Source organism: Nymphaea colorata, chromosome 3 (assembly GCF_008831285.2).
Source record: "Nymphaea colorata isolate Beijing-Zhang1983 chromosome 3, ASM883128v2, whole genome shotgun sequence".
Lineage (NCBI taxonomy): Eukaryota > Viridiplantae > Streptophyta > Magnoliopsida > Nymphaeales > Nymphaeaceae > Nymphaea > Nymphaea colorata.
Genome location: NC_045140.1, coordinates 27,374,872 through 27,655,171, shown reverse-complemented (window position 1 = coordinate 27,655,171; position 280,300 = coordinate 27,374,872). Strand labels below are relative to the sequence as shown.

At 39.6% G+C, this 280,300-nt stretch overlaps 31 protein-coding genes and 1 long non-coding RNA gene across 55 annotated transcripts in view; 11 read left to right on the top strand and 21 right to left on the bottom strand.

The window, feature by feature from the left end:
• The window catches only part of LOC116251516 (uncharacterized), a 4,173-nt gene extending 3,361 nt beyond the window's left edge, over positions 1–812 (bottom strand). Inside the window, exon 1 of the mRNA XM_031625836.2 lies at positions 339–812. Within this exon, the coding sequence (XP_031481696.1) occupies positions 339–674 (336 nt within the window). The 5' untranslated portion in view covers positions 675–812. The remainder of the gene's footprint in view (positions 1–338) is intronic.
• Positions 813–2,527: 1,715 nt separating this feature from the next.
• LOC116251615 (leucine-rich repeat protein 1-like) lies at positions 2,528–5,280 on the bottom strand. The gene is made up of 7 exons (XM_031625982.2): positions 5,057–5,280; positions 4,728–4,860; positions 4,556–4,627; positions 4,059–4,202; positions 3,895–3,966; positions 3,726–3,797; positions 2,528–2,918 (listed from the first exon to the last, which is right to left on the bottom strand). The coding sequence occupies exons 1-7, from the start codon at positions 5,133–5,135 to the stop codon at positions 2,849–2,851; spliced, it is 642 nt and encodes a 213-aa protein (XP_031481842.1). The 5' UTR covers positions 5,136–5,280; the 3' UTR covers positions 2,528–2,848.
• Positions 5,281–6,764: 1,484 nt separating this feature from the next.
• Positions 6,765–13,864, bottom strand: LOC116250962 (general transcription and DNA repair factor IIH subunit TFB4). 2 transcript variants are annotated; one of them, XM_031624975.2, is made up of 11 exons: positions 13,761–13,864; positions 13,471–13,622; positions 13,060–13,360; positions 12,927–12,973; positions 12,308–12,345; positions 12,186–12,231; positions 11,627–11,680; positions 11,303–11,368; positions 10,089–10,165; positions 8,830–8,925; positions 6,765–7,120 (listed from the first exon to the last, which is right to left on the bottom strand). In XM_031624975.2, exons 1-11 carry the CDS (start codon positions 13,789–13,791, stop codon positions 7,048–7,050), a joined length of 981 nt encoding a protein of 326 aa, XP_031480835.1. In that variant the 5' UTR covers positions 13,792–13,864; the 3' UTR covers positions 6,765–7,047. The 2 variants fall into 2 exon arrangements, with proteins under 2 accessions (XP_031480835.1, XP_031480836.1); XM_031624976.2 differs by having other exon boundaries at positions 12,308–12,330; positions 13,761–13,806.
• Positions 13,865–15,429: 1,565 nt separating this feature from the next.
• Positions 15,430–19,498, bottom strand: LOC116249993 (uncharacterized). Its single transcript, XR_004171292.2, has 3 exons — positions 18,526–19,498; positions 16,798–17,276; positions 15,430–15,695 (listed from the first exon to the last, which is right to left on the bottom strand). It is a non-coding gene; the product is annotated as an uncharacterized LOC116249993 (long non-coding RNA).
• Positions 19,499–21,032: 1,534 nt separating this feature from the next.
• Positions 21,033–24,226, bottom strand: LOC116251611 (uncharacterized protein At2g23090-like). Of its 4 annotated transcripts, XR_004171716.2 has the most exons (4): positions 23,974–24,198; positions 23,875–23,915; positions 22,084–22,289; positions 21,270–21,409 (listed from the first exon to the last, which is right to left on the bottom strand). XR_004171716.2 is itself a non-coding variant. In XM_031625978.2 (3 exons), exons 1-3 carry the CDS (start codon positions 24,044–24,046, stop codon positions 21,290–21,292), a joined length of 234 nt encoding a protein of 77 aa, XP_031481838.1. In that variant the 5' UTR covers positions 24,047–24,207; the 3' UTR covers positions 21,033–21,289. The 4 variants fall into 4 exon arrangements, 1 of the variants encoding a protein (XP_031481838.1); XM_031625978.2 differs by lacking the exon at positions 22,084–22,289 and having other exon boundaries at positions 21,033–21,409; positions 23,974–24,207; XR_004171715.2 differs by lacking the exon at positions 23,875–23,915 and having other exon boundaries at positions 23,974–24,194.
• Positions 24,227–27,264: 3,038 nt separating this feature from the next.
• Positions 27,265–34,783, bottom strand: LOC116250631 (uncharacterized protein At2g23090-like). The gene is made up of 3 exons (XM_031624412.2): positions 34,447–34,783; positions 34,308–34,348; positions 27,265–27,621 (listed from the first exon to the last, which is right to left on the bottom strand). Exons 1-3 carry the CDS (start codon positions 34,517–34,519, stop codon positions 27,502–27,504), a joined length of 234 nt encoding a protein of 77 aa, XP_031480272.1. The 5' UTR covers positions 34,520–34,783; the 3' UTR covers positions 27,265–27,501.
• Positions 34,784–38,180: 3,397 nt separating this feature from the next.
• LOC116249626 (uncharacterized) lies at positions 38,181–43,801 on the bottom strand. Its single transcript, XM_031622789.2, has 6 exons — positions 42,529–43,801; positions 41,191–41,352; positions 40,943–41,115; positions 39,601–40,847; positions 39,375–39,508; positions 38,181–38,847 (listed from the first exon to the last, which is right to left on the bottom strand). The coding sequence occupies exons 1-6, from the start codon at positions 42,817–42,819 to the stop codon at positions 38,782–38,784; spliced, it is 2,073 nt and encodes a 690-aa protein (XP_031478649.1). The 5' UTR covers positions 42,820–43,801; the 3' UTR covers positions 38,181–38,781.
• A 14,643-nt stretch (positions 43,802–58,444) lies between these two features.
• LOC116250050 (subtilisin-like protease SBT1.7) lies at positions 58,445–61,939 on the top strand. Its single transcript, XM_031623393.2, has one exon. It carries the CDS (start codon positions 59,233–59,235, stop codon positions 61,561–61,563), a length of 2,331 nt encoding a protein of 776 aa, XP_031479253.1. The 5' UTR covers positions 58,445–59,232; the 3' UTR covers positions 61,564–61,939.
• A 4,504-nt stretch (positions 61,940–66,443) lies between these two features.
• On the top strand, positions 66,444–73,004 carry LOC116250729 (probable prolyl 4-hydroxylase 9). Of its 2 annotated transcripts, XM_031624599.2 has the most exons (10): positions 66,444–66,767; positions 66,859–66,983; positions 67,080–67,219; positions 67,314–67,430; positions 67,536–67,693; positions 68,794–68,896; positions 70,028–70,123; positions 72,133–72,198; positions 72,308–72,427; positions 72,754–73,004. In XM_031624599.2, the coding sequence occupies exons 3-10, from the start codon at positions 67,085–67,087 to the stop codon at positions 72,835–72,837; spliced, it is 879 nt and encodes a 292-aa protein (XP_031480459.1). In that variant the 5' UTR covers positions 66,444–66,767; positions 66,859–66,983; positions 67,080–67,084; the 3' UTR covers positions 72,838–73,004. The 2 variants fall into 2 exon arrangements, with proteins under 2 accessions (XP_031480459.1, XP_031480458.1); XM_031624598.2 differs by lacking the exon at positions 66,444–66,767 and having other exon boundaries at positions 66,810–66,998.
• A 1,480-nt stretch (positions 73,005–74,484) lies between these two features.
• Positions 74,485–82,116, bottom strand: LOC116250785 (casein kinase II subunit alpha-2). The gene is made up of 10 exons (XM_031624718.2): positions 81,876–82,116; positions 81,643–81,772; positions 79,493–79,687; positions 79,017–79,174; positions 77,341–77,431; positions 77,153–77,218; positions 76,336–76,418; positions 76,146–76,209; positions 75,951–76,019; positions 74,485–74,851 (listed from the first exon to the last, which is right to left on the bottom strand). The coding sequence occupies exons 1-10, from the start codon at positions 81,959–81,961 to the stop codon at positions 74,792–74,794; spliced, it is 1,002 nt and encodes a 333-aa protein (XP_031480578.1). The 5' UTR covers positions 81,962–82,116; the 3' UTR covers positions 74,485–74,791.
• Positions 82,117–85,403: 3,287 nt separating this feature from the next.
• Positions 85,404–90,560, top strand: LOC116250786 (uncharacterized). 2 transcript variants are annotated; one of them, XM_050077011.1, is made up of 5 exons: positions 85,404–85,965; positions 86,083–86,136; positions 88,547–88,775; positions 89,834–89,958; positions 90,054–90,560. In XM_050077011.1, exons 1-5 carry the CDS (start codon positions 85,591–85,593, stop codon positions 90,150–90,152), a joined length of 882 nt encoding a protein of 293 aa, XP_049932968.1. In that variant the 5' UTR covers positions 85,404–85,590; the 3' UTR covers positions 90,153–90,560. The 2 variants fall into 2 exon arrangements, with proteins under 2 accessions (XP_049932968.1, XP_031480579.1); XM_031624719.2 differs by lacking the exon at positions 86,083–86,136.
• An 8,953-nt stretch (positions 90,561–99,513) lies between these two features.
• On the top strand, positions 99,514–103,026 carry LOC116251230 (BTB/POZ domain-containing protein SR1IP1). Of its 2 annotated transcripts, XM_031625379.2 has the most exons (5): positions 99,514–99,926; positions 100,128–100,197; positions 100,482–101,093; positions 101,187–101,717; positions 102,440–103,026. In XM_031625379.2, the coding sequence occupies exons 1-5, from the start codon at positions 99,871–99,873 to the stop codon at positions 102,965–102,967; spliced, it is 1,797 nt and encodes a 598-aa protein (XP_031481239.1). In that variant the 5' UTR covers positions 99,514–99,870; the 3' UTR covers positions 102,968–103,026. The 2 variants fall into 2 exon arrangements, with proteins under 2 accessions (XP_031481239.1, XP_031481238.1); XM_031625378.2 differs by lacking the exon at positions 99,514–99,926 and having other exon boundaries at positions 99,933–100,197.
• A 2,081-nt stretch (positions 103,027–105,107) lies between these two features.
• Positions 105,108–108,477, bottom strand: LOC116249598 (uncharacterized). Of its 7 annotated transcripts, none has more exons than XM_031622741.2 (3): positions 108,339–108,477; positions 105,888–106,117; positions 105,108–105,771 (listed from the first exon to the last, which is right to left on the bottom strand). In XM_031622741.2, exons 2-3 carry the CDS (start codon positions 105,966–105,968, stop codon positions 105,244–105,246), a joined length of 609 nt encoding a protein of 202 aa, XP_031478601.1. In that variant the 5' UTR covers positions 105,969–106,117; positions 108,339–108,477; the 3' UTR covers positions 105,108–105,243. The 7 variants fall into 7 exon arrangements, with proteins under 7 accessions (XP_031478601.1, XP_031478597.1, XP_031478602.1 ...); XM_031622737.2 differs by lacking the exon at positions 108,339–108,477 and adding an exon at positions 108,019–108,332; XM_031622742.2 differs by lacking the exon at positions 108,339–108,477 and adding an exon at positions 108,019–108,332 and having other exon boundaries at positions 105,888–106,081.
• A 7,517-nt stretch (positions 108,478–115,994) lies between these two features.
• LOC116249618 (peroxidase 51-like) lies at positions 115,995–117,939 on the top strand. Its single transcript, XM_031622782.2, has 4 exons — positions 115,995–116,403; positions 116,564–116,764; positions 117,071–117,236; positions 117,377–117,939. Exons 1-4 carry the CDS (start codon positions 116,191–116,193, stop codon positions 117,775–117,777), a joined length of 981 nt encoding a protein of 326 aa, XP_031478642.1. The 5' UTR covers positions 115,995–116,190; the 3' UTR covers positions 117,778–117,939.
• A 540-nt stretch (positions 117,940–118,479) lies between these two features.
• Positions 118,480–120,146, bottom strand: LOC116249912 (uncharacterized). The gene is made up of 2 exons (XM_031623222.2): positions 119,937–120,146; positions 118,480–119,003 (listed from the first exon to the last, which is right to left on the bottom strand). Exons 1-2 carry the CDS (start codon positions 120,046–120,048, stop codon positions 118,786–118,788), a joined length of 330 nt encoding a protein of 109 aa, XP_031479082.1. The 5' UTR covers positions 120,049–120,146; the 3' UTR covers positions 118,480–118,785.
• Positions 120,147–127,860: 7,714 nt separating this feature from the next.
• LOC116251461 (F-box protein At5g49610-like) lies at positions 127,861–129,400 on the bottom strand. Its single transcript, XM_031625750.2, has one exon. The coding sequence runs from the start codon at positions 129,336–129,338 to the stop codon at positions 128,139–128,141; it is 1,200 nt and encodes a 399-aa protein (XP_031481610.1). The 5' UTR covers positions 129,339–129,400; the 3' UTR covers positions 127,861–128,138.
• A 2,327-nt stretch (positions 129,401–131,727) lies between these two features.
• LOC116251481 (protein trichome birefringence-like 13) lies at positions 131,728–139,392 on the top strand. Its single transcript, XM_031625781.2, has 6 exons — positions 131,728–132,254; positions 132,353–132,530; positions 133,787–133,927; positions 134,843–134,963; positions 137,959–138,093; positions 138,597–139,392. The coding sequence occupies exons 1-6, from the start codon at positions 131,834–131,836 to the stop codon at positions 138,846–138,848; spliced, it is 1,248 nt and encodes a 415-aa protein (XP_031481641.1). The 5' UTR covers positions 131,728–131,833; the 3' UTR covers positions 138,849–139,392.
• Positions 139,393–150,640: 11,248 nt separating this feature from the next.
• On the top strand, positions 150,641–153,891 carry LOC116250847 (1-aminocyclopropane-1-carboxylate synthase 3-like). Its single transcript, XM_031624799.2, has 4 exons — positions 150,641–151,822; positions 151,968–152,099; positions 152,365–152,525; positions 152,650–153,891. The coding sequence occupies exons 1-4, from the start codon at positions 151,661–151,663 to the stop codon at positions 153,614–153,616; spliced, it is 1,422 nt and encodes a 473-aa protein (XP_031480659.1). The 5' UTR covers positions 150,641–151,660; the 3' UTR covers positions 153,617–153,891.
• Positions 153,892–162,431: 8,540 nt separating this feature from the next.
• LOC116250573 (chaperone protein dnaJ C76, chloroplastic) lies at positions 162,432–168,056 on the bottom strand. Of its 2 annotated transcripts, none has more exons than XM_031624290.2 (7): positions 167,683–168,056; positions 167,215–167,295; positions 166,001–166,041; positions 164,983–165,062; positions 164,446–164,529; positions 162,887–162,998; positions 162,432–162,788 (listed from the first exon to the last, which is right to left on the bottom strand). In XM_031624290.2, the coding sequence occupies exons 1-7, from the start codon at positions 167,950–167,952 to the stop codon at positions 162,647–162,649; spliced, it is 810 nt and encodes a 269-aa protein (XP_031480150.1). In that variant the 5' UTR covers positions 167,953–168,056; the 3' UTR covers positions 162,432–162,646. The 2 variants fall into 2 exon arrangements, with proteins under 2 accessions (XP_031480150.1, XP_031480151.1); XM_031624291.2 differs by having other exon boundaries at positions 162,887–162,995; positions 167,683–168,055.
• Positions 168,057–168,530: 474 nt separating this feature from the next.
• Positions 168,531–169,904, bottom strand: LOC116250572 (xyloglucan endotransglucosylase/hydrolase protein 22-like). The gene is made up of 3 exons (XM_031624289.2): positions 169,517–169,904; positions 169,227–169,420; positions 168,531–169,119 (listed from the first exon to the last, which is right to left on the bottom strand). The coding sequence occupies exons 1-3, from the start codon at positions 169,781–169,783 to the stop codon at positions 168,738–168,740; spliced, it is 843 nt and encodes a 280-aa protein (XP_031480149.1). The 5' UTR covers positions 169,784–169,904; the 3' UTR covers positions 168,531–168,737.
• Positions 169,905–174,857: 4,953 nt separating this feature from the next.
• LOC116250571 (xyloglucan endotransglucosylase protein 7-like) lies at positions 174,858–176,245 on the bottom strand. The gene is made up of 3 exons (XM_031624288.2): positions 175,885–176,245; positions 175,595–175,788; positions 174,858–175,457 (listed from the first exon to the last, which is right to left on the bottom strand). Exons 1-3 carry the CDS (start codon positions 176,149–176,151, stop codon positions 175,076–175,078), a joined length of 843 nt encoding a protein of 280 aa, XP_031480148.1. The 5' UTR covers positions 176,152–176,245; the 3' UTR covers positions 174,858–175,075.
• Positions 176,246–181,554: 5,309 nt separating this feature from the next.
• On the top strand, positions 181,555–191,682 carry LOC116250130 (uncharacterized). 10 transcript variants are annotated; one of them, XM_031623559.1, is made up of 3 exons: positions 181,555–181,703; positions 183,525–183,569; positions 191,423–191,682. In XM_031623559.1, exons 1-3 carry the CDS (start codon positions 181,576–181,578, stop codon positions 191,574–191,576), a joined length of 327 nt encoding a protein of 108 aa, XP_031479419.1. In that variant the 5' UTR covers positions 181,555–181,575; the 3' UTR covers positions 191,577–191,682. The 10 variants fall into 10 exon arrangements, 2 of the variants coding, with proteins under 2 accessions (XP_031479419.1, XP_049932825.1); XR_004171321.2 differs by lacking the exon at positions 191,423–191,682 and adding an exon at positions 182,727–182,888 and having other exon boundaries at positions 181,572–181,703; positions 183,269–184,872; XR_004171319.2 differs by lacking the exon at positions 191,423–191,682 and adding an exon at positions 182,727–182,888 and having other exon boundaries at positions 181,574–181,703; positions 183,223–184,872.
• On the bottom strand, positions 185,024–186,481 carry LOC116250129 (xyloglucan endotransglucosylase protein 7-like). The gene is made up of 3 exons (XM_031623558.2): positions 186,066–186,481; positions 185,746–185,939; positions 185,024–185,618 (listed from the first exon to the last, which is right to left on the bottom strand). Exons 1-3 carry the CDS (start codon positions 186,327–186,329, stop codon positions 185,237–185,239), a joined length of 840 nt encoding a protein of 279 aa, XP_031479418.1. The 5' UTR covers positions 186,330–186,481; the 3' UTR covers positions 185,024–185,236.
• Positions 191,683–197,416: 5,734 nt separating the features above from the next.
• Positions 197,417–198,801, bottom strand: LOC116251096 (xyloglucan endotransglucosylase protein 7-like). Its single transcript, XM_031625170.2, has 3 exons — positions 198,451–198,801; positions 198,141–198,334; positions 197,417–198,003 (listed from the first exon to the last, which is right to left on the bottom strand). Exons 1-3 carry the CDS (start codon positions 198,715–198,717, stop codon positions 197,622–197,624), a joined length of 843 nt encoding a protein of 280 aa, XP_031481030.1. The 5' UTR covers positions 198,718–198,801; the 3' UTR covers positions 197,417–197,621.
• Positions 198,802–209,716: 10,915 nt separating this feature from the next.
• Positions 209,717–211,344, bottom strand: LOC116250804 (xyloglucan endotransglucosylase protein 7-like). Its single transcript, XM_031624742.2, has 3 exons — positions 210,748–211,344; positions 210,434–210,627; positions 209,717–210,307 (listed from the first exon to the last, which is right to left on the bottom strand). Exons 1-3 carry the CDS (start codon positions 211,009–211,011, stop codon positions 209,926–209,928), a joined length of 840 nt encoding a protein of 279 aa, XP_031480602.1. The 5' UTR covers positions 211,012–211,344; the 3' UTR covers positions 209,717–209,925.
• A 4,802-nt stretch (positions 211,345–216,146) lies between these two features.
• LOC116250831 (probable xyloglucan endotransglucosylase/hydrolase protein 23) lies at positions 216,147–217,584 on the bottom strand. Its single transcript, XM_031624779.2, has 3 exons — positions 217,183–217,584; positions 216,863–217,056; positions 216,147–216,732 (listed from the first exon to the last, which is right to left on the bottom strand). The coding sequence occupies exons 1-3, from the start codon at positions 217,444–217,446 to the stop codon at positions 216,354–216,356; spliced, it is 837 nt and encodes a 278-aa protein (XP_031480639.1). The 5' UTR covers positions 217,447–217,584; the 3' UTR covers positions 216,147–216,353.
• Positions 217,585–225,074: 7,490 nt separating this feature from the next.
• LOC116249536 (CSC1-like protein RXW8) lies at positions 225,075–239,521 on the top strand. Its single transcript, XM_031622653.2, is given in 13 exon segments — positions 225,075–225,319; positions 226,951–227,394; positions 228,929–229,084; positions 230,116–230,179; positions 230,278–230,487; positions 232,587–232,772; positions 233,198–233,496; positions 233,813–233,877; positions 233,880–234,088; positions 234,959–235,231; positions 238,094–238,327; positions 238,412–238,630; positions 238,764–239,521. Coding segments are annotated over 12 exon segments (2,244 nt in total). The 5' UTR covers positions 225,075–225,319; positions 226,951–227,113; the 3' UTR covers positions 238,812–239,521.
• Positions 239,522–240,925: 1,404 nt separating this feature from the next.
• On the top strand, positions 240,926–242,418 carry LOC116249539 (xyloglucan endotransglucosylase/hydrolase protein 15-like). The gene is made up of 4 exons (XM_031622655.2): positions 240,926–241,228; positions 241,324–241,424; positions 241,508–241,701; positions 241,829–242,418. The coding sequence occupies exons 1-4, from the start codon at positions 241,063–241,065 to the stop codon at positions 242,253–242,255; spliced, it is 888 nt and encodes a 295-aa protein (XP_031478515.1). The 5' UTR covers positions 240,926–241,062; the 3' UTR covers positions 242,256–242,418.
• Positions 242,419–245,361: 2,943 nt separating this feature from the next.
• LOC116249537 (xyloglucan endotransglucosylase/hydrolase 2-like) lies at positions 245,362–246,981 on the bottom strand. Its single transcript, XM_031622654.2, has 4 exons — positions 246,723–246,981; positions 246,465–246,565; positions 246,179–246,372; positions 245,362–246,029 (listed from the first exon to the last, which is right to left on the bottom strand). The coding sequence occupies exons 1-4, from the start codon at positions 246,886–246,888 to the stop codon at positions 245,618–245,620; spliced, it is 873 nt and encodes a 290-aa protein (XP_031478514.2). The 5' UTR covers positions 246,889–246,981; the 3' UTR covers positions 245,362–245,617.
• Positions 246,982–253,661: 6,680 nt separating this feature from the next.
• LOC116249535 (protein CROWDED NUCLEI 4-like) lies at positions 253,662–261,859 on the bottom strand. The gene is made up of 7 exons (XM_031622652.2): positions 261,278–261,859; positions 260,504–260,713; positions 257,720–257,973; positions 257,214–257,484; positions 257,008–257,091; positions 254,591–256,894; positions 253,662–254,342 (listed from the first exon to the last, which is right to left on the bottom strand). The coding sequence occupies exons 1-7, from the start codon at positions 261,545–261,547 to the stop codon at positions 254,268–254,270; spliced, it is 3,468 nt and encodes a 1,155-aa protein (XP_031478512.1). The 5' UTR covers positions 261,548–261,859; the 3' UTR covers positions 253,662–254,267.
• A 2,037-nt stretch (positions 261,860–263,896) lies between these two features.
• LOC116251584 (branched-chain amino acid aminotransferase 2, chloroplastic-like) lies at positions 263,897–271,513 on the top strand. Its single transcript, XM_031625937.2, has 10 exons — positions 263,897–264,156; positions 266,565–266,644; positions 266,753–266,927; positions 267,288–267,464; positions 267,825–267,956; positions 268,143–268,241; positions 268,962–269,078; positions 270,026–270,121; positions 270,886–270,998; positions 271,203–271,513. Exons 1-10 carry the CDS (start codon positions 264,031–264,033, stop codon positions 271,318–271,320), a joined length of 1,233 nt encoding a protein of 410 aa, XP_031481797.1. The 5' UTR covers positions 263,897–264,030; the 3' UTR covers positions 271,321–271,513.
• A 2,861-nt stretch (positions 271,514–274,374) lies between these two features.
• Positions 274,375–276,278, bottom strand: LOC116251105 (transcription factor RAX1-like). The gene is made up of 3 exons (XM_031625181.2): positions 275,881–276,278; positions 275,350–275,479; positions 274,375–275,214 (listed from the first exon to the last, which is right to left on the bottom strand). Exons 1-3 carry the CDS (start codon positions 276,014–276,016, stop codon positions 274,473–274,475), a joined length of 1,008 nt encoding a protein of 335 aa, XP_031481041.1. The 5' UTR covers positions 276,017–276,278; the 3' UTR covers positions 274,375–274,472.
• Between the last annotated feature and the right edge of the window lie 4,022 nt (positions 276,279–280,300).

Sequence of the window (280,300 nt, the reverse complement as noted above, 5' to 3'; positions counted from 1 at the left end):
ACGTAAACGCCGCTCAAGTTTTGGTTGGCAGAACCTTTTGAGGGAGAATGGAAAAGGAATTACTGAAATGGACTAATAAAATTAACCAAATCCTTCTTTCGGGCAAGCGATTTCAGTCCTTTTCCGGTCGATGGACAATTCCTAGAACTTATTCAATTATTTTGTAAGTTCGGATGCACTTTGCGTACTTATCAAGTGGGATTATCAGGGAAATTGCATTGTATTCAGTATTTCATAACACAGTTTCTCGTTGTCCCAATATATCTCGACGATCGGGTGCATTAGCATAAACCCACATGGGTTCCGAGCGGTGGAGTGAGAAGACTAAGTCGTGGTACCTCATAAGCCGCAACAATTTGAAGAAACCTTTGAGTGGCAGCCGAATCTGCACGGAATTGGAGGTCAGGATGGGTTTCCTTCGCTAGTTTTCGGAATGACGCCTTGATCTCGGCGGAGCTGCAAGTTGAGGCAACCCCAAGAACCTGGTAAGCGTCCTCCTTTCCTGAGAAGTCTGCCGTCCAACACCCGCTGCCGCCACCATCGCTTTTGTTACAGAATCTCCTTGTGCCTCCTGGAACGGAAGACGGCCACGGTAATTCTACCGGTCTGTCCTTGGGAAGCTCGGGGGCGCCACAGGCATCAACTGTAGAAGCCTCGGCGAACTTAGGCGCCATGACAGAAAGCCGCGGGGTGCTGCACGCTCCACCAAGCTGGTCCTACCTTATGGAGGAATTTCTCCCGAACTTCCCGGTCCTCTGCGATCAATCTCTTGTCGCGACCAAATATCTCTCGCTCGCGTCCGGATGACATGGACTCGCCCTGTACCTCGCGTGCACACTTCGTTGTACGTTTCTTCGAATTGTGTCATGGTTCAGTTCCTAGATGGTGGGAACAATTTGCGTCTCATTTTCCTTAGTTGATAATGTCTGGTAATTAAGTGAGAATATAATTTTGCATAAAGGTTTCAACGAAAGAATATAGATGAAACAAGTCTACATTGGGTAAGTCTCAGCGAACCATGACATTTTTATGGTTCAAGCAAAATTCACACTGTTGGTTTGAAAGATTTCTTTACACATTTGAGGTTTAGTTACAATCAGGAAGTGCGCATGTTGCCTTAAGGGAGTTTCGTGAATTAGCAGATTAGCCACGGGTACTGCAGCCCAAAGTAGTGGATCATCATATCCTCAAACACCTTTTGAAAACAAGAAGCTCGTCACTTCTCTCGTAGGTGAGCATGAGGTTTTTCCATCATGCAAACCAGAACCGAAATTCCTTTCCTTCTCTTTCTCCTGAGAGTTCAAAGCTACATCGGTATCAGGAGGTGAGACAGTTGTATGCTTTATTTTGTATGTAAAGCTCTACCCTCTTTCTGATATAGGAGCATAACCCCACAACTGGTCAAATTGGGAACACACCACACATTGAGGTATGAACCTTGGGGCACTCGAGACTTCTCTTAAAAACACAAAAAGCTTTGAAAGAATTTGTTTCTTCTATTTAGTACTATACTCTAAGGGGTTTGACATTAATAACAATATGTTACTGTTTCATCCATCTCCCTAATAAGTATGACAGGTTTATGGAACACTTTTTAAAGTGTCCAATGAATCTCACCCAAACCAATTTTTAGGTAAGACACATAGAACAGTAACATAATATTATGTTACTGTTCCCAGACATTTGACAAGGGATAACACAGTGTCATGAATTTATCTAAAAAACTAGGGCAAATTTATGAGATACAATGCAGGGTGTCATGTTTGTGACACATTTCTTGAAACACTGTGCTGGTATTCCTGTTGCCAACGGCCGCTAGTATTCCCGTTGCCAACGGCCGCTAGTATTCCCGTTGCCAACGGCTCCTAAGAGGACATTTGTGCAAAACACTCATGGACAACGAGCCAACGCAAGCAGGGAATGTACAAAGCGGTTCCCTGGTATATGTTTACTGTTGATGTAAACATATCCCCTCTCCTAGAGCTAACTTTGTTTCTTCCGGATGCCAAGAACAAAAGTCTCGTTCTCGGCACCTTCAAGATGGAAAATCAAAAGTTGGCTCTTACTCGACCCAGTTGAGGTTCGCTAGCTTAGCTCATTTTTGTTAGGACCATGACTTTCCCAGGGCCTCCAGCTCGACTCAGGGACTACTCGGTCCCACCAATCCAATATGGAGGTAAAACTAGATTCAGGCTTGAGCCAGAACTTCATAGGGGTTTAAGAATCAACCATCTTAGTTATGTTCAGCCTAGAAAATCCCAACTCGAAATTCTTATGTAAATTCTGAAGTTTAAAATATGGAAGTTACTTTCGTGCGGTTCTATACTATTACTTCCACTTTTGAAAACCAAAAATTGGGGGCCCCAGTTAAAATATTCCTTCTACAAGAGCTTGTCGCCACCAATTCATCTCACATGAATACTTACTCTGTCCACAACAATATCAATGAAAAATATAGAACAGAACGCCAATCATACATTTTGTTTTCACACCCGAAGCAAATGCACGCTAAACACAGTTGCTGGCATTAGTTTCTCAATAACATATTCTTTCAAAATTTAAAGATATGTAGAACTTCCATTTGGAACATACAAGAAAAATAACTGACATTGATGGAACTGGACTGAGAGCAAGCCGATCTTTGGGCACTTGTAAGCCTGGTTGAAGTAATCGGGAATCATCTCTATGCCCTTTTTTCAGAAGTATAACAAGTACCTATATGCCTTACATATATTTCAAAATAAACCTGTTATTTCTTCTTCCACCTTATACATATATATTTAAGTTTAGAGAGCCTGCAACCCACGGTAGAGTTCAGGCTGTTCAGCTCATCTACCAGCTTTGCCCTTCAGCATCCAAAATCATAAGCTACCAGCCCTTGAAGCTCTGGTCCATTCAGTCGATTGTTATTCTCAAAACTACAAAAAAAATACATCAGATATGATATCCAAAACAAAATTTGATATGATAATAGAACTCAAAATCAGCATTTTCAGAAAAAAAAAAGTTGACTATGTTAGCAGTTGGCAGAATAAAAAGGGATTAAGAGATGGACAGATCTGACTTCTGAAACTATGCGTCCCCTCTAAAATCAGGGAGACATGAATTATTTTCAGTTGGTCCAGGCATAGAAGAAGACATGAATTAAGTAGCTACTGAGACAAGTTGGAACCGATAAGTTCATCTGCTGCTTGTAATTAGGTTAAACTGTTCTGACAGCAACGTTATAGTGAGGATTAGTTTCCTGTGTGATAAAGAAAAAGAATATTATAAATTTATATTGAAAATAGAACTTTAATCAACAAGAATTTGCTACCAAAATTGCATTTGAAGCACACAAAGAGCTATTCCTGTTCCGTAATAACCATTTGACGTTCTAACTGAAGATAGTGATTCTAAATGAAGCCAAAAAGAGAAAAGCAGGCATCTATCTCTTCCATAGAACAACTTGATTGGATTATTTCCTTCTATAGGTCTGTCCTTCTGCAAATTATTTTCACCTCATCATTTCATTACAAAATAAATATATGACCTACTAAACAAAAAGAAGAAAAGAGCTTATTCAAGTTGACGTTCTGGCAACAGAAAAAAAGAATAAATACAAGAGCAACAAACGACAGAGCAAGCACATGCATGTCTATAGAAGATGGCCAGAGGATGAACATCAAGCAAGATCTCAGGCGTAGGCAATTCCAAGATGATCAATATGGGAAAAAGAGCAGTACCTCTGGTATGAAAATTGTACAAAGGGACCGTCAGTTGGGATTGTTCCGCAGAGGTCATTGTTGGAGACATCCCTGCACAGTTTTAACATCCCTTTTCAATGAACAGAACAAGAGTGGATCTTGCAGACATAGATCATAGTAAAATACAACTAAAGTAATAGAAACTTACAAAATTTTGAGGTTGGAAAGGGCTGTGAGCTCTCTTGGAATTGGCCCCGTGAGCTTATTGTTGTTCAAACGACTAGCAAAAAATACAGAGAATGAATACAGCAAACTTTAACCAACGTCAACTGTCGAACCAATTTGAAGTCGTAAATTAAGCTGAAAACTTACAGGAACTTCAGCGATCTCATCCTCCCAAAAGACTTTGGTATCTGTCCTTCAAGTTGATTGCTGTATAAATCCAAGCTAACAAGGTTCTTCAAGTTTCCCAATTCCTCAGGCAACGTACCACTAATATCATTTCCATAAAGCTCCCTACAGCACACCAAAAAAAAAAGAAAAAAAAGTCGGAGTAAAACACTCAACCAACCAACCAACAGCCTTCGAAAAAGGGAGGGGGTGAGAACCATTAACACCACAATAAAAACAAAACTAAGCAAATCAGGAACAGGATTAGGATAACTCACGTGTACTCAACTAAATTCCATAAAAGTATGTAAATGAGTATGGCAATGAGATCAACCGTAATATTTAACACTCAAGAAGTAAACTAACTGAATTTTATCTACCTACGCAAGCTAACCACAAAACAAAACAAAATTCAGGAAGAAATAAGCTGATCAAGACAAAAAGGAAATGTTAATAACGCCAGTTAAATAAATATATACAGATATTGCAGGTACTCCAGCTGTCCAAGTTCAGGTCCCAAATGTCCACTGATTTTAGAGTTCCCCAAATCCCTGAAAATCAACATGCAAAAGGTTGAACATAAGCTCTGCTGAGCGACCCAAAGAGATAAAGAGAAAGACCATAATAAGTAGTTCCGGCAGGGTAACTTACAATCTGATCACATGGTTATCGGAATTACAGGTGACATGGAACCACGTACATGGGTTAACCAAAGTGTCATCCCAGCTCTGCAGCACTTTATTGGGATCAGAAAGCCTTCTCTTCAAAGCAAACAAAGCGTTTCCTGAATCGATAAAACACCAATTCAAGCAAGAAAATGTGTGAACGGAGAGGAAAAACGGAAGCCCTCTCTCGGAAGAAGAGAGGGAGAAGAAGAAAAGAACAAAAGAAATGGAAAATCTTGACAAGCTTTCCTTTTTCAGTAAAAAGAAATCAGGGAAAAATTAAAAGAAGAAGCAGCAATTTAGTTGAATGGGTACCTTCAGAATTGGTTGAGGAAGACGGTAAGGCGAAGAAGAACAAGAGAAGCAGAGGGAAGAGAACTCGTCCGGCTGCCATGGCGTGAGGAATGCAGGGAGAGCAAACCAAAAGGCAAAGCAGAAAGAGGAAAAAGGAGAGAGACAAAGGAGTCTAGGGTGGAAAAGAAGGCAAATGAGCGGCACGGCATTGACAGCAGGCAAGAGTGAAAGGAAAAAATTAAGCGGCTTATCTCGGGAATTTGACCAAGGAATAAAGCGTGTGGACCCACCTAAGTGGTAGAGTCTATTGACCACTCTTTCTCTCTCTACCTCTCTCCTTATCTCTCTAAATTCTTCTCCCCCCTCCCACCAAACTGCAAAGTACAGGTCCACAGAGATCACGTCTCAGGCTCACGGAAAATCCATGGCAGCTGACAACCGGTGCTGCCCATGTGAAGAATATACTTGGCTGCATGGCCGGACGGCTTGCAGGCGTCACCTGCCAGTTGCCGCTTCTGCACGCATCAAACAGGAAGTGTGCTAGTTGCCAAGATTGCATTCATCACCACTTTAGCTACAGATTCTCCTTTCATAGTTGCCAGATTCCCTATGAATACGCACAAGGGCATCAGATGTCCCCTATACACATTAATTGGAAGATGTCTTTTGTAATTCAAGGAGCCGGATCTAAATCTAACCCAATCAATAACTAGGTGACTTTAATATGTTTATTTCTGCTAACTTTCATTATCACAACAATATAAACCAGATTACCGGGTATAGTTCTCAGTTCCCCAGGGCTAGACAGGCCTGAGATTGTATAACACGCCAGCTGACAAGAGTTCAACGAGCTCAAACATATCAATTTCAACTTGGGTTCGACTTATTCGTCGCCATGTTTTAACTAGGCTTCAATTATTCCCGAACCACCCAGCTCTTACCAGGTAAGCCACGGAAGGCCTACCAAAGTTTAAAGCAAGACCAATCACCATTAATGCTTAATTTGCAAAACGGGGTAAAGCTCAGCCCAGATTTATTCGAGAACTATAAAAAGTTGCCCATGTCCAACCTGATTCGGCCCAGGAATATGACCCAATTTGAGCTCCAATATTAAAACTCAGGTATTCATTTTCTTGAGTTTCATACTTCTGTCGCGATTTGCAACAGATATTTTATCCGGAACTACTCCTAGTAGCTTGTTAATACAGACGGAATTCATTATTCAGCCATCCCAACAGCAGAAGGACAACTAGTTAAACTCTTCAAGGATCGTTGCTAATAATAATAAAACGAAAAAAAAGCTGGCACTAAGTTCCAACCGAATCACTTTTGGCATGCACAATAACAGTGTTGAGATGATCCGGCAGGGTATTGAATCTAAATTAAAGAGAATTCTGTGTTTTTTTCTTGTGGAACATCCGACCATTTTTATTTAAGAAGGGAGGCAACGGCCTCCCGAACCACAGCATTCACGATCTCTCCCTGCACGGTCGCCGGGCAACCATGATTTTTTTTTAATATTTTTTTAAAAATAATATCGTACCCATTATACTTAGTGTCTGGCGTAACAAACTATATATATATATATATATATATATATAGATATATTATGTTCACTCACATGGGAATCTATAGAATTGTTAAACCAAAAGAAAGATTGGTTCGTAAAGAGCTCTTCTCTATTTCATGTACTTTTCATAACCTGCAGTTCCATGATTTGGGAGGCAGATTTCTCAGCAGTAGCTTTAAGTCTTTAACCATCTCGCCAAAATTTTGAGGAGCATCTCTGTTATGGCCCATGTCGAACAGAAGCATTTAGCTCCATGGGCTTAGATCCGCATATACATTTGATACTCGGTTGCAAGAAAATGCTAATACAGAACTGCCATCGATTAGCACTGAATGATGCAAGCAACGGATAGATTAGCAAGATCACCAGCTGCACAAGATATAAGCTTTTGAAATGCACTTAAAATTGGAAAGCTCAATAGGTGCTTCTTGTCAAAAATGAGTTAGGAGTCGGAACTCTTTCTCTTCTTATCTGATATCTGCGATTGGTCAGAGTTGCCCTGATTGAAAGCTGACCTGCGTCAGGAGTTAAAAAAGGAAAGAGATGTAACAAAGGGAAGAAGGTAGACAGACGGCAATTTAGATAGTGTTCCAACAAATACGAGAACTGAACCATGACAACCATTGAAAACCGTCTAGTCACATTCAATTGGGCACGAGCATATTACAGTTATTCTCCTATTGACTAGAAAAACCCTTCTACGTGAGGACAAATTGTGAGAAAGAACCTATTTCAATGACACAGACAAAAAGTATCACTGAAAAGTGAAAAGAGAGAGATCATCATAAGCTCAAATTTTTACGAATACAAACTCAGGTTTTATTGCAATAACAAAAACAAGCATGAGCTTCGATTTCTTTAATTTACTGTCTGTTTTGCTCAGCTTCTCAATCGTGCACACAAGCACATGGACTTGTGCATGTGCATCTACGCATTTATTGAGTTGTTTGTTCATTTGTTGGGAATAAGCAGCCAGACTCTCACTTACATTAGAGAATATCCCAAACGTGCATAAAACATGGTTGCATGTGTTTTTGGAATCTATACCTATAAATGTGATTTCTATGTTTCTAGTTAGTATGAAGAATGTAACTGATTGTATAAGTTTTCCACCGTTGAATATGGTGTTTGAGTAAAAAGGTTGTTCGGCCACAAACTTGATGAAATAGAAGTCAAGGTTTCATATTAGCGATTTAATCCAAACTTCAGAGCATGATTTTAGTAAATAAGCAAGAACACATTTGCAAGATTGTGTTAAACAGGTGCATCGAAAGTTGCACATCGAGGTGTTAGGACATTCTAGACAAGTGACCCCCGAGCTACTCATTCTCTACCAATTGCGATGGACAAATAATAAGAATTTTCAATGGAAATTATAATCACTAACTATAATTTCATAAAGCATGTCAAGAAATAGCCTGACTAGCTCACCAACCTTGGACCATTTCAAACATATTTACAGGGTTTGAACTTTGAACTAGACCAAAGATGCAGGAAAGACTTTGCTCAATGATGTCTGGAACAGTCCAGAACATGAGGTCTAAAAGCACCCCTTTTCATCTGCATACATTTGCAATGCAATTTCTTAAAAGGTTAGTCAGAATATTTGACCATTTAATTTTTTTTTATTTCTTAATGACATTTCTGATCTCAGAGACGACCAAACTTGCTAACAATTTTCTAGGAACATTTTCAACAGCTTAACTTTTTATTAGTAGCTTTGGAAAGGTCGTCATGAACTGCATGTACTATTTCGAAACCAAATATCATGGACTTGAACTATGAAGAACTTCATTAAGGGGGCATTTGATAGCCGGATGGGTTGAAAGTCTTTCATGATTTCATTCCGTACAGAATGCCATCAAACCAAGGAAAAATTCCAGATAAACTCTCAGGTTTAAGACAAATTGTATGATTTTTCCAAATTTTCAGCTGGGGTTGTGTACTCCCACCTTTTTCTTGATTTTTTCTTAAAATGCCCTACAATTTCATGCCATCAAACAACCCCCAAGGCCTCCCCAAAATTATCAGGCCTTATGCTTCTAGTAAGTGTTGAAAATGAAAAAATTAGGCTAAATATCAATCATTGCTTTTGACACTGGAAACTGTACGGCTGACTGTACATCCAAAAACAATATAATAACAATAATAGTGCTCCGACACAGATAAAAACAGAGACATGATAACTAGAAACAAGAGTACATATGAGGTTTACGGTACTCACCCACAGGTTGAACATTTCTTGTGAGACTTGCAGAATATGGATAGACAAACAGAACAAACATAGCCCATATTAATTGTCTTTTTATGGCAAAAGCATCTGCATATATTCCACATCCACGATCAATATCATGACAATTAAAAAAATGGCTAGATACAAGATGTTGCTGAAGAAACCTATAAATAGTAAAGACTAATATAAATTAGAAGATGCATGCCAAATTTTCTCTGTGGGAATATAATCAAGTGAATTTGTTCTGAGTATGACACAAAAATAAAAGACAAACAAGGACAGATTAACAAGACAACACAAGCATTTCAAACTCCACTAACTACAGAAGCCTTTTCAGTTTTCACCTATATCTTGATTAGAGAGGACAGGTTTGGCTCATAGCTTACCGTATTCTTATGAAGGTAGATCAATCCTGATAAGTACATTTGTGAGGGACCAACTCATTGTGCAAAATGCATGCTGAAAACATCTCATAAGGGTATTTCTACTAGCTCGTTATACCATATCAGAAAAAAAATAAAAATGAAGCATCAACAACACAAAGAATAAATAAGAGTTCCTTTTTCAAGGTCACTGTAATTAGGGTTAGTAAACTGAATATATGACCCAGCTATTATCTCTCAAGCATTTCATTCCAACTATGATGTCTTCTGAACCTCTGATTACCAAAGTACCATTTCATTGCAAATTCAGAATTTTCAACCCTAAGAAACGTTGGTTTTTCCTTCATTAGATTTATGTAAGGCAACATTGCGCCAATTGTTCAAGCCAAAACACTTCTGAACATACTTTTCAATGATGAGATCACAGCCTCTATGAATAGGCAGGTGTCATGCATTGTTTCATATAAATTGCCAACCACCTCACACTATGGTTGGTATAGACCATGGCATGCTGAGTGTAGACAACTTGATAGTCATTTCAAGCATTAGCAAATTACCCAAGGATGATGGCACTTTTGTACTGATTACGTTGTAAATCATCATCACAGGTACCAATTGATCTCTTGCATGCTTTCTCACATATAAAGGTGTTAAGTAATGTCTGAGGATTTTTTCATACTAGTCATTTAGATGTTAGAGACAAGGCATGTAGTCCATGATGATAAATTAAATTATTCCAAGAAAATGACAAGATAGAAGAAGAACAAAGTTCTTAACAATTAAGAATCACTAATTCATGCATGAGAAAGGCATATGAAGGAAAAGAAAGCTCACAAGAGTAGACAATACAAGTGAATAAAAACTTACGAGGCACGAAAATCAACACCAACTGGCTTGGGGAGTTGCAAAAATCGACGAGAATGCAGATCAGTTGCAAAAACCATCTGTATGAGTGCGAACAATATCACAACATTATATGCCATTTAGCACAGTTATCTTGGCAATATATGTTTGTACCACATATGCAACACATAAACTAATGACAAAGTGATTAAAGGCAACTAAGTCAAAATCAACATTCAGAGTATTTGCAAAGCCATATCTAGTTCATGCCTTAAACCATGTCAATTTCTATAATTGCATAGATCAGAAAGGAAAACCAACAAAGCCTTGAGTCAGATGGACAAAGAACAAGAATGGACAAGGGAAAAGGATATTATATGAGTTCAGATTTCGAAGGGAAAGGGATATTGTCCGAGTTCAGTTATTTTTCAAAATCCAACAAACAGTCAAACATGTGAAACTGAACACGATGGAGAAAGGTCCAGCAGAGATTAAATACAGGTTAAGTTCATCCAGGGGAGAGATCGAGCTTCAGGAAATAGTGAACGGTCTTATCAATACACAAATGTATAACTCCCCAGGAATTTCGATTGTGCTTATATCTATCACTGTAGGAATTGGGTTCAAGCTTTCCCCAGCCCCTTTTCATCAATGGACTCCTGAGTCCTGACATATACGAGAGTGTGGTTCGTTTTCCCAACTCTTTATAGTGGAACCAATTCTGTCCTTATCACAAAGATTTAGAAGGCATCTAGTGGCAGCCTAACGAGTGCCTTCCAGCAGATTACATGGCTTTCTTTACCAGTTCTATTAACAAATTACAGTCACTGTGAGTACACTACCATTTGCATGCATAGAAATTCATACACCTGTGTTTGTGGCTTCACTGTTTATCACATTTACATAGCAATTAGTATAACTGCGAAAAAGAAGGTTCAGATTCTAAAAACATGCTAAACCCAAGCTACAACAAAAACACAAGATAAGAATGATATAAATAGAAGCAACAAGCCTTGATACATGTTCCCAAAAAAAAAGAAGAAAACTAAGACACATTCAATTTGTCATATTTTAAAGATGACTACTAGCAATCAAGTAACTGTTAACAATTTAACCTCATGGTAAAAATGAATAACCAAGCAAACATGACATATTACATGACATTTGTAATAGAAATTGTACAACAAAGACATGTTTATAAGATGGCAATGCATAGTCCACCACAAAATACGACACACCGTGAGGTACTGAAATAGGCCGCTGAGTTGAGGCTTCAAATACACCCCTCCAGTCATGAATGAAGCCTGCAGTTAACAAGAAAAGAAAAAAAAACTAAGGAAGCGTATCATAATCACTATTACTACAGTATAAAGAAGAAGATGCTGTAAAAATCAGTTTCATGGTCCACAAGTGCATCCATGTATATGATCTCCACAAGAGCAATACTGCAGAATGAAAGACGTAACTTGCAATGTTGGCATGCCAGGAACGTGAAATACCAAATATGATATTTATGGCAGGGATCATTGTCGTATAGTGAAAATAAGGATACATATCATTACCTGCTGCAAGAAGGCAGAATGCTGACTCCCTATGACACAAGAATCTATTGGTACCTGACAAGATGTATATATAAAGTAAGAACCAGGCACTAGCTTCATCAGGAAAAAAATAGAAACAGAAAATCAGCACAGGAAAGAATCTAACATCAGAGATGAATATTTCAATAACAAGTATAAATTCAGTTTTGACATGTATGCAAGCTCAGTGATATTTCCAATCTCCTTTTGCTTCTTTCAGATGCTTGAGATGTACAAAGTAGACCTTGAAGCTATGGATTGCTGATCTAAAAACAAAAGCAAAAAAAGACAAACTGGGACAAAACATAAATGAGGCATTGACAGCCAGACCAAACAAATTCTTTAAAGAAGATCGAATATTTCATCCAACTCATTCTTACAGCTGGTAAACACAAACACAATTGCATAAATGCTGCAAGAACATAATTTTATACAGGTAAGGATTGTCTTTGTGATGCACCATGTCACTATCTACCAAACAAAACATACAGAATGCATATTGCATTTTAATCTGATTGAATGGTTATTGCAAATTGAATACCATGGAGCGTTGTGCTGAGAAAATTGCATTCATAACTGCAACATATCTGCCCAAGTTACCAGCTTAGACTGGATGATAATACACAAGCACAAAAGTCGCAGGTTATGGTAAAAAGAACATACTGTTCTGGTCCATCTGGAGCGGCCTGAAAACACAGAATCTGATGTTGATGTCAGCAAACGATAAATGCAAATCTACTAATAGCCTTAAATCTACAAGAGCAACAATCGTGCTGAAAATCTACTCTTAAAACCTAAAACAAGGAAACAAAAAAAAGGAGGCCCATAAAATTAAAGAAGGAAAAAGAGCTGGAATAGTGGCATATCTTGCAAATCTTTGCAATGCTGCATGTGAGCAAAAACATGATATGATTCTATACCCTGGGGTATCATCTGTGCACCTCATTCCCTTGTCCACAAAAGGACATATTTCGAATGAACTTGCATTCGTTATTATAATGCAATTCATCAACTTACTCCTTGTGTAATTCATAACACCCACCAAGAACTTGCTTGTGCAAGGAAAAGGAAGGAAATCTTTAAATGCAGAACCCAACAATCCAATTGTTCTTCCGCTCGTCAGGAAGGAGTGGACTACATGATGCATCTAGGCAGTATGAAACTCTAGAGACAGTATGTAGGTAACATTCAAGACCAAGATCCACAAGGGCTCGTTTTTTATATTTAATAGGCTACAAGTAGTATCAGTAAAAAATAAAATTAGAGAGGAATAAGTTCGTACCCTAGGTTGCGGATGAATTGGTCCAGAACGAAATAGTCTCTGAATATCTAAACCACGTAGTAGGAACAAACAAGACAGTCCCTAGAAACCTAACTACCAATACAACCACCACCACCACTATGAAAAAGGATACAGCAAAGCGCCAGAGACAGCGAGCCGGAGACAAGAGAATGTACTTTTCCGGACGCCACGGCAGCATCGCTTTTAGCTAACTGCCGGTCCTCCACGATAAAACTTTCGAGCCTCTGCAGGATCGTCGACGAATTGAGAGGAAGCGGATTCGCAGACTTGCCCGGCTGCTTCACGTTTGCGGCACCAGTCTCCGAGGCCGAGGAGGAATCAAATATGTAGTCACAGGAATTGACACCCGTAGCAATTACGACCACTTGGTTGAGTTGATTGAGCAGAAGAATCGAGTTCAGGAAAGGAAGAACCTGAATGCTCAAAATAATCAATCCCCGTCAAAACTAATCCTTCAGAAATCGTCATCAAAGATTCAAAAGGCAGAAAGCAAAGCGAAGGGGCACAGGGCAGGAGCGCATACGTGGCTCAAGAACAAAGAGAAGGCTGAGTTGTTGGAGGCAGCAGAAGATGGAGGGTTTCCGCCACCAGCGTCGGCCGAAGACACCTGGGTAGGGATGGAACTCCAGAAATAAGGGTTGGTATCGATCAAAACCATGAGGAGACTCACATCATCTGGTGCCAAATGCATCAACATTTGCCCACGAATGAGGAAACGATAACGAAAAAGAAAAAAGCAACATATACATAGGAAACGCAAGGAAACCCGAGCTTGTTGATTCATCACTGCAGTAAAGGAGAAGAAGATGGTACCTGTGTAAAGCTTCGTTGATATAGACTCCATTTGGAGAGGGAGGGGGGACGGAGGAGCGAGAGAGGGGGTTAAATCGACGCTTTACTTCGCGCGAGTATTTTACTACTTGTATGTGCTGGGTACTTTTCAATACTTAGGCGTCGGGTCTGAAGATACCCAATCCAGTACAACGACAAGCCAGGCAGCGGGCCAGCCTATACCAGTTTGAGCTTAACCCTTGACTCGAGACTGAGAACGGCCTTTGTTTATATGCTTAGAATGTGTTTCTTTTACCGCCGTTCTGATAGCTGCAAGCTCTCAGATTAACGAAAATTTAAGGTTCTATCCGACCTTAAATTCATGATTTTTTACATGCAATGTGCATTTAAGATTCACGCTATTAAGATTGATCTTACAATGCACATATTTTAATGAAACATCATATGAAATTGGTTTCCACCCCTTTTTTACCTTTCTTCTTTTTCCTTCTTTGGAAGAGCAAGCGAGATTAGGCAGTGGACTACTAGAGTTTCGTTTTTCTTTGTTCAAATGGATGTCGGCAAAGTGTCAAAATATGTCAAGAATAGCGTTCATAAACTATTCATGTTGAGCTCCTGATCTTATTCACTTTGGAACCCCACAAGTATAGGCCCCTAGACAGGAGCTCCTGTTAGTTGTTAGCAATTCGGTTGATTCATTAATAGGCCGTGTTTATTTTTTCAGCTGTCTTACTTTTAATCTTAGATACGTACTTTTTATTACAAAATAAAGTATCCATGAAGTTTGTGGATGATTAGTTTCATAAACTCACGTATGAAGGGAAATGTACTTTCAAGTAAATAATGTCCCGTACTTCCATCCATCAAACGCATCTTATTTTTCTGTAAAGACTTGTTTTGGAGGCATACATTTACCTGATTGGAGGTTGGTCATTGGCATTTCTCTTCATCCAAATTTCTCCGTTCCGTTGAAAGGTTGGAGACCCATTAACAGTCTAAGAAGAGTTTGTGCACCGGAATTGTCATTTGGTTAATGGAAATGTAACATATAGTTCCATGAACCTGAAATACTGGAACTACCTGAAATACTAGAACTAGTGTTTTAGAAACCTGGCCTAATTTTTGGCACAGATTCATGAAAAAGTATGTTACCCAAATGACCCTTGAATGATCGCGCTGGATCTAATCACGTACCTTGTGAACATAAGACTCCATATTTTTCTAGTATAAGGGTGGACAAATATAAAGGTAAAAAAATTAGTAAGGCTTGAGCCACCTTAATATACAGAAAAGTGGGTTTCATGATCACAAGGATCATATGACCGGATCCTGGCTCTTGATTGTCCGTTCAAAGTTCAGCACTCAGAGAGTGTGCAATGTTGCTTAAACCCTCAGCAATGAAAAGTTTTTCCTTTTGCACAGGGGGACACCGAAGAGTTTTACAACGAGACATAGCTAACACAGCGCATAGTAAATACACATTTTCCTGTTCGAAAAACAAATCCTTGTCATAAAAAGAGCCCGTTAAGCACCACTTAAAGTATGTTTGAAACAATGTTCAAGTTTTTCACGTGGTCCTACTTTATCCCAAGAATACTACTTGTTTGGCATGCACTAACTCGACGAACATTATGCCAAAACCAAGGATTATGTAATATACTGCACAGTGCACAAATCTTTATCAGTGGAATAATCAACTAAAACCAACTGTTTCAAAATTTCAAGACCAAATCTTACAGTTGTACTGTCTCTTTATGCTGCTGCAATTCAACAATTAGCAACGGAAGTGTACTATCTACATGCTTTCAAACTTCATGGAAACATTTATTGTTCTATCTTCTAAGAGCTGGATTACATGAAAAGGTGCAAAAAAAAAATGCAAAATATCTGCCTACGTTGCCTCCATGAAGTGAGAAAGCTTCTGAACCATTCACTTCATTCCCTTCAAAGGGCCGCCTGCGCAAAACAAAGCAGAAAACCAGAAAAGAAACGAAAAATATGATTTGGAAGTAGAATAAAGAGGCATGTCAGTTACAGTGTATAATTTCTGATAATTTGATAAATCAGTTCTACTACTACTTGACATATGAAATGTTTAAGGAATGAAAATTCAATAAAGTCTGCATGGCTGTTTACAGTTACTGTCATTGTCTATGTCTTATAGACAAGAAGCTATTCTAGCATCTTAAATAACACTTACTGTGTTAATTTAATGACTACATAGCTTGAATGACATAAAGGCACGCCCCAGAGCAGGTTAGGTTCTTATATTTTCTATGGTTCATCACATGGGTTGGTTAGAACAACTTTAGAAACTAAGCAAACAATATCATTGAAGAAGCTAAGACAGGAAACTCCATTTGTTTAACTCAGCAAATAAACCTAGAAGACAAGGCCTAGCTCTAATAGAGAAAGAGACTGTCATTTATCAACCAAGATGAGTACTTATTTCCAGTGCACTTAAGCTGCAAGGATGGAGTCTGAGCAGTATTATTACCAAACAAGCAGAATTAGGAACTGCATGAATTCTTGCCTCCAAGGAGTAAAATAATGATGGTGCTGCCTTCCTATGTTTGCAATGCATCAATGTGGAACTTCCTACTGATTTTTTCTTTTGGGCTGTCAAGGGTCGATAACTAACAGCATATGCATAATCAAATCTCCCAAAATCACTACTTGGAATTTTTCTATAATAGCAAAGTTAGATGCTGGCCCCTGCCAAGATTCAACACTTAGGAGAAATATTGCAATTGTTTCAACAGCTTATTTAATTGATACCTTGAATATAAGTACAGCTAAAAGATAAAAGAATTGAACGATTTTTTTTTTCATGACATTCTTGGAAGGAACTTGGAATTTTGTCCCACAATATGGTAATGCTGCTAAAATGTTCTACGAAGCATCTTAGAAAAAAAAAAGTCAAGATACAATCATGTTGCCAAACTAGAGTTCTTTATCTGTGGAGTCAAAGCTCTAGTAGCAAAAAGAGAATTTGTTATAAATGAAAAACTGGTTTACAACAGCACTACAAGAAAAGTCTTCATTAGAAGATGATTACCTGTATGACGGTAGATCTGCAGTTACAGTTGCATGAGATTCCTGATACTTGAACTGAAGCAGCTCATAACCTGGAGCAAGCTTCTTAATTGCTCATAGTACTTACTAGTAATAGTAACAAGAATGTGCTTCAACCTCGTAGTATTAGCGATTGACCGCATTCTTAGAGAAAGTTGACAAACAGCAAATGGTTCAAATTGCTGTAACCTAGTTGGACATGCTAAGACAAAGTTTGCTTGTCCCTTCATTTTCAAATGTTCTAAGTCATGCAGTGCTTGAATATCTCCAACTTTTCTCTTAATAAGAACTGTGATGCTTGGAACTCTTAAAATTTCCAAAGCTATGCATATGCTCATGTGCCAGTAATAAAAAAGAGTAAGTTCTCTACAATGGGTGCCTCATTGAATCCGTCTTTGGCATTGCTTGCACAAGGTCACAGCTGAGTCAGTAGTTTGCACGTCAGTATCTTGTATCAGAAACCTGCGGAATACACCATATCAACTGCCTATACACCATATCAACTGCCTGTATCAAGTATTCTTAAAATTTTAAGTCAAGAAAAGTGTATTGTCGTTAGTTTATTAAAATGTCAGCTAAGAGAGCTCAATCAACAGATACAATCCGATGTAACAATTTTATGCAAATCAGCCAATATCTGCAGATACACACTGGTTTCGATTACACTTGGTCATAGTATCTGCTATTCATTTTTCCAAGTATGCATTGGCAATCAAAGTTGGACAAGCTTACTGGTTGGAGCATACCAAGTTTTGCTGGATTGCTCCCAATATTAGGCAACTAAATGTACTTTCAGCTTAAGTGAAACTAGAACTCTTTTCTTGCGATGGGAAGTGCATTAAAACAAATAGAACTAAAAGATAAAAGGAGAATGTTCAAACAGAACTACAAGATAAAAGGAGAATGTTCAAACTGGACAGTTAGAGGAAAAAACTGAAAGCTTCTTAGGAAATGCTCGTTAGATGACTAAAAGCCCAAAGACGAGAGTCATGGTTTCAAGCAGTGGAAGGCCGCTTTTAACTCATGTCACATAAATTTCATTTTGAAGGCTACCTGCTAACGGAGTTTGCTGCAGCAAGTTTAATTACAAATGCTTTGGCGTGAACCATACTCACAGCCTTATCAAAATGATGACTGGGAAGGATACGTATGTTTAGACTTTGGAGTTTGTGTTCAGGGATTCAAACGTGCAACTTTGGATAAGATTGACATTAAGCAATGAAGTTGACCAGATGTACCTCAACTCAAATCTGGACTGCATTGCATCATTCCTACCTTCAATCAGACCGAAAACCGTCTTTTCTGCAGATTCTGATACTATGGATTCTAATCCCTGTGAAACCGCTGTACCCTAGATCCCCAAACCTATATGTCCTGACAACAAGACCTCAGAAATTACCATGGCATCACGTGATTTTGCTCTTGATGCTGTTGCATCATGAATTTTCCATTGAAGTGAGCCACTCATGCACTTCCAACAAATGGGGAAGCATGAACAAGCCCTTCCCCCATGTGACCAGAAGAAAGAAGGTGACGGCTATCTTCAAAGAAAATAAATTTCTCAGAGGGGAAACAAAAGTCTATTTATAAAAAAAATATGCCAAAATGAGATCTCCCAATGTCTAAATATTTGCAAACCAGATAAAGGAAGCCAATACCGTGCTGCAGGCAAACAGAAAGTAAGAGGCAAAGGAACCAACAAAAACTATACCAGTATTACCATGGCAACATGGTTCTTGCTTTTGATGCATCATCCCCAACAATATTTTCATGGTGAAAATAGAGAAGAAGGCCATCCTGAAGTTTATGTCTACATATAGACTGAAAGGATGATGGGTTGGGAAGGAAAGGGAGAGAGGTAGAGAGAGAGCTGCACTGCTAGTTTTCCAGAGTCAGCAATGGCAAGAACCAGCTTTTTTCTAGCAGCAAAATGGACAATGAGTTGGGACAAAAAAACGGTGGCAACTTAAAGAGGGAAGATCACGGTCATCATTGCCCAGGTGGTTGCATGACAATGACGCGAGCCAATGGGGAGTGGTCAAAGGGCAGACACAATGATGACGATTGCAAAAAAATTGGTGGCTTTAAATTCATTTTGTGCAGCCAGCAGAGTACAATGATCTGTATTTTCTTTCTTTTTTCTGCTTTTCTGATCTTTCTTTTGGCAGACCTCGAGCGTGGGAAAAGCTATCATTTATAGGCGAGCAAACAAAAGCTAAAAGCCATGTTCTCTGATCTTCTCTTTTGCAACTATGATTCTACAGTGTCAGTTTGGACATAACCAACATCCCCCACTACTCACAGTCTTCCTCTGCCCTCTCTGCTCCATTGTCACGTCTGTCCATCAGTTGCAAGATGCAACAACATGTCGATGGCCATTATTCATTTGCTTCCAACTCCAAAATATGTTGGGTAGACAATTTGAACTTTGAATCCCAACTCAAGCAGTTTTTTCTCAGAGGCTGCAGCCTGCAGTTCTTTCCTGCTCAGGCCTTAGAGCAGGGATTTTTTCTCATGGTACAAAGAAAAGCCTGTGCTTTTGGCTCTGTTACCCTCTGTCGCGGTAATGTTCAAGGCAGGCAGCCTGCACCCGCCTGATAAGATCATAAATGTAGTGCAGATGGGTTTCTGGTGGGAATAGGGCACGATGGTTGCAACAGTTTAGGACTTTGGGCAATGCAACAGTTAGGTTTTCCATGTGCCCAAGGGGTTTTGAAATTGGGGGAGGGGCCCTTGTCAGTAGAAATACTGCGGATCATTTGAATGTTCATGAGAAGCCCAGTTGCTTGCCTTATGAAGTCCTGTTCAAGTCCATGAAATTTCAAGTCCATGAAATTTCAGTTACTTATAATCTTTTCTCTAGTCCTAGTTTTGGAGTTTTATTATTGGTAAAAAGACATAGCTAAGTAGCACACATTAACTCCTTGTTTAGTTGGTTGGAGAGAAAGGGAGGGATTGATTTGGTTAATTAAAAATGAGAAAAAGAAAAGAAAATTAAAAAGTTTGTTTGGTTGTAAATGGAAGAAAAGAATAAAGAAAGAAAAGAAATTGTAATGTAAATTCAATCCCTTTAAAATTGAACCATTGAGAAGAAAATGGTTCTTTGTACCATCTATACTCTTCTTTTAATTTTTTAAACATTTTAAATGTTAAGGGTATTATTATAAAGTATTATAAATTATATTATATTATTTTCTGTTTTATAATGATCTCTTTCCTTTTCTTTTCATTCATTTCTTATTTTTTTTTCTTTCGTTTTCTTTCTTTTTCCTTTCCATCCATCCCTTTTTCCTTTCCTTTTTCTCTATTTCCTTTTCATCCATCCATTTTCCTTCCCTTTCCCTCCATGTAAACTAGCGCTGGGGAGCCTCCATGTAAACTAGCGCTGGCGCTGGGGAGAAGATCGGGCCGATATAATGCCTGTAACAGCCAAAGCCGCATGAGTCGGACAACATTATAAAATGAAAACAAAATGGCTAGTTTTTTCTTTTTAACTTTGATACAGCCTTATACAGGTACATGTGTGTCCGGGATATGCGCCGGTTTTTATAATTTCCGATGCGAGACCGGATCCAATATTCATAACACCGGGTCAAACTTCTCATGCACCAAGCCTGAAGACAACAGCAAATTCAGAGATTTCACGATTAGTCAAAGTTTATTTTCTCTACCTCCACAACTAGATCCTAGCTTCTACTTGTGTGTATCATAAAAGTAGGATCTAGTTATTAGAAAAATCAGATCCTGTTAGTATAAGTCTGACTTTTTTTAAAAATATGTCTCTTAATTCAATATTAGCTGTCAACCATTCATCAATGAAATAAAATTAAACACACCTGTTACTGTGCCATAATTAGTAAAAGTTAAAGAGTATAGTTTCTCTTAGTTGCTATATTTATATAAGCCATCCGTATTGCAGCTTATGGCTCTTAAATTTGATGTGATTCACCAGATGGCGCGTTTAACGTGACGTACAAGAATGGTTGACCACAAACATGAAGAAGGCAGGCCGACGTTAAGGCCGTAGTGTTACATTTATGCTTAAAACCGAGCAACCCTTTAATCCCTCCATCTGCACGCGTTGATTACGAGTCATGCCTCAGAACCTCCTCTGCACTTAGGCACGAGTAATAGAAAGAGAAAACCAGGCGAAAACCAGGCGTTTTGAGCTCTCTCTCTCTCTCTCTCTCTGCATTTGAACGATTTGCAAGTTCTATATGTAGAAAGAAATTTTCATATAATATTATCGTGTCTATGGTTCTAACTGACACGGAATACACAAACGAACAGATAACAGAAAGCACAAACCATCGACTTCACAGTTCACATAAATACTAGTCACATGGGCTCCAAAGGAGACAACACATGGATTTTAGAATAATGTTTCAAGCTTTCAACAAACCCATTTCAAAGTAATGGGAGTCATCTTCTGATGTCTTCAGTCTTCAACTTGTGGAGTATGATAGCCATTCTACTTAACTTTTGAGATGCGGAAAACACTGATAAAGATCATTCTTGGGATGTTTAGCTTCTGCATGTTCACTGCATTTCACTTCCGATGTTGTGCACATAAATGTCTGCATGCACACCTTGCACTGCAAATACAGGTGCCGTTGATCAGAAAACAGTAACGGGATTATGGCATTTTGCAGAAGTATCTTTCAGTCTTTAGCAAGAGACCAGAAGGTCAATAGTTGACTAAACAGTGATGTTCTGCATATTGTACAAAAGCAGACCATAGTGTAGAACTAATTTTCTGGAGAGCAATTCAAGTACGACTGCATGGAAAGACAATTACCTAGCTCAAGCAACTATTGATCTCCTACAGCACATTTATAAATATTTTCCAGACGAACAAGGAAGCCACACAGCTTTGTCTTGAAAAGAAAAAGTGAAATATTTTGCCATAAAAGGACAATCAAGGTGAAACATCATGCAGGCCTGTCAGACGAGATGTGTTTTTTCGACTGCTACACAAAATGTCATGCCAATGTGATTGACAAATGTAATCAAAATAATATGACCACGATCATATTATACAGCTACTCTAGCACTAGCATCTGTGCTAGTAGTATCACAATCAACTGTTCATAACACAGAGATAAAACCTTCGTCGTCACAGGCATCAGACCAACTAATTGATCTCAAATCAACATGATTAATTTCGTAGAGAACAATAAATGGTGAAAATGGCAGAATATATGCGTCTCCCTTCACAGATACTGAAGACTAGAAATTAAAATGAATAAGGACAACCGAAAGTTCTTACCAAAACCAGGCAGGCTTGGCTTTTCATCAGAACAGAAATCTGATGACTGATTTATCAACTGCTTTAGAGATATCCAGCACTGACCCTATGATATTCGGGTCATGCCTATTCGTCATTCTTAAACAATAGATATAGGTAGAAAAGTAGGTAACAAATAGTCATCAACATCAGAAGATGTTACTTGCAGATGTTCTAGGCCTTCACCACTGAGGCAGGAAAAAACAACGCAATTAGTTAAGAAGATCAAAGTAGAATGTGAGCCTTGAAAGGGAAAAATATATGGTTGAACAACAACAATCTGAACCATGGCTTCTCAACATACTAGGTCCATAACTTCTCTTCTGCAATTGGTCCATAACTTCCAATCTACAAGTGGCCTTGGCCCTTGGAGAAAGTTTTAAGTTGGAGCCAAATACAGCACTAATTGAGAGTCATAATCAACTAAACATTTTGTTTTTTTGCTTTTGATTACCATATGTTTATCCATTTACATGAACTTGAAGAAGAAGCATACAACTGTTCGGAAAGCAATCAAGTTATGTGTAAGAAACAACCAACCCAAACACCAGCACCAACAGTCCAACACCGACACCCCATGAAAGGGGAGAAAAGAAAAGAAATATTTCACATGCTACAGTTAGAATTGAAGTTCCTGTTGATCCGTAGAATTTGCCGACAAGTTACTGCAAGCCCTCTCAAATCACCAGCAAAAGCATCCAGATAGAGGATTCCATGGATTTACACTTAACGGGAAATGCATTGGATGCAAAAGAAGAAGCAAAAGAATTTCTGTGGAGAAAATCACTAGAATGCACGAGCCCATATAACATCTAAACTAAGAAATTATACCCAAACGAAAAAAATCTTTGGCAACATAAGAACCAATATTGTTGCTGTGAACTGTTCTTGGTTTCTACAATGGTTGCAAGCCAAGCCTAAATGCCCATAATTACAACTTTACAAGATGAGAACTTTGCTGGAAAACTGAAATCACACCCTTGACACGTTTAACTGGAGAATTTTAAAAGAATCCTACAGATGCAAGACTAGCTTCTAAGCTTTAAAAAACCATGACTTGCAGAAAGAAAAAGGAAAGCGCCTACCGAACTTCCAAAAGATTCACGGTTTTAGACATGTTAAACAAGACTTAGTATCTCCCAGAAAGAACAATGTCAGGCACACACTGTCAAACCATGCAAGTCCTATTCTTTTTCCCCCGTAATACACTACATTTGTTTTGAACCTCAAAATCGAATGCTTCAGATGAAGCGGAGCTACCACCTAGACAAGCCCAAAGCTCACCTATGACACTTCGATTTTTTCTGTTTTACGCGATCAAGGGTGTAAATAATTTCCTTTTACTGGCATATGCATATTAAATTACAATCTTATAATAATCTTATACGAAGAACTGATCTCCCACAATCCATTTTCCCGTCGCCCCGTCTTTACAGTAACTGAGAAACCCTGCGGGTTCGAACCGCATAGATCGACGCAAGCAATAAGCTGCACGCTCATGATCCCAAATCCCTAATTGGAAGATTTGTCTTTGGTGTTGCGGGCAACAGAACATCCAATAGAGTAGACAAATGGCAAAAGGGAAGGAAATTTCATATGTGGACGCAAGCACTATAAGTCACGAACACTGTGAAATTATTGAGGAAGCCACCATCCTCTCTTGAGAAAGAAAATCGAAAAATATGAAGTGGGTAGATGCGGTGGCCAACAGTGATGGACGAATTGGGTCTATAGTTGCAGAATCGGGAGACACATAAGAAGAGGGAGAACTACCTGGATAGTCATGGCTTTTTTGTTCCTTTCTAGCTGGCTCCCTGCGTCAGATGAGCGGATCAGAGAGAGAGAGAGAGAGAGAGAGAGAGAGCTACTCACCTTTAGCGGCTTTCATCTTCTCCATATGCTTCTCGCGTGCCATCCTCGACTTCTGGCCATTGCCTCCTCCCATCGCTGGTTCTTTGTTGATTTCGTGCTTCCTCCTCCGACTCCTCAGAAGCAGAAGGCAGAGCGAGAGAGAGAGAGAGAAGATGGCGTCAAAAGATTGAGAGCGAAGATGAAGCAGAGAATTTTCTTTTCGCTTGGCCGCCGGTTTCTCCCCTCATCCTTGTTCTTTTGTTCTTCTTTTTCCTTCTTTTTTTTTCAATTTTTTCTTTTTTTTTTTTGAGCGTTGGATAACGGTAAGAAGTAAGAACTCCAACCCAGAATCCATGCGTACCTAAACAAAATATTTTAACAAAATAAAATATGCTTAAGAACCAATAAGGATAATAAGAACGCAGATAGAATCAATAAAGAATATTTCTGTACGTGGGTGTGCCTGTGTACTCGGTAAATTTATGTTAATTGATTTACAAGTCATTTGAACAATTTGATTGATAACTTAAACTGTACATATAAAATTATTTTTATTTAAAGTCAATACAAGTTTATTTACTTCAAAATACACAGCCTATTCAATTCACGTGCATATCAGAAACAAAACAATTATATGTTTTTTTAAAATTTTGTCTACATAAAAATTATACTTTGACTTTTGATTTTTGTTAAAATTTTTTAAATAGGATTGTTAATCAAACCAGTTAAGCAAGTGTTCATCACATTATTAATTTTGTTTTTCTTTTAACCACCCATTATATATATATATAAGTCAATGAACGAAGACCATTTATTTGAAATGGCTGGATCATTTATTTGAAATGATTGGATGGTTGAGAGAAAAAAAATATGTAAACTGATGTTAAATAACAAAAACACTCATCATATTTTTTTTATTTGTTTTTATCTTAATCGTTCATATAACTTTGATTAGATGGTTAGGTAATGGTAAAACCAAAGTCACCATTCAATTATATATATATATATAAAAGCTAAAATCCTCTCACTGTTTTGAGCTTAGTCGTAGTCACCCAATTCATTGCATCAAGTATATATGATTAATCACTATATATATATATATATATATAAAAGCTAAAATCAGCAAGCTATCTTGAGTTTCATCCAATGACCACTTGATTCACTTCAATGATTGAATGTGATTAAAGCATATACATTGCATTAGATAGTGCATCGAGTGTGTTGCTTAATACTAACCTTGGGTATCGGGCCTAGGTGCTCTTTACCTGGCCCATAACATAACAGGCTGGCTTGAGTACTTGGTACTTGGCCTGATTTATTTTTTAAATATTAATTTTATTTAATAATGATATATATTTAATTATTAAAATATGTTATTTAAACATTTTTGTTTTATATTTAAGAATATTTTTTTATTTTAATCGAACAAAGTGAGCAGGGTTCGAGCTGTGATGTCAAGTATTGAGCCGAGCCAAGATTCGATTTTCAAGTGTTGGGTTGAACCGGCCCAATGCCCAGACCTAGTTAATATTAAACCACTTAGGCAAGAAACAAAAAGCAAACCTATTAAAATTGATTGTTAATGTTTTTTTTTTTTATAATCTAACTTTATAAGTATAAACTTAAACAGTGATTTGGTGAGAAATGTATACTAAGTTGGTCATTTTTTACTTTAATAATATTTTTTAATAAAAAATAAATCTTTTATTAAGATAAACTTTTTTATAGTAAAAAGGTCAATCTTTTATAAAAAACTAAAACATAGTTTATATTAAATTAATGTTTATAAACACATTAAAAGGCTCACGTTTTGTCTAAAATATTTTTTAACACAAATATGAAACGTCTCATTTTTATCACTCGTTCGTCCAACTGCCTCTCCTACCGATAAAATAAGAATGTATATCAAAATTTGGGAATAAGATGTCAAAAGAAGAAGAATCAATAAATGGTTAAGTAACTTTGAAAAACTAGATTCAACATTTAATATATATATAAACTGTAGCCTGAGAATTTTTTTAACGGTGCCGCATTAAGTTGTTAATATCGCTTCATTCCCTCGTGAAGTATAAAATTTTATTTCATAAAGCTTGTGCTTGAGACAGCAGGCATCCTGTCCAAATAAAATGGCTATAATTGCACTCTCGAGATGGTAACATTTTTTTGCGCTTCTCCAATGCAAGAGTTCATGCCGTTCCTGTTTTTTCTCTCTTTATTTTTCCAAATGTGCCTCTCCAATACAAGAGTTCATGCCGTTCTTGTTTTTGCTCTTTTTCTTTTTCTCCTCATGTGACACGCCAAGCTCACAGAACACTTGCTTGTTAACGATTCATTCACGTTTCTTCACTCAGCTGTAGATTAAAAAGCAACCCTAGTGCAACCCAAAGCAAAGCGAAAGCGAAACAGATCACTTGGCCTTTTCCTCTCTGTTTCAACAGAAAACTTTGATCATTCTGTTGATGAACCAAAATTTTGATTATACTTACGTTTTCGTACACTGGTTTCTGATTTAACGGCAGAGAGATAGAAGAGAGAGATGGTGCCGCTGCTTTGTAACTGCAGTTGAAACTATATACTTGAATGAATTCAGAAAGAACCAGCGATAAAAGAGTAACAACTTATGATGATTATATGGATCACCCATCCTTTGCTGTCTGTCGGTTTTTGAGAATGCAGATTAAACAGATCTTGCCCTAGTTAAAGGCAAGTCACCACTCACCACGATTTTGATTGAGAAAGAAACTGTTCTTTCCGTTTAACTTTCTCACATCCTCTCGTGTATCGGCCCATTTTTGTCTCATCGAATTAAAAAAATTTAAACAATTTATATTAATTTTGATTAAAACATACAGAGGCCTATAGCCCCTGCAGTTTTTTCAGCTTAGCATCTTAGACTTTGGCTTGCAACATAGAATCCACAACCTCTCACCACAATGGCGGATGATGCAAAGGATTTTAACAACTGGGAATTTACCCAAGCACAGGTCAATTGGGGGAGATATTCCTCGATTTTCGACAAGGGGGAAAGAGAGATAAACTATAGGAGCTGTTTGATGGACCAGACAAGCTTCCAAAAGTAAAAAATAGTGAGATCCCTCCAGGCTGCTTTAAATTTTTTCGGACCGGAAAAGCCATCCGCATGATCTTCGATGATCATCTACTCAGGATCTACGGGACTCAATTCACACTTGTTATTATGGTATCTTGATGTCTGTTTTTAGCAGATTCTTCTTTCATCAAGGAGAGTGAAATGGCATCAAGCAATATCTCAGAATTGATATTTGAGATCAATGAGACAGAAAGAAGAAACAATTGAACATAGCTAACTTATATGTATTATATAAAAGGAGGTCTGGTTTTAGGAGGATTACAAGGTAGGTGGGCGCTGAACAGGAAGCACAGACAGTAGAGTGTTGGTAGCTCCACGAAAGAGTTCGTTACAGGCAGATAACAACTAGACTTTCAAAGATGGAGGAATTTCAGAAAGATCCTAATAACTGCTGCTCAGTCTATCAATCCGTTCTTAACACCCATCGTCATCTGTTGGACTTACTTTTGGAGGTGTGGAAAACATTGATAGACATCGACTTTCGGATGCTTTGCGTCTGCATGCTCCCTGCACTTCACTTCCGTTGTTGTGCACATAAACGTCTGCATGCACACCTTGCACTGCACAGTCCATAGACACCAATAACCAAATTAAAAAACAAATACCACATGAGATAAAGACAGATTGTTCAAACTGGGAAATATAATCTGGTTTCACCACCTAAGTTTGTCCAAATTCCTAGACTCAAATGCAAACTCATCGGCCAACGCTAAGACATCAAGGTTCACATCTCGATTTATAGATAAGCACTAATAAAAAAAAGCTAACAAAACTACCCCAATTGATAGCTTTGAGCTAGAAATTGGCGTTACCATATCCAAACTAAATCGGCTCACTTATATCCACCACTACATCACTACCCACCCGAAAAAGACCCACTGCAAATTGATTGTCGACTAGTTGCTAGTTAGTGGTAACTCTAGCACCTTGAAAATGTTCTCATCAGCTGATGCAAGTCTGATCTAGGCCCACTTTTAGGACCCCCGGGTGACATCCGGCTAGGGGATGCATTGCTGAGCTGCAACCATGCATGGAATGGCCACGATTGGGCAGATGGGCAAAAAACAAACTTTGTTCATCCTTGTTTTTGGGGATTGGGAGATTCGATAATTATACATTGGTTTCCAAATTTCACGGCAATCCGGCACTAAGGTAAAGAGATGTGGCCCCCGAAAGTCGGCAGACCAAGTGTGGTGCAGATCCTGTCCATGCTGACATAGTCGGGCCGGAGAAGGGATGAGCCGGCCTCTACAAGATGAATTTGAATTTCAAACACTTTATTTGAATTTAAATTTCCCTCCTAAACTAATTAGGATCCTAAATTGTTGTCCCAAATCTGGTGCATTATTAGTTTACTTAAAGGAGGCAGCTAAAATCAAGCAGGCTCCCAAATTTTGGCACAGCGCCGCCCTTACGTGATTTCCTCACTTGGCAACATGTGTTGAAGTGAGGTCCACAAGCTGCTGAGTTGTCCCCCAAATCACGGACCATGAGGGATTGAGGCTAGGGCCGATGATGAGATGTCAGTCAAAACGAAAATGGACACATGTTAGCCAGTGCTTGGTGGGTGTGCCGACAGTGGCCTAGCCAGGGGTCGGTGAAGCGGATGCAGGTCAAAGATGGGGACAAATCAATCCAACTCCCTTAAAATGAGCCTTGTCCTCAAAGCCCAACAAGCGCACTGATTTCCACCTGGTCCCATGGAGCGAGGTGCATCAATGTCGTGACCAGGGCGAGGGATACCTAAGTGAGTGTTGTCCAACAATGCTTGATTCGAGTGGAGTTATGTTGGCATGAACATGGTGCTGGTAGTGCCGGAACTTCAATCATCACGATTAGGCTTTACGGTCCATTGTGGATGGTAGGAACTGGTAGTGGGACGGTTCGGTGTACTTCCACTCTTAAATTGCCTAGGGCCAGCAAGGTCATGGCCATTGGAGGACTGGTCTCCATGAGTGGAGGTGCTGGCAAGGAAGAATCTATGGGCTTCAAGAGGCACCCATAGAGCCAGTCCAAGATGGTGGAGACAAGTCCCTTAGGCATCTTTTCTCGACTGAAAGAGGGCTGTTGTACCAAACAATATGAAGCATGCACATTGTGTCATTTGTTAGTTCACGGGTTATCCAGAAGGAGTGGGCATGACATCCAATCAAGTCGTCATTGTGTCATTTGTTAGTTCACGGGTTATCCAGAAGGAGTGGGCATGACATCCAATCAAGTCGTTGCACGGACACAATAGTGCCTGACTCTTCTTCCTCCTCATCCAACTTGAATTCTTTGGCCGATCTGTGATTCTTGGCTGCTTGAAGTGGAGTCACCAAAGGCAGGTTTGTCAACATTATGGATACAAACCTTGATGTGCAAAGAGGAGAGCCAGTCAGAGGAGGTGTAAAGGGTTCACGCGCCGCCTCCTCTAGTCTTTGTTAGAAAGTCCTATGCAAACTGTGGCTGTCATTGATGAGTGTTTCCAACACGGGATCCTTGAGCACGGTGGCAGATGAAGATATGGCGGCTGATGCCTCCAATTGAATTGACTATGCGTGGTAGAGGCTGGGTGTGCCAACGCCGGGAATGGTTAGGGTGTCTTCTACCCAACCACGGCTTTGTTACAAACGAGATTTAGCGCACGAGGGATCTGCACCAACGTACCTTGAAATAGATAGTTAGCAACGGTCAGCTGATTTGTGTCGACCAGTGGAAAAGCCTTCTTCAAGGTAGTAGCTATCATCAATCTTGCTCTCCACATGCCAGCCTCGCCTTTCACTTGCATGACGGTCGATAGCTGGAATAGGAGCAGACTTCATCTGATACCTCCATGCCAAAGAAGGAAAAGAAGGGCTCTAGAACGTCAAAGAAGTGTCAGAATATAGACAACTTGCTGGTGGGCAGAGGAATCATCCCTTACTCTGATATCACTTGATGCGAGCCTGATCTATGCCTGGTTCTAGGACCCCAAGGATGCTCGGTCAGGGAGTGTAGTGCTGCCCTACAACGATGTTTGGGTGCAGCTACAGTTGGGCAGATGGTAACTTTGTTCAGCCATGTTTTTGAGCATTGGGAATTTGGATAATCATGCATTGGTTCTCCAAATTTCACAGTGATTGGACACCGAAGTAGAGAGATGTTGCCCCCAGAAATTGGCGAAGTGCATGACAGATTATTTCCACGCTGACAAATTCCGGCTTAGCCAGCCGAAATAAATCAGCGATATCTCCCTCGTCTGGATTCCGATGAGGTGCAATAGTTCATTGGAAAGATAATTTTACAATCTTTCCAATGAGTGTAGGCATGCAAGAATCCAAAGTTGTTTGCCTGGGGCAATGAACCAAGAAAGAGGATGCTTGAAACTACAACATGCAGGAATAGTGCAGGATATGAAAGATTGTCAGAGAGGAGTGGAGCGCCCTCGGTTAAGTCGCCGGGCTGCATTAGGAGAGCCATTGTGCGAAGTTGCCAACCAGAGAGGGGTTAGGAGAGCTTCACTCTACCAGATGCGACAACAAGTCTAGTGCTTTCTTCCAACAAGGAGAGCCTAAACTGCTATGGGCAGGTTGCACACTGAAGACTGGCCAACACTCAGCTTGACTAGCCGGCACCGAGTGGGGATTTTTGTGACAGAAGATGAGGGGTGAGTGAGAGAGATTGATGTCAAAGCCAAATCTTCATTCCATTGCAAGTCCATGATTACAACTTGAGAGTTGAGAGATTAAATAGGCATAGGGATGGACCGGTCTACCAAATGAATTTGAATCTAAAATTTCCCTCCTAAACTAATTAAGATCCTAGATTGTCGCCCCAAATCTGGTGCATAATTATTTTGTTTAAAGGAGGTGACTAATATCATGGAGGCTTCCGAAGTGGCTAAAATCAAAGAGGCTTCTAATTTTGGCATAACTCCTCCTTTGGGCAGTTTCCCCACTTGGCACCATGTGTTGGAGGGGAGATTATATGGTATGGCCTATTTTTTATGGGAGTGCAGGATCCCTACACCGTGAAAAGGAATGAGAGTTACAAGGTCTACCCCATAATAATTAAAATAGAGGATCATACCCCCAGAGAGCAGCCACAAGAAGGGAAAATGGGACCCATAAGCTGCTGAGTTGCCCTCTAAGTGAACACACCATGAGAGATTGGAGTTAGGGCACATGATGATGTGTCGATCCACGCAGAAGTGGGCATATGTTGGCCAGTGCTTGTCGCTTGTGGCCGAGCTAGGGGCTGGTGAAACGTATGAATGCCACTGAACCAATGACAAACTATACAAATCATAAGGGGAAAACAATGCCCCTAATTCCAACCAAACAAGTTCTTGGACCGTTGTTCAGCCCACATAAGCATTTCCATGAAACCTAAACTCCTAACATTGACCCACCAATTGTACAGCAGATAAAAGGCTTTCCCAGTCTATCTGAGATATACTAATCCAGTATCTGTAATTTATAGATGGAAGAAGGGTGATCAGTTGAGTGAAAATATCAGTCAGAAAATATGATGCAACTCAAAGCAGATCCTCTAGTATTAGATCAATGAGGTAGGCATTAGATGTATTCAAAGATTTCAATCAGGGACCAAGATCCACTGTCAAAGCCAACTTTGTTATATTACAATGGTTGCTAGATAGTTTTTAACTACTTTATACCATCATCAGCAGCTTTACATTCTTATGAGGGCCATATTTCAGTTCAAATAGTATAATCAATGTAAGATGAAGCATTATCAGATACATTATGTTTAGGATGGTGAAATTAGTTATGCATTTAGGCACCAGACATGAACTTGAAACAAGTGAGTGACAACCTGTGAAGTGCGAACACGGATAAATCCCGATCTACAACATCCTATGGAAACTATAGTGTAGCCTAGGAGAAAGAACAGTCCCTTACCACACCTAAAAGACAAACAAATTGTTGGCTCATCCTATCTTGATTGATCCAGGCCTTGCGAATGTTCTCTTATCCTACTTATTTTATTGTTGTTTATACCTAATACATACAAATTTACTATTGATAGGAATTATCTTGGTCTATGAATCAAATAAAACCTCATATTCCTACTAGAACCATGACGAATCAATAAAGAACAAACAGAACCAAAGCAGTGACAATTCCCCAACCAAACTCCTAGCATTGGTAATTTGTAAATATCAGTTAACTGCATACATTAGAAGGAAACTGGAATGCTGAACTGACGAGGCAATTCTTGTGCAATGGTTTTTCACTTATTTACCCTCCTCCCCCCGCCCCCCCCAAAAAAAAAACACACACACACACACTCTCACACAGGACTTGCAATTGGATATGAGAAAGCATTTCTTTTTTATTCCATTGTCTTTGCTCATCCTTGGACTGGAAGATGTCTTTTACAGTGTAAAAGAGAATATAGCTACATTACGTAGAAGCTTTGATATGCTGGAGTTTCTCATATCTATGTTCATGGGCATCACTAACGCCAACACCATTTTCACATATCAAAGTGCCCATGTACAGGCACTCCAAATCACAAAAGTATGATATTCCGAAACTGTTTGGCTTTTTCAAATATTCATTATATTGAACCTATGACATACTCCTCTCACTTTGATTTCATAAAAAACATCACAATTTAGCATATAACCTTGAGGTTTCACAAATTATGAGAGACTTCTTATTTTCATAATTCCCCATGTTTTTATCACACAATGGAGGCTTGTGACCCTCTTTTCTTGTCTGTATTTCAACAGCCATATCCTGATATCAATTTTTCCATCTTTTTTCCCATTTGACACTTCTCAGACCCCATCATCAGCGTAACTTCTTTCTTTTTCTTCACTGTCCCTCCCTTGGATATTTAAACCATATAGAATACGGATATGATAAGGAAAAGAAAATGTCAAAAACTGCAATAAATGCTGTTGACATTATGCTTCAGAAAAGAAGAAGAAGATTGCTTTTTCAAGAGCCAAATGAAAGGAAAGCATCACAAAAAAAGTTGATGAGTAGCTAAATGTGGATCAGAATTCGATGTAGCACATCAAACAACAGGGGAGGCAGTTACAGGGCTAAAACAGAAGGAAGCAAACCAGACATCTGATTTTACTTGAAGATATCCTCCTTTAACAAACAAAAGTACAATAAAATTCTTGTGTGCCTCGAACATTCACTATTTTTCACTTGGTCCTTGACACAGGAACCTCAGAGAGGGTCCCTCAGGAGAACGTCAGAAGAGACTGTTTAGAATTATGGAGAATGGGATTGTCGTCTAATCATCCTCGTGATAGTTCAAGTAATTCTACTTTCCCAACTCTTTTGAGCAAACTGATATTGGACAAAGAAGCATATTATTTCTTTACCTCATTACATTTAAAATAATACTTGGTAGGAACAACAACTGAATCGTTTTATGCCACTACCGGACGGAAAGTTCCACTCCCGAATTTCAAAATAAGAGATTCAAATAGTATCATCCCTAACAACTTTAACGGTCTGCTTTCAGAGAAACGCAATTGCCAGTCCAAAAACTTCTATTCCCATCTATCACCTTAGGACCTCTTTTCAATCAAAAGAAATATTGACGCATATAATAAAAAGTGTCTTGATAATAACAATAACAACAACAACAACAATATAGTAATAATAAATCCACTCCGAAGAAGAAGAAGCCAAATGTGCAGACATTGCAAAACCACAAGAATTTCCGATCACATTCACGCTCTAAGGGAAAAGATTATGCAAGAAAGGAGCTGATTCTGGTGTAAGTATGTAAGAACTAACGCAAGAAAGAGTTGACAATTGCCCCTTTTAAGCGGAAAAAGAACTCCCTAAGAGTCCAGCCGAAAAATGAATGCACAAACCGACATCCTATTCCCATCTCCAACCAAAAGCAGAGGAAACCGAAAGACTTCGTTCTTTTCTTTGTAACCTGAGTTCGTTCTTTCGCGTATATTTGTCCGCGTTGCTACCCAGATAAATACAGAAGCTAATACGCCTAGAGGACAAACATGAGTCCAGCAATTACAACAAACAAGAAGAGGGAAAGAAAAGCCTACCCAGTACCCAGAAGTTACAAAAAAGCACATAAACGAATAAGGGGACTGATCGTATTACGAAGATTGAGTCCACCCAACTAAAAGGGACACCTGAGAAATTTGCAACGGTAGCGCACGATCTTTTAAAAGGGAAAAGAAAAAAAAGAAAAAGAAAAGAGGCTGGACGAAGAGAACAGCAGATGGAGATTGGAGGAGGAAAACAAGGGGCAAGAGAAAAAGCACCTGGATGGACATGGCTTTCTTATTAGTTTCCAGCTGACTCCCTGCATCAGACGAGCCCATTATCATGAAACGGTATGTGAGTGCGACACACACACACACACACACACACACAGAGAGAGAGAGAGAGAGAGGCACGCACCTTTGGGGGCCTTCATCTTCTCGAGATGCTTCTCGCGTGCCATCCTGGCCTTCTGGCCGTTGCCTCCTCCCATGGTGCTGGCTCTGCGGCTTCGAGAGAGGGAGAGAGTGAGAGTGAGAGAGAGAGATCGAGAGGCAACGATATTGATCTTCCTTCACAACGAAGGATGAAGGAAGGGGTCACCAACAATATTTAAGACCGCCCACCCCTGTCCAGTGACAGCCTGAGACGCGTAGGTAGAGGGGCCGGAACACGGAAAGCAAGAGATCAACGGAAGCACAAAGAAGCCGGGACGATGAGTGCGTCTTCCCCTCCCAGAAACCGCAATTCTCTATGTTGTATAATAAAATAGTGAAAAAATTAAAGAAGGCCCCCAAGTTTTGAAGGAATAGTAAATTGACCTCCTATGGTGTGTCGTTCTACCATCCCCATTTCAACAAAATTCTCATGGCTAACATAAAGAAAGAAAAACCTCGTGGTCATCAAGTAGTTGTTTACCTCGTTCTCTCTTTCCCTGCGGCTGCATCTCGTCTTGGTTGACTCTATGTTCCCTCTCCTCATCTTGAAAATTGGAAGGTGTAATCATGCTAGCCTATAATGGCAGGATCATAGGTACAAACCAGTTTCAAAAAACTTAGTATAGCTGATCAGATTAAAGATTCATGAAGATGTAAGTTTCTAGTTTGATTCTCATAACTATTATGTCTTTATGTTTTCCACAATAAAGTATAGTACCTATGTTCAAAGGTACACCATTATCAATATTGACACCGAACGGCCCAAGTTCCTTAAGGAGAATGGAGACCTTTGGAGTTGTTTGCAAATGGTGGATTATAACCTTCTCGCTCGCTTAAGCTTAGTAAGAAGCAACCGACATGCAACATCACCAATGCCTATGAGATGATGTCATTAGCTCATCAACCATGAATGTAGTTTCTTCAACCATGGGACTGGGCAGTGACTTGAGGAAGACATGTTAGCCACCCTATTGCCTCGTGTTTAGCCTTAATTATAATTAACCGTGGTAAATAAAAGTGGCTCTATGTAAATTCAGTAAAATTTGATTTGCGATGCAAGAAAAGTCAAATTTTGAGCAGTTATTTGCTAATATCTCTAGTGTTAAGTGGTTTCCTGTAATTTTTTCTCTCTCTCAAGTCGACATTGCTCAACCCCCAACTCCTCATTTATTCGCTTGTGGAAAGTGGACCTGGAACCTTCTAGATCCCCATACTTTTGAAAAAATTAATACGCAAGAGTTGGACACACTCACTAACGTCAGTAAAGTCTGATGAAAACGCGGTTTATATATATATATATATATATATATATATTAGTCACAATTGATAACTTCCAAGCGTGAGCTTCAAGCTATATTTAAAGACCTTGTTAATTTGAGTCTGAATTTGTTACAAAGTTATGGTGCAATACCAAATGAAGCCTTTATTTAACAATGGTCACCAAAAGCGACTCCTGGTGGAAAAAACTGCTTGAGTTCCCCATTTGGGCCTCAAAGCCAGTGTAGATCTATGGGTATAAAACTTGGTTTTGTGGTCACTGTTTGAGGGAACCCCAAACTGATCCTTTTCAATAACTCTGCTTCTACGAAACCAATTCTAAAAGGAAATGGAAGAGAATTGCCCTCGCTTAGCATTTTTTTTTTTCAAATGAAACTCAAAATTTCCAAATTTAAAAAAGAGTTTCCTCAAGTTTATTAAGTTCTCTTAAAACTTGGCTATTGTCATCTAAACAAAAACGAGGTTGCAGAAAGTGAAATCCAAGTTTTCAGTTATAAAAACAAAAAAATAGGGTTTTATTTTTTAAAAACAAACGAAACATGGCAAACTGAGTGTTTAAACAGTTGAGTTCCAATCAAAAATTAGTTTTTGAGACGTACCATCCAAGCGGTCTCTGAGGACACCACCAAGAAAAGTGGAAATTTTCCTTTCAATTAACTCGGAAAGATTTTTTTAGTTTAGTGAAGTTACTTACATTGTGACTTCAATAAATATGACAATTGTAACTTCTCCCTTCATTGTTCTTTGCATTGAATTCTAATTTTTAGGCATCAAAAAGAGAAGAATGCTTAATCTTGAAGTCAATATTCAATTTTTCCTTTTTAATTTGAAAAAGGATCTGCGCTCTTATTTTCTTGGTCTTTGAAACACCAAACTCTTTGCACGGACCCTTTTTCCAGTTTGCACATAAAGGCAGCGTTAGAAATTGTTGGGCCGGTCGAAATAGATTGACACAGAATCAAGTGCTGCATCTTATGAAACAACTTGGTCATTTTCATAAAAATCAAATGCCTGTCTCCACAAGAATGTTCAATCAATGATGAACACCACCCACATTCCATGATTCCATCCCCTCCCTTCTGCTAGAGGCATCAATCTTCGACGGTTTGAGTTCTCAAAGCAGCAGCACCACATCCAAAACTCTTCAAGGATGACGAGCAAAAACGCTGGCTTTAAAAAGAAAAAAAAAAGTGTTTTCTTTGATACCCGGTTTTACGAAAACCAAGTTTGCTAAGAACCTCGATTTAGTTGTGTTAATTTTCATATTTAAACTCCTTGCTTCGGAGAGGACATTTGAGATTGCTTAGATGTGTTTCTAGCAAGCAAATAAATATTGAAGGTTTATTACATGAAATTTAGAGTCAAACTTTTTCAAAAATTGAACAATGCTTGCATAAACGTCACTGAAATTACCACAACTAACGAGATAATGACACCAGAAACGAACTTTGAATGGTGGCAGCATAATCACTATTTTCTGGAGTAATATCGGTGAAATTCTTTTGACAAAAAAACCAATACATGAGAAGTACCACAGAGAATAAAATTCTGACCAGCTTGTCAAAGCAGGAACCAAGCAGAAGAATTGAATTGTCATGTTACAGGAAGTACCAACAGGAGCTTCCTGGACAGGAGCTTGCTGATATGTAGCGTCAAAACCTCATGGGGAAGCAGTAACTATATCTTGGCAAGCCTGCAATTAGGAAACCTTTACAAGTCCATTTTTCCTTTACGAAATCACTTCGTGAGACGAAAAACCTGCGTGGAGAAATGTATTCAGTTATGGGTTGCTCGGCCGTGGACTTTCTCATGGGTTTCAACCTTGTGATGGCTTGTCGACTTGGTTTATATGCAGGTATTAGATAACAGAATCCGTGCAGACAAAGAAGTTTGAATGCGAATACATCTAACCACCACTACGGGTATCGCTTTGGGAGGTAAAGTGCTTATTGCAAGATGGCCTAAGATTGTAGACGACCACCGACTACAAGGAAGAAAGATCAAAGGTGTAAGAAAGCATGAGAACAGCCCATGGTGTCCCATTTTTTTTTAATCATATTGCCAATATATCACCACTTGAAGATTATGTATATGCAATGCAAAGCTTTAGACGACCACCGACTACAAGGAAGAAAGATCAAAGGTGTAAAAAAGCATGTGAACAGCCTATGGGTCCCATTTTTTTTAAACATATTGCCAATATATCACCACTTGAAGATTATGTGTATGCTGAAATACAAAGCTTTCAGCTTTGTTATGTATATGCTGAACTACAAAGCTTTAGGCGTTGCTTGACGGATATAAACAGCTAGATGGTTGTCTCAGAAATTCAGAAAAATGAGATATTGCAACATTCAAAAGACAAGATAACCAGACTGATGGTCATTTAATCTGTATCTCATCAGGTAAGCTTTTGTAACCAAATTGTGGAAGAATGTGTTGAAAGAAAGAGGAGCTTCACGTTAGGAAAATGATATAGTTCCAGAAGAGAACAGCTGAATGTACACGATGTTGAGCAGGAATCGGATCTAGAGCAGACACTAGAGTTGTGCTGCATGGCAGGAGCAGATAAGCTCCTTGCTCCAAAGTCCTGAACTTAAAAAAATGCCCACCTTCTGTCACAAGGCCACAGATATGGCGACTCTTCTGGTAGACAAGATAATGTCAGGAGCTTACATCAAAGATCAAACAGGACAATGGTATTAAACATCTGCACATCCCAATTCAGTGGTATTTTAAATACACAATCATCCTTTGCAGCAGCAGATGGAGCACTCACAAGGCACTGCACAGTTGACCATGTGACGGTACTTTGGCTCTAAAGTCTTGAAGTTAAAATGTCCCCACCTTCCTTCACAAGGCCACAGCAATGGCAAATCTGTGGTGATTTATTACAGAATCAATTGCTACATTTTATGAAACAACTTTGTGATTTTGATGAAAATCGAATGCCTATCTGTACATGAAAATGTCCAAACAATGATCACACACCACCCACATTCCCGTCACCTTCCTCCACCACAATCTTGCCCGTCTTCTTCTAGAGGCCTCGAGCTTCGATGGTTTCACGTTTCCGTGCTTCTTCCTCAGCCTGAGACCAAGCAGCCTGTGGGAAACAAATTCAAGATTGTTATATTAGGAAGCATAAAAATCTAGACCAATTATGCACATCAAGAAGGAACCTGTAGGAAGCATAAAAATCTAGACCAATTATGCACATCAAGAAGGAACCTGTTTTGGCTTGGAATGCTATAAGTGCAGGCACATTCTATTGTAGAGTAAAGAAACTAACTCTTGAGACCTTGCTTCCCTACTCAAAAGAAGAGAGGCGAAACCTTCGCCTACAATACGAAGAGACACATGTACGCACAAACATCAAAATTCGGCTAATTTTGCAGTTGACAACAACCAAAGCTACATTTCATATGGTCCTACATTAGCAGTTTTTAATTGTTACTACTATCATTCAAGGATGGTTTAAAGGCTGGTGTAATAAATCCGAGCAGCACTCAACTTTTAAGCTATGGGACAAACTAGATACTAGATGGAATGCGCCAAAAAATTGATTCAGAGGATAATTAACTTTGGGTACCAGCGACAGAAACAAGAAAGAGGTGAAAAAAGATTCATCACCTTGTCTCGCTCAAGTCTGGAAAGATGTGGCCTAACAGAATTTCCTAAACTCAAGCCACCCCATGCTTGCTGCATCTCTCTCATCCTTTCCTCTCTAAGGGCTCTGTAACTTTTATTATGCCACGTCTCGAACCCTGTTCAATGATTCCACAGAAGTATGTTAGTGTATTAAGCCTCTAACAGTATGTTCACATTACTATTTTTTCTCGAAGAGGTTGTCTGTTACCTGGTGATTCCTTGGTTGCAGGTGGACTTCTACTTGTTGATTCAGACAGAGTTTCTGCTTGTACTTGTTGAGCTGCTTCAAACTTTTCTCTTTCAATCCTAGACAAGTGCTTCACCAAGACTTCTCCCAAGCTCTTTTCATCACTCTCACATTTTACACTCTTCGAACTTTTCATTCTACTAGCTTCTTCACTGGCACAAAATGCAACTTTGTCCCTCTCAAGCCTGGAAACATGCTTTACCAAGACTTTGTCTAAACTATCCACTTCTGAACTTTCAGCTTGTGGTTTCCGTGACAGCCTTCGCGTCATGGTATATCTGTCTGATGCCAAAGACTGGATTTTCTCTTTTTCTAAACGATGGACACGTTTTACTAATACCTTGTCGAGACCATTGTCGTCGGCTTCCTCCTCTCTTGGTCTGTTTGCATCCACATTTTCTTTGTCAGGCCTGTCATTCACACCAATCTTCCCATCACGTTTGTGTGCTTCAGATTTCTTTGCTACCTCAATTTCCTTCTCCAACCGTGACGAATGCTTCCTAAGGATGCTTTCCAAGCTTGGAACCACCACATTTGAATTCGTTTTCTCAGTTGGCCTTTTGGTGTCTTTAGCATTGTCTTTCATGTTCATCTTGGCCTCTTGCACTTCCCTCTCTAGCTTTGAGACATGCTTCACCAAGCAGCTTTCAAGGCCTCCTAGAAGATTGTATTTCTCTCCTTCTGTAGCATGTCTCTGCTTATTGTCTTTCACTTCTAAAATTGCATTCAGGCCACAGGTAGCAACAATGGTGGCAAGAGAAGCAAGTTCTTCTCCTGTCAGAACCCTCAGCCTCTCAAGCATCATATTAACAAGCTCACGACTATGAGCTCCAGTATGTGACGCGGCTGACGCCACATCCGATTGTTGGGACTCGCACTCTTCCAGGTCTTGACTGATTTGGTGAAGGTCTCCACTGACATTGTCCTTATCTTCACTAAGAAATTGTGGGAGGCTTGCCAGGCGAATAAGAGCTGACTTCACTGCTGCAGCGACCTCCTTGTCAACCTCAAATGCAGTCTCAAAGGAAGCTGTGACAGTATGGGTAGATCCTCCATTCTTGCTTGATGACGTTTCAACGACCCATGGTCTCCTTGGACTGCCAGCTTTGTTGTACATTACAACCCCCATAGAGGAAGCTGCCTTAAAAGCCTCCTCAACATTTCTCTCCGCCTTAGCAAGCAACTGTTCTGCTTCTTTGCTGTTGATTCTGTTAAAAAATCAACAATTTTTAGTACTAAAATAAGGTTTCTGCCGATATCTTTGTCGAAAAGAATTCGTTTCCACTGAATAAACTAGACCAACCTTGCTGCATGAAGAATCCGATACCAGGAAGCCTCCACCATTGCAGTCTTACGAGCTTCCATAACCCTGCTTGCAGCAGCTCGGGCAGCTATCTTTTCTTTTTCTACTTTTGAGTAGTGTGGATTTGAATGGCCTAAGGTCTCATCCAAAGTAGCGTTCATCCCACCGAGCTCCTGTCGTGAAATAGTTCTTAGAGCCTGTTGCAAGAACTGCCATATATAGATGACAAGAAAAAGGAGGAAGGATACCTGTAGTTGCTTTATTTTCCTTTCCAAGAACGACGTAGTCTTCTTACGAGGAAACCAATTTAGAGGAGAAGCATTTTTGCGGTGAGGCGGCTTCTTTATTTGAGATGTGGACTTGTTAATGGCATAAACGATGGAGCGTGCATTTTCTTTGGGTGATCCGTTCTGCGAAAGTATTAGAGTTAGTCGTAGAACAAGGGAAGAAGAACTGCATGTCCGCATGCACAACCATATGGTAAATGCCATCACACGTAGGGAAAAAGTCTAAATGCATAGCTAATCTAAAATTGACGAACGAACAAACGTTGAATATCCATCAGGGAGGAAGAGCAAAAGAATCGGGAATCTTCCAGAAGAGCATCAGTTTCTGCACTTATGGCAACAAAAAAGAATCAGAATGATGGTTTGTCCTTCAACCTGCCAGAGGAAACACGTGGGTTCCTTTTCCTACGAGGAAATACGTGGGTTCCTTTCCCTATGATGAAGTTAGGAGAACGTGAAAAGAGAGCAATCTGCTCCGTAACTTAATATTATGAAATGACAGGTTCTCAGAAACTGCAGACTCTGAGAAGCTAGGGAACGAGAAAAGCTCGAAACACCACGACATCAGCACGGGCAACTTCATCCTACACGTTGGACTCATTCTTCTAGTTTCTAAATTCAGATCAAGAAAATGGTGTTCACACAAGGGCAAGCATACTTTCAGTCAATGGCTAGCTTCTAAATTCAGATGACGCACACACTGATTAAGGAGATTAAACTACACAAGTTGAAGGAAATGATGCAGCATGTGCGAAATGTTGTAGCGGTAAAGAGAAATAAGATTGTGCTACTTGAATTACAATTTACTGAAAATTTTAAGATTCAATTTAGTTAAAATTTTCAAATCCAGCTTTAAATTCCTTAAATTTTAAGAGTTCTTTCTTCCTTCACACGCATTTTCTTCCAAAAATGTTGCTGTTCTTAGATTATCCTATCTAATTCATTTTCAACAGTCATTTCCGTGAATCGTAGTAGCTGTACAAATATCGTCTAAGACGCGAGAAAAATTGTTACCGACCAGTTTGTGCGCGTTTTGCTAGTATTTTCTCTTCGGTATGCCTATATCCCAAGACCCAACAACAATTCAACTGCAATACGCCAAGATACAGAAATAAGTCGATCCAAAATACGGAGAAATCTTCAGGGAATAAACAATCCTCAGGGGAGGAGCAGAAAGCAACTCTATGTATAATGTTCATTAGGCAAATTGCGGACTCTGAGAAGCCAAATTTTCCGGTCTTTGACCCAAAGTATTTGAAGGAGAAATCTTCGTTTAGGGAATCACGCAGGGAGATATACCTTTCTGAGGTTTGTCGAAATTGCCGTCCCGGATTCTCCTTGGTGGTTTGGTGATCCACCATCATCTTCGTGTTTGTTCGACTCTGTAGAAACTGAACCCGGTTCATCAGTTTCCGGAAGGGTGGATATGCCATCGGCCGCCGTATCCCTTGCAGCCTTTATTGGTTCTCCTATGAGGTCTTGTGATACTCCAACGTCCTCGCGTCTACTTGGATCTGTATAACCCAGAAAGAATTCACCGGCTTTCGCCAGTGGAGCGGGAGCGGGAGATAATTGGCCATCAACAGCCATGACCGAACTGATCTTTCTGTCTCGTTTCTTTTAGAAAGAAATGGCAATCTGCGCAGTTGGAAGTAAAGATGCACCAACAATGAAGGAAAGAAGGGAACAAGATTCTCTCAGGATCGGAGACCGCAGATTCAGAAAAGAAGATGTTGACAAACAAGAGGGACAAAGAGCAGAAGATGGGGAGAACAATGAGGAGGAGAGAGAAGGCGCAACGTTCTCTTTTTGAACCCAAGATTCAAACATGGGTGGGGCAAAAAATAGCCGTTGCGGAGGCGCTCCAACGGTCAACAATCAAGAGAAAACGGGCCCGTTGAGGGCGAACATTGAGCAAACGACGTCCATGGTCCATCTACAAGATGCACGGCGTCAGCCGGGTCCCCATGGTGGGGTCGAGATTCAGAACATCTTTACTAACAACAATTCTGTGGTTGCTGCAGTTATACCATCCAGCAATCTGCCCTTGATTAATCTTCCACAATTCAAGGAGCCCATGAAGCCAATGTTTTCATCTTACGTTATTGGATTTCACAGTAACCAAGTCCAATAAAAGTTCCCGACATATCTCCATTCCTAGACTATGTCAGAACGGCTAACCTACAAAACCTTCCTGCTCAGAATTTCTGAGTCAATCCAAAGGATTCCGGCACAACATTTGTTCTCATTAACAGCACCAACTGCAATTTCGATGGCCAAACATGGACTTTCCTCAGCCACCATGGACTGAAGACACCTGTTCTAACTTCTAAGCCAGAGATTAATGGCTTTGCTGGCTCGCCTAGAACATTCCTGTTGGAGAATTACCATCACGCAGACTTGCCAAATTTCCTTCATTACTAAGTCAACAGATTTATATATCTCCTCGCGCAGGAACAATGTTTCTGAAGTTCCAGACTTTCCAAACAACAATGCTGAAACAAATGTTCCAGCAGGATTTGTTCCAGCAGGTTTTAAATTCGTTGGAGGAAAGTTTCCTCTTGAACCACCAACTAAGGCAAGAGCCAAAATAATTTCGAGGACTATAAGCCACTGTAAATTTCAGAGAAATTATCCCAGATTTTGAAGGAAAAACGACAGGAAAATAATACGTGATGCTGAATTTCAATTGCATGTCTACACATGGAGGTCATCGAAAAACCAATACTTTGAAGTCTCGCCTCTGTCAACCATCGATTATAACTGTTGATGCAGACAAACCAACAAGCCCTTGGAAGGGACTTGCTCGGCCAAATCCACTTCCTCCATCTCACATAGTGCCTTTCATTCTTAAGGTGATTCCAAACTTGCCGTCTACAGCATAATCGTTCCTCCATCTTAGAAAATCTTGGCCAAGCCCCACTACAATGCTTTCACCGTTTTCATGATCACAGAATCGACTCTACTTGGGAGTTACTGCTAGCTTGCGTACTGAATTAAAGCATTCTTAACAGACAAGTTCCTTTCATTGTAAAGCTCTACGGTGTCTTCACTATTTAGACCATTAATATGAAGCTCACCTCTCCAAGGGTCGCTCCAACTGGCCAGTTCACCATTTTCAACTTGTCAGCAGACATCTTGTAGAATTCTAGTCCATGCTTTGAAGGCATCATACCAGATTGGGGAACAACAACCTCCAACTATTTCAACCCACTTAGGCAGCTCATCGACCATGATCAATTGATACCTTGCAGCCCATAAATGCTAAAGACACACAATTGACTTCAACATATTTCTTTAGTCCCACACCCGCTTCTTCCATGGGTAACATAGGAACCTCCGCAGAAATCAGATGTAATTTCTTGGCAATAGCAGAGTCTCCCCACAAGAAAAACTAGTCATAATAACCTCCATCCTTCTAATAATCAGGAGCAGACATTCTAATACCATAAACCAGTAAATGGGCAGAGAATCCAGCAGAGAATTGATCAAATAAAGTTTACTTGCATATGAGTGCACTTTCCCCTTCCAATGGCAGAGCCGATCTTGCATTTTAGAACAACTACCTCGCAGTCAGCTGCAGTTAATCTGTCAGGTGAAAGGGGCTGACCAAAGTATTTTGTGGGAAACGACCCCTTGATCCATCCAAAATGACTACAAATAGCATCTATTTCTCTATCTTCCAGTGAAAAGCCAGAGCATCCAGATTTTGACAGATTAATTTTCTTATTTGCAGTTGTCTCAAACTCATACAAAATGTTAACTAGATTATTAACTGATCTAGGAGATGCCTTAACAAGTACAAAGATCTGATCTGCATACAACGAGGCAGACACACCTTGAATCCCATGACCCATACTAGGAATTTCAATCTGTCGATTCATAACAACAGACTGAAATTTTCTAGTAAAAACTTCCATGACAATAAAAGAAAGGTAACAGATAGTGGGTCCCCTTGCCTCAAATCACGACCACTATCGAAATGTTTTCCTTCCCTTCCACCTATGAGTATTGCATAGGAGACCATGGATACACAGATCATAATCATGTCAATTCAAAGGGAATGACATCTAAAGTATCAAAGAGTGGCCTCTAAAAACAAGACCAATGTACCTTATCATAAGCCTTGGATAGATCGATCTTAATCCCAACATTCTTCGCCTTGCCTCTTGACATCGCGTAAATCATCTGATGGGCCAAAAGAAATGCTCCCTGCAGGTCTGAAATAATCCTATCCAAAAAAAATTTCATTCACACGAGAAATAAATTTGAATACGCCGTTTCCAAGAGCAATTTGGCCTGAAATATGAAATATGCTCTGAATTCCCTTTCTTTTGGAATAGAAACAAGATGATTTTAGCCAAGCTTCTTCACTAATCTTCCTTCATTAAAACAGTCTTTGATGGCTGCCGAAACATCTTTCTGAAAAAAACTATTAAGAAATCCATCTGGAAACCCCAAAATAGCCCAAAGTATCTCTTCGTTAGAGACAAGGCTTAATCCTCTCTGATCACCATATTATCTGACCCAAAATCTGTCAGAATAGAACCTGTTCATTCCCCCTTAGCAAGTGTCTCATGCAAGCATCATGAATTTGCTTAGATTCAGTAAATCTGCCTTCGTCAGTCTCTGTTTCACTGATATGTTTCTATTTAGATTTCTGCCGTTGACAAAGGTACGAAAAAAAAAAAAGATTATTATCATCACCAACTTTGGGCAATTTGGCTATAGCTTTCTGTTTTTGAGCATGATTTCTTCTTCTTTTAATGTCTCCGAAATAGATTGGCACCCCTGGCTTTCCTTCTCTTTTCACTCAAGATTACCAGGTCCGTAAGGCTCATGAAGAATAGACAGCTCCTGTTGAAGATTTTTAACTCTTAATCTCCACATCACCTATGCCAAATTTTATCACTACTTGAGACCAATCTTAACTCTGTCCAACACTTGGTCATTAATATGACCGTTGGGCAGCCCTTGGCCTCATTATTCCTATACATGAAAATTGTAATCTGCCGGTTGCCAAATGATTTTTATTGAAACCTGCTGGTTGCCAAATGATTTTTTTTTTTTTAAAAAGATAGTATCTGAATGTCCCAAAAACCGCTGTTAAAACCCTTGAAAAAACTGTTGCTAATGCACCTATTGCAATTGTTTGCGACGGCATTTTTTTTTTTTAAAAAAAAATCCATCCACCAACATCCAACAGCCTGCATATTTCAATCATTATATATATTTGGGTGATTATTGTAGGAGACATTGTTTGTATGAGCGAGAGGAAAATCCCACCGCTCGAGTGAACGGCTGAAGCCCCTTCCTTCTCCTGAAGTACAGAGTTGCATCTGAACCTAAGTGAAGTTGCGATTATTATCTTTAATTCAAAAGTAATTTATGGCCATGGCAATCAAACTGACAACTAAGTTCTCACCACCACCTACGTCCTTCTCAGATATTATTGATGATAAATGAAGACTACATCGATTTCAAGAATCAATAAAGTAAAATTAATCATAAGGGGTTATTTTTTAATATAAAAAAACTTTTAGCCCATGTTTTGGCCATAGTGATGAAGCCGAACCTCATGTTTTCTTATTTATGTTACGCCGGCCTCTCCTTCGGTCAAACAAAGTGACTGTGATTAAATAAAAAAGTTAAAGACTTAAAACATGCTTTTATTATTCCAAAAAACTCGAAACTCGGACGTGATTTGAACTTGACACCCCTCTTCGTCACTGCAGTTTCTGCAACAAGAGGGAAAAAATCAGAAACTACAAACTTCTGGACAACTTTTTTGATCAACAGTTTCTTCTCCACAATAAAGTACAGTGTTCCTAAAAATATCATTAAAAAATATATATGGCAACTCAAACGCAACACGTAAGTCAAGTACAAAATCAGACGTCTTAATCGTCGTGGATATCATCTCAAACCACAGACAACGTACATGCAAGCGACAAATAAGATACGAACCGACGACAATCAACCAGCTGAAGACCATGACCAAAAAAACTGGCACTAATAATGGATCGACTTCATTGCTCTTATCCATATCTCGTGCCAATGATCTTCTTTCAGGATTTCTAGATGATATCTTGGAACATAATTTCAAATTTCAACGTGTTAATGTGTTTGTGGCTGCTAATCTAATAAAATGACATGCATTCATTTTTAAGTTGATTTTATACTCTTCTTGAGTCTTTAGTTTTTTGGTGTTTTAAAAGCTCTTAAATCTTTGATAGCTTAAGAAAACTCATCTAAACTTAAAATATGATCAACTTAGTCTACTTTTTCCTACCAAATCGATCTCTGTTATCACATTTACATGATTAGATTTTAAATTAGTTAAAATTATCACATCTGCCTGACGGGCTGGTGAAAGTCAGGGTATCAGTTTGATTCATGTGTGTTATTCTTTTGAACTACAAACCATGGATACATGACAATTTAATTGATGGGTATATCATTTTCTACCCAGATGCCAAAATATTGATGGGTATACCATTTCCTACCCAGATACCGAAGTAGCGTAGACAAAATGGAAAGGAGCTTTGGCCTCTCCGAAAACTGCCGCCCAAAATTAGTCTTTGAAAAACAACCGATTGGACTGCCACGATAAAGAAGGTGGGTTGGGTCCTCCGATATGAAGTACCAGTGGTGTGACCAAAAGTTTAGAGGAAATCTATGGAAAGGCATCAAGACCTGATCATTCTCCTTTTTGGGGGTTAATTAATGACTTTGATTGATCTTTAAGCAACCTTTTGGAAAGTACCCACCAGATGAGATTTTGTTAGTAAGATAATCTTATATCTTCTCCTAGTAAGGATCAGGTGCGCAAAAAAGTTTCCAAATATTATATTTTTGAAATGTCATTTTTTTAATTTACAAACGCAATCTCCACGTTGGAGAAAACTTATACATCCAATTGCATCATTTTTTTATAAACAATAACTTCTAACAAATGAAACTTAAAAGAGATAATTTAGATTATAGAACCTTGATCTTTATAAAAACCCACTATGTTTTCAGACTTTCCTCTATTGGCGTCGACTTTTGAATTATCAATGTCCTCTTCTCTCTCATCCCTCGAGGGTTGGCATAACAGTTTGTGGGATGGGGGCTGGTAGAAATATAGTTCTTGTTTAGAATTATGTGGTGTTAACTCTTTGTGTTGCAAAGATGAGACTATGAATATAAGTTGAAGTACAATGAGGGGAACACTTCGAGACTCTTTGTGTTGCAAAGATGATACTGTGAATATAAGTTGAAGTACAATGAAGAGAGCACTTCGAGACTCTTTGTATTGCAAAGATGAATATAAGTTGAAGTACAATGAGGGTAGCACTTCGAGACACTGAAAGCAGACCATGTATCTTAAGAGAATGAGAGGTTAGGTGAAAGTTTCTATTTGTCATCCTCTCTTTCTAATAAAGAGAGAGAGAAAGAGAGAGAGAGAGTTGATGATGAATTAATTCGCATTGAAACACATTCAAGAACAATAGATGTAAAACACAAAACAAATTAGAACGAAAAATGATAGTAAAACTAGAGACAAAATCAAGGAGCCAAAACACTTTACGATGCCTGGAGATTGAAAAGCTAAACTTGAAATTCGAACACTTGTCCTCTAAATAACATATTGTCATTCATCATCCAAATATGCCACCAAAAACAACATAGCCAAACCTTCATAGAGCTTGAATGATGTACACCCAACTTTGTTTTCTACAACGATCGGTGATGATGAGGGTGTTTGGTAACAAGAACATTAAATACAATATTTTATAAATTTGTTCTTAAAAATTTAAGATAGATACGGACAATGATGTACCAAAAATTGAAGCAAACTCATAAAATTGTCCTTTTAAAACAAAATGTCAAACTATCACATTATACGATTTCCTGTACAATGAAAGTGGTTTTGAAATCTTTGGGAAAACATAAACTTTCTCCAAATTTCTTAAGAAGTCATCTGTATATGAATAAAAAAATAAATATGATTTCCATGAATGGAAGGTGACAATAATCCAATGCACACCGACGGACGATTTTTTTCTTTCTCATGAATTAATTCCACCAGACATCCAACACAGCCTTCTTTATTTAATTCAAATATATTATATATTTATGAGCAGATATTTGAGACTTTGCGCTCGTGTTGTTGTCCTTGTCAGGCGTGACAGGCAATTTAATTGAACCCTAGAGTTTACCATCCTTGGGGCCTTGCTAGGTTTGTTCCCTCATTTCGTTTAAATAAATAAACAGCTAAATAATTCATGATGACTGATTATGCGGCATCTGTCTGTGTTGTGCTCCGCGCATTAAACTCAGAACGTGATGTGCGGACGAAATAAGGGTGCGGACAAGAGAGACGCTGCTGCGGACGACGATAATATCTAATTTATATATACTGTGATTAATATGAGTGGTAAGATCAAAATATTCCTAAAATTGTGATGTGCTCGTTTATTTGCAACGTTTCTTTGGTTTTCTTTTGATAATGTTTTTTTTTTCCTACTGGAAATTATTGGTAATTCATTTGTCTTACTTCATTCGACCTTTGTGCCTTCATCCAGGAATCTAAACGGACCTAAGTTTCTTTCCTCTTAATGTAAAAGAGAAAAAAAGATTATCATTCCTGTCACTGACATGGTCAAAGGGTGTATTTTGAATCAGACAATCTCTTGGTATATATCTTAGTTAAATATAACTGGATCACTTGAGATTATATTCAAAGAGTAGAAAGATCCATTAACATTAGATCCCACTCATTCTCTCTCTCTCTCTAAAAGTTACTATACATGCAGTAAACTCTTTCTCTGCCTCCCTCTCTCTAAGGTTTTTACATATAAAGTTAAGCCTGGCTTCGATGGAGGAAGGAAAGACAGTCATTCTGGTGTTTGGTTGGTTAATTAAAATAGTAAATGAAAATAAAACAAAAAAACCTGATTAGATGCAAGGGAAGGCAAAAAAAGAAAAATAAAAATCAACATTAATCAAATATTTCTAAAATTAAAGTGATCCGAACGGAAAGGAGTGACGTGACACCCTTTCTACTCCTCCTCTTTCCCTTCTCATTTTCTTTAATTCCCTTTCAGTTCCCTTTTTGTTCCATCCATTTCTTTCTCTCCAACCAAAATCCGGTGTGAAGTCTTTCTCCCTCTTTTAATCTTTGTTCTTTTTTACGTATTCAGATTACGTTGTTACCTCTTGTACCCTCCTTTTGGAATGGAGTGGAGCAGAAGCTTGTTGATTGCCTTTAGTGTTGGCAAGGATAGCTACTTTCTCTCCTACGTCCTATTACCATGGCTAAACATTGTCTTGCGTTTGTCTCCCTCTATGCTCTGGTGGTCTTTCAACCTCCTATGGCTGTTCTGAATAGGTTTGGCAGAATCATTCGTAATTTTATTTGAGATGGTGATCGGCCTTCGGATCACCTTGTGCGTTGAGATATGGTTGTCTTTCTGCGTTTTCTTGGAGGTACTGGGGTTACCAACCTTAGTCAGGTTTGTGAGTCTTATCTGTGTTCTTGGTAGTGGCGTTTGGCAACTGAGCACTGTCTCATCACCATATTCATTTGCTTCAAATTTGACTTGTCTTTCTCTAGGATTTGGAGTAGTTCCATCTCCCTCTCACTTTTGGTGCGATCTGCTTTCTGCCATTCCTCTTTTCTTTCGTCTTGCTGACCTCCCATCGTTTGCACCCATTTCCTGACCTCTTTCACCTTCTCGGGGTTTCACTTTTTTTTTCTTGCTACCTGGCTTCCTTTGGTTCTTCCATAGCGTCGTTCTCACCCCGATTCCTTTGGTCTCCTGGTCCATCTCTTTATGTCATTGCTTTTGCTTGACTTCTTCTTGCTGGTCACATCAATACTTTTGACTACTTGCAGCGCTTAGACGTCACTTTACCTACCAGTGTCCCCTGTGTCTCGCCGCGGCTGAGTCTCGGGTTCACTTTTTTACCTATTGCTCTTTCTTCTTTAGTGTTTTTGTCTCTGCCTGACATTCCCTTGTTAGTAGTCTTCTAGACTCACTTTCCATTCGTCTTCTTTTCCTTTTCTATCCTTCCCTCCACTTGGCTGTTTTCTGGGGTCGTGTTTGGAGGTTGTGGCTCATTTCAGCTTGGTGGCGCATTTGGGAGTAGCGCATTTGGGAGTAGCGCAACAATAGGGTCTTAAGGAGCACTTTCTCTTCGCCAAAGTCTGTGGCTTGTCTTGTGCAGGAGGTGTCCATTTTGCCATTCGATTGTCCTCCATCTGTGGTTGGGTGATGGTGTTCTTTCGTCCTTTCACTCTCTCCCCACTCCTCTTATTTCATTTTTTGTGAGCTGTATTGTATATTTCGTCTTTTTGGTTTTGTCTTGCGGTTTGTTACTGTAATTAGGAGACTTTTTGTCCCTAATTTTTATAATTAGGAGACTTTTTGTTCTCAAATTTTGATATACATTCTCATTTTATCGGCTCTCTTCTTTTTTCTCTCTTTCTTTCTCTAAGATTTTTATATGAAAAATAATAATATTTTAAATTAGTCTGCTGTCTCGAAATCCCATAAATCTAATGAACCATGAATACAGTTTTGGCCCATAAGTGAATAGAAAACTTCTCAATACCAAATGACAGATTAGTTTAAATGACCCATCGATATCCATATAATGAAACCAAAAGTGAAGGATTAACTTAGAACTAAGGCATCCACTTGCATGTCAGTGTTCATCTAGATTTGCCTCAACATCCCAAAGGGGAGAAGCAGCTTTCCTATGAAAGTGAGACCCTGCCGTCTTCATCACAGTGGCGCCTTTTTCGTATGAAATGAGTCTCAATTGGTTCTCCACTTGACCTGTTCGAAGGATTAGTTACACTTCCTTTTCTAATGAAAGGCACGTATACAAGTATATCATTCCCAGAGAGCAACGGTTCATGAGGGTGGTTGAATTATAGTTTTAAAATTTTGATAAGGACCAAAATATCATTTTGTAAATTTTTTATATACGATACATAAATATTTTAAAAATTTATATGTAAATTTTAAGAAAAACAAATTGAAGAGGGGCGTAACATGAGTAGTTTTAGGGATGTCAACGGGTCTAAAGATAATTCAACACTCTATTCAAATTGGGGGTCTGTTAACATGATCAAGATACAGTTTTGTATCTTGTGCGTTTGAAACTGGACGAGGGGATCACCAAAGGAGTTGGTACAATTGACTAGATGGACCTAGTAGGCAGCAGTCTCTTTTTTAAGTTTCTGAAATGTCAACTTTCTATACTGCAAAAAAAAAAAGGAAGGGACATGTTGATGCATAATAAGGGTGTCACTTCGAGACATTCAAATCAGGTTTGATATCCTGGAGAGATAAGGGAAAGGGTGGGGGCTTCGGCTTAATTGTTGGTCAATAGGATAAAATACTTCTCCTACTTATCCAATTGAAACCAAACGGGACATCTAATTCAATCAAACAATATAATAAGTCAAGACATTTCTATGCCCACTCTTCTCTAGCAAAGGGTGGTGGTTGGGGCTCAATGGGTCACTGTCTCACGAGTAAGAATATATATATATATATATATATATATATATATATATCACAAATTAAACTCCAATCATTGCATGCCTCGATGCACAATAATGTTGGTCCTTTGAAACGAGGGGTGCATCACGGTAGTATTATATCTTGCAAGAGACATGAATGGGGACAAAGGGGCGAACTAAAGTCCAAAGCGTAACTGGCACCAATAATGTACCGAGTAGCTGGAGTACTCATGCTTTGAGATTAATTGGCTCGAACACACGGACCACATAAACCGCACCATTGACCTGACTGGAGAGGCCAAGTTGGCGCAGCTCACTTCTTTTTCTAACGGACCAAAAGGTTAAACAATCTTTATTTCTTACCGCACCCAGCTGCGCCCTCACCCAACCCCCAGCCTGTAACGGGTTGGTGCTACATAATCCTGCTCGGTTTGATTGTAAAAATACGTGCTTTAGCTGTCTTTTTGGCTCCGTGCCGTGTAAAGCATGGCTTGTTCACATATTTAAATGAGTCAAACTCAGATCTGGCTGGCCTCTACTGGCTCTGGAATATATAGTAAGTACATCATTTACTTTTTATATGTCATTTGTGCACTATCATGTATGTTTTATATATTTTAACCATTGATTATGTATATATATCATATAAAATCAATGGTTAAAATAAATGTACATAACATGTGTGTGAGAGAACATTTTGAAACTAGACATAATGTTTGGTTGCTCTCATTTGAAGTGTTCATAAGCCTTTTGCAAACAAAAGAAGCTGGGTTAGGGACGGAATCAAGATCCAACGGGAGTAAGATCTAACTTTGATGTATACTCGGGTCGGATCTTTCTCATATTTGGTTGAAACAGATTCAGATTCTTCTGATGCCTGGAGTGGACCATTCACTATATTCAAATCCCATTTTAAATTCATGTTCTTTTTTGTCTTACTGGATCCGACTGAAAACTTACCTGCCCGTTTGAACAACACCGGCATCAAAACTGGCCATAACAAAGAAAAATATGAAGATCATTCAAAGTTGAAGGAAATCATACTAAAAGGTAACCTAGTTTGTACCAACTTTGGCAAAGGTAAAAGTGAAGTCAATTTGAGTCCAATTAGCAGCCAACCAAGAGCTTCATTGGGCATCCTGTTCACCTTTCTTTAGGTGGGACAAATGGCATACATATATTATTTTCTTGCATTGGGTGGAGAAAAGTGGGGCATAAGGTCACCGAGAAAGCAAGAAATTATTGAGGCATCATCACCAAAAGCCGTATCTCTGATAAGAGACTTTAGGAATCTTTGTAAAGGCCATAATTGAGATTCACTGCGAAGAATCTCTCTCTGATGTATGACAATGGCTCTTGAACTGGCTGTTGCGTGCACTCAAGTAGGAGATGAAGCATAAACGCACCAACATGTAATGCTTGCTTGTCTTGGTGAAACTAATGCTTGTTCTTGCTGTGTAGTTGGATTAAGACGTGACCATCTTTCCTTAGATGCTTCTGTTTCTGTAATATCTGTACGAATTCATAAGGAGTTTTTGGCTCTTCCTCTACCAATCGGCAGAAAGGAAGATGGAAGTGATTAATGAAACTCTTTCTTCTCGGCACTTGCAACCGCCATGGCTTGAGGAGCAAGTAGCCAAGGCGGAGAAGCAACAGAGTAAAAGTTCTGGCGGCAGTTGATGGACATAACCCATCAAAGATAGAGAGAGAGAATTCATAGTTCAGGTAGTCTGCATCATAGTGACGTCCGAGAAAGTGACCTGTTCTTTTCAGTTCAATCTGAATAAATCCATTGCTTGTGGAGACCATCTTCAACTTCTGATTGGAGAATGAGACCACGTAGCAGCATATATTAAGCCGGCGATCTATTGTTATCCAAAGCAGTTATGTGAAGGGGCCATGGAATTTTGAAACTGAGGAAGGATTAATGGCAGATGGGTGGAGCAAAATCCCACGCTGCTAATCCTATCTCTCCCGCTTCATTCCTGATCACAGGATGATCAGGCTACAGGACAATCTTTTTAGAGGAAAAGGTTTTCTACTCGTCCAAAACTTGACGCAGAAACAACTCCCCCAGAAATGATGTTTTCATGTGAAACACAAACAATGAACTCAAAAAATTGTTTTCTGCATCGAACTGCAACCTGATTTCGACGGAGAAAAAAGGCCGAAAGTTTGAAACAAACCGACTTTAGTGCGGGGGACTTGGATGCGTTAAAATATTCTATCTTGAGCAAGAGTCTGAAACAGACAGGAAAACTTTTAAAGCAGAACCAACAATGCGCGTTTCTTATTCTCTTTTATTAGGAAACATGACTAAAATTTACAGCATGATGGTCGGAGTAGCTCGACAGACCAACACCTGGCGCCCTATCAGCCGGGACTGATCATTTGTCTCAGTTCTCCATTCTAGATGCCTTATATCATCAACGGCTACAAAAGCTTTGTGGGGCCAGGAATCCATCCATGGGGGTTGTCTGCAATTCATACATGGAGATGAATGGTTTCAGAGGACCCTTGACATAATGCATTCAGGTGGACTTCTAACGCGCGCAGTAAAACACAGAAAGAGAGAGAAAGAGAGAGAGAACAAATTCATGCGCGCAGTAAAACACAGAAAGAGAGAGAGAACAAATTCATAATGTAGAAAAGACGGCGGTAGAAGCATCTAAGAAAAGGAGTAGCTATTATCTGCCACAGCAAATGGTGAGAGAGAAGCATACAAAGACATATTTTGGAGCGTCATTTCCAGGCATTGATAAATGAGAAACGCAGTCATGACTAGAGGGAGGACAAGTCTGGTGTCTCATGTCAGTATCAATTGGATTCTGTGGATCTGTCCATCTATACCAATGTAATATGGAAGTACATGCCCATATAAAGAAACGGTGTTTTGCCCTGTCATAAACAATTGGGGATGAAGGTGCAGTAGTCAGTAGATGACCATGAGACATGAATGGCTGGAAACAGAAGCCCTTTAGATCCTAGTCAGATCTGAACATTGTCACAGACATGGCTTCTGATGCCATTGAACTTCAGATACTGTTGTTATATGCAGAGAGCTTGATGCTATATCATCTTTCACTTTCAGGATCTCTCTTCCGAATTAGATGCATAAGCTTGTTAAGAAGGCAAGGAGTTCTCCGCAGAACATGGCAATCGAAAGGGAGGACACGCTGCCCTCTTAGATTCCCTGTTCCGCCAATCTTGTTTTTAACAGAGAAAATCCTGCCTACGCTTCACCTTCTCATCTGCAGCCCAGGCTGGCAAAGAAAAACGAAAGGCAGCACCAGAAACAGAGGAGGAGAATGAGATCTACATCGATATGAAGCTTCAAACAGAGGACCACAGAATACTTTAATGGTAAATTTTTTCCAATAAATTTAGTAAGACATCCCATTCAATGACAGTGATTGTGACGCCTTAGAGATCGGAGCTTCTCACACATGGCCTGCATCGCTCGAGCACGTAATTTCTCATTTAGTTGTTTGGTAGTTGGTGACTTGCATCTGCCACCGCCGTCCCTCGTGGATCATTTAGCTCCACGCTGTGTAAACTTGTCAGAAATACGAAGAAACATGGAGGCGCCGGCCACAGGAGCAATTTTCGGCGCTTTCTTTGGACGCGCTATTAGATGCTCTGCTAGTCAGCAACGCCGTCCATGGCCATACACCTCCAAGATATTTTATTACTCTTTAATGGACTGAGATCTCTTACAGTGCGTTTGATTTCTGCAAGACCGTGTGCATCCGACTTTGCGTGGATTTCAGATCCAGTGAATCACCAGTTTCTCTCATGTTCAAACAGAGCACGTAGACTAAACTGAGATCTGTAGCTTTCCTTCCACTGAAGCATAGACTTATAATGTTCTGTGACATGAAAATGTAGTTTTGAGTATAGTTGGCAAATCCAAGATTCGGATTGGCAGATGATTGGGTCTTCAGGTCACTGAGTTAGACTCGGTCCAATTTGAAAATAACTTGAATCGGCCGAGTTAAGGGTAAGTCACACTGAGTTAGGGGCGAGCTGAGCCAACTTTGACTCATGACTGAGTTTTCTAGCGATCCCAGCTGATTCGAGCAATCCCCAAAACAACTCATTGAGTCAGCCAACTGTGGTTTTTAGAATGATTAGAAATCTTGGTATTTCAGGAACTGCAATCAAACACACTCTAGAGGGCCCATTGTTTTACTTTGCAGGCACTGGATCACATCCCTCTTCTTGATTCCACCCACACTGCACGACCCAACATGAAACCTAGTGTGCAGTTTTTGATTCCACCCTTGGCTAGCTGCGTCAGCTTAACTGAGCTAGTCCGTCAACTGAACCTAACTGAACTAGCCGGTCAACTGACTACATGAAGGCATCACAGATAGGATACCAATTTAGTATAGAGTGACAAAAATGAAGGTAAGACCTTATACCAAATTTGACCAGTCTGGGCTGCTTGGTTTAGACTCTAGACCAGCCTATGAGTGGTAAATGAGGCCCATGCTTTTAGGGGGGCAACTGCAAGTCAGGCCTTAATTAGGCCCCATTTTATTGAGGCTGGCTCGACCTTGGCTTCATCCCTACAATTTGAACAGAAGGTCCTGGCGTGTTTGGGATGATTAGACAAGGTATCCCGAACGCTCTGTCCAGGCAAACAAACACTAATTGAAAATGCATTATTTTGAGGCAAAGAGCACCATATTAATTAAGGATGAGAAGTGCCAAAATTTGATCGTGTACTACAGTATTTGTATTACGAGAACACCAATCTTTACGACTGGACTTGTTTGGTAAGAAAAAGCGGCTACTTTTAAAAAAAAGGGACAGTAAAAAATATATATATATATATATGTGTGCGTGCATGCGTGAGCGCGTGCTCTGCGCCAGAAGGCCAGGGCGCACACTCACGGGCCACATTCCTGCCCCTAAAAAGGCCCCCATCCACTTTTGTCGAATATAATAAAGAAATCCAGTAGGAAAAGTTTGGAACCACTTATTAAGATATCCTCTATCCCCAACTAAGCCTATATTTTTCATGGGCAACTTCATAAACTTTAAACCATATGACACAGATAAACTCTATCTCTCTCTCTAACTGTTTACCATAATTTTGTTTCACCACAAGCAAACAAGCACATCGCCAACAAGTGGACAATTGCCCACCCACAAAATGAGATTCATGTTTGAGGAAGGCCACCCAAATACTGGTTTGGATGCAATTAATGGAATCTTCAGTCCTAATTGATGCAGCTGGCCCATTGATTAACTTCTTCATCTTCCAGTTGCTTTCATTAATTGCAGGAGTGATACCCACCGCCCTCTCTTCTCACTGCATAAAAGAAAAACTTTTTCGAAGCCGCCCTCTCCCCCACGAGAAAGAAACAGCAAGCTTCTCCCACTCCTTCCTTCCCTTCAACATTTAATGCCACAGAATTCGGGGGTTGGGAGACGGCGACGTCCTTCCCACCCTTCGCCTATCGGACAAGACAATCCTACCTGTTACTCATGGCCCTCGCCCTCTCGTGAATCCTTGCTCTGCTTTTGCTTCTTCTCTTTCATTTCCTTAAACACAGACGCTAATGGCTGCATGATATGAAAGCAACAAGGAACACAATCACAAGCAAAAGAAAAGAAAAAAATTAAACAAAAAGAGAGAGAGAGAGAGAGAATTGGAATCTAGCTTTCTATATTGTCCTGTCCATCTCGTTCTGTGCTTAGTACTTAGTAGTCCAGGCAAGGAGTAAGGGAGAAACTAGGCGCGTGCGATGTGGGGAGTCAAAGGCAGACCAGTAGCAAGCAGTACCAGTTGAATTCACTTGGCTCTTTTTTTTTTTTTTTAATTTCTCCCTTTCCTGTTTGGCCGTTTCTATGCTCTGCAATGTCCCTTCTTTTGTCGCAGAGCAATCATCCACTCGGCCATTTATATCAATCTTTTCTGGACTAGTTGCCCTTCTCCTCTCTCCTCTTTATTTGCACTAAACGTCACCTACAGTGGTTAATTTACCACTAATAATTTCGTTTGCTGGGCTTCTTGCATTGATGCTTACTTCCACCATCCATAGAAACCCCCAATAGCACAGACACACACTCTCTCTCTCTCTCTCTCTCAGGATCTCATCTCATTTCTTACTTATTAATCTCTACCCATTAAATAAGTGAGTAAGAAGTGGACAGAAAAAGAAAGTGGGGGGAAAGAAACGCTATAAGAGGAACTCGATTTTCTCATCTTCCAGCACTTCTTCTTCCTCGTTTTCTCCTGTCCAGCTTCTTCCCGTTGGTGTCTGCGGAGGGAGGAAAGGGCAGGGAGTAAAAAAATGATAATGGCAGCGTTCTTTTAGTGCTACGGACCATCATTCTTCATATTGGGAAGCGAGAAATTTCTTGAAAGAAGAAGACGGTGGCCAGGCCTTTTTGACTGTTGTTGACTAGCCACTGTCGAAAGGGAGTTGGATAGTAGAAGGAGGAGGAGGAGGAAGTAGAGGAAGAAGAAAATGGGGAAGGTCTTTTTAGCAGTTTGTTTGTGTATCTGCTTCGTTCTCGCCCACCAAGTGGGCGGCGTGGCTTCGAGCAGGAAACAGACTTACATAGTTCACACCGCCAAATCCCAGATCCCGTCGAGCTTCACCAGCCACCAGGAGTGGTACCACACAACGCTCGACTCCGTTTTGGAGGCGCCGGTGGAGCAAGGCGTGAGCCGCATCATCTACACCTACTCCACCGTCCTCCACGGCTTTTCCGCACGGCTGACCCCGGCGGAAGCCGAGTCCCTCCGGGGGAAGCACGGCGTCCTCGCGGTGTTGCCAGAGAAGGTCTACCACCTACACACCACGCGGACGCCGGAGTTCCTCGGCCTCAACGACCCCAACGGCCTGCTGCCGTTGTCTGGTAACGGTGGCGACGTAATAATCGGCGTGCTGGACACCGGCGTGTGGCCGGAGAGCAAGTCCTACAACGATGACGGCTTTGGCCCTGTTCCGACCAGCTGGAAGGGCGAGTGCACTACTGGGAAGAACTTTGATGCGAGCTCCTGCAACCGGAAACTCATCGGTGCTCAGTTCTTCTCCGCCGGTTACGAGGCGGCTCTCGGCCCAATCGTTGAGGGGAAGGAGTCGCGGTCCCCGCGGGACGACGACGGGCATGGAACCCACACTTCGACCACCGCTGGCGGTTCGGTCGTCAACGATGCGAGCCTCTTCGGCTACGCGTTCGGCAACGCCCGTGGGATGGCTCCTCGCGCTCGCATCGCCACCTACAAGGTCTGCTGGATCGGCGGGTGCTTCAGCTCCGACATCCTCCGCGCCATGGACAAGGCTATTGTCGACGGCGTGAATGTCCTCTCCCTCTCCATAGGAGGCGGCGTGAGCGAGTACTACCGCGACAGCGTCGCCATCGGTGCCTTCGCGGCCACGGAGCACGGCGTCTTCGTCTCCTGCTCCGCCGGAAACGCTGGACCCGCATCCTCCAGCCTATCCAACGTGGCCCCCTGGATCATGACCGTCGGTGCCGGCACCATCGACCGCGACTTCCCCGCCTATGCCGTCCTTGGCAATGGCAAGAACTTCAGCGGCGTCTCCCTCTACAGCGGCAAGAACCTGCCGGATACCGCGACGATTCCGCTTATCTACGCTGCCAATGCAAGCAATTCCACGAGCGGGAACCTATGCTTCCAGGGAACTCTTGTGCCTGAGAAGGTCGCTGGAAAAATCGTGCTCTGCGACCGCGGAGTAACAGCCAGGGTGCAGAAGGGCGCCGTCGTCAAGGCCGCCGGCGGCGCCGGCATGATCCTCGCCAACCTGGAGGCCAACGGCGAGGAGCTCGTTGCCGATGCTCACCTCCTACCCGCGGTGGGCGTCGGCCAGAAGAACGGCGACGCGGTCCGCGACTACGTGCTCTCGGATCCTCATCCGATGGCGACGATCGTCATCGCCGGAACGAAGGTCGGGATCGAGCCGTCCCCGGTGGTCGCTGCGTTCTCCTCCAGGGGACCCAACAGCATCACGCCGGGGATCCTGAAGCCCGACCTCATCGCCCCAGGAGTGAACATCCTCGCCGGCTGGTCGGGGTCGGTCGGGCCGACGGGGCTCGCCTCCGATGACCGCCGCGTCGACTTCAACATCATCTCCGGTACGTCCATGTCGTGCCCCCACGTGAGCGGGCTGGCCGCGCTCCTCAAGGTCGCCCATCCAGACTGGAGCCCGTCGGCCATCAAATCAGCGCTCATGACCACAGCCTACTCGTCCTACAAGGACGGCAACCCGCTGCTGGACGTCGCCACCAAGAGGCCCTCCACGCCGTTCGACCACGGCGCTGGACACGTCGACCCCCAGAAGGCGCTGGACCCCGGCCTCATCTACGACCTCACCACCGAAGACTACCTCGGCTTCCTGTGCGGGCTCGGCTACTACCCGGACGAGATCGCACTGGTTGCCAGGCGAAACTTCACCTGCTCCGGCTCCAAAATTACCGCCAGCAATCTCAACTACCCTTCATTCGTCGCGCTGTTTGATACGGCCATCGAGGGCCGCCGTGGCCGCGTGAGCGCCGGCCAGGCAGCCCAGTCCCAGAGCATCCGGCTGACCAGGACAGTGACCAACGTGGGTTCCGCAGCGTCAAGCTACAAGGTGACGGTTTCGGCGCCGGAGCCAGTGAAGGCGGTGGTGGAGCCGGACGTCCTGAGCTTCACGGCTAAGGGAGAGACAAAGAGCTACACCGTGAGCCTGACTTCCTCGTCGCTGCCATCCGGCACGTCCAAGTTCGGATACTTGGAGTGGTCCGATGGTCAGCACCTGGTTCGCAGCCCCATCGCCTTCACTTGGACATGATCAGTCGGGCCAAGGACGCGAGTCTTTGGGTTTGATGACGAGAGGATGCAGGAAAAATAAAACAGAAAAAGAAAGGGCAGTGGACATTCCTTCTCAGTCTTCATTTCTCGAGTTTGGCTCTTAAGGGGTGGGTGGGGTTTATAGGCTAAGTTCCAGTCAAATGCTTTAGTCAGGTCCGGTCAGGTGCTTTATGTTTTCTCTTCTTCTGTTCTCATGTCAACCAAAGCTCATCATGAAAACGATTGATGTAAATTGGATTACAATGAACAAATTAGGCAGCAGCCGCAAGGCAAACGCTTTGGCAAACCCTAACTCGTTTGTAGTTTTTCCTGTTTTCACTCAATCTTATGTATCCAGCAGAGAACATCGATATTCATTCCTAGATGCAGCCGCTTTTGGAAAAACCCATCTGGGTTGCGAACACAAGGCCTAAAGGGAGCAAAAGGGTTTATTCACATTCGAATCAGCTTAAATACATGAAAAAACTTGGATCTTAATCGAGACTTTGCTACAGCCAAGAAATTGCAAAAACTTCTTGTCCTGAATTTGATTCATTTGGACCAAGCTTTTTAACTTTTGTTCTCTACATTTGGACGGCAGAACGCGGAATCATCTGTCTTCTTTCTGTCTCTATGAAGTACACCCACCGTTGGCCGTCCGTGGCCCGCTCACTCTACCTACTTTTCTTGGCCTTTCAAGTGCTAGTCTAATTGGTACCTGATAATCTATGTAACTTCTGCAATTGAGCCCAAAAGAGCGGGTTCCCTGGCTGGGCGGATATCTGATGTCCGTTGATTGACAATAAGTAGGTCCCTTGCTTTTGTGAGAGATAGAAAAGTGACTGCCCATCATACACAGTCCCCTTCATACTCTTGGCAGACCAATGGATCAGCGTCTGCGTTCTGCAGATCCTCAATTGCAGAGCAGCAGCAGCTCTTGGCATCGTCCTTGAGCTCTTTCATTTCGAAAATGTACATGAACTTTCTAAATAACAAGGCAATGTTCATGAGCATTACTCGATCGATCATGTGCTAAAGAAACTGAATCTCGAATGGCAAGTCACAGGCCGTAATGTCTGGTCTGAAGAAGGCACAGGAACTCCTCCGGGAGAGTTGGCGGACAATGTGAAAACATGGCACGAAGCTTACCTGCAGGAGGAGTCAGCTGGTACCTTCAAAACCACACGATTAAAGGATGAAACGAAGGCGGAGAAGGGCGGGGTGGGCGCAGTGGAAGACACAGGCTCGTGAGTGAACAGCTGCCAAAAGAGATCCTCCTTTCCTGGATACTGATATCACATACAACAAAGTCAAAAAGCAATTACTGGTAAGATGTGTACTGCAAACAAGAAAGGGAAAATTTTGTGGGTATGAGGCCTAGTTACTGAAAGTAAGTGGGCCACAGGTTCGGCATCGTCTCCGCCATGGCCAGGCCATTATGTAGGGATGGGACCCCCAATACTTGTCCTTGAATTAGACTGTGATGGCGCTCTGTCTTTTCTGAGTACTGACATGAAGAGCTCTCTCTCTCTCTCTCTCTCTCTCTCTCCCCACCCCCCTCTATAGAATGGAATAAGTTTATCTGTTAAGAATGCATTGGCTTCATATCTTGGCACAATGCATGTCCCTGTAGGCCAGACCCACCCTCTCTCTCTCTCTCTCAGAATACTCAAGAAAATGAGCCTTAGCTATTCAGATAGTGCCGTTGCACACAATTAGATATGATTATTGTTAAAAAAATCCATGCTTCAATTGGTTTATTTGGATGTGTAAATGATATTTTACAAGAATACTTCGAAATTTCTGAGATTTTTACAAGTCATAGAAACTCAACCACACTACCAAAAAGAAAGAATAAAACAAAACTTGTCCAAGAAAACATTATATAGTTCGTAAGCATGACGATGGCATGTTGCTATTGCCAACTGAAAAAAGAAGCTTAAAAGCTTTCACCAAATTATTCTGGACGGAGTGCTCGATGGGAAGGTCCCCGACCTACTGTTTCGTGCCTTGCTGCCCTCTAGAGCAGTAGAACGCTTGCCAACAACTCGTTGTTAACCATATCTGTAAGATCTAAAGGTGCAGGTTGTGCTGACTCAAATCCGACGCCATGCAAATTGCATGATTTTTCTATATCCGTGCACGACCCTCTTACATTTGGAAAATGCAGATTTTCTACTACCAAAAACCTGTGGCAGAGTTAGACAGCTTAGTTGCTTCTGGATTGCAATTTTTATGCACTCAGTCTGACATTGTTAATGCCCTGTTTTCAGTGATGATTTTTCAAGACTATTTGTACATCTTTTTCATCAAAATTCTCTTTACTTCAAATCCTTGTTCCCACCAACAAATCATGACGTAGATATAATGAAAGCAATAAAGTTTTTCAAGTAGGTAAAACATTCTCTTGGTCATGAATGATATAGGCTTCGTTGGGTCGATCCCCTTTCTTCTTTTTCTGCAATCATAGACATTTTTGAATGTGTTCAAGCTATCAACTTAGGTGGTGAGTGTCTGCAACGCCCTCCAGTTGTTCCCCCGAGTGTCAACTTCTCAAGATACTCCAACTTTTCCACCAAAAGCTTTGATTTGCTTAGAGGCCACTTTGAGTCTATAGTTCTGACACACTGTTGATTTGAAAACTGTGATTTTAAGGTCACGATTATACCTTAGATGCATAAATCTCAAGAGGGGAAGGGGGTCTGACCTGACATTCATGGATTTCAAGATCCGACTATAGTGTAATACTTGAATCTTTTAAACATAGGACTTCAGATCCGTATTAGGGATCAATTATCTAAAAACCTCAGATCTAAGATCCTACAAATCTTGGTTCACCTAATTAAACGCACTGTAAAGGGATATTTGAACCTCAGAGTTTAAGGTCATGGTACTAATGTGGCAGAAGATGTACATTAAAATCTAAATGTGGCATTAAAATCTAAGATCTACATTGAGGATCACCTTTTGCACGAGTTAAACGGCCTGACCTAAGAACAGAATAAAAAGGCGAGTTTGATCTTCAAATTTTATGATCTTAGTTCAGAATCCTTTCAAGCTCCCTACTATAATTTGGGACTTATGCCAAAAGGATGTTCTTACTGCATCAACCAATTATGCTGTAGATTAAATTTACAAGGCCTTAGACGATCCAGCTAGTCAGTAATACATTGATCCGAACCCTTAATAAGTATTGAACTTCAGACCATCACTATTAGACCCACTTGACTACAAGATTATTTTGAATTTCTTTACAGTCAAGAATTGGAAAACTCTGCAAGCTCTAAGTCCCATCCCTTTGCAACCCTACATGCATTGGTACATGGGCATCACTAAAGCAGCTCCACCCAGTAGCCACCTTGTAATTGGCATGGAGGCAAGGACCACCCTCCTTCACAACCTTCCAGGTCCACCATGAAAGTGATTAGTCATGAACCAGTGTCGCCACTTTCACTGCTCCCAACCAGAAGAGATGAGGAGTGGAGTTTAATCATGTTTTCAACCCTCAGTGGTGAAAGAGGCACTGTATACTTCCACTTTTAAGATCATGACAGCACAATTCAAAGAGGGCATTTTGAGTACATTTTTGTCAGGTCATGGATGTGTAGTGCCCACTAGTAATGGTAGCTAGGAGGCTCACTCTTTCAGGACTCATTGCTTTTCAGGAACCCATTTGCACAGGGTTGTCATCATGTTCAGTAAGTTGTTGCCAACACAGTAATCTCATGAAAGCCGTTTTCTAAATGAAAAACTTGGCATGTCAAGCCAGGGTGCCTTTACTTTGTTATTGCAAGGGTCATGAGGAGAGCAGGTGACCATGATCTAACAAATCACGTATCAGAAAAGATATAAAGAACTTGCATTATCTATTACGATGAGGAGTCCATATTATGAGCACTAATGATCTTAATACCATAAGGAGGATGGGTCCTACGTGCAAGTTAAAACATGTAAAGATTTCAGCTCCTGGCACCAATGTAGCTTTGGACCCTTGGAGCAAAGGGAATGAGGGGGCTTGAGCTCTCGCGGTATAACCTTTTTGCTCACCCGGAAAAAAAAAAAACAAAAGTTGCGGTCGTTTTCAAAAACCAGTTCTTGAACCTGTGGTTGAACTGCTCAACTCTTTTCCAATTCCGACACTACCTCTAATGCATCTAGCTGCCATAGACCTTATCTATTTAAATCTATAATGTTCACATGCAACAATTGTCATTTAGGATCTTGAATAAAGGGTGATTCCCACTAGGTTATTGGCCACAGTGATGCCTTTATGGAAGTCAAATCCCTCATTTATCGAGGAAAGGTCACCGATGTCGCCACCACCAGGGGTTTGGCATAGCTGGTCGGACCAAAAACTGGTATTCAACCAATTCTTAGTCTGAATTCCAAGGGTGTCAACTCCTTGCGCAAGCTGACCTAACCTTAGAACCATTGCTGTTGTGCACTTTAAGCTTTTCGATGGTAAGGCATGGAAGTCGGGCCTTATTTGAAGTTTTTGCTTTTGCAAGGTTCCTTGTCATGAAAAAGATATTGGAGTGTCTGTTTGTTGGCATAATTTAGTTGAGGCCGGCCTAACCCCAGCTTTCTCACCAAAACAAAGAAGATATTGAAAAAGTATTGTTGATCAAGACATTCATGGCACAAACCTAAATCCGTGATAGCCTTTGGTAAAAGTCATCGAAGGAGCTCTTTAGCACACTAATATAAAATAGCATAACTTTTGCACAAATCTAGTTCACTACCAAAGCACTTTTCCTTTTCGACATCAAGTTAGGTAGAGACCTTCCATTTTATTGTCACTGAAACTCTACTTGCATGTGGAAGACTCGTTGGTTGAAATACTATTCTTAAGACAGCCCAAACTTGGGCTCTTGAAACATATTCTTTCGTATCAGGACAATTTTACTTGAACATGAGTTTGTATACCAAGATTCGGAAATAAAATCCCCTTTGTGTTCACGCGTCTTGAATGATGGTTGAGCTAGAATTTTTCTGGACGCTATGATATATCTACCATCTAAACTCAAAGGGGAAGTTTGATTACCTCGGGATTGATTTAATTTTCTAGTAAAAGGACGTCGGAGTATAAATTCATGTATTAAACTGCGTATTCTTGTGGCAATTCATGCATCTTTCAAACAAAGAATATGAGATCTTGAAGCTAGTATTGCAAGTAATCAAATGGCTCCATAATGTGATAGAAAGGTACAGTTTTTTATCATTTTAAATGGCACTCTTCTGATTTCGGCATTGGATTTTCTAACATCACGGAACGAACAATGGGGAACAAAACCAGGAAGCAAGATTCTGGTGCAATGCGCTCAAAACATCACCAACAATCCAAATGCTGCTAAGAAAAAAAGTACGAGAAGAGAATCGTGTCGCTAACCAGGAGAACAGATCTTTGTTCAAGTTGTTACGGTATTGAATGGAGAGGTCAAATATCTCCACCGCCCTCCTCTCTTTCTCTCGCTCGCTCTCTAGCGGTTTAACCACGCTGGTGTTGTGAAGGAACAGGGCTGATGATGATGAAGACGAAGGGAAAGGGGTCTTCTTCATGGAACAGCGGCAGGAAGATGATTCTGCCACTCGTCGTCCTTCTCTGCGCCCTCTCCTTCGTTGCTGGATTCTTCCTTTCCCTCCTTATCCTTTCTCAAGTACGTCAAAATCGACATCTCTCTCTCTCTCTCTCTCTCTCCATCTCTCTCCCTCCCTCTCTCTCTCTCTCAAGATGGTGGCGATGGGTGGTAGGATTTGTCTGCGAGCTCGCGGGAGATGAGAAACCGAGGATTGCTGGAGGAGGAACCGTCGGTTTCGATGCCACACGGCAGAACCGGTGATCCTTCCGTTAACTCAATTCCCTTCCAGGTTTTCTTCTCGTTGAGTTTTTGGTCCTTCGTTTCCTTCTTCTTTTAAATTACGGGGATTTTGAGAATTTGATCTCTGAACGAATTGATTGTTCATGGGAGTCAGGTACTGAGTTGGAGGCCTCGCGCATTGTACTTCCCCAGATTCGCGGACCCGGAGCAATGCCGGACTATCATCAAGATCGCCAAGGCGACCATGGCACCATCCACACTTGCGCTGCGCAAGGGGGAGACGCGGGAGCATACCCAGGGAATCAGAACTAGGTAACGAATAGGAAGCCTATTGGGGAATGGTCCTCTATTGGCAATTCTTTAAGATCGTTTCCAATGTGAAATTAACTTGCTGAAAGTGTGTTTTTCATATTGGACGAGTAAAAGTTTGTCGATCACATTTTCGTATTAGTTGACCATGGGAAATCTCGGCTGAAGTATAAGTATGGAAAGCGAGAGGTTAGCCATGTTACTTTTGGTCCCTTTACATATCATACAACATAATATGGAGGAAGCGCTTAACACGACGTAGCACATGGAGAACCTTTTTGTGTCGTGTTGCCCCAGAATAAACAAAGTCATTGTACTTGTGGTTAGAACCCAGGAACTGGAGGGTGCTGGAGATGCTCCATCAGCGGCAGAAAGGGGGATAACAAATCATTAACCTCTGGAGTCCGGATTGTGCATGTCTTGAAGTCACTTGTTGTTTGGATATCCTTTTTGCCTGTTTCTTAAAGGTGGCTTACTAGACGAGACTTTAATGTGGTAAAATTTCCATTCTTTGAAGTCTCTTTTGCATAAACAGACTGACCAGTGTAAGCATTTGATTTGCGAATAGAGTCCTCTCATTAGGGCCCGTGATACTTCGGTCATTAACGCTTCTCTTCAAGTAGCCCCCATTTTACAATGCAACGTCAGAGTTCTTAATGAGCTTTACACATCATGCTACCTATCTAAGGACAGATTTTAAAGCTTTGGGTAATTATGTGCAGAATTGCTTGGTGTAGGAAAATGAGAGTGTGTTCGGGAATCACAGGAAAATAGAAATATACTCTTCATCTAAATAAACTGATTGGCAAGCTCCAAGCTTGTTCATCTGAAACAGATAGCATAGAATCTCACACAACCCTTCAGCATCTAAGTAACATGGGATCTTCAGAAAAAGGTTGATGAACCGAGTCGTATCAATTCAGGTGCCTGTGCAGAGAAAGCTTGGGCTTGGAAATGGATAATTTGCTTTCTTTTTCTTTGAATCATTGATAGGTAGAATATATACACACACACGGCATCCACATCCTACACATGTGTGACATAGAGCTGAGTTTGTAATGATTCCAGTTAAACTTTGAAGATTTGACTGATCTCTGCAACAGTTCAGGTACATTTATTAGTGCAACAGAAGATAAAACAGGAATATTGGCCCTTATAGAGCAAAAGATTGCAAAGGCAACAATGCTTCCAAGAGCACATGGTGAGGTAGAGTTTGTTTATCAGCTCAAGGTCTTCTGTGGATGCTGCACTATCTTTTTTCTTTTGGTTTCTTTCCTTATCTATGGTTTTATATCTTCTCTTTCTCATCTTGGAGGTTTTTTACATGCTCCCTGGGCTTTTTATACTTGCACCAGAGTGCTCATTTACATTAATATGTCATGCTTCTTCAGATTTTCAATGACAGTTTGTTGTCTAATTACATTTGTCTATCATCTCGTATATTTTTCTTGTGACTGAAAATTTTAATCATCATGTGGTTAAATTCTGGCCAATCGGTTGAGTCAGTTATCGGTGATGGTGGGCTTGCATTTCAAACCAGCAACTAGTTGGACAGACTAGTCAGCTAGTCATCCAAGTTGTTGTTTAGCCAACTGATCCCTGACTTATAGATATACGTATGCACATTCTTCGTATGAATAAATAAATATATGTTATTTCAAGTTAATAAACTTGGATTGAGTTCTGATTAGTTTTTTTAGGGTCATGAAGAACCTGTGTCTGACTTCTGATGTTGGACTGTAAAATGGTGTCAGTGGCATTACCTGTTTGCTTTGTTGCAGATGGATGCTTGGTCTCTTTGAGCAAATTTGGCTAGGATTGCTTCCCACACCACCCAAAACTTGAAGACAGGCTTTACTCTAAGGAAGAATGGAAGGATTATTTTCAAAATAAATAAATGACTCTCAAAATGTGGCATCATATCTACTACTTCAACCATATTGTTTTAGTCTGTCATGTTGTGGTTACTGATATTTCAAAACTACCATGATACTTTTTTCTTTCTAAGCTAGTTTGAGACTTCCAATACATCATAATATTTTTAAAACGCCCTGAGGATAGTTCTCTTGGTCACAAAAATATGGTTCTGTAACTTCTGTTATTACCTCTTTCTTATCCAGTTTTGCTGTCTTTCTCTTGTTTCTTGTAATTTCTGCTCTCATCAAGTCGAGACCTTAGAAACATGACAAGGCTGAGTGAGATGAGATCGGTTAGTCAACTGCCTCAGTTGCTAATTTTCTTTAGAGGATATTAACATTTGAAGTCACTTTGATATAAACTTGTTAATGTATTACTTAGTAATGCAATATTTTGATTGTTGATATGATTTTCTTTCAGGCTTTCAATGTGTTACGTTATGAAATAGGGCAGAAATATGATTCTCATTATGATGTCTTCAACCCTGCTGAATATGGTCCACAAAAGAGCCAGAGGGTATACAGTAGTATTATCAACTCAGTCTTTAAGTGTTTCTGATAATATGTGCTTCCGGGTTTGCATTCTGTTGTCTCCTCTACTTCTTTGTGCCATGCCTATTCTTCATGGCTACTGTTTCAGGCTTTCAGCTTTTGCTTTCATGCACACCACATTTATGCTAAGCATGGTCTTCTACTAGAAGAAATTTACTTGCTTTTTTCTTTTACTAGACAAAAGATTACTGTCTGTAATTGGAGCAATCTTTTGACCCACAGTCGAATTTTCTGTGCCACTAATCTAACTCTTGAAGAATCATTCTTCATTTAAAAAAGTCCCAACATGCTATAATTTCATCATGTACTCGTCCACATGTTCTTTTGAGATGTAGTGGACACTTAGTTGCTTGTAGCTTGTTTTCTTCCTTCCAGATGTTCTGAAGTAAACAGCCACTGCCTAATAGCCAGACCAAATTGGTTTGGGCTTTATCACAGGGGCATTTCGTTTTGAGCACTGCACCCATCTCAGATGACAGGACACAGGTGCAGACATGGATACAGCTCTGGACATTGTTCCAACATGGCCAGGGAAGTGTCAATTCGTCAATGTATCCATGTCTGTTTTGGTCCAAATTTGACCAAGACTACTTCTGTCCAGAAACGGAATACAATTTTGTTTTTTATTGCAATTTTGGTATATGCCTTGTTAGTTTCTAATATAATATTTTATCTTAATCATTGAAGCTTTAGCAGCATAAAAATTCTTTGTTATGATACTCTCTTGTTCTTTGCTATGATGCCTCTCGCTCTTCTACTTTATTATTTTTCTACTTTGATATACTCTCTTGTATGGTAGTTGTAAAATGAGGAAAAAATTTCAATTTAATACACTAATTATGCCACTTTTATTGATTAATAATTACTAAAAGCGGATTAATGATTTTTGTAGTTTACATGGCTCTTTGTTGAAAAATATTCCTATTATGTGGCATAGCCGTGTCCCAACACCCAAAATTTTTTGAAGTTACTTTTTGCCCATGTCTTGACCCATACCAGCTTCCATGTTGCATAGATTTTGGACTGCAAGGAAATTTTGTTGATGTATGGTCAGAGGATATAGTCATAATTCAGTAATTTAATTACAAATGAAGGACATGATGCTGAAAATTACCTTTCATGAACATGATGATCTCAGCTACGGCATGAAATGGTGAAGTCTATTGCTCAACATGATAAACCCCCTAATATCATTCTTTTCCATGAAAGATGAACATTTCAGCAATGATTGGTCAAAGCTGTTAAATCAAAGTTTGTGGCACTTGGGAATTTTGCTAAATGAGAACCCTTAAGGTGGTAAGCCGTAAGGGAAGACACGAACTCTCTTACTTTCCTGGTCTGCAGCAACTCTGCAGCACCTGGTATTAGGAGTACTATACTAAAAATATTGAGGTTATAAGATGCAACTTGTTAACTTCCTGCTTATACTCCTAGCGTTTACTCAATGACCTATATTCTCATGCTATTTAAAAATGCTCTCTGCTTTGGGTGCCTAATAATTGATTTTGCTTTTATAAACCATGCAGCAGCCATTGGAACAGAGACAAGATTGTGTTCATATGGTCTTTTTGGAACTTTATCAGAATTCTTATACCACTGGAACCATAATTCGAGCTCCTGCATAAAGCTTGAGAAACCTTGTCCAAATCATTTTATAGTCATCCAATGATGTTGATTATAGCACATTAAGAACTACATACTCTTGATTATCATTTTGTGACTTTTTCTAGTTGATAGCTGTCACTAAGTATGAGTGCATTAGTGACTGGTTATTCCATGGAAGCATCCATTTGGGTTGTGTGTATAATTTGTTTAAAAGCTATCATATCACTAAGGGAAACTATTGGTTTGTGCAAATATTATTCGGTTTTTTTATGCTTATGGGAATGTTGGATATAATTGCTTACAATTAAATAAGTGGTTATGTTACAAATTGGCTAGTTTCTCACAATTTAGTGAACTAAATTTGACCAGGTGGCTTCCTTCCTGTTGTATCTGTCTGATGTTGAAGATGGTGGAGAAACAATGTTTCCCTTTGAGGTAGATATGAATATCTGCTCTTTTATTATTTGATTGAGTTGTTTTTGCCATTCAATGGGTTTGCATTGTATACTCATTCCATTGATTGCATTCATTGGTTGCTGTACAGGATGGCAAGAATATTGACATTGGCTATGACTATAAAAAATGTATTGGTTTGAAAGTAAAGCCACGACAAGGGGATGCACTTCTTTTCTATTCACTTTTTCCAAATGGCACGATTGATGTGGTAATGTTTCTCTAGGCATTCTGTTCCCTTCATGAGAAACGTTGTGTTCATCCCATGATTGAAGTTTTAGGTTATAAGCAACACCTTTTTGCCATCAGAGACCACAATATCACAAGCATTTTATGAGTATTCATCGCTTTCATCCTCATCATCTTTCTTGAAAAGAATAAAAAAAACCCTCCTTTGTTACTTTGCATGACCTTTTCCATGTGGTTGTCTTTTATGCTTCATCATCTGTGTGGCTCACTCTGCATGACTACCAACTGATGTGCCTGCATTAGTGAATTTACGTTTCCTTGTTTCCCAATTATTTCTTGTTTGTACAGACATCTCTACATGGCAGTTGTCCTGTGATAAAAGGAGAAAAATGGGTGGCAACAAAGTGGATCAGAGATCAGGTAGACAAGTAACCGAATTTGTATCAAGAATTCTTTCATAGTCATCTTGCTACGTCCTTCTCATTGCTATTGTAGAGAAAATTAACGGTTCTTTTGTAGCCCTTTTCATAATTCATTTTTGTTGTAATGTTTTTTCCCCATCTGTAAATAATATAAAATGAGATGATACATCATGCATATTTTTGAAGTGCAATATCCAGCATTGATCACATGAAACCACACTCCAAGTCCTAGCTGTTGACTGAAGTTCCTGATGATTTAGATAATTAGGAGGTCACTTATGTTATTTTAATAGTAGAATGAAGAACTAGTAAACGTATCTGAGTCTCCAATATGCCTAGTAAACGCTTGGTCTGAAAGTCGCCCTGGTTGATGAGGTTCTTGAAGTGTATGGAATCCTTGGATACCTGAATGCTATTTCAGCGTAGCGATGTTGCAGGAAAACTCAACTGCCGCAGAATACCAACATGATGTTGGTATTCTGAGGCGGTTAAGTTTTCCTCCTTGTGACTTATGCTCTCACTGTGTGCAGCAAAAAGCGTCTCCTATCAATGTTGATCTTGTACCTATTATCAGCTTAAGTTTTCAGACCGTCCGTATCGTATGAACAGACTTTTGCAGGCCATTCTATGAGTTCTATTTTGTTTTGAGATATCCAGTCATCCGTTTTCCAGAACTTTGGTACTCTATGATTCATGTAAACTGATCGAGAAAAATAATCGAAATACTTTTCTGTTGTTAAGAGAGAAAAAGACCGACAAGGATTGTGTACGATTTGCAACTGTAAATGCTTCCCACAGATTTTCAAAAAGGGGTACGATGTGGACGTGAGACTTATTGCAGATAGATAGATATTACTTTGATAACTCATCTCCGTTTTCCATTTCAAAAATAAAAATTCTCTGTTTTACGGTCTAAAGGCCCATCTTTTCCCGTTTCTATCTTATTATTAGTTGAGTTGATGATGGGAGCATTTTTGGATAAAATTTTAAGACGTGTTTCGCAGGGCAACACGACTCTTTACTCGTGAAATTGTCCTGAATAGTGATGCTTCTAATATTGAGCTTTTGCAGGCGTTCGCCGACCCTGAATTGCGTGGTTTGGGTTATTAAAGTTTAAACTCAAAAAACTTCATTGAAATTTCCCAAGAGAGTTTACACTGTATAGTTAAAAAAGATGGGCATTGTCTGCTGGCAAAGGACTTCTTTATGAACAAAGGGCAAAGTTTTGTAGGATCCAAAGGGGTAAGGTAGGGTAGGCCTGGTGCAGTCGAAGCTATAGTTACACAACCTGAGTCGAAGGCATTATAACTAAAGAGTTTGACTGCCACAGTCGACACATTGCTACAATGAACATCGACTTTGAGCGACAAATTCCATTCAAAATGCCTATCCTTAAATAGCTACACAACCCTAAGCAAACCAAGCAACTCATAGCTCGGTTTGGATTTGGTTCACAGCGAACTTCACTATCAAGTACTTTCATACCCAGCTTGAGTAACTGGCAACTCAAACCAACGAACGGCGCATCAGGTATAAGCCTGTCGAGCACAAAAAGATCTGTTCATAATGTACAGAAAAAGAAAACCTCTCCACACACTTAGCGTATCCTGATCAGCTTTTTCTCCAAAGGAAGAATGAAACAGACCTTGTTCAAGCCTGAAGGAACAAATATTCATAAAATTCATAAAGTGTGACTGCAGCGTTTGCTGTATACAATCTAAGATTGCATTCCAGATGGGGACATATATGTTCGTATGAACTTGAGGCAAGCAACTGCAGAACCAATCTTTTGTATAGCAATTGTTTTTCAACTGTGCTACCCCTGATTACAGCAAACTCAAAAAAGTCAATGAGGGTAGAACAAATGCTAAAATATTGGAAACCTGACGACAACAATACAGCTTCTCAGAATCCAACGTTCACTTGAACCATGCACCAGATTGTGAAACTAAATCTTATGCCAGTCACTGTGTGCGAGTTCTGCTGTTCTCTGCAGCCCTAACTTGAATAAAATAAGGATGTGCCTGCACATAACAAAAACCCACATTATTACCTAACATGCGTTAAACTAAATCCTAAAACACAATGTCATGTATATTCTCAATGGAGGCAGTAGAAGCAAATTAGCTCGAGAGAGAACAGATATGTTGCCAATTTGATCAGTGCTTCTCAGACATAATACTTGATCTGAAATACAGATTTCATTTAGTAATGAGTCGCTTTTACAAAATTCAACTTCGATGTAAATAATACCCTAGCCTCAATTTTCCAGTAGATGACAACTAGAAAAATATTAGAAATGGATGAAACACGGTAGGAATGATAAAAGCACCAAATAGCTCTTTAAAGTTTAAACCATGGGAAAGGCTTGTACAATTTTTCCTATAGCAAGCCATAGAAACAAAAGAAATTATGGAATTTAACCTTTCAACTAAAGAAGCCTTTACAAATATATGAGAATGATGGCAACAGGCAAGTTGCTAAGTAAGAACAAGCTAAGTCGTTAAAAGCAGAAGTCGAACCCAGATTGGTCAAGACCCAAAAAAAACTAAGGACTAGTCTAGTCCAAATCAGTTGACTGTATCATATATATACATGTATATATTTGGCTGACCTGAAACTATGCCAACTAGTTGACCAATTGCACCAACTAGATGTTGGTTAGACAACAAGGGTCCGTTGACAGCCAGACTAGTTGGTGGAATAGCAGGGATCTTGACTACAAAGAAAACAAGACATGAAGCAGTGCCACTGGAAGATCCTAGATATGAAAACCAAAAAAAAAAATTGAAATATGTAGAACGGAAGTGAGTGGGTCTCACAAACTCAACCAAATAAAAAGTGAACTGAAAAGGTCAAAAATTGAAAACAAAAAAAAGATTCTTTTCTAAGCTGATTGAAAACATGGAATACTGTACAAAGCCATCTCCTATCCTAAAATATAAAACTAAGCCCATAAGGGAAGAAGGTTAATAACTTAATAGCAAACATGCATGAACTGTAAGTGGCAGCGGATATGCTCTGTAAAATAGGGAAAATGGCAGCAAATAACCTAGGATGGAGCACAAAAATGATAAATAAGCCTCTTCATAACAATAATCAACCATCATAACTTAGAATTACCATTGCTTCCCGTGCTGTAAGTCGATCTTGGTGATCATAGCGAAGAAGTTTATCAAGAAAATCAATGGCCTGTATCCCAGAGGAAGGCTTTTCATTCAGTTATACAACCACAAAAAATTGCATTTAATTTTACACAAAGCAACGGTAAAAAAGGAAATGAAAAAACATGTGACTGATCTGGGAAAACCATATGACCTCTGGAGAGACCAAATGCTGATTGTCCACATTGATAAATTTAGACCATGGCTTTCGGCTGTGCCTGAAACACAGACAAAAAATCACAAAGTTCAGCACTTCTTATGATTTCACAGAAATTTCAACAATCAAACGTAATTATTCTAAACCTCTCAAAAAAAGAAGTGCTAAATTGTGGTCTCAAGAGTACCTGCCAACTAATGCTTCTAATTGAGGATCAAGTTCCAACCGGTATTTATTTAGGTAAGCGTTTAGTTCATCCGTGCCAAGCACCTGACAGGAATTAAACGACATGAGCAAATATTCAGACGGCAATTGGCAATAGACAGCAAGCAGAAAATCCCAAATCTTTAGTGAAAAAAACAAAATAATATTCAGCTCAGTGTCAGTTAACAGGAAGAATGTCAATTCTAAAAAAAAAATGTCAAGCATACTACAGCAGATGGAAGTGTCTTGGGGGAATAAAGGAGCCAATGTGACTTTGCAAACTGTAAAGCCAAATTAATCATGAAAAACTCATCAATTTGCCATAATCCACATGACAACCTACATCAGAAAATGACATACGTAGTCCAAGTTCGCATTTTTACCTCCATGATTGGTTTATTACTTATCAAGCAGCAAGGAGACAAAAGTTGGGAAAGAGAAGCATTCCTTGGAACACAATCAGATGACCACCAAGTTCTAGGTTCGTATTAATATCTTCCTTAATTATTGCCGATACTGCAAGTAAAATAACTTTCTCCCGACCAGCAGCGGCCCTGGCTAGGAAGGCCATTAAGCAGGTGGATGTTTTTAGGTTTTACCATACTAATGTCTTAAAGTGCAGCTCAAACTAATGCCACAAATTTTGGATGCCATAAATTTTGGTTTATTCCTGAGCAAGCACATGCAACATCTTGACACTTCCAGGGTGTGCAGGATCCAACTGTAAGCATAAGATAGAACAACCAAAGAGGAAAAAAAAAACGTTTGTCTTAAGAGTGGATATTACATCTTGGAGATACCTTGGCAATCTTAACAAGCTGATCGTGGTTGTCATGTCCATAGAAGAAAGGCTCCTTCCGGAAAATCTACAAATTGATTACAATATTCCTTGGTTAAACAAGAGTGCAGGAAGCAATGATTCAATTTCATATTAAAACATGACAATGTACCAAATTCTAAGGTGGTGTATGAAAAGAGCAACACTTACCATTCCTGCAAACATGCAACCAAGGCTCCACATATCCAAAGAATAGTCATAATCTTGCAAGTCAACCAATAACTCAGGGCCCTTAAAGTACCTATAAAGCAAGCACAAGACAGAGAAAAAAATAAAAAGATAATTTTATAATACACAAACAGATGAGCACTGCTGCATGATTCTCATACTTCCACAACTATATAAGCAGTCCAGAGAGCAAAGAATCATGCAAATAGCGACCAATAATATGAAACAAGCAGACCCCCTTGGCTGTAATTTTCTGGGATTGACAAGGGAAACAGCAGAACAGGATCCATGTCTTGTTCCTAGGATGACCATCCAGTGTTCACCACTAGAAAACATTAAGCATTCCTCAGTCTGCAGGAAGATTTGCCAGCAATGGCTTGTGAGTCCTGTATACTTGGACGAGTTGGTTTGCAACATGACTCACAAGTAAACTCAGAGACTTCGCTCACAACTGCTGCAGCTGGCAATCGTAGTTGTAGTTGTAAATTCTGGAAGCACCAAGGTCGTGTTCAGACCAGGACGCACTTACTCTATCTGGTTGTTTTAACAATAATTAGATATCTGATGAATGGAGGACTATTTTGATATTTCACATCATACATAATGATAGAGACATAGACTAGCTTCTCCACATGTCTTCTACTTTCCATCTTTTATTTCCTAAATATGTTATTCGTTGATGCCATATCTCTCTCCTTTTTCTGCCTTCAATCAAAAGACAAATGCAAGCAAAGACCCCTTCCATTGTTGTCTAATCCAGTTAGGATACCTGGCAAGCAAAGACTCCTTCCAGAGATGGAATTTGCAAGCCAAGTAATCCACTTTTGAAGGTACTAACGAGTTGTATGAAACCTGTGAACCCCAAATCAACAGATTGTTACAATCAGCATGGTAGGAACTTATGCTCTACTGATGCTGCTAGAACCAGTTTATTGTTGAATCCACAGTCGAAGACTAATTGGTGTCCCGTTGTTGCATAATGCACACGAGCAATGGATATAAGACTGAAATCAAATCAAATGAGTATTGTTCAAAAATTGTCCAGAATCATGTCGATCCCTTGAACATAATTTCAAGAACTAATCAGCTAAAACTATAATGTCTCTAGCCATATGCCTTTTGAGAGGAAAAAAGTATCTGAAGTACTATGTCAGGTTGACTTTTCTTTGGGTGCAAACACCCATGTTGACATGGCTGGAAACAGGTGCTGCTTTGGATATTTCCCAGACACATCATAGAAGTGTCTGGAACAGTCAACACACCCATGTCTATTTTGTTCCAAACTTCGAATTGGTCCAATTTTACCAAGTCTTACTTTATCCAGACTGCGGTTTTTTAATTTTTTTCATTTTGAGGCCATTATGCTATGCCTTGTTAGTTTATAAACAAAAATTTATCTGTCGTTGAATATATTTATTTTTTGTCATGAAACTATATACATATAGCAATGTCCCCACACCCAAACTTTCTGAAATTACTTCACAATTGTTTCTGCAACCATGTGAGGCCACTTGACATGATAAAACACCATTCTCAAGTAAACCACTGAATGCACAATCATGTGACATCAAAGAAAACTATGAAATTGAAAAACATGGGTAAGTACTTGCCAGAGGATTCAACAGTAAACACAAAAATTAAACTCATTTAAGCATTACCTTGAAGCAACACGTACATTATACTCCTTGCCAGGATGGTAAAACTCAGCAAGTCCCCAATCTATCAAGCGAAGCTTTCTCAGTTGATGGTCTATCATAACATTGTGAGGTTTTACATCTCTGTGCATTATTCCTTGTGAATGGGAATAATCCAAGGCCTGTCAATGCAGAAGGGAATGAACGTTAAACAGAAATATGCCATAGTGGAGATATGGCTTCGATGGAAAAGCATGTTAACTCAAGAGAACAAGTAATTCCAGATTGTACAGATCCAGAATCTTCAACTACCTGTTCCAAGGTCAGCAAAGTTTATACATAGGCAAAGCAAAGCTTATATGATTATAGAAATAAAATTATAGTTGAGATAAAAGAAATGAGTTACATGCATTTCCCAATTAAGTTACTAAAATTTCAGGAGAAAATACAAGAAGCAAGTCCAAAGACAGAAAAAAAAATATCACAAGGAAAAAGCAAACCTTAAGCAGCTCGTATATATAATAGCGTATGTCATAATCTGTCAGTGTTGGGTAGAGAACTTTAAAGTCGGTACTGTTCACATATTCAAAAATCAGGCTAGGCGTCTTTGATTGTGGATCTCGAACAATATCAAGTAGCTTCACAATGTTGGGACCTCCACAAAGATTTTGGAGGATCTTGATCTCCCTCTTAATCTGCATCAATCATAAAAATTTACATGTATCTGCTAATTTGCAGAACAGAATGTGAATATTGAAGCAGTATGCTGAGCAAGTTATCAGCAACTAGCGTTTAGACTATTTCCTTAAACAAGCACAGAAGTTGGAGGAAAATAGTAAAAGAGAAACAAAAAATGAAACATATTAAAAATGACCTTTGCAACCAACAGATGGTTCAAGAAACAACAGGAATAAGCAAGAAGTTTACTCCATTAAGCAGAAATACATTCGTACATTCATCCATTTAAACAACCATGACCAAATAAGTACATATGCAATCAAAAGTATAAGCTTAAGGACACAATCCTGACTGCTTTAAAGGCCATTTCATCATCTGGACATGAATATTAGTTCACAATTGATTACCTTATGCTGAGGCACCTCTTGCCAAATTTTATTTTAGAAGCATTCAATATTCATAACCATCACTGGGATAAGGAGGTTAATTTAAAATATTGTGAAGGACTATGTACTTTCAGCCACATGTTAATGCATGATCAAACTGTTTAGCTTACACTAACATGTGACAAATTGTTAGCCATGCCCACTAAGATCATACATCAATTGACTGTTCATTTATTATAATAGTGTCATCATAGCATGAAATTCGCCTATCAGTTATAGGCATTTAATTATGAATCCTGGTCGTGCTGTGAATTTTCTCATACTTTCTTCTTCCACGTGCTCCAGTGCTTGTCAATTCTGATCATTTTTTCACTTATCCTGCTTTCAGTCAACTTCTTTGTCTAGCATGTCTCTGAATGTGATAAAATTGTTACGAAACTTAACTGCACCTTTTTCAATAGTGACCTATGTATAGTTACAAAGTGCGAGCAAGCAATCAAAATTCTTAAAAAGAAATTAAAATCTCAATGGAAATAAAAAATGCTAAAATTCTGTAAGTTCACCACGAACACTACATCACAAAAATAGATCTCACATAAAAAGCAGAGGTGCATCAACAAGCAGTGATGAATGGTAAGAAAGGCAAACATTTGCACCATTTGAACCTCCGACATGACCACATCAGTTCTAACTGTGAGACGATACAACAACAAGGCCAAAAGAGTGAAAATAACGTTGTGGATTAATTTTCTGACATATCAAAGTCGACCCTGCTATTTGAGCAGCATTAAATGCATACGAGGTGGTTCAGAAATTTGAGTCGAGCACCACTAGGAGGACTCTAAAGTATTAAGAGTTAAGCCCACAACTTCAAAACTGATTTAATTAGGGCCTTCCATATACGAGACAACAGATAGCTTTTGTTTTATTTCCAGTAGGATTAGGTGATACCCTGACCAGAACCAATAAGCAATAGACTTGCGAGTAAGTTAAAACACCATTCATTTTTCAAGAACTAATAGTTCAACCTAAAAAGGAAGCGCCGATCATAAGCGATAGAAATTAAAAGTAGCCAGAAAATAGAAAAACCAAAATAATAAAAGATAAAATGGAGCTTATTCTGAACAAAACGCGACTCCCTTTCTGCCAAATGGCCAAACTGTATGTATGAGATAGAACGAAGTTTTGTCATTCATAACTCAGACAGGTTACCTGAGATCAAGTTCACAAATTTTTATGCAGTTAAATCTCTAAAGCCGGCCTCCAAGCTGAAAGGCTTTTCTATTTTGTGCCCTTCCTGCCTCTTCTAAATCTTTGATATGTAAAAGAAAATTATTTCTCCGAACTAGACGAGACCAGCACACACAAATGGGTTCCACCATTCCCTAAGGCTATTCTTGAATGAGAGTCCATATTTCAAAAAACCTTGTTCTGATACGAATCAAGTTAGTGTCTGATTGGCACGAAAGTCCCCAATACGTCGCAAATATAATAGAATTTAGAACCCCCAACTCTACAAACTCGCCTTGAAACATAGTAAATGGTTAAAGAAAAGCAGACAATAGCGATCCCTAAAGGGATCTTACCTTCTTCTTCTTAACGGGCTTAAGGATCTTGATGATGCACCGCTCGGAGTTGGTGATGTTGATCCCTTCGAAGACCTCGCTATATTTCCCTCTCCCCACCTTCCGAACCACCTCGTAGTCGTCTTGCTCCCTGCACTCACCGCAGCAACAGAAATCATGAGAACCAAACATAAAACTCACACCAACCAATTTCTCTCCCTTCAGAGAGAGAGCAAGAGAAACAGAGAGAGTACCCCCACTGAACGGTCAGGGACTCGTAGTCCCAGTAATCTTTCGGACGGAGGACGTTCACGTCGGCGTAGACGCGAGCTTTAGACATTCTCGGTACGGCTCCTCCTCAGGGGTTCTCCAACGGCGTCTAAGGTTCGATAGCTGCGATTCGTGGAAGCGCGAAAGGACGGAGATGAGACGATGGTGGATGATGATGATGATGGTATCACAGGCTCGGGACGCATTGACGGAGGAGGCTCGGCTCGCCCCCATATCGCGTCTGCTTTTTGTCGTATCCCTCTTGAAGGATGATGATGGTGATGATATGATAGATGATGATGGTGATGATATGATAGATGATGATGGTGGTGTGGATGATGGTAAAGCAGCATAGCATGATTCGTTGCACATCGTCTCGAGGTTTGAAGGGGAGCGATCAAACTTGATCCAAATCTGAACAAACTAATGGTTCGATGAATGACGCGAGACAGCAGAACAGAACCAACCCTTCCATTCTTCCCGAGCTTTTACTGTTGGAATTTTTCACATTTGAGTAATCTTTCAATGTTGATTTTCTCTTAATCAAGTGTCTGCAGATCATTTCATTAAAAAAAACTTATGTAGTGTTTGGCAGCACCAAGATTTCAATCTTGGAATCAGTCGAATGGGGATTTGCATTCCCATTCCACAATGGGAGCGTGTTTGTAGAAGGTGGATTAAAATACACAAGATTTCTATCCAGTGTTTGCCTGCATTAAGGAAAAAAATTTGGAAAGTTGGTATTATGTAGCATATTCAAATCTTAAATACATTGATCTCCTCTATAACAATGTACATCAACGTTATGAAGCGGACAACCACCAAGCACACATTAACAGGATTGGATCTTGTTTCAAGTTGAAGGAGGTCTAGATCATATCTAAACAAAGCACAATTCTGGAAATCAATGACACAAATTAATAAGATCCTAGTAGAAAAATTCAAATGCGGAACATAAGATAATGATCTGAATTGAAACTTTGCGCGACAATAGAGCTCGAATGAATGGTTAGGGGATCAGTTACGTTGGTAACGTCGATCTGCAGCATGGAAGTGTTATCCTATCTTTAAAGAATGTTTTTTTTTTGTTTTGATATCGCTATCCTTTGCAAGTTTGCTATTGAATCATGTATGCATTCACATCTTGGGAAGAGAAAGCAAAAAACCTGTTGAATCGAGAAACTTTTTGCACCTCATTTAAGCCCCAGATTAACTCGATCGGTATAATAGCACTTCTTTGTCATTGAATTCCATCTTTTTTGTAGAACCTGAACTCCATCTTATTTCGAAACATTAATAATATATATTTATAATTATATATTTGTTATAAAAATTAGGAAAAAATTAAATGACGACTCTAGTTTTTTAAGTCATTCCACCATCTAATCATCGTGACCGTATGATCCATCATGATAGATGGTTACAAGAAAAAATAAGGACCAAATGTGATATAGATATCTTCATAATATTAGTTGTCACCTTTTTCTCCATGTTTTTTTCTCAATAGTCCAGAATGTACTTTTTGTTTACTGTTGTTTTATGCATATTTATTTTCCTTGTGACAAAAGTTTGAAAAAAAAAACTCCTAACAAGCCATTATAAATTGAGGGTATGATTGAGCTACATCAATCAAAAATAGCCTTGTGTTAAACCCCTACTCTAAGGGTCATTTGGCAATGAAAACAACATGATATTATTTCATGCATTTGCCCTAAAGGTTGGGCAGATTCATGGTGTAGTATTTCAAAACCTACCCCAAATACATGGAACAATATGCTATCCTTGTGCTAAACTCCTCCTCTAAGGGTCATTTGGCAATGAGAACAATAAGATACGGTTTAATATATTTGCCCTACATGTTGGGCAGATTCATGGTGTAGTATTCCAGAACCTATGCCAAATACATGGGACAATATGCTATTATTCATATTGCCAAACAACCCCTTATTGGGCCTTGACCATTTACAATAGGAAAAGTCTACAAATCCTACAAGAAAATTCAAGATTGGAAGAAAATCTCATAGTTAATGCTATAATAGATGACTTGGGTGCTAAATTAGTTGACATTTTTCTCTTTTACCAGCTTAATTTTCAGCCGTGGATCAGAATAAGTTGTAGCATCTAGAAGACTACTCCTCTATTCAAGCTTCAAACGATTGAAAGTGGGATAGAATAGATTATCGACTAATTCAGTAGGCAGATGCCAGAGGAAAATATGGCTCGAGTTTGCTATACCGGTGGCACTGAAGTTCCATTTAGAAATGCATATTACGCTTTTAATGAAGGCTGTTACAGATATCTCTACTGCAGTAAGATATTGCTGCTGCTTTTATCTAAAACGTGCTTGAATCATAATCTTAGATGCACGGCGTGGTGCCAAGTTAGATTAGCAAATGAGACGCGACGTGCTCTATGATCCGTCATTGGTTGATGGATTTCAACTCGTCCCTTAGTAGTTTCAGTTTCAGGTCTTCCTTAAAGTTGAGTTGAGACTTGCACTTGAATAATGTCAATGTTCCATGAAAAAAGCAAATCCAATTTGAGAGTCATCCTGGACCACCCGGTCTGCTTAATTTTGATTCCGTTTGATCCAAAGATCATTATATTTTAGGTTCATGGATTTTAAATGAGAACTTCCGTCTTTCTTCCCTCCCGCCCTCCCTTTAGTGTCGATTGAAACCGTCAAATTGCAAAATGAACATCTTTTAGACCATGAAAGTAAAAAGTTGAAAAAATTATAAATAGACTGCTAACAAATTGGACAATGTCAAACGGCCACCCACCTTTTGAAACTCATCAAAGAGGCGCTTCATTTTTGCATGTAATCCTCAAACAACCATTAGTTTTTTGTTTTTAAATATTGAAATTACAACATATGTATCTACACTGAAAGTAGGGCCGTTCATGAGCTAGTCCAACTCGGCTCATGTGTCTTGAAAAAAACTCAATCTCGACTTGAGTTCTTAAAACTATATCTATTTGAGCAATCTATTTTTTTCATAATTTTATGAGACATATTTTATATAAGCGAGTTCTAGTACCACCCTAACTGAAAGGCAGCTTTGATCCATCAAGCAAGATGCTTGAGCTTTGATCCATCAAGCAAGCGCTGCTTTGCCGTAGGGATCCATTGGATATTGAGCACTATTAAAGAAGCAACTGCTCTATCCATGGTAGAGTCGAACATTATTGCTTTTTGGTGATCAGAATTGTTTAATTAATTGAATGACACCTCGCCGTTTTAATTATTAGACAAATTCATGAAACACCAAAAGATTTACTAAACATAGCAGCAAGGCTTCAACGTCAAAAGCCAAAGGGCACTAGAAGTCTATTGGTGAAGTTCTTGAAAATGTCAGACACGGTGGTGATTTCTTTCGAAATTTAAGGGTCCATTTAGTACTCGCTCAATTGTTGAGCGGCTTTTTCTGTAATTTTTCCCCAAAAGTTGCAGAAACCTCCGGAATACAAAAGCCAAAAGGGTAAAAAGAAGAGCGCGCCATTTCCGCACACAATGGCACCACGCTCACGGGACAGAGAGGGAGTCTCCCCCTAAATCTAGCGCCGTAAGTTCGTAACAAACAGAAGCAGCCGACCTCTTCTCCTTCGTTCTCCTTCTTCATCGGTTTCTTTCTTCCTGTACCCTGTCATCTTGTCCCTTGGATTGGAGGAGAAGCGTCGGACAAGCACAGCTACATCATGAGCAGCGTCGTGGGGCGCACCGGGCGATGGCTGCTCCACCGACAGTCCCTACGTCTCCTCCTTCAGGACTCTCCCACGTTGTCATCGTCGTCGGCTTGTTCTTCGGCGATGGTGGCAGCGGCTTCTTCTTCCGTTTATGGCCGCAACGCCTCCTCTGTGTTTTTCACCAGGATGTGGTGCGGTAGCAGGGGTTTTGTGCAACTACGTCACCTGCACCAGAAGCCGGGCGAGTCCGTTGCTGCTGCGAATGCCTCGTTTTCATCGTCCTTTGTGTGGGTGAGGTGGTATTTGGCGATGATTGAGAGGCATCCTGTGCTCACCAAGGCCGTCACCGCTTCCTTCATATTCACCGCCGCTGATGTTACATCCCAGGCGAGGAACAATTCCCCTTCCTCTTGGTTTTCTTCTCTTTTCTTCTTCTTGACGTCATCCATTCTTTTCCTGGTTGTGTTTCTTTCTCGGCCTTTTGTCTTACCCCTCCGAGCATAGAACGAGGCCGTCACCGCTTCCTTCATCTTCACCGCCGCAGATGTTACATCCCAGGCGAGGAACAATTCCCCTTCCTCTTGGTTCTTTCTTCTTCTTCTTCTTCGCGTTATCCATTCTTTTCCTGGCTGTGTTTCTTTCTCGTCCTTTTGTATTACCCCTCTGAGTATAGAACGAAGGCGGTTGTCTTAAAAGATACTTAAGTACCGATAACTAGTTCATTTGAATGGTTATGATGGTGATTAAGTTGTTATGTATGTCTTGAACAAATTTTGGTAGTAACTGGTGGTGTCTCTTACTTTTGGGTGGGTAATTGTTGGGACTACCAACAGTTGTGTTTCAAGACAAAGAATATTCATGACAAACACGTAATATTTTAGTCAATCAATTATGAAAACCCTTAATTGATTATATCAATGAATGCACTACAAGAATCTTAATGGAAGAAACAATGGGTGTGTATATGGAAACCTCAAAGTGAAAATGACAATGAATCCACTGATGGAAACTCCTAATGTCTATTGGAATTTCAGGATCTCATTATTATACTGTTCAAGTATTGATTTTCATGGATTTTCTTGATGGTCTACAATTGTCAATTGCACATTTCACAACGTAACTCACACAAACACGTGGGGGCAATAGAAGTCTTGGATCTCTTCCCCGGTGCCATAGTTTGTTCATGTTTCCTCCGCAAATGCATCGCTATAAAAGCAAATTTTCTTGGAAGCTTTAAATAACATCTATCTGTAACTTGACTATCTTTTTTATTTTTTGGAGGTTTGATTTTACTTTCACGCAAATAATTGACAGATAGATTGGACTTATGGCAATGGAGCTTAGTATGTGAAGGTTCTTTGGTAAGATATTTTATGCTGAAGAAGCTTCATTTGCAGTGAGGAAGTTCCATGCCTGTCAAGAATATGGTGTCATGGGAATAAGAGTTAGACCTTTCAAGCTCCGTTCTCCTACATTTTGCTCTCTTCCTTAATCCACTTGACATCTTTGACAAGAAGAAAACATAATTTTTTCTTCAATAACTTTATGGCTATACCGTTTTACTTTCCTCATGTCAAATGCTTTCTACCTATTAAATATAGGAAACCAGATGAGTGTCTGGGAAAATGATGCTTACAAAGTGTTAGGGTGAGAAAAAGGAGCATTTGACAACAACAAGCACAACTGGCTGTTGTAGGTGTTGGACTTGCCTCTAGAGTTTGGTTTTTTAAAACAAATCGAGTCACACTTTTTCCTATATTCTGATGGCAATGCATCTCCAAATATGATTCATATGTTTTGCATCTTTGAATACGTTCACATTCAAAGAAGAAGCGGATTATTAAGTACATGAACATATACTCCTTGAATTTACGAGATAATTAGAATATATATATGGTAAAATGCTTTATGGATCACATTTAGTTGGTCTTCTGAGAGCATGTACATGTACTTTTTGAGAAGTACCTTTAAGCATTGTCCATTTCTCTTATTTCAGGTGTTTGACCAAAGTTTTTCCTGACTGAACTGTATATGTGCATAAAAGTGGTAGTCGTTATTGTTATTTGTTGCTGTTACTTTTGCAATTATGTTTGGTTTGGCTAATGTGCAGAACTCTTCTGCTTGGAGATCCTTTCCATGTTATGCTTTTAAAGGAAAGGCCTTTTTTCATGACAATTTTTTTTGTCTTTTTGGGGAATATTTTGTACTTCATAGACTGTATGAAAATAGAAGCAAATTACTGATGCAAAAGTTTATTTCTTTGTTGAATAATGTTTGTCAAACTTTAATTTTCTATCATTTGGAGATAATGTCTATGCAGATCCACAAATTACGTATACCTAATCTAATGGTACTTAACCAACCATTTATTGTTTCCTTTTCTTATTTAAAGGTGATGATTCAATAGGTAACTTATTTTTAGCTTTTAAGACAACTGTTTCACCTCCTTCTCTCCATGCTGCATCGTATCATTTATGTAACTTAGTCTGGGACCTTGTAGTTTCTTTGAAAATATGATCTTCTTTTGCCTCCCTCACTCTCTTTCCTGGGAAGTCATGGTGCCATTTTCCTGTGGCTTCATGAGATTCCGATGGGAAAATTGCTTGCTTGACTTCTAGACTGCTGGATATTTTTACGGAGCATTCCGGTCAAGACTGGGGGGTTATGGCTGATTCCGTGTATTATGTCCATATATAACGATGCCTGTATCTTATTTCATGAACATGGTTTAGTGTCAGTTCTCTGGGTGGTCAATCTTTCACTAGTTTTTTTGTTTCAAGCGTCTATCATCACTTTGACTTAGAAGTTCAGGTAAAACCTTTGTACAGGATGTCCTAAAACGTAACCTAATTTGATTCATCAGAAGCTATAGCATAAAACTGTGCTTGAATGTATATCTTTGTCATTTGGGATATGCTGTGCTTGGACATTCTCATCTAATTTGCTCTTGAAAAAGCTGATTGATCAGGTTCTTACTCATGCATCGTTTGATTCCTATGATCAAACAAGAACCTTAAGGATGGCAGCATATGGATTAATGATTTCAGGACCGTCTCTTCATCTGTGGTTTAATTTCTTGTCTGGGATTCTGCCAAAAAGAGACATGTTGAGTACTTTCAAGAAAATGGTTCTTGGACAGGTCACTTATGGGCCCTTCATAACATCTGTTTTCTTTTCTGTGAATGCTGCTGTACAAGGTATTCCAGTACCACTTCTCTCTCAATATTATTCCTTTGATGCATGTAGCTTACGTCTTCCCTTTCCTGATGTGTTCCAGTTGTTGTTCATCACTTCATCATTAACTAGGCTTGTTTATATTTTCTAGTTGTGTTAAGCTCATATTTTTTCCTTGCCTGAAAACCTTGACAAACCTCCTGAACATCCTTTATGAATGGAACATATGACTGATTCATAAGTGAGCCACATCAAATGAAACCACATCAAATGAAAACAGCCTTGTGCTATGCTCATCCTACCTGGTGCTTCGTCATCTGTAACAGGGAGGGATTTGTCTAACAGGGAGGTTTACAAATCCTAAACCATGGAATTCAGGAGAGAGAAACCTTAATGGTTAATGTTGAGAATAATTGACTTGGGTGACAAATTAGTGTTAACGGGCCTAATGTTCAGCTGCGAACTGTAATAAGTTGTAGCTTCTAGAACACTAGGTCTCTGTTCAAGGCTTCAAATAATTGACGATGATGATTAGATTAATTGAAAAATCAGATGCCGGAGGAGAAATGTGCCCTGACTTTGCTATATCAATGATACTGAAGTTCCATGGCAAATGCATATTACTTTTAAATAAAGCTGTTCCAGATTGCTGGTGTTGCTGCTCATACACATTGCTTGGATCCTGATTTATTTTCATATAGCACAGCCATAGACACATGTATGTGCTTTTATATGTAGTCATCTATACCCCTGTTACAAGGTTCTTTTTTCCTGGTAAAATGAAAATATGGTGAAAATGGATGGTGTCTTAGTTATGAAAAGGAGCACGGAAATGAGAGTTGATTGGATGCTCATGTGGTCTCAGCTCTGGTTGTTATTTGCTGTGTCTGTTGAGTTGGCATGTTCTCTATCTCGGTATCCCCACATCTTGATCATCCGATGTCACATGTGTGCTCATATTTTCTAGTGGTACTGATATCTTCCAATGCTCGAAATAGCCACCTGACATCAAGTCGCTGTCTTGTCTTGGAAAACATAATTTTTACTTACATATTACTCATGTTTTTCTTGAACTAAAAAGGTGAAAGTGGTGCTGAAATAGTCCAGAGGCTAAAGCGAGACCTGGTTCCAACCCTTTTAAATGGGCTTGTGTACTGGCCAATGTGTGATTTCATCACCTTCAAGTTTATTCCTGTCCGCTTACAGGTAATTTTCTGAACTTTGCTTCTATGTTCGGTTTTCCTCAATTTCTCTGGATTTCTCACATAGCAATCTAATATATTGCTGTTGTCTTGTTGTAGCCCCTGATCAGCAATTCTTTTGCATTCATTTGGACAATTTACCTCACATATATGGGTAATCTCAAGAAAGCAAGTGCAAGCAAGACACTGGCTAATTGATTACAGGCACTCCAGTCTCGTGTTGCAAAAAATTTCGTTCTATTCTCTGTTGTTTTGTAGCTTATGAGAGGTTAAATTTACCTGCCAGAATACAATTTGGAGTTGGATTACCTGTTTGCCTTCTTTACTGCTGACAGGTCGGCAATCATCATAGGGACTTGCAGTTGAGAAAATCAATTGAATAGAGAGGACTTGTTAAAATCTGTTCTCCCCAGTTCCACTGTCGTGGAATTGCCTACCTTGAATGGTTTCCGTCGTTTGCCATTCTGTTGTTTCCTGTTATATACCACGACCTTTGTTTCTGCAGACCGCAGTTCCAGTCCTCTATCAGCTTATGGCTATTGGCTGTAATCATTTTTTATATGTTTTGATGCTTTAACATGTAATACAAAGGAAAGATTCTCTCTCTTTCTTCTCTCTCTTTCGTACCCCCACACACACATATATAAAAGCTGGATCCCTCTGGCCAAGAGGGATCCCCTCTTATCAAGGCCGTCTTATGTATTTCATTGGGTGGCCTTTAATCACATGCGTGCCCTGCCCCTGGTGCATGCATCAGGGCGTGTACTGCATTAATCCTATATATATATATATATATATATATATAAAAGGGATGAAGCATTCATGTGTTTAATGTTGAGTCTTTCGCAATTACCATTATATGACGATTTAAGTTAAAACTGGCTAGGCAAGCCTGATAAACAACGCGTGTTTGGCTTGGTTCCGCTTGCGTAGGCTCGTTAATTTGTAAAAGATATATTTGTACAAGGTACCTTCCTCTTTGGACTTTTCGGTGGACGTCTTCCCTGTAAAGGGTCAATGTATGCTACCTGTGTTCATCTTACACAGGGTAATTTTAGGAGGAAAACGAGATCTAATATCAAGTGGCAGAAGGGCTACCCAATTGGTTTTAGGGTGAATCCAGAGCAGCCCATGGAGGACCAAATTGTAGTGATTATATCGACTAGCTTGCCTGCCATTGTCATTGTCCAAACCTCCCTGTCTTATCTTTTGCTTACTGCAAGTTTCTTGTTTTTCTCCACCTTCCTGTACACTGCGCCAGCACCAGGACTAGTCCTACATTCACTTATTACATCTTTGGTCTGACTTCACATGGGAGTGGTCAGAAACTCATGCAGAATTGCCTTCTTAGGGAGATCTGATTTCCCTTGCAATCCTTACCATAATGATCGGTTTAGTCCGACTATTCTTGGGACCCACTAAAAGCTGCAATTTTAGTACCCATGATGGTGAGTTACGCCACCATAAGGGTTGATGGAGATTTCAGATCCATTTAAGAATGTGATATTGCTGGGTCATCCGCCAGTTCGGGGTCTTAAAGTAACTTTGAATGAATTAAAGACCCCTCTTAGTTGCATCCTAGCTTGTCTTCAATGTTTCAGTGACGGGACAAGTCCGATCTCACCTTAGGAGAATCATCCACTGTACATTACATCCCCATATGCTCACATTCAGTACTCTTGAGAGCATAATTGGCAAGCCTGTGGCTTGAATTGGCTGAAGCGTGGGCCATCGGGTTAGAGAGTTGACTCTGTGATTCAGCTAAGTTAGATTATAAATTTCGATAGTGCATTTTTTTTTATAGATTGATGAAGGTAAGTTTTCAGGAACTTCATATTTGATTTTTTATCAGCTAAAACCAAATAACATGCAATGTGAGTATTTGGGTAATATTTAATAAAGTTTATGATACTTCACAGTTCAAAAAATAACAAACTTTAGTATCAAGCGATGCACGATAAAAAAAAGAACATGTAATTAGTTGATGATCCCAGCTTACTTGACAGGCGTGACCCAGTAAATGAACGACCCTATCCGACTTGGGTAGCTCACTACTCAGATCGGCAAGTTTGCCAACTACGCTTGAGAGACATTTGATTAGTTCTGATTCATTTGATCCAAAGATCTTTATATTTTGAGTCCCACGGATTTTAAATAAAAAACTCCTTCCTCCCTTTAATCACACGAGACCTTTTTGGAAATGTAAAATATCAAAATGAAGATATTAATAAGTGTAGATCTTATGTTTGATTTGAGAACATTTTGAAAATAAAAAGGTTGGCATGCCTCTCTCTCTTTCTCGTGTGTGTGTGTGTGCGCGCGCGTGACAATGTGGTTCTCTCTCTATATGTTACGTTTTATTCTGGGCTGACAGAGAAGTAAAATGCTGTCTGCCATCAAGAACAGAGGACATCAATTGCAGGACACGACATGCACAAAGGGTTAGCTGCCGCGGTGAGCCACTACCTTGGATTTAGCAGCAAGTGCACTTAACATCATAAGCAAAGAAAAGGTGAGCATAATTAGCCTTTAATTCGTCAATCCTTCTAGCAAGCGATTCTGAAATTTTCAAAACTTAGAAAATCACTTTTAAGGAAAAGAAAAAGCATGACACAAAATTGTGACCATCGACAAAGCTGCAATAAGACGGTGCAAACACTTATAGGTATAAAGTTATAAACTAGTTGGATTGATCGGATCAGTTCCACAGACTACATCTGAATTGAATTGGTACAATAGGAAAAAAAGGCAAAACTCTCCGACACCAACCCTGTTCATTTTACACTCTTGGATTTGGTTCACACAAATTGCGCCACTACACTGATGTGTACACTGACGCCCCGCCCTTGGAGAACAATTTGTAATTGTTTTATGATGCATCGAAAATTGAGGTAGATTCATATAACACTTTTTAATGTGTACCATGCATTTTTCTAAACTTTTAAGCAATATTTATGAAAGAGTTACATAATGTTCCATCTGCAAAACAAACCCTTGGGAAATGGCTCATATTGTTGAGTAACTTCTTAGAGGCCCATTTAATTTACTTTGGAAGATATTTTAAGGAGATCTAAGATGACTAAGGATCTCATATCCGAGGATCTGAGGCCCCACTTGGTGATATTATACAAATAAAAAATAACAAGCTTTAGTGTTTAGCAATGCACGACAAAAAAAAGAACATGTAACTAGTTGAAGATCCTCGTTGACTCATTGAACCCTGACTCGAGACCCAGTAAGTGGATGATCCTAACCAACTCGGGCGAGTTGCAACTAGGAATGGCGAGTTTGCCAACTATGGACTGGGGAGTAAGCCGTGTTCCAGGAACGCCGGACCCAATGGGGACAGACCGAGTGGATCCAGGGCATGGTAAGCATGATGACAACACCATTCCAGCCATTCTAACATGTTCCTTCAGTCCAGAACAACAACCAAACATCCGCTAACCAGCAAACACATGAACCCTTTGTCTTGCAAAAGGCTACAATTCAGAACCAGCTATGATCAGCCAATCCATCTGTTCTAAAATATGATGACGATTTGGGAAAGATTGGTACAAGAATTCTAGTGCTCAAAATTCACAAATTTCTATGTTGAGACTCATTTGGTGGTTGAAGTTGCTCGCCGCCGTCGTCGTGGTCATCAGCATCATCATGAATCTTGGTGATCATTTACCACTTTTCATCCATTCTTGAGCTAAGTTTTACAAGTCCTAATTCTAGCTCCATCCCCTTTTGATGCAAGCTTAAACTTCCATCATTCTTGATAAAGTACTGCTCTTTGTGAGTCCTTCCTCCCACATTCCATATCCCAGCCTGATTGCTCTGTGCTTAAGCTCTGTTGGTTTGTGGAATAAAGCTTCTGATCAGTGGGCCAACATGACCTTAGCCCATTCCTGATTCCTCCCTCTTCCTCCATCTCGATAATACTTGAACCACATGTAGGAGTGGGACCCTGTCAACAAAATCTGTAAGGTTTTACTTTCTGAAAAACAAAAATTCTGAAGGGGAAAGGCTGGAGAGTTGTCCAGAAAGAGTGGGGGCTATTCATAGACCAAAAAGCTGGACAAGGACAGCAGTAAGATTGGGCCTACCACTGCATTCAATTTCTTGGTATCATGCTAGAAAAGTCCCTTAGCAAGAAGGGGACCCTACCATTCTGTCCAATCCACAAGATCATACACATCCATAGACTTTTATCGCTGGCTATCTGAATCGATTCCAATAATGCAATACTCTCTAGTACTGTAGATACGCTGATCATGGAAAAATTGGTCGGATCTTTATTTGCTTTCTGTAATTGCAGATACCCCACTTTTAGTTGAGAAGAACGGGATCAGATATCATAGAAGAAAAAGTTTCAGTACCAAAAAGAGAAAAAGAAAAAGGAAAAGAGAGAGGGAAACGCAACTTCTGCAAGCAGACAACTAGAAGTAATAACCAAACATTGGCCTTATAAACTTAGACCGTTTAATAAACTACCCAAGAAAGAAGAAGAAAGGTTCATGCAGGCTCTTCTAAGCTGGGTGTGTTTAATTCATTGTATCTGTCAGAAGAGGAACTAAATTATGCAAAGAATAATGTTCACAGCAGCATTTAAGTTCCATCTACCATGGCAACTAAAGCTTCATATACATGTCAAACTTTTGACGTTCCATTTTCTTTATGTTAAATACTCTTGGGACACCATTCTCTGGCAAAGTAGCAGAGACCCTATATTTTATAGGGGAAACGAATCTTACATTAATCACAAAGAAAGGGAACGAACAAAGAACTCTGAGTTGTTCCACGTGAAGTGGAAACCCAAATAAGGCACACATCTGTCATCTACTCCTTCGTCTAGTCACAATTCCTACAGACAATTGCCGGGACCAACTTGCAGCACACAAGATTTCAACGAATTCTTCCTCTAAGTTAAGGCTAGGACCAATGTTATCACTGCCGTATCGTATCGCGTATCGGTCAGGTCGACCTATACACCGTATCGTAAATGTATTGTAAAGTATTGTAAAATTAATTTTTTAATTTGTAAAAAATATTTAAAAAATAGAAAAAAAATTTAATTTTTTTTAAAAAGAATCTGAAAAAACAAGCAAAACTCTCTCCTGATATGATTTGCTTACAATAATTACATTTAACTCTTAACTTATCTTTGGGATTCACCCTTGTACACCACTGCCATACAGGATCCGACATTATATCTTCACAAAACAAGTAAAAACATACAAATAAATGTAAGAAAAAAGAGAAATGAATGATTCAAGAACAAAAATGAGTTATTTCTTACCTTCTTGGTGTTAGAAACCAAAAAACCCTCCTTCTCCAAGCTTTTCACCGTCTCGAGACTCCCCACAACGAGAAATAAAGCTTTTTCATTGGCAAATCTTGATGCAAATGGAGAAAATCTCTTCCTCCCATGTCCCTTGCAGTGTTTAGAAACAAGAAAAGAGAGAGAGAAGAGTGTAGGTTTCAAAATAAGACCCAAAAAAAGGGCCATCAGCCTCCTTTTTCATTTTACTCACGTATCGTGTATCGCATCGTATTGCATGTATCGTGTTTCGAACACGTATCGCATAGGTTTTACTTACTTATACAATATGTATCGTACGATATGAGTCTATACCTATGATATGGATAACATTGACTAAGATGTTTCCAGATTTCCCAAATCACGACTTGCAAAGAAGTAACCCAATAAACTGAAAGAATACCTAAAGCTGTGTAATCACTCGAGTGATGCACCGGACCGGAGTGTGATTCCGACAAAGACTCATTTGGTGGCTAGTGAAGCCATAAAGCAGTGGCTGTTGGCCTTAACAAGGATGTGACTTGCCATCTCTTCTTGTCTTGGTCGCACCTTAAATGGATCCAACTAAAGTGGGTTGTGGACACTTTAATCTGTTGTTTTCTTCTGTTGCAGATTTGAGGCCGGCTGTTCACTAATTAATTTGTTCTTTTTCCTGTTTGCCTTCGTTCACCATTTGTTGTTCACATTGATTTTTCTACAATGTTATTGGAGCCATCCGATTTGAAACGAAGTCAGTGAAAACCCATTTGATTTGGTCACCGGTTCAGAAGTGCCACATGTCATTTTTAGCTGTTTTTGATACTTCAATTCTTCTTGGTTTTAATTAACTTTATATACTTTTCCATTTATCGTTTGAAAAATAGTTTTTTAATATATTTTTTTATCGACTCACAAAAGATTTGTCAGAATCCGCTCATTCGTCCATCAATTAGGTATCAGCATCATCACTGTGATTATCTTTTTCACAAATACAACCTAGTCAAAGAACTTTTTAAAGATAAAAAAGTCTACACTAAATAAAGACATCAATATAAAAATTGAAGCAAAGACAGTATAACAGAGACACAATCCTCAAATACTAAAAATAGCTCTCGACCTTGATGGGATGAGAAAGGAAGGTGGGGTTTCCGCCTTCATAAAGTGGTGGGATTTCCTTTTATTCACTAAAAAAAAGTTCTGGTATAAGTTATTCTAGGTTATGCACCATGTCTTTTATCCTTTTATATATCTACGAAGTACATAATGACAATCATGCTTCCACTATTATGTCTGATCAAAATTCATCGTTAAAAACTGAAACTTCAGTTTGCGGTTATCTGCACCGGCACATGCTTCTCAAGCAAAAAAAATACTTCTAATTTCAAGCAATAATTATCTTCTTTTTAAGTTAGAGGCCTTTCCAAAATTATTCAAGCTAGCGAATGAACATGGAGTACATCACTTGTTTACTGATCAGCAACATGCATTCAATTGTCTCGAGGAGCATAGCGTAGTTGGTCATTATGCATCTTCAATTAGATTTTTATAGGTGCTGCTATTTTTCTAAAATAAAGACTATGAAATGCATGACACTCAAGTTAAAAGATATACCTTATGACCACTCAAATCTCAAAGTAGCTCTAAACTCTAAAAGCAAAAAAGAAATGAGCTTTGCCTCTTACGAACTGCCAGTGTCATGCATTCAATAATTCTTTGCTTTCTCATGAGCGTTGTGACAAAAAGAAAGACAGGATCATTATAAGCCAAAGATCTTAAAACTTTAAAAGAAATTAAAACTTTAAAAGAAAAGAGTTCGACAAGGCCCATACCGAAAAAACTGTTGCTAGTAAACAACTCGTGAAGATCATGCGAAGTTTTGCAAAGGGCTGGAATCTAATGGTTTTGTCATTTTTACAGTGCTGGATTCAATTCAGGCCTGACTTCCAAACGTATTTAACCGTTCCGAATCCCAACTGTTCACTTCCTTGGGTTAATTGGATGGCGGAGGGCCTTACAAGAACACCACATCTGCAGTTCTCTTCGACCATTTAGTACAGTCCACTACCAAAAGATATATATATATATATATATATATACCACTACCAAAAGATATATATAAGAAAATATATATATATATATAATCATGCAACAACGGTAACAGTTCTCTCTCTAGTTCCCAGAAAAAAGCTAGGTTTGCAGATAGAGCGACAAATTTCATGTAAGCCTCTTGTTTGAGTGGCTGCGTCCTCAGTTCCCTAGGCTGTTGCGACATCTGTCACAACCAGTTTCCCTTTTACCTCCAAGTCAACAAGGAGCGGAACAACACTGCACAAGATAAAAAAGGAGACGCTACTTAGCACCAAAACACTCTCCATTGTGTGAGTAACATAACACTTGGTGGAATTCACAAACACATTACTGTGGAGGGTAAGTACTCAAACTAGTCGGTTCAGAGTAGTGTAATTCTTGGAACTCATCAGAGTAGTGTAATTCTTGGAACTCATCAGAAGAAAAGGCAGTGCCGGTTGTCTACTTTCTTTTCCTGTTGTTTTGTGCATGAAGCACTGCATAAACAAGATTTGCTTGCTCGATCTCTGTCAGTGAACATCCATGGCCACAAGATGACGAAAATAATTGGAAGAGCATGATAGCTGTGGTGAAGGAATCTTATCTTGTTTCTCAAATTCCTAAGAAGCACTGTCAGTTATCAGTGGATCCGAGGCTGCGTCCATCATTTCTGCTGGAGATGCATCTGGTAAGAAGCAGAGGTGAAACAAACAGTAGCAGTTTTTTACTGGGCAGAAAAGGACTACCACCACCAGTCTGAAGGCCTACCACCAACAATCTCTGGCAACAATCATTGGGAAATTTTTTTCATTCGTATTCAACCTTTTGGCCCTAATTGAGGAGAAGGACTGCATGTTTTGAGTTTCTTGATAGAGACTGTGTTCTTAATTTGTTGGAAACTGTCAAACGGGGTCCTAACTAATCTCATTGATCCAAAACCTCCTCTCCGAGGGTACTTTCCATGTTATGACGTTAACCTGAGAAGACATGTCCCTACTTTTTACTAGGGAGGTAACTTGGTAATTTTTTAAAGTCAAATTTTGTCAAGTTTCCCTTTTACCCTTATAGGAGGGTCTTGCATTTTATTAATAGGGGCATCTTAATCATTTTAACGTATAGTAACATATAACCTGTTACCCTTGTCCCGGTTAAAAGTGTGAACAGTTTCCATGCACGAGAGTAAAAACTACACTTTTCACTTTTCAGAAGCCCAAAGGAACCCGACCAACTCAATTATTTAAATGAAATATTTTAATCTTATGCCCTAATTTAACGGCGAAAGTAAGGGGCGATTTACATTTCATATGCGATGACACCTATGTCAGGAAATATATGTATTCCATCAATATAAGTGGAACGTCGTAATAAACAACGCTACAGCCTTTGCATCCATAATTACGAGACTTTCTTAAAATTAAAAGAAAGGTTGTCTACCGAACGAAATTTTGCCTTACGTTAAAGTTACTGTAAGAAAGCTGGTTGTCTTTGACAAAATGGGACTGCCAAACCCATTTGGTCCTGAAAAAAACATGCAGTAGTGGCTGTCAAACACACTAACACCACAGTGTGTTCGGCCCCGAACACGTACATGTTCATGTCTTCTTATACGTTCTCTTCTGAAAAATTGAACCGTCTCAAGTGTCCGTGTCCATGTTGATGGATCAATGGGGAAGCTGACTGCTCTATCTTTTTGCCTGTAAATTTGCAGAATAATGTTACTAGGATAGAAGTTATTTGGACGTTAGGGCATATGATGATAAGGCAAAAAGGTATGAGATGGGGCTCCTTTGGCAGTTCCTTCGAGACTAGTGGTCCAAAGGGCTGCATAAGATGAATTTGCTTTTTACAGGATCTGAGATACCAACAAGTCCTCTTCTAACAAATTTCACAAAGCCTGTGACACATATATGAACGAACGTATGTCCATACTGTTCAACAGTTCAAGTGAAAATGTTTTCAACTCTTCAACATTAATCTACGTTTGAAACTATTGAGTTACCAGATAATCACCCCTAAACTTTCTGTGTGTGGGGCAGAGAGAGAGAGAGAGAGAGAGAGAGAGATTCTCGCTGAAAAAGGAAAGGCCTAGAGGAGGTCCTCATTTCTCAACGGCCGCTTCAATAATTTTGACATGGACAGAGAAGAGCAAGGCATGCAGCTTCCAAAAATTATTAACAAATGATGATAAGAGCTCGTTTTCTCACCTCCACTTTGAAACCCAAAGCCCATGTCACACGCGCGGAGTCCTCAACATTCTTTTGCAGCACCACCACCCACTGAACTGAACCGAAGTAATAAAAAAAGGCACACGCACATAGAAAGAGAGACAGTACAAAGCCATCAGCTTCATACTATCTCCCCCATCCACTAGCATCAGCATGGAGGCTGTGTTTTGTGCAAGGACGCTTCCTAAACCTTGTTCTACTCGCTGATGGAGACGTAAGGATAGGGAAAGAGATAAGCTTCTCCAGAGAGGAGAATTTGTAATGGTGGTGGTGAGTGCTGCTGATTCTGCAGTGATTGGCAAGAAAAATAACACAGACCACTCAAGTTTTGCAGATTATGTCAACCAAAAAGAAGCAACTTCTCTCTACTGCCATGAGGAGAACTAGTGAATGGTATCTCCGCCAACGCCACCACCCACCTATTCCACCACCATGATTCAATCTTTCTTTCTTTTCCTTGCTCATTAAGATCTCTGTCTCTCTGTCTCTGTCTCTCTTCTTCAGAGCTTTTCTGTTTTGTTGGTTGTAAATGGGCAGCGAATCTGACAAATTTAGTTCTTTTGGAATTTTTCATGGCGTTGGTGATGAAAACAGGATCTTTTCCCAGGAGATCCCAAGTGATGTCACCGTTCATGCCGGAGGAGCCAACTTCTCCCTGCACAAAGTAAGCTAATTTTGTCCATCGCTCTCCGAAATTTGACACTGTGCTGGAAAATTTTTATCAGTAGTCGTTGAACTTTTTCCTGGTTCATCTACTGGGAGCAAGATAAAGCTAAAAAACCGTTACGCTATTGTTTTTTCTGAGTTGATTTTTTTTTTTTTTTACAATCTTTTCCTGATCACTTTTTTTGTTGCTAATGGCTAACCTTTCACTGTGAGACATCCTTTGCACCTCTCATGAACTCAATTTTTTTTTGTTTGACTGATTTATGGTGGTTGGAACTGCAGTTTCCCTTGGTTTCAAAATGCGGGTATATCCGTAAAGTAGTGGCGGAGGCCAGTGATGCAGATCTTTCATTCATAGAAATTCCGGACATTCCAGGTGGAGCGGAAGCGTTTGAGTTGGCTGCAAGGTTCTGCTACGGCATAAACTTTGAGATAAGTACTGATAACATAGCCATGCTCCGATGCGTGGCAGAGCATTTAGAGATGACAGAGGACTATGCCGTCGGCAATCTTGTTAGCAGAGCAGAAGCTTACATCAACGAAGTCGCCTTGAAAAGCCTCTCTGGATCAGTATCGGTGTTGCATCAGTGTGAAAAGCTGAATCCGATGGCTGAGAAGGTTAAATTGATAAATAGGTGCATAGATGCAGTAGCATACGTTGCCTGCCAAGAAAGCCAATTTAGTTCCTCAGGAATAACAGACAGTCAAGAAAGTTTGAGCTCTTCAGCATCCCACCATAGATCGGCAATAGTTGACTGGTGGGCAGAGGATCTAACGCTTCTACGAATTGATATCTTCCAACGGGTTCTCATGGCAATGAAGGCCAGAGGGTTTAACCAGTCCGCTCTTGGACCAGTGCTTATGCTATATGCTCAAAAGTCATTGAGAGGATTGGTAAAGGAGATCATAACAAGGTCTATTGCTATTTCATTTTGTCAATTTCTTTCAACTGTATATGACTAATATATGCAAACGAAAAAATTGCAGGAAATTTTTGGGAGGGGAAGAAAGGTGATAGAGCTGAAACAGGAACACGAGAAACGGGTTATTCTGGAAACCATTGTAAGCCTTTTGCCAGGGGAGAAAAATTCAATGTCGGTCAGCTTCTTGTCAATGCTTCTGCGGGCTGCAATATACCTGGAGACAACAGTTGCTTGCAGGCTCGATCTAGAGAAGAGGATGGGTCTGCAGCTTGGTCAAGCAGTATTGGACGATTTATTGATTCCTTCCTATTCTTTTGCTGGTGACACGTTGTTTGATGTAGATACAGTTCAAAGGATCTTGGTAAACTACTTAGAGAGAGATATGATAGAGGGTCCGAATGCCGATGATGATTTTGCATATCCTCCAAACGCAGACTTGGAAAGGGTTGGCAGGCTTATGGAGAACTATGTTGCAGAAATTGCAACGGATCCAAACTTGAAAGTTGCCAAGTTTATCAGCCTTGCTGAATTGGTACCAGAACAAGCTAGGATTACCGAAGATGGCATGTACAGGGCAATAGATATCTACTTAAAGGTGAGTATCTTAACAAAGTTCCACTTCTCACTCCCAACCTCTTTTCTTGGATCAAAGATGTCTGCGGAAATGCACATGTTTACCATGGTGAACTACAATTTTCCTTTCAGTAAAATGTCGCAGCAGGTAGATCCATTATAAAGAAATTTTTTCCATTTGTAAACTGTTTCAGGCACTTTAGCGACAGTAGGAACGTACCGGTGGGCTTCTTAGACAAATAGTTGGGTGAGAATGCCATCCTTTAAGTAACTCTTGTGTCGGCAAGCACTTGGAAGCCGCCCTCACCTTAGCTCTACCAGACACTGGACAGGCTTTGTTGATATATACAATGACTCGTGAAACTCGATTATACATTACCGTTAGCATGATTTTCCTCAAAAACGAAGAAAATATTCTTGGAAACTCATTCTCCATTGTCATTACATGAACATCCATGCTAAGGTGTCCATTGTTTTTTTCGTTCCACAAAATGTCAGATTAGCTAAATCGTGGTGGTACTTAGGACATCAGAAATATGGTAGTAGTCAAGAACATGAAAATTATCTTTTGGGCTGGCAGACGATGGGCTTCTGCCGTATTTCTTCTAATTTCCTGTCAAGAAACTGGCTGAATATACATGGAACTATAGGAGGCATATTTGTTCAACTTCCATTTTTGTTGATTCTTGTAGACAAATTACCAGGGCATCCTTGTTCAATCTCCATGTTGGTTGATACTTGTAGGCCCATCCTACTCTAAGTGACATGGAGAGAAAGAAGGTCTGCAGCATGATGGACTGCCAAAAGCTCTCAAGAGAAGCCTGTGCTCATGCGGCTCAAAATGACAGACTTCCTGTACAGACTGTTGTACAAGTGCTTTACTATGAACAACAACGTCTCCGAGATACGATGAATGGAAATGTTATGGGAGCTGAATCTCCTGCCATTAGCAAACTGAGCACCTATTCAAGCGACCATCTTGTTGCAGACGAGCTTTCGTGCTTGCGGAGAGAAAATGAGGATTTGAAACTGGAACTCGTAAAGATGCGCATGCGACTTAAGGAGCTTGAAAAGCCTCCACCAAATACGCTTCCAGCTTCTGTTTCTGCGTCTGATGAAAAGCCTCCACTGCCCAGAAAGTCATTTATGAACACAGTGTCAAAGAAACTAGGTCGCCTTTATCCCTTCATGCGTGCTGAAGGAGTGAAGCCTTTGTCAGTTGCTAAAGTCAGAGGAAAGCCAAATAAAGACCGGAGACATTCAATCTCCTAAAACCTTGATCCCTTGTAATTTTATTTTATAGTGGATATCCAAAAAAAAATTGTAAAGTATATGGTCTTCATTGTGTTCTCTTTTCCCGTATTCCTCTTTACCTTTTGTATTGTCCTTTCTTTTTTATTCCCTTAACCTTTTCTTCTTTATGCAGAAACCTGCACCTTGAACGAAAAACATAAGAAAAAAATAAAAAAGAAAATAAGCAGTTTGTGTTAAGGGAAGTAAATATCTTTTGATAATTTGGTATTCGTTTGCATTTTATGCCAGCACAAATTTGCTTGAACACCGTATTTCCTACATACATCAACGTGGTTTTCTTATTGCAGAAAACACTGAATCAGAAGAAACTATATATTTCTGCAACCTCCTAACGGTGAATCAGATCATGTTGGCATGGTCTTGCCAAAAAAACTAAAAGGCCCAATGTGTTAAATTCCAGAGATACAGAACACCAGCCTTCAACTTTCAAGTACCCGTCGTGAACATCAATTTTCTTTTGGAGCGTCCCTTCTGGTAAGCCCATTGGTGAGAGTTTTGGTAGTTGATGTGTGATGGGTGAGCGCATCTGGGTTTGCTCTCCTAGTGCAATGAACAGAACTTCATGTTGATTTGACATCACTTGCTAAAACTTCCAACGGTGGCAGCGATGTCAGGTTTCCTAGTTACTTGCTCATATTTTAATACACACCTTTGAAAGCATTTATACGGAAGCTAAAGAAACTTAAATTCTTGAAGGTTCACAAGGAAACATCGGTGGTGGTCATATGGTTGACAATCATCTTTCTCCTTTTTCTCACTATTTGTCTCATGCCTAGTGTGATGGTGCGGACTTTTTCCATAATGAATTTTGCTACTTTGGTGCGATGTATGGCTGGAAATGTTTTGTGGTCAGTCATTCATGAAGTCTCCGCTACTGGGAAATAACGGGACATAGTTCCTTGAATAGTTTGATGGTCTTTTATTCTCAAATTGTGATGATTTATGCATTCTATTCGTCTCTCTTTATCTGTTAATTAAGTTTGTGGCATCTTTTGGGGTTCTTCTATGTCAGGCCTTTTGCTAATGTTCAATGCACATGGTAAGACTCTGCTTCCCCACACCCCCCTCCCCCTCCTTTATTGGTATATGCACTAGCCATGCTAAGGCATTTTTCTTCTGGAAGTGTGTAGGAATCAAAGGCTAGGACAGTTGCCCTTGGAGTCCCTAAGCTTGTCAAGCTGCAAGCTACAAACAGTGAACCATGTTCTTCGTTTTTATCATGGTGAGCAGAAGCAAACGGAAAAAAGCCTTTTAATTTTCACAGGTGCACGACCATGAAGACTTTCTTTTAGAATGTTTCTAAAGGAAAGGAATAATGATCATTACACCATAAAAAACATAGACACTGAAGACGCCCAGTTTCCACCTAGAAATGATTCGTTTATATGTTAACGAGCGCCTAGCTAGACTGGTTAAAGATGAGGCTTGACCATTCTTTGGCGGAAAAAAGTGTTATGGTTCTGTCTACCTGGTGCTAGAGAAGCCATATACTGAAAAAGTGGCATGATTTTATATGAGGATAATTCCCATCAGGAAGCAGGACTTTTGATGGACGCCCTCCAAATGGCTTACGCAGTAAGCTAAAAGAATTACAAAAACGTCTAGAATGCATATTATTGCCAAATACTAAAAAGTTCCTCCTCTGGGAAAGAATAATTTTAGTATTCAGAAAGTTGACGCACATTTTTCAGCAGGAAATTGAATTGAAGCCAATTCGATAGTGCTAGTTTGAACCATTTTATGATGAAGCCGTTACTGTGGGATTAGACATTGCGGTTCCTGAAGAAATAGGGTTAGATTTTAAGAAACTTGTAGTTGCAAATTTAACAGAGATGTTAGTGGTCAGATTGACAGAGTACAGGAAGCATCTTCAATTGGATTTTGCACTTGTCTGTTACTTGCATCTGTTGTTATAACTTGTATAGCTCTTTAATGTCAGGAAATATGGTATAATGCACCTTCATTTTGCTTCCAAAAAGTGAACACTTTCTGTTGAACATACAGTGATCATAACACGCCTTGCACTTTGCAATTTCAACATGAATGTAGTCCTCGTGCATCCCACATCGGCATAAAAATTAACAGACTTTGGGCAAGATTAGTCAAGAACAGGTAATTTAGCTATGATCTAGTTCAATATACTTTTTGGTAGGAATAGCTAGGAACAGTTGACGTGGAAATTAGCTACACAGGTAAGAGAACCTGAATTAACAGCAAAACTGTACATGTCATATTTATGTCACATTCAAACTTAAAACTGGAAAAAGCCAAAGTGGTTGTCCTTTTTGTCTTGAAAGCTCCTCGTCATTGTAAGTTCTCTTCTGTTCATCCTGGAAGCTTTCCCAGCTAGGTCCTGTTAGTCTTTCCCATAACCTTAGATTGCTTCCCGTCACTGGAACATGACCAGCATCAGATTTAATAGACGCTGAAGGGAAAGGTGCACTGGCATTGCAATACGAGGGCTGGTCCTTCTTCTTCTTCTTCTTGTTACATCCAGTGCTCAAGGTCAGTTCAATATCAGTCTCATGTTCAATCTCGCACCCTACTGCAGCATCTTCCATGCATTCTATGGCAGGTTCCTCAGCAGGGTGCTCTAGATCAATCATCTTTTGCATCCTAAGTGAACCCTGAGCTTGGTGGATGGTAGCTTGTGAACTTGGCTGTCTTTGTATACCAAAAGTTGTTGTAGATGAGGAACGGTTGTTTTTCACATCATTCATTAATAGTTTCTGAACCCGATACAGGCGATGGAGTTCACATATCTGCAGTTTTCCGATAACATATTGTATTATTGAAATTTGCAAATAATCATAGTTACAGGATAAAAGGTAGAAAAAGACCAATTTGAGGGAAAAAGAAAATGAAGACTCATATTCACCTGCTCTTTAAATGTTTCTTCATGCTTAAGCATCGTTGACTTCAAATGCTCTTTCTCGTACTGCTTCAAAAGTCTCCCCATGTTTAGGAGAAGTTATAGAGCAGCCCCTTGATGTTTATTCTGGTGAACTTGTCTTCTATAGTGTGGGATGGGAACCCTTAACCACACTATCTTGAACTAGGCTGCTCTTCTATCTTAAAAGAAAACAGCCAAAATTGGTAGTTTAATACCTACAACAGAAGCATGTGCCAGAAAAGTTTATTGTTAAAAGGTCAGAATATAGGCTTGGAGTGCAGACAATCTTCACAAAACCAAAAGGAATGATGTCTGAAATAGTACTGTGCATCTTGAACTTTCAAAGAGAACCAAATGGTACAGCTAACTGTTGAAAAGTACTGAAATAGTAACATACTGCACCTGGGTTCATGTATCTGGCAGTTCACAAACATACAAATTCAAATTTCTTTTGCACATGAATAAAACAACTATCACACAGTAGAAACTGCATTCACCACTCCATTTGCATGATAGCTTGAGTATATGTTAACTATCATAACTGGCATGATTCAGTAACTTTCGTCATCTAAGGCCAAAACAAAGAGGTCCTTATAGTACCTACATATCATGCAATATTTTCATTCCAAATGCATTCCCATAGCATAGTTACTAGTTAGTGATGCATGAAGAGATTGGTGGAGCATTTTCTGAAATATTTCAAGTCAAAATATTGTAAATGCCACCATCATAGGACGCTGAGTCTAAACTCATGCTCCAGACACTGTAGGAACATTGTTCCAAAGAAAGCATATCACTGGGACATTAGGTGGCCATTTTGTCTTGGTTCAACCTGGCATATAATAGAAACAACTGAGCATGACGATTTTCTTGTCCCTTCCAATGTATTCCTTCTTTTCCCCGGAACTGTAAGATCTATTGTCTCAGTTGACCAAGTTATCTCTCGTCTGATGAATGTACAGGCATAATCTCCGGGACTGATCAGACAGAACCATGTGAACGTAGTTTATGATTGGTTACATATGATGTATTCCATTGAGAAGAGTGAGTCTTAGAAGCTAGATCAAATAATCATAATTAGAAGTGCTATCCGTTGCTTCCAAGTAGTTATGCAGATATATACAGTTTTATGTGACAAACTTCAAATACAAGTAGTTGTCTGTCCTGCAATAAAACTGATCTCAATTGCATAACCCCATTACAACACAGCCTTATTCAGTTAATCATGCAGTAAAAGCATCAGTCTTGTGCTTCATCCTTCAAATAATTGGAGATAAGTCTTCGAGAAAGAAAAATCTGGTCATCCTCTGGCCACCAAAACAGAGTTGCTTTTGACAAAATGCTACAGGTATGGAACTGTTAGACTGCATGAAATATTTCCTTGAAGATCACTTTTTAAAAGTACTTGTTGGACCATAGAAATGTGCAGGTTCAGCTTTTGGCATCCAAAGACCAATCTAGCAAAATGTATATCTATTGAATGTAATCAGACTTAGTGATTTCATCGACGCCACCTATGCATCTCATATCTGGAGCATAGACATGTAGAAGAGGTTGAGTTAAATTCAGTAAGCACGACTTGCATCAAAATGTTCATGGTCATATGCACACAATAAACATTCCAGTAACATATAAAAATGAAAAGGGATGGTGAACAAGACTTCTGAAGTTAGAATTAGCATCTAAAGAACTGATAAACATTTTCACCAGCCAGAGCTCTAAGTAAGCATGTCATTCATGGTTTTCTGATGCAGCTCGCTGCAAATTGAAGGAAAAGAAATGTGAAAACGGATCCAGGTTCTCCATAGCGAACCAGTTGCATGTGTTCTCACAGAAAGGTAATTTCTACAACAACTCAAGTAACTATAAAGAACAATGATGACAGAAATACAAGGGTTGTTGCTATAACATGGAGTAGACACCAAACAAGATCATCCTAAGGAGTAACAACACGCCAAATCAAGATCATAGCCCTTTGTGAAAGCATACGAGGGAGGAAAACAATGAAACAGTATCTCTTCTAGATCAACTAGGCTATGGTCCCATATTGACCGTGACTACCAAATGGCCCATTAAAGGGTAGTAGCTTGGAAATGGTAGGATGCGCAAAGCTTACCTCGTTGAGTATAGGACACTACTAAATGATCCTCTACTTCTAGAGCAGTTCATTCAACGGCATCTCATACCAACGAATGAGAACACAGAGAGAGAGAGAAATCCTCAGGAAAGAGAAAGGAAAGAGAGTTTTCAAGTTGAGGCAGCAAAAGAGTTCACCTCCGCTGAGACCTGCCTCTGTGCCCAAAAGCATAGCAAGGAGGAGCCTTGGCATTTATGAACACAAATCACATGTACCACTGAATTTTATATGACACAGCAACAGTTGTCAATGAAATCAAAGCCTCATAAACAAAATCGAATCTAGCACGGATCCCTCACCAGACACAAGCACAACCACCAAAGAGCATTAAAGAAATCCGCCTTTTGGCAAAAGTCCATGAGAAGGCCAAAAGAAAGACGCAATATTTCTGCTTCGTCCTTAGAGTAGTGACAAGGTTTCTCTAACCAGACCAATCCAAAAGCAACGAAGATATTAGATGCATACAAAGGAACAACCGTATCTACTCGAGTTTATCTAGTTTATCACATGCAGGCATGTGGGTACCATCTTTTCTTTATTTCTTTTTTACCACCTTTTCCCTATTACTTTTCTGGTGAGTGTTTCTCTGTCGTTGCAACTTGCAAGAAGGTAAAGAAGGACATGAATTTCTCACCCCGACATTGCGCAGTTACAAGCACGCGCTGCTGTCCAAAGATGGGGCAGTGGGGCAGAGGAAGGAGATAGAGATCATGAGGGACGCCATTCCACAACTGTTGCAGTAATTCCACTTTGAATAATGAAACTACCGTACAGGGAAAAAGACATGCAGTGAATGCAGTAGCAGAGGACCCACTTTTTCTGAGCTTACCGACCTTCCCAATTGCGATTGTTGTTCTTAATATATGAAATCATTTGAACAGGTGGTGTCTTCTGACTGTGGTTTCTGCAAAGGAAGAAACATGTTTGCCTTTATTCAATTCCAACGAAACCACTCAAACTATCTTCCCTCCTTCCGTGCAAACATTTGATTTGATTTTTTTCCTTTAAGCGCTCATCAGCAGCTTTTGAAGACGGTGAAAAGTCAGAAATAGCTTATGAAAAATAATGCAGAAGATATTATCTTATGCGCGGCTTGCTGATCCTGCTGCTTGGGCCATCATCCAAAATCTGCACTGGCCAGTGTCATACACTGGCTCGTGAGATCGATCTTTTTTGTATTTTTTCATGTCCAACCAGTCATGGAGTATAGGAGTGTACAACAAAAGGACACCGAAATCAATTTGGGGGGTTCAACCAGGCAATGTTTTCAATATCGGTGAAGGAGACGTGAATCATTTTACTAAAAAGATACAGATAATCGACCTGCATCTGCACGGCCATATCGAATCTTCAGATATCTATTTCTTTTACTCATAGCTTGTACTTCGTAAAATAACTTTATAATCTCATTAAATAAGTTAATAGAAGATAGCTAGGTTCATTTGGATGAATTAAGCCCCTTTGAAGATTAATATCAGTAGATATTGATTCCAAGGGTCTATACGTATACATACCTCCATCAACTTAAAGGGCACAAGGACGAGCCTTTTTATTTTAAACTTTGGAAGCGGGAATTTTGTCCTAAATTTCTAGATATTGTTTAAACTTTTACTCACAATTGGCAAATAATAGTTTGTGGGCAGAAGGCTGTTATGTGGGCAAGCTCGAGATTTTACAGTCTTGCATATCGTTGTTTCAAGTAGGCGAGTTCTTATTCACTGTGATGACAGAAAAGGAGCACCGGAATTTTCGGATGGGTTTAAATGATAAGGACAAAGCATGCAAGTTTCCTCTTTCGTAGCGGTCAGCAGAAGTATGGCCCATATCAAGGAATTCAGAAACCAGAAGCTCAATTTCTGAGATCGGAGGGTCAAAAGTTTTTACTGGAAAATTCAACAATTTATTGCCAAATGGAAATTTCCAGAAAGCTTGAATGCTGTGCTGACACCATGTAATGTAGTATGCTTCTATAGTAGCATTCCTGAAAAGAATCTGCAAAACCACCTAATAATTTCGCTTCCTATCGACCAAAAAATAAAGGAACTTACAATGAATGGGATCTGCAATTCTTAATCACTTGACGTTGTTTATGAGAACAGACTGGACACATGGCTTCAGTTTCCATTGTCTCTTTATTGTCCGGAAAGAGGTCTGACTCAAAGAGGCAATGATATTATTTTAAGAACAAGCTTAAAGGGAAACTCAAACATGACCGCTCTTGGAGTAGCGACAAACTTCTCTGATGCTCCTTGCCTGCTCCAAGTTATATTCTTATTGACGTTGAGAAGGCAGAACTTTAAGGCCGAAATACGATCCATATGCGTATGTAGGGCAAGAGTAGGACCAACAAGATCAGATCTCACATGCCCATTTGGTATTTTATCAAGAAAATAATTGTTAATGAATTGGAACCCCCAAGCGGGACCTGTAATTCTGTAGAACCACATCCTTTATTTGTCAGAGAAAGCCAATGTACAAATTAATACCTTAAAAAGGTGTGCTTCCTTTGGATTTACATGTTGTCCTTGTTTTGTAGTACTTGTATTAAAGTTTTTTAATTAATCTGTCATGAGCAATTATAATGCACAGATCTGGCCATTCAGACGTGGGGTGCCAGTTCCACTGTTTCAGGTTCAATTTGGGAAATGGGCTCACCTGCCCTTGTACAGCAGTCTTTGCTTGTGAACCTGAAGAGTTTGGCGAAGTTGTCAGATGCTTACTCACTATTCGACATTATGCGCATTAAATTTTTACAGAATTCAAGAAATTTTTAACCTTCTATTCAACATAAAGGCAAAAGTTGAGCAGAAGAGAACAGATGAAGGAATATTCTGAGGTACCACCACCTTGAGATTTCCCTTTGAATATGCATCTTCTTCACGGAGATAACGGTGTAAATGCTGGCAGAAAACGATCAGGTCACTCGATGGTTTGAATTAACAATACGAAATACCATCGCGGCCGGCTGTTTATTTTATCGGTCTACATCGACATAAAAATTCCGCAAAATGCTGCGTGAAGGACATACAAGGATTCAGTCTTTCGTGCAGGTTATAGGGAACAGTCTTTTAGCACTCTCCCATACTTCAAGAGAGCAGTTCAGGTGCGAGCATATGGTGTCCTTTTCTTTAACAGCATCAGTGATTCAGTGGTGGTGTTCTTTTTTAATTCATTTCCTGATTCTGGTCATCATCACCGTCATCAACTTAGGTGGTATCGTGGGAACAGCAGTTACGGGGAAGAGCGAGACGAAGTGAGATTCGCGACGCTCAATTACGCTTAAGATTCTCTTTACGGGATCGATCGCAGGAAAGCAGTAACTTGTTGGTAGCAGTGCTGCCGCTACTGCTGAAAGGAAGAAAAGAAGGAAGGAACCCAGAGGCCCAGACCAGAGGATTAGGGAAGCATGTTTTTTTCCCCTCATGCTGCGTCCATGAGGCAGAGAGACAGTGAGTGTGGGTGTCCGTGTCATCTGGTAGATGGGTGCAGGCGCTTCCCAGTCCTGCCCTCTTGGCCTGGGGCTTCGCGCTCTTATCTGGTCGGTACTTGCCAGTAGCAGATGCAATAATGGGTCTGCTGTACCTCTGGTCTCGCGTATTCAATTTCTCTTGTGCTTTTTCTTTTCGGTTTCTGGTTTAATCTTTACATAGCCATCTTTGCCGCTGCCGGTGAATCGAGATGTTTCATTGCATAAACAATGGATCACTGGTGAAGGTAAAGGGAAAGAAGGGATGAAGATGAGCAGGTACTGTACAACTGTGGGGGAAGACAAAAGAACAAGTACTGTACAATGGGGCGTGTGATGTGTTGGGGATGCCCCCCCCCCTTCTTCCTTTTGTCAAATCAACAGGGCCTTAATTATGAATATCATAAAACTTAATGATTGAGCATGACATCACTTGTACCGTTCCTCCGCTACATCATCTGCGGCTACCACCACCACCACCAATAATTCTGCAACTAAAGAATCTCTCTCTCTCTCTCTCTTCTCAGTTCTGTCTCCTTCTATGGTGGGGCTCAATTATTTGAGTAGAAGCAGTGAATGGGTAGGACAAAGCAAGAAAGCGAGAGAGAGAGAGAGGGTAGTTGCTGGGGTGCATTGAATATGAAGAAGAAGCAGCAGGCTGGAGGGGCAGAGGGCAGAGAGTTGCAGAGGATGAGGCGGGGCTCCTCGTCACTAATCCACTCAATTACTTACAGAAACAATAAACCAATCTTGTGCAGAGAAGCCAATCTTATATAGAGAAGCCGCTGCTGCTGCTGCTGCTTCTGCTGCCTGATAAAAGCTTCCACTGATTTCATGGCATCGGCAGATCTACCCTCTTGAGTCCTCTTGTGAGTGGACCTGCGGTCAATCCCCATCGCAGCTCGATCGCTCCCCACCTCGAACAAATCACAATCTCAGACATATGTGGACAAAATCCACATCTTGGAGTTGCAGCCCTAACCTTTTGAGAGACGCGAGACTTGCTTCTACCATGTTCCCATCAAATGCCAAACGCCAGTTATTCGCCTTTGGATGAACACGTAGCCATTTAAGAAACTTGATCAAATCATCGAACTTAATTCTAGAGCGTTTGTTTTGATGCTAAAACCAAATTGTTGGTATAGTTTTTACATCTACATCTACATTCTCTAAATAACTAGATTCATATTCTTTCCTGACACATGGAAGTTTGAAGGAATTAGAACTTAAATCGAGGGGATAGTCGCAGCCTCATCTTCATATTACCAACCACCCTCAAAGTGCCGATATGTTATAATTGTTTTAACTAAAGTTGACCATTTGCATGTGATCCATATGATTAAATAGTCGACAAAATTTTCACTCTAATTTTATGTTGGTGGAACAAGATTTGGAGACTGATAGTCAATATTAAATATGACTATCTGTCTGTCACATCTACATGCCCAAACTTACCAGAATAACTTAAAATACAGATTCAAATGTTACTTGTAGCGTAAGCTTCTACTGGATCCAAACCAAGTAGATTCAAATTATATGTGTGTGTGTATGTGTGTGTGAGAGAGAGAGAGAGCATTACAACCAAGTCTTAGGAAGTGGATCAGATTCAAATCGGATATATACTCCATATGCATTTCCTTGGAATGAAAAAAAAATCAATACCATATCCGAATCCAAAATCTAAATTTAGAATCTGAATCTGATTTAAATCAGATTTTTGGATTAACATTGGAGTCCAATTTTTAGACCAAATCCAAACAATATTATAAACATTGAATATATGATATTTATTTAAAATTATATTCAATCTGAATCTAGTCAATATTCATTTAAATCAGAATTCTAATCTGAATCCGATCGGATTTCATTTCTTATAACTGAATCGGATTCCGATTCTTAATCAGACTTTTTTCTATATGCATACAGATTCATCAGATATGATATCTAAATCGAATATATTGATATTTCTATAAAGTCCAACTATTAACATTGTAGGCTTGATAATAAACAGCATGCATTTATTGCTGTTGGGATAGAATATTAGTTGGACTTTGGCGACCCTTTCGTTCTTGGTCATCAGCCAAATATATAACCCATAGAGTCAAAGACGGTTCAATCCGGTGGAGCCGGACTTAACCTTGGTCAGCGTGACAGCTTGCTATATAACTAGTAGTATCTAAAGTGAAAAGTATCTTTGGTCCCCATTAACTTTTAAAAAAGAGTGGACTATATATATATAATGTGGTTGTTGAAATATTATGGACAGACACATGCTGAACTTGGTTCGGCTCCATTTAACAATATTGCTAACTAGAAATATGAAATATGCACGTTAAAAAGAAAAGAAAAGAATAACGTTATTAAGATAAATTGCAAACAAGTTTGACTGAAATAGTATGGAGCTATTAAGTTAATGATCGTTATCTGATGAGCTGCTAACTAGGGTTGAAGCAAAACAATTAGACTTTTTATCAGCCACTTTTAGGGAACCATGTCACGAATGGATTTGGTGAAACCGTCACAACCAAGAGAGAGAGAGAGAGAGAGAGAGAGAGAGGTGTTGTGGTTTCTCTTAAATACGTATTAAAAAACTTCTAAAAAATCAACTAAATCAAAGCTGTTTGCAAATAAAATCAATTGCATTTTCTTAAATAAAAAATAAAAAATGAGAGAGAAAAGGTTAAAAATAAATAAAGCATCAACAGACTATGCCTTTAATTTATCCCTGACTGAGTCAGAGTCCGAAAGTGTCGGATTCGTTGCAGTGAATCGAAAAGTGCATGATTCGATTCGAATATGCCGATTCAAAGGCATTATGACAGCACTCATGGAACATATGGAAAGCAGTTTCTCGTGAATGAAAATAAGTTTGGTTCATGCACTTTCAACTTTAGCTCCATCTGCACATGCTTGCCACAATGAATGCTGATATATATATATATATATATATATATATATATATATTTACAAGTGGCCGTATTCCATAAGTGGATCGTGACCTAAAATGGTGGGCTTCCAGAAGGCCTATCTGTTTGTTTTGCACGGGCAAATAGTGCTACGTCCTTATCCAAAACTATATATATATATATATATATATATATATATATTATATTACATCATGTCAGACGCTTAGCAACGAGAAAAATGGGCCTTGAATTAGGAATGTAAGTGGACCAGATTTCAAAACAAATATACTCTTGACTATATATATTTTTTCAGATATTCACATGTTTTGATTCAAATTTGGATAGAATGAGAAGCAAGAAAAGTTAAGTCTCAATCTGAGTCTAAAGTCCAATTTTTGAATCCTATTTGAGTCCAAATTTTGCATTCACATTTGAATTCATCCCAATCCCAACTTGTTTCAATCAAATGTACTCTTAATCATATCTATTTTTTTGGATAATCACATATTTGGATTCAAATTTAGATTTGAACGAGAATGAATAAAAGTTATGTCTCAATCTCAATCAAAAGACCGATTTTTGTATCCAAATATTGCATTCACAGTTGAATTCATCCCAACCTTGAAACAAGTCTAGTTAGTTTTCAAAATGTAAATGTGTTAAATATAAGATATTTGTTTAAAACTAAATCTGATCTGACTGAATCTGAATGTGATAGGATATTTATGTATTTTTGAATCTGAATATGAATTCAATTGGATATTATTTCTTAAATCTGAATCTGATCCAATTTTTAATCTAATACTAATTTTTTTTTATATCCGATTTTTTCGAGACAATTTAATCGATCAAATCAACGTCTCCACCTTGAATATTACTTCAAGTTCGAACAGTAAAACAGGAACTACCCACTTCAAGACTCAAGTTAGTCAATCGTGATGTTATGATCAGTTTAAAATCATTGAAATTGATTGCTGAACTACTCCAAATCATTAATATACCACTCTTTTATTTCAAACGCCAAACTTGAATGAACTCGAATTCACCCATCTCTTTGACGAAAGTTAACTTGAAAGAACTTGAATCTAGACATTTTTCTTCATCGATGCCCTCTTCTTTGACCAGCTGAATCATGATATTAGTATTTTCCTTGTGAAGCATAAAAAAATCATAATAATAAGAGCAAAGGGCTGAAACAAAAAAGAAAGTATGAATCCGAAGGATTTTTACCAAAAATCGACTAAATCCAGTGGCGGAGAGAGAAAAATTGCTCATTTAGAAATAGTCATATGCAGAGCACCTATATATATATATATATATATAAGTTCACATGTGACTTCGTTTAAATAGGCGGTTGGTGGCAAATCAATTTAATTTATGAAGCAATATATTGGCACCAGGTGTCATATGCTATTTCTTTTTAATATTATTCTTAGATGGTTTTGAAGACTTTGTCACTGTTGAATGTTTTTATATGTTTTGAAGGCAACTTTCCGGAGATAGATGAGCCTTTAAGAACGCCACTAGCTAGAATACTTTTGAGACATACATTTAACAGTGTTGATGCCTAACTTTTGGCTGGAAAGGAGGCCATGAAGCCTCCAAAAGCGTGAATACAATTGAATTAACCATCTCCTTCGTCCTTTTCTCCATCCCCACTTTTTCTTTATTCCAACAACGATGGCTACCAAAAGATTCCCCCGGACTGTCATTGCCTTGTGTATTTAGCTTAATTCAATCAAGGCAAGGCAAGACATCATCCTGCGAATTACATCCACAATGGCTAAGGAGCTCCTTCTTCTGCTCATATTCCTAGTGCTGACACTCGGCCTACCGAGCCCAGGTGCAGCCCAGTTAAGGTACAACTACTATGCTTCTACCTGTCCCAACGTCGAGAACATTGTCCGGAACGCCGTCGCCGCCAAGTTCCGGCAGACGTTCGTCACCGTGCCGGCGACGGTCAGGCTCTTCTTCCATGACTGCTTCGTTCAGGTACCTTTCCCTTTTCTTTCCATTGCTTATGCTGTATGTGGTAGTGTGCAGGTTCAACATGTTCATAACAAGGGTACTGCTGCATATGCATGGGCATAGCATTAGCACCATGGTCTTAGGTTCTTCTGAACTGATCTGTGTGGTCGCGTGTTTGCATTAGGGCTGTGATGCATCTATAATAATCGCGTCGACTCCGAGCAACCGGGCTGAGAAGGACAACCCGGACAACTTGTCACTGGCCGGAGATGGATTCGACACGGTGATGAAGGCCAAGGCGGCCGTGGATGCGGACCCAAAATGTAGGAATATGGTCTCTTGTGCTGACATTCTGGCCTTGGCGACCAGAGATGCCATTGCTCTGGTAAGGCGGAGTTGTACTGCCTTCATTGATTCCACTTTTTAAGAGTGTGTTTGATGGCCTTGGAATTCATAGAAATCATGAAAACTTTATCTGTTTTTCCATAAAGTGGGATTAGGCCATCAAACACGGAGCGAGTTCTTTCTCGTGGTATGCACAAACCCAAAATATAACATTTCCAGAATAAAAGTCGGAAAGAAAAATCAAATCCAAATGGGAGACAGTCTTACGAGTTATGTTTTACACAGAAAAAGTTTTTACGGGTTTAATGGCCAAACGGTACATCCGACAAGTTGTTTGGACGTGCAGGCCGGAGGACCGTCTTATGCCGTGGAATTGGGAAGGAAGGATGGCCTGAGTTCGACGGCGCAAAGTGTCGCCGGAAAACTTCCTCAACCGACCTTCAGCTTGGATCAACTCAACTCCCTGTTTGCTTCCCATGGTCTCACTCAGACAGACCTGATCGCACTCTCAGGTTCGGATTTCGCCGTCTTCTCCCCTCTGAAACTTCTCTCTAGTCTTTTCTGCCAACCATGAAACTACCAAGTCTTTAGGACCAAAAGTTATATCAACATTGTTGGTTATTTTTTGCTACATTAATCTGCCATTTGGCAGGGGCTCATACGGTCGGATTTTCTCACTGCAACCGGTTCTCTAGCCGGATATACAAACCCAACAATGGAGTGGATCCCTCCATGAACCGGACCTACGCAGCCCAGCTCCGGGGTATGTGCCCCACGAATGTGGATCCAACAATTGCCATCAACATGGACCCTGAAACTCCCAAGTCCTTTGACAATGCCTACTTCCAGAACTTGCAGAGAGGCATGGGACTCTTCACTTCCGACCAATCCCTCTTCGCCGACCGCCGGTCTCGGCCTACTGTCAATACATTTGCCGGAAACAAGTTCGCGTTCGAGCGGGCATTTGTTACTGCAATCACCAAACTAGGCCGGGTCGGCGTGAAGACCGGGCAGCAGGGAAACATACGCCGCGACTGCAGCATGTTCAATTAGGAATCAAGAGCATATATGACACTGTATCGATGCTTGATTATTCACTTCTTGCTGTTCTCCTTTTTAATATCAGGTTGCACTTGTGAGACTTGTATCAATGAGATCATGTCGGAAGACTGAACTTATAATCAAGTTCTTTTATTTAGAGAAACTTAAAGTCAAGCTTGAGTCCACCAAATTTTGAGAGTGAATTTATTCAATTTCTGGGGTCATGCAATCTTAGATTTTATTTTTGGCACATTTTAATGAAGAAACTGATAATGGTGAAACTTCCACTGGCTTCTTTAAAATGCAGTGCTTCTTCAATAAGAAATGAAGTAGGCCCAACACTGGACCTGCCCATCTAAGTTTACTAAAGAGTTGGAACAGGGGCGGAGATACATGCGGGCAAATGTGGGCAGTTGCCCACACAATCCAATAAAATTTTCTCATTTACATATTGATTGATCCCAAATTTTTGCATTTATATATAAAACGCCCCTCAAAATATATGGTGAGTGCCCCTCAAGCAAAGATATCTGGTTTCACCCTTGAGTTGAAACGAATCGACTTAACTTGAACATGTATTGTATTTTCGGCTCTCAACTCACCTGCGGAGTCGACTATAAATCAAACACCAACTTGTACAAATTGGAAAAGAAAAAAGAGGGAACCAGAAAAGTTGGAGCACGAAACACACACGTGATGTTCATAACCAAGCTATGGACAGAAAAAGAACTCTTTTTCACTCATCAACCATCTTCCGCCAAGTGTATACATATGATAAGAAAAGATATTGCTTCCCAAAGCAGCCATCTTTCGGCAAGTATACATATAAGACGAGAAAAGATGTTGGAGGACGACTCACGTCTCCAACTTGATCGTTTCTTATAATGTTGCAGGTAGCAGTTATTGATTGTACACATAAAATATAAAGGGAGGGAGAAAAGAAGGCCATGTAGAAAGCAAAAAAAAACCGATGAAAGGTAGGAGACGGAGGGTAGTTAAATGGTGGGTGGTGGATTGCATCTAAGGATGGCAAAGAAGAGGCGCTCGCCTAGCCCAAACGATCAGCTTCCAGATGGGACGTCTCCTCTGTCTGTTCGTCCTCACAGTTTGGTGGTGGTGGTGGTGGTGGTGGTTGCTGGCGGAGAGGCTTTCGTTGTTTCTCAGCATCTCCCACATTGTGTGTACATCTTCGTAGCCGCAAGTTCTTACGTCATTGTCTAACTTGAGCAGCCCTACACCTGTTCGGCGTAAAGATTTAAACGGTCAAGAGACTCGAAGAGTACAATCTAAATTCATTGAAAGTCGATTTCCTTTCACCTCTGTTTTGGATTGGAGGAAGGTGTTCGCATGAATTTTAGCGGAGTTGGAAGAAGTAAAAAGGGTAGAGTTGAAGGGAAACGAATTTCAAATCAGGAGCTACAGTTGCCCTCTTTTGTTTGGAATAAATCACAGTTCCTTCAAGAATTCATGTTTATAACTCCTACAGATTCACTGGTTTTGTTCATGAAACAATTTGGCCAAATGGGATTCTGTGAAACTCGTGTGCCAAACAATTGCTATAAGTACACGATTGTAATAAGTTAGCCAGAAATTCCTCGTTCCTTGGGGCTGCGAAGGTATGGGGACAGAAGTTAGAGGCCATCTTGTTGCCAGTTAACCAGAAGGGCCCTTGATGGGGCTTCGTTCCAGAAGTTGTGTGAAATAAAGAATGGAGCAAAATTAAGAAGAAGAAAAATGTCACATTGTAATAATAAAATTCCAACAAGAAACTGCCAATTGCAATTCTCAAATTGCGAAGGCTACTTTTCGTTCTACGAGACTTCTGTTCTGCCATCGTAATCTTTTTTGGGTTAAGCTTTTTAAGAAAAACTGTCCAACCATCACCACCTGTTGATCGATTACATTTCAGTGCGTGAACAGAGATATAAGCATATCTTGACGAAATTCAAATCCGCGACATCCTAAAGTGTAGTTTTAAACACGAAAGGGATCAAGGAAAAGACCGAGCCCCCGCTTGGGGGCTTCTGCGATCAACTGACTGCAGCGGCTGATCTTTTCGTGAGATAAAAAAAAAAAGAAACAGTTGTAGAAGCCAGAGATGTAAAGAGAGGTTTCAAGAAGAGAAACGGAAACAACAAGAAGGAGGAGATGATTAAGATGAAGTTGGTTACCTCTGCGTTTCCTGAAGCTGAGGCGGGTGGCGAGGGCGAGCCAAGCATTCCTCATCGCCTCCACCATCTTCTCCCACCACTCCATGGAGAAGGACGTTTCCATCTGCCTCATCTCTCTCCCTCCCTCTATCGCCGTCCTTTCTGCGCTTCTGCGAGCTCCGTCACGCTGCGCGTCCTCACTGCAGCCTCAGCACGACGAAGCTTTTCAGCGCCAACACCGGAAATCGTTTTATAGAGCCTGCGGGTTGCAGAGGAGCCAAGCGGTCCCCACAACGAACTCTCCAAGTTAAGACACGTGTCTTCACACAGACCGTCGCCGAGGGGGGACCACGCGACCGACGGGAAGGCTACGCGGTCAGATTCAACCCGACTTTTACAGCTCCTCCTTTTCCTTTCACCGGCTCGACATCTCCCTCTCCGCCGTGCTGGACGCGTCCCTCTCAAAGCTTCCCTCACCTGTCCGGCACACTTCCGTCCCCCGTGACGACGCTTTCGGTTCGCTACACATGTTTTGAATAGTCAGCCTGTACACGTTCCCACGACACCCCAAATCTCTCTGTCAAAACCGTCACAAACACCCCACGACAACTTCACTTTAGAGGCCCAACATTATTTGATCGTTTTTCTTTCCAGAAATAATGAGTTTGTGTAAAAAAAACAAAAACAAAAAAATAAATAAAAAGTATGCCGGAATATTGTTTTGTCGAGTCAATAGAGGTCATTGCGCAACACCATCATTGAATTGTCATATTTTTCTTGGCAACAAAATGTGTTTTAAAAGTAGAATTAATCTTTTTTTAGATGCTTGCTGTGAATGTTATGGTTGGTGCAAGGAAGTGAATGAAGAAGGGAGACGATTCAAATGGGGGTGGGGGACAGATGGAGCTGGCGGTTTAGTCAATGTATACATGGACGGGTCCTCGCGGTTTAGTCAAATTTTAGGTACCAGATTTCCACAACTGTTTTGATGTACCGGATCGATTTTGTCCTGGTGTGTTTGGTTGTTTGGAGGCGTGGTGGGGACGCACCGACGATTTGAGGAGAGAGCGACCTGTGTCTCATATTTGTAGAACCTTTCCAATACTTTTTTGTCGTTTGAGAAACATGGAGTGATGCATCGTGATATTTAGTCTCATCAAACTTGGCCAATGCATTGTATTAAGTTAGTGTGATTACTTATATCATCTCATGCAATGCATCAATCAAGATATGTGAAAATATATATATATATATATATATATATATATATATATATATATATATATATATAACTTATATCATCTCATGCAATGCATCAATCAAGATATGTGAAAAAGGCGTGATATATATATATATATATATATATAAAGACGTTCACATGGTTACTTGAGGCTGTCCACTTGGATGGCTCATACTGAACGTGTCGGGAAGTGGTTTAAAGAGGTGGTTTTCAGGTTTAGAACACGAAGATCATGCCATTTGCATCATTAGTTTTATTAGAAGAAAGAAAATTAAAAAAAAAAAAAAAAAAAAGATCTTGCGACGCAGTTTAGATGAAGGAAACACGTAAGATGGCAGTTGACAGGGGCTTTATCTTCCTTAAAAAACATATATAACGGCATCACTACTGTAGATTTAACAACTTAATAATACGATAAAACAAATTTCTGACATTTTTCAATATTTACAACTTATGGCTTCGGATTTTAGGATTCACATTATTCACGTGAAAATGACGTCAATCGAAAGTCTTTTTTTTTTTTTCAAAAGAAAAAACAGTTGAGGACTTTGAAACATCTTGATGATTTTTTTCACCCTCAAGTAATCAGAGTCTTAGGTTTTTTTTATGAGGCAGAAGCAGTTCAAGAAACTTCTCTTGATGCAACTGAGGAAACTAATTGATAAAGCATATTATTTTAACATGTCAAATGTTAGATTTGTTCGACCGTCGGTTTTTAATTTATCATGCTTCTATCACAGTTTTTGGTGATCGATTCTTGACAAACAACCACAGAAACGTGTCCCCGGATGCCTTTGTTTGATGAGTTTCCCTGCCAAAATAAGCCATTTTCTCATGGAACCATCGAATTTTCTGTTAGTTGCAACAAACATGAAAGCAAGGAAACCATTCAGGGCCGAGCATTAATGGAAGCCAAATTTCATGGATCATGCCATTTTGATGGCAGAATCCAGCCCCAGCACCTTCTCTGATTACTTATGACATCAAAATCTAGTCCCAAGAAAATTTTTCCTTTTCATCTACAGTTTGAAACAAATGGGTCCCTATTGTAGAGCGCAATGACGTTTCACTATGTTTTAACTTACATATCAAACATTGCACCAACCCCCTTGAGATCGACCTCTATCCCCATATGTTGGATCATGGATGGTAGAAAGTTGTCCCTTCTTCTTGCCTCTATCCCCATATGTTGGATCATGGATGGTAGAAAGTTGTCCCTTCTTCTTGGCACGCAACTCAGGAGAATAGGTGGTTGAAAGATGGGATGCATCTCATCAAAGCAACATAATGAAGTTCTAAGGAATAGAAATACAAAAGGAAGATGTATTCTTGCAGGCATTTGGTTTCGTTTGGATTAACATCCTTGTTTCTATGGATGTAGATGCATGAAGAATGCTGCACATGTACGTAATTCAACATACTGCATCATACGGTCTCTTTCACTGCCCCTGCTTAGATTCAGGACCATTTTAATGGCCCCAAGCAACAATTTTAGCACATAAGCCAAAAAGAGAAGTTCGCTTTTTAGGCAATGGAGATCCAACGTTCTGTTCTTTTCCCTTTATTTTAAGGTACCTGCGGAAAGATGAAGCAAAATCATGGTTCTCAAAGATGGCAGTTGAAGTTCATAACTGATACTGTATGCAGCTTTAGATGAAATTTACAAGATCCTCTTCGACATCAGTCCCAACATGGGAGAAAGTTAGATGGGATCATTTGGCGACTGGGTTTTAGTTAGAACAAGGGGGTTTCATTGGCTTTCTTAGAAATTAGACAAGCTAAAGGGGAGAAAATGACGGCGTTATTTGTTTCCTGATACAAAAGATTTCAAATTACAAGTGGCGTCGCACATATGATACGGATGCATGAAGGAGGACTGCAATTTAAACCATCAATGCGTAATAAATCTTATTTTTTCGTTTCGAAACAACGAAATGGGCCATATGATGCTCTTATTTGTACGAATCTACTGCACAGTAAGATTGGTGACAAGGTGATCTTCCAGCCCATTCTCAAAGGTCAGATCTGTAGAATTGTCTGGAACATGAAGATCGAGGTAACAGCAACCCTCTTCTATGACAGCTGAAGTCCGAGATGATAGGCGAGTGAAGCAGAGGAAAAGATTGTCACAGACTAATTTCAGCAAAAGAATGAACCATTCTTGAAGAAAGAAACGATCGAATTACAGACGACTTTATGTTATGATGGATTCTTTAAATGAACTAGATCATAAAACTCTTAGGCAGAATTTTCTGATGAAGCTCAGTTTCTGTTCTCGGATGTCATCCTTTTCCCATGTTGATATTGTAACAGTGTGCTCCACTCGACCTTCGGACACATGGAAGACATTCCAACTCAGGAAGAAGCACCATTCTTTTAGCACAATTAGCTTCCTGTGCATTGAGAATGTCGAAGAAAAAACCTTAATAAGTATAGATAATAAGAATCTACGAATATTTTGCAACAATTGGTAAATAAGCACGTCTGTCTTCTTAAGCAGCATATGACCATGCTTGTCCATTTAACTTGACCAAAAAGTTCTTTTCTGCAACAGAATGTAAGCAGACATCTCAGCATAGGTCAAAATTTCTCGAATAAGCTGATGTTTCATCTTCATTGCCAACAGAAAATATGGCATCTAGCTCGCAGGAATTTTTTTAATGCCATTTTGCGCAGCAGAACTTCCTCTATGAATAACCCAAGCATCACCATTACAGGCACCAGGAACACCAGAGGACAGGGACGAACAGATACACCATGACTTATATTGCTTCTCGACAATTGGTATTATTTGCTCATGATTGCATCTTGCTCTAACCATACAAGCCTCGATCAACCACTTGAACAAGAGATGTAGACCATTATTCAATAAGTTGACACTTTCACATAGGAGCTTCATCAAGTCCCTGAGGTTCTGCGGTAGAATCCATTCTCTTCATCAAGGATTCTGCATCGAGTAGCTCCACCTTCCACTGGCAGCTCCGTCTTGTACCATTAAAGAGATTCAGTTTGCCGCCAAAGCTCCTCTCACAAGGTGAGATGGCCAGTGAAGAACTAACACAGATTCTACCGCTTTCTTGTTGCACATTCTTTTCCTGTTTTCTACTGCCACAATTTCCAAGAAAGATTCTACTGTTGACAGCAGCCATCTCAGTCAATTGTTCAACAGTTCTATGCTAATCGCAAGGATTCACCGCAGTGGTTGCTGACCCACTGTTTGGCAGCATAAAGGTTGGTTCATGACACGAAATCCTTCAGTGGGCACCCGGGAGATTGGGTTGTTTCACAGGGACCAAGTCGACTCGGTCAATCTCCAACACTGCAATCACGGAAGCTCCAGTAATACCTGCTTCCTCTTTGACATGGAACTCCAGGTCCATGACTGCAATCCGCTAGTGGCTCCCTGGAGAGTGGTGGTGGCAGGTCAGCAGAGGAAGCATCCTTATGTATCAATACAATCAACCAGTTGTGTAATGCAAATGAGTCTCTCTTCTGCAGGACTTCCCAATTTCCATCTTCCTCAACCATAAGCTAAGTAAGCCATCAAGGTAGATCTCTCTAGCTGATTCTAGAAACAAGCTTATCTTTGAGATCAATAAGGCCCCACCACCTGAGAAGGCCTCCGGCAGGTTGGCATCCAACGCTTCCAGAAAAACCAAAAGATAAAACCGTTGAGCTGAAGAGAAAACTGTGATTGTGGGGAATCTCATCATACTGTAGGCAAAATAAAAAAAAAAAAAATCCTCCTGATTCTTAACTTCAAACTCGGTGTGTGTTTCATTTTGTTTTCAATTAACTCCCACTTTGGAGTAATGTTATGATACATTAAAAAGTTGAGCTCTAACAACTAGAATTTTAGCTTTTTCTTGGAGCTAATCCACAAAAAGGCCCAAAAATATATGCAGAACAGAAGCCTATGTTAACTTGGGTGAAGAAAAAAGAAAAAAATGAAGACAGAAAACCCCAGCCAGGCTTTCTGCCAGTACAGAAAGAAAATCCTCCTAGACAAATATGTGCACTGCTGATGCTAGTGTAATGTATTTACAGAAATATCTGTGTATCATTTGGCAGGTCTTTGAACAATATACAGCTTAGTTTTGGCTATCTGATTGTGTCTTCGTAAATGATGTGCGTGCAAGAGCATGATATTTTTTTTTTCTTTAGAGGAATTCAAAGAAAAAAACGAACAGAAGTAAAAACTCTCGTCTCTTGACTGAAGCTTCTTAAACCCCAAATTATACGCCTATAATTTCAATGTAGTCATTTAACCAGTAAAGTTGGCCATTTGAAATTCCTTGAGAGCATAATCCATCCGCCATCATGAGCAAAGCCCTCTTTGCAAGGACTTTGTGCAATCAGAAGCAAAGTCCCTATGATTTGCATTGCTCGTTCCCTGGAGCAATTTCAAGTTGCGAATGCTTTGATCTTTTCCTATGGAATCTACAGGTTCTTCCATTGCCTTTTTGAGTTGGGGTTAGATTGACTCTTTACTTGAGCAGCAAGCAACGCCTCTGCTTCTTGCTTGATCTGAAACCCGGCTGCTTGCTTCACCAACAAGTTCCAGAGTTCCAGAGTGGAACCTTCCACCTGCCCAATTATTAGAAAAAAAGCCTCCTACTGCAGATATTAGTGAAGAAGTAGCCAGCCATAAACGTTAGCAATTTCATATGAATGGCAACATTGATAGAAATACAACAGCACAGAGTCCCTCAGTTATGACTGTGCAATCAACAAAAATAGCTTTAATTCTATAATTAGTCCATGAGCCTACAGTTATTTGGATATGCAGAACACTCTGCTAAGCAGCAGTTTTAATAGTTTCACCCATCATTTTGGATAAGTGAATACTACTTGGTTACCTTGTCTTATTACAGCAGCAAACCAAGTTGAGGCATTTAGAACAAAGACTTGTCTAGACTCAAACTGATACCCTGACGGCATTTAGCCATAAGAGAACCTGAAAATCAAGAATATATTTCTTTTCCTGCGAATATAGCGTGCTTCCAAAGTAAACCTGTTTAAATCATCATTGCCTTTGTAACATTTATATAAAGAAGAGCAAATGCAGTTTGCCACATGTTTGCTCACACACACATACTGTTTATAAAAAAAGTTCATCACATGAAACCAACATTTCCAGTGCCTTTCTTTTATATCGTGCACCAACTAAGGCTGGGATAGACATAAAGTAAACAAACAAAGTACCATGTCTTCCAATTAAAAGATGCAATTCACTTTGCAGCTTGTGACCAACTAGGCCTAGGTTGAACATTTTCTCAAGAAACTACTCAACCCTGTTTTGCAAGTGAAACTTTCCTTTTCTCAAGAAACTACTCAACCCTGTTTTGCAAGTGAAACTTTCCTTTTCTCAAGAAACTACTCAACCCTGTAATGCAAATGTATTTACTAAACTTTCCTATACTTACAAACTCCACATCAGATCCACACCAAATATTTGATGTTACCAGAAAATCAAATTCTGACAGTGTTGATACACTAGAAACAAAGAAATTTTCCTCATTCAGCCTCTATTCAAGATATAAGTGACCATACCAGTGAGCCTTCTTACAGTACTTAGCATTTAAAGATCACATGATGCCCATATACTGAACATACTGAGAGGTGTCCAAAGCTCATGCACACAATAAAAGAATAAAGTGGTTGACAATTGAAATGAACAACTTACTTGACAGCAGAGATGCAACACAATATCTTGCCTACTTGAGGTTGGAATCACTCAAAGTCTTCCCTGTATGAGATACTCCCAGTCTCCCATTGCCATTATGCGTGATTAGCTTGTTGGCTATTAGTAATTGCACATAGAAACCTCGAAAGACACAATCAGTTAATACCTTTTAAAGAAAAACTAATGACCTAACTCCCATGTTATAAATCACTTCATTCCAAGGACATGAACAAACCAGCCAAAACTTTTCCAAATAAAAAGAGATAAGGGCATAAAGCCATTTCTTAGGCTCTGTATGCAAGGGGGCTTCAACTTCAATATCACCAAATTGCATACTTCCTTCTCTATGAAAGCAGAAGCACACAAAAGTCTAAAAATTCAAAGCATAACACATCAAGGAGAAGCGTGCACATGCCAAAGAACACCTATGCACAAGCATTTGTAACAACATGATAGAATACAGCTCAAGGGAGAAAAGATCATCTAATGCTATTGCTACCTGAGGCAGTATTGGCATCACATAGAATAGAGATTGAGCTTGGTAAACAATATGCAACGTAAAGGCTCCATAGATCATGATTCATATTAGATTATGGAATTTGAGATCAAGAGAAAGTAGCTTTGAAGAATTAACAGAAGGCATATCTGGGAACATACAACCTTCATACTGAAACATGCGAATCCTTCAAAACAAAACCAAACAGAACCAGATAAAGTGCACTATAGCATCCAATATGTGAAGCTCTGAATAAATGATGCAAAATTGTAAAAAAAAAAAAAAACTGTGAAGTGTAAAGTAATTGGGAGGATCAAGACATGCGCCTAGCATCATCAGCACGGCTGCACCAGAGATCCATATCACAAAACTCAGCTTGATACAGTTCAATTGTTAACGTAACATGGTTCTATAAGGAGCTCCAAGTTTTTTCAAGCAATCAAGAGCACAATGAAACTTCTGAGATCCCATGCATGTAATTAAAAGGACCTATGATGCTCTTGCGAGCGCTCATCAACCGAAAAAATTCACCAACCTGTGTATATACAGAAAGTCTGAACCTACCAAACAATAGATTGGATGCAAGAGATAATTACAGTTCTTCAGCATACCAGAACGAAGCCAACGTCATAAGCCGGACAATCAAACATGTACAGAAAGAAGAAACTAGTTAAAAGGGGACATACGACTAGACAATTTTACATTTCATACTGCGTTTATGAATGTACAGCAAAATGAAAAAGAAAAGTAGTTGGGCAATTCACAATGGCCCAATTATACATTTACAATCCCTCTCGATTCTCATTCATGTTCCGGATGCTCAATTGCTTTACAAGAGAGAAGGCTTTCGACGTATGTACCATCGACAGTTATGATATCTGGGATCCTGTTTTCCGATATATTGCTAAACCTTCTCAATACAGTGTGGTAGGAAGTTAAAGCCGGCACCTGCTCCCCAAAAGACCCAGAAACCTGCATAAAGATTTCGTCGTCAAATGCAGCTAGAACATCTATGCTCAAGAAATGATCCGCCAAATGCAACTCCTTGCGGAGGCATTCTGAATCAATCCTGTATTCTCTGATCCACTTCTCCTCCGCATAGTCCTTCAGCACCCATATATCCAAGGTGGCATTAGAGACGTCAAAATGGAGAAAATACAGAAAGCCACCAATCTCAAACAAGTACACATCATGCATTCCACCGCAGAAGTCACCCCCATAGCAGCAATTAGGATACGCCAACTGCCGGAATCCCTCTTCCCGGATATCGAAAGCGACAATCGACTCCGACCCATAGCGCTGAGCCACAAAATCGGTGGGAAGTATCTCAGGCTGCAACCCATCTGCGGTTTCATCAACGATCTTAAAAATCTCCGCCAACCAATGGATGGCACCATTAACACAAGGGAGGGAAACTGTGGAAGAGCAACATGCTGCAGCAGGAACAGCGCCCTCGAGGCTTCTCCATGATCGATCAACGCCCAAAGTGAATATCTTCGCGTCAAGGGCCGACCCTTGGTGGGAGACGATGAGAACCTTATGCGCGCCCCACTTGGGAGAGGGGTCGAAGAGGAGCTGGCAGATCGAGACCGAGATAGAAGAGGACCCCGGGAGGCGAAAAATCTCGTGGGTCGCCGGGTTCACGACATGGTGGTGGCATCTTCCACCTTCCCCTTCAACAGAAGCGGTTTCTACGCAGAGGAGGCCGTGAAGAGAGGAACGAATTTCCGACGATGCCGAGGAAGGATCAGGAAGCAGCGGCCTCTCCACCACCACCGCCTCGCCTTCGACGCAATACATGCTGCCGCCGTCCGAATAAAATAGTTGGGGCTTGCCCTCGATGGCTCGGCTGAGGTGCAGGCGGACGAAGGCATCGGAACCGATGAGGGCCCGCCACCTTCTGCAGACGCTCCTGAACCGAAGGAGAGATTTCACCGGCAAGCGAGTGAGGACGCCATAGAAGATGACATCTTCTGGGAGGACGGGGATGATGGCGGACATTGGCTCCCTCTCTTTCTCTCTCCCCCTTCCGGGAGGAATTCAACTCAGGCATGGCATACGTTTGCCTGTATTATTCCGTGACGGATCACGTTCCGAACCGGTTGGTTCACAAACGCAAATCATCCATCCAAGCCACTGGAGCGTTTGCTTCTGATTTAAGAAAAAGTGTTCCTTAAACTTATGGTTTTAACAAACTAACGATTTGACGATTGAAATTCAATTTACCTCCAGGCACAGCTGGTTATAAGATCAACTACACCATTTCGTATAAATAATGAGATTTATTTTAATACTTAAACATTATATGTGTATAATGAATATTTTTAATCATGTTGTTGTTTCATGCCTCTGTTATTATTTAGACTTTTGTCATTACTTTAAACCTCTCTCATTATCTGATAATCCATGTCACTATCATACTCATGATCTCATGTCTCATCCACTCATGATCTCATATTGTTTGTCATTATCTCATATTCGAAATGTTTGAGATAATGACTGTTTGAGATAATGACAGGAAGTGGCATGAGATAATAACTGAGGTATGGAATAATGAAGGATATGAGATAAAGTGAAAAAAATAAGATAATAACAAAAGTATAAGGTAATTTGCATGAGATAACGCTAAATGAGACAAAAAAATGAACACATTTTTTTGGTGCTCAGGGTAGCATATTGGTTAAGTTTTACCTCTATTGAATCCCAAAGTTTTTTTTTCTGATTTATTTTTTTGTCTTTATAAAAGTTTTTTTTTTTGTGTTTAACCATAGCCCTTTTTAATCATAGTTAAATTAGTGCATCAAAAATTCATACTTCTAAATTGTTTTGCATGTAAGAGAACAATTACAAAGGGCACACTTTGTTAAACCTGAGCACGGCACAATTGCGAACGTCAGAAGTCATTTAGCATGTGCTTCATAAATTGGTTCAAATTCATTGAACACCATGTTATAATATTTCATAAGTTTGTAAAACATTAACGAACTGTTTTAGTTGCCAAACAATTCCTTGACGATAAACTGTTCTGCTAATTTAATATAAGAACAAAGAATGGACACTTCATATTTGCTTTTTGGTACTCCAAATCGAATCCAACTCCATTTTTCTTTTTTTCTTTTTTGTTTGTGGCTCAAGGAAGCAACACCAAGCTAAGAGATTGATGGTATAATAGTTTATGAATAAAAAATTTAAGATCGAGTTTTGCTGCCTACTAAAAAAAGATTAATTTTAGAAAATACTATGAATGTGTTTGGATGCATGACAAAAAAAAAAGCATTTTGAAGAGAAAATCTTGTTTTGCTTTGGAAACTTTTTTTTTTCAACTTGTTTGGGTCGTATCTGGAGGGGTTGTGGTGCATTGAGCGGCAAGGTAGTCCATTTCAAAATGGTTTGAGGTTTAAATCTTGTGGTCGCTATCATGATTATGTGTAAATCATACTTTGGACCGTAATATGTTCCGACACAAGCTCTATGAACCTTTGCAGTTGCCGCTTCTCTAAATGGTGGAGATGAACCACTCACTCCAAAAAAATGAAAAAAATAATGAAACTTGTTGGGTGGCATGAAAATCTAAAAAATTATTGTTTTTTTAATATGCTCATTTAACAAAGGATTGAAAAACCACCCCCTCATGTTATTCATCCAAAACCTTTTTTTTTTTTTGTCTTTCCATTCCAGCAGACAAACAATAAGAAATTATTTTTACAAAACTAGGATTTTTGGAAACCCATTTTTTGAATGTGTCGTCCAAACGCTACCTATAAGTTGCATTTGATTATTATGGGTTTTGGATACAAGTATTTAATTTGGTGCGAGGTTCACTTTAATTCATAACTTTGATGAAATGTGAAATTCAAAACTTTAACTTCAAGATCTTTGATATTTCAAATCTATAGGCTTTGGAGGAGAGGAAGAGAGCGAAGATACAAGGATTGTAAATTTATGATACATAATTTAAGCATCTGTCAAACAAGAAACTTTAAACATTTGTTAAAAATCCGAGATTTGAAAACCTTGAATTCAAATTCAAGATGTTATTGAACTGTAAAATCCAGAATTATAAATTCAAGATCTTCAATATTTCAAATTCATAATCTAAGTTTGGTGAAGAGAGTAAGGGTCCAAAGATTACAAAATTTATGATATAATGCATACATTGTCCAAACAGAGAATTTCAAATCTTTGTTAAACATCAAAGATGTGAAAACATTGAAATCCAAGAGTTTAAGGTTTCTAAGCGTCATGAAACTTGTCAAGTAAGATTAGTCTTTTAATATATTTTTGTTTTTTTAAGGGGACTTTGAAACGTTAAAGTCGTTAAACGTAAACTTCAAATTTATGAGCGTGCTTTTGTCATATAATAGTTTACCAGGTAGCAATGAGCAAAAAAGGTAAGTAAGTCGGAGAGAACGGGGAGAGAGAGAAGAGAGAGAGAGAGCGGCAATGGCGATCAAAGGGAAACGGTTGGGGTGAGCTTCTGGGAAGCGAAAAGGAGCATGAGGATCAGAATACCCGCCAAAAAGCCTCTCCCAGTCTCTCCTCTCCTCCTCTTCCTCCTCCCCTCCGTTTGCATCTTCCTCATCTTCCTTTACTCCTCCTCCTCCGCCGCCTCCCTCCGCAGCAGGACCTCCACCTCCACCACCACCACCACTTCTTCCAACGATGGGAGCGAGAAAAGGACGAGTCGGAGGGCTGCCGCCTCCTGCGATTACTCCCAGGGACAATGGGTCTACGACCCGCAAGCTGAGCCCCTCTACGACCACACCTGCAATGAGATCTTCAAGGGCTGGAACTGCATCGCCAACAACAAGCCGAACGCCCTTGATCTGACTAAATGGCGTTGGCAACCCTACGGTTGCGATCTCCCTCGCTTAGATCCCCTTCACTTCCTCGAACGTTTCCGTAATACTAATATCGGTTGGTGCTTCTGAACTCTAATCTTTTCACTCTCTGGTTCTTAGAGGCGGTTCTTGCCTTTTTCATCGTTGGGTATGTCGTCCTTCCGGAAAATGCAGGTTTTGTCGGCGATTCGTTAAACAGGAACATGTTCGTGTCGCTTGTTTGCTCGCTCAGACGGGCTTCCAACGAGGTGCGGAAATGGCGTCCTGCCAAGGCCGATCGTGGGTTTACATTTTTGAGATATAACCTTACGATTGCGTACCATCGGACGAATCTTTTGGCCCGTTACTCCCGGTAAGGAGCTAAATTGTTTCTTTTATGAACTTGCATTGGTCTTTGTTATATTTCTCCTTGGGTTTACAGAAGGGCGCAGATTTGCACTATCGATCTTTTTTCTCTTTTTGATCCAATTATTCGCTGTATCCCGGTTCCGTGGGAACTAAGGCAGTTGAGAGGCATTTTTCGTATATAAATCATTCCGTGATCTAATTGTAAGTACTCTAAGGGAGCGAGGTACATAAGAGTGACGGTTATGGAGCTCTTGGGATATTATTCTGATTTCGAAGAAACCCGTTACTTTGATTTTCAAGATACCCACTCTGATACTGATTTTACTCGCAAGGCCGTTTTTGAGGATTTGAAGTGCCTATGCTGCAGAGCGTGTGAAGCAACTTATTCGCTCGAGTAAGATATTTGAGATTTTTTAAAATCTCCCCTGAAACACAAAATTGCGAAGTTATTTTGCATGTCGAATATGGAATCTAGAAACATCAAGCTCAGAATGCATTGTGGGTCAGATAGTCAGCCCGATGGATGTATCACCATAAAGTAAGGTGTAGGTTGTGCTTGGCTTTGATATTCATGGCAGCAAGGAAAACGTGATTGTGAAGATGTTAGAAAAAGTAAAATAGCATTGTGGTCTTGTCACTTAGATGTTTCATAATTGGAAAATTTTCATGAATGTTTGCAGTAAGTGGAATATTAACCCCCGGGAGTTGCTTCAATGACAATGAGGCTGTGCGATTACATTAAGTTATGTTATCAAATGAAAGTATGTAATGCAAATGCTTTGTTCAAAAGAAAGACAAAGGCACATATAAGAATCTACCACCCTTTACCATCAATGTGTCATGTTACTGCAAATTTGGAATCCTTGTTTGAGCAAACTACGTCGATGCCTTGATGACCTTGTCTTCTTTTGCATGATCAGCTGACATTGGTTGTTTGAATGATGTCTTGTATTGAACAAGGTTCCAACTTGTTGACCAGTTTTATTATATTTACATGATCTTGTTGCAGTGACTAAAAGTAATATTGCTACATCATTGTTTTTCTGCATAGTGCATGGTCTTATTATTTTGTCCATTCCATAGCATTGAGAAAAGAAAATTATTGTGGAAAATTTGTTTCATTCTAGTTCGGTGGTACTTTTTCTTTTTGGTTCCATGGTATACATATAGTTATTCGCATCCGAATGAGATGAGAATTTGCACTTCGTTACCCTTCTCTTGATATTAGATTATGCTTGTGTTCCTGATATTGTGCTACAGGTGGTCCGCAAGCTCTAATGGTGGTGTATTGGAGTCACTTGGTTACAAAAATGGCTTTAGGGTAGATGTTGATATTCCTGACAGCTCTTGGTCTTTGGCTCCAACTTTCCATGATGTTCTTATCTTGAACACAGGCCACTGGTATTCTTCCTTGACATTCCTATGTTCAATGATGGTGCATTAGATTCCTTTTATGCATGTCCAACTATGCTGCATTAGATTCCCTTTTATGAAATAATTAAACATAATTTATATAACCTACATCAACGACATTCCTATGGTTCAGTTATTTTTCTTGATCTTGTATGCCTCTGCTATTAGCTGAATGTTCACTTATCTTGGAATATGCACGATTGACTATCAGCTTTTGTAGTTCGCTTTAGGGGGCATTTGGCAATGAGAGTGCTAATATAGTGATCCATAAATCTGTCACAAAGGTTAGTTTAGGTTCATAAAACACTGCATCTAGTATCCCATGTATCTGCCCAGTCTTTGGGATATAGATTCATGGAAACTGTGTTAGTGTTCCTATTGCTAAACGCCCTCTCATGGTACACCTTGTTCCATCTTATTGTTTTCTACTATATTAGTTATCCAATGAATTTCTGCTTTCCTAAACTACACAGTCCAAAAAAATAATAGTATTTTTTAAAAATTTTAAGTCAAAAGTAGTTTTTTGGGGGTTTCTTCTAATATATTGATGGAGGTGAAGTTTTTCCAAGGCATCACTCTGTCGCTTTTCCTTTTGTTCTTTTCACCCCTCTTATTATGTTTCCCTTTTTTTCCTACTGAATAAGACCACTCAGGCTTCACCTAGGCCATCTCATGGGCTCTGATGCTTTGGCCTCCCTAGTGCATTTAACTACATAGTTTATGATAGAATAACTATATATTGTAATTTCCCCTTTCCTTCCAAAATTTATGTGTTCATATGTTCAATAATGATTAATTTTCATAGTCCTGGGGAATCATATAACTTGCTGTTTGTGAATATGATGTCCCTATACTTAATCATAATTGTAACTTCAAGATCTTTCCATGACAAACTGTTACTAGGTGGTGGGCACCATCGAAGTTTGATCCACAGAGTTCGCCCATGCTCTTTTTTGAGAAGGGTTTGCCTGTAATTCCCCCTAAGCGTCCTGAGGTTGGCCTGGATATGACTCTAAAACATATGGTATGCCATACTTATTTTGGGTGAAAAAACATTTACTCTGATCTGAATTTTACATTTTCTTTTCCAATGTGACCATCTTGCCATATATCTCATAATCGGCAAATTATAATATTGGTAGGTAGTCCTTTCTGTAAATTTTTGTTATCCATCCTTTTGTTGGTTCTATGTTTGTTGCCGAGATTTTCTTATGCATATTTCTGGATATCTTATAGTTTCTTAGTAACCATGAAAAGGAGTGTAAATTGTGAGTGAACTGGTGGTGGTGCTGGAATACTCCAAGAAAACCCAGTATAACAGCTATTTTTAATCCGTTACTTTTCTATTTCCAAACCTTGCTGAAAATGTTGGTGATAATGCTGCAGAATTGATTGTGACTCTATGCAATGGCATACTTTAACAAATGTTATGACATATCCAATGATTTTGACTTACTTTAACATGGCGATAAAAATGCAATATTTTCAAAAGGTAGGTAAGTTTGATGATCATTCTTTTGAGAACTGTTGTTAATCATGTCAGTTGATGGAGCTACTTAGAACCAATGTTGTAAAAGGTGTAGCGTAATGCGTATCAGTCTGGCCGACCTATATGTCGTATCGTAACGTATCGCAGCGTAGCGTATTGTAAAATTAATTTTTTAATTTAAAAAATATTAAAAATTAGAAAAAATAAAGAAAAATCATTTAAAAAAATAAAAAAAATAAACAAAAAGTCAGAAATCAAAAAGATTATCATACATAAGGAACATTCATGTGTATCAACAACACATTCAAAAATAAGAAAAATAACATAATAAGCATCCATAACAATTTTAAATTTGAAAATTTTATAGAATCTTAGGAATTAGAATCTCAGGACTTGGAGTCTTAGGACTTAGATTGCATCACAATTTTATAAGTTCAAACCATATAGTTAATTAGTTATCATCTTTCATGATTCAACGATAATATCTCCCAAATCGATGAATCCTCAGTTATTTTTGATGGAAATGGGCAAAATCTCTCCCTTTCACGTCTCTTGGAGTCTTTAAACCAATGTTATAAAAGGCGTAGCGTATTGCGTATCGGTTGGGCCGACCTATATGCCGTATCGTAACGTATCGCAAACTTAGTGTAGCGTATCGTAAAATTAATTTTTTAATTTTAAAAAATATTTAAAAATCAGAAAAAATAGAGAAAAATCATTAAAAAATCTGAAAAAATGAACAAAAATCAGAAATCAAGAAAAATGTATTCAAATATAAAAAAGATCATCATACATAAGGAACATTCATGTGTATCAACGACACATTCAACAATAAGAAATCAAATCTTCAAGAATAACATATAAGCATCCATCACAATTTTAAACTTGAAAATTTTATAGAATCTTAGGACTTAGATTACATCACAATTTTATAAGTTCAAAACATATAGTTATCATCTTTCATGATTCAACGATAATATATTCCAAATTAATGAATCCTTGGTTATTTTTGATGAAAATGGGCAAAATCTCTCCCTCCTACGTCTATTGGAGATTTGGAGTCTTTAAATACAAGAAGAGAGAGAGGGAGGAGTGTTTAAACTTTGAAAAAATAAAAAATTTTGTGTTTTCTCCCGTATCGCAGGATAGGGGCGATACACGTACGATACGCACGCGTATCGAATGCGTATCGTATAGGTTTCTTCGACCTATACGATACGTATCGTACGATACAGATAACATTGCTTTAAACACTAGAAGAGAGCGCGTATCGTACGATACAGATAACATTGCTTTAAACACTAGAAGAGAGAGAGGGAGGAGTGTTTAAACTTTAAAACATAATGAATTTTGTGTTTTTTTCCGTATCGTATGATACGGGCGATACGCTTACGATACATGAACGTATCGCTTATCGTAAGCGTATCGTATAGGTTTTCTAAACCTATACGATACGTATCGTACGATACGCATGCGTATCATACGATACAAATAACATTGCTTAGAACACTTTTCTCCTTAATTTGTGCAAGTATGCAAAGAAATATAAAGGGAAATTTTTTTCCCTTACACTTCCATAACCTCACAAATTTCTTCATCGAGTGCCACTGAAACAAAAAGGTCATGTTTAAATGAGTGGACTGAATGTCTCAAAATGTACTTCGACACATCCAATCCCAAAACTTTAGCCACTCAATCAAACACTAGTCACTTGGTCTTTTTCATTCCAAAATAACACCAGCACCACTCACTCTATGGATGTGATTGGAGAGAGATTTTCAGAGGCAGCTTCTCTCATGGCAGCATGTCTGAGATGGGCTGTCTCAGGCATATTTTAGTGGATACTGAAGCACTCAATGGACACTGTTCATCTCTCATATAAGAAATTTACCGTCGCCCTTTCTCATTCTAAAATTTGGAAAGAATCTTAAAACGAGCTTGAAGCCTTGAACTATGTCTGATACTCAGATTATATATCTCCAATGTCACTTTAAAAAGGGCTTCAGGCTTCAGTTGGTGGGACATGGTCATGTTGGCACTGTTCGGACTCCTGCAATAACCTATAAACTTCTGAGTTTTGAACCTTGTTGGCTTTGAACTTTGGCCATCCTTTATATCTCTCTTCTTCCTGATTATTGTAAGCTGGTAGCTTAAATCACAAAATGCCTGAACATTAAGTTAAGAAATGAATAAAGGGATAAATTCTTGTAGTAATAAGAGGAACTATGAGGTTGACCTTTCTCTTCTTTCATTAATTCTCAAGATCAATGATGACAGACTGAAATGCATTTCTCATGAAAAAGGGACTGATTGAACTCCATGCAAACTTTATTAATCAGATTATAGGTGAAAATAACATAATAATAAGCATAGGTTGTGCTTTTGCAATACTACATCTCCATTTTGTGTTTGCTCCTACATTTCTTTGTTATGAATTATGATTATAGTGGATTTTAGCTTGTTTATGTCTCAGTTGGCTGTAAGTTAATACCTCAATCCCCCTAATTCATTTTTCTATTTCATTTTACAGACGTTGTTTGTGGAGACACAAATGGGAGATAGTGCATTGAAATTTTTTCGCACACAATCTCCAAGACATTTTGAAGGAGGTGATTGGAATGAAGGTGGCTTTTGTCAACGCACAAGACCTTTGCTGCAAGAGCAGGTAAAACTTTCTATTATAGTCTTGTATGCCCTATTGGATGCTTTATATCTGGGACTGCAAATTTACAATGTCACGGGAAGCCAATTCACGTAGCTGTATGGCAATTATTCGTGATGATTTGAAAAAGTTGTTAAACATTGATTGGTTAAGGATCACATCTTTCTAACACAATAAAAAGCCAAACAACAGTTTTTTTACAAAAAAGTGTATTGACACATAAAATTGCTCGAGATGCTTGCTAAGACCGGAATAAGACTTCATTGTATAAGGAGGCTGGCTAGTCGACCTGAGCAAAATTCTTTCAGGAATAAAGGTGAACCATTAAGAATTTAATGAAAATGAAACGAGAAAGTAACTAGGTTCTAGAATATGTGGCATGCCTTCCAATTTCCAGGAATTGGAAAAATCTATCCGATGATATAACTCTTTGTGCCTTCAAGTGAATTAAAAGGAATTCTTCAGTTACCTCACTGAGATTTGTTGTTGGTTGATTCCTTTATCAGGTGGAGCAATTGTTTTCATTAGAGAACAATGGAACAAATATAGAGGCACGATTGTCAAATGAGCACATGTTTCGTGCTGTAAAAGGTACAAGTTTTAAAATTCTAGACATCAGTCATATGAGTGAATATAGAGCTGATGCTCATCCATCAAGGTCAGGAGGGAAGAAGCACGATGACTGCATGCACTGGTGCTTGCCTGGAATTACAGATTCATGGAATGACTTGCTTGTTGCTCACCTAAATAGAGCTTGAAATCATATGTGCATATGTTCTTTACTCATCTACCTGTGTGTGTGCTCGTGCTGGCAAGATAAAATATACATGTGCGCCCCAATGAGCACACAAACAGAGGATTCTTGTATATTTATTTGACAGCCACCAGCCCCATGTACCAGAAGTACCCAGCAAGCATGGTACCCAGCAAGCATGATGTGCGAAGTGAGCGAAAAGCATAATTTTGGAGGGACATTTATGTGGGTTCGGATTGTGTTGTCAACAGTGAAGTTCTCTTTTCCAAGATTACAAGGTGTCTTCACTCCACACATGGTTTTATGCAAGGAGTAGGCCGATAAATTGCATGCTTCTGCCGCTTTTTTCTGGAAGAAAGGTTTCATGGTCTTCTTTTTGGTAAATTTGGAACTTGTGGCTGTCCTTTTTTGTTGATTATATATTTAACATGAGGCTGCACCAAAATTTGTTTGTTAAGGGTGTTTCTGAAAGTATATGGCAATAATTATAGTGCAGTGTAGACATTCATCATTGGTAAAGAAAAAACTGTTGGAACTTTTATTATCTACATTTGTTGCAGTTAAGGATGAAAGGAGTTAACATATTTGATTTGTTTTAGTGCTTAAGAATGTTGCATTACAATATTGTATTTTGTGCATACTGTGGGATCCGAGTTTAACTCACTAAAATTGTATCTTGCCTATTCCGCAGTTTAGCTGCTCAATGTCTAAGGCTCTCTTTTCTCATGTCTTTCCTACTTTGCCACATTTACCAGAAAAGAATCACATCTACGGTATTCAGTTCTACTTCAACTAAGGTTGAGCATGTTTTGCTTCAGTTGTCCTAACATTGATGTGGAGATCAAATGCTTGAAAAATGCGGAAATGCGGAATGAAATGATAAACTCTACATAGAGTGAAACCAAATTTGGCAGCAAAATTCAAATCTGTCAGGTTTTTTTATTGCCTAGATTGTTCAGGGTGGTGTGACCTACATTCGGTTTCTTTCAGACTATGCTGTGCCGTTGGTTGTTGGTTACGTATGAGCTCTATCACTTTTCTTTTTGTTGCTACACTAAATCCTGCCTTCCATATTAGTGTCAGCAAGTGTCTCAGGATACCGGGATGTACATGCAAGTCCAATTGAAAGCATTATTTTGAGTGACTTGGGATTCTAACGAGGGTGGAAACTCAGGCCGTACAATTCCTGAATTGGATGTTAGTGATTGTTTTCTGGTCTTATTCCAGATGTACGTTTGTGCTTAGTCTATAAATTTTGGGAAAAACATGCACATGGCATCTTCTGGATGTTTTGAAAGAAGATACCGGAATGCGCTGGTTGCTGCTCCAGGATCCAACCATCCAAGTGCTCAAGTTGCCTATTAGCTCATCCCCTGAAAATCAAAGAACAGAAAGGTCCAGCTGCTGTGGAGCTTGAACATTTCTCTCAGTTATCTGCGGCATGGGATCACTACTCTTCATGTGAAGTTCCTCAGTCGTTCGAAGCAATTGCTTCTAGTGTAGTGAGTTGACTGCTAGTTTGGAACAAATGCATCATTTTTCGGAAAAGTTCATGAAGCATGACTCAATATTCTAAATGCTATTTGGTGGGATTAGATTTTGCAGAAAGGGCCTTGCCTTCTTATTAATCTTGCAGAAGGGTTTAATAGTAAGTAAAAACAACTTCTGGGTAGCTGGTTGAAGAAAGCAAAAGGGCAGCTTTTTCCCTAAACAGTCACGAGGACGTTTTAAGATACTGGCAGCTATATGGCTACGGTTTTAGATAGTAGTTATCTAATATAATCGGTTTTCTAATCGTGATTACTTTGACAGAAGGAGTGACTTATTAATCAGAACAGCTTTGAAGTTGTGTATAGAACCCCATAAAGCTGGACAGAATACTTCTGCAGAATCCCTAAAAAGTCGTAAACGGAAATCTCAATTTTTTTTTCCGAAACGGGTCCACAAATACATTCTAAGATGTCCTTGACTTTTTGTCAAGTCTTGCAAAATGGCCCGCAATGAGAACATTAATCGAAGAACCGTTAAAGCAAGTGTGTTAGGAGAGCAGGGACCAGCTAGAAACTAGTTTGCAGCATTAAAATCAGGAGAAAAAAGAAAAAAAACCGACTTACTGAAGAAAAGCTCTCGGATCTGGTTTTAGCTTGACGCGACAAGACCTTAAGATGATTGTTTCTTAAGGCAAGAAGTCTGCAAATTCTTTGCTCACCAAATCCAGTAAGAACTCAACTTAGGGCAAAGAGTAGACACAGAACAACAATCATCATGATTTCTTTTATTTTTCCTTTATGGGACCAAGTCAAGTTTTGTCTGGGAAGGACCCCAAGCCCAGCAGGAAATTGTCATGTTTGATCCAAATATCAAGTATCTGGCAGAGAGGTCTGATCTGCCTAAGATGAGGGAACGGTGGGTGTTCGCGCCCAAGACCAACGTGTGCATGGGTCAGTTTGGTCCCATGATCTACTGAATGTCATCATGACTAAAAAGCTTCGTTATTGGTTCAGTTGCTTCATCTTGAACCACAAAATTGCACGTACGTATGTAGAAACCTGATCAACCTGAGCTAAAACAATCTTATGGTTCATAGAGCCCAATAATTGGCTCCAAAAAAGTATCCATTGACGGTGTTCTACAAGTTATGGGGTTCCGTTATGGTGCAGGTTTCCTCTTCACCATGAACACCTGCAAAATAATGAAAGAAGGAGTTCTGTTAACCGGAATACGTTTTCCTTGGAAAAGGACGGAACTGGCAATTTATTGTTTGAAATATTGTTGTGAAGCACCCAAAAAAGAACAAGAGGCTTTACAGGAAATTAAGCTCTGTACATGTCGTATCGTGGCCCTGTACATATTGTGAAGTTGGCACCACAGGAAATTAAGCTCTGCACTTGTTCTAATGCTGTCGTACAATTCTTATGCCTTCCTTCCCTCTTCTTAGATTCTTCTCTTCTTAGTTTTTCCTGCTCTTTCTGCTCATTCTGATTTCATTGTAGGTCAAATATATATTCTCTCAGATTTGCATTATTTCCTACCTTCATGCATAAATATGCGCCATTTCTCATGGTTCTCCCATACACAGACACAGAGGCACAAAAACATGCATGATTGTTTCGGGAAATTAAGAAGCAAGGTCAGGTGTCTGTGCCTGATTCAGGCAATTTTTCATTAATATGTAAAAGAAAGCACTTTCAGAATATCGCTTACCCTTTTGTAAACAATGCAAGTTGCATCGCAAATTGGGAAATTATGCCAAAATTGCCTGGATCAGAGAACTATAGAGGAATAGCTAGCCTCAGGCCTCTTTTAAATCAGTCCTTATTTCCTAACATATATTAATGGTAGTAATCTCATTTTTCTACTGTTGTTCACATTAGGTTTCCTCAGAAAAAGAGCAAAACTGCCACCAAATTTGCCAGCAGATTACCATAATAGTTCTCCGTCGACACAAGACATGCTTGACCGTGATGAACATGAAACTTGTGTCTTTGATGAAGCAAGCATTTGATCGTGTTTCGCAATAGTATAGATTCCTTTCTGTTGTTGATTAACAATTTGAAGAAAGGATTGGCATTCATCCTGTTTTATAATAGTGTAGATTCCTTTAGCTGCCTGATGATCTATTGAGGACCGCCGTACCCTGTAAGCGAGAAGAGTTTCCATGGTCTCAAAATCTAAGACCGGTTTTGCAGCTATGGCTGAAAGTTCCGACTGTTGATCTGAATCTGCTGAAGCTAGCGTGAACAAGTAAGGGTATCTGGATCCATTTTTCCTTTTTCTCCGCATGAAGACAATTCCTCCCTCACTAGGAGCTCCCCAACAAATAATCAACCTAAGCAAACTAACAGTCCCTTTTACTGTGCATGCATGGTATGTGTCACTTCTGCAAAACTGTGCAAGATCACTGCAGGGGGGACCTTTTCAGCAACCACCTTCTCGACTCAGAGAGTTAATTACTATGCACGATTCCTGCTGTAAGTGAAAATGCCAATTGGCCTTCTTGCCATGGGACAATCGCAGGACAGGCGGCAATCTGCAACGATCAGGAGACCATTGACAAGACGGCAGTAGACATTTTCTAGGAAAGTAGGTTTGACCCCTCCCTACTGCAGCGACCGACGTCCTCTTAAGACTAGGTGCACATGCAAGAGACGTGTGAGCAGTTGTTAACGGAGCGTGCAATAAGATTGGAGCGTGCAGTTAGCAGTGGTGACAGACGACCCTTCTCTAGGCTGCACGTGGTACTGGGGGCCATGGCCGTGGGGCAGGGCCGGGAGGGGGAGAGGGCCCGGCCATTGTTCCTCTCTCATGGGCAACCATGTTTTCAGTTTTGGACGGAAGCAGTAAGTAAATTCTTTCGTCCCCATCTGCTCTACGAAACGTATGAGAATGTAAGGCTTGACAGGCGCCCATCTCTAGTTGGCCCAGTACACGGCCTAAGGCGCGTTAACCTTTAACTTCAACTTCGTTCTTTGCATTTCATTCTTAAGCCATTTAACTGAAGAGCCTCTCTCCCCATCTCTAGTTGGGATAGTGCACGGCCTGTCATACTGTTTGGATGAAGGTAAAGAGAAGGAAAGGAATGGATGGAGGGGAAAGGAACTGAAAGGAAATGTCTTTCATTCCACTCCTTTCTCTCCCTCTCCCTCCATCCAAACAGGGTGTAAAACATTTAACTTAAACTTCTATACTTACATTTTCGTTCTTAAGCCATGTAACTGAATAGCCCCTCTATCTTTCTTTTGGTCCTTGACCTGTTCACCACTTCACTTGATAGGCACTTGAAAAGAAGGTCGATTTGAACAGGAAAATGTGCATAAAATTGCGAGGTTCTCCTTGAAATTCAAGATTTTCTGAATGGTAGATGCATCTGCCATGCGTGTCAACATTTATCTCACCCTTAATCCATACGCGGCATCAAGGATACATTGCAGTTCTGAGCAGTCCATGTGAGAGAGATTTAAGAAGGGTCGTCCTGCTGAGTTGGGTGCATGAACTGGGATTGCCTACACCGATCGGACTGAAAGTGAAGTTTGCTACCTGCAGATGGCCGTTTCTACTTGCAAAAGCTCGTGCACATTGATGGTGGCTGTAGGCCGGTGCAGTACGACTTCTTAGAGATCACTTCCCATCTCCATCTTTCATGCATCCTCGTCACTATCATTATGATCCCACATGATTCCATGAACATGGAGCTTCCGAATGTAACTAACTGCTCTTCGTTGCTGTTGCATTTTCGACACTGTAAGAAAGTGTAGTGTAGATGAGAGCTTCAAGAGATCGTTGAACATGAGAAGGTTGGATTTCACACCATCAATATTTTACAGAATGTTATCGGTTCATGGAGTCGATTACACGGTTTAATTTGTATCCACCAAAATGTACTAGTCATGAAAGGGAAAGGTCATATATAATCATGTATTTGTTATATATATTGAGTGCAAGCCATGCAAACACAGTAGATTAATGTGATGAATATTAGTCTAATTTTCTATGTTGGTAGATTCTCAGCCATAATATCATTGGCCAATGGTATATCCGCTCCATTTGATGTACCCCGGCCAAGTAATGAGCTATAAGATGTGAATGCCCGTATGGCCTTAAGGGCAGATCTTTGACATTTTTCTGTATTTGTCAACTTCAATAGCCAGCCATGGCTGAAACGCCAAGCTGCGCTCCTCATATTTCCAAACTACCATATTCCTGCACATGTATTGTTCGGAGAGGATGAACTGCTGAAACTAATCTTATCTTCCAAGAAGCATAGTGTTACTGTCACAGATATGGCAGGATTAGTTCAGAATTTCAGAGAGGGGTTGCTTACCGCGGGTCAACATGCAATGCCACGCAAAAGAAAACTAGTTAGAGTAGATCTCTGTGGTGGCTTACCCATGGATTTAGCGTGCTAGGCCATAAGCTCTACCTAACAGGAAAGCCTACCTACAGAAGACCTAGCTATGACGAGTTTCTTTCAAATTGAATAGGACCATGACAAGTTGCAACTCCCGTTCTGAGCCAGCCTACGAGTCACTGGTTTGCTAGGTCAAACCCGTGTTCAAGAACATCGGTCGAAGACAATGGACATGCGTCCGGATTCACTGTTTTGTGATATTTGTAACATCTTTACTGCTCTTACACTCATCTTGTCTTAGGGTGTTGATGATGATGATGGGCCATGTCGAGAATGGTATCTGAAAGTGATACCATACATCACATCGGAATATCATACGTATAGTGTCGACACTTGACGGGTTCCTACTTCCAAATGCATGTGATACGAGGCATTAGGAAGGAATATTGTTTATTGTGAATGAGTCTGTCATAATTGGTCAGCCGGGAACACCGAAACCTGTGTGCAGAATACCGCTTGCCCCTCAATCTTGGACGTACCCTCCTCATGATCTCATGATAGGGACATTGTCGGCTCTGGTATTTTAGGTCAGAACAGCCGACCTGGTTTCTTTTCATGTTACTTTTCAGTTATTAACGTAAACACACACAAAAAACACACACATATCTGTATATGTATACATGTCCAACAAAAAGACTACAAAAATCATTAAGATATTTTATAAATTGTCACGTTAAGATAATTGCTTGATCAATTCCATGAGAAACTAATTGATTAGTGACACTAATTGTCATATTTAGTGCAATTTTCTAGGCAACAAACTAAAACGGCAATCAAGTTTTTCCTCATGATTAATTATATCTCATGTTCCAAGAGTCGACTGCATGGATATGATTGCATGCGTTTATGTTCTGAACGATTGCTCGACGACGCTTGCAACCATGAAGAAGCTGTTCGGAGGTGAGTTCTCGGGATGATTTAAACGAAACAGCCAACTTTTCTACAGGGCTTTTACTATAGCCAAGAAACCAAATGGGAAACCTTGTGATTCTTTGGAGCTTCATAATCCAGTAAAAGATTTGTGGTATATAAACTCATATGTGAATTTAAGGCTGATTTTTATTTTCTTGTTTGCAGGACGACTTGTTCACGTACGCTTTGTTTGATCTGCAGTACTTCTCACTAGAGTAATATTCTGCTATTTGAAGCACAAAATCAAATAGGATTCGAATGTTTCTGACAGCAGACGGCCGGAGATCTTAACGGTTCAAGTCCTGCATGATTTTGGCTACATGCAGTTCCTTCCGTTTAGTTCAGATCGTAGAGCTAGTTAACTTAACTAGAGAGAGCTATTCAAATCATGCAAGTGGCAATCAGTCTAAGCCTAATAACTAAGACAGTTGATTAGCTTGAATCTGACTCTTGATCGTGTTTGTCAAGAGTGCGATCTTTTCTCAAATTTTCTGAAATGGACAATGTCAATCATGATGTTGTAACATGACATGCATGTATAATTCTTGAAATTCCCCGATTTATATGTGCGTAAAAGAGACAGATAGATCAGTCATCGAACCAGAAAGATTTTTACCGGGACTAATAATTTTTTTACAAATTTTAAGAAGGTATCAGATTACATACATATAGATATTAGAACGTTTAATTATTTGCCACAGATTAAGACTAAATTGGCATTGGAAAAATCTGGCTGTAGGCTAGCTGGTTCATCACTAAGCATGAGTAGGTTGGAGGAAAACAATTTATTTCAACATACCTACGTTGGATTTTGTTTTCCAAAATAGTGAACAGTTTGTGGACATCAAATCAAATCAAATCGAAGTATCCGGTCCCATGTACAAGGAGGAGTTCCACAATTGATCATCTGCTTATTCATCCCATTTGCGCCCCCAGATTTTCGGGTCCGCCGGCAGTATTTAGGTAGGGCTGTACAGATGGGAGGGACCTTCACTCGGTAGTAGACGTTGAACTCAATCTCCAATCTAATTCCCTTGGAAGTTCCAAAGAATCAGTACAACCCCAAAGAATATGATGCCTATGTTCTTTCCTATTTCAAGGCAGGCAAATTTTGCTGGTGATATTGCTAGCGATTTGACGGGAGCACCAATTACCCATGAACTCGTCGTCAATGATTTGGTGGTCAATTGACAAAGCTGCACAAAGTAATAGGATGGTATTTTTCCATGTTCATCCTCCGCCCCCTGGTTAAGATCCATCGATTCATCTCAGCATTCGTATTTCCAAGACAATTTCATGCTTTTATTATTATTTTCAACTATTATGATCATTACCAGTGCTCCGATGGGAATCTATCACCGATGTTTACGTTCTTGGAAAATTGCTTCTTCTTTCAAGTCGTTCCTTTGTCTCTCTTCTTAAGGCTAACTTATTCGTGCTGTTGCATTATAACAAAAGCAGACTTTGTCGACATTGAGGGTTGTCAGTAAATGGTAGAGAACGAATGAACTAGTGGCCGTAAGAGAGAGAGAGAAAGAGAGACCATGTCCATCATTGGGTGTAGAAACGACATAAAAGACATTAGGCTTGTTGGACCAATCTATAGGAAAAAGACGATTTTCACTTTCAAAAATATCTCTGTAGTAATACTGAGTTTGAGTTGGGTGTTTCGCTGCAAAAGAAAAGGGAAAACATTATTTAAATTATCGAAAAAGAAACGTTCTTTCGAGTTTTTTATTTTTTTATTTCCCTTTTATGTCTTCATAAAAAGTTTCTTTTTTCTATCAAATAAACGCATTTTCATCGTTAACCATAATTGGGCATGAAATTTTTGTGCACCAGTATGGCGTACATAGCCAGGTTTGAGTAATATTGAGCGAAACCCACCTACAACTAAATGTGGAGGGAGGCCAACCATTGGACAGAGATTTAGCTGTGGACGACACCGAAGTTTACAATCTATCTAAAGGGTGTGGAATAATCTTGTGTTACAATGAAGGAGATTCTTCAAGTTATTGAAGAAAAGCCTCACATTAACTTGAAATTTGGTTTGAACATAACAGTTTGCCAAACCAACGAGAGGCATAAGAAAGACCATCTAAATATTCAATATGTGGTAAACCTATTAATTTTGTGTGTTGACGTTTTCATGAGAAGCCAAAGCTACTCTCTTCGCTCCTCCTCAGAATCTGAATGGAAAGCGGGACACTTTTCAACTAAAATGTAGCAGCAAAAAGATAGTACCCACAAAAATCAAACTGGCGTTTGAGCTTTCACCGTTTGCCTACCTAATTTATTGTGTTCATGGCTTCAATAATTTTGAACCCAATTTGTTGTTTGTTGTTTGAAGAGATCGACGATGATCAGCATGCCCTCAACATTATTTTGATCAATGGTCTGAGACTCTGAGGTATTCTAGCTCCTAGCCACTGAACAGAATGCAGCTGATCTTGTCCCCAACTTTTCAACTAAATGAGTGACGTAACCGATTACGTAAATGTTAAAGGTAGATGACCACGCAAGTTAACAGATATTAACAAGGAGATGACACGATTTTTGATCTGTCCATAATTCACGTTTGTATTTCATATTTGTTTGTGGCCTATAGAAGGATGAAAGATTAGGTAGCGGTTCGGGCCCAAGAATCAGAGCTAGCCAAGACCAAAAGCAGCTGGTTGGTGGAAAATATATGTCAAGAAGAGGCGTTTCTTGGTGGAGAGTAAAAACATAAATAGAAAGGATACTGTGCCTGCCTGGCTGCTTTTTCAGCTACAATACAAACTGTTTTTTCATGTCAATGATGGCATCCCGTTTGTCCATAGTGCCACGGCTCTTGGGCTACTTCACTGCAACCAAATCTCACCCACATTTTTATCACTTAAGGTCCTTATAATTAGCTGAAACTCTTGCTGGTAGAAATAGAATACGGGGTGTTGGCTTAAGCAATTACCTTAATTTGTTCTTTCATTCATCAACCTATCCAAGCGTCAGCTTTCAGTTTCAGTTTGATTTGCAAAAACTTTGGTGAGACAATTTCTCAACATCGTTCACTTTAATTTGATTAGATGAACTAGTTTTGCGAGTATGATATTTTATTATTTTTGTGACCCCACGTGTGCATATATATGGTTGTTCATATGTATATATATGGGCTCTATCTGGTAGCAGAAATATAATTTACAAGCAACTCACTTTTCAAACATACCCCAGTCTCGACGGAGCTGAGAATGGAATATACCCATTTTTTTAAGGAGAACCATGACCGCCATGATGATACGCGACCTACAAAGATATTCCTCAACAAATGTTAGTATATATATATATATATATATATATATATATATACCCATTTTTTTAAAGAGAACCACGACCGCCATGATGATACGCGACCTACAAAGATGTTCCTCAACAAATGTTAATAATAGCTATTAGGTTGACCTGAAAGATATCGCTGACGTGACAATCTATGAGTTACCAAGTAGTGGTCCTCATGAGTTTTCATATTTCATATCGTTTGATAAATTAAACCACATTGCTCAAGTAGAAATACCCAGATCCTATTTCTTGGTTGCAATATTAATTGACGAATGAGAAAGATCTGAGTTGTTTTAGGCAGTTCACCTCATGACATCGGTTTTCCAAGAGTTTTATTTTACCTGTCCCTGCCTGGTTCTTTCTCCCGCTTTAGAACCTGAATGAACCAGTGCCTGCAGTCGTGCCTGTATCCATTTAATGCGAGCCCTGGACAATTCATCTTTGACTTGGATCTTCCTATTTCAAGATAGATTCATGCCTGAACCACATCGAGAAGAGTCTACAGCAGAGATGAACCATTCCAAAAATCTGGATCTGGATTTGCATCATCGTCACCTAGAATTGGACAGCATGCAAGATTCAAGCCTACATTTGCGTAGAACTAATTTAACTCTTAACTAGGACAGACTCTGCGTTTGCTTAGTGACATTAAGAAACATGAACACTAATATGTCATTTCAAACGTACTTTTAAGGAAGATGCAAGTGGGGGACAATAATTATTATCAGATACTTTTTCTGATAGATTTTTCCACATGGCCGCACGCTTCATTCCGTGGCCGCTTCCACCATGTCTTCTTCTTCTAAGTAAGCACCAGAATAAGCAATTAGCAACATAATCAATGCCATTATTGTGATGCTCAATGAGGGAAGCTTTGTTATTGTCGTCACTCTTAGCAGCCTAATTGGTGGTGATGAGTGGGATAAGGGCTACACAAGTACTAGCAGCCGTTCGGAAGTCGAATCAGGGAGAAACCGATGGAATAAGGAACAGCGTGCTACAACGGCTTAGACCAAACACAGACACGACAGTACAGGACAAGTTGTGAATTAGCAAGAATGGCTCAAGTGCTTTCTGATTATAGTTCTTTCCTTCCTCCGTCGCTGAGATTATGAAATACTTTGTGGGAATATTAATAGAAAAAGAGAATTAAGCAGCTGCCTTGTGCGCGGAACGTGACACGAGTGAAAGGCTTGAAAGAGCAGTGATAAGAAGAGAGAAGCAAAGATTTATTCCGTTCTTGGAGGAGTGATAAAACCCCTGGACATGGAACTTGTTGGGAGCAGTCATAAAACCTCATGAGAGTCCAACCATGACTGCCCACCAAGAGGCCATGATAGGTTATATGTCTTTCTTTTAACCTGCAGAAATTACCAAGTTCGACGGCATGGATTCCAGTACAAGCTAGCCTTAACTATATATATATAAGGGTATGTCGAAGTGCTCCTAAAGTATTAAAACCTTTCAACTTTCGCAACAGATTGACCATATCTATGTGATCTATTAAATGTATTTGACAGGAATATTCAGCATTTGAAGTGTTTGATCAATATGACATGTATAAAGATTTTATGGTATCTCAAAATTTGAGTAAAGAAAATATCGAAACTTCGGTGAGAAAAACAAAAAGTAGATCACATACGTAGTAGGTGTTGACTTTGAGTAAAGTTACTTCAAACATCTACTGAGCTTCAAATGATGCTCGCCTGTAGTCCGGTGGAGAGGCTTCAACTGCAACTCAGCTGCATGAAATGGATGTGAATCACTGTTCAATGCGAAGCCCTCAGTAATTCTTGTGATCACTATTTGTCGGGTGAAGCTATTTTTCGAGGAAATACTTTCCTGTTCATAATAGTTGCCCTATCTGTAGATGGTATTCTGATGCCTAACTGTTTGCCACTCGAATCTTCAATTTGGCCACTCCTCCGATTTGATTAAGGTCTACTTTTCTTTGCAGGCTAGAAGACTGATATGGTATATAAATGAAATTTCACATCCTCCCCCTCTCTCTTTTGCTCGTGCCGGCATGCACACGCACACACAGAGAAAAGAATCTTGACTGGTGGAATCACAATCTTCCAACAAACCAATTATGGTGGCACACCCTAAGTACGTATCTGCAGATGCAACCATAAAAGAAGACACAGGTTGCATAAAAGCTTGAATTGATTTAAGCATGATTATTAGCAGCGGTGGCAGGAGCAGCATGGCCTCTGGAGCATTCCATCCCCGAGTCCTGCTGGTGGATTTAACTGCCACAACTCCCAATCAGGATAAGAGGATGAAGGCACCACTACAGAGCCCAAGGAAGACATGAACAGTGAATATATACCAACGGCAACCGGCCCCCACACAGATGTGAGGATCCAACAGGATATAATGTTAAGGTCTTAGGGCACTGACACGACATTTGGATGCACTGTGAAGGCACACAAGATCGTGTGGAGAGTTAAAAGCGATGGGGGCCCTCCTGTCTGCGGCTAATTTTCCATCTTTGCAGTAGGTCGAGTGCCAGCTCTCAGTTTCACTAACAGGATTTCTATCTCACAATAGAAGAAGCCCAGGGCTCCCCGGGCGCCTATAAATACGTGCAGTTCAGGATTCGCTGAGCACCAGATCAGCAAGCCAGAGAGAGAGAGAGAGAAAGAGAGACAGAGAGAGAGAGAGAGAGGTTCTGAATCATGTCTAACCACCGTCAGCTGATGGTGTCAAGGAAAATCACATGCAACTCCCATGGGGAGGACTCTCATTACTTCTTTGGTTGGCAGGAGTACGAGAGAAACCCATATGATGAAACACGGAACCCTGCAGGGATAATACAAATGGGTCTCGCTGAGAATCAGGTAAAAGGCTGGAGAGAGCCCAGCAATCCCATAACCAAGTACTGTTGGGATTTTGCTTTCTCCTTTCCTCTGTCTCTCTGTTTCTTATAGTGTTCTTGCCACTGTGCAATACATGATTTGTCTGATGGGGTGAACACATCTGCAGCTTTCTTTAGATCTTCTGGAGACGTGGTTGCTTGAGAACCCCAGAGCTGCTAGCTTCATGAGCAGCGGTACGTCCTTGTTTAGACAGATGGCGCTGTTTCAGGACTACCGCGGTCTGCCTGCATTTAAGAAAGTATGAGTTACCTGTTTGCTTCTTTCACTATTTCTGCAGTGTTCCCTTTTCTTGCCTGGTGGAAAGTATCTGGTTCTATACCATACGCTTTCTAGACCCCCGTACTTCAAGGGAAGGCATGTTCCACACTCTGTACATTTAGGAGAGGTGGACAATCATTCCGCCCCTTTTCTGAGCTTGGATATATATATATATATATATATATATAGTATTTTATTTTTTGCTAACCTCAGACTTTGTTCCAAATTCTACTTTATACATTCAGGCGCTAGCTGACTTTATGGGCGAAATTAGAGGCAACAGAGTGAAGTTTGACCCGAACAGGCTAGTTCTCACGGCAGGGGCCACCTCTGCAAATGAAACTTTGATGTTTTGCCTGGCTGAACCAGGAGAAGCCTTTCTTCTTCCTACTCCATACTATCCCGGGTATGTCATCGTTCAACTGAACCACCATTGTCATAGTTGATGTCAGCACCATCTTTTTCTCATGTGCATATTTCAGTGGGATGCCCATTTGGTGGCTAAAATTCTTATGCTGTTATTCTACCAGATTTGACAGAGATCTCAAGTGGCGAACCGGAGTTGAAATTGTACCTATACATTGTGACAGCTTCAATGACTTCCAGATTACGGAAGGATCACTGCAGAAGGCCTACGACGACGCGTTAGATCGCAAAGTGAAAGTAAAGGGAGTTCTGGTCACCAACCCTTCCAACCCTCTGGGAACAACATTGAGCTCCAAGGCTCTAAAGGCTCTCCTGACCTTTGTAAGTACAAAAAGGATTCATCTCATCTGTGATGAGATATACTCCGGCACAGTTTTCTCCCCTTCTGGGTTTACCAGCGTTGCTGAAGATGCGGTACTGGCAGAATGCAATGTCTCTCGCGAATTTGTTCACGTTGTTTGCAGTCTTTCGAAGGACATGGGGGTTCCGGGTTTTCGTGTCGGTGCAATCTATACTCACAATGAACACGTCCTATCTGCTGCCACCAAGATGTCTAGCTTTGGATTGGTTTCATCTCAGACGCAGTATCTTCTCTCGGAGATGCTCTCGGATAAGAAATTCACTCTTAATTACCTAAGAGAAAACAGGAAGAGGCTCAGGCAGAGACAGAAGAAGCTGGTATCTGGTCTCCAGAAATGCGGGATCAGCTGTCTGAAGAGCAATGCTGGTTTATTTTGCTGGGTGAATATGAGCCACCTCTTGGATTATCCTAGTTTTGAAGCAGAGACACGGCTGTGGAAGAAGCTCCTGCACCAAGTTGGGCTGAATGTCTCCCCTGGTTCATCCTTCCATTGCTCTGAACCCGGTTGGTTTCGGGTCTGCTTCGCCAACATGTCCGAGAAGACCCTTGCAGTCTCTCTTGAAAGAATCAGGAGCTTCCTCTCTAAGTCTCTCCGTGGACAATGTCCCCAGAAGGTGCTGACAGAGCCCAAGAAACTGCTACTGTACTGCAAATCGTCCTTCACTTGGAGCATTTTCCAACCCGATTCTACTCAATCTGAGCGTTTCTAGTCGTGGGGTTAGTGCTCCAGACCAAAAGTGTGCTGAACTGTCCTTGTCCCACTTTTTCCTTTTTCTTCTCCCTTTTGTTTTTTTCCCAACCTTCTTCGAGGCATTTCCTGAAGAAGTAGGATTGCTGCAGAAACAGGGGAGGAGTGCCAGACTATGTATTTTTTATGGTGTTGTATGAGATTTTTGTTTCTCTCTCCCTAATCCTCTGGCCTCAGAATGTGGCACAAGTTATTGTTTGAATATGTAACGCCCTAATTCCGTCTGTGTAAATTGAACTTAAGAATAATTCTATATTAGTCTCTGGAAAATCGATGATTGAAAAACTTGAATACCCTACAATCCATTATCTTGGTTTTTAGCCATTTTAAGGAATGAACCCATGTTAGCTAAGAGTGCCAGTTAAAATCTAGCACACTAAGCACTTGGTAAGTTTTGGGGTGAGTCATGCCGGCATACAAGAATGAAGGTACCCAAAATTTTCTTTTAAGGAAAGTTGAAAACAACCAACACCATACAGTATAAGGAAGTCTCAAATGCGGATTTTTCAACTTTTTACGGTAAGGATGGTAATGCGGAAGGCTCCTTCGACTCTGTTTCATTCACACAGTAAGCATAAAGTGAGACTTGTCAACCCTTCAATTCTTCTTAAATGGTAGAAAAAAATTAGAGTCCAAATCATATCCAGTGCAATGTGATTCTGCTAATTATGTACTGATCACATCTCTCCCTCTCAACAGCTCTCTGTAAATGAAAGTGTTCTGCTACTTTATTCTCCATTCTCTCTTTCTGTACTCCCAAGTCCAATCATCGTTGGCCTGTAAGGTTCATATTCTCTTCCTCATTCAATGAGTTGAAGAGCGTCGAATTGGCTGTGGTTGCAGTTGAAAATAACAAGGCTCATGGATAGGACTGGTTAGAAAATTATTTGCTGTGAGTCGCTTCAACTCTGAGCATCGGTTGGCGGGTTCTGAAGTTCCCATTGATTCTACACACGCAATCGGAGAACGATGGGACATACTTCTACGTACAATCAGACCCCATTCCTTTTACTACAGGGACAAAAAAAAAATGTCAATTTGTTGTCCCCATCACATTCTAAGGATCATGATTCTAACCATCTCCACATGAAATGGTGAATTTTAACGATCTCCAAGACTCCAACATGAAATGGTGAATTTCGGGGGAAATTAGACACATAAATTTGATACTAGAGGGACGACTTGGAAAACTCCAAATACAAGTGCTATGAGTAATCCTTCCCGGAGGGGTTAGGGTTATGGACAGGGTGCGGGCTGGTAGCCGGGCAATCTTTCATAGCATTAGTTCTCTATACTTCAAAAGGAAAGGAATTGATATACAAGTTCAATCATAGTAGCGAAATCACCTCAAGGCATAAGAAGCAGCGAGATTAACCTCCTCTTCACCTAAAGTACTGTTATTATGTCTAGCAGAAAGGAAATAGATGATATGGATGGGCTAATGGTGAGCTCTCGAACGCTCAAATCTAAATCCATGTTGGGTAATTTTAGACATAACTTTCAGTCCATGTCATAAAAATTGTAGGATACACCAAATCCCTCTGTGTATAATATATGTATAGATATATATATATATATATATATATATATATATATATATATATATATATATATAAAATGTTGGGTAGCCCATACATTGGCTCATTTAACCAATCTCACAAAAAAATACCGAAAATACATCAAGTGCAAATTGCGCGAAGGCAAAATGACAAATATATGTGGTTCGATTATGTGTTAGTACCGAAGTCCACAAGCGAAAGTGAAGCAAGATTCACTGTTACCTTTTCAATCTAAATGAGGAAAAAACTTTAAGCGGATGTTTTGATAAAAAGAATTTTGTGTTCTTAAAACACTAGATGTTTCAAAACACTATATATGAACTTATTTCAGGAAATATGATGTGATTCTATAGGTTCATATATCCAACAATTAACTATTGTTTTGTCATAATTTATATGGGAACGACTTCCATAATAAGAACATGGTATTTTTGTAACATATGTTTAGGATTGTACTATGTAGATTCTTATTAAATGCTGTATGTGGAAAACAATGTCTAGACGCGCTCCAAAGAAACAATCACAAAAAGACACCTAGAAAAGAAATATAAAAAGAAAGCATCTCTCTTTCTCTAAACCAAAAAAAAAAAGAAAGAACATGCTTCAAGAAAGATCTCCATGTAAAAGATGAAAATTCACCTTCTGTTAGGCGGCATGTACAAGCTCTCTTCCTTTTTCACCTTCTCAAAACTCCAAAAGCTCCTTGGAGTCTTGAATTTAATAGGAATTTTGCATGGCCTTATCTCAAGAAGCCTCAAATTTGCGAAATTGCTTAAAATGTCCACCAAGATCTTAAAGCATGTGTGTTCACAGCATGGCTAGCTGTTATACTATATAATTGACAATCTAATAGGAATCTGTTTTCAAATAAATGATGAAAATTCCATATGCATTAAAATATTCATTCGATGGAGAAAAGCTGTCAAAATTATTGGGTGCATACCTTGCCTTTTTCGGATTGCAGGGTCCCAGATATATATCTATATATAATTAAACTCAATTTCTAAAATGCATATGGAAAACATAGCGTCGGGACATGTGGAGTATGGAAGTGAACAAAGAGATAAGCCAAAACTTACTTTTTCTTTTGAATGACAAAGGAAAGAACTGAATCTGGTGGACTGAGGTAAGGCAAGTCTGCCTCACCCTATTCTGGCTGCACCCAAGTGGAGAAATCTCTGGCAAGTGGCACCCAACCTTGCTTCTCACTGAGAAAGTTTATTGTTCCATTCTAACATGAGGAGACCATAGTCTGAGCATGCAGAGAATTTAATTTCTATGTTTTCTGTTCCATTTATAACATGAGGAGATCACAGTGTGAACGATACGGGACACTGTGGCCAGTACCCTCATCTCTAGAGTGTGTGTCGTCTATTGCTTTGGCATTACAGCAGCAAATAACGTATTGAATTCTAAACCTTCATAGAGAACGTCTTCTATTTTGGTGCTTGCAGGCATCAGCAGCAAAGAACATATTGAATTCTATACCTCCTTCAATTTGAAGGATTTGAACCAACCCACTTGAGCGCGTGTACGTATGGGAACGATCCCTTTCGAAAATAATTTCCAAGTTGATCTGACTGTAGTGAATAATACCTTTGGCTTCATTATTGCTGCTGGATCCGCCAGTGAAAAGTAGTTGTCTGTCCTACCGGCCGCTGTTTCCTGTACAGATTCAAAGAACACATGCTGATCAGGCAAAGCAGCTTTCAGCTGTCGGCCGACGAAGAACTCAATAAGTTCAGCGCGACAAAGAAGAGGGTAGCTTGTATGAAGTTATCTAGATAAGCGATAAATCGTGGAACGAATGGAGGATGGATGGGCTTCCTATGATGATTATCCCAAGAGATCTCCAATCAAGATGTTCACTGACAGGTCGTTGTCTTCATATTTTTGAACTTTCATTTGCCAAGTTTCAAACTCAAATGTATATCTGATAAGCAAGATTTGTTGAGGAAGCTGAGACCAAGTTATAGATGTATACATGCTAATAAAGATAGATAACACGTCCTCAAGATTAAGCCTATCTCATACCTCTCCTAACTAACCATTTCTATGTATTGTGGCCAGACTCCTTAGCAACAAGAGACAAGCGAAGTAATTGGTAGAATCCTGCAGTCCAATAGGCATCGGCTTTCATGGGCATCTCATCATTTATCATAATGTTCGAGTGATGTCCCTGTCCCACTTGACTAAGGGGCCCTGTTAGTGACTGCACAATATGGCAGACCTCTCTGTAAAAGTACGCTATTCGATGAGAACAAGTAAGTTTCAAACAAGCGGTCCTACTTGTATCTTTCATGAGTTACCTTGGCACATTGAATAGCTCTGTTGACGAAATTAAGAAAAATTTTACGTTGAGAGTTTCGCCTTCCACCATGCAGTGGACATTTGTATAGAGGAACCTAGCATAGCGTAGTGTGACCTCATAGCATAGCTGATTAGGCAGACCAGTGGAAGTCTGGTATCAGTGTGTTATTTTTCTTGACTGCTAATAGTGACGGATGCTACTCTGGAGTTGAAGGAAGTAACAATAATTTGTCCCGAAGTAACCTTGATCCCTAGGAGATGGGGGAGGAGGGCTTCGGCCTCTTCGCGGTTTCCCTCTTCAATAAGTATGAACAGTTAACATAGGTTTGAAACTTCATTATGACAAATTGCCAATTTGCAACTTCCACGAGATGCACCTGCCTCATATGCTTGAGTTTTGCTGGCTAACCGGACTCGATGATTATATAATCAAGCCAGTTTCGTTACACATTAGCTACCTAATTATTTGTTAGTTAATTGACACGGATAAATTTTGATCCAATATTTGAGTGGATGAGGGTGGAAGTGTCTGATGGAACTGAAATCCATTAATTGCTTTGTCCTGGCTTGCCGAAAAGTTTATATATATATAAAATTGCAAGTAGTCGAATTCAAGTGGGACGTAGATGCTATTGAAAGTTCTACATCTACATAGTTGTCAGATCAGCCAAGTATGGCTTGTCAATGTTGTCATAGGCTCTTTCTTTTTCATCACTAATTATCTGAATTTTTTCTCGGGAAATATCCATTGGATGGACTGCCAGCTTCTATCCATAATATATCAAATACGAGAATCGCAGATTTTTTACGTTCGACTTAATTGCATTGAGTCTCATTTTTAATGACAATTGCCAAATAAAGGGTCACCATTTCTGCTACTTGCACTTCAACTCCATAAAACATCATTTAGTATAAAGAAGCTGTTGTATCTTTATTCTTGTTGTCATCTTAAAATAACAATGTTGGGGAGTATAAATTTTCATGTATTTCAATGTGAATTCAATCTACGGCATCTCTTTTGGGCATTTATCACCAAAAGTAAGGTTGCATGAGAAAATCGGAATGTTAAGACTCTGTTTAAGATTTAACCAAGGATACCCTTACATGAATTTAACCAAGGATACCCTTACATGAAATGTCCTCTTTCTTTTTTTGTTCATTCCACCACCCTTGCCGTTGACCATTAAGAGAGACAACTGCACTCTCCTTCCATGTACTCTTTTTTTGTTCATTCCACCACCCTTGTCCTTGACCATTAAGAAAGACAACTGCACTCACCTTCCATGTACTCACCTCCCTAGGGTTTATAAAGCTTGCTTCGGAACCTATTATGGTCCAGAGGAGGAACACACTAAGGCGTGACAACAACTACCCCAGGATTCGAACACAAGTCCCTTTATAAAGTGGACGGCCTTGCCGCCTAGTGTGCTAGAACCCTTTGGCATACGAAAAATGTCCTTATTTTCTTAATTTGACATGATTTCTATTGATTTGTCGTTCTTCCTCTCGTCAATGCAGCTATTATATACATAATCCAAGTAGTACAAAGTGGTCCATGCAACTCATATTGTGTTCTAATATTTTTCAAAGAATTTGGAGTCGCCTGTCCAAATATTCCTAGACGCAACTTTATTGAGTTTCATCCCACAATGGCTTGCTCTCTACATTAATCCTGAACAATCTTCTTGTTCCAATTACGGGAAGATCAGGTTGAAAACAGCTATGGAAGGAAATAAAAGATAGCATTATGATTGGTCAATTAGTGCACTCAATAATTTTATCGTTTTCTTTTTGGCAGAAGTCATGGAAAGGGGACAGTTTAGGACCTACCAAAGAATTATGTTGCCTTCAATCATAGACTCATTTGACATTGTGATTGCCTAAGGCACAACTTGCTGCTTGAAAACATCCAATATATGTAGCAACTGTTGTCGTCTTGCATTTCCTTCTTAACTGTTATATTAGTATTGCAGCTGGGAGATTTTTCGGGTTTCTGGTGCATACTCATGCACATTAATCTAGAACATGCTTTAGTTAATCTTTTGTTTTTCGCTTTCCAAAAACATGAGATAACAACTGGTTTAAGTTGTGGGGCTGCTGAGATACCGGATGCTCTCTCCTATAATCCCTTCCTCAAGTGGTTCTCCAATCTCTATCTTCGATGGGGAGCTTGCTTCTAGCTGCCCATGTGGGAAACTCTGGTCCCATTATTTCGAGGCATTAACAAATATCAGTTAGGTTGCATTGGACTCCTTACGAACCTTAGATCTGAGGTGATTTGAAATCTAAAAATCCACACTTTTATCAAACTGTGGATTTCAGCACCACCCCATTCCTGGATCGAAATCTATGTTGTAGTGTAAAAATCATGGATCTGAGATCTACTGGGAGGGAGAGGTGTTGGACTTGAGATCTGCGCTGATTTGAGATCTACGATGATCTAACACAACCTTACGGTTTTAATCTGCCAATAGTATGATGTGCTCATGCATATTGGAGCTTGATTCAATCAATCAAGAGCAGCTTGATTCTTTTATGGTTGATTCAGTTAATAGTTCTTAATGTGTCTCACTTATGCACTACAAAAAAATGTACGAATTACCGATAGTCAAAACATGTCGATGAAACGTAGCAACGCATCGGGTAAAGGTTTTACCGACCTTTCCTTTTATCGTAGGTGAAGATAGTGTCGGTAAAAATTGTTACCGACACAATGCTAGTCATTGACACAATGCTAGCGCATCGGTGTATACGCAAGACACGTAGGTAACATTGTTTTTTACCGACATCTAAGTGTGTCGACAATAGTCCGTTCTTTTCGACATCTAAATAAACGTCGTAAACCTTTATACTGACCCTTGTCCTGGATGTTGGTAAAATTTTAACCGACGTCCACTAAATGTGGACATTAACCATCACCGACCCAAATTTACGTGTCAATGAAAGTGTTCTAATTTTTTTCTTTCTAATCTGCGTAGGATATATTTTTTTTGGAAAATCAAATATACATATAAAAATATATGCTTACATTTTTCATGTATCAAACAAAACAAACATTACAATTAAATCTTCATAAACCAAACATATATGTATAACAAATGCTTGAACTTATATTACTGGTAGTTCAAAGTTACAAAAACATAAACATAATTATGCTCTCATGGTATTGTCATCACGAGGTGAAAATTGTAGAAAGTTTGGTGGTGTCAGAATGTTTGCAATCAACATTAAGAAAACATGTTAGTTCTATCCAAAATAAAGTTGAACAAATAGAACTCATTACATCAAATTAAATGTAATGTAACCTACATCAATAAGCTGTTGTGCCACGAACTAAATAACTTGAGCTTGAAGTTCTTGGAATTTCTGCTGAGATCGAAGAAATTGAGATTCAACGGCAGAAAAATTTATCCTTCAATAATGCATTTTTTTCCCGCATGGCACGTTTGTCGTCAATTTTTTCATGTTGCTAACGCTGCATGTAAGTGGTGGTCAGCACCCAACTCTCTGTTCCCTTTATAAATTAGTTAGTCTCACATCCTACCTTGGTTGCTGATAAACTAGGCTTTGCAAATGAGACAGATGTGGTTAGAGGATGTCAATTTTGGTCACACATTATGGTTTGAATATGAAATATGATTCTCCGTGTACTTAAGCTAATCTACCGCCTAGCTTTTGCAGCCTTAGGACCAGAATCCTGTAGATGGATGTAAGGCAAAGGTTTCGTTATTTGTCCAATTGTGGTAGACGGGAAACCTCTGGAGTTAATGGGCTTTGTGTTGTCTACTTCTTTTCCCTTGTATCTAGTGCATTTCACTAAACTCTTCGCGCAACATGATATTGTCTGGATGCAGATTGTGGTTGAAGTTTTCTGTTGTCGAACCCAATTCTATTCTCTTCACTGATACGGGTTCTGCTGCAAAAAGTTTTCTAAGAAAAACTGGGTTGTCAACTGCTTGGATGGGCAAAGGCCAAGTGTTTCCTTTTATTGATGAAGGGGAAGAAAAACAAAAGAGAAGTGGTCAACCATGTTCAAGCCATTTATTGATATTATGAAAATGGCATTGGCTTGTCTTTTCTTAGCAAGCATGATTGCTTCCCGACCGTCTTTGCAGTGACCAATGACTCGAAAATAACAAGGAAAAACAGGACAAAGGAAGTGGCCATTGATATATCCACCAATCCCAGCAACGGAGTGACCCGGACGCTCTGCTGGTCGAGTCGGCCTTTTACGCCAATAAAATCCATAGAAAAAAAGAAAGTTGTACGTCAAACAGTTCTGCTCCATGGTAAGCTAGTGGAGTACGCGCGAGTCCACCTGCAGACAAGGACCCAAGACAGGGGAAGCAGTCACCATTCTTCTCCACAAAACTTGTTCTCACTCTTAAGCTAGCTTTATAATTCTAATAAAGTTCTGCGTGTCATCTAAACAACAAAAATGCAGAACTTAACACTTCATGTTATTATAAGAACTTCCAATTGAACAAGTACACAAGGATAGAGTGCGACTATGCTTAACTAAAACGAAGCTGATTGCATACATAGATGCTCTGCCTCAATACCAAGTTGTTCGTTCAAGAGACTCCAAACTCAAAACCTACAAGACGCGTCTAGCAATCCCAAACGAAAACTCCCTTTTGTAGCAAGGGGCGATCACTTGGCACAAGAATGGAGCCTAGAAAGCTGCACGGTGGCGAAGTGGGTCAAAGACAGCCTTCTTTGAATCATATCCAGTGTCACTTGGCACACATCAAAAGCATTGTGAAGCCTGGAAAGCACTACAATGGCCCAATTACGCTCATACGGCCCCTCGACTTGAAGATTGTACTCCTTCCACAATACAAAACTTGATTAAATAGCAGAGTAGCTATTCCTGTGCAGATGTGGATCCTGCAAAGTACGTGAATATCCAAAAACATACTACCAATTTTATTTATCAAAAGTGTGAAAAATGTAGATCTCTACGCTCGGCATGTTCTACTGATCCAAGGGCCCAACTGTAGGCGCACTGTATGAGACAACCACAAGGGCGAGTTGAGCAAAGAAAAAACCAAAAGAATTACAGAATTTCCAGATAGTAGTATTTCATCATTACAGAGCCATTCATCCCAAAATATTACAACTTAGAACCAATCAACAAACTGTGTAAAATTCTTAATAGCAGGTCTTTTTGGCTTCCGATGCCTATTGTTTTCAAACTTCGCTTTAGCAAGCAGAGAATCCAGCGAATTGACCTCGGGTGTAGCATATGGAGAGTTCAGAATGCTATAGGAACATTTGAAAGAAGAAAAGAGTTATGACTATAGATAATATGAAAGTTTTATTTTTATGAATCCGCTTTTTATGTCAGAAAGACAAATGACCTGCTGAGTATCTCCTCTAGAATAACCCTCTGCAAAGGTGAGACGTAATATATGCAGTTCCTTGGGCACTGGCCAACTGCCAGCTGAACTAGATAGTCGTCACCATGTCCTGCTACAATACCAGCAGCATAGCGCCTATAGTTACTTGGAGAAAGAATAGAAAATACACAAGATTACTGAAAAATAAAGCCAGCATCAATAACTTTTACATGTTCATGATCATGATGGTATAGATATCAAACAACTTTCTTTGAGGAAGAAAATGCACAAATAATTCCGACCATCATACTGTAAACTAATTGTTTTTTGTTAATAGCTGCTCTTGCGGCTGGAAATAATCATTTAGAATACAGCATCTTCAAGATGAAAAGTTTGTTATAAACCATGCTAAAAAAATTATAGTCGACTATTTCAGCAAAAAACAAAAAGCATTAAAACCAGAGGAAATCGTAGATAAAAGTTAAAACACAATCAACCAGGGTTTTGCATATATTTAAAACTTCAAAGCATTTTAACCTGCAGCATTACTTTGACAAGATTTTCCAACTAAGCTCTCATAAATCCATAAAGCAAGTCAGTGTTCTTTGAATGCATCGAATGCAATGACTCAGCTAACAACTCCATTAATGAATCAGCCTCATCATCATGGGACTGGAAATCAATGCCTTCACAAATCATGACACTTTCCTGCTAGCCAATTGAAGTCACTTTAACATGCAGCATGATTTGAAATCTTGAAGTTGCATAACTTTTAAATTAAGACTCAAAAGTCCTGAAATGGCAGATCCCTATCATGTGATCACTTGAGCAACATACCAACTACTTTTCTGAGATTGGCTAATTTTGAGACCTCATTCTTATGGTTCCTCAAAGATTTTTCTATTCCCTCCGGCAGCAGGAGGTTGGCAGCAAGAACACCCATGCTGGGGATGTTCCAAAGAAATGTAACAACAACCAGGTGACATTTACACAGTGATTTAAACAACACAGGAACATCATGTCATGTTGCTTGATTACGATAGACCATTGGAATGATTGGTTTACCTTGTGGTGGATCTAGATCAGTCAATTTATAATTCATACATGTCAGGTTGTTGAGCAAGAGTGACAAGATGCTCAACTCTTTGGTGTATGTAGTGAATAGCGGTTGCAAATGCAATTTCAAAGAACTAGCTTATTGATAAATCCACAAGACTTGGCGTTGGGTTGTAGCTGAGGGCTTCCTCCATAATATGGACGAGATGAGATGGCCATTCAGTTGCTGAATTGCTAACTGGCTTCAGCAGCCGCTGGCACAGTTTATGGATGTCTCAGTTTGGTGTTAAGAAAAAAAAAACAGCAAAATGAATTGCATCTTAATTCTTAAACAATAATTACATGACTATCCTAATACAGAAAGATAAATATTCCTGAATCTATCAAGTAGTAAAACCACACATCCATACCTTTTCACTCGTAAACCGAGATATTAACATGTCAAAATGAAGCCACCAATGTGTCCCGGCATTCAAAGAAATAACTGACATACTTCAGTGGCACCCAACAAATAATTGTCTAACCTTGGGAAGATGCACATGCTGCTCCAGTCATAGGATTAAATGAAAAAGCATGTGGTGCTCTCTTTACACACGAATATGGGCATCCTGCAGGAGAAAGAAACATTGCCCTTATTTCTAACAACATACAACTAAAAATTTATAGAATGTAAGGACCACAAGGAAGAATAAGTGAAGTCAAGAATCTTAAAACTGGGATACCTGGTTTGACAGCAAATCTAGGAAGCAAAATGCTGATAATGTTTTCCTCTTCATAATGTTCTTATGTTTACACCTTTAAGTGCTAATGGATTTTATGTTAGGAGCATGTCGCCATGAGTAGAAGAAGAAAACAAGGTGCACAACTCCACTGCACTATCAATGTGGAGCTTCTTCCTTGTATGTGAATATTCTTTGACTACCTTTCTTTTATCTTACACCATACAGGTATACTTCTAATAGTTCTTAGGCAAAAAGATGCCACAATTCTCATGTAACAAGAAAATGGACCATACATTGAAATCTGGAAACTCTAAATTTGGAGGAGATCAGAGTAGGCACCTCTTCCAATACAACGAGTCTCGTCAACAAAAATATCAAATGCCTCACATTCTGGCTCTTCAAATGGATCTGTGCATTCCCTAAACCACAAACATGTGAGGATAGGCTCAGAGGCAAAAACCAGGTGGATAGCAGGACATGTTCGGTATAAACTTATATGTGCAATCTCAATTCTCAATTATGCAAGTAAAATTCAATATCATTCGAAAGAGCCGGCCTGATGAAAATAACCCCCAAGTGGACTTAATAGAGTAGCAGCTTAAAACCCTACTTCCTAATCAGGCAAGCTACTGAACAAGACAACTTGAATCCAATGCAACTCAAGACACACGTGTAATTCATGACACTAAAACTAAAAGTTAAACTCAGTGCAAACACAAACTGGATTTGCATATTACACCTACAATAAAACAATATAATGGCTGAAGAACACTAGAGCTTGCAATGTGAAAAACAAAACCTTGATTTTCATAAGCTAGCATCTTTCATAAAAATAGCCAAATACAAGAGAAGAAAAATGACAAAGAAGGCAAGAGAACGTGCAAAAATCTATGTTTGGTTTATCAAGCAAAAATTCAGCTGATGTTAACCAAGTTGACTCGGTTGGCTCAATGATTCAGTCCTGAACCTCTCAAAAAATGGAAGAACCTGGAAGTTGACAAGATTTGTTCAGTCCAGTCAAAGGATGGTTTAACTGAGTCCATACACATACATAATGATACATATTATAGGTAATATAACAATGTTTTAACAAATTAAATGCAGTATTAATTATACATAGATACATTTTATGTGAAAAATGAAGTTGCTAAAACCAAAGAGAGTCACTGATCCACTCCGAGTCAAGTTCCAAGTCAACGGGTTTCTAAAACCTTGTCACATGATACTTTGCTAAGTTCAAAAAGAAAAATAGCCCCAATGATGCACATTAGACTCATACCTCAAAGACTACCCAATCAGGAATTTGCTTTTTTTTTTTTTTTTTTTTGGTGGAGAAAAGAAAGCATAGTGCATGTACCTTTCAATCATTTGGCCCCTGCCATCAGTATTAGACAGCACCTGCAGTTCAAGCAAACCTAGCATTCTGAGACAGTACAAATTTGACCATATGAGAACAGATGAACATGACAACATCAGATGAGTATCACCAGCTCATCAAGCAGTATATTTACTTACCTCATTCAACGAATTAAAATTTAGCATGATTTTAGATGGATCTGATTGAAAATTTAATGAAACAATGATCCAATTGCCATTTTTCTTGGCAAATCTTAGAAAAAAAAGGCTTATCAACATGTGATAAACAAATATTTACTTGAAACACATCTCTTTTCTTTTTTCAACTTCGCTTGACATTGGACTTTAGGTAAGGAAAAAAGGAATTGTAAAATTAAACAATATAATCAGGAGTACATGAACAGGTTGAGTGGTGCTTCTAGCGCACTGCGCTTAGATGATTCCCAAAGTATCACATACCCTCAGAGCATAATAGACAAAGAACATATATCTGCAGATAACTCAGATAAATGTGTCATTTATAATGAAAAATCAAAACCAATCCCTTCAAATGCACAAGAAAAAAATAAATCCAAAAGTCGGGTTTACTCTTTTTCGGTGACGTTGGATATTGAAAGTGCCTACAAATGTCTATGTCCCATTGAAACAAAAATTAGCAGTACCGTTTTCTGCATCTTAACAATAGTTCGCCCTATAATACAAATGCATCAGCTCCAAATCCGCAAGAACCTCATTGATATGTATAGAGCGTTGCAAGTTTGCCGAAACATTCGATTAGACCAATAGCAGTCAACGTTCCACGAGAATACATATGGTCAACTTAGGCAAATTCTAGCACTTGCCAAACAACCTAGCTTTCGAACATGCAGTAGAAGGTCAAAATGTTTAATCTAATCGAACATAACTAATTTCCACATGACCAATGTTGCATCTAAAGAGCTAAAGATTGATAAGTCATAATCCACATTCATTTCCAGGCTGATAAGAATCAGAGTCATTGCTTACAATACTAATCACAAAAGCATAGAAGCGCCCAAAGTAGTTCTCACGTCAGCAACAACCAAGCGCATATTTATAAGTTTATGGCTAGAAAGAAGTAAAGATACATGTTGAACTCAAAATAAAACAAACTATTCCGAGAAAAGTAAACTACCATTGAAGCTTGCACTTTTATATTTTAGATCGTAAGCCTCTAATAAATCACATCGAGATCACCTGATACGCTTGGATCACCCGACGAATAATGGCCTCGGAAGCACCGGCATCTCGGCAGACGTCCGGATGGAACTCCTTCACCTATCAACAGGACGGCGTCTCAAAACCGAAAACACCAAGCAAGGCATATAGAAAGTTATCCCCCCTTCTCCCTGCCTCGCCCCCACCCCCGGGGCACCGCCGGTAAAACAACGACCACTCCGCGACGGAAGCAAAAGACTCGAAACGAAACTGCTAAACGAGCAAAACTAATCGAGTTAAAAGAACACAGGAAAAGAAGGCCGTGCAAGATTATCAAGAGAACCAATCAACCGGACCTCATCAAAAAGAAAAGAACGGAGAAACTTTGAACTACTTCTTCTTATACGAAGAGCTAGGGAAGGGACTCTCACTGATCTAATAAAGAGTAAGCGAGTATCCTAAGTCGTTCCTTAGGCATGAGTCATGACGACGACGACGAAATCGTACCCTGGCGCGGAAGGCTGCCTTGAGCTGGTCGAGGGTGCACAATTCATCCACGCCAAGCACCTCATATGGCGAAGCCTTGGCCAGCCACTCTTCGCTCCCGATTTCATCTCTGCTGCTGCTGCATTTCACAGTACCTCCTCTTCGTCCAACGCGGAAAAGCCCAGCGGAGGAAGGAGGAGGACGACGGCGACTAAGCCCAACCAGAGCTCCACCGAAACCGGTGTCGCGGCCATGGTGGTGGGGCCGTAAGCACCGCACCGCCACTTCCATCGGCTGATCCTCTTGGATGAAACCCTTCCCTCAATCTCACCCGCGGGAGCGCCAATGCTTGAGAATTGGAATTCATCCAATCACATATTACTTGAATAGGAAAGTATAAACCCAAAGAAACCGATTTGTCGCACCCAAATCTAAAGCCAGGAATTACGATTATCCCCACCCATTCGTATCATATCACCAAATGACGGTCCACGCTTTTTCTTATGACAAATGAATTCGTGTATTCAGAAACAAATTCTTAAACACTGGCGATCTCAGCTCAGATGCATTGGTTAAGGCTAGTTGCTTGCATGCAAAACTAATTTTCAAGGTGTTTAAATTGATGAAAATTGGTTCCGGTTTCACTTTTATATATGCTTAACTGTCACTTTTTAATGGTGGACAAGAAAATTAAATAATGTTGGACATACACGGTATATATATAGGAAAATTGAATGATATTTTATAAGAAAAGAATTACTTTTTCCTCATCGACTCAACTTTCTTTTGCGCCCGGAGACGCATTTAAATATATTACAAGGGAAGGATTACTTTTTATATATCAATATAAATATAATGTATAATACATATATATATTTTAATGAAAATGAAAGAATAATTATCACATGGAAGTGCATACAATTTTATTAGGTAATACAAGGTTGCTCGTAGAATTCGAGCATCGTCTTCACATTTTTATTGTTGGCCAAACAAGAAATAGAAAAATAAATGAACAAGCTCGATCACGAGAAAGAATGAAACGTCCATGATGAAGGCCGCAGGCACTGGAGTACTACTCAAGCGAGGGAGCACTCGCGCGGAAGACCCTGGGGGAATCGGTTGACGTCCTTGCAGTAGTTGTAGATCATGTAGTTTCTCTGCACCCACCGCATCTTCTGTAGGTCAGAGGAGGCGGCTGCTTGGTTCATCCAACTGGAAGAGGAAGCGCCGCAGGAAGAGGCGGAGCCCTTCCAAACGCAGCCGTTGATGACGATGTCGCCGAAGGTGGCGACAAAAGGAGCCTTGGACCAGTCGGTCTTGACGCGGCCACCCTGGGTTGCCCAGTCCTCGGCGTCCCACAGGCTGGAGTACATCCTCATCGCCTGCCTGCTCGGGTAAGCCACGCCCGACGACTCGTGGTTCCTGAACATCCTTATCAGAGTCCCGTCCACGTAGAACCTAATCCATTCAATCCATCGATATGATCAGAAACATGCAGAACCCATTTTTCATTCCTTGCATGGAGATCATCAGTATGAAGTAAGGGGCGGAAGAGTTGAACTCACATTATTTGGCGAGGATTCCAGAGGATGGTGTAGGTGTGGAAGGCGGCGGTTGGGTCGAACCAGAGGCGGAACTGCTGCTCCCTGTTTCCCTTCCCCTGCGTGTAGACGTTGGTGTGAAGGGTGTAGGGCTGCCCGGTTTCGTTGCCCAGGAACTCCATATCTATCTCGTCATGGGTAGGTCCTTGGGAGGATAGCTGTTCAATTATATTGGAGAAGAAACTAATTATAAGAAACAGGCAATACAAGTGGAAATAGCATCTTAAAATCAACTGAGGAAAGCGTCTACTCACGTAGTAGGCGGTGACGGTGCCGGCGGAGTTGCCGGGGACGAGCTTTATCTTCATGTCGAACCTGCCGAAGAGGTACTCGCTCTTGGATTGGAAGCCAGAGCCGGAGGTCCTGTCCATGGACAGCCGGAGCTGCTGGCCGTTGTTGGTGATGGCGGCTCGTGGCCCGCCCCACGTAATGTCGACATCCGTCCAGAAATTGGCCATGGATGCGCCGCAAAAGCTCACCAACAGGAGCACCAGGGCCGCCACTCTGCGAGAGGACACCATACTTATGGTGGATCTAGCTAGCTAGAAGAAGAGGAGCTCTCTCTCGATCTCGCTTGATGATGATGATGATCAAACTAAAGTCCAAGCGTCGAGAGTGAGGGGCATCGATGGGATGGTGAACGGAGGAGGCCACGTATTTATAGCCACCACAGATGACACCATAGCGTGATATCGCTCAGTGGAAGAAAGAAGCGCGCGGGCAAGCGTGGGGAGCCAGTTAGGCGTAAGCTGTCGTGGGGACCACGCGCTCTTCCGCTATCGCGTAAACACGTCCATCGACGCCATCAAGGCTTTTTAAAATTTTCTTCCTCCGGTTTGAGCCTGCGCAGCATAATATTAATGTATATATAAAAATCGTGGGTTTCAAAAGTTAGGTCACCCTCTTACCTTCAATAGCTCAAGTACATTAATATTAATATTCATTTTGCTTTAAAAGAATAAGAAAAAACAAAAACAAAAAGTAAAAAAATGCCAAGATAGAAATTTCAATTGTTTTTTCTTTTTAAATGTACATAGCAGGTGATTGCCTAAACTTCATTAATTGCGTTTAGCTCTGAGTTTTTGTAGCACATTTCGGAGAAACGGTTCCACGGCCTCAAGCCATTGGTGTCGACCTTTGTTTTGTCAAACCAGTGAGCAGGATGCTCTTATCTTAATTACTTTGTTTATTAAAAAAATACAATATATAATTAGTTTAGAAAATGTGAATATGTGATATACAAATTAGTTGGACAGCTTTTTATAAATAACTCCTCGCTTTTATATTCAATCTTAGCCATCCAATTACTCAACTTGTGTATATATATATTGATAAATAACAATGTGAAAAGAACAACTCAATCATTATAAAAACTTGTAAATGATAATAAAACAGCTCGTGTGTGACTGTGTGGGAATCGATGTGCCCACCTAAAAAAAAAACATTTTTTTGTAATTTTCTGCTTACTGCTTGTGTATTGCTTTTTGTGCTTTTACAAATGGTTCATGACTGGGAGGTTTTGGATATGAGAATCGGACTCATTGTTGTTGACCAAGAAAGGTAGACTTAGACTCCTGCTTCCATAGTCAACCAGGGCTACGCAGACCCGGTCAAATACGAAATCCGGCCGAACCCTTACTCCACCGTCCAGTTCCCGATCCGACGCCATAGTGCGAGCCACTGGCTCGGTCAACTCATTAGATTGAATCGGTTTGGTCAGGCTTCCGGTTCAGTATCTGAGAAATTAAAAATATTATTATATTACAATTTGAAGAAAATGAGATGAACCAATATAACTGAAAAATTAGAAGCACTTAAACATTAAAAGATAATGATAAATAGATACATGATAATTATATTCACTTGTAAGTCAAATTACTTTGCCATCAATTTGGTTCGTATCAGTGGATTCAAATCGATTGAGGCCGATCTTGGCAAGTGTTGTTTTCGACACATCGAAATCCAAAACCCGAGTGCAAATTTCTCAAAAGTGCGATGTGATCGGTGGCGAAAGTTCTGCACAACTTTAGAAATCAAGTAACATTTGGGTAAAATTTTCCTCACATGACTATCGGACTTTTCTCAAAGAACAAATTTCTACGGTGTATATTCAATCGTGTACTCCAAATACTTTTAGATTAATAAGCTCAAGACATCACATATATATACTGGTTTCAACAAGTCTCATTTAATTTGATACTAGTTTCTCCATCTTAAGATTGGTGAATCTCAGAAATGGAATTCATTTCCTTATTTTATATATATATAGGGACCACATATTCTGTTAGATTATTAAATATTTCGTCATCTAGCTGTTCGATGATGGCCTTGCAAATTGCTAAAAGAATTAATGAAATAAACACTAGAGAAGCACGGCTGCTCAAGCAAGCTCATGTACAACGATGAATCCTGCACATATCGTTAAAAATGTATGTGTGGGATCTGATCATGACACCGAAAGTGACATTTTTTGGAAAGGAACTCGTTATATCGATTTGCTTGTTGCGTTAAAAGAGAAGAAATATTGTATTGTTGACATTAATTTTGTAACACTTCAAGAATTTAGTTTGGTATGGTGGATAAATGTTATTGAATAGATGATTATTTTAGTTCCTAGCTTTTTTGAAATTGAAACTGAAACTACCAGAGTAGGTTGGGATCTACCAAACCAAGATAAAAATGGGTCTGTTGTTACAAATTTAATGGTGCCGTACAATAACAAAGCCCTAGCAAATCGAGATTAAACTCCAATGATCTGAGCAATATACATATTTTGTTTTACTTTGATCAACCGATGATGATCTGAGTTTCAGGGGAGCATATATATTGAGATTGAGCTCGCTTCCTTTCTTTTCATATGATAAAAGGCCCAAAAACTTTCTCCAAATGCGGGTCCCTTCATGAAATGATTCAATTTTGTGGCCCATAGTGATCAAATATTCTTAACCGGTGGCTGTCTTGAGGCAGAGTTTGGTGGAGATGGATGAGAACAAGGCAACCACAAGTATGAAATATCCTACACGCCAGCCCGTCTACTGATTAGCTTGATCGTAATTTCCATGCCTGAGCTTTCAAATAACAGAAGAATGCGTGTTCCGCCTTTGAAGTCCGCCATGGATTTCTCTGTCCTTCTTGGATTCTCTGAGCTGTAATCTGCTGTTCATGATCACCATTCACCTCCCTCGATCACACCTCCACCAACTTTGCATCCAATATTAGATCACGACATCGACGGTTTGTGTAGCTTTCGGAAAGCGCCATTCGAAGGAATTCGACGGGAGAAGAGGGGAAGGAAAAGGAAGGATGCTTGGTGGCTGAAAGGCCCTGCAGGTTCACATACAAGAGGAGTTACATCGGCGACATCATGAAATATTTGTCTGCTCCATTCGTGGCTGCCTTTAAATTTTGCTTTCTGCATGGGATTTGAGAAGCAGATGAATTTTTAGTTTCTTTTCTCTGTCTCTACCAACTTTTGGGTAGTCGAGATTCAATGGCATTTGGTTTCAGCCTTTTCTAGAAGTACAGCTGGTAGAAAGGAAAGAAAAAATTGATTGAATATTTAAGAAGATTGAAAATCCATTGGTTGTTTGGTGCATTGGGTTTGAATGTTCATCACTTGGTTAAGGATGTCAATGGTTAGAAAAAATTGAACGCATTTTCCACCGACACGGATCCGGCTTGAAAATTTTCATATGAATTTGACTTGTAACAAAAATATATGATACTTAGTTAAACTACTTTATTTATACATATATTAAATATCATGATCAAAAGGACATTCTTTTATCAGGATTATTTATATTCAATTGGAGCATGAAATTTTCTACATGAAATACATTTGATGCTGCCATATCCTAAGCAGCCTTTTAGCTGTTGAATCTCCGTTTGAATATTCATTACCGTGTTTTTCTAATTAACACTCGTTACTGGCGAAGTCGAACTAATTATTATGGTATTATCTCTGGGATGATTACAAGAAGATATTTTCACTAATTAGCTAGACAGAATCCAGTTACAATTTAACGAAAGGATTATTGAGTTGCCTTGTTCATCTATTTCTATCCTGACTTTGTCTCAGGTACCAAATGCATGCATTATTTTTTCTTGGTTAATGATCTTCGTCGGACGATGTGAACCAATAAATAACGAAAACTAGGGATACAATAGTTTGTTTCGTATCTAAAACTTGACGTTCTATTCACTAAATGAAATTTGTCGCCCCGATATATTACGTAACTGAGTAGCAATAGAGTTACTACCTAATAAAACTCTAGTATTAATTTTTTCAAATAGGGTTTCAAGAATTTTAAGCATCTAGATTTCCTACTTTAAGGGGGTGTTTGATATATCTAGAATCATGTTATTTTAGAATAAAAACACTCTGTTTTTAATTAAATTAAATCGAAATTATTAAACAAACGGGATTCAATAAAAATCTAGCATTTTGATTCTAAAATTTCGTGATTCAATCAATTTTCTTGAGGAAATGTTTGTATTAGAAGATGCAATTAACTTGATGTTATGGTCCTATATATCATCACTGAATAGAAATCCGCGGGACTTCAATATTTATATCTGCAAACATTCCGTCACATGTACAGTGTTTTATGGAATCGAAACCCCATTGTGTGCTGGCAATTAAGACCAGCACTAATGATCTTAAGTGCATTTCTTTTCTTGCCAGTAACAGAGAGACCACTTCAATCCCTGTTCGTAATTTCCAAAAAAAAAAAAATCACGTAATTGGATTTTGAAGTCAAATTACAATTGAATGCGGACAAAGGGGAAGAAGAGTAGTACTTTCGCTAAGATTATTTGTCAACTAATGCATCATTTATTGATCCTCTTATTTTCTTACATTCGTTCTTACGTTTGACCAACACAAAATGATTTATTTTGTCACGGCTATGTGAAACAAACAAGGCTTAATAGTAGGTGTCTATCTAATTCCATGCCACTTAAACATCAGTGTATGGTACTGCTTTTTTTATGATAATGCTTTTGAAAAGATCATTTTTGCTTCAAAGGTTGTAACATAGCTAGTATACATCGTATGTTCCATTCCCGTGAGTACTACTCTTTTAGAATTGTAAACGGTAAAATCTTGACACCCCAGGAGTGTACTACACTCTACCAAAGTCCTCAGTGCAGCCGAGAACCCTAAAAACGTGTAGTTGCCTGCTCTTGTGCTCAGTTGAAGAAGAAAATAAACACACAGCATGGCCCCCCTAGATTCAAGCAATTTGAATGACGTGAAATCGATCGTAAGCGCACTTCCTCCTCGTGTACTCATCATCTCACGGTCTGGTGTCTCTACACTAACGGACAATGTATGAACTGGTGAAGGGCTTATCTCCACATACAGGTTGAAGACTTGTACTTGGTTATAGTTCTTCTGAATGATTGACAAATGTTTGATTAAAATATTGCGGCCTCAATAATGCAGCATGCAAATTAAGCACAAGGGGTACTCCTTATCGAAAGATACGAAATGGCGCCCCACGATGGACCACCATTTGGTATGAAAAATACATGTGGCTGCCAAAGTTGAAGATAAGACTATATATATATATAGCTTAGTTAATCAAAGTTAGCTAGAGAACAAATATAAGAGAAGTTCTTATTCTTATGGTACAATGTCATGCATACAAGTGAAGTACTTATTCCACATCTCTGTTGCAATTGCCTGAAGAAAAACGTTCAGGCAAAAAATTGAAGGGAAAGACAAGCTTATCGATGGCAAGCACGAATGAAAGAATATGGGTATACACGATATAGGGGGAACATTTCTATGTTGGTATGTCGCGGAAGGATCAAGCGAGGGAGCATTCGGCCGGAAGACCCTGGGGGAATCGGTTGACGTCCTTGCAGTAGTTGTAGATCATGTAGTTCCTCTGTACCCACTGCATCTTCTGTAGGTCAGAGGAGGCGGCTGCTTGGTTCATCCAACTGGAAGAGGAAGCGCCGCAGGAAGAGGCGGAGCCCTTCCAGACGCAGCCGTTGATGGCGATGTCGCCGAAGGTGGCCACAAAAGGAGCCTTGGACCAGTCGGTCTTGACGCGGCCGCCCTGGGTTGCCCAGTCCTCGGCGTCCCACAGGCTGGAGTACATCCTCATGGCCTGCCTGCTCGGGTAAGCCACGCCCGCCGACTCATGGTTCCTGAACATCCTTATCAGAGTCCCGTCCACGTAGAACCTGATTCGTTCAATCCATCGATATATGCAGACAGAAATTCATGAGTACCAACTTCAAGAATGGTATGCAGAAGCCATTTTTCATTCATCGAATGGAGATGATCAGTATAAGGTGAGGGATGGAAGAGTTGAACTCACATTACTAGGCGAGGATTCCAGAGGATGGTGTAAGTGTGGAAGTCGGCGGTTGGGTCGAACCAGAGGCGGAACTGCTGCTCCCTGTTGCCCTTCCCCTGCGTGTAGACGTTGGTGTGAAGGGTGTAGGGCTGCCCGGTTTCGTTGCCCAGGAACTCCATATCTATCTCGTCATGGGTAGGCCCTTGAGAGGATAGCTGTTCAATTATATCACAGAAGAAACTAATTATAAGAAACAGACAATACAAATAGACATAGCATCTTAGAATCAACCGAGGAAAGCGTCTACTCACGTAGTAGGCGGTGACGGTGCCGGCGGAGTTGCCGGGGACGAGCTTTATCTTCATGTCGAACCTGCCGAATAGGTACTCGTTCTTGGACTGAAAGCCGGAGCCGGAGGTCCTGTCCATGGACAGTTGGAGCTGCTGGCCGTTGTTGGTGATGGCGGCTCGTGAACCGCCCCACGTAATGTCGACGTCCGTCCAGAAGTTGCCCATGGACGCCCCACAGAAGCTCAGCAGCAGCAGCAACAGGGCTGCTACTTTGCCAAAGGACGCCATACTTATGGTGGAGCTAGCTGGAGGAATTGAAGAGCGAATTCAAACTCAAACTAGTAAAGGGCAGTGCTGCTGTGTGGTGCTCCAAGAGGGTGGACATGGAGTATTTATAGTAAGGAAAGAAGGAAGGAGGATGACGATGAGTCATCTCGGGGGAAGGAAGAAACGTCGAAGTAAGGGTGTCCATGGAGGCAGACAGCTAGCGTCGGCTGTAACTTAATAGGGCCACGCCGACGCGCTCTCCCCTTTAGCTGACTCTTCCGACTGGCCAATCTTCCCTTTCACTTCTTTTTCATGTTTGGAATAAATTTTTTTGGTTTCGTTTTGACCTGTAATATTTAAATATTTAGAGGGGTTGGAAAGTTTTATCGATCGTCTCCTTCTCGGAAGATTCTTCGAGACTCAAATAAATATTATTTTTTGTTAAGAACATAAAAAGTAAGGACTCCTTTTCCTTTATGAAGACCAAAAAAATTAAAAATGAGAAAATCTTTTCATAAAAGACGAAAGTAACTGGACCCGGTAACAGCCGCGCCCCTCTCCACACGAGCAGGAATAATGCAATCCAAGTCAAAGTTGGAAGGGAGAGAGAGAGAGAGTGAGTGACCAGAATTTGGTGATCCATGGCTGGTGGTTTTTGAACTGCATGAATTTAAACGACATTCTAAAGTTTTTCTAGAGTTTCCTTTCTCTCTCTCTCTCCCCATGACAGAGTCAAATGGGCTTTACCAACCAAAACTAAATAGTACACAACTCTGTTTAATCTACGATATAATTAGTTGCAGGCTTGCAGTAGGAAAAAAAAAAAAGAAATAGAAGAAGAAAGAGAAATTCCATAACGAATAGCAAGGAAAAGAATACACGGCACACCTAGTTTAGATAAACATTACTAAGGGTTGGGCCTCATTTATTTGTTGTGATAAGGGGCCCGGTTGTTATTCCCTATGCAAATAAACTAAAATTAGGCTCATCGGTTCTTATCTGCAAGTGTTGCTTTCTTCGCCAACTCACTGATCAATTTCATTAAATCCTTTCTTTCTTATAAAACTCTAGCCAGGCCCTCAACATACAACTCCTCACACACTTGCAAGCATCAAAAGCCTTCTCGAATCCTGTTAAGCGATCGATCGACCAAACAATTCATTATTTCTCACTGTACGTGTTGTTTAGCGCCGGATGATCCCAGGCAAGGAGTTGTTGATGAAGAAAGAATCTGACCAACACGATCAGCTTGTCATTTCCGGTCATCTTTTTTCTTTGACATACAAGCGATGGTCTGGTGTCGATTTGACGTGAAACCACTTTACTAAACCGGGCGTAAACAAAACGAAAATATGATAAAACGATACACTAGGTAGCCATGAAGAAAATAGATGATTGATTGTATTTCAAAATCTCATTTAAGTTCCCCGCGGTGTTGATTGTGATCGCATATACAATGAATGATTGTCAAGAAAAAAAAAAAACTTATACAATGAATAATTGTAAAGAAAAAAAATGCTTAACTTTTGAGAATTAGCCCAAACATGTTTAATTGTATACAAATATTTTGCATTTAACTTGTCTTTAATGTTTACTCAAGAAAACATCTTTCCACATAAAACCTCCAAGGTCATATTTTTATGTTTTTAAGGTTATAGCTTGTTTTGTAGCATCGCTAACGGTATATCTTTTAACTCAGTATTGCACTTACTACTGTTTGCAATTTGAGTAAGTAGCACATGGAAACGTGGTAGTGATCACAATATTAGAACTACTTGAAAGGCTATATCTTTATACTTACATGGCTCTAGCTTGCTTCATAGTCTGGTTATACTTATGGTACATCTTTCAACTCTCATATTGCAATTGTATTGTTTGCAATCTAAAGAAGTTGCACATTAGAGCTTGAGTGGTCACAAGATTCAAACCTTAAACTTATTTGAGTGTGAACCACCTTAATACTGATTGCGCTACGTTTAAATGCTTGATCGATGCCCACATCACAAAAAATAAATTAATTACCAATTATCTAAAATAAAAAATGTTTTTAAATTTGTCAAATGATGAATCAATCAATGAAGGAATGAATCCGTTTACTTTTCAAGATCCAAACGGCAAAGTGGAAGAAACATGAGTTGGATAAGCGCTGCGCTGGGGGGTATTTCACACGCAAGCTCCTCCTCTATGGGGCCACGGTGCGTTGATGCAATCAGGATGCAACTAATAGATGGCGACAGCGAACTGAGTGACGTATGGGTTAACTTAAATCTATTGCGCTCTTACTAAGCAACCCCAATTAATTAGGCAATTAAGCCTTTGGCAAGAGCTAATGACTAGCTTAGTTAAGCCTCATTGCTCGTTCAATTTAAATATCGATCGAGTATTTTTCACTTACTCAATGCAAAAAATCAAAACCAAAACACTTTTATGAAGAGCAAAATAAAAATTTGGTCAATATATATATATTTGGATGATAATATTTTTTGTTTGGTGGAGGTGGAAAATGAGAAACCTCACATGAGCTTGTTGAAACTAATTGTGGCACACGTTGATTAGCCATGAATTCATTCTTATATGCAACTGGCGATGCTTGGCCTCGCATTGGCAGATAGTGACGCGCTTTTGATTCTCAGCTCGTCGTTCTCCCTGCGCTCCTATTCCATTTCTTCTCTCTTAAATTTACGTCATTTATGTACATTCACTACAATGGCCATCGTTTGTGAAGACGTTGTTTCGAGTTTGAGAGAAATGAAAAGAGTTGGTGCCTACTGTGCGGCTGAAGGTTGAAGAACAGAGGCCTATTCAACAGGAGGAAAGCTTAGGATGTTGAATATATGAAAATGGCTGCCTAGTGCTTGCAGAGAAAAGATAGCTACTTGGGTGCTAGATGGGTGGGACTGGTGTCTAGACTTGTTTTGTTTGTTTCTCTAAGAAGTCAATGAATTGGATTTTGATCAAATATCTCACCATTTTTGGTATGATTTGTTTGGCAAAGCAATTAACACAAGAAAGTTTGGGTTAGATTTGAGATTGAGAAATGCCCAAGTTGGTGGATACACCTGCTGTTGTCACTTGTCAGCGTATGCGTGGGGCGTTGCGTATGAATTCCAAGTTGTATTTGAATTTCTATGTTATCTTGAGCCAAATTTTTGTTATTCGTCTGCAATCTTTCCCATGATCAGAATCTAAGTTTGAGATTTATGATTGTCTTTTAACACCTCAAAGTTTAGTTTAGTATGGAAGATTGTGAGAGATTTTGAAGGACTTATAAAAGAGTTTATTAAAGTGATTAGTTGTTGTGGTTTCAAGTTTTTTTTTTTTTCGCGTTGAAACCAAAACTGTTAGAAAGCATGTTGAAATCTGCAAAACCAGAGATCCCAAGTTCGGGAGCAGGTCGGGTCGTTCCAGTTGTATCAAAACATGGTTCAACACTCGGACCTGAAGTCTCACATACCCAGACGTGTTTTGATGGAAGTTGATTGTAACGTCTTAAAGTTTAGTCCCATATTGTAGATTATAAAAAAAATTTTAAGGACTTGTAAATCGGTTTGTTTAAGTGATTGATTGTCATGGTTTCTATCATTTTTCGGGTTAAAACCAAAACTGCTAAGGGGTGGGTTGAGATCCACCGAGACCAGGAGCCTGAGTTGAAAAGTAGGTCGGGTCATTACCTTGTCAGATGAAGTCAGATTAATAAAAAGTTCACTTAGAGGTGGGAATGGATTATTATCTGATTATTTAACTCAAATCCCATAGGTTTAGCTTGTTAAAGAAAACCATTAATGTGTTTTGGTATGCGGCCTTGCACCTTACTCCAAACCCAATATTAAGCATCAAATCCCAAATCCAATTAGAATTCAAATTAAATGTCAGATGCAAACATGTCCCTGCCCAAACGCCGTACTCAGTAAGGTTAAACATCATATAATTAATTAACCTAACTGTAACTTGAATCCGAACTGTTTAAATCCCTTAGTTATACTCAAACTGCAACCAACTAGTCCACTGCTATACTAAGAGGCAAGCCAAAGATTGATTCTAACCCCTTGTTGGGATATTTTAAAACTCAGCCACCAAATTACCACACCTCGAAATGGAGGCCCGAAGGCCGCCTCCCTTTGGGGCCTGGATAGGTGGTGAGCCGCCTTCAACTTGGTAGCACACCCACACCTTTTGCACCCTGGGTGTTGGGGCACTGCATGCACACTGCCAACTAAGCAACGACCTAGCCACATGGTAGCTGGTATGGGTAGTTGCCTACACCAATCTCACAAAATTAGTTTAATGTATATATAAATGTTTTAACATATTTGATTGTTATACATGTAAGTGCCAAAAGAAATTAAAAGTATTGAATGAGTGTCAAAAAAAAAAAAAATTCATGTGAAGATTTGAATTGTGTAATTTATGAAATTTAATGACTTTCCTACTCTATAGTTTTTTTTGTGAAAGATCAAATTTTTGTTTAACTTATTGTTTAATACTGACAGTTTAGAGTGAGTTAGTAGCAATGCTTAATAATTTCAGAAACTAAAGCTTGAAAAGTTATTCTCGCATGCTTTGATGTTAAATTAAAACGGGTTTAAAAAAAGAGGCCTTAAGAAAAAATTAGATCGTTACCATTTCTGTTTGCATATAGAAAAACTAGATACTAAGACATGAATGCATTGATCTTTGAGCATATTTAGAAAACTGCAAAAACAATTTTAAAATGCTTTAGGGCACAGTTGTGCTGTTATATCTTCCTTTCTTGAGCAGATGCTTTCTTGTTTGCAGGTTTCAGTATCGAGATTGGCTATGTACCAATTGAAAGAACTCGATTCAAATTAGCTAAGTTAATTTCAATTTAGATTGACTAAAGTAATTAATATGTAGAAAACTAGTCAACCCTTATGAACCTCACATGCACATAAAGTGTTGCAAGAGAAAATTCTAAACGCATACATGAGATGTATAATACTTTATCTTACAAACACAGTTAAGGGTTTTTTTTTTTTTTAACGACAATGAAAAAAATAGTTAAGAGATTGATTAATAATATCGTTTAATATAGCTTAAAAGGGCTATAAAAACCGAGGAACATTTTTTTTTTTGGGCTACAGTCGTATTTTAAATTTAAGTTAGTAATAACCTAAGATTTAACTGAAAAGATCAACGGCACAAATGGTAAGTGCTTTTCAAGTAATATAAAAAATTGCATTTAAAAATACTTTGAAAATGTGAGTTCGTGCTTCAAAAGGGCAGATTCTTTTATGATCCAGTTTAATTTTAAAACCAAATTTAAATTAATTTGAGAAGTAAAACAAAGAAAGAGAGAAACCTATCTCAGCCCAATTAGGTCGAAATTTTCCCCCGAATTTTTGTGTTTGGTGGAAAAGAAAGTTTGAAAAAACAAAGAAAGAAAGACCGAAGTTGGACCTCAAAGCCCTGTTTCGGGTTGTTTGGATGACACCGGATTCCGCCCAAAACATGGTTTTGAAAAACCTGGACCCGCCAGATTTTTCCCAACCGAAGCGTCGGGGTTGTTCGTTCTTGATGACAGAGATCTCTCTCCCTTGTCGTTCTTCCTCTCGGTGAGTTTCTGTTTCTCTTCTGCTTTCAGAAACCTAACTTCACTTATGGTTCAATCTTTTCTCCCTTCATCAAATCATCGGTTGATTCCTGGTGGCTCAAGATCGATGTCTGATGCTTTTTGTTGGCTCTTGATGATGAATGCCTGTGGGATGTGCTATCTTTTGTTGTGTTCGGATTGTTTTGCTTTGATCTGCTTGATTGTTTCTTTTTAGATTGGTTCTGAATTTATTTGGCGACGATCTTTCGGAAAACCACTCGATTCGTTTGGCTGATTTGTTTTGGCCCTTTTTGGTTGATGTTCTTGATCGGTTCTCACTTATGTTGTGGTGATGCCGCAAAAACAACTCGATTGTTTAGCTTTTTTGTTTCCCATCAATTGATCATCGGGCCCATGTTATCTCTTGATATCAAGACGTTTATTCGGAATATGGAGTTTCTAGTTTTTTTTTTTCTTTTTAACTTTTTTTACGAGCACTTTGCTTGTTCAGTTGATGCTCTTCCCCTTTACCCTGTGGGACTGGTTCGTCTTGCTGTCGTAGCCGTGTTTACCGATTATAAATACCGCACTCTGTTGATCTCAAGGATATACTCAGGGGTATGTAAGCATGATGTCACTTGTTAATATCACAAAATGTTAGGTCTTGATTAATCTGTGAGATTGCTTATGCTGGACGATTGTGCATTTGATGCTTAGTTCTGCGTCAAATTTTTTCAACGAGACCTAGATAATGTAGGCTTTGTTTCCGAGCTTGATTTTTTCCTCCTTAAGTAGGAATTTCAATCTACTTTTGTTTGGCATCCATTTTTGTTTGCTTTGCCAAACAAAGATATATCTGATGGCTTGTTGATGAGCAATAACATTGTTAACTTTGTTGGATTCTGTATAGTCTGTGATGAGCTTCCCTGTATGAGTTTTAGGTGCGGTCTCTCCTAATTGCTTTCGCTTGTGATTCTCTCAGATATTACATGAATAATGGTCCACTTGTGTCAATTTTGTTTAAATTTCTCCTTTTTCTTAATAGGAGCTGTAGCCTGGTTTGCTGCTGCAATCTCATTTAGTCATGCTCATGATCGTTGACCATGTTCACTGCACTTCATTTGCTGTGTTGGAATCCCATAATTTGTGCACCTATCTGCAATTCATTTTGGCAAATTCAGCTATTCCAGAAATCAGTCATTTCAAGGTTCTGATTTTTTATTGGTGTCGTTTGCCTGGCACTAATTTAACGTTGCTTTATTTCATAGGTTCTTCTTATAATTATTAACTGGCTTATTACTTGTCTTTTAGTGTTTTGACTTTTATTCTAGAGAATTGGCATTATTGTATATAGGAAGCTGCTTTGTGACTTCGTAGTTTCATAATTAAGTTGTAGCTACTTGTCATTTTTTGCTTTTGACTATTTTATTTAGTTTGGCTGAAGAAGCTTTTCACAAGCGTTTCTATCATATTATCACCTATTGAAAAGAAATTAAAATGGTGCTTCTTCAATTCTTTGTTTACATTGCTATGCTAGCCAGTATGGAGCTTGTCCAGATCTTAAAGTGTTCTATCCTTACTCACCAGAGATGCTCGAGGACAGCTGTTGGAGACCCAGACCTTTTCGTATTTCTTGAAAATGAATTATTGTATGTGTTGGGTTAATGTATTGGCTCATTATTAGTGGGAAAAACATCCCTCTCTTGCACGTTTTTGTTGAGTTCATTACTAATGCAGATACGGTGAAAGCCTGGGCGTGTTTCTGAGGAGGTTCTTGACTCTAATTTCTATCTTCCAATTGGAAAGGCTAAGGTGTTGATTTTCTTTTCAACTCATTGTGCAGAAAACATGAAATTATCATTGTAAGGATAAATCTTTCTAATGACAGGTAAGTTCTTTGCTTTATGTATGAATCAATTTCATGCCCGTGATTAAAGTTTCTTCAATACACACAAATCCTTCACCACTAAGTTTCGTACATACACATGTCTATGCTTAAAGCTGTTTGTTTGTTTGTTTTTTTTTCCAACATAAACATGATCACTTCACGCTTCACATAATTTTGGGATTGACAAATGCCCAAGTTGGTGGATGCACCTGCCATATATTGTCAGCGTACGTTTGGTGTTACCGGAGCCCAACTGCATGGCCTCCAATAATATCTGGGTTTGGTACGAAAAAATGAGATTTAGTTAATCGGGCGTTTCAGGATGAAGTTACTTGATCCGACTGATATGTTAGCCAACTATGATTGTGGAAATGACGTTATGACGCAGGTCCCACCGACGTTCTAATATTTAGTTAAGATCCAAAATATCCACGTACGGTGATTTATATTAGTAGTGTGTGATTTAGGAAGACTATTAGTAGTGTGTGATTTATATTTTAAGTTCCCCAAGCAAAAATGCATGTTCAATCAAAATATCTAACTGTGTTGCGTGCGAAATCCAAGTTGTATTCAAATTTCTATGTTATCTTGAGCCAGATTTTTACATTACTTTCCACAATCTTTTGCCATGATCAGAATCAGAGTTTGAGTTTGGTCACCGTCTGCTTAGGTCAGATTTATAAAAAAGGCTTCACTTAGGGGTGGGAACGGATTAAATTATCTGAGCATTGAACCCAAATCCGACCAGTTGAGTTTGCTAAAGAAAACCAGTAACGCGTTTCGGTATGTGGCCTTGCACCTGACTCCAAACCCAATATTAAGAATCAAATCTGTAATCGAATTAGAATTCAAATGAAAAGTCACCAGATACAAACATCAGACTTTAAGCCAGTAAAATGTCAGATTGAAGGACCTTAAAATTATTTATCTGAAAACTGGTTTTGCTAAAAAGCAAGTTGCCTCTTTCCACACATTCAAAATTGGAACAGAAAAAACGAAGACCCATCAACCATAAGAAATATTAGAAAGTAATGAGATCTGTGTATCTGAGAAGCCAGACCAATCAAATGAAAATCCTGTTTCTTTTTGTACGCCGGTGAAGAAAGAGACAACTGCATGGGAAAAAGACTTGTATCTTTCCATACGACCCTTTTATTTGGAGCATTCCCTCATTACATGTTAAGAGGTCGTTGTCGTGAAAAGCTGTAACAAATTACTCTGGTCACCATATTGAGCCCTTGATTTTTTTTCTAGCTGTTACTTTCTTCCCGAGTTCGGTGATGTGATGCATCTAGTGTTTATTCCTGCCACGCGGATTTCCCAAGTTTCTTTTCTGTCGTCTTTTAGATAATATTCTTCTTCACTTTCTCAACCTTAATATTTACTACTTTCTGAAGAAATAAGGGAAGCATTTTAGTGAAGCCTGCTTGAGTTTAACAGTTTCCAATCGTGTATAGAGGACAGAAAGATACGAACTATCTTATTTGATTTATGAAATTCCTTATCAATCACAATTCACAAGTAGCTAGTGCTGATACAACACACATGCTAGGGAGAAGAAAAAAATTGTCGCATGGACCAACAAGAACGAATGAAAGAATCGGCAAACTTATGAACATATATATGATTTTTGTGTATATATGTCTTCTTGCGCCAAATTAAGCATCTCATGAGAGGGAGCATTCCGTCGGGAGACCCTGTGGAAACCTCTGCGCGTCGTTGCAGTAGTTGTAGATCATGTAGTTCTTCTGCACCCATTCCATCTTCTGTAGGTCGGAGGTGACCGCTGCCTGGTTCATCCAACCAGAGGTTGAAGGACCGCATGAGGAGCTGGAGCCCGTCCAGACGCAGCCGTTGATGCTCACGTCCCGGAAGGAGGCGGTGAAGGGAGCCTTTGTCCAGTCCGTCTTCACTCGGCCGCCCTGCGTCGCCCAATCCTCAGCGTCCCACAGGCTTGAATACATCCTCATGGCTTGCTTGCTGGGATAAGGCACGCCGGACGACTCGTGATTCCTGAACACTCTTATCAGAGCTCCATCCACGTAGAACCTTCAGTATTAAAGAAGAACAGTGAGTCAGACTAGCAATAGAGAATTCTCAGTTACAGTCTCATGAGGCGAAGACCAAAAAATAAATGTCCTGAAGGGGAGGTTGGGAGCTTGGATTCGTAACTTACATAATCTGTTGGGGGTTCCAAAGAATGGAGTAGGTGTGGAAATCGGTAGTTGGGTCGAACCAGAGGTGGAACTGTTGCTCTCTGTTGCCTTTTCCCTGAGCGTAGACGTTGGTGTGGAGGGTGTAAGGTTGCCCACTGAGATTACCCAGAAACTCCATGTCTATCTCGTCGTGCAGGGGACCTTGGGAAGACAGCTGCGCCAAAGAATTAAAGGAATCTCCATGAATATATTTTATGCATAAAAGATGCAGATGAACCGCTGCATTGTCCAGTACCATACAGATCTTGAACAAAGTGGAGGAGAGTTATGAGGCGCTTACGTAGTAGGCAGCGACCGTGCCAGCTGAGTTTCCCGGTACCAACTTGATTTTCATGTCGAACCTGCCGAAGAGGAACTCCTGTTTAGATTGGAATCCCGAACCCGAGGTCTTGTCCAGGGAAAGGCTAAGCTGCTGGCCATTGTTTGTGACCACAGCTCGTTGGTCGCCCCATGTGATGTCCACGTCCTTGGAGAAATCCGCCGTGGAAGCGATGAAGAAGCTCAGCAGCAGGAAAGCTGCCAATGTGTGAAAGGAGGAAGACATCTTGGCGGGTGGTCTGAGCGGCGAAGAAATTAGTGGAGTGAAAACCCAAACAGGGGCTGCCAGCAAAGATGAGGAAAGCACGAAGGTAAGAGGAGTATTGTAGTCTGTGATTTTGATGTGAGTGGGATTGCTCGACTGCTGAGACGACTACTTATAGGCGGTAGTAGGCAGCTGCCCTCGCCACCGCCTACCCTGTTTGCTGCTGCCGCGAAGCAGCGGTCGCCTGAGAAGCGGGTCTTGCCGGGGAAGGGGACAGGTAGGAGCGCGTTCTCATGGGGTCCACGCGTTCCACCACCACGCTTTCCCCCAACGTCCGCAGCAGCAATTTCCTTCTCCACTCTTCTGCTGCAATGATTTCTGAAAAGCGACAATACATAAACCAATATACATAATATAAGTATATTACATAGGCATATTTATTTTACATTGGGATGCCAATTGGTACACGTTTGTCTCGTCAACTCGCCGCACGGAGGCAGGAGGCTTCCATGAAGACGCCAAAAAGGACAAGCGAACGCGTGCCGGCACGCCTCGTTCCATCACGCTTGCACCACTCTGTGGTACCGCAAGCCTTGTTTTGGTTAATTTACTGCCTCTTTCATTTTATATTAGAAAGATGGTTCTTGCATTTATTAAGTTCCAAAAACAAACATCATGGATGTTTTAGTCTATCTATCCTTTTGAAGTAGCTTGCTGTTTGATGCATGCAATGCATTAAATTACATGTCTAAAGTGTGAGGATATATATAAAACATGATAATTTCATATCAAATGGCCTTTTAAGTCATATTTTAATTTGACAAAAAAGAAGGTTCCTATGAAAGATCCTCACAGTCAACTTGGTACTGCGTTCTATGACCCACAAGCATAGCGAGTATGGTAATTGAACTGGGAACAAGAATGTTGCAACCAGCTAAGGTGGACACTGGACCAAGTACTGGCTTAACTCAGCTTCTTATTGGGCCGGCCCAATGCCCAACTCTGTTTTCATTCACTCACTGGACTAAGTTAATTATGTTTCTTCCTATCATTGATTAAAAAATGAATTAAGAAAGAAAATCCACTCCAATGATGAAATGTAGCTGGAGCCATGACGGACAACACAATGTTTTTATAAGGCGAGAAGTCACTGCACACGGGGTTCAAGTATTAGATACTCCTCTTTCACCAACTTTCCTCCAACATTAATTGTGCATTTATAATTAAACAAGTGATTGGAAGGGAGCCCCTTTTCCTGTTCTTGTTCTGTCTCTTCTCTTTCACCTTTCTCTTGTACAATCTGCTAAGGACGAAATTAAAGTCGACGTGGAAGGAACAGCTGCATCGGATGCTCGATCAAAGATTTCTCAACGAGGCCGACTGAGCAATTTTCTTTAATACCCAACAAATAAAATAGATGTGGGGAACAATTATGTGGAAGGAAATTATGGTGAGTGGGCCTGCAGGCTGCTCAAGTTGGTCCTCAAAAGGTTCAGGTGTCCGACCATGTCAGATAATCCTTGTGTTTTTCTATCTTTTTTCATCTTTTATATATATAATGTAGGAGAAGAAACAAAAGTAACAATGTCGATCGGTTCCTTAGAGCTGATTGCCGCTACGCAAATTTGAATGAGCCAAACGTATTGAAATTAGATGGTCGGCAAATATGAGAACCGTAGCTTCTTTTCCTACTCAAGCTAGAAGCTTGCCTATTCAAGTATAAGAACGTAAAAGTGAAAAGAAGATCAAAGAGGAGTGAATACAGGAGAGAGACGCTCTAGGTGGCGTTCAAGGTTTACGGTGGCAGTGCGCAAGGTTCTTCAGGATGGAGGGGGCTTGCCCCCCAGTGGAGGCTCAGCTATGGGGCAGGGTGGTATAACTGGCGTTTGTTAGTTCATGGCTGTTTGTGATTCAATGGAAATTGAAGAGGGCTCTCGGGAGATGGAGTCTCATGAAGAACCGGATTCAAGAAGAGATGCCCTCTTTGGTGGGGAAGTTAGTCTCTGTTAGAGCAATTGAAGTCGCAGCTGGAGTTGCAAGTCATCGCCTGTAAGCTCACCAGCGGCTCCTGTGCTCAAGTGAAGAAGCAGCGACAGCCCCCTGTGGAAAATAGCAGAGCAAGAGGAAGAAGTAGAAGAAAAAGCAGAGTTTAGTTTTTCGGGTTTACTTCTATAGAGCTCTTTAGGGTAATCAGTTCTGCAACCCTAAAACAGAAAGATGCTGGGCATAAATAACCAGCTCCTTCGGTTTTTTCGTAGTATCCAACAGTCTCCTGGTCAGAGAGATGTGTAATGGTTGACGATGTTGATGAGAATGAAGTCTCTAAGACGGTCATTCAAGATGCTGTAGGAGTGCGGCAAACAATGGAGGCAGTGAAATGCTCTTGGCTTCTATAGTAGAGGAAGATGATGGCATTCCAGACTAAAAAATTTCCAAGTTACCAATTCGAGAGGTGGATGGTCGCAAGCGTCTCTTTATTCCAAGGCAGGCATACGAGAAGATGTTGAACCCGTTTGCATTTTCTGCCATTGCTACTCTCATGGGTGCGATTGGGAGCGGTAAGTTTGATTACTCTTGGATTTTTTCTTCCTTAAAGAAACCATGACCCTCAATTCCTAGTGCTCGGTTTTCTGTTGTGGGAAAGGTTAATTTTCTAATCAAGGCAGTTCGGAAGAGGAATCAAATTTTGTTCTCCAATGTGAGAAATGGCGTGTGGGTGAGAGATCACTGGTTGTAATGTAGAATCCTGGACAGGCTATGAAGATTGTTGGAGCTTTGTCTTCCAAGTTCTGTTTTGGTACATTTGAAAGACGAGGAACCGTCGTGGGTATGATGGCTTTAAGGCGGCAAGAAATTACTCAAGTACTATATGGGAGGGTTTTTAAGGAGTTTATCAGCTCTACAAAGTGGAAGAAGGAGGACAAGCAGAAGATGGAGAATTAGCTGGTGACTGACATTAAATGGGGGGATTGTTTATGGAATGAGAGGGTGAAATGTTGTATTCATATTGCTGCTTGCCGTAAAAGTGGAATGTTTGGTGTTGCAGGTGTTAAAGGAAAGTTATGACAAGGTGATATCCAAGGATGAACGTTACAGATCATATTTTTACCGAGTGAAGGATCTTTTCACCCGTAACACCTTGTTTAAATTATTACCATATATGTTTTAATTTGTAACATGTTACCAAAGATGTACCAGCCCACTAAAGTTGTGTAACTGACCACAAATTACATTATATAAACCAATATATACTCTTGCAAGAAAATTTACTCTCTCTCTCTCTCTCTCTCTCTTGTTTTCTCTAGTTCATCTTTCATAGTATCAGAGCCACCTGCGTGTTTTCATACGCAGCCGTTGCCATCGTCACATAAACAAAGTCCTGGTTGCTCCTCTGTTTTCAGCCATAGACTTTGGCTGCTCCTCTGTTTTCAGCCATAGTTCTTTTTTCGCATTCCTGTTCATATGCACACCAATGCCAACACCGGCCTTTGTTAGTCCTCGTACTGCTCAGGAAACATTCCCTACCCGTTGCGGTTCCAAGGAGCCCGTCCTTGTCCAAAAACATCAACTGAGCCAGCCGGACCCCCCAGATTTACGTCCACCTCTTTTGAACCATCTCCAGTGCCTTAATTGCATAACATGGCATTGACCACCAGAAAATAGCATGCAAAACTGACCGGCGTTGTCAGCTCCGGCGACGATAGGGGTTGAGCAAGGGCTCGTTGGAATTGTCTCCTCCTGAGGAATCTTCATACCAAGTTTTAGATTTTTTGGAGTAGGCGTTGAGGAGATACAAACTTTTCTTTACCAACTGGTTTTCTGGTGTCGCGGAGGCCTGAGAACGCAGTCTACCTTGCGACCAGCGGCGGATCAGTCACTCCTTGTGAGATTCTCCATGGGTATTAGCTGTCCGGCAGCATACCATCTGAAACCTAGTTATCTTAGAGATCCTTGGGCAAAATTTGGCGTTGATTGGAGCTAAGGGGAGCTAACGCTGAAGGTTTGAAGCACTGCCTCTCCTAAACGTGAAACAGGGAAAAATATTTTGGAAAGTAGTGGAACTTCAAGAGCCTGGCGTTAACTCCAGGATTTTTCTCTGGAGCTCAAACTTGGTTCGAGTGATAGTCCAGGTGTCTAGTTTCCAAAACATCCCTGCTCGACAGCTAGGTTGGCCGGGGAAACGGAACGTCGGTCTGATTTTCCCTCGCCTGTCTTTGGCGGAACTTCTATTTTGCATTATCTTCAGCCTTAGCTATCTCCGTTTAGAAGTACCATGGCTGCCACGCCTCCCACCCAATGGAATGATGCTGTTGTTGCACTGGTCTCGAGTAAACTCAACCAAGATAACTACCTATTATGGCGAAGTTAACTAGAGTTAGTAATGGACTCTCAAGATCTTCTTCAGTTTGTTGATGGGACTCAAGTCGAACCACAGAAGGAGATAACAAAAGACGACAAGACTAAAGTGAATTCAGAATTTGTTGCATGGAGAAGGATGGATCGCCTCACATTAAGTTGGATCAAGGCAACAATCATGGAAGCTGTGTTGGGACAGATTATGTGCACCAAAACTGCCCATGATGTTTGGTTGACCCTTGAGAAATCATATGGTTCTCAGTCTCCTCTGAGAATCATGTTGCTGCGCAAGGAGTTGCTTCCGTGGCCGAGGAGGAAGATACCATGGTGGTCGTGGAACTCAATTTCAGCCCCAATAAAAACAACGACCTGGTACGGCCAGCCCACAATAACAACGCCCTACTATTATTTGCCAATTTTGTGGACGGAAGGGTCACTCATCTCGTACGTGCTACGACATTCCTCAAGCCTATTCTGCTATGAGTCTACAAGACTCAATAAATGAATATTGGTATCCTGATACCGATGCTACAAATCATATGATGATATGATGCACAACAAAGCTCCGCTCCTCAAGATGGTCAAGAGAATGTCATGATTGGTAATGGTTCTTGCCTTTCTATTAAGCATACTGGTGATTTATTAGTCGATGTTGCTGGAAATTCCTCTAAACTCAAGAATGTTATTCACGTGCCCACTATTGTTCACAATTTGTTATCAGTCAGAAAATTCACTACTGATAATGACTGTATTTTCAGGTTCTCACCGTATGATTTTGTGATTAAGGATCAACGAACAAACAAGATTCTTCTTCGAGGACCAAAGAAGCGTACCTTATTAGGCTTAAAAGAGCCTGCAACAACCAAGTACGAGCAGCTGGTTTTCACATCACAAGGATGCAACCCCTTATGAGCTTTGGCATTGCCGGTTAGGACATGCAAATAAAAGGATTGTGAATCTTTTAAATTCCAGTAATTTAATTTCAATAAACTCTTTGCCTAGAAGAGATGTTTGTGAATCTTGTCTTGTTGACAAAATGCATAAACAACCATTTCCTTCTTTTGATTTCTATGCCTCTGGGATTCTTGAAGTATTACATATGGATGTGTGGGGATCGGCTCCCCTGTCCTCCAAGGATGGTTTCAAATACTTCATTTTCATTGTTGATAATTTTTCTCACTACTCATGGTTATTTCTTCTAAAGGCAAAATCTGAAGTGGTTGACTGCTTTCGAAATTTTAAAGTTTTGGTGGAAAAACAACTAAACTCAACCATTGCCACCATTCAATCAAAGAACTGCGGCGAATTTTGCAACAAGGTGCTGGAATTATTTTGTGAAAAACATGGAATTCTTTATCGATTTTCATGTCCTTATACACCTGAGAAAAACAACATAGTTGAGAGGAAAAATAGAAAGAGACGTGCCATTTCCAACGACAACATGATCAATTCCATGATACGGAGATATTTTAGAAATCTTACCAGGGTTTCCAGTCATGTGGGTGGATGGTCCAGTATCTACTAACCATTCTGAGTAATTTGCATCATCAATAGTAATAGCAGCGAGTGCTTGTTGAGCATCTTCGGCTTGATAGGAATGATTAAATCGTTCAAAAAACTTGATGGCAGAGTAATATTTCTTACCGCATATTTGACAAACAGTAGGATTTTTGCTTTTCTTCTCATTACTATTAGAGGAGGAATTTTCATGTGTGTGATTTTGATAGTGTCCACGACCTCTATAGCTGCGTCCACGCCCTCTATAGCTGCGTCCACGCCCATCTCCTTGTCTAGATTGTTGGTGTGTCATTGTCATGATAGGAGGAGTAGGACTTTTTAAACGCGAGTCGAATCTTTGAAGAAGAGAAACAACTTCTTCATACGGCAGTGTAGGTGGTTGAAGCATGGATGTAATAAAAGCTTCACATACTTCTCCAAGCCCTTGGAGCAGCCATTAAACTTGTGCCCCCTCATCAAAAGATTTTTCAATAGCTAAAAGATCATCGCATATATGTTTGAATTTTCCAATATATGCTTCTACAGAATCATCATTCTTTTTAAGCAAAGTGAGCAAATGCGTGAGAAGAAATTCTCTTTCACACGATTTTCGAGAGAATGTATTCATAAGAGTCCTCCAGATATCCTTGGATGTCTCAAGGCCAACTACTAAGCCAAGTGCACTTTCACACAATGTGCTGGTTATCCATCCCTTGATTAGGCGATCAGGTTTTCTCCAAGCAGTAAAATGAGGATTGGACACTTTTTGAGAATAAGAATCATCAATGAATTCTGATGGGGCAATAACCTCGCCAGTCAAAAATCTTTGAAGATCTTGGCTCTCAATCAATGCCAAAATTTGTGTTTTCCATAGAAGAAAATTTTCAGCTCGTACCTTGAGAGAGACGAAATTCGCAACAATGATAGTATAAGGATAAGGGAAAATGAGCATGGAAGGAGACACAATTCAAGAGCTTTAACATCAGAGTTGAAGTCGCTAGAAAAAAAACGGTAAGTAGCAACAGGAAGGACGATCGAAAAATCAATGTTTTCACCCAACTCCAAGCTCGAATTCAGTCGAACTTGGTACCATTGGATGTCCAACCAAAAAAAAGTTTATGCTCGTAGTAGCATTTCAATGGGAGATCACCTGATTTGAAGATGTCGGCCGATGGAAATGGAAAATGATAAACAACGTTTCCTCACAGCAGGAGACCTTAGCAGGAAGGGTGGTTGCAAAAATCAACAATTGCGGCCGTCTCCAAGCACGAAAATTGTCGAGCTTGGTACTGTTGGAAGCGTAACAGAGTGGCGATTCTTCTTGTAGTAATCTTGCGGTGGAAGATCACTAGTGGTGACAACACCAGACGAAGAACGAGGAGCAAAAAACAGTGTCACCCCTGTTTTTCCTGCAGCAGGAGAGGCGGCCGGAGATACTTCTATTCTAGCCAGCACCGGCGTCGGTTCCGGTCGAGCAGTGGGGCGTTGAATTCGTAACAGATTGGATACTCTTTCTATGAAATCTGGCAGTGGAAGATCACTTGTGGTGACAACGCCAGATGATGAACAAGGGGCAAAAATTAGTGTCGCCCATGTTTTTCCTGTTCCTTGACCAACAATGCTTCAAAATGCAAGTGGTCGCTCCTCAAAGCTCCAATAAATTTGCAAATGTACTGGAAGGACTATATATGTTCTTCCTCTGTTCTATCTCTGTTCAACAGGAATCAATCGCTATGGCTGATTCTCAAGCTCTGATACCATAAAGAAAAGCAAAGGAAAATCAAAGATTAATGTGGTTCAACCTAGGTAAGCCTACATCCACGATCAGAAGAAACTTTTTGTTTATTGATGAGAGAATAATTACAATGGTAGAGTCGAGTCCTTTTTATAAGGAAGAAATCACGTATTATCATAGGCAAGATTGTTCTTGACTAGATTAAATGAAATCTTCATCTGATCCCTAAATTGTCGCCTTTCCTTATCTTTTGATTTCTCTGCCTTTTTCATTTGATCACAATCTTCTATTACCAGCTTGACATCTTTATCCATATCTTGATTGTCGATTTTCTCTCCAACGGATTTGTGGCCCTTATCATCCTTACCAGTTTTGTTTACAAGGTTCACATACAGGAGGAGTTACATTGGCGACATGAAATATTTGTCTACTCCATTCATGGCTGGCTTTAAATTTTGCTATCTGCATGGGATTTGAGAAGAAGATGAATTTTAGTTTGATTTCACTGTCTTGCCAACTCTTGGGTAGTCATGATTTAATGGCATTTGGTTTCAGCGTTTTCTAGAAGTACAACTGGTATAAAGGAAAGACAAAATTGATTGAATATTAAGAAGAATGAAAATCCATTGGTTGTTTGGTGTATTGGGTTTGAATGTTCAGTTGGTTAAGAATGTCAATGGTTAGAAAAAATTGAACGCATTTTCCACCGACACGGATCCGGATTGAAAATTTTCATATGAATTTGAATTGTAACAAAAATATATAATAATTGGTTAAACTACTTTATTTGTATATATATTTGTATGTATATTAAATATCATGATCAAAACAACATTCTTTTATCTGGATTATTTATATTCAATGAGAGCATGAAATTTTCTACATGAAATGCATTTCATGGTACAATATCCTAAGCAATCTTTTAGCTGTTGAATCTCCGTTTGGATATTCATTACCGTGTTTTTCTAATTAACACTTGTTACTGGCAAAGTCGAACTAATTATTATGGTATTATCTCTGGGATGATTACAAGAAGATATTTTCACTAATTAGCTAGGTAGAATCCAGTCACAATTTAACGAAATGATTATTGAGTTGCCTTGTTCATCTATTTCTATCCTAACTTGTCTAGGTACCAAATGCATGCATTATTTTTTTTTGGTTAATAGTCTTTGTCAGACGATGTGAACCAATAAATAATGAAAACTAGGGATAAAATAGTTTGTTTCATATCTAAAACTTGATATCTTATTCACTAAATGAAATTTGTCGCCCCGATATATTGTGTAACTGAGTAGCAATAGAGTTACTACCTAATAAAACTCTAGTATTAATTTTTTCAAATAGGGTTTCAAAGATTTGAAGCATTTAGATCTCCTACTCTAAGTGGGCGTTTGATATATCTAGGACCATGGAATTTTATAATCAAAACACCATTTTTTAATTAAATTAAATCTAAATTATTAAACAAATAGGGTTCAATAAAAAACGAGCATTTCGATTCTAAAATTTCATCATTCCAGATATCTCAGACACCTCCTAAACTATCCAAGCGAAGTAGAATCAGTAGCAGAAGTCAATCAATTTTCTTGAGGAAATATTTGTATTAGAATTTAGAGGATGCAACTAACTTGATGTTATGGTCCTATATGTCATCACTGAATAGAAATCCGCGGGACTTCATTATTTATATCTGGAAACATTCTGTCACATGTGCAGTGTTTTCAGGAATCAAAACCCCATTGCGTCCTTGCAATTAAGACCAGCACTAATGATTTTAAGTGCATTTCTTTTTATTGTCACTAACCCTCTGTTTGGTTGGAAGGAAAGGGAGGGAAAGGAATGGAGGGAAATAAAGGGAATGGAAAGAAAATGAAAGAAGTGATTAAAAAAAGTTTTTTGGATTAAAAAAAAATGAAAGACTAAAATCATGTTTGTTTGGACTAGATAAAAGAAATAAAATGATGGAATTTATAATACTTTACTATAATACCCCTAATAAACAAAATGTTTAAAAAAATAAGAGGTTTTAGAAAAGGCTGCTGTCACAGTTCTTGTCGCAGGTATTGTATCAGAAAATAGGCACCGCTTGTAAATTTGATATCTTTTTAATGAGAACTCCAAAAATCATGAAACTTGGTAGAAAAATAATAGACACGTCAAGGAATTCAACGCCACCAAGTTTATCTTCTAACTCAGCTCCAGTAAAAATCGTGATGCTTAGAAAGTTAGGCCTAGCCCTCGGTTGTCAAGTCTGTCGCCTGTGCATCAGCCCGTGCAGGAACTTTCCAGCGACAGAGGCTCACTCAAAAATTCATAACTCTCCAACCAAAACTCCAAAAATTCTGAAATTTGGCCTGGAGATTCTTGACATGCATTTGCTTCCATTGAGCCTATGCTCGACCTTTTTCGGCACCAGAGCTGACAACGCCGACTGCCGGAATCCGGTGCAGATTCTGGTCTCACAGAAACTGTAAATTGCAGGCTGAAATTGTTGAGTTTTGATCTTTTGCTGCCCAAGCGAACTCTGTTTCACTTAAAATTTGGGCAGGACCTGTGCGAGATATTTAGGAACCAGTTGGTACAAAATCCGTCCTCAAATCACCAGAAAATAGCTTGATTTTGATGTCTGATCAGGCTGGAATCTATAGGATGCAGCAATATCGAACACCACGCTGCTCTACTAAAAACCAATTTGAAATTCTGATACTATTGAAAGGAAGAAGACGACACACTTTATCCCTTTCCCTCCCCTCGCAGCCAAACACACTTTATCCATTTCCCTCCAACCAAACAGGTTGCAACAGTTGAACCACTTCAATCCCTGTTTGTTAATTTCCATAAAAAAAAAATCACGTAATCTTATTTTGAAGTCAAATTACAATTGAATGTGGACAAAGGTGAAGAAGAGTAATACTTTTGCTAAGATTAGTTGTCAACTATTGCATCATTTTTTCGTCCGGCTTATTTACTCACATACGTTCTTAAGTTTGACCAAGAAAATTTGTGTTAATCCTTTTCAGACAAAATGATATATTTTGTCACGCCTATGTGAAGAAAACAAGGCTTAATAGTAGGTACCTATCTAATTCCCTGCCGCTTGAACATCAGTGCATGCTACTACTTTTGAAAAGATCATTTTTTATTCAAGGTTGTAGGATAGCGAGTAAGCGGGTCGTAAAAGGTACATTGAAGAGCACTTCCTCCTCGTGTACTCATCATCTCACGGTCTAGGTGTCTCTATACTAATGGACAATGTAAGAACTGGTGAAGGGCTTATCTCCAGATACAGGTTGAAGACTTGTACTTGGCTATAGTTCTTCTGAATTATTGACAAATGTTTGATTAAAATATTGCGGCCTCAATAATGCAGCATGCAAATTAAGCGCAAGGGGTACTCCGTGTGGAAATATACGAAATGGTGCCCCACGATGGACCACCATTTGGTATGAAAATACATGTGGCTAGATGATATATCTACATAAAGCTTAGTTAATCAAAGTTAGCTAGAGAACAAATATAAGACGTAATACGAAAAGTTCTTCTTCTTATGGTACAATGCAAGTGAAGTACTTATTTCACGTATCCGATACAATTGCTTGAACAAGAACGTTCAGGCGAAAAATTGAAGGGAAATGCAAGCTTATCGATCACAAGCAGAATGAAAGAATACGGGTATACAGGATATAGGGGGAATATTCCTATGTTGGTATGTCGCCGAAGGATCAAGAGAGGGAGCATTCGGCCGGAAGACCCTGGGGGAATCGGTTGACGTCCTTGCAGTAGTTGTAGATCATGTAGTTCCTCTGCACCCACTGCATCTTCTGTAGGTCTGAGGAGGCGGCTGCTTGGTTCATCCAACTGGAAGAGGAAGCGGCGCAGGAAGAGGCGGAGCCCTTCCAGACGCAGCCATTGATGGCTATGTCACCGAAGGTGGCGACAAAAGGAGCCTTGGACCAGTCGGTCTTGACGCGGCCGCCCTGGGTTGCCCAGTCCTCGGCGTCCCACAGGCTGGAGTACATCCTCATGGCCTGCCTGCTCGGGTAAGCCACGCCTGCCGACTCATGGTTCCTGAACATCCTTATCAGAGTCCCGTCCACGTAGAACCTGATTCGTTCAATCCATCGATATATGCAGACAGAAATTCATGAGTACCAACTTCAAGAATGGTATGCAGAAGCCATTTTTCATTCGTCGAATGGAGATGATCAGTATAAGGTAAGGGATGGAAGAGTTGAACTCACATTACTAGGCGAGGATTCCAGAGGATGGTGTAAGTGTGGAAGTCGGCGGTTGGGTCGAACCAGAGGCAGAACTGCTGCTCCCTGTTGCCCTTCCCCTGCGTGTAGACGTTGGTGTGAAGGGTGTAAGGCTGCCCGGTTTCGTTGCCCAGGAACTCCATATCTATCTCGTCATGGGTAGGCCCTTGAGAGGATAGCTGTTCAATCGTATTGCAGAAGAAATTATTTAAGGAAGGAACAGCCTAACAGGGCGGTCAAAATTAAAGAACTGCGAAACAGAAACAGTAAAAGCAATTTTCTGCTAAGTACTCACATAGTAGGCGGTGACGGTGCCGGCGGAGTTGCCGGGGACGAGCTTTATTTTCATGTCGAACCTGCCGAAGAGGTACTCGTTCTTGGATTGGAAGCCGGAGCCGGAGGTCCTGTCCATGGATAGCTGGAGCTGCTGGCCGTTGTTGGTGATGGCGGCTCGTGAACCGCCCCACGTAATGTCGACGTCCGTCCAGAAGTTGGCCATGGACGCGCCGCAGAAGCTCAGCAACAGCAGCAACAGGGCCGCCACTCTGCCGAAGGAGGTCATACTTATGGTGGAGCTGGCTGGTCAAACTCAAACTAGTAAAGAAATGCGTGGGCACTGGGCAGCGCTGCTGTGTGGTGCTCAAAGAGGGTGGACATGGAGTATTTATAGTCAGGAAGGATGGAAGGAGGATGATGACGAGTGATGTCGTGGGAAGGAAGAAACGTCGAAGTAAAGGTGTTGGTAGAGGCAGACAGCTAGCGTCTGCTGTTAACTTAATTGGGCCACGCCGACGCGCTCTTCCCTTTATCTGACTCTTCCTAGTACTCGCCAATCTTTATCTTCCCTTTCATTGTTTGGAATAATTTTTTGGTTTCGTTTTGACCTGTTATATTTAAATAAATAATCTCCTTCTCGGAAGATTCTTCGAGACTAAAATAAATATTATTTTTTGTTAAGACCATGGCTATTGAAAATGAGAAAAAATCTTTTCGTAAAAGACGAAAGTACCTGGACCCGATAGCAGCCGCGCCCCTCTCCACTCCACACGAAATCAGGAATAATGCAATGCAAGAATTTAGTGATCCATTGTGCCGGTGGTTTCTGAACTTCATGCATTTAAACAACATTCCAGAGCGTTCCCCATCACAGACATGTCAAATGGGCTTTACCAACCAAAACTAAATTAGTTCTAACATTTAAACACAACTAAGGGTGGGAGTGGGAGTCCGGTTGGGTCGCCGACTTGCCACGGGCTCGGTACCCACCCCCACCTAACGAACCTAGGTTCTGGTCTCAAAAACTCGATTTGGGCTAAGGTTTGGACCCAATAAATCAGTCCAGATCAGCTTGATGGGACCCGATCCAGTTCGATAACCTTTTACAAGTAATTTTTATTAATAATATATATTTTATTATTAAAAATATATTTTATATTATAAAACATAAAGTTTTTATTTATAACCTAGCCGACTAGATGCCCACCCAGAACACAACTGGGGTTTAACCTACAATGTAACTAGTTGCAGGCTTGCAATAGAAAAAATAAATAAAAGAATACACGGCACGGCACGGCACACCTGGTTTAGATAAACTTTCGTAAGGGCCGGTTGTTGTTCCCTATGCAAAGAAACTCAAAGTAGGCATGAGAGGGAGCTCATCGGTACTTATCCACAAGTGTTGCTTTCTTCGCTAATTCACATAATTGTCAAATTTTATGGTTGATTACTTTCATTAAATCCTTTCTTTCTTATAAAACTCTAGCCAGGCCCTCAACATACAACTCTTCACACACTTGCAGGCATCAAAAGCCTTATCGAATCCTGTTAAGCGATCGATCGACCATGCAATGAATTATTTATCACTGTACGTGTTGTTTAGCACCGGATGATCGAGTTGTTGATGAAGTAAGAATCTGACCAACACGATTAACTTGGCACTTCCGGTCATTTTTTTCCTATGACATGCAAGCGATGATCTGGTGTCGATTTGACGTGAAACAAAACGAAAATATGATAAACGAACACTAGGTAGCCATGAAGAAAATAGATAAAAGCTTATTTAAGTTCGCTGTCGTGTTGATTGTGATAGACTAAGTATATACAATTAATCATTTTAAAGAAAAAAAAAGCTTATACAATGAATAATTGTAAAGAAAAAAAATGCTAACTTTTGAGAATCAGCCCAAACATGTTTAATTGTACATAAATATTTTGCATTTAATTTGTTTTCAATGTTTACTCAATAAAACACCTTTCGGAAACCTCTAAGGTCATGTCCTTGTGTTTTTAAGGTTTTAACGACTTATGGTACACTCTTTAACTCAAGTATTGCACTTACTATTGTTTGCGGTCTGAATAAGTAGCACATGGAAACATGGCCGTGATCACAAGATTAGATTAGAACCACTTAAAAGGTTACATCTTTATGCTTGCAAGGTTTTAGTTTGCTTCATAGTCTGGCTTGACTTATGATATATTTTTCAACTATCATATTGCAATTCTATTCTTTGCAATCTGAAAAAGAGCATATTAGAGCGTGAGTGATTACAAGATTCAAACCTTGAACTTGTTGAGTGTGAACTGCCTTAATACTGATTGCGCTACGTTTAAATGCTTGATCGATGCCCACATCACAAAAAATAAATTAATTACCAATTATCTAAAATAAAAAATGTTTTTAAATTTGTCAAATCATGAATCAATCAATGAAGGAATGAATCCGTTCACTTTTCAAGATCCAAACCGCAAAGTCCAAGAGACATGAGTTGGATAAGCGCTGCGCTGGGGGTATTTCACACGCAAGCTCCTCTATGGGGCCACGGTGCGTTGATGCAATCATGATGCAACGAATAGATGGCGACAGCGAACTGAGTGACGTATGGGTTAACTTAAATCTATTGCGCTCTTACTAAGCAACCCCAATTAATTAGGCAATTAAGCCTTTGGCAAGAGCTAATGACTAGCTTAGTGAAGCCTCATTGCTCGTTTAATTTGAATCTCGATCGAGTATCTTTCTCCAACTCAGTGCAAAAATCAAAACCAAAACACTTTTATGAAGAGCAAAACAAAAAATTTGATCAATATATATATATATATATATTTGGATGATAATATTTTTTGTTTGGTGGAGGTGGAAAATGAGCAACCTCACATGAGCTTGTTGAAACTAATTGTGGGGCACACGTTGATTAGCCATGAATTCATTCTTATATGCAACTGGCGATGCTTGGCCTCGCATTGGCAGATAGTGACGCGCTTTTGATTCTCAGCTCGTCGTGTTCCATTTCTTCTCTCTTAAATTTACGTCATTTATGTAATGGCCACCATTTCTGAAGACGTTGTTTCGAGTTTGAGAGAAATGAAAAGAGTTGGTGCCTACTGTGCGGCTGAAGGTTGAAGAACAGAGGCCTATTCAATGGGAGTTTCATACATTTTCGGATTCATTTTGACATTTTTCTGAACAGGAGGAAAGCTGTTTGAGGAGAATAAACTAGACGAGGTTCTTAAGATACCCAAAGGAGTACACTACCAAAAAGCAGCCTTACTCGAACAGGTAACTGGGTCACCTGTTCGAGTATTGCTTAGTGGTCACCTGTTCGAGTAAGGCTGTTTTTTGGTAGTGTACTCCTCTGGGTATCTTAAGAACCTCGTCTAGTTTATTCTCCTCAAACAGCTTTCCTCCTGTTCAGAAACATGTCAAAATGGATCTGAAAATGTATGAAACTCCCATTGAATAGGCCCCTGTTCTTCAACCTTCAGCCGCACAGTAGGCACCAACTCTTTTCATTTCTCTCAAACTCGAAACAACGTCTTCACAAATATAAAAATTGAAATCTTTAGTACAAAATCTTTGAATGCGGTATATCAAAAACAATTTTCCAACAAGATGTTCCAATCTTCAATGCAAATGTTTATATCAAGCCTTTTCACAACACCATCCAAAGGATCAATAAAAATCTATGACGTATACACATTGAATTCATATGATTAGATAAATGCTTGAACGACAAGGAAAACATCCACGCCATCAAGAATATATATATATATATATATATATATATATATATATATATATATATATATATCGTCCACAACTATGACTGAATAGTTATCTTATCCTTTTGTGTCGTTAAAAACCTTTTAAAAAACCATCTCAAAAGGTGCATTGGTGACAGTGAGTTGCTTGGCTACGTTTTTAGTAACAATGCATCTTTGTTACGATTTCTAATAATACAAAATAAAAAATCATCAACCCATAAAAGTACCGGCTGATTTCAATTGTGTCAATATTGTCCAATATGTTTGAACCATCTTTAGAACGGTTGCCTTTCAACTTTATCGTTAACATCCTCCCTCAAACTGAATGGTGGATCTAAAAGTCCAAATTTGCTGCACAACTTTGTAAAAGGTGATCATGCCATTTCTTTGGTAGTGATTGGGCAAGTACAAATTTGTTTCATGAAATTTTTTGTGAAGTTAAGATCATGTTTTGGTAGCGATTCAAAAAACTCAAGTTTGATTCTTCAAGATTTTTTTCACAGGATCGAGTCTTCGTTTTGGTGAAGAATGCAGCAACTGCTCTGATATTAAGTTAAAAAATAAAAAAGAAGCAAAACAAATAAAAACTAGCAATAAAAAGTTTCTTGTCATTAAACATGCATCATTTTTCACTATGGAATGCTACTGTGAGCCTTGGTTAGACAACACACAGAATGAGCTTAAATAGTTGAAGTTCCTATAATCTTGACAACGATAAATATGATAAATTAAATCTGATTTTTTATGAAAAGATTTTATTTTTCCTTTATCATTAATGTCGATTGATCTTGCTAAGATTCTTTCCTTGAATATTTCTAGAATGGTTGTCTTTCAACAATATCGTTGACACTATAATCTTGGCAACAATAAACATGGAAAACTAAATCTGATTTTTGTGGAAAGATTTTCTTTTTCTTTTATCATTAATTTTGATTGATCTTGTTGGGATTCTTTCCTTAATCTCTTATAACAATTGATTTTCAACCTTATCGTTAATGGAACAAGACAATGGTAGCGAAGGAGCACACGCAACTCATTCTCGTAATCTATACGGTGGAATGGAATACGGATGCACCCCTTCAAAGTTGGACTTGGTATGCACCACCGTTGCTCTATTTCTCCATTGCCATTCAACTCGGCAGCGGAGTGTGTTTTGGAAATGGGTTGTCTTTCCATTTGGTCAAACACATTGATGACTTGATCATATTTTTCGTGAGGCCGATGGCCACAATATTTTATTTTCTACTATATATATAAAATTTTGTGCACTTATCTTTCCTAACTCCATGTTTAAATCATCAACAATATCTTTGTTGTCAACTACAAAGTTAGTTCTGGCATTTCCATGATAAAATAATGACAAAAAAAAAAGAGTCAGATGACATTTACATAAGTCTAAAACCTCAAATAAATTTGCAATTACATTTTTGTTTTTTATGCATAGGAAGATATAACTTGTAGTAAAAGAGCAAAGGAACAGTAGTTTTTTCACATTAAACCCCTGCGTAGCACCCCTCAATACTCAATTGGCTAAGTGGTACATCTGTAAGAGGGTTCGACCAAATGGTAGTCGGTCATGTGAAAGTCTATGCAGCCACACAAACTCCAAACATCTGGTTTGACTAGAAAAGAGGGCATAGCTAGCCATAACTTTAAGTCGGAGCTGGTTATATATTATACTCCCGTGTATGAATTTTTATGCATCATAATGACAAAATGTTCACAATTAATATAAAAGAAACTTTTTGTAAGGACAAAAAAGAAAGTCACAAAAAAAAGATTTTGATGATTTTATAAAATTGTCTGTTCCTATTCATATATGCATACATACAGTTATAACCAATATACCCATTTAAGTGATAAAAAAAAAGTACGTTTTTTTTTGTCATAACATTATCTGACGCTTATGTTCAACATTATTTCATACCAACCATCTCCAGCTCAAAATGACAAACTTCGTGTACAGACAAGTGCTTTACTATGAATAACAGCGTCTCCGAGATACGATGAATGGAAATGTTGTGGGAGCTGAATCTCCTGCCATTAGCAAACTGAGCACCTATTCAAGCGACCATCTTGTTGCAGACGAGCTTTCGTGCTTGCGCAGAGAAAATGAGGATTTGAAACTGGAACTCGTAAAGATGCGCATGCGACTTAAGGAGCTTGAAAAGCCTCCACCAAATACGCTTCCAGCTCCTGTTTCTGCGTCTGATGAAAAGCCTCCGCTGCCCAGAAAGTCATTTATGAACACGGTGTCAAAGAAACTAGGTCGCCTTTATCCCTTCATGCGTGCTGAAGGAGTGAAGCCTTTGTCAGATGCTAAAGTCAGAGGAAAGCCAAATAAAGACCGGAGACATTCAATCTCCTAAAACCTTGATCCCTTGTAATTTTATTTAACAGAGGATATCCAAAAAAGATTCGTAAAGTATATGGCCTTCATTGTGTTCTCTTTTCCAGTATTCCTTGGCCTTTCTTTTTTGATTGCCTTAACCTTTTCTTCTTTATGCAGAAACTTGCACCTTGAACGAAGGACATAAGAAAAAAGAAAAATAACCAGTTTGTGTTAAGGGAAGTAAATATCTTTTGATAATTTGGTATTCGTTTGCATTTTATGCCAGCACAAATTTGCTTGAACACCGTATTTCCTACATACATCAACGTGGTTTTCTTATTGCAGAAAACACTGAATCAGAAGAAACTATATATTTCTGCAACCTGCTAACCGTGAATCAGATCATGTTGGCATGGTCTTGCCAAAAAATTAAAAGGTCCAACGTGTTAAATTCCAGAGATACAGAACACCAGCCTTCAACTTTTAAGTACCCGTCGTGAACATCAATTTTCTTTTCGAGCATCCCTTCTGGTAGGCCCATTGGTGAGAGTTTTGGCAGTTGATGTGTGATGGGTGAGTGCATCTGGGTTTGCTCTCCTAGTGCAATGAACAGAGCTTCATGTTGTTTTGACATCACTTGCTAAAACTTCCAACGGTGGCAGCGATGTCAGGTTTCCTAGTTACTTGCTCATATTTTAATACACACTTTTGAAAGCATTTACGGAAGCTAAAGAAACTTAAATTCTTGAAGGTTCACAAGGAAACATCGGTGGTTGACAATCATCTTTCTCCTTTTTCTCACTATTTGTCTCATGGATAGTGTGGTGGTGCGGACTTTTTCCATCATGAATTTTGCTACTTTGGTGCGATGTATGGCTGGAATTGTTTTGTGGTCAGTCATTCATGAAGTCTCCGCTACTGGGAAATAACGGGACATAGTTCCTCGAATAGTTAGGAGACTTACAGACAAACTACTTATTGATTCCGCTGATTTTTTTCTACAAAACTATGGCTGTGTGTCTTACAAATGATTTTAAACTATATTCCCTCCAATCTAAAATTTGACCTTTTATCAATAACAAAAAGTAAAATAATGATATTAACTGTGGGTCTTAGGTCTGATCTAGATCCTTAGGTTGATGAACAATGTATGGTCCTTTTGCCACATAAGTAAAAATATGCCACATTAGATCCACATCAGATCCATGAATTTCAAATATGGAGTAATCAAGTGCCCCTAAGAGTATCTGTAACTCCTAGACTCTACTTACAAGACACATAGATTTAACCTACACAACTAAATTCCAAACAAATATTTGAATTGAAATCTGATCATCCTTTGGCCACCAAAACAGAGTTGCTAATGCTACAGGTACCTTGAAGATCACTTTTTAAAGGTACTTGTTGGACCATAGAAATGTGCAGGTTCAGCTTTTGGCATTCAAAGACCCACCTAGCAAATTGTATATCTATTGAATGTAATCAGACTGTGATTTCAACAATGCCACCTATGCATCTCATATCTGGAGCATAGACATGTAGAAGAGGTTGAGTTAAATTCAGTAAGCACGACTTGCATGGTCATATGCACACAATAAACATTCCAATAACATATAAAAATGAATGGGACGGTGAACAAGACTTCTGAAGTTAGAATTAGCATCTAAAGAACTGATAAACATTTGCACCAGCCAGAGCTCTAAGCAAGCATGTCATTCATGGTTTTCTGTTGCACCAGCTGCATGTGTTCTCAGAGAAAGAAAGGTAATTTCTACGACAACTCAAGTAACTATAAAGAACAATGATAACAGAAATACAAAGGTTGTTGCTATAACATGGAGTAGACACCAAACAGGATCATCCTAAGGAGTAACAACACGCCAAATCAAGGTCATAGCCCTTTGTGCTCAGTCCAGTTAATGCAGAAAGCATATGACGGCGGAAAACAATGAAACAGTATCTCTTCTAGATCAACTAGGCTATGGTCCCATATTGACCGTGACTACCAAATGGGCCATTAAAGGGTAGTGGCTTGGAAATGGTAGGATGCACAAAGCTTACCTCCACTACAAAATGATCCTCTAGAGCAGTTCATTCAACGGCATCTCATACCAACGAATGAGGACAGAGAGAGAGAGAGAGAGAGAGAGAGATCCTCAGGAAAGAGAGTTTTCAAGTTGAGGCAGCAAAAGAGTTCACCTCCGCTGAGACCTGCCTCTGAGTTACATTAAGGCAAGAATGCGAGTCAACTGATAAAATAGGTAGTAACATGAAACTATTAAGTTTCAAGTTCGATATTACATTCAATGCAAAATATAGAAAAAATTGGAAGGCAAAGAAGCTCCAGCCAAGAAACTAGAGGATGGAAATCAGTTTGATGAAGACGGGTTACAGGTGTGCTTCTCCATGTCATAGTGCATTTCCCAGTGAGATAAAGGAAAGCAGTTGCTTCTTTCGGGTTCCTCCGGCGACATTTTTCTAGTTAGCCTCCATTTTTTAGTTGGCCATGCGGCGGAAAACCCACACGATTGAGCTAAAGCCATGTTCTTTTGCACATTCTTTTATCTCTAAAAGTTTGGAATCCGGCAGAAGATCGAGGACGTCCATTAAATTTGAACCGCAACTGTCCATCTGCTCTGCTAAGGAGTTGCTTCCATTCCAAAGTTGTTAAAAGTTCAATTCCCCCAAGTCAGTGCGCATATATAGACGTTGAAATAATTTCCCCACTTGACAAAGCATGACCACTTAGCTACACCTGTTATGAACACCAAATTTACTCCCATTTTCAGGATGTTTAGTCGCCTCCACCCACGTCCACGCTTCACATAATTTTTGCCCACTTTTCTTCTCACAAGCACCATTACTCGCCATATGTTGAGACACAACTCATCCACGTCTCCTTTTAATTATGATGTCCAAAGTGCAACTTCCAACCTGTCTAATATATGTATATATATATATATGTGTGTGTGTGTGTGTTTGGGGATGACTAAAATTGAATGAAAAATGTGTCGTTGGGAGCATCATAAACGTTGCTAAAAAACACAGTGAATTGTTGTTATATTTATATCAGAAATAGTTGCTTATACACTTATTACAATTACTTTTTAATGTTCGATTTTCTTTGTTTAAGCATATTGGACAATATTGGCATATTTGAAATCAGCGGCTATTTTTATGGTTTGATGATTTTTTATTTTGTATTATTAGAAATCGTAACAAAAGATGTATTGTTACTAAAAAACGTGGCCAAAGAACTCACTGTCACAAATACACCCTTTGATACGGTTTTTAGCGACACAAAAGGAAAAGATTACTATTCAGTCATAACGGTAGCCGATATATATATGTATTGGTTGAGAAGATTGTTGTTTGGTGGAGGTGGTGGAAAATGGGCAACCCCACATCAGCTTTAATTAGCCATGAGCTCTTTGTTGTATACAGCTGGCGATGCTTAGAATGAAAGAATTATTGAAGAACAGGAGACCACCGCTTTCATTCGTAGCTCGTCGTCCTCTCTGCGGTCTCCTGTTCCATTATCTTCGCTTTTAAATTTGCTTCATTTATGTACATTTATACAACAGCCAGTCCTATGTGAAGAGTTATTGCTTAGCGTGTAGCTGCAGATTGGAAGAACAGAGGTTCATGCAATTAAGAGGTTATACATTTTCTGATCTATTTTGACATTATTCTGAACATGAAAGCTTAGAATTTATATGAGCATGGCTACCTAGTGCTTGCAGAGCAAAGGTAGCTACTTGGGTGCTGAGCTTCTGTCTAGACGTGTTTAGATTGCTTCTCTAAGATGTCAATGAATTGGATTTCAATAAAATATTTCACCAATTCTGAGTATGATTTGTCTGCTAAAACAATTAACCATAAAGTTTGTGTTAGATTTGGGATTGACAAATACCCAAGTTGGTGGATGCACCTGCCATATATTGTCAGCGTACGCGTTTGGTGCCACCGGAGCCCAACTGCATGGCCTCCAAAAACATCTGGGTTTGGTATGAAAAAGTGAGATCTAGTTAATCGCGCGTTTCAGGATGAAGTTACTTGATCCGGCTGATATGTTAGCCAACTATGATTGTGGAAATGACATTATGGCGCAGGTCCCACCGACTTTCTAATATTTAATTAAGATCCAAAATATCCACGTACATGTCACTTAAAATTTGGTTTAGTTCATTTTAAGAAGAATATTAGTAGTGTGTGCTTTATATTTTAAGTTCCCGAAGAAAAAATGCATGTTCAATCAAAATATCTAACTGTGTTGCGTATGAAGTCCAAGTCGCTTTCGAATTTCTATGTTATCTTGAGCCAGATTTGTACATAACTTTCTGCAATCTTTTGCCATGGTCAGAATCAGAGTTTGAGTTTGGTCACCGTCTGCTTAGGTCAGATTTATAAAAAAGGCTTCACTTAGAGGTGGGAACGGATTAAATTATCTGAGCATTGAACCCAAATCCGACTAGTTGAGTTTGCTAAAGAAAACCAGTAACGCGTTTCGCTATGCGGCCTTGCACTTGACTCCAAACCCAATATTAAGAATCAAATCTGAAATCGAAATAGAATTTAAATGAAAAGTCAGCATATGCAAACATCAGACTTGAAGGCAGTAAACAGTCAGATAGATTGAAGGACCTAAAAATTATATATCTGAAAACTGGTTTTGCTACAAAGCAAGTTGCCTGTTTCCACACATTCAAAATTGGAACAGAAAAAACGAAGACCAATCAACCATAAGAAATATTAAAAAGTAACGAGATCTGTGTATCTGAGAAGCCAGGCCAATCAAATGAAAATCCAGTTTCTTTTTGAATGCTGGTGAAAGAGACAACTGCATGGGGAAAAAGACTTGCATCTTTCCATACGACCCTTTTATTTGGAGCATTCCCTCATTATTATATGTTAAGAGGTCGTTGTCGTGAAAGGCTGTAACAAATTACTCCGGTCACTTTATTGAGCCCTTGATTTCTTTTTCTAGCTGTTACTTTCTCCCCGAGTTCGGTGATGTGATGCATCTACTATCTATTCCTGTCATGCCAATCTCCCAAGTCTCTTTTCTGTCGTCTTTTAAATGGTATTCTTCTTCACTGCCTCAAGTTTAATATTTACTACTTTCTGAAGAAATAAAGAAAGCATTTCAGTGAAGCCTGCTTGAGTTTACCAGTTTCCAATGGTGCATAGAGGACAAAAAGATATGAACTATCTTATTTGATTTATGAAATTTCTTATCATCACAGTTCACAAGTAGCTAGTGCTGATACAACACACATGCTAGGGAGAAGAAATAAATTGTCGCATGGACCAACAAGAACGAATCAAAGAATCGGAAAACTTATGAACATATTATATGATTTTTGTGTATCTATGTCTTCTTGCGCCAAATCAAGCATCTCATGAGAGGGAGCACTCCGTCGGGAGACCCTGTGGAAACCTCTGCGCGTCGTTGCAGTAGTTGTAGATCATGTAGTTCTTCTGCACCCATTGCATCTTCTGTAGATCGGAGGTGACCGCTGCCTGGTTCATCCAACCAGAGGTTGAAGGACCGCATGAGGAGCTGGAGCCCGTCCAGACGCAGCCGTTGAAGCTCACGTCCCGGAAGGAGGCGGTGAAGGGAGCCTTTGTCCAGTCCGTCTTCACTCGGCCGCCCTGTGTCGCCCAATCCTCAGCGTCCCACAGGCTTGAATATATCCTCATGGCTTGCTTGCTGGGATAAGGCACGCCGGACGACTCGTGATTCCTGAACACTCTTATCAGAGCTCCATCCACGTAGAACCTTCAGTATTAAAGAAGAACAGTGAGTCAGGCTAGCAATAGAGAATTCTCGGTTACAGTCTCATGAGGCGAAGGCCAAAAAGTAAATTTCTGAAGGGGAGGTTGGGAGCTCGGATTCGTGACTTACATAATCTGTTGGGGGTTCCAAAGAATGGAGTAGGTGTGGAAATCGGCAGTTGGGTCGAACCAGAGGTGGAACTGTTGCTCTCTGTTGCCTTTTCCCTGAGCGTAGACGTTGGTGTGGAGGGTGTAAGGTTGTCCACTGAGATTGCCCAGAAACTCCATGTCTATCTCGTCGTGCAGGGGACCTTGGGAAGACAGCTGCGCCAAAGAATTAAAGGAACCACCATGAATATATTTTATGCATAAAAGATACAGATGAACCACTGCATTGTCCAGTACCATACAGATCTAAGTGGAAGAGAGTTATGAGACGCTTACGTAGTAGGCAGTGACCGTGCCGGCTGAGTTTCCGGGTACCAACTTGATTTTCATGTCGAACCTGCCGAATAGGAACTCCTGTTTAGATTGAAACCCCGAACCCGAGGTTTTGTCCAGGGAAAGACTAAGCTGCTGGCCATTGTTTGTGACCACAGCTCGTTGGTCGCCCCATGTGATGTCCACGTCCTTGGAAAAATCCGCCATGGAAGCGATGAAGAAGCTCAGCAGCAGCAGGGCTGCCAATGCGTGAAAGGAGGAAGACATTAGCGGGTGGTCTGAGCGGCCAAGAAATCAGTGGGGTGAGGGGACTGCTAGCAAAGATGAGGAAAGCACTAAGGTAAGAGGAGATTGTAGTCTGTGATTTTGATGTGAGTGGCATTGATCGACTGAGACGACTACTTATAGGCGGCAGTCGGCAGCTGCCCTCGCCACCGCCCACCCTGCTTGCTGCTGCCGCGAAGCAGCGGCTGCCTGAGAAGCGGGCCTTGGCCGGGGAAGGGAACAGGTAGGAGCGCGTTCTCATGGGGTCCACGCGTTCCACCACCACGCTTTCCCCACCGTCTGCAACAGCAATTTCTTTCTCCACTCTTCTGCTGCAATGATTTCTGAAAAGCGATAATACAGGAACTAATATACATAATATAAATATGTAACATACACATATTTATTTTACCTTGAGATGCCAACTGGTACACGTTTGTCTCGCCAACTCTCCCCACGGAGGCTCGCAGGAAGACGCCAAAAGGACAAGCGGACGCGTGCGGGCACGCCTCGTTCCTTCACGCTTGCACCACTCTGTGGTACCGCAAGCCTTGTTTGAGTTAATTTACTACGTCTTTCATTTCATATTGGAAAGATGGTTTTTTCATTTAGTAAACATGGAAATGCATGCCCTTTTGCATTTATTAAGTTCTAAAAACAAACATCACAGGTGTTCTAGTCTATGTATCCTTTTGAAGTAGCTTGCTGTTTGATGCATGCAATGCATTAAATTACATGTCTGACTATATATAAATCATGATAATTTCATATCAAATGGCCTTTTAAGTCATATTTTAATTTGATAAAAAAGAAGGTTCCTATGAAAGAGCCTCGTATGAAATGAAAGTACAGTCAACTTGGTATTGCGCTCTATGACCCACAAGCATAATTGAACTGGCCAGCTAAGGTAGACATTGGCTTGACTCACCCAACTCTACTTCTCATTGGGGCGGCCCAATGCCCAACTCTCTATCATTGATAGAAAAGTCAATTAAGAAAGAAAAATTACTCCAATGATGAAAAGTAGGTGGAGCCATGGCGGACAACACAATGTTTTTATAAGGCGAGAAGTCACTGCACACGGGTTCAAATATTAGATACTCCTCTTTCACCAACTTTCCTCCAACATTAATTGTGCATTTATAATTAAACAAGTACTTGGAAGGGAACCCCCTTTCCTGTTCTTGTTCTGTCTCTTCTCTTTCACTTTTCTCTTGTACAATCTGCCAAGGGCGAAATTAAAGCCGATGTGGAAGAAACAGCTGCATTGGATACTCGGTCAAAGATTTCTCAACAAGGCCGACTGAGCAATTTTCTTTCATACCCAACAAATAAAATACATGTGGGGAACAATTGTGTTGGAAGGAAATTATGGTGAGTGGGCCTGTTAGCTGCTCAAGTTGGTCCTTGTCTTTATTATATCTCCTCTCCATTATGTTCCTTCTGCCTCAAAAAGGTTCAGGTGTCCGACCATGTCAGATAATCCTTGTGTTTTCCTTTCTTTTTCCATCTTTTATATATAATGTAGGAGAAGAAGCAGAACTAACAATGTCGATCGGTTCCTTAGAGCTGATTGCCGCTACACAAATTTGAACGAGCCAAACGAATCGAAATTGGTTGGATGGATGGAGAAACTAGAAGATGTCATGATTCCATGGTGGATTTAGACGACGCCATGGTTGGCAAATACGAGAACCGTAGTACTCAAGCTAGAAGCTTGCCTGTTCAAGTATAAAAACACAAAAATGAAAAGAAGATCAAAGAGGAGCAAATAGAGGAGAGAGAGGCTCTAGGTGGGCTTTAAGGTGGCAAGGAACTACTCCAGGACTATATGGAAGGGTTTTAAGGAGTTTATCAGCTCTAAGAAGTGGAAGGAGGAGGACAGGCAGAAGGTGGAGAATTGGCTAGTGACTGGCATTAAATGGAGGGATTGGGTATGGAATGAGAGGGTGAAATGGTGTATCCATACTGCTGCTTGCCGTAAAAATGAAATGTTGGGTGTTGCAGGTATGGTTATTAAAAGGCAGGCTGGTCGGTGCTGATTTCCTTTGGTTAGATGGGAGGGAGCAACTACGTTTGATTTACAAGATTTGGGCTTTTGTGAAATGTGTTGAGTCCTTCATCCACTTGGAAGGTCAGATTTTTGTGCAAGTGAGTGATGGGAGATAGAGGAAAGTTGTTTTGGGAGTTCATCAGGTTCCAAAAAGCTTGAGGAGACGGGCTAATCAGCTGTTCATATTTTCCTTGAATTCTGTGAGCCCCTGCGGCTGCAGGCAAAGTCTGCAGCTTCTTGGTTAGCCAAGGAGTTGCTCCAAAATGTAGATATTGGAGATTTGAGGAATCTCCTATGACTGGTAGCACAGTTAATTGTGCTTGATAAGCTCCCCTCAAGGGATTGTTTTTATTTTTTGTTTTTGTTGACCATTCTTTAATTTTTTTCCTAATAAAAATAAGATCAAAGAAGTGTGACTTACTTACCATCATACGTTTGCTAGCTTTTAATTGGTATAGTAAATTAACATAAAAAATTCATCATATAATTAAACTTGCCTTTAGAAAGATCACTTGCATTCATACTCCACTGTGGCATTTCAAAAGGGCGTCACCCAATTTACTTCAAATTAATTAGAAAAGCTTCTTGGATAATACTAGAATTACGATCATGGATTACTCTATCAATCAACATCATCTATTGCAGAGACATTGTGAAACCGTCCTTCACCAGCTGTTCTTGGACTTCAAATTTGGCCCGACTCTCTCCACACCTGCCCTGCGTCCCACCCATATTATTTGCTTCTCATCATGGCGAAGTGATCAGATGTTATACATCTATTACTCAGATCAACACTTTCATACGTTTTCTTCCTATTGCGTAACTTTGACTAAACCTATATGCACATTATTGTGCTATTATTAGAAGAGAAGGCCCACTCAAAACTACTATATCGGAATAGCTTTGTTCGTTTAAGTTGCGTTCTCCCAGCAGTCGCTTTTTCCTTTTCTTGCTTCATTTAAGTAAAGAGGGGGAACTATGGCAGTACTTGAAAATTATTAAAGACGGAAGGTTGGCGGTGGTGATGAGAGCTAATTATAATTAGCAACCACCATTGACGCGTTAAGCTAATTGTGCCGTCCTGGCCCATAGACCTCATCACCATGTACCCTGCTCGCTGTACTAATCTAACTCATAATGTGTCTGGTGATGTAAGATAGAGCTGGTAATTGGTTGGTAGTTTACTATTTAATGAGAGAAGTTTCTCTGAGGAAGAAAAAGCTGGGCTCAAGAGATCCGACTACCTTTTCCTGAAACATTTCAACCACTGTAAGTATGAAAAGAATTTGCTCAAAACTTTTTCCATGCCATCAAACGCCACCCAATTGTTGAAATCACTTGGAAGTTAGAACCCTAAATCTCCTTCAATTTGAATGCCTGATACTTCTAAACGGGGTAATGTTAAACACCAACCACAGATGATCTTGTCATCCCTGTAGTTTATCACTTCGTTGGGTTCACATCCAAATCATTGATCAAGATAAGGATGCCCTCCAAGTCTTTTAGATTTATTTCTCCATTTTCATGGTTGTCGTTTCCATAGCTTGTTTCGCAAATATATAGGTCCACACGGGGAGGAGATCATGAAAGAATTCACTTGATACTCAATAATTGAATGAGCAGACGGCGACGTGGGACATCCGTTGGTCATGAAAATGAAAGCATAATTGAAAAGAGGACAAATCGTCAAGAAATATAAAGGTTTATCCTATATGTATCCACCGAAAACACATTTTTAATGATTAGCGTTCGTGTCAACGCCTCGGATGTGTTCAATGGGATCTCGACAGCCAAAAACACAGAAGAAATTAGGACTGTAGGTTCTCAGCAAAGGCTTACATTGGCGCGAATAAGTCAGACTTAACTAAAGACCTTTAAGTTGAAGAAGGTTAAGGATTTGATATTTGAATGCGTTTGTTGGGATAACCTTGTATGCACAACTCCAACTTGGTTGTCATATACAGGAAAAGGAATAACAAATAACAGGTTTATGGATCCTTCGCAATATTGCCACCTTCTTATATTTTCAGAAAATTTTAAATTTATATCCTTTGGAACTATCTTTCAAGATTCATAAACAATATGAAGATCATCCACCAAAATTTTAAAGAAAACTTAATGAGGCTAAACTCTTTTTTAGCTCCACCGCTGATCTTCCATACGATTCACGTTCTCTATTATCAAATAAAGCACCACTATTCCCATGCATTGATTGAAGTATTAATGTGATAATCTATTACTATGTTTGTTGACCTCGGCTCTTATTTGAGGTCATGCAAGATTTCAGATTTGAAGATTTGATGTCCAATCCCCCCTACCAGCTCGTTGGACTTAGATCTATGGTTTTGGTCTCTTAATGTAGATTTGAAAATTTTAATCCACTTTTTGATATAGTGGTGAAATCCATTCTTGGACAATGAGTTCCACAAGGATATGAATTTCTGATTAGCCGGAAATCTCAAATCCAAAGCTATCAAACATAACTTAGGACCGGTTTGTTTTTCCATGAGTTTAAGTTCCCCTCTGATATTAGTCCCTTGTTTTATGAGACCCACTGTTTAACTTTAAACAAATAATGGGTTGCAACAGAAGCAGAAAAGATGGATTTGAGATCCACATTCTCCTCCAAGGAGTATATTATATTGATCTGATGTCAATTTTCGTTTTTTTTCGACAAAAAGTATATATAATAATTTTGCCAATTCATAACTGATTGAGCGATTTCACAGATTAAATATGGGATCCATTATCTGGTTTCTCCTATCTGCACAAAATTTGCAAGCAGCAGCCCACTTGGTATTACTACTTTCTTGAACCGAGTATTTTTCTAAATTGAAGCACCATAATTCTTGGGTCCCTACTGCACTCGTTTCGGTAATATCTAACCCGCGTGCCCATTCCACAAAGATCTATTATGTCGACGTCCTCCTTGGAAACTGTACGTTGCAGACCCTTTCGTGATCTAAGAAGCTCTTCCTACTGGAAAATTCCAGTCCCTGGTTTTCTGCTCTTGGTTTGGGAAACGCTTGCTCATTTGCGCTCGATCGTAAAAAAATATTACCGTACCTGTAAATTGAGAGACTGATTCATGGAATGTGCCATAATTGATTATTAAGGTATATAAAGTTCACACTATGTATGGTGAAAACCACAAAGATTAAGTAATCCTGGACAACTTTCACACCCTACACCAAGAGCAGATGTAGCATGGACTACCAAAGAATGAATGAAAGAATCTCCGACTCGTGATCGACTTGATTTTGGTACTTTGCCTACACGGGAACGAAGCATCTCAGAGAGAGCATTCCTGTGGGAGACCCTGTGGAAACCTCTGTGCGTCGTTGCAGTAGTTGTAGATCATGTAGTTCTTCTGCACCCACCCCATCTTCTGCAGGTCGGAGGTGACCGCTGCTTGGTTCATCCAGGCAGAAGTCGAGGGACTGCACGAGGAGCTCGACCCCGTCCAGACGCAGCCGTCGATAGCAACATCCCTGAAAGAGGCGGTGAAGGGAGCCTTCGTCCAGTCCGTCTTCACTCGGCCGCCCTGCGTTGCCCAATCCTCAGCGTTCCAAAGGCTCGAGTACATCCTCATGGCTTGCTTGCTTGGGTATGATACTCCCGTTTTCTCGTGGTTCCTGTACACTCTTATCAGGGCTCCATCCACGTAGAACCTTCAATATTCAATAAGAACAGTGAGTCAGACTCGCAATGGAGAATTTTCAGTTACAATCTCATGAGGCGAAGACCAAAAACTACATATTGTTCTTAATGGGATGTTGGGAACCCGGATTTGTGACTTACATAATCTGTTGGGGGTTCCAAAGAATGGAGTAGGTGTGGAAATCGGCAGTTGGGTCGAACCAGAGGTGGAACTGTTGCTCTCTGTTGCCTTTCCCCTGTGCGTAGACGTTGGTGTGGAGGGTGTAAGGCTGCCCACTGAGATTGCCCAGAAACTCCATGTCTATCTCGTCATGCAGGGGGCCTTGGGAAGACAGCTGCGCCAAAGAATTCAAGGAATTAATCATCATGAATACATTTTATGCATAAAAGTTGCAGATGAACCACTGCATTGTCCAGTACCATACAGATTTTGAACAAAGTGGGAGGAATCAGACGCTTACATAGTAGGCAGTGACTGTGCCGGCTGAGTTTCCAGGTACCAATTTGATTTTCATGTCAAACCTGCCGAAGAGGAACTCCTGTTTTGACTGGAACCCCGAACCCGAGGTCTTGTCCAGGGAGAGGCTAAGCTGCTGGCCGTTGTTTGTGACCACAGCTCGCTGGTCGCCCCATGTGATGGCCACATCCCTGGAGAAATCCGCCTTGGAAGCGATAAAGAAGCTTAGCAGCAGCAGAGCTGCCAGTGTGCGAAAGGAGGAACACATCTTGTGGGTGGTCTGAGCAAGAACTCAAAGTGAAAGCTAAACTCGAGCGGAGAAGAAAGGAGAGTGGAAGCAGAGATTCTGGCAGTCAGATGAAGTCTAGTATTTGTTTGATTTTGGTGATGAAGGATGGCTGGACTGAGCCTAGTATTTATAGCAGCTCTCTTTCTCAAGGCAGTGAGCGAGCGTTGTTGTGATCACCAACCTGCTCTGCCCAGAAGGATCTGGGAAGGCGTGGAAAGGAGAAGCCAGCTAGGACCGCGCTGTCATGGGTCCACACGTTCAATCCTCATTCACCAACTTACAGAATCTTTTCGCTCTTCCGTGCATTGCTTTTCCCTGTAATTTCAGTATGCTGCTGGCAATTATTTTTCTGAAATTTTCTATCAGAACTCAAAAGTGGAGTGGTGTTGAACATCTGCTTTGACTTCCATCTTTCTAAAAGAAATTATGGGTATGGGGTTGGTGGCAGCGGTGCTCAGCCAGAGTCCCATACTTCCATGACGTAGATCAAAAGCATTCTGTGAAGCCAAACATGGAACTGCTGTTAGTTTTTCTGAATCATAGAAAGGAAAACGGAAGTTTTGTTGGTGAAGTTGGTGAGAAATGTCTGTCAAGCATGAAAACTTGGAGATATTGGATGTGTTGCTTGCAGGCCTTCCAATATGAAATGGCCAGAACCGTGACGCACCAATTATGCCTCGGATTTATTTGGCCGTTGGATTCAAATAAAGAACTAAAATTGTAGTCATCTTTCACTGATCCAACTTTTCCTTTTTCTTGAACAGTTGGGTCCAGTAACATCCTGCCTGTACTTTTGCTCCCGGAATTTGCTAGCTTTCATTTATCTGCATTTGGTTTACTCGACCGTTCCTTACCACCTGCTTTTTGTTTCAAAAAAAAATCAGACGATGTAGAAAAAGTTAGAAACATTAATTTACTTGACCGTTTGAGCATAGTAATTAATGCACTTGAGCTCAAGGTGAAAAAGAAGGAACATGAGAGAGTAATATAAAGCGTGTTCGCAGAAGATGGAATGAAGAGGAAAACTGTAGTGTCAGAAGGTTTTATTGCAGATGCCTGCTGTTCTATTCTTTCTAGGGAAACTTTTTTCTTTTAAATTCACAGTGGCAGTTCTTTGGAGAAGCCCAAGGCTGGAGGACAGACGCGCCGGACCGCTGACGTGTTTTTTCTACAGTCACTAAGAAAGAGGCCCAAGAGAAATTTCCAGATCATTCATGGCTTGCAGCAGCTACTATGAACAGGGACCATCTGATTAAAAAGCTTCCCTGCAGTGCTCCTGCAAATCTGCATCACCACCAATCTGCTAATCTGATCTCAGGCGGGCCTGCTTTAGCTAACCCAATGGTGTCATATCATAAGCAAATGCCCATGCTATTGTGGGCAACCCAAGAAGAGATGCTCAGGTTTTGACTGTTCGCTTTGTACTTTGGCAATAGGAAGAGTTTCGTCATGAGAGCATATAATTCTTTCGATTTCCTTTTGGATCCCTACATTTTGACTAATACATATAGTCTCAAAAAGCGGTCTCATGCATCTGGTTAAGTTTCTTGATTAGCCGGTGGTATATATATATATATATATATATATATATATATATATATAATTATATATATATATTCGGCGTTATCAAATTTAAGTTAGAGATGTTTTTCACTTTTATACACAGAGAAACGACATCGCTGTTATTTGCTTTGTCTCAGTTGATATTGTTTACCAATCCTGATTGAACAGTTTTCAGCAAACTAAGCCGAAAATCATATAAGACCAGCCTTCAGCAATATTATCGGCTAATTGCCTCTTGCATAGATTTTCTTTTTTCTTCTGCGTAAACTAAAGTATGGAATCCTGCGGGGAGCACTAAAATCAGTCAATTGGAGAACCATGGTGGTGGATTTAAATTTATTGTTTATATGGTACGAAGCCTGGTTGTCACCCTAGAGGCAAGTGCTTAGGTATGAGTACATGAACCGTCCCAGTTTGCCGCTTCTTGACTACATATACAAATACACATTACTATGTCTTTTTAATATACACAGAACAACTTTGTCTTCTCCTTTATTCTTTATATCTAAAAGGTACTGCTACTTGCCATTCGAGCACTCAGATTTGCACCTCCCACTGCCAACAGCATTCACGTGAAGGAATTCTGTAGTCTTGCAGTCGTGGTAGAGTCGTGCTTCTTTCTTTTTTATATGTCCGCCCGTGCAGGTGCTTGTGGTGCAGTTGCAGGCAAGAATAATCCACTTGATTCTTTTACACAGATTGGCAGAGCTCTGCTGTCCTCTTGGAATTAAAACGAGCATGACCAAACTTGTTTCTGGACCAGCTAGATTGCTTTTCTTTTATCAAACATTGTTCCACAGAATAAGGGAATGAGGTCTGGTGGTTGGGGCTCACTCGAGAGTTAATTTTCTCTGGCAGATCCATCGAAGTATGGCGTCTGGTTCTTTTAGAGGGCTTCTTCGTCGTTGAAATTGAAAGCATCACTCCACAGACAGCGTTTCCTTCTCTCAAAAGTTACCACCTACCCTGAATGTATATCTTATATGCATTAATGGAAGCATGGGGCAGCCAACCGACAGCAATATCCAGAATAAGTCAATTAAACAAGTGCTATATAACAGATTTGCTACCGAGTTGGACGGGGAAGCGCCTCGCGTGTCTGCGAAATTTTGGAAATTGTTTCGCCTATGCTAACTATACTATACGGGAGGCTAGGGGTGGGCATCGGGTCGGGGAGGAAGCGTTGGAGGCCGCCCGAGGGCGGGAGTCGGGCCGGGCCGCCCTATCGGGCCCAACGCCCAGGCCTACTAACTACTTTGGCATTACGATATTTTAGAGTGGAAATGGGGAAAAAGAACTCATGTAGCTCTTCGAACTTTTAGATCAATTATGAAAGAGCATTATGGCAGTTCACTCAGGAATGTTGACCTCTTTACAAGAAAAGTTGAGATGTTATGAAGTTGCCAGTTTTGGACTATCTATCATGACTTCTGCTACCAATGTTGTTTTTTTTTTTACTCTAGGGGCACATAATTGTTCGGCATGGTTGAAGGGTGTACCATAAAACCACTTAGGTCCGGACTTACCTTTGAATCATAAGGGCCCAAGGAAGGGGATGACTTCCTCTCATGAAATGCAAATGTTCTTTTTTATTTTCTTCAAAAATTTCTTGTATTTCAAAAGTCACAAGTTAACCAGCTTCTTTCATCTATCTTCTTCACTTGTTTCTGGCTGCTTGAGCACAACTTGCTGCAGACTTATCAATAAGGCATAACATTGTTCCCAAGGTGTATTTAATAGGAAATTTCAACAAGTCCTGATCGGTCTCCATGCTTGCTCTTCGCAGTGAAAGGATGCATAACATGCCTGCAGTATATATATATATATATATTGCCATGTCCCCAGCTTTCTCGTGTCTGATAGTGCTTTAAAGATGGCCTTACGGGATCTTAGTTTATCAGCCAATAATGCTATCAACCATTCGTTCTCAGTTGTCGCTTTGTCTGAGGCTTACTCAAAATAATCTTTCGGCTCAAAGCTAAGGAGCAACATAGCAACAGCAAAAGAGAAAGAAAAAGTAAAGAGAAAAAGAGGCGTTGAGGCATGCATGGAAAGAAACTACTGGAAACATATATGGCTTGTGTTCTGTTGTTGGAAAAGTTTATAGCGCCAACAGAGTGCTAAAGTTCCTGGATGCTCCTTGTTTCTAGTTATGGGCAGGAAAACTTAAGGCTATCTACCCATTTTGTGATCTCGAAACTTTCTTCTGAATAATCATTATCAACATTCCATAAACAACTTCAATTAAGTTAACTGTTATTAAGCACAAATCAAGAAACTTAGCACGTGCGTGAGAGAGAGAACGCTAATTTCCTCACTTGAGATTCATACCTGCAAACGTTTGATTTTCTTCATGAGGAGTTGAGACTCTAGGCTAGCTGTAAGCAGTAAAACTTCTAAGTACTAAAGTTCAAGAGCAGAGAAATCAGGATCATAATCAAGTTGGGATGGTTGCATGAGCTCGATTGAACACAATCATAGCACAAAAAAACTTTGTTGGTTGCACGCATTAAAGTGGTGAAATTGAGTCTGATGCTCTTCCAGAAAATATTTGTTTGCAGAATAACGCCTATGGATCACTTAGGTACGTGAACAAGTCAAATTTGTCTAATTACAGACACACTATGAATATAACCATTACAAACCTGAATACAGTCACCATTCAACCTATATGTAAGTTCAGTAGTGAGAAAGAAGAATATATGTGACCGTAGTTGCCAAGGTATGAAACGGAGGAAAGTGAAATTAATTATATAAATATATTTAACAACATAATAGCATACAATAGAATGAAAACCACAAAAGGTGTCGAGAAAAAAGTAAGAATATAAAAACAATGAGAAACTGAAAATAAATAATTTGAAGGAGAGCCTTCTCTTTTAAAAGAAACAACACGACAAGAAAAACACAAAACGTGTCCAATAAAAAAAAGGTAAGAATAAAGCAATGAGAAAATGAGGATTGACCATGGAGACAAAATAAATTATTTGAAGAAAGAGCTTTCTCTTTTGAAGAAGAGAAGCTGAATTCTCACAAATGAGAAATGAATTCACCAAGTTTTCTCCTCTTTGTTGGAAGGGTTAAGCTTCATTTCTGAAACTTGATTAATTTTGGGAAACGCGCGATGCTCATTTCCTTGAAGTTTCTCTTGGGAGGCATCTGATAAAAAGAATTTTATGTTCGACATATTCTAAACACACATGTCTGAAGTCCATTATGTCCTTAATTATTATAGAAAAATTAACCACATGATCTGGTTCCATTTAGAAACTAATCTAGTCCGGCTGAGCGTGGGAGACCCACTGCCCAGTAAAGCGCCGAATCTTTCACCCAACCCATCAGTAAAGGGCCTACTTTCGGTTTCTCGAGATGTTGCACTCAAATTAATGCTAATTCGTGTTGCATGGGTTCGATATTTTTAGAAACTTGACTATCCAATCCAACTCTAACTGCAAGTCCTAACCTGACTACTGATATCTCTGATTAGGTTGGACGATTTGGTGATACCTTCCCTACATGAACCTTACTTTTCAGAAAGAAAAGTTAATTTCAACTTTCGAGGAATTGATTGGGTTCATCGAAACCGTTGCTTACATGAAGATACAAAATGCACGGCAGCAATCAAGTTCTAGATTTTTGTGGACAAATCTCTAATTAAAAAGGTTAATCTTAATTAGACATATGCCTTTGCTTTATTTTTCTTTTAAAAGGAATTTTATGACATATAAACACTAAACCACACCATCCGTCAGTCTCACAAAAAGAAAGTTGTTCAAAGCTTTCAATAAGAGAATTTCTTTTTTTTTTCTTTCAAAAATGCATTTAAGGATAGACAATAAATACAAACGACTTGCTTTTTATAATGTTAAAAATAAGGTTACTTTTCCCATGTTCTATTAAAAGCTTTTGTATGTTTATTACTATCAATTCAACTATGAAATAAAAAAATATTATATGTTCCTTAAAACAGCGTGAGAAATATGTCCAGTTTTGTTAATGAATCTAATTTTTCTTTTTTTGACGCTCGGGATTAATTACAAACTATATATTCTCTGAATTAATTTATACTAACATAAAATAACTATTTGGATATAGTTAAGCACAAATTAGTTAATAATACCATTTGGTTTAAAGAGGCCATACAAACTAAATTAAATGAATTTTATCTCATTAACTGCAACAACGTAAAGTACTTAATTTCTAATCAGTATCAGCATCATATTAGAGATCAATTAATACCATCTTTTTTGTCACATTGAAAAATTAAGCTTTGTCTTGTATTATCACATGTCAAAAAAGATTTTCTTGACATAAGGACTTAGTTACCAAATTTAAATTGTCATCTAAAAAAATGTAACGTGACAGACTCTATGATCAGTTGGAGAACTCAATTATTCTTCCGGTATGAAAGAAAGGTCAGCTAGAGTTCCAAACTAATGAAACATGAATGACATAGCCAAATTTCGATCATGCAATATAAAAATGACAAGATCTTCAAACCCAACAGAGAGCATTTGCGTTCTTGCTTAGAGTTGATGGATCCACAAAACATTGGCACGCCGTCCACGCTAAATCTTGCAGCAGTTACCTTTACTCTTCCATTAACGCGCAGAAGCTTCAGTTTGTCTATTGGTTTGTGGATCACTCAACTTCAGCAGTATCTTTACTGTAGAGATACCACCCTTTTGACCATAATCCTAAATATAAGCTTCATCTTTTTTCTTATTTTCAGGAAACGAATGTGCATTGGTTGCAATATTATTATAGATGTATGATCTCTGTTTTTTCTTTTTTCTTTTTTATTCAAAGTGAGATCGAACTCTAGATATATTTATTTTGAAAACAACAATATGGTATTCTTGAAACACCTATTATATACATATGAACAAGTAGTTGCTTAGCCAACTAGGTATGCCAAAACCGAAAACATAAGTTTTTACATTGTCAAAGATAATAATGTTTAGTTCAAGATTTAACTTGTAGCATCACTTTAGGAGTTGGAGCGGCCTGTATCGAGAAAAACTAAAAGCACCTTCCTGTATTTGAGAATATTGGCTAAGACATAGGCCAAAGGCAGAACACTTTCCTTAGCCATGGCAGAAAGCAACGATGAAAATGGCAATGGTGGCGTAGAAGACAGGTGCCGACTTGATAATTTAATGTAACACATTTAATATATATTTTCCTGATAATGAAAGCGCTCACATTTTTCATATTGTGACAAATATATTTAAGTTTTGAAATATCAATGGAAAAAAGTTAAGAGTTGCTTTTTTTTCCTCCTCGTGTTTCCTAATAGGCGTTTGATTAAAACATCATTTTGCTAGGAACCACACAATTGAAGTTTTTAACTCCAGGGTGTTCAGTGCTGGTTAAACTAAATATGAGAAACCTGTTTCCTGTAAACAGTAAACTGTCCCTTTTTCTATTGTTGCCAAAATTTGAAGAGTGATTTCGTAAAGCTCTCAAAGGAACTTTGTGAACATCATTACCACGCAGAGGCACGAGGACCCTTGGAAACTTTTCAAGGAACTCCTTAACTGTAGTGTTATTATCGACCAAGCTGCTCGATTCTTTTGTTTTTCCTTTTCTCCCACAACACCAACACTTATTTAATCTGTTATGGCCAAATACATGCTTTACTTTAGGGTTCATTTGGCAAATAAAATAATTTGTAACTGTTGCATGAATTTGTTTTAATAAAAGATTTTTAAGGTGTTCCATGAATTTGTTTCGTTTTTTAAGTCATATTCATAGAATATGAATATACCAAACGAACACTTTTTTAAAAAGTGAGTACCTGGAGGAGGGAGGAAACAACAATTAAGACTAAAATGTTGGGCTCATTTGCAAACTATTCCCGGTGACGCGGAATGACTTGTAACATGGTGAAAGCGGAGGAGGGAGTTAGTCGGTTAGTGGCCCCCACGCCAGCATTTTGTACGTTGCCACGTGGACATTGGTGATTTTCACAGAGGGCCACGTAGATCTGCCTGTAAAGGCCCTGTCATATGGGAGCAGCAGGTGAACCTACGATCCAGGAAAGGAAGAAAAGGGCGAATGGAATTGAATGAAAAGGAGGGAAAACAAGGAAAGAGGGTCTAGTTGGTTCTGTTTCTGTTTTTGGATTGTTGCCGCTCTCTGTCTCTCTGCTTCTTGGTCGTTCAGAACGCCAGAAGGGTCGTTTCTTTTCGTATTCTGGATTCCTCGCTCTTTCTCTCGCTCTCTCTGCTTCTCGGTCGTTTCTGAACGTCAGAAGGGTTTTCTCTTTGTTGGCACACTGCAGGAGGTTAGTTTCTGCGTCCTTCTTGTTTAACCATGCACCCGCTGAAGGGTGATTCTCGCGTGCGAGTCGAAAACAAGGAAAACGTTAAGAGATTTGGTTTCGTTTTCAGCGTTTGGGTTGCTCTGGATTGCGTCTTGAATCGTTTTTCTTCTGTTGCATGCGAAAGAAACTTTTACTCGACGGTACATATTTAGGGCCGTTCTGTTGTTGTTTCGAATCCTTCGATTTATGAATGTTGCTAACTTTTCTTGTTTCCCATTGGTTCGGAAGATCCGATGCGATGAATTTCCTCGGCTGATCGTGAGACTGTTTGGTAGAAGGTTCTCCTGTGGTGCTATTGTGGCTTCAAGATTGGATGAGTCATATTCTGGGGATTTTCATTGTTTCGTGATCAAAATTTTCGGACACTTGAGCTGACGATTATTATGTAGAAGATGGGGACTTTCCAGACCCGTCTTTTGTTCCCTTTGCTTGGACGCCGTAGATATACGTTCCTGAATCCTCAAACACAACCTGTTTGGCGCGAACCCGAAGCCCAAGATTTCCATAGTTCTTGCAATTTGAGGAGGTGAAAAGATTGTCAGTTAACCTTCTCCGAAAAACTATGATAGGGGACACCGTCCACGTTTTACATGAGTCGGCTTTCATCAGGAAATGCAAGAAAACGCAGTAACTATGGCTGTAATAGGTGAAATGTAGATAAGAAGTATCAGCATGATTATGTCAAAAAAATGGCAGAAATATGTGCTTATAGCATAATTACTAAGTCAATTTCAGGATCATTAAAGTTAAACACTACGTATATGATCAATAAGTTACTGAGATTTAAATGTTTAGGAATTGATGAGTATGTTGACGGTAACGGTCAGCACAAACTTGGAATGTCTTTCAAATGATGCCGGAGGAACTTTTCACAGTAAAATTCCACTGGCATGTTTGAGATTTCTTTTTCAGTATGTGATTCATATTTAGTTGGCATTGCTATCTGGCCTCATAAAAGACTACCTGGTGTGAATTGGAGCCCTGATTTTGTCGTTAAATGATTTATAAGTTCCTTCGTCCTTGGAAGTGCCTGTTGTTGGTGTTGCCTCATTCATCTTGCCATTTTGATGGGTTTAACTGCAGAGTTAGGTACTTAGGCCTGACTCTTCGTTAATTTGGAGGTGCTTTGCTATTCATTTGTTAACAGTTACTGTTATAGCTGATTCAGAGATATCGTATTGTTATGCCATGTGACGGTAGTGAATGACTTGAACTGAGGTATCACTATATTGCCTCTTACTGCTATTAGACGAAAGAGGCTTTCACCTTGATATTCCTTTCTTTATGACGTAAGCTCCAGTTGCTAATGAAAGGATCTTGAACTTGTCTAATTGCTAAATATGTATGTAGCTAGACTTGACACTCTGGGTAGGTTTCTTTTCCCTGAAATCCTTCGTGCACAAAATTCTTTCACATTTTCCTTTTCTCTTCAAGTGGAACCCCTTCTCTATCTCTCTCCTTCCTTAGTATATCTGCCAGAGGTGACTTGCATTATTCTCGTGTGGTGAATATATTCATGTTGTCTGCAACGAGTCTTCTTTCTTGTTTTGTTATTTTATGTTTGTGCGTCTTATATTTGTCTTATTTTGCAGAAAACTTTCCTCCTTCCTTGAAAACAGGCTCTAGTATGAAGCTGAAATTGCCTCAGCAGCAGCCATTTTCAGCACATGGTTCTGAGAATATAATTTTCTGACACTCTTAAGTGCTTCTATCGTGCATAATGAGGATGGACTTGTCTGTCTAAGTTGAACAGAGATGAATGTCTCTGCTCTCTTAACTTCTGCTGGCATCAACATAGGAGTTTGTGCACTGCTATTGTCACTGTATTCCATCTTGAGAAAGCAACCAGGCAATTTTAATGTGTATTTTGCTCGTAGAATCGCTCAGGAACACATTAAGCTGTGCGATTCTTTTACTTTTGAAAGACTGGTACCTTCTCCTAGTTGGATTGTGAAGGCATGGGGTTCCTCAGAAGAAGAAATCTTGTCAGTTGCTGGTGTGGATGCTGTAGTATTTCTCAGACTCCTTGTCTTTAGGTAAGTGGAATTCTTTGGTGCTTCATCAAGAGGCTCGTTTTTTTTTTTCTCTTTTGTCATGAAAATTTTATGTGTTATTGTTGTATTATATGCCTGGCCACTTTTTCATTGTTTGGTGCAACAGTTCTTTTGAAAAAAAAGAAGGTAAATCTTTTCTTAGTTGAGCAACTAATGAGAAGCATAAATTTGATGTTTGGAATTTATTTCATAGGGCTTTGCCATAGAATATCAACTTGGTGCTTTTTATTTCCGCATATGTTTGTTGGCGGAACAGCATGAACTGGTTAAATTAAGTGATATCCCTTGGCAGTGCAATTAAATATGCCCTGCCATTATCTTTCAATGTGGAAGAAACATTTTTCCCACAAACTTTTTTGTCGGATGATGGTCTTTAGGAGTTCAGATTGGAAGTTTCTGCTGCCTTATTATAGCCATTCATCTTTTATTCATAATTGAGTTCTATAAGGTTCTTTTCTGCTGTTATGCCAGCGCAGGTGGCTAAAAATATTTTCATTTTCTGCAGTGGATAAAACTTGTTATTTTGGAGGTTTCATCAGCCTATCTTAGTCTAAGTGGAATGATCTTATAAGTTGTGCCTCTGGTTCCTGATTTCTTTTCCCCTGTCTGTGTCTTAATAAAAGACACCAAAAATGACAAGCTACAATGCTATAATCTCAATATGAAATTTTCATTTGCTGCAGTGGATAAAACTTGTTATTTTGGAGGTTTCATCAGCCTATCTTAGTCTAAGTGGAATGATCTTATAAGTTGTGCATCTGGTTCCTGATTTCTTTTCCCCTGTCTGTGTCTTAATAAAAATCACCAAAAATCACAAGCTACAATGCTATAATCTCAATAATGAAAATTGTGATGTTGTAACCCCTTGATAGTTGCAGATAAGTGACAAGTCATGGACTGGTGATAATCAAGCATTTCTCATAGACTGAGGAAATTCAGTGCAGCAAAAACAAGTGTGCCTTAAATGGACAACTTTAATTGTCAAGCCTCCTGCACTTATTCTTTTTTGGATTCAAACATCTTGATTGGAAAATAATTACAAAACAAAGAAAAGCTCCATGTTAGAGTTTACTATATTTTGAAATTCTGAACTAATACAAATATGAGATTGTAGAATGATTAAGTTGCTACATGAAAGTGCCTGTCCTCTGGATGTCATTTCTCATTAGTTTTATGTTTTGATTTTGTTGTTTCCTGTTTTTGGATATTTTCATTATTGCACTGCAACTTTTCCTTTGGAAAGTGATTGACTGTTAGGTAGGCTAACTAAGAAATGAAACTCATCATGCTTAGGATTGCATTCTTTTGATCTTATTTTGCCTTACTTTTTTTTTGTAACTCAACTTTGATGTTGTAGAGACATTAGTGAGTGCATTACATTGTCACTAATGTTCTATATGTTTCCAGTTCCATCTGAAGTGTTTTCTATTGTGTGGAAATGCTTTTTAAATTTTTTATTCCTTGTTATCTTAAAGGCTCAAAAGTTTTTCCTAATTGACATGCTGAAATTATGCAGCATCCGAATATTCTCTATTGCTGCAGTCATCTGCATGTTTGTGTTGCTTCCACTAAATTATCATGGTCAAGAGATGCATCACATACATATCAAGAACCTCCCTTCGACTTCTCTAGACATGTTTACCATTGGGAATGTTAAGACAGGTTTTAGATGGTAAGCTCTTAATTCCTTACAAATATATTGTTATTAGGTATGCGATGTCATGGTTGTTGCATAGTGGTGCATTATCTGAAAAAACTGTCATTATGTATTTTTTTAATAAATTATACAATCATATTCTGATATAGCTTAACATGTTGTCGATACAATAGTATAAGATCTGCCAAAGCTAACATATTTTAGTTGCATTTTCTTTTAGGTCCTCAAGTTTTGCCTCTCATGTTGCTCTTGTTGTTTCTGCAGCTGTAGCTGCTCTTGCATTTAACAGTAATTTAGGAGATTCTGTATACATGCTTACTGAAACCTGTGAAGAGAAATTGCCCCCTTACAGATATTAATCAATATGGGTATGAACGTAAACTTGATTGTGATTGAATAAGTAGGCAAGATTGTAGAAAACTTTATGTTGCTCTTGTTGTTTCTGCAGCTGTAGCTGCTCTTGCATTTAACAGTAATTTAGGAGATTCTGTATACATGCTTACTGAAACCTGTGAAGAGAAATTGCCCCCTTACAGATATTAATCAATATGGGTATGAACGTAAACTTGATTGTGATGGAATAAGTAGGCAAGATTGTAGAAAACTTTATGAATGCCCATTATGACAAGAATGATGCATGTTTTAGAGTTCATGTGACATAGTCTCATCTTGTCTTTGTTTTTCAATATGTTTCTTTTTTTTACCTAAAACTGGCGATGAAGACTCTACTGATGTTGCTTGTGCATATTTTAGAATTCATGTGGCATAGTCTTTTTTGTTTCCGTTCTCCAATATGTGTCTCTTTTTGTGCCTAAAACTGGTGATGAAGACTCTTCTGGTGTTGCTTGTGTGCATTCCTTAATTCTCCTTTTTTTTATATATATATCTTTTGGTGCCTTTTGGTTTCTCAGCCATTTTGCCTCTTTTCCAATTTGTGATTCTTCTTGGTGCTATCATTTTCACGTCCACTTTACTAGGTTTGTCCATACATGTTGGTGGTTGTTTTTATTTGAAATTTTTATGCAATTAAATTGCCTTTTTTGCAGGTTATGGGTGCACTGTGCTGCACTGTACATCATATCTTTTTCAGCTTGCATACTTCTTTACTTTGTAAGTCCTTAATCTTTTTTCCTTTATTTGGAAATTCATGTAGATCATTTTCCTTTTAGTAGTTTCATTTGCTCAAGTGTGCTGTGACACTTTCTCAGGAATACAAGGGCATTTCGAAATTGAGACTTGCACATCTACTTGGATCTCCCCCAAATCCTAGTCATTTTACTGTTCTTGTGCGTGCAATACCCCGATGTACAGAAGAAACTCTAAGCAATGCAGTAAAGAATTTCTTCACAAATTATCATTCATCAAGTTATTTAACACATCAGATGATTTATCGAACAGGGAAGGTTCAAAAGCTAATGGTGAGTTTGTACTGTCCAACCTTATGTACCAATCGGTGGTAGCTTCATAATGTTTACATTTATCATTTTGTCTCCCTATAACATTTTCATGTTCATATTTATCACTGTAATTCCTTAGAATTTTTCATTCTTAATTAAAATACAGACTTGTTAATCAGAACTAAAAAACCTATGGTTCTTGGAAATTGGAATTTGTGGATCTTTGAAGACTTATAGTCCTTTTGAAATATATATGAATGCAATTCTGTTGCCTTTAATGTGGATATTTACTATGTTATTTCTGTCATCTGAGTTCTGAAAGGAATTTGTTGGTGAATTTAGTATTTTTCCTTTATATGATTTCTGTTTTCATTGCCAGGCTTGGCCAATTCCCTTTACAAGCTTTTGGTTGCCTTTTCTTTTTTCCGTGGCTTGAGAAAATTGGGCATTGAAGTCTATGGATGAGCTGAGCCCGGCCAGCGCCATATCTTATTTAAGCAGTTAAGTTTCCTCTAGAAGGAGGCTTGCTTGAGACAAGCCCAGAACGGATTATGGTTGAACAAAGTTGACCAGGCCGCAAGAAAACTGGGATTTCAAATGGCTCAACATCATTTGCATTTCAAACTTTTATTTAATATGAAGGAAGAAACTTGAAAATTTAACCTGATATAGGCAGCCCTGGCATGTGTGTAAGATCTTGATATGGTATCACCACATGGAGTCTCAAAGAAGACACGAGGAAGAGAAGAGAATAAGTCTGCCCGAGAAAGGAGAGAGAAAAACGAGGGCCTTGGAGTAAGCACCTGCCCCTTGTTATTACTTGAACTAATTACACTTAGCTGTTACAAATAAAATACACAAAGGAACAATAAATATTACAAGTTTGCCACTGCCCATGTGCTGCGTGTGGTGAAAATGGGTCGGGTCTGACTTGACCCAAACCATATCTTAACAATGTGCACCTCTCTCTCTCCCCTCCTCTCTCTCTCTCTCTCTCTCTCTCTATATATATATATATATATGTGTGTGTGTGTGTGTGTGTGTGTGGAAATATGTGTTGCTTAATTCCACATTAGGCTCCAGAAAATCTTAATCAAATAAATGTTTGTTTATCTGATTTCAATTGATGGATGTGTTTATCATGTTCTATTAGTTGAAGAAATGTGCGAACTTAGTTGCCTTTGCCCCTTGTGTGTTTTCTAACTGGTGAAAATGAAGGCTTGAAATGCTTAAAAACTTGACACAAACTAAATTGAGAAAATAAACTTGAAATTTTTTATAGAGCTCTTTTTTTTTTCTAATATATGTTTCTTATTAAGCATTGACAACATATACATGCTCAGATTGACCAAATAATACCACGTACTATGTAAATTGGCCATAAAGAGGAGGTCAAGAGACTCAAGACTAATTTAATAGGCTCTGTTCTTATTAGGTGTTCTTACAATGTGGGTTTTTGCTAGAGAAATAGTAATTCTTTTGGGAAGTTCTAAAAATTGGAAAGTCACAAAGAGAAATCAAAGTCCTATGAAGAAGATTATTCTGTACAGTAAAATTATGCAATTTTTCTTTCCAAATATTTTTGACAAATATCAGAATTATTATCGAGATATACGTTTATTGCACTATTTTGATAATATTGATGCCTTAATTTCAGACCCCAGTATTATTTGGATAGTTTCAAAATATTGGTGACTACGAGATCACATGAGAATTCTTGCGCTCATAGTTTTTCCTACTGCAGTATTACACTGTGGAGGATTTGAAGGACATGTAGCAAGGCTGTCTTCCCTAATAAGGCTTCTTAGTTCAAGTTGGAATTCTCTTCACTTAGTTTATGTGACAAGGATGTAACCCTTCCTATGATCAGAACATATTGGCTGATTTCTAGACGAATCACAGAGTGCATAAAATCTGTCCTTCAAAAGGTTGGTAAAAGTGTATTTATATAATACACAACAACGAAAAATTGCTGAAAACAAGCAACAACCTTCTGTAATTTTCACATTCTCCTTGATATACAGTTCCATAAAAAGCTTAATTTCCTTCATGTATCTGTGTCTGAATTCTGTTACTGTTATTGTTATTTGGCCCTTAATTGTCCTTTTGCATTATCACAGAGTAATGCTGAGAAGGCTTATAAAAAGTTAGCATCCTTCACTCCTGCTGATCTGACATGTGTGCCTAGTCGAGTCACTTGTCATTTCTGTGGATGTGTTCCTCCTGCCGAGATGTATACAAACGAGCTTCAAAATGTCGAACAGAAGGTTGATTATCACCGAACAGGAGCATTCAATGAGGCAAAGGTTATGTCTGGTTCTTAATTGAGGTCACTGTTAGGTAGTTTTATGTGGTTCTTTTTCTGCCAGCAAGTGGACTTCTCTCTGGATGCGTATTTATGTCCCACCATTTGTCTTCTGTCTTTCTGTTGGTGATTGAAGACAGTCTTGTGGAACTGGTGCCCTGGTATTTTGCAAGTTGCAGCAACATTTTTTGCATAACATATTCAGTGTTTTTCTTTTGGTGCTTGTTCAAGTTAAGATTTAAGATTCAATAACAGAAGCATCATACGTGTTGGATATTCTGTTTTCTGCAGCTGTGAGCTATTTGTGACCTGCACATGAAGTGCATATCCTGATATTGTAGCTAGGAAGCTTATGAGCATTGCTTTCCTGATGCTAGTACACTGGTAGATCCAGTTGAACCTGATAATCTTCTTTGTTTTATGCAGGAATGCTCTGCTGCTTTTGTTTTCTTTAAAAATCGTTACTCTGCAATTGTTGCTGCACAAGTTTTACAGTCATCAAATCCCATGACTTGGGTCACCGATTTGGCTCCAGAACCTCATGATGTTTATTGGTCGAATCTATGGATTCCATTTAGACAGCTTTGGATTCGAAGGATTGTCACACTTTTGGCAACTATTCTATTTATGTTTTTATTTCTTATTCCGGTCACATTTGTCCAAGGATTGACCCAGTTGGAACAAGTGCAGCATACATTTCCTTTCCTTGGTAGCATCTTGAAGAAGTAAGAATCTGTTTTTCTGATTTACAGGTTTCTGCTTATAATACATTGTTTTATTTCATTTAGGATATTTCTGGATGATGGTTGATTGGTAAAACTTTCAACTGCTATAATACTCAATAGCTGTGTCATGTATGCCTTATACTTGTCATAGGTACACTGGATCATGTTGCTCTGCTGATCTTCTGTGTTGAGGACTAAGTAGAGACTTGAGTTCTTTCCCTTGTTAGACATCATTTTCACAAAATAAGTATATGGTGCTGTAGGTATGGTAATTGATGGGTGGAGTACATGATCCTGACTTCATGCATTTATGCAGGAGATTTGTAATCCAGCTGGTTTCAGGATATCTGCCTAGTGTGATCCTACAGCTGTTTCTGTACACCGTCCCCCTGCAATGATGCTATTTTCAGCGATAGAAGGTTCGATCTCCCATAGCGGAAGGAAAAAAAGTGCATGCTGCAAGGTGTTATACTTTACAATCTGGAATGTCTTCTTTGTCAATGTACTCTCTGGTTCTGTCATTAGCCAGCTGAATGCAATTTCAAGTCCCAAAAACATACCAACATTGCTGGCCAAGGCTATTCCCAGTCAGGTCACTAATCCTTCTCCTGCCATAAAGTGCAATTTTCTTTTGCTATTATTCTGTGTTACTTGCTGATCATTTTTCAATTGTGCAACGTGTTCCCAGTATATATATATATATATATATATATATATATATATATATATATATATATATATATATATATATATATATATATATATATATATATATATATATATATATAACTTGCATCTGGTTGCATGTGTGAGAGCTCGGTACATCCGAACAGTTGGAGGATTTCAGCTTCTCTCTCTCTCTCTCTCTCTATATATATATATATATATATATATATATATTGAATATTCATCTTGCAATATTTTGCATACTGAGTATTCAAGAAAATATAGTACTTGTGAAGCTTCAAGGTAGAAACTGTATATAAAAAGAGGAAAGCAAATAAGAGAAATTTTGTTGTGAGTGAAACTGGAACCTGGAAAGGCATTGTCTGCACATATTCATGTTCGTTCATTTAGTATATCTTGCTGACGTGGGTGGGAGATGGAAGGTGCAGTTCCAAAAACTTCAGCATATACACACCCACACACACACACACACATATTGCTGGTTACTGAAGTACATGATGTCGTTTGGACTTATTTCCACTTAAATTTGGCTGGCATTTGAGAAAGCTTGCTGCTTCTGAAGATGACAAAGCTGATTAATGAGACACATACGTATTGTATCGGTTAGAGGGTGGAGGATGATGCTTATAAATTTCAACCTTTGCCTTTCCGGTAGTTTTTTCAAATGATTATTTATGGAAGTTAAAAGGAATATGAATTTGAGAAGTGTTGAAAAGTGCTTTGTCTCATTCTCTGGTCCCCCAGTTATGCTAACAGCAACTCTTGAACCCTGCAGGCGACATTCTTTATCACTTATGTTTTGACATCAGGTTGGGCAAGTTTATGTTCGGAAGTAATGCAACTATTTGCATTGATCTGGAATTTGGTGATGAGATTGCTTAGAATCAAGGATGACGAAGTTTACATGCCCTCCTTTCCATATCATACAGAAGTTCCTAAAGTACTCCTTTTCGGACTTCTTGGATTTACTTGTTCGATTTTGGCACCTCTCATACTGCCTTTTTTGCTGGTGTACTTTTTTCTTGGCTATGTTGTCTATCGCAATCAGGTAGGCAGTTGTGTGGATCTGTTTTTTTAATGGTCTCTTCACATATGATTAATTTTTTTCTAATTAGTCTTGTTAAGCACCTTTCCCCAAGGTAGGGCTTTCTGTCTTTATCCAGTGCCATCATTTTTAAATTCATTGTTGTCATATTCCTTTTGAATTAATGGTTCTATGTTGGAGGGGGAAAAGAAATTTGTGTAAGCAATTCACTGTATCATTGATAAAAGTATCTTTCTTGAAATTATCAGCTTGTCCTTTGCTAAGTGAGCAGCCTAGAAGATAGTTGTACTCTAGCTTTCCATCAGAATAAGAAACATAAGTAAGTTGAATGAAACAAAAGGCATACATGCAAATAAAAGCAGGTAGAAACTGTAAAGTAACAAACTTTAATCAAGTGATTGACTGCTTAGCATCTAAATGCTACTCCCAGGCCAAATTTGGAACTCTTAGATGGTGGTTCTGTGATAAATTTGGAATTTCTTGCATAGCAGTTTTCTGGTAGAAAAGAAATACTTAAAAGGCCTTAAAATTCAGTTTAGAGTCTTTAGACAGTGTAGATTCATCAAGCCGCTTGAGATGTTTTGCTTGTGGAATTCATTCCATCAGTTTACTTGTTTTTATTACTTGCAATACTGCTCACTCTCATGGAACTTCATGCTCATGCCATTTATCTTGTTGTCCATCTTAATTTCTTCTCGTGGCTCATTTACAGTGTGGTTTTTGCTGTATATAATAGGCGATACAATGTGTTTCCCCTGAGCACTGCCAGTTTGTAAGCGACATATAGATATACACTTTTGTGCATATCATACTAAAGCAATATCTCTTTTGCTTTGTCTATCAACTCTTGGTTCCTGTTTCTTATTGTCCATGTCATCTTACAGTGAATTTAAGTTCTTACATCTTTTGCTATCTTTCATTTCTAGATTCATCTTTTCCTATAAGAATTTCTGGGAGCTTCATTTTAAGAGGGAAACACAACTTTTTATCAACTTTATAAGAAGTGATTTACTCCTTACATCTGAAATGCAATGTGAATCATGTTTTTTTTGCCTGCTGTGCTTCCTTGGTGCTTATCACGCTGTTTTTATGCTTTTGGCCTGCTTCTTGAGGTGAATAGACATGGTTCTGTAGTTTTTACTTCTCTTTTGATGCTATATAATTTGTTTCATGCCATGACATTGAGCGACTAATGTTAATAAGATGTATCCATCTCGACTCAATATGAAGATTATGGGATGCTTTATTATCATGATTTAGTATATCAATGAGATAAAATTTGTATATTTTTTATTTAGAAAAAAATGGAATATGTATTGATTCTGTATTAAATTCTACTTCGGTTTATTCACTTCTTGTGTGGTTCTCGTTTTTTTTATTCTTAATTCCCCTCATGCTTCATTCTATTTCTATGGAATGGGGATGCATCAGTTGATGTGTATCTCTCATCCACACTATGGATCTTGAGTGCATCAAAATGCTGAATGGACACAGTTAGTTAAAAGCCACGTGCATAGTCAATAGTTTATAACTTTATATATTCTTAGTATGGTTGAGAGTTCAGTATTCACCCTCTCTCTCTCTCATTCTTTTTATTTTAGGATTTTTTTTATCAATTACATTATTGTTTAGATTCTTATTTGATGGTATCGGTTATGATTATTTAGAGTATTCAGGAGTTTTGAAAATGTGATGTTATTCATGCTTTATTGGTTTGAAATGCAACTCGCATAAATATCATGTACAACATTGTAGTACATCCATATTACTTTCCAGTTCTATTTTCCGATTGCTCTCAAGTTTTTGGTTCCCTGTCAAGTTTCTGGTCTTTTTTACTTTCCAAAAGTTCAGATCACACTGCTTCTATTTTCCATCTTGCTTCTTTCTTCCGGTCCTTAATCTATCAACTCTGCTTTGAACTCATTAACTCTCTCCAGATACGATCTTGTCCTGTCAGACATGCTTGAGCTAATTTTTTTTAGCTCAGTCACTTCCGTCTTACCTTGCATGGTCATCCACTCAGCCAATGTGTTTTCACCTGAAGCTTATGGATTGGGGTCATTTCACCTTGGTTGATGGTGGACTGCTGCACCAAGCTTCACATCACGAAGAGTCCATGTGCATAGTCCAGGATTATTCAACTTTGGTGGATGTTGCAAGGGGTTGTGAATATAATTTTATCTTCTCTTTTCTTTTAAAAAAAATTTGCTTATCTAGGCGGTTAATGCAAGTGATCACAGAACTGTACTTTTTGTGATGTCAGCCAAGCAGGTGCTTCAATGTGGATTTTGGTATTTGTAGTGTGAAATTAGAAAAGCTTTTGTGTTTTCTTTTGGGGTATCAAACTTTTAAACAATGGCCAGCATATTGAAAACAGACCATTATTTTCTAGTAAGAGTTTGTGCTTTTGCATGGATTTTCATATTCTTTTGTTTGGATTCTGTTGACGGATATCCATGCACCACTATAATGAATATTGAAATTATATATATCTGCCAATATAGATTTAGGACCTTGTCCTTTGGTGGTTGTCTGAATCTCAGCTTATATTGATTGGCACGAAGTTTTACTTGAACCAACCTGAAGACCAGGACCTTGGTAACATTGCAAAGTACGCAATTGCATGGTAACATGGTTAAAATGTTTAGTAATTGCATCATTGCACTTTCTAAAAGCTGCTTACAGTATATTTCTTAAGCAAGTGCATTTCTTTTGTTTATACCAGATTGTAGGCATGATTATAGGATGTTCTTAAATAAAAGTTCCAAGTGAGTCTCTAGTTCTCTTAGACAGTCATTTAATAACTTGAAATAGCATTGTTTTGTTATTTTTCTTATAATAGTGATGCTAAACTTTTTCTTGCAGATTCTTAATGTGTATTGTACTAAATACGAGAGTGGAGGAAAGATATGGCCTGTAGTTCATAACACGACAGTTTTCTCATTGGTGCTGGCACAAATAATAGCTCTTGGGGTCTTTGGTTTAAAAGATTCACCAATTGCATCAGGCTTTACCATACCACTTCTTGTTTGCACCCTCTTATTCAACGAATACTGCAGGCAACGCTTTAGTCCAATATTTGAAAGCTTCTCTGCGCAGGTATCTTCTCATGATCTGTAACCGTACCCTCAATGTTTAAACTAAAGGGCAAAGGCTCAAAAACCGTATATGTTGTATTGGTAGGACCTCATAGAGATGGACAGAGAAGATGAAAGAAAGGGAAGGCTGGATGAGGTTCTTCAAAAGCTACCTTTAGCTTATTGCCAGCATGTGACTAAAGCTAGGGATGAGTCTGAGAGATCAAGGAGCGACTCAAGTGCAGTCAGCATTCAATGTCTGGACATACATGAGTCATTTAGCCACTCGAGCGTCGGAAGGTTACCAGTTTCTGCACTGCAACAGGTAACTACTTCTTTGTCTATCCTTGTCACAGCTCAAAATGCTGTCACAGGTTCATGTGGATAATTTTTTAATAGATCACTTGTTATATAGAGCAAAATTTTCCTTTTTCTTGGTCTCCCTGAAGTCCTTTCAGATCGCGCAGGTGGTGAAAACAGGTAGAGAAACAGAAGTAGAGTTTTAGAAAATGGTGTAAAGAAGCAAGTGGGTTCATCGCAAAATGCTGTGAATACAATTTCTAGATTCGTAATTTTTTGAGATAGAAAGACTTGGAAGAACATGGCGCTCTGCTGATCAGCTTGTGGATGAAACCAAAATGTAGCACGGAGAAGACTTTCAAACTGTGGAGCTTGATTGCATTGCGTGGATAAGTTCAAACTGTTTTGCCAAAGCTCGATTTTTCGAGTTGCAAATTGCAATACGGGTGTGCTTTTGGAGACAAAAAAGGCCATGGTCACCTTTTCAGGGTGTACAGAGAATGCAGAACACACTCACAGTCATCTGTCAAAAGTACTTTGCTAGTATTTGCTGGCACACGATCGTATTCGTGGTCCTTGCTCAACTTTGGTCACCGCGCGCCGACACGCTTTTGCTTGGATGGTTCACGTCTCCTTGTCGTTTTTTTTTTACTTTTATGGGTCTATCAGTCTGTTGCTTCTAGCGGCCCTCGGGACCAAGGTTTGCAAATTGGCTAGGATGTTCAGACTAGGAGCAGTTGATAAGGAAAGCCGTAGACTGTTCAGTGGCTGGTCCTCGGCTATGCTCTGGAGGGTTGTGGATATTATATTACAAATTTGACGCAATTTGAGTCAATTATTTCTGGATTCTTTAAGCGTGTAATTATTTCTTAACATCTAGCATTATCAATGGTAATTGATACAAGCTTTAGCAGGATGGATGCACGAGTGGTTCCGTTCTGTTGTTTTGCTCATCATCTGCTGACCTACAAATGACAAATTTTTTGAGCTTCATATGATGCCCACTCGGGCCTCTAATGGTTTTCAAGGCCTAACTTTGTTTATAATACCAAGTAAGCGTATCATATTCTGATTCATATGATACGGGTCTTACCTTCTGCCAGCTACTACATAGAGGCTTCAAATTAAATGATGACAGGTTGATACAGCTTTCAACGTGCGTCCTCTCAAGTAAAAATTTTTATTCATTTTCCATTTGAAAAAGGGATAACATGGTCATTTCTTTACCATTATTCATACCTTAATCAGAGTTGGAAAGAAAATGATAAAAGGTAGACGCTTATTTGACCGTTGTTAGCGAAATTAAGAAATTACATAACTTGAGACCTATATTTGCAACTGTGAGGAAAATGTGCTCCTCTAATGCAAATCTTTCAAGGTTTCATCGTTAACTGCAACCCGCGGGGATGTTTAGATGCGAGACTGTCCCCCAAGGCTTCTAAGCAATGACTCTTCCTCTTGGCCATTTTTCGAGTGCAAGAAACCTTCGAGACGGCAAAACTTTTAGTAATACAAAAACTTGCAAAATTTTGACGCAAGAAGACGTCGAGTTTAAACAAACAACTCTCCAGAACTCAATTTTTTTTCTTTAATAATGAGCATCATGTTCTCTGCATGGGTAGTTTTGTGATGATCCATGCCCATATTTTCAAGATATGCTACTTTGTTAGCTCTCACATGAGACTCTTCGAGAAAGCATAGAATAAGCAATTTTTGATGGATCTAATCCATTCAAATTACATTACATTCCCTATTTTCCGATCCACTTTGGATTCTTTAAAGTTTTAGACGTATACGATAAAGGAAACTTATTCGAATTACCAGCAAACTCGGATGCATACAACGTCTCCATTAATAAACAATTCACGGTTTCACATCCTACGTTTGGTTTATCGAGAAGAAAAAAAATGAAAGAAAGAAGCAACTTCTTCTCCACCTGGCTAGACAAATGCACAGAAATAATGGGAGGAGCCGGCTGGCAAAAGCGAGACAGCTGGCATGTTTGTTTTCTTCAGACCTGCCGCGGCATGGCAGTCATTAAAAACTTGTTGAAACTCAGGGCCAACTCGACGCGTCTTTGCCACTACATCCGAATCTATTGTCCACATAAAAGAGAAAGAGGAAGAGAGCGATGTCAACTGTCTAGCAAATAATTATTTAAAAGTGGAGCCATGATGGTACTGACAATGGAGAGAAAAGACGAGCAGCAGGGTTGTGTGTTTCCAGTGTTTGCCAACTGTGCAGAGCTCTCCTTCCTTTCCCCTTCCACTACCACCGGCACCGCCACTGCCACTGTGCCACGGCCCTATAAATAACAAGCCTTCTCCTCCCCCTTTCCCCACAGCACAACTCAGATCAGCGTCTGGTTCCTTTCCTTCTATAGTTCCTCCTTTTTCCAATCTCTGTTCTATTTCTCTTCTCCATTTATTTTATTGGTGCTTGGTATAGTTAGCAGCAATGGTGTCCTCGCAGCCTTGTCTGCTCTGCGCCCTCGTCCTTTTGGCCTTCATCGCTGTCTCCTCTACAGCTGCGACCATGATGCAAAACATTGAAATCACTGGAGGCAAACCCACCATCAGAAACGGAGGGAATGTGGTTGATCTTAGACTCGAGCAATCCTCAGGTACTTGGAGATTGTTCCCCATCGTTGCTCTCACTTTTCTGATGCCATTCTCAATCTTCTCCCTCTCTAACGCGTGTTTGGTGTATTTTCTGCAGCATCTGGTTTCCAATCGAAGCAGGAATACTTGTTTGCTCGCGTTGACATGCAGATCAAGCTGCCCGCCGGTGACTCTGCAGGCACGGTTACCACCTTCTATGTAAGTCTCTTGCCATCTTCTCTTTCGTTTACTCCTCAACGACACACGGTCAATTTTTACTGACTCTTAGCAACAATGAGCAGATGTCCTCGCAAGGCAACGCACACGATGAGATAGACCTGGAGTTCCTCGGAAATGAGACGGGGCAACCATATGTCCTGCACACCAACGTCTATGCACAGGGAAATGGGAAGAAGGAGATGCAGTTCTACCTTTGGTTCGACCCAACTGCTGCTTATCACACCTACTCCATCCTCTGGAACCCACAGCACATCATGTAAGTATAATAATACCCAGCACCAAGATATCCTCCCCCTCCATTTCCACCAAACTGGTCATCTTACCACCTACATCTCAATCAACAGTCAATTGATCAAAACCTGTATTGTCCTCTCTTTTTTCAGATTCTACGTGGACAGGAGGCCTATCAGAGTGTTCACTAATAAGCAGGCCGTGGGCGTTCCCTTCCCCACGAGCCAACCGATGAGAGTTTATGCCAGCATATGGAATGCCGATGACTGGGCGACACAGGGGGGGCGGGTTAAAACCAACTGGGCAAACGCCCCCTTCATTGCCTCCTACTCCAACTTCAGGGCCATTCCTTGCCCTTCTTCCTCAAAGTCACCCCTCTGCGGTCAGCAGCCATCGGCACCCGTCTCCGCGACCTCCTCCTCAGGTGGCGGCAACGGGCAGGGACTAAAGCAAGTCCCCACCGTGGACGATTGGACCAGGAAGATGACGCGGTTGCTGCAGAGGAAATACATGATCTACAACTACTGCGCCGACGTAAACCGCTTCGCTCAGGGACTTCCTCCCGAGTGTTCAAACTGAGTCGCTTGGAGTCTCCTCTCTGATTCATTTTCGTTGCCATTCCTTTGATTCATTTTTTCATTCATTTCATTTGATTCATACATATGTTACAAGAAACCCTTTTGTCATTTTTGCATCAAATTTATTCAGCGATCAATAAAATGGTGGATTATTTCTTCGCTCAGATATGTAGCTTGGAAGTTGGGAACCCAAATTCAGATTTTAATGGAGGAAAACCATATGGCAGAGTTTTAAATTTTTAATTGCTCAAAAATGGAAATGTTCTATGCTATTCCTTCGATGGAACTTAATTCAACTGTCAAGACTTGTGCCTCATAGCATATATTAATCATCATGGAACTCTGGGTCACAAAGTCGCAAATCAAGAGGTTAATGATCCAAGTTGCAGACTTGGCAGCGTTTGTTGATTTTGGCTGCACTGATCTGGTTTCTGGTCCAAGGTCGATCCCTCTTCCAATGTAGTTAGCTGTTTCGGAACCCTGCAAACACGGCAAAACAAATAACTAACAGGAATGCAGAGCAGTCAAGCTCTGTCGTATTAATGGAGGAACGTAGCTCGAAGTAATACTTGGGACGAAGGGGACTCCCTATAAACTATACAGTGGGGGAGTCCAAACTATCTTAAAAATTCCTCAAGAAAAAACCCAAATGAGAAAATTAAGAATAAACTCAATCAGATCATATTCGACCCGGATCGCATCTCACTGGCAAGTTGCATAACTTCTCCGGAGTAAATTAAATTGAAACCCATCTTTATGATACTTTGGGCTTTCTGCTTGCGATTTTACCAATTTCCTTTAACCTCGGTAAACCAACAAGTGGGCACAGCCTTTTAATGTTGATAGAAACATGAAGTTTGAAAGATTACGATTCATCTAACCTTCGATGAACATATACACTATATTTACAAGGAAAAAGCACCGTCTTTGTTACAGGCTTGGAACCCAGTTTATGGTTTTCCACCTTTGATTTCATTCTTTATCAAAAAAGGTTCATACCTATAACGAGAATTAAGTTAGATTGTGTCTATGAGAAGTGATAAAGGATCAGAGGTTGTGGATGCTACGGTTGTAAAAAGTTCAGTTGTTCTACCACTTTGCGATATATGAACGATGGCAACAGAGAAGAAGAGAAAACACAAAGAATTAAGAGAAGCTACTGGGACATGTCATTTTCAGTATCCTGATGTCTTCTGCAGAAGGAATGGAAGAAAAAAATCCATGCAAACTTGAGCCCAAAGAATGCTACAACATTTCAGGAGTGTGTCGCAAAACATTGTCTGCAGGCTTGTTTTCCTTCTCAGATCAAATCAGTTTCAACTCCTTCTCGTTGAAGAAATTTGTTTATCAGCAAGAGCTCTGCCACGGAAATAAAAGGCTGGCAGATGCCCTTCACAGAAGTCATTATTACCTTCCTTTGATCATTAGAAGAAGCCAGCTGCTAAAGGCCAATTTTCGTAACAAGCAGACAAAATTTGAGCTCCTACGAAGATTAAGAATTCATGATCGAAGTCGCTTGGCCCGTAAGCAAATCTACTTGGGAGAAAACGATTACGGCCATGAGTTCCATCTCAACCTAATTGCCGAAAATTCAGGCTTTTAATTTCTTCAAAGGAAAGTCACCGAGTTTTTTCAAGCATCTCGGAAGCCTGCACTGTGCACATTACCATTTTCTCAAGATCTTCTAGTTGTATGGTAGTGCAAGAACCGCCAGACTCACGTCCCTTTCCTAATAAATAAAAAGTTTCTCCATTATTTAATTTACCCTTTATTCAACTATTTAAGTCTCCTGATATTTGAATGTTCTATTCCAACCTACTTAGCTGATGGGTAGAGTTCTTTTGGACATACTGATTCTTGAACAAGAATTCAGATACAACTACCACTAGTCATGGCCCTAAATGGGTTCAACTACGGCTGGATGTGGCCATTGCTACAGCTAGCTAGTGACCGACCAGTTTGGGGTTGGGGTGCTAGAATCATAGTGTGGGTCTACAAATGTCTAGCGCAATTTCGAACATTCTCGATCGGATGAACACAATGAAATATTGAATCTGATTCTTCTTGCTAGATGTAACTGGCATCCAGAATTCATAACCTTACCTTAGGACCTATCATGACTTTTCTACTCATTGAGGTTAATTAATGTAGTCGGCTTCAATCAGTTCATCAGGAAATCAAATATCGAAATCCAATTATTAAACCTGAGTTTGGACCTTCAGGTCTCGAGTCGCCACCGAGGCTGCTAATAAGCCAAACAGGAACCTACTGGAGCTATTTTGAGAGTCCAATATCCATCCCTTTGGATAGAGATCAGACGACGATCCCTTTATAGGTGTGCAGAAGACAGCAAATTTGTCTGAACATTATTTTTTCCCTGAAATATCTCGATTAAGAATCTGGGCCTAACCGGCCACCATTGAGCTCAAACAAAATTTATCAATTGCCAAGGATATTCAAGGACTTGAAAAGGAGAAAAAAGTATGATGAATGATCGAGCCGGCGTCAGATTCTAATCCAATTTAAGAATTTTACATACTCGCGCTGACGTCTGGAAGCTAATTTTCATTTCACCTATTGTGTCTGATTCATCAAACATGAGTTTCTTGTTCTTCATTCAAAACTTGAGTTTGTTTTTAGAAGAGAATCCTTGTGGACAACCCAAAAAGATTCCAGGCCTCTTATCTGCGTTTAGTAGAAGAAATAGAAGCTAAAAGCATATTGACATTAGTCTTCTTTTAAATTTGAGGCCCTTATTCCTTGGCGCCAATGGCGAATACTTCCTTTTTCCTTCTGTTCGCAAGGACTGTTGTTCAGCAGAAACAAAATTATAATAGATGTCTACCAGCCATATCATGTCAATATTAGAGATGAGGCCTCAGCTTGCTGGGTATTGAGCTCTAGGCCTAGCTAGCCACGTAGAACAATTTCACCCGTCCAAGCTGCTGGACATAGGCTCGTGACTCTTTTTTTTGCCTGCCAACCAGGCCGCAATTAGGCTAGTAAGCTTTTGGGAACTGTAAGAGCAGTTCCAATGGCGTCGCTTCGGGGATGATGTCGTCACCATGATCTGTTGAAATTGATGGAGGCGAAAGAAAGCAAATGTGTGACAGCAAAAACACACTGTTCCCTTCCCTTTTATTTATTTTCCAGTTCAACATGCAGAAACCGAGAGTGATCATGGACAAAACTTCGATATTTATACAGACGTAACATAAGTAAGAAGAAAGCTCTTTAAACACAAAGGCAGAAGGAACAAGAAAAGGGGCAAAAAGAATGAATGGAATGAGAAGACGACCCACGAGTATGGACAGGTGATTCACAGAAGAGCATGAAGTAGGAAGAGGAACAAGTTGAGGCGTTTTAGATCCTGGTAAAGCACTCGAGAGGAAGGCCCTGAGGGAATCGCTTGGCATCGGCGCAGTAGTTGTAGATCATGAACTTCTGCTGCAGCAGCCTCATCATCCTCCTGGTCCAGGGGTCCACTAGAGGAGCCGATTGCCTGCCGGAAGCGGAGGTCGAGACGGGCGCCGGCGGCTGCGGCCCACAGAGGGGAGACTTAGCGGAAGAAGGGCAAGGAGTGACCCTGAAGTTGGTGTAAGAGGCAGTGAAGGGGGCGTTGGCCCAGTTGGTCTTCACCCGTCCCCCTTGCGTTGCCCAGTCATCGGCATTCCATATGCTGGCGTATACCCTCATCGGCTGCCTTGAGGGGAACGGGATGCCAACGGCCTGCTGGTTGGGGAACACTCTGATGGGCCTCCTGTCCACGTAGAATCTGAAAAAGGCAGAGTAAACACAGGATTGATCAACCTTTTGGTGATTGAAATCTATGCGGTAAGATATACAACCAACTTGGTGAAAATGAAAAGAGAAGGTACGAAACTAAGAAGAAGAAAGGAGGATGGTGGGCATTATTGATCTTACATGATGTGGCGTGGGTTCCAAAGGATGGAATATGTGTGATAAGAAGCAGTAGGGTCGAACCAGAGGTAGAACTGCATTTCTTTGTTTCCTTTCCCCTGTGCGTAGATGTTGGTGTGCAGAACGTAAGGTTGGCCTGTCTCGTTACCCAGAAATTCCAAGTCTATCTCATCGTGCGTGTTGCCTTGTGATGACATCTGCTCATTTTTCAAACGCAAACCGAGTCAATAATAGGTCGAGTAGCGAACTCTGGGGAGGTCATTATTGGGACTCATGTGGTAGAACTTACATAAAAGGTTGTAACTGTTCCTGCAGAATTACCAGCAGGCAACTTGATCTGCATATCGATCCGAGAGAACAGGAACTCTTGTTTCGATTGGAAACCAGAAGCTGCAAAACCAAACGCCACCACCACCACCAGTTATTAAGATTCTTGTACATAGATGGAGAAAGAAAGGAGGGAAAAGCAAAGTTGCTACGGGATTGAATGAACAAGCCGGTAAGTTGATCACCAAAAACAGCTAGAAATGTTCTCCTTGACCAGTACCTGAGAATTGGTCCAGCTTAAGATCGACCACATTTCCACCGTTGCGTATGACCGGTTTGCCTCCTGTGATATCAACGTTTTGCATGAAAGTAGCATCAACAGCAGCACTAAAGATGGTGATACTGATGGCTAACAGGGCAAGCAGCTGTGGGAGGTGAGACGCCATTGATGGGGAGCTCAGAGTTTGAACTTTGGGGGAAAGAATGTTGGGAGGGAGGGAGAAAAGGCAAGTGGTAGTGATGATGGATAAGGCCAGCAGGTTGCTCATTTATAGAGTGGGAGGCCGTAAGAGTGAGCCAGTCGGCGCTGCATAGCTCAGTATTGGAAGGTGGGATGAAATTCCACACCCACTGTAACGAATGAGCTGGCTCACAACTGGAGACAAACCACACGCTGCTCTTCACTAATTCTCCCACCAACCAGCGTTCCCTTCTCTGCAGCTCTAGGTACAGAAAATCCGCGGCAAACATTTACAAACAAATCCTCTAATAACCCCAGGCCACGTTTGGGTTTTTTACTGCCCTTTAACTTTACTGTCAAGGACCTGCATGTTGGCTTGACCTTAAGACTCAACAAGGTGTTTCTTTCAGATCTGTTCTGTTTGAGTCATTATTATCAGGGTAATAATGTTCACGACGGGAGACGAAAAGCAGGAGAGGGGAAACAGAAAAGATTAGAAAAAGAGAAAAGGGCAAAATCGTACGTAAAGGGGTTTTAAAATTTGGTGCTTGGATAGGTATAATGGGGAGGTGCGCCTTTGTCGCGTGCATGCAGAAGCGAACAAGGCTCTCCAGCTGGTGCACTCCATGCACCATGACGCGCATAACGCGTTTTCCGGACCATGCCCTCGGCTCCATTTTTGGACCTTCAAGACGCTCCACATTACTCGAATCAAACAGTTGGAGTGTCGAAGCAGGCTATATGCACAGTTCTGTGTATAAATATTATGCATTTAATGGTATAATGATCAAAATACTCTTATCAGTAAAAAAACGCCTCCCCACATGAATATATATATATACTACCGTGGCAACTCACTCTCGTTCGAGTCCCTTCATCTCCAATCACAAAATTATCGACCCTACCAAAATGTTTTCAAGTATAGGAGTGCCTAGAGTTCATCTCCTTTGGGCTGAAGGTGCACCGATAGCAAATGACATACATTATCATGCACTTGCTCTAGGATCTTTAATCTTTGAAAATGAAAATCTTGCAACTTGTGCCTCGAACTTAGCTGAATGAGAGGCGGCTAGTTGTTTGTAATAAAGTGATGTGGGTGTCTCTATGTTTTTGGCCGGCAAGTATTCTTTTATGTAAATGTAGAAAAGAACATCAACTCTACGACAAAGAACAAACCTCGTGTTATTAAAAAGGACAAAAGTATCTCACGCTTTTGAATTATGCTCAGTCCTGTGGCTCATCACCGTCTAGACAATGGGTATGGATGAGCGGGAAGCTGGCTAGAAAGACAAAGATGTAATATCCCCTAACAATGACAATAATGCAGGAGCGATGATGTACGTGACTTAGAGATTAGAAAAGTATATTTATTTGACACCAAACATACGAACTAATTTCAATCAAAATGATCTCCCAACCTCTAGCAATCTTTAATACTCTTTCAAAAGGGGTTGCAGTAGGCCCAAGGAGCTATTGAAGCATGGGAAAAAAGAAAAGACATAACTTCTTCCTTTTACTTCTTTTATAAAGCAAGCTTCCAAAGAGCTACAGTTTAAACAAAGGCGTGAAGGCGTTTTTCAATGACCTGCCCAACTATGAGCTACCATTAGGAAATCAAAAGGGTGGGGTCGTTCGGCCCTTTATTGACAGTTCTTTGCAATTGTTAGTGCATAGGACCCGTAGGGCATTGATGCAATTAGGTAATCGAGCCACAGGAAATTGGTAGGCAATGGGCCTGTTAGATCTGAAAGGCACCCGGCCAGCTTCTTCCCCTTCATCCTCTCATTACAAGAACATATGGGTTTTTGATATTTCTCTTTAATGAGAAACCACTGTTTCTAGGCCAATATTTATAGATCATTAACTCTGATGGGTTGGTACATGCAGTCCCATGAAATTGAAGCAGTCACAGATGTGAATTTTTGAGTGGATTTTGTAAATTTAAGACTTCAGATGAACTCCTTGCATTGAGCAGTACTAAGGCAGCCTTATCTCTCTGAGTGAGTAGAACAAACTTAAAACACAGACTGAAATGCTGACAAAGAAATGAATGTTTCTCGATGACGCGAGGATTCACGTTGCTGAACTAATACAGTGGATGATTGCAGGAGAGATGAACTACCATTAATGTAGCCACGCGGAGCAGTAAATTATACCCTTCTTAATAATTATCAGTAGTATCTCATTCCCAGTTTCAAACTGGCGTTGATAGAAAATGCGATTCATTGACCCGAATGGTTTGATTGGCACAGTCTCATAAGAGTCCAGACACCAAATAAAACTAAGAGATAGGCTCTAGGTGTGGTCGAATCATAGGCCTTATTTGGTTAGTGTTTAGCTTTGGCCCACAAGGAAAAGAAATATAGTATCCAAATGCACCCCCATTTTGCTTCTACCAGCGACTTAGCAACACGAGAGATGATAGAATAGCTCTTCATTTTATTCTGCTCACCCGTGATCTCAATTAGGTTTGAAAGCTAAATCCGAGCCAGCTGTGGCCTAAATTTCTAGGTTGAGCAGCATACCATTAATTGGAAGAAGCATTTTTTGGATACTGATCTCAGTGATGAACAGACACAGAGAGAGACACACACAGAGAGAGATTTCATGAAAGATTAACGAAGGTGTAATTCTTTGGTTGAATTGAATACATGAATGCTTTTTGAGCAAAAATGTTTAACCAACAATATTACAATTCAAGTCTGCTTAATTTGATCAACGTCATCACTGTTTAAATGAGTTTGAATCTATTGAAAGATGCAGCAGTTGCCAACTTGGAAACAAGGGCTCTTCCATGTTCTTCATGGATGAGGCGCAGAAGGGGCCAAATGGTTTAGACTCTTGAAGAGTTACTCGTAGACGGACATGTCAACATGTTAAGCAAATAAACAAGTGAATGTTATAAGAGACCATTATAATTAAACAAACAGATTTATAAGAAATCGTTAACTTAATATACGTTTAATATTATCAAAATACTCTTAAGCTCATATCTGTAAAGTTAAATTATACAGAGAATACTTCAAATAACCTGTTTTAAAAATTGTAGTATTTTAGTCTGAGTTGCGTTATCTGTCATATACCTGCCTCTCTGTCACTATTAGATGTTTTTATTATCAAAATGTTAATGCTTTGGGCACATTTCGTTTTTGCTTATTGTAAAAACACTACTAAAGTCTAAAAAAAGATAAACTTAATATATGTTTTCCATTAACCTATTTCTAAAATGATATCAGCAGGGTTAGATTGCAAAATAAGCACTTTAAAATGGTTTTTGTTGTTATATATATATATATATATATATATATATATATATATATAGAGAGAGAGAGAGAGAGAGCAGTCTCAATCAGCTGGATTTACATCTCGTATTGTGGATTCTCTGAAATCAGATCTTTGAAATTAAGACAATCAATAAGAAGAGAAGTAGCCCACCGACCCCACCGCCTACGTACGCATGATAAGATTCTTTCAGATGGACTGCGACTGCGATTCCACAACCTAGATTTCGAAAAGCATACGCTTATAGGCAAATCCCAAGTAACTCCAAAACACAAGGACTTGCCTTCCAAGGATACATGTAGGGTTCAAATTTCAAAATTTGAGATCTGCTTACGTTCGTTCCGGAGATCCGGATCAGGCTGGAGCCTACACTTAAGAACAACGGCTCTCCTACATATTCACAGTCACGGATGAAAGAACAGAAAGGAACCACCTTCATATCAATTACCAACCTAACAATATCATGGAATATCTTCATTCGCAAACTGCTTATGGTATAAAAGAATATTAACGAGAAGAGCGACCTTACTGAAAGTAGCATAATAATCGTTTCACCAATTCCTTTTCCTGTTAAGAAAAGGAAGCGAAAACTTTAGTTCACCTGTTCTGTCATGGGGGTTCGTCCTAAAAAGCTTAAGCTTCACGAGACCTCATTCTTTATTCTTTCTACTTTCCCTATCTTTTTAAAAGATCCTTTTTGTTTTTTCGGTTGAATTTTGCCGATGGAATCACTAAAAAGTTCTTCGAATTTTGAAACTTCTCGTGAGATTTTGCTGCTGACGTTTAATGGTTTCTAGTGTTTGGCCTCTGCGGTTTCGATCGTGAACCATGGAACTTTTCCTAGTCGCTTTTCCGGATGGCCAGCTTCTACAACTTTGATGGGCATATGCGAATGGATCGGAGCTCCTTCCAATTCTTATCCAAATCTGATGGATTTGATGGTTCTAGTCAAGTTGGATCCAGACAGGTCTGTTCTGACCCATACTATCAACATATGCATACGACTTAGTCTCGTATAGATGATTAGGCCAACTCAGGTCCATAATTTAAGATTCATATACCCATGGTTTGAATCATCTTTCAAATAGTAGAATGTGGTATTAGTACATTGGATCCAAAACTGAAGCGTTTTAGCAAATTAGACTTTCATTTCCCCCAGTTACTAAGGAGTAACATTATTGGCAGCAGACAGAAGATCGACACGTAAAGTCAAAATTCAGGCCTGAGCCGAATAAATGGGTGTGCTCAGGACTGGGCCAGTGTTGGATTTTCATCTGAATGTGTTAACGCCTTTCACGTGAGGACTTCAATGGCTAGAACAAAACTATGATGAAGACACACAGCATGTATCTGGATGTGGGCTTCTGCTTTAATTTCATATCTCCTCCAAATCTAGCATCAGAAGCCGGACCCACTCTTCAATTCAGTCTTCATGCCAGGTCAAGGTTGATCCAACCCATGCCTGTCCAGCCTTTGCCTCTGCATCTTGGATATGATCGATCAACTTTATAGCACAGTCTTTCTGCTTGCTATTTCGCTTGTTCTTTCAATGTGGTAGGTCCCATTGAAGTGATGTCTTATTTTCTCTATGTCTCGTGTACTGTATCTATCTCCAGCCATAAAATTATGCATATCGGTAAGTGGTATGGATGCGAAATTGATGGTTATATCTTCCAAAATTACCAGAGAAACACTTAGCAAGAAATCATTTCCAATGGGAGATTGGCAGGCAAGAATTTACTTCTCTCAAGCAAAAACTCATATATAACTCCACCTCCCATAAAAAACACCATTCCCCATTTATTGTGAGGCATAAGCATAGGAAACCGGCACCTCAAGTCCAAAGATTTCGAATCTAGGTTAGGACAAGTCTGCATTCTACATGTGGCTCCACTCGCTGGCATCATTTAGAACTTATGGGACCTGAAAATTGAACTAGGAAGATCATCGAGATGCTGCAGCAAACGGTTTTACAGGACCTGCAATGCTGATTTATGACATTCAGTTTCTGAATAAAGATCCATTTATGGATTCTGATATAAATTTCTTCCCAGAAACTGCGTGCTTTCTTCTAAGGCATCCAATGAATTTTGGGTTCGAGAATCTCCCACCTCCTCGAGTATGGATTCCTGGAAATCGTCGACATTGAACAAGGAGAAACTCACTATGCATCTTTGTAGGCCAATCACTTGCATGATCCCTAGGCTGAAGGGCAATAGAGGAACCAATGAAGAATCCAGCAGATGCGTTCAGGCATTTTGCATAAGCCAGTTGCCAATATGTTCATGTTGTTCCTCTCTCTCTCTTTTATAGGCAAGATGGGTTTGCGCTCAAACAATTATCAATTTATGCTAAAAATTGTGTCCTGGGTGTGGAAGTATTGACCTCCTCCATTTTTGCTCTCTAGCACTGTCAATATCACTTCATACATTTCTTCACAAGATGAAATCAAATGAAGAGTATAAGTGTGAGTTAATTTAATTTCATGTATATTAAAAAAGATTGTGATAAAGAAATTAGCATCAATATCTCGTCCATTAATTAAATGGTTAATGAAAACTTCTGATGGGTTGGAAGTTCCACTTATTCACCGCAGTGTATTTCATTTATCAATATGCCGGAACATGTAACTGTTGCTAGTGGACATCATAAAGTTACAAATGTTGAATGAAACAATTACAGTAGATACAGAGAAGGTGGTAAAAGGAAAACATGCAAGGTGCCAGGTAAAACTGTGGATCAAGTGTCAGCTAGTCCTTCTACTATAAAGTAGAAAATTCTTTGAACGGGATCAACTCCAGATAGGAGGTAGAAGAAAGCTGTCCACGAAAGTTAATTTTGACAATAGCTCAAATCAGAATCCATCGGAAAGTTGGAGATAACTAATGTGGAGATGACGGCCATCACACATCAGTTTGGTGCACGCATGCCTGCCGTAAGAGACTACGGTTACAGCATGTACATCCAATATAGCGCCAAGATCTGAACTACATGAGAAAAGGGGAAACAGTGAATCATCTATCTAAATGTCATCATTTCAGGTTCTAACCTGACTAATTTGAAGATTCAAGTCAGTCAATTCAGAATGGGTGTGAACTGGTAAAATTAATAATTGCATTCATGTTTTTAAATCAAAGATAAACGGATAAAACATAAAAAATAATAACAAAAAAAAATGAAAGTCCAGCCCTGTCAGCCAGTGAACCAATTCGCCACAAATTTGATACGATTATTCAGGCCGACTTTCTTAAATCGATTTATTAAGTTCAGTGTACATTGGCAGCCAACCGTCTGGGAATGTGTGAACGAGAAACTTGTCGACAAGCAGAATCCAACAGTTGGTCAGGATTCAGACCGCCGTGTCAGAATTTCCTGAAGTGTACCGACTCGCTGGATGGCAGGCGAAATGTAACACGCCACATCATTCCATCTGCTGTTACCATTTTAACCAGCCGAATAACCCATGCTCAAAACAACAAAGATAAACCCATTCAGGCCATTTCTTCTCTCTTCAACAAATTTCCGAAGCATAATTTGATTGTCTCATACTAACACAGACAAGTAATCCAGTATAACTCTTGTAGAAAGAAAAAAACATGGTTCAAGTTACACACTTTCGGCTTGTACTGTAAGACAACAGACCTGCACAATCTACCATCACTCACATGACTACCTCCCTTTTACACGCCCCAATATATGTACTAACTATTAGATGTTAGTTGGAATCTGGGAAATTTACAAATTCGAACATGAAAAGCGAACTCTACACTATGCATCAGCCAAAAAATATCAGCTAGGAGATTTACAGCAAGTCCAATAAAATAAGCCAGCCCAATGCCTGTTGCACCAAGAGATTCATAGTTCGCACCAAGAAGCTCATGCGCAAACAAATCACAAGGAACTGAAGAACTGCAAACTGGAGGTCCTTTAAGGCTAGCAACTTAAGATTGGTACGGATATTATCACACACAAAGGAGCATACTCACTTCAGAGGGTTATACTACCGATACTTTTCTTCATTTTTCTACTTGAGAAACATGGACTGCAATCCAGATTTACAAGCTCATAGGTTCACATTCACCATCACGTGGTCGCTTCAATAGTATCACTGCTCTTAGAAGCCAACAAGTTTTCCTTTCCATCACGATGAATTGTGGACTGAAAATGAAAGAATCAGCACAAATTTTCAGGAAACAGACGATAACCAACAAAAGCTTGTACATATAGTCTATAGACATATGCTATGAACATAAATACAAGAATAGCAAGAGAAGGTCTTTTTTAAAAAAAAAAAAAAACTCATGAAGTGCCAACAGACAGGATAGCACAAACATGAATGAGGTTAATGGTTGAGGATAATGATTTATTAAATAAACCATGTAAGCAAGGTAATCAAAGAAGCTTACCGTTGTAAGCTCATCTGATGGTCCTGCAGGGCATAAACATGATTTCTCCTGCACCTCACCTGACTCTGCTGCCTCTTGCCACTTGCAGGAAGAGGATAAAACAAGGATATCTTTAGATGATTGTCCACACAGAATGCTATCATTGTTCTGCATGACTTCAAACTTCTGCAAATTGGTCAACTTATCATCTTCTGATGTCCCCAAATTGTGTTCTTCAGCTAAGGGAACTCCTTGCACTAAACCACTTGATTCTGCAAGCCCAACTACTGAAGGCTGATCGAGAAGAATGTTCCCAGCTTCATTGACCATGCTTGTGTTTTCTTTTGTGCTTTCAGCAGTATCGTTCAGAAGACGTTTTCTTTTATTTTTCCTACCAGTACGCTTTGGCTTCTTAGCACGACTAGACAAAGCCTGTTGAGGCCTCTTTCTACCCACAAGAGACCCATTTGGTACATCATCAGTCAATTCCGCTCTTTTCTCCTTCACATCAACAACAGCAACTTTGGTGCAATGCGCTACATCTATTTCCTTCAGGCTGAACTCAGGTGACAGTCCGTGAGAGCTACTACCAAGTTCTCTTGCCGATGGCACTTCATGAATCACTTTTAACTCTTCTTGACTTGACCTCATTGATTGACTGTGAAATGTCTCAAGAATTGCTTGCCCAGTTTCATTGTTTTCCTTTTCTGAAACAAAGGAATCTCCCATAAATGCACCCATTTTTGACGTGCAAACCATCTTGGCATTTGGTGAATTCATATCCAACATATCTGAATCTGGAATTCCAGTCTCTTGCAAAACAAACAGCTTGGAAGGCTTAGCTATGGTTCTCGTATTTTGATCTGTTTCATGCCTTACCTGAACTGACTTTTCAGGAGTGAGCTTGAATAATTTTTCAGCACAACGCCTAAACCATGACAAGGTGCTGTTGGGTGAAGCACTACCTGGATCTTGCTTTGCTATCGACTTATCATTAGCATCAGCTTCCTCCCTAATTTCACCAACATCTGTAGCATTTTGTTCATTACTAACCACCATCTTCAGTGTATTAGGAGCCAACCCCTGAGAACATGAACCAGGAAGCAGCATATTTTCTGCAGCTTCATGCAAGCCCTCTAGTCTTCGAAGTATCTGAATCTGATTCTGTATCTCCTCTCTATCTTTATGCAACAATTCTCGTTGCTTTTTCAGCTTATCATGCTGGACCTGAAGTTCTTCAATGTCATTCCTTATTGCAGACCATTCTCGCTCTCTTTGCTCACGATCAAGAACAATTTCCTGCCTCTCAGTCTCAAGCCTTTTCCTTTCGAGAGCAACTTCTTCCAGCTCTTTAAGGGCTAATTCCCTTTGAGAATTGATTTGAGAGATATCTCTAGCCTTTTCTTGTTGAAATAATTCCTGTCTCTCTTTGAAGAACCTTTCTATTTCCTCATGCCTCTTCTTGATATTGTTCTCCAATTCTCTTTTCTGAACCTCAAAGTCCTTAGCTATGTCTTCTCGTTCTCTTTGGTTTCTGCTGAACCATTCAGAATGATCACGAGCCATCTTGCTCATAAATTCATTACGTTCGTTAAAAAGCACATCCGAATCATGTTTGAACTGATCCTGAAGTGCCTCCTTTTCCATCTTAAGCCTACCTTTCTCCTCTTTCAAAAGCCTGGTTATGGCTTTTCTCTCTTCAGCAACTTGTTCAATCTCTCTTTGCAGCTCTCCTCTCTTTTCATCAAATAGTTCCCATTCGCTTTCAAGCTTCAACTTTTGTGATTTCAGTTCATCTGCTTCAGCTATAAGTTCCCTCTTCTGAGCTCGGAAGTAGTCAATTTCTTCCTTAAGCTTTATCTCAAGAACCACAAATCCCTGTCTTTCACTTTTTTTCATCTCAACCGCCTTTTGCTCAGAAAGAATTTGTTTCTTTTCATTTTCCAGTAGTTCTTTTAATCTGTCAAGCTCTAGTTTAGTGTGTTTAAGCTCCTCTCTCTCTTCCTGCATGGATTTCTTCTCCATTTCTATTTTTTCTTCAGCAGACTTCAGGACCCTTTCTCTTTCATCAAGAGTTCTTAGCATTTCCTCCATTTCCTTCTCGTTTCTTTGCAGTTCTTGCTTGTCCATTTCCAATTCCTGTTCCCTTCCATGCATCAGCTCCTCCCTGTGTTTTACATCTGCCTCCCTCTGCTGAAGAGATCGCTGTAGAACTGCCAATTCATCCTCCATCAACTTCCGCTTATGATCAAGCTCAGATTCAAATTCCTTCCTTCTCAATTGAAGAGTAAGTTGATGTTCATCCGTAAGCCTTTTAAGTTCATCCTAAAGCAATCACAAAATTTTTCAACATAATTTTTATCATTAGAGGAAATTTAAATGGCCAAACAAATGCTAAGAGAAACAGATTTTTACAAAATAAATAAATAAATACTTACACGTTCCTTGGTTGCAATGTTCTCTTGAAAAATAAGTAACTCCTGCTCTTTTTTTTGGTTGAGCAGCTCCTTTTGAATTGCAGCCTTTGGGAAAATCAATCAATAACTTGTCACAAACGATCCAACAGAAATAATCAAAGCAAAAAAAACTGAGAGAACATTCAATATTGTTAAATCAAGGTTGCATTCATAATCAGGTAGATCACCTCCTCTCTAGTTGCTAATGCAGCCAACTTTGAGCTCAAATTGGCTTTCTCCTCCTCCACAACTAAGAGATCCTTTTTAATTGTTTCCTTTGTTGCCTCCAGCTGCTTCTCAAGCTGCCTCAACTCCTCAAACTTTTCAGAAATTACTTTATCTCTTTCACTTAGCAAGGTCTGCCCCTCAAGAAGCCTTTCCTGCCCCACTTGCAGAACAGTTTGAAGTCCTTGAAGCCTTTGTTTTTCAATACGTAACTCCTCCTCCTTAGCCTCAAACCTACACAACAAGTAGGATACACAATTATAGGCCTAAAGTTTATCTATCACAGAAACACATAAGTTAAAACGCGGCAATTGAAACCACATAATATGCATACAGGACAGAATAAACACTTACTAATTTTAGATTAACATTCACAAATGCTTCAAAATTTTACAATAAAGAGCAATAAAAAAACTTCACAAAAAAAAAAAAGATATGTTTTTGATGGTCCCAGTGAAAACAAACATACTCAGAATCAAATGACATATGTTTCCGCCTAAGTGCATCTTCACGGGCTTCTATTTCCTGCAACGTTCTTTCGGCAACAGAACGGTGTCCACTAGCTTCAGCTTCCAAAGCTTCAGCAGCATGCAATCTTGATTCAGCAGTTAAGGATAGGTTTTGAGCATTTTCTTTCAATCTTCGTGCCTCTGCAAGTTTAGTTTCAGTTGTAGTCTTGATTTCAGCAAGATCCGATTGCATTTCCCGTAATGCCTTCTCTAGCTGCACAAAAGTTTTAAATTCAAACAACATCACCAGTTAAAAATCATTCTTAAGAAAATTACAGGTGCATGTGCAGAATAATAACTTGCCAGGAAATGCAGCTTAATATGGTGCTATGAAGAGATTGCAAGCAAGCACACACATAGAAGTCTTCAATCCGACTGTCCAGATAAACCATTTATTTTTTCCTTTTTCTATTTTTAAATTGTTTCACAAATCCAACTTTATAGATAGATGTCAAATGTTCAAACCTATCAGATCAAGAGGAGAACCAGTGAGGAACTTAAGCACTTCAAATTAACAGCCTCAGCTTTTTTGACTCATAAAACACAACCTAGACATCAGACTTTCATCTGTGCAGTTAATCTTTTTTCCTTAGAACACTTAAAAGTATTTGGTGACGCCAGACATTTTATTTAACGGGGCAAAAACTTCCAATCAAATTTCAAAGTAAAAACAAAAAGGTCATAGTTTTCTGGGTTAAAATTAAGAAAAAATTTGAAGTATCATATTGTAATTTTTGGATTATCAACAAATAAAATAAATTTCTTGATATTCTATATTGCATACAGAAAAAACCTGAGTGTCACATTTTCATAAAATAAAAAATAGTAGTTAAAGTTTGTCATATTTGTTTTATACTCGTAACATTTATTTAGATCTATCCCTGCTAAGTTTTTCGTAATGAGACGACAAAACTAATTTTCTACTTTATGTACCAAAATTAGAAATATATCCTTTCTTTTGTTCCAACTTTTAAAGCAACTGATAAGATATAGAGTAGATATAGACTTTCAAAGTCAATAATAAAATTTTGTACTTTTATCAAAGTGAAAATTAAATTTTCAAAAGATTTTTTTGCTGACTCTTATGTATGTATTACTAATAACACTAAATTTATGCAAAAATGTTCTAAAAAATTCGTCCTTAAAGTGAATTTGAAATTTAAACATTCTGAGAAAAGGGCATAAAATGACACATGTACATTCCTGTTTTACTTTGTCGTATGTAACGTAACGCTTTGGCCATTTTAGTCTTAGACAAAGATAGAATCATAAAAATCTAATCTAAAAAAGAATGTGAATTTGGGTGTGCCTTAACACCAGTGACTATCTAATCAGTAATCACACAATTGGTCTTGATCTTTAGGGTCAGGAAGTGGAACAATATCTCGACCATGTGAATTTGGGTTCTCAATTGCAAACCTATGAACTTCTCCAAGTGAAACACCATGAAGCCCTTTATGGTCTGTTCACATGCACTGGGATGCATTGTCAGTGCATGATGATGCAGAACAAACCAAGATCTTGTCAGTCAATGACATAAATCTCAAACCTATGAAGTCCAATCTTCAGTTGTATGCCATAAAAAGAACATGTTATAATTTTCTCTGGGCACATCATATATTTGAACATATCCAACAACATTGGATCATAGTATCTTGCAAAGAACCCAGCCATTATCAAATTCAAGTCAAAGATTAACAACAGAAAAAAAATACCTATGGTATTCTAAGCAAAAGCTAACATAAAATCAAGGTACATTGAAAAGAAACAAAAACAAGAAATTTATATTAAATAATGCCAATTTCTAGCATTCAGAGTAAAAATAAGCTCCAACACCAAATGGCTCCCTCGATGCAAAGTCAACCTCATGTGAAAAGATATGGCATCAAGCTGTTGTTTTTTTCCTTAAACAACAAGATTTCCCACACGTACAACTCCTAAGAGAGTTTAAGAGTTACGTGAAAAGGTTTAAACCTAAAATGAAAATTGAAAATGTTTGGTACCCTGCAGAAACCAGACCATTCAACACTGGCCACCTCGTAACAAAATGTACAATATGGCACCATAATGGACAATATTGTACAAGAGTGTGATATGAGTACATTACACCCTGGAACAGCGTAACTGACCACAATGGTGCACCTTTACACATTTTCTTATATTGCATATTATAAAGTATCATGTGATACCACAAAACATGTACAACACTGGTATAGAGATCAAACATACTGGCTAAGTTAACTTCATCTACAGGAAAATGAAGGGAAACTTTCTTTTTTTGAGAAACATCTCTTGACACAAGAAGTATCAGATTAGACAATTACATATAAGCAAGTTATTCATGGTTTTAGCCATCATCCACAACTCCAGAGTGGTAACAGAGGATGTGACGATTGGAATTGATGCTATCCCAACTCCTTCAGGCTTTAGCCCTTCCGGGTTATAAAAAACATAAACTATCTTCTTGTTTACTTACGCGCCACTGCTGTTATTCTTAAATGTTTCCTTAACCCAAAGTTTTAACATTGTACACCTTAACACAGCATTCCTGACAAGTCATGACAAGATCATAACATAAACCTGCCGTGAACAAGGGAACTTTAATTTTCACCTGGATATCACATACAAATGGCATATACCAGGCCCCATAGAAATTAACTATTGGCAATAACACTATCTACGGAAAATAATAGCACCCACGGATGGCCAAAGAGCTACCATAAAAGTTAAAAATGCGAGCTTACACTTGTGATGCACTCTTTCGCTACTCCCAATGAAGTCTTAAGGCTCAGCTCCCACTTTTCAGCTTCAGCTAAAGACCGCAGATGTGTAGCTCGTTCGCGCTTGTACTTCTCCTCAGCCAATTCAGCATCAGCCTTAACTTTCTCGTGTTTGGATGCCCATTCTTTTTTCTCTAAAAGCAAAAGCCCCATCTGGTGCTGGCACTCATAGAGCTGCATAGAGAATGTTCAAGTATAAATGAAAAACGTGCGAGCGGGTGCCAACTATCAAAACTCAAAGCAGACAACGTGACCACCATCAGATGCAAAACTAGCCCTTCATCGTGGCAGCGATACTAAGCATGGAAAATAAAACGGAGAAACATGCAAATATCAGAATGCATTGAAAGTGCGTCCAGATCGGCCTCACTAGATTTCCCAAGCAACAGACACAGACCACGAGTCCGGTGCCCCCAAGTGACACCAATGTACAGATGTATATCTCAAGGGAACTCCTTGCCCACGGGCTCATCTCAATTTCTAATTCCAACCCGAAAAAAATAAACCCAATAGCGACCTTCGCAAAATTCAACTATCAATTTCAGCATAAATTCTACAAATGCCTACCAACAGGTCTCCTTAGAACTACCAAACAAGGAACCAGATCCCAACCAAGACAAAACATATTGCAACGGCAAGATGATGCCACTCGCACACAAACCTAGAAAATAAAAAAAGCACCAAACAGAAAAACCGAGCAAATAACACGGAGTAAAGCAGGAAGAGGAGGGGAATTACTTCTGTTTCAAGTTTGGTAATGTAAGAGATAAGCGCGGCCTTGTCCTTCTGGCGGAGGTTCTCCTCGTCGATTCCGACCTCCCTCGGGCGCTTCCACAAGTCCTCCTCGGCAAGACGGCTGGCAGCTCCCGGCGTGGGAGTACACACCACATCGGAAACCCTAGACGTCAACCAGGGGGTTCTGAGGGGACCGTCACCGGGCGACGCGGAGAGAGGATAAGAAGCGGCGGACCGGTCGCGGCTTCTCTCCTTCTGCGAACTGGAGAGCATGCTGAGGAGATAGCGAAACCCAAAATCTAGATTGCAGCAAGAACCCCGTCGGGATGATCTTCCAAAACTTCCTTAACCTCGGTCATGGACGGCTCGAACTTTCCGGCCGACGCGTTACAAGATGAGCAAGAAGCTTGACGCCGCCAGTGGAGTCCCGTTTGTTGGTCACTCCTCGGATGCGGATTTCCTCGTGAGCTCTTCGCCTTCGGTCCCGCGTGCTCTTCCCTCCCTCTCACCACTGTTACATGGGAAAGCAAGACGAGCGGAAAAGGGGAAACGAAGGGGCGAGAAAAGCAAGCAAGCCGGGAATCTTGGGTTGTTCCGTCTCTAACTTTTTCACTTTTTCTTTTCCCTCTTACCTTTGCTCGGTTTGAAATTCACCACTTGGTCAATTGTCAAAAGCACCTGCCTGCGATCAGCTCGGGCTGGATCTCAGTACGATACGAAATTTGAAATATCTCGCCCATTTTGGATCTGGATCTATCTCTGGTCTCAGACTTAACTTCTTCTTCTTCAGTTTGGCTTCTTGTCTGGCCCTTGGTACTCATGTTTGTTTTCTAGGTTTAGATCCAAACCGCTTCCATTTAGGATCTACGACCCGGTTCAATGGGATCAAGATCTGATAATTGGTTCGAGTCCGACCGGTCAATGTACTTCTCTTCTCCTAACTAGCAAGTAATAAAGCATGCATACGTCATCTCCAATTTGAACTTACAAAGATAAAATGAGCAACCATTAGAAAAACCCACTAATCCATGCACCCTTTGAGTGCACTGTTTTGAAAAAATAGAGGAAAGAAAAGGAAAGGAGATGATGATTATAAAAGCAGGTAAGTACAAGAATTTTTAGCTTCCTTATTTGTTTCTTGCAACGGTCATCTTCTTGATAATGAAAATCTTCACTGTGGATTCGTTTTTTCGTGATAATCTCTCTCCAAATCTGGTTTCTTCTTGCTTTCACCTTTGAGGGCGCCTTTGGATGCACCCATTGAATAAATTAGTTTGATAAAAACCTGGTTTTGATGTCAAAAACCGAAAGTTTTCACTATTAAAAACCTGGTTCTTGTTTGGATGACCAAAAAATGGGTTTTGGTGTTGGCTTTACAAAATTATTTCAGCTGAAATATGGTTGACTTACTGTGAGTTGAAATTGTACAACTCATAAACATAGCAATAGCATTTCAAATAATGTCAGAATTGGTAATAATTAACCAATACCGTTGTTGGCTTCAAAATGGTATTAGTATCATGATATCTTTAAAACATTCACCAAGACAGGATGCAGAACAAATGTTTTAAAATATTTCATATTCCAAAAGGAAAAAGATCGTGAGAATGGTTCTCAAACAAATTTTGAAAGAAGTTAAGTCCTCGTTTCAAACAATCTTATAAGATAATTAGTTTAAAATGTTATTTACATTGGAAGATGTACTTCCACAAATACAACTTCACGTCACTAATACTAATACCACTCACACCAGGAAAGCACGCCCATACAGACTTGAAATGTCCCTTTCTTCGAAGCTCTGTCATAAACTTCTATAGAATAACTTTTCATTACTGTTTAGAACTATAAATTCTTTATGCCAAAATAATTATGCAGATTAGCCATTGAAGGTCCCACTGTCCTCAGCATATACCACTAAAAAAAAAAAAGGAGTACTTGAAGATAATGCGTTCCACAAGTACATGTCAACACATAAAATATGACAAACACAGTGTGCAGTAGCTGAGCTGATATGTTCAGCAGCCATGGTAAAAAACCAACCAACAAATGTTAATTAGAAGACCAGGAAAGAATTCTCAATAGACAAGCAGAAAGAAGTAAAAAAAAGCTGGAAATTGGAGTAACTACACATCTTTCTTTCATCTGCAAAGTTTGGAGTCTTTGGACATACACCAACATATAACTGCACCCACTTGAGCAGCCTTGTTGTCATTAATCATCACTCAAAACGCTGTTTTTCATGGAAAAAAAAAAACCCTTCCCTGGCTTCTGCAAAACATAGTTGAAAACCAAGTTTTAACGAAACTGGGTTTCTAAGAAACCCAGTTTGGCCCTCAAAACGCCTTTTTGAAATGTGTAAACTGTTTTCTTTTCTCATCTTTGTCCTGGAAGCCTTTACATTCTCTACTTAGAAATATGTAAACTTTCACTAAGATTGTTTTAATCCATTTGGAAATACGTAAACTTTCCATGAAGATTGGTTTAATCCATTTACTGACGTTATTTTCAAGATAACGCGAAGCATTAGTCATGTTATCTAGTGGGGCGCATGGGCGCCTGGTCATTCATTCATTGAATCGAGGATAATTCTGGTAAATGGGGTGTCTGGTCTGGGAAGTGGGAAGGCTGCTACGGAGCGGGAGATGGCTCTATTTTGGGAACGCTCGCGGGCGGACATCCCTCCTTCCTTCCACCGCTGGAGACTTCTTCTGCAGTGTTTCTCGTAAAGACAGAGAGAGAAAGAGAGAGGCGTGACCATGGAGGCGAGCGTCCTTCTACCGAGACTGCCGGCCAGCAACATCTGCGTAGCTGGAGGGACGCCCTCCGTATCCTTCCTCACTCCTCACAGTGGTGCCCATATCCGATGGCCCCCCTCTCTCTCGGTACCACTCCTTCTCCTCCTCTCTCTGTCATTGTTCTGCGCACTCGTTGTAATGGGGCACCCTTTTTTCCTCTTGAAGAAAGTACACGTGATGTCAGGCTTCCCGGTTCGTGGTCAATCACCGATTTTTCTCGTGTCGGGAAAAAGTTACATTTGTTGACTGCATTAGAAATTTTTGAAAGCCGTCTCATTTCCGTACGCGAATTTCGTTGTTGACGAGCTTGTGCCTTGTTGGTACTGTTAAGGGCGAAGTTGGTTAAAAGGCTTTACAGTTGGCATTTGGCAGATGGTTTTCGACATTCCCAATGTCCTTTATCTATATCAGCTTCTGCTTTAAGAGTTCCCAATCTCATTTGCGATTTTGGTCGGATGGACATGAGATATCCCAAAGAATCAACAAAGGTCGCGGGAAATGTAAAAAAAAGATTTAAATGTCTGAATGACGTCAAAGAGCTGTTCATCCATGTCAAGAACTGCAATTATCAAGTCGTTGTCTGATGACAAACGCAACCATATATAGTTGGGATTACAAGAGCGTATTGCGTCAAAATTGACGTTGCCACCTTGTTTCACTATTATATTTCTAGCTCACCAGAAAGGGGATTTATCTGGGGAATTGGGCAGAATTTGATGTCACAAAGATGGTGGCGTCTTCTACTTTATTCCCACTTATGTCCGCTCTTCTTGTCCTAGATGTCAGGAGTAAGTCTGAAATCAATAGCAGTAGAGTCCCATCTTTTCAGTTTGACATAAGAAAGTGACTTCAAATGCTTAATAAAAAAGAAAATGAAAAGTCCGCCGAATCCCATTGGCTGAAATGGTTGGACTTAGTAAGTAATGACACTTATGTGGGTCTAGACTACTGCATGTAATGTGCAATTAAATCTCACACCAGTCGCCTGTAACTGGAAGGCCTTTGCTGTTCTGAGCAGAAGAATTTGAGGCATTGGTATCTTGGTTTGCTGCAATTTGATGTTTATCACATCCTTTTGACCATTGGATTTTCTGCATTAAAATTTTCTGAATGCCATCCTGATTCCTTATGTGAATTCCAGAGTTAACGAGCTTGCTGGTACTGTTGATGGCAAAGGCTACTCGAGGCTATGCCCCTTAACGTTGATCATCAAGTTGTGTGGTGCTTTGTTTTATTGCAATGGCATATTCTTCGTAGGCTCCTTGATTGGTCATCTGAAAGTGGCGAAACTCAAGGGTTTAGATTTTGAATACGAGATGCCAAGGTTGGTAAGAGGCTTTACCGATTGGCAGATGGTTTTCAACACTCCAAATGCCTTGTGGTTTATATCAGCTTCTGCTTCTCATCTCATTGCAACTACGTGGGATGGACATGATACATTCCGACGAATCAATCACAATTGCCGGAAGTTTGATAAGTCAACAAGTAAAAAAGGATTTAAATGTCTGAATGACGTCAAAGAGCTGTTCATCCATGTCAACAATTGCAACAATTAAGTCATTGTCTGATGACAAATGCACCCCGTATGCTTGGTGGATTATAAGAAGCCTAGTGTGTCAAAATTGGTTTTGCGACCTTGTTTCATTATGTTACTTCCAGCTCACCAGGAAGTGTTCATCTGGTGAATTGGGTAGAATTTGGTCTTAGAAAAAACATGGCATCTTCAAGCTTTATTTCCACTTATGTTTGCTTTTCTTGTTCTAGAAGTGAGGAGTAAACATGAAATCAATAGCAGTAGAGTGCCATCTCATCAGTTTTACAGTAGAAAATGACTTAAAAATGCTTAGGCAGCAAATATGCTTAAAAAGGAAACAAAAGGCTTGCCTAATGCTAATAGATGAAATTGTTGGCCTTCGTAGTGGTTTAGCAGGGTCTGTCAGGAGACCTATTTTTAGGACATGAATCCCCTAGATGTTAGGTTGGTAACTTGAATTATGAAGTGAGCTGGACCTATTTCCCTGTTTCAAAGATAGTAAAAATTGTCTGATGCATGGATCTCTGGATTACGGGAAAAGGGGATGATATTCGATGACCATTTCATGTTATGGACCTAAACTATTTGGAATCCATGTGCATCTCAGGTGATGTTACTCTACATTTCCGATGAGCTCAAAGTAATTGCATGATCTCTGGTCAATGCATCCTGGTTTCTGTAGTCTGCAAATGACTTTGCTAGTAGACTAATGTGTTTCATATACTTTCAATTTTTTTTTTCTTTACATTCAGGATTCAACTGTATTTATCTGGATTTCTGTTCCAGCATAAATTTGAGGCGCCTCTCTCTCTCTACTATTTAAGAATCACATTTGTGCACACAATTTCCTTATACTTTTCTTGTATCAATATCATCCTTCAAGCCTTCATGTCTTTTAGGGAGAGCAGAGAAACAGTCTGTTTGTCTGAACACAGTTCATTTTGTTTTTTCATCTTGGCAGCCTAAAAATCTTTCTTGCTCTTCTCATGTTCTATTGGCCTCAGAAATAAGGTGTGAAGCAACTGCAGGAACTACTTCTAGGTATAGATATTCATGTTCAGTTATGTTTAATTATTTTCTCCTATATTTTTTATTTGTTCACTGTTTTCTGGTAAATCGCTTTTGAGGATATTCTGTGGTGTAAAACAGGGGAACAAGTACTGTGCCAGAACTAGATTGGGACAACCTTGGGTTTGGTCTTGTGCCAACAGACTACATGTATATCATGAAGTGTTTCAAGGATGGAAACTTCCAGAAAGGTGAACTACAGAAATATGGAAATATTGATCTTAGTCCGTCTTCTGGAGTTCTAAACTATGGGCAGGTAATTGGAATTGATTTTGGTCTCTCTCAGTTTCCTTTTATTCACAAGTGGACTGATCTTCACTGTCTCACCTTAGATTGGTAATAACTACTTTTTTAGTTTATCAAGTACAACACTGCCATGATATATATACACACACACACACACACACACACACATATGCTTATTCTCACTTGTGTTCTCCTGAATGAGTTGAGAAAATATCTCATGTTTATTCTATTCATTTTGTTCATATGTGTATTCATCTCTCAGTCTAAAAAAAATTATACCATTCTGCTTGTCTAAAATAAATTATACTATTCTGCTTTTGCACTGTTGTACTTGTTTCTTTGGGTGATATATGCCGTTGTTTATTGCCAGGGCTTATTTGAAGGTTTGAAAGCATACAGGACTGCAGAAGGAAAAATCTTACTTTTCCGTCCTGAAGAAAATGCTTTAAGAATGAAAATGGGTGCAGAGAGGATGTGCATGCCCTACCCATCAGTTCAACAGTTTGTGGATGCTGTGAAACAGACAGTTTGGGCAAACAGGCATTGGGTACTGCTGCGGAGCACTTATTTGCATCTGTTGACTATGGACATATTTATTTTGGCTATATATGGAACAATCATGTACTGAAGAATCAAAACCATGGTTGCACACCTGTAATATTGGCATAGCATTACACCTAAGATTTAAAGTGACAGATTTAAAATTTTAAAGTAGTTATGTACTTGGTTTCAAGGGGTACTGGAAAATCATAGGTCACAATTTTTTGTTTGTGTTGCCTGTGATTTTCGGTCCCATACTTGTGATGAGGAAGCACAAGAACCTCTGAAAAAAATTCAGAAATCAGAGGGCAGAGAACAGTTATTTATTTGAATTATCCTTTAATGGACTATTTCCTTCCCTATCCAGGTTCCACCAGCAGGTAAAGGTTCACTATATATTCGTCCACTTCTCTTTGGAAGTGGAGCCGTTCTAGGCCTTGCTCCAGCTCCAGAGTACACATTTTTGGTGTATGTTTCTCCTGTGGGGAACTATTTCAAGGTTTGTTTGGATTTTCAGCTCAATTTTTTGGTTCTATTTTGTTTTGCCTGATTTTCTTGTTATCTCTATAATTTCGTGATTTCACACATTTAGCTCCCTTTTCTTGATTTTTGTGTGCATATTTGCAAATAATTTTTTTCCTGCCACATATTACCTCATATGTTCATTTCTTCTACATTGTGTCAGGAAGGCTTGGCACCAATCAACTTAGTTGTAGAGAGTCATTTTCATCGTGCTACTCCTGGTGGAACTGGAGGTATAAAGACAATAGGGAACTACGCTCCAGTAAGTACTACACATACAGATCCTCTTTGTGCTTATGCTTATGTTAAGCTTAAAAAGGTAAGTACAATGAAAAGTTTGAAGGAGATATTCTAATTTTATATTCAATTTATATTGTCGGAAATTGGATAGTAAGATAAAACAGTGTGTTTCTTTTGTCTGGTATCCTGATTGAGGTATTCCTTGTTGCTGCAGAGTTCCAACGAAAAGTAGTTTGGACTGCTGAGAATTATAGGCTTCATATCTTGCATATGGAGATAACTTTTGTACTTCTTTTTCAATCATGTACATGTTTACTGTTTCAGCTTTTGTATTGATGTTCTGTTTGTGGGATATTTTGCTATATTAGCACTTGTGACATAAGCCTTCAGGTCTTACTTAGAGATGACATATTGATTATCATTTTTGTTGGATTTTAATTAAAGCATGATGTTGCATGGACCTAGTGAAGATGGAATAAAAGCATTGATTTGAACATAGAACATAAATCTAAAAATCGATGCATCACTGAACAGGTCATATCTTCCATTATCCAATATGTCATCTGCATCTGGCATCTATTCTACGACTTTGGATTTTGCATGTAATTCATGAAATAAGAAAAACACTACTGTTTTCTTGGAATAAATGCATTGTATAGACTTTACAACAATATATACTTAGTTTTAAATCTACAAAAGGACACATGCTTCTTCCTCAGTCTTGATTCATTTGATCTTGTAGGTTCTGAAGGCACAATCTGCAGCAAAGTCTAAGGGCTATTCTGATGTCATATACCTTGATTCTATAAAAAAGAAATACCTGGAGGAAGTTTCATCATGTAATATTTTTATTGTAAAGGTATGCCATGTATTCGGTGCATATGGACAGCCAAAAAATTTGTCATTAGCTAATACTCAGTTTCATGCACTGAGAGGAGGTGCATAAATTAACTACGGGACCTGCATTTTTTTTATTAAGTGCCATTTATAATATCTGATCTTTGTGCTCATTGTGATTCATTAAATTGAATTTTTTATATTTCCCAAGTGCAATGAGTAATAACTGTTGGTAGCAACATTCTTTTGAAGTCTTAGTTAGCTCGCCATTATGTCAGCTCCTTGAACACTGTTTTTCCAAAATCAAAGTATGTCATAGAATGCAGTCTCAAGTTTCTAAAGGTTTAGTTTATAGAAAAGATAATTACATGCCTTGGTTGCCGACTGTCGTTCGGTTAGCTGCTTTTTGTTTGGCATATCCATTGGCAATACATGCAGACCGATGCTAATTATTTCGAGTATGTGTTAGGAAAGTCTATTTCATGCTTCAAACTTTCTTTATTGAGAAGAAAAGTACTTACGCATACTAGTATGCCCAATATCTCATTTTTGTTTTTTGCAACAATTTTGATAGATAACATGAGATTCCTGTTGTTGTTCATGTAAAGCATCAGATGCTTCCTTTTTCAGTTTTTCTTACTAAGGAAGGAAAATCATGCAACGGCCATTCTCCATCCATAAGATTGGTGTTCAAGTGAAGTCACTTTTCTGTTGATTTTGAAAATTATGGAGGCGACTGCTCTTCTTCACTTTTTTTTTTAATATTCTTTATCCATAAGTTGTCCTGTTGTTTTATTGGCGCCTGTTAGTTCTTGTGATTGATATTAAATGTTGTCAAATTTTTTGTTTGTTCTTGTTTCAGTGGATCCAGCTGACAACAGTCTGCTTTAGGAAAAAGAAAAATTTATGCACTATTTGTGGAAATGGATGTAACAGTTTCTCATTTTTCTGCGTTTTAATGTACTCCAGGGTAACAACATCTCAACTCCTGCACTAGAGGGGACAATTCTTCCTGGAATCACACGGGAAAGTATAATTAAAGTTTCCCGTACTCATGGTTTCGAGGTATATAACAGACATTTCCAGCATTGTAGCTTATGTTTTCTTGTTCTTCCTGATCTTTTGTGGTCTTTCATGGGGACTTCTTGTATAGAATAACAAGTTACTGTTTAACTCCCACCATGGAGAACGAAAAGTAGTTTTTAGTGTCTCAGCTTCATTGGAGGCATTGTCATGCATATTATTAGGTGGCAGCGTAATAATTTATAGTCCATACATGGTGATTTTGGCAGCCTTAACTGAAGCCCCATGTGACCAGCAGCTGGACGTATCAACTTACAACTAACCTATGCACAAGACCACTTAGCAATTTAAGGAGGGGAAACAACAGTCTTCTGGCTGATGTTTCTTCTCTTTATAGTTTATTGTTTGCTTTTGAAGTTTTGGGTACTTTTGGACAAATTATTAGTTCATTTTGTTCTTTAAAATTGCCAAAATAACTGAATAACTACTTAAGGATAGCCTTCTATTTTGTGTACTTAGTCTAATGATGTTACAAATATAGGGTAAGTGACTCTTGAGACACAATTGAATCTCACATCATGAAGGATTTGTATTTTGTAAGGAGTTGGAACTTCGTTGAACTGATTTGAAGTTCTGATCTCAGTTTTGCTTCCTCCTTGCATAGTTTAGTCATCCTTTTCCTCCTTGTTTCTAGTGCTTTTTCCATTGCTACTGGTCATAGTATCTGTAACTGGGGTCAGTCTGAACTAGTTTACAGGTCTTTTATGTTAAAATACATTAAGATTTTGATCTTTTGTTCTGTTCAGGTTGCGGAGCGGCCTGTCTCGATTGATGAACTAATGGATGCTGATGAAGTTTTTTGCACTGGAACAGCTGTGGTCGTCTCCCCTGTTGGTAGTGTCACTTATCTTGGTAAAAGGTACTCCTTTGTCTAGTTCATGCCAGTTGAGTGCTGGTTGGCTGTTATGCATCCATACATTAGGTTATTTTGGACAAGTTGGATAGGTGGTTAATTGCATGAATGGAAGTCCCTTTTATTCTCCTTTTTTCCTTATCCACAAAGTTATTGTGGTTCAATAGAGTATGAACTTGTCTCATGCATCTGATACTGATATCCTTGCAGAGTGCAATATGGAAATGACGGAGTTGGCGTAGTTTCTCAGCAGCTTTATTCTGCTCTTACGGGCATTCAGATGGGGCTTGCAGAGGACAAGATGGGTTGGACAGTGGAGTTAAGGTAGGTGGATCACAAAAATGTTTGCTCAATTTCTAGATTTCCTCCACATGCAGCAAGATGACTGTAGTGTGATAAAATTTTGACTCTTTATTAACTTCACTTTTTGACTAGATAACTCAGCTAGCATTTTAAATTTGCAAAGATTGTTGTCTTTGGAGGCTATTATATAACTTATATTTAAAGTTAAGTTCGACTCATCCTTGAAGGAACTGGTTTTGCCATTTAGTGAATATAACTCTATCTCTCTAATACACACACACACACACACATACGTGCACACCCGGGCATGCACACACACTCACTTGGAACCTTTCTGCAACTACATAACCATGTGTTGACACTAGAAAGCTCTGTCTAAAGCACCTTCTGGAAACAAGTTACATGCTGTTCCCAGATTTGCAGGACATATGTGACAACATAGGGTATTAAGAACTTTTATTCTGTCCTTTGAGATTCAGCAGCCTGATTTATACATGGAGGGCAGTATTTTCTGGAAATGGATTCCCAAATACGTGACCCGTTCCACTCTCACTTGCACTAAAATTATCGCTGATGGCAGCTGATGACCTTAATCTGCCGTAGGACTTTTGTGTTATCCTACACTTTCAATTTAGTTGTGCCAAATTAGCAAGAGGGCCCACGAGAAGTTCATGATGATGTCCTATTTTCTCGCCTTTCCTCTTAAGGTCATGATATCACAATCTGGTTTGTCACATTTGGTAAAGTAGGATGCTCACGAGCTCGGGCCGGTTGACTTTTAAGTTTTGGCTGGAGCCTAGCCGAGCCATTTGTTAAAAAATGACTTTTAAAATCAGTAAACAGCAAAAGGGCTTGAAATTTGAGCCGACCTTTTTTTAGGGCACAAGGACGAACACTAGAACAACCTTTTTTTTTATTGACAAATGGTGAATTATTTTTCCTGGTACTTTTACTGCAAGTTCAAACGAGGTCAACCGAGTCGAGCTTGCGTAGCTCGAGCTCGACTCACTTGTTTCATTAAGTTCATTTCTCAACTCGATCACGGCTCATTTATTTAACACGTCAAGCTTGATTCGTGCTTATAATTTCTTGTGCATAAAGTTGCACTTAGATATTTTATTCTTGTTGGAGTTATCCAAGAATTGCGACTGTCCGTCCGGCCGGTTTGTTTCACTTGTGTAATTGGTTGCTACCCAACCTCAGGGGTTCGATAAAGCTTAAAGCATTGCTGAATTATATATATATACATTTGTTGGTGCCTCAGTGGGCTCTTTGAACCACAACGAGCTTCTCGTGGGGAGATGATCTTATTAGTAGTTAAGAAGGGCTGAGTACGAAGGCACGGACACTTAATTTAGTTAATTACGTACACTCTTTTTCTCTCGCGAGCCTCCTTATATAAGTAGAGTAGACAATTTTCTTTCAATCTCATGAATTCGAGTTGGGTCCGCCTTGGGGAGGGGTGGCATTTTTTGGTTAACCACACGGTAAGAAAAAGGTCTTGACTGAATTACAAATATCGTTGGTACGGTGCTGAAATACTGAAAACATTTAAGGACCTTTCAGTTAATGACCATTGCTAATGTATATTTCATGACTATCGTTCGTTATGGTGTAGGAAAAGTTTCATTTACCCCCCTAGTATTTGGCGAACATTTTGAATAGGAGCCTAAATTATCTGCTTTTTTTTGTGCCTGCGTTGCTTTTGCTGACAACTGCCGAAGAAGGAAAAATGTGCCTCCAATTAAATTTATCATTTATACGTTGGGACAAATGAAAGCTTGTACTTTCTGAGACGAACTCCTTTTAAGTTAAAATAAATCCTTTAAATTTTTAATTAAAAAAAGGATAAAATTGTTGTTTTTATCTAAGGTAGCGGCAAAGGTGAGCTTAGATTATGACAAGTCGACAACTGAAATTTGTGAAATTCAGACGTTTTTGACAAATCAAACAGTATAGTCACAATCATCACGGTCTAGACCGTAAGAATTAACAAAGACTCAACCCCTTTTTTGTGAAAAATGTAAATTTTGAAGGCTAGAACATTTACAATATTTCCGAGTCATGGATATATATATATATATATATATATATATATATAAAAACCTTTACGTTCAGCATGATCGAGCTTCCATCGCTATGGTTGTTTCTGCTAATATTTAATAAAAAGGCCGTGATCGAGTAGATGAACATAGTGGACAAGCTAGCATAAATATTTATCCATGTAGCATATGCCATAAGGGCACATGCAAGACCTAGAATAGCGCCATTTTTACTCGTCAATTCCATCATAAGGAAGCAAAATTCATGTGCAAAGGATGGGTACAATCATATATAGCCACTTCAACGAAACGAATTTAAAAGCAAACGAAATGTACAGAGTCGGCTGCAATATATATGTCCATGAGTCACAAATTCCATCAAACACAAAGACATTGCGAGCATATTTAATCTGGAATACTTGGCGATATATACAGAGTTGTAGGATGAACAAACGGTCATTGAGATGGAACCAAGGAGGTGTCCTACTCCCACGTTTGTGCTTCGCTACTGTCCACACCGATATGGTGAAGCCATGCTTAAACAAAGTGACAAGCCTTTGCTTCCCACTGGTACACAAAGAGTTCATGTTTAAAGGTTGAGGCATCAGAGGACAGACCGTATGGTTCCTCGCGCAATGCCAAAGGGGAAGAAGTCCACTCATTTGTTTGGAATCTTTCTGCTCAATTGCAGCAGTTGCTTTTCCTTTTCCGGGGAAGCAGGGAAAGACTATTCAGTTACGGACAGGAAAAGAAAGGGGAAGACAAAGGCCCCAAGTTCATGCTCTCGAGATCAGAGTCACGCTGTGATCAGCTTTGCTAAAGAAAACAAGATGAATAAGGCCTTGAGAAATTCTCTTTCTATTCTATACATCCACCTGAGTCTTGTAGATTCCCGGCCTCTATCCGCATAAACCAACAAATTAACAGTGTTGAACTGTTCCGTATGGGGAACAGATCGAGCAGCTAACTCTGACAAAGACCAGTCAAATACACAATGACAACGTCTCACCACATGAAGAAATAAACCGACCGAAATCTCACATGAAATGGCTTTAAAAATGGTTTCCTGGGTTTTAGACGACGACCATCGTGGAATTTACAGCACTGATATACATTATCAACCCATGTTGTAGATCTATTGCACAAAGTAATTAGGTCCCAGCGCGAACGCCGGTAATAGCTCTTGCTGCTGGGACAGGAAAGAGAAGTCAGTCGACCCACCGCAAGAAGACGAACTTAGGTCACCACACCAGCTAGTGTTATGCAGTCCATACAAGGAGTTCAGTGCCTCAAATGCCTGTATATCGTCGTTTAGTTCGGCAGGAAGGCTGACAGAAGACCCCTCCTCAAACGTGTTGTTCATGGTCCTCTCCTTTATCTGGTACTGGCTCATTAATGGCGAGTTGAGATCCCCATCGTTGATAGAGCTGGAGGCTTCACTGATAGAAAAATCATTGCTGAGAGTAGCGTAGTCGTTGGTGCAAGACTGGTAGAGCTGCTCTCTGGGGATTCTCTTCTTATCATATTGATCGAGATTTGAGGACCTCCCGACCTCAGTCATTTCCAGCAATGTCTTGAATGAGCAATGGTCATAAGCTGATGCAGTTTGGCTTTGATATGCAGTGGATGATAAAGAAGGAATACATGGCTGAAACCAGGACGAGTTTTGGTGGCCAATAATACCATCAGAAAACGCAATGGGCGGCTTTTCCAGATGCTTTCCATTATTCATATTATTACCATTCAATGACGATGAGCTTATAGCTTGTATCTGTTCTTTGCTTTTGCACAGCAGCTTCTTCTTCAGTTTGGTGTTCCAATAATTCTTGATGTCGTTGTCAGTTCTCCCTGGCAATCGGGAAGCAATAATAGACCATCTGACCATATAGCCACAGGCAACAGCATTCTTAAGTAAATGACAGAGACAAGAGGGAAGAACCAGTCATGGAAGGAAAACCATTAATTGGCAAGACTTGAATTTTTGCAACCCTTTCCAGGGTGGCACAAAATACCTGCTTCCAATGTTGATGTAGAGACTGCAAATAATATTGTCTTCTTCCTCTGAGAAGCCGCCGTGCTTAAGGTTGGGTCTCAGATAGTTCAGCCATCTCAATCTACAACTTTTCCCGCATCTCTTCAGCCCTATAACAAAGGAAGAAATTATCAGTATAAAAAAGGAAAACCAAAGCGGGATTGGTCATCTAGTTTCTGTGTTTTTCGTTTTCTAGGCTGGCTATCACCAGTTCTAATTCTGTTTCCAACGGCATCAAAATTAGAGATAACATGAATCTCAAATAGACCAAGACTTTTTTTCTTCCTTTTGTCAGAGAAAACATGCGATCTAGGAACTTGCAGAGAAACGTTTCCCATATATGCCTTCAATTTGTTTGGAGACCTAAGAGGATGTTTTACGTGAGTGGCAGCTGGAGCCTGGATCAATCACCATCTTCTACATCGAAACGAAACCCAAGCAGCAGATCACCTCGGCGGAATGCACAGATCATAAAATTACCACCGAGACAGATTGGGAAAGCAGTACTCACCAATCTTCTGCGGCAGAGCGATCCAGTTCCCCCCGGTGCCAAACTGTTGGATGTACTCCTTAAGCTTGTTGTCCTCATCAGGAGACCATGGCCCTCTCTTGACGTTGGCTTTGTCACAACACGGAGCCCTACCCATGGCTGATCCTGTCTGGATATCGCCAAGACCAGCTGGAGTCTGTTGGAAGCGGTGGGAAGAAGATGAACCAAACAGAGTGCAGATGGTACCAAGTTTATACCGGAGAAAAGGTGGGGAGAGAGAAAGAGAGAAGATCTGTCACGTGAAATTTAATATTAACGAGTCGTAAAGATGGGGGCCTAGTGTGCACAAGGAAAAAAAATAAGGAAGAAAGAAAGAAAGAGGGAACGATAGCATTAAAATATATAAGAGTTGAAAAGGGAGAGAAAAATAGGGAGGGGGGAGGGAGGAGGAAGACTCGGGTTTTTTTCTTCTTGTCTTTCTTGAAGCAGAATCTATCACAGCAATTTCGCCCCCGCAAGGACAAGCCTTCGGCCGTCTGCACGTGGCAGCTCACGCCTCCCCCCTCTTGCTTCTCCGGTCTATTTGGTCTTATATATATATATATATATATATATATATGAAAGCTAAGTTTTGATCTATTTAGCTGACCTTGGAAGGAAATCATGAAAGTATCAAATTATTGTAATCGATCCGTCTGGTGCTTTTCTCGAATTAAGATTGCCCGTGTTCTTTCACATATGTAGAACTGTCTTAACGCCATATAAACCACTGATCCTCTTATCATCTATATTTGTATACTTATGTCTTAATTGTTTGAAGATTTATAACTTTTGTTTCTGTTCTTCGTTCTAACGATCACAACCCACATGATAGTGCCCGTGGCAAATAAGGGGTGCAAACGCAAATGGGTTCGGATTGAATAGGTGGATTTGTGATCATCTTTAGCGGTAGTACTAGATCCAATTTCGATGTCTCGCTCGGCTAACTTACCCAGCTGCCCGAATACAACATGTTAGATTGACCGAGGTCTGGACGGGCAGGTTTGATCCAATTATTGTACTGAACATACATATTGGTACCTTTTATTTGCTTTTATTGGTTAGGTTTGCCTTTTGATGGCTCATTCTCATAATTGATCCAATCTTTGTGGAAGGTCCGTTCGGTTCCAAACAAATCGCATCATGCTTCCGTTCCATCTGTTCAGGAGAATGCAGCCTTTGTGATGGACTGAGTTGGCCTAGACCCATGGATCTGCTGCCGACCATAGCAACTGGTCCCTACCTACTTTTATATATATGCACCTCATGACCTAGTTCCTACCTACTTATATATATATATATATATATAGTTCTGATTTAAGTTTAAGCAAGCTAGAACCTTGAAAGTATAAGGGTATAGTTTTTAAGGTTTTATGCCGAAGGCTGTTTCCCCCAAGTAAACAATATATAAAAAAACTTAATCAGCACCCAATTGCTTAAGACGTTCACAGTCCTTAAAAATAGATTTTGATCATCAACCAAACCCGATTCCGTTCGTGAATCTGTTTGATTATATATGCGTCCAACAAGGCATGTTTACCGGACCTCCTTTCTTAATACCCCAACAGACCTTGTCGACTTTCGGTATTAGTTAAGATCAAGGTCAAACCCCATATAAGTTAAGTCCTCCATATACCATTTTCTTTGTCCCGGAGATTGCATAAATTTCCAAACCTGCAGCTCCTTTTCAAGCATGGAATTATGATTTTCATTGCACCTCGAAGCTTGCATTAACATGCACGTTAATGGAACCCTTGGGCTGCTACTGTATCATATCAATATGGCCCTCATTTATTTCTCATCTTTACTAGAAGGCCTTTCTATAATATATATGTATATATATATATATATAATTTTGATGAAGTAAAGTTTTGAAATTAAAGATATAATAATAATAAAGAAGCAGCGGTCGGCCGCGTATTCCGACATTGTTTAATAAAAGAAGGGGGGCGTGAGGTTGGGAAGGAGTAGACGCCGTGGGAAGTCAATCTAGCTAGGCTTTCATGGCTTCAACTGAGATTGTGTATAACACCGCGTGTTGATTTTACCGCCGCTTGGTTTTACCAAGTAAGAGAGATATGGTCAACACGGCAGTCAGCCGCGGGAGCTCTTATTAATTCCGGTGGCTTCGCTCGCACTCCACACCGAGCTTCCTTTAATTTGGTCGTCGAACGAGACGCAGCCGGCAGCACGGCAACAGCAGCCCTCCCTTCCTGGGGCTCTGCTCTTCATCCGTCTTTCTCAACACAAAAGGGCCAAACCATATGGAGAGAAATTTCAGGAGCGTTGTTGCTGTGAGAAACCTCGCGTTTGACTTCACACCATAGGAATGAATTCTCACCGCAGACATTCTAGAGTGGTTTCTATTTGGTCGGAGCAAAACAGATCGCTCGTCCTAAATGATGCACTATGTTAGCGGAACCACTTATCTTGAAAACCCACCCTTTTTAGGGGCAGCGAAGTTAGATATGGGTTACTAAATATATGGTTAATAAATTCTCAATTGACTATGAAGCCGTGAACTGGATCTCTTAGGGCTATCTTATACAATTGCACTCAAGTTCCAACACGGTTTCAAACAGTGAGCTCAGTGAACCTACCCCATCTGCTTCCTCCCCTCTCTTTCTCTTGATTAACGAACCCAAATAATACGACCCATAAGCCTGAAACATGCAGCACTTAATTGGTTTCGAACTAATGATGCTTGGGTGCGTACTGCGCCTCTGGGCCCCGTTGGCTCACGTATTCAAACTTTTTCCGTTCAAGTCTAGCTAGCAAGGTCCGTCGGTTTGATGTGGAGGGAGAATTCACACCGGAAAACGTTGAAACGAGACAAGAATTTTCAACGTTGGGTTTGAAAAATCAGCAAAATAGGGTCAATGCGGACCAGGACTTATATATCCCATTTAGAAAGGCTCACAACTTAGTCGTCACTGGCTTTTTTTTGTTCATTTTGGTCAGTGGCTCGAAGAAACTGGACCATGCTAGCTGCGGCTCTTACCCATGGTTTTGATGATCATGTGAACCAAAATAGCAACTACCCTTTTGTCAACCAACTATGCATGCATCATTATTGAAAGTGAAGATGACAAAATTATATATAAAATGTCAAAAAAAGAACTCAATCTCAATCGTACCAAGAAAATGTAATTAGGGTGTTTGACTATTTCCCCCCACGTCCAGATGGAGCACTTGAGGAGTCAACTTCATGCATTATGAGAGGAGGTATTAATATGCAAGTTAAATCATAGCAGAAACATCATTTTGAGACATTGAAAACTAAACGGATACCTTGGGTCTAGAATGAGGGGGAAGGTGGGGGGTTTTCGGCAACATAATGAAATAATCGTCTTACTTACCCAATAGACAAGAGCAAAAAAAAAAAATCAACTTCTTTTATTCTTCATTTCAAGGCAAAAGTACACATTAAAGAGAGTATGTACACATAGAAAACATAATCAAGCGATTAAATATCAAACCTTAATTTTCAATCTTCAAGTGGAGATCACAATCAAAAGGAAGATGCACATGAGTTGACTCTTACGCTAAAGACACGAAGAGGATGTTATTGCCAGCTAGGGGTGTTGATGGACGCGACTTAACTTTTTATGTTGGTTTCAATTGGCCGAAACAAAACGGCCAAAATACAAGACTTTGTCAACCTCGTTGTCCTCCTTGTATAATCGTGTATTTGTTGGGGAAAATGACAACATAAACGGTTTCTCTCACCCTCCATTTAATGCGTATCTCCCGTCGCTATCTAAGTTTGAATTGGAGAAATTTATACCAGGCTGGAAACTCTCTTTCTCTCTCTCTCTCTCTCTCTCTCTCTAAATAAATAAATATATATATCTAATGTCAAAACAACTGCGTGTTTCGGTGTCAAACTCTTGATCTCTTTTGAATGCTTTAATATCATGAATATCATGAGGTTTTTCTTCCAAAAAAAGCAGAATAAAATGGATTAATATCGAAACGATAATATTAATGGACGTTCAGAAGTTCTGTTTTGCAATTCCGTTAACGTCCTATGATTATCCCTGACAGTAAGACTACAATAATCATGCAAGAAAGGTTAGACCTTCTTTAATTGTATGATAATATTTAAAATCGATTACTGTTTAAATAGACAAATGAATATATATATATATATATATATATAACAGAAACATACTTGTGTCGCTTGAATATAGATGAAACACAAATTTATGATGTGAGAGTAGGTGAACATGGAGTAGTCTACTGAAAAAGAAATAGCCAAAAATTGGTGTCGTCACTTCTTCTAACCACCTATTAGGGTTCGTAGAAAGAACACTACTTATTAGGAGTAGTGTGTCCCCAAAATCACTGGACGATTTGCTGTCTCCTAACTAACCATTATAAAAAGCAGCAACTCTTATCC

Coding starts and splice junctions, on each gene's coding strand:
- LOC116251481 (XM_031625781.2), top strand. CDS start 131,834: ATGAGGATCAGAATACCCGCCAAAAAGCCTCTCCCAGTCTCTCCTCTC. Junction 132,531..133,786: donor CTTTTGGCCCGTTACTCCCG/GTAAGGAGCTAA, acceptor ATTGTGCTACAG/GTGGTCCGCAAGCTCTAATG. Junction 138,094..138,596: donor GACCTTTGCTGCAAGAGCAG/GTAAAACTTTCT, acceptor TTCCTTTATCAG/GTGGAGCAATTGTTTTCATT.
- LOC116250129 (XM_031623558.2), bottom strand. CDS start 186,329: ATGTCTTCCTCCTTTCACACATTGGCAGCTTTCCTGCTGCTGAGCTTC. Junction 185,940..186,065: donor GCACGGTCGCTGCCTACTAC/GTAAGCGCCTCA, acceptor TCTTTGGCGCAG/CTGTCTTCCCAAGGTCCCCT. Junction 185,619..185,745: donor TGGAACCCCCAACAGATTAT/GTAAGTTACGAA, acceptor TTAATACTGAAG/GTTCTACGTGGATGGAGCTC.
- LOC116250572 (XM_031624289.2), bottom strand. CDS start 169,783: ATGGTGTCCTCTCGCAGAGTGGCGGCCCTGGTGCTCCTGTTGGTGAGC. Junction 169,421..169,516: donor GCACCGTCACCGCCTACTAC/GTGAGTAGACGC, acceptor ATAATTGAACAG/CTATCCTCCCAAGGACCTAC. Junction 169,120..169,226: donor TGGAATCCTCGCCAAATAAT/GTGAGTTCAACT, acceptor TGAATGGATTAG/GTTCTACGTGGACGGGACTC.
- LOC116251105 (XM_031625181.2), bottom strand. CDS start 276,016: ATGGGTAGGGCTCCGTGTTGTGACAAAGCCAACGTCAAGAGAGGGCCA. Junction 275,480..275,880: donor CGCTCTGCCGCAGAAGATTG/GTGAGTACTGCT, acceptor CCTTTGTTATAG/GGCTGAAGAGATGCGGGAAA. Junction 275,215..275,349: donor TACATCAACATTGGAAGCAG/GTATTTTGTGCC, acceptor CTATATGGTCAG/ATGGTCTATTATTGCTTCCC.
- LOC116251584 (XM_031625937.2), top strand. CDS start 264,031: ATGGAGGCGAGCGTCCTTCTACCGAGACTGCCGGCCAGCAACATCTGC. Junction 266,645..266,752: donor ACTGCAGGAACTACTTCTAG/GTATAGATATTC, acceptor GGTGTAAAACAG/GGGAACAAGTACTGTGCCAG. Junction 267,465..267,824: donor TTTGGGCAAACAGGCATTGG/GTACTGCTGCGG, acceptor TTCCCTATCCAG/GTTCCACCAGCAGGTAAAGG.
- LOC116249535 (XM_031622652.2), bottom strand. CDS start 261,547: ATGCTCTCCAGTTCGCAGAAGGAGAGAAGCCGCGACCGGTCCGCCGCT. Junction 260,714..261,277: donor TTACCAAACTTGAAACAGAA/GTAATTCCCCTC, acceptor TTCTCTATGCAG/CTCTATGAGTGCCAGCACCA. Junction 254,343..254,590: donor CATCAGATGAGCTTACAACG/GTAAGCTTCTTT, acceptor TTTCATTTTCAG/TCCACAATTCATCGTGATGG.
- LOC116250729 (XM_031624599.2), top strand. CDS start 67,085: ATGATGATGAAGACGAAGGGAAAGGGGTCTTCTTCATGGAACAGCGGC. Junction 70,124..72,132: donor GTCCACAAAAGAGCCAGAGG/GTATACAGTAGT, acceptor AAATTTGACCAG/GTGGCTTCCTTCCTGTTGTA. Junction 72,428..72,753: donor CAAATGGCACGATTGATGTG/GTAATGTTTCTC, acceptor TTGTTTGTACAG/ACATCTCTACATGGCAGTTG.
- LOC116250573 (XM_031624290.2), bottom strand. CDS start 167,952: ATGGAAGTGGCGGTGCGGTGCTTACGGCCCCACCACCATGGCCGCGAC. Junction 166,042..167,214: donor GGGTGATCCAAGCGTATCAG/GTGATCTCGATG, acceptor CTTGAACTGCAG/GTGCTGTCTAATACTGATGG. Junction 164,530..164,982: donor GACTCGTTGTATTGGAAGAG/GTGCCTACTCTG, acceptor TTTCTCCTGCAG/GATGCCCATATTCGTGTGTA.
- LOC116250786 (XM_050077011.1), top strand. CDS start 85,591: ATGAGCAGCGTCGTGGGGCGCACCGGGCGATGGCTGCTCCACCGACAG. Junction 85,966..86,082: donor CCGCTGATGTTACATCCCAG/GCGAGGAACAAT, acceptor CTCCGAGCATAG/AACGAGGCCGTCACCGCTTC. Junction 86,137..88,546: donor CCGCAGATGTTACATCCCAG/GCGAGGAACAAT, acceptor CTGATTGATCAG/GTTCTTACTCATGCATCGTT.
- LOC116250631 (XM_031624412.2), bottom strand. CDS start 34,519: ATGGGAGGAGGCAACGGCCAGAAGGCCAGGATGGCACGCGAGAAGCAT. Junction 34,349..34,446: donor GAAGATGAAGGCCCCCAAAG/GTGCGTGCCTCT, acceptor CGTCTGATGCAG/GGAGTCAGCTGGAAACTAAT. Junction 27,622..34,307: donor AGAAAGCCATGTCCATCCAG/GTGCTTTTTCTC, acceptor TGGACTGTGCAG/TGCAAGGTGTGCATGCAGAC.
- LOC116250785 (XM_031624718.2), bottom strand. CDS start 81,961: ATGTCTAAAGCTCGCGTCTACGCCGACGTGAACGTCCTCCGTCCGAAA. Junction 81,773..81,875: donor TCCCTGACCGTTCAGTGGGG/GTACTCTCTCTG, acceptor CGGTGAGTGCAG/GGAGCAAGACGACTACGAGG. Junction 76,419..77,152: donor AGCTTGTTAAGATTGCCAAG/GTATCTCCAAGA, acceptor AATTCCTGTCAG/GTGCTTGGCACGGATGAACT.
- LOC116249618 (XM_031622782.2), top strand. CDS start 116,191: ATGGCTAAGGAGCTCCTTCTTCTGCTCATATTCCTAGTGCTGACACTC. Junction 116,404..116,563: donor TCCATGACTGCTTCGTTCAG/GTACCTTTCCCT, acceptor TGTTTGCATTAG/GGCTGTGATGCATCTATAAT. Junction 116,765..117,070: donor CCAGAGATGCCATTGCTCTG/GTAAGGCGGAGT, acceptor TTGGACGTGCAG/GCCGGAGGACCGTCTTATGC.
- LOC116250571 (XM_031624288.2), bottom strand. CDS start 176,151: ATGGCGTCCTTTGGCAAAGTAGCAGCCCTGTTGCTGCTGCTGCTGAGC. Junction 175,789..175,884: donor GCACCGTCACCGCCTACTAC/GTGAGTAGACGC, acceptor ATAATTGAACAG/CTATCCTCTCAAGGGCCTAC. Junction 175,458..175,594: donor TGGAATCCTCGCCTAGTAAT/GTGAGTTCAACT, acceptor TGAACGAATCAG/GTTCTACGTGGACGGGACTC.
- LOC116250050 (XM_031623393.2), top strand. CDS start 59,233: ATGGGGAAGGTCTTTTTAGCAGTTTGTTTGTGTATCTGCTTCGTTCTC.
- LOC116251230 (XM_031625378.2), top strand. CDS start 100,063: ATGGGCAGCGAATCTGACAAATTTAGTTCTTTTGGAATTTTTCATGGC. Junction 101,094..101,186: donor AAAAGTCATTGAGAGGATTG/GTAAAGGAGATC, acceptor AAAAAATTGCAG/GAAATTTTTGGGAGGGGAAG. Junction 101,718..102,439: donor CAATAGATATCTACTTAAAG/GTGAGTATCTTA, acceptor TGATACTTGTAG/GCCCATCCTACTCTAAGTGA.
- LOC116249626 (XM_031622789.2), bottom strand. CDS start 42,819: ATGGCTGTTGATGGCCAATTATCTCCCGCTCCCGCTCCACTGGCGAAA. Junction 41,116..41,190: donor GGAAAATAAAGCAACTACAG/GTATCCTTCCTC, acceptor ATTTCACGACAG/GAGCTCGGTGGGATGAACGC. Junction 39,509..39,600: donor TGCAACCAAGGAATCACCAG/GTAACAGACAAC, acceptor ATCATTGAACAG/GGTTCGAGACGTGGCATAAT.
- LOC116250804 (XM_031624742.2), bottom strand. CDS start 211,011: ATGTCTTCCTCCTTTCACGCATTGGCAGCCCTGCTGCTGCTGAGCTTC. Junction 210,628..210,747: donor GCACGGTCACTGCCTACTAC/GTAAGCGTCTCA, acceptor TCTTTGGCGCAG/CTGTCTTCCCAAGGTCCCCT. Junction 210,308..210,433: donor TGGAACCCCCAACAGATTAT/GTAAGTCACGAA, acceptor TTAATACTGAAG/GTTCTACGTGGATGGAGCTC.
- LOC116250962 (XM_031624975.2), bottom strand. CDS start 13,791: ATGGAGTCTATATCAACGAAGCTTTACACAG. Junction 13,361..13,470: donor TCTCTTTGTTCTTGAGCCAC/GTATGCGCTCCT, acceptor TTGAGCATTCAG/GTTCTTCCTTTCCTGAACTC. Junction 8,926..10,088: donor GGTGTTGATTTTCGTGCCTC/GTAAGTTTTTAT, acceptor GAATATATGCAG/ATGCTTTTGCCATAAAAAGA.
- LOC116251615 (XM_031625982.2), bottom strand. CDS start 5,135: ATGGCAGCCGGACGAGTTCTCTTCCCTCTGCTTCTCTTGTTCTTCTTC. Junction 4,628..4,727: donor GATAACCATGTGATCAGATT/GTAAGTTACCCT, acceptor GTTGATTTTCAG/GGATTTGGGGAACTCTAAAA. Junction 3,798..3,894: donor CTTTCCAACCTCAAAATTTT/GTAAGTTTCTAT, acceptor AAAACTGTGCAG/GGATGTCTCCAACAATGACC.
- LOC116249598 (XM_031622741.2), bottom strand. CDS start 105,968: ATGGGGAGACTTTTGAAGCAGTACGAGAAAGAGCATTTGAAGTCAACG. Junction 105,772..105,887: donor AAGAAACATTTAAAGAGCAG/GTGAATATGAGT, acceptor GGAAAACTGCAG/ATATGTGAACTCCATCGCCT.
- LOC116249539 (XM_031622655.2), top strand. CDS start 241,063: ATGGTGTCCTCGCAGCCTTGTCTGCTCTGCGCCCTCGTCCTTTTGGCC. Junction 241,229..241,323: donor TAGACTCGAGCAATCCTCAG/GTACTTGGAGAT, acceptor TATTTTCTGCAG/CATCTGGTTTCCAATCGAAG. Junction 241,425..241,507: donor GCACGGTTACCACCTTCTAT/GTAAGTCTCTTG, acceptor AACAATGAGCAG/ATGTCCTCGCAAGGCAACGC.
- LOC116250847 (XM_031624799.2), top strand. CDS start 151,661: ATGTCTAACCACCGTCAGCTGATGGTGTCAAGGAAAATCACATGCAAC. Junction 152,100..152,364: donor GTCTGCCTGCATTTAAGAAA/GTATGAGTTACC, acceptor TTATACATTCAG/GCGCTAGCTGACTTTATGGG. Junction 152,526..152,649: donor CCTACTCCATACTATCCCGG/GTATGTCATCGT, acceptor TTATTCTACCAG/ATTTGACAGAGATCTCAAGT.
- LOC116249912 (XM_031623222.2), bottom strand. CDS start 120,048: ATGAGGCAGATGGAAACGTCCTTCTCCATGGAGTGGTGGGAGAAGATG. Junction 119,004..119,936: donor CAGCTTCAGGAAACGCAGAG/GTAACCAACTTC, acceptor TACGCCGAACAG/GTGTAGGGCTGCTCAAGTTA.
- LOC116250130 (XM_031623559.1), top strand. CDS start 181,576: ATGACACCGGATTCCGCCCAAAACATGGTTTTGAAAAACCTGGACCCG. Junction 181,704..183,524: donor CCTTGTCGTTCTTCCTCTCG/GTGAGTTTCTGT, acceptor CTCATTGTGCAG/AAAACATGAAATTATCATTG. Junction 183,570..191,422: donor ATAAATCTTTCTAATGACAG/GTAAGTTCTTTG, acceptor CTGTATTTTCAG/GTTCTCACCGTATGATTTTG.
- LOC116249537 (XM_031622654.2), bottom strand. CDS start 246,888: ATGGCGTCTCACCTCCCACAGCTGCTTGCCCTGTTAGCCATCAGTATC. Junction 246,373..246,464: donor GAACAGTTACAACCTTTTAT/GTAAGTTCTACC, acceptor AAAAATGAGCAG/ATGTCATCACAAGGCAACAC. Junction 246,030..246,178: donor TGGAACCCACGCCACATCAT/GTAAGATCAATA, acceptor TGCCTTTTTCAG/ATTCTACGTGGACAGGAGGC.
- LOC116250831 (XM_031624779.2), bottom strand. CDS start 217,446: ATGTGTTCCTCCTTTCGCACACTGGCAGCTCTGCTGCTGCTAAGCTTC. Junction 217,057..217,182: donor GCACAGTCACTGCCTACTAT/GTAAGCGTCTGA, acceptor TCTTTGGCGCAG/CTGTCTTCCCAAGGCCCCCT. Junction 216,733..216,862: donor TGGAACCCCCAACAGATTAT/GTAAGTCACAAA, acceptor TGAATATTGAAG/GTTCTACGTGGATGGAGCCC.
- LOC116251096 (XM_031625170.2), bottom strand. CDS start 198,717: ATGACCTCCTTCGGCAGAGTGGCGGCCCTGTTGCTGCTGTTGCTGAGC. Junction 198,335..198,450: donor GCACCGTCACCGCCTACTAT/GTGAGTACTTAG, acceptor ACGATTGAACAG/CTATCCTCTCAAGGGCCTAC. Junction 198,004..198,140: donor TGGAATCCTCGCCTAGTAAT/GTGAGTTCAACT, acceptor TGAACGAATCAG/GTTCTACGTGGACGGGACTC.
- LOC116251611 (XM_031625978.2), bottom strand. CDS start 24,046: ATGGGAGGAGGCAATGGCCAGAAGTCGAGGATGGCACGCGAGAAGCAT. Junction 23,916..23,973: donor GAAGATGAAAGCCGCTAAAG/GTGAGTAGCTCT, acceptor CATCTGACGCAG/GGAGCCAGCTAGAAAGGAAC. Junction 21,410..23,874: donor AAAAAGCCATGACTATCCAG/GTAGTTCTCCCT, acceptor CTGTATTTGCAG/TGCAAGGTGTGCATGCAGAC.
- LOC116251461 (XM_031625750.2), bottom strand. CDS start 129,338: ATGTCCGCCATCATCCCCGTCCTCCCAGAAGATGTCATCTTCTATGGC.